This window comes from Nicotiana tabacum, chromosome 2 (genome assembly GCF_000715075.1).
Source record: "Nicotiana tabacum cultivar K326 chromosome 2, ASM71507v2, whole genome shotgun sequence".
Classification (NCBI taxonomy): domain Eukaryota; kingdom Viridiplantae; phylum Streptophyta; class Magnoliopsida; order Solanales; family Solanaceae; genus Nicotiana; species Nicotiana tabacum.
This window is the reverse complement of record NC_134081.1, coordinates 71,988,643-72,277,000: the sequence shown is the minus strand read 5'-3', so window position 1 is coordinate 72,277,000 and position 288,358 is coordinate 71,988,643. Positions and strand designations below refer to the sequence as shown.

Sequence of the window (288,358 nt, the reverse complement as noted above, 5' to 3'; positions counted from 1 at the left end):
GCCAATGATAAAAAAATGGAGACATACAACTCTCGAGTTGATCAGATACCGGGGGCACCGCCAATCTTGAAAGGGATGGATTCGAAGAAATTTGTACAAAAGTCGTTTCCTCCAAGTGCGGCTCCGAAGCCTATTCCAAAGAAGTTTCGTATGTCAGACATACCCAAATATAATGGGACCACCGATCCCAACGAGCATGTTACTTCATATACATGCGCCATCAAGGGTAACGATTTAGAAGATGATGAAATCGAATCTGTACTGTTGAAAAAATTCGGAGATACCCTTTCGAAGGGAGCAATGATTTGGTATCACAACCTGCCACCAAATTCCATCGACTCATTTGCCATGTTAGCACATTCTTTCGTAAAGGCACACGCCGGGGCCATAAAGGTCGCAATGAGGAAATCAGACCTTTTCAAGGTAAGACAAAGGGATAATGAAATGCTGAGGGAGTTCGTGTCCCGATTTCAAATGGAACACATAGAGTTGCCATCGGTCATAGATGATTGGGCCGTTCAAGCTTTCACCCAAGGGTTGAACGAGTGGAGTTCGATAGTATCACGTCAGTTGAAATAAAATTTGATCGAGTATCCAGCTGTAACTTGGGCAGATGTGCACAATCGATATCAATCGAAGATCAGGGTCGCCCTCGACCAATTAGGAGCCCCTTCCGGTTCAGTACATCCAAACAGGTCGGCAGGTAAAAACTAGAGGGACGTCAACAGGGAGCCAAGGTCGAACAGAGACCGATATCAACCATATACCGCAGATCGAAGGAACAATGGTTCAAGACGCAATTCTGCCCAGAATGATTGAAGAAGTGATCGAGGACAGAATTCTCGGGGACTTATGAGCAAAAGTGGTTTTGATAAGTATGCTGATTCCACAGAGGCACCTTGGTTATCGGAATATAACTTTAGCATCGATGCATCGGGCATTGTATCAACAATCGGAAGGATTAGAGATACTAGGTGGCCCAGACCCATACAAACCGATCCTTCCCAAAGAAACCCAAATTTAATGTGCAAGTATCATGGCACGCATGGTCATAAGACCGAGGATTTCAGGCAATTAAGGGAGGAGGTAGCCCGTCTATTCAATGAGGGCCACCTTCGAGAGCTCCTCAGCGATCGATCCAAGAATCATTTCAAAGAAAGGGACGCCAACAGGAAAAATGAATAGGAGGAACCCCAACATCTCATTCATATGATCATCAGTGGGGTCGACATTCCAGAGGGACCCATATTCAAACGCACTAAGGTATCAATCACTAGGGAAAAACAAACCCGAGATTATGTGCCCGAAGGCACTTTATCATTCAACAACGAAGAAGCAGAAGGCATTTCTCAGCCCTACAACGATGCTCTGGTAATTTCTATCTTATTAAATAAAGTTCAAGTTAAGCGTGTTTTAGTGGATCCAGGTAGCTCGACGAATATCATCCGATCGAGGGTCGTGGAGCAGATCGGCCTACAACATCAAATCGTGCCCGCAACTCGGGTCTTAAACGGCTTCAATATGTCCAGTGAAAAAACTAAAGGGGAGATTATTCTATCGGTGAACGTGGCTGGAACCATTCAAGATACCAAGTTCCATGTAATCGAGGGTGACATGAGGTACAATGCCCTGCTCAGAAGGCCTTGGATCCATAATATGAGGGCAGTCCCTTCGACTCTCCACCAAATGATGAAATTCCCGACGTCGGATAGTGTAAAAATAGTATACGGGGAGCAGCATACTGCAAAGGAAATGTTTGCGGTTGATGAGGTAACACCGATAACGACACTATCAACCTTGGAAAGGTCAAGCATCAAAGGTAAATAAGAAGTCAAATATCAATCACAGCCACCAGCCTCGACCGAATCGGGGAAGCAGGAGATAGAAGTAGAAGATGAGGATTTTATGACCCCTCGAACTTTTATTATTTCCGAAGATTCTGACACCATCAAATCAACGTTCGAAGAGCTAGAACAGGTTATATTGATCGAGTACCTGCCCGAGCGAAAGGTATACCTGGGAACGGGATTAACCCCTGAACTCAGGAAAAAGCTTATTCAATTTCTTATTGATAACATGGATTGTTTTGCTTGGTCCTATTTAGACATGACAGGGATCCAACCGGAGATAACAACGCATCGGCTAAGCTTGGACCCTAGGTTCAAACCGGTGAAGCACAAGAGAAGACCCCAGTCCGAGGTAAAGCAAGCATTCATAAAGGACGAGGTAACTAAACTTCTCAAAATAGGGTCCATTCGGGAGGTGAAATATCCTGAATGGTTAGCCAATGTATTTGTAGTCCCTAAAAAAGGGAACAAATTTAGAATGTGTGTAGATTATAAGGATTTAAACAAGGCGTGCCCAAAAGATTCTTTTCCACTGCCTAACATCGATCACATGATCGATGCCACGGCCGGTCACAAGATCCTTACTTTTCTCGATGCCTATTTTGGGTACAATCAAATCAAAATGAACCCGGAGGACCGAGAAAAGACTTCATTTATCACCAAGTATGGAACATATTGTTATAATGTAATGCCTTTCGGGCTAAAAAATGCAGGAGCTACTTACCAACGCCTAGTAAATAAAATGTTCGAAGAACAAATAGGTAAATCAATGGAAGCTTATATTGGTGACATGCTAGTTAAGTCCCTGCACGCAGAGGACCATTTGGCTCATTTGTAGGAAACGTTCGAGATTTTAAGGAAATACAACATGAAGCTCAACCCTGAGAAATGCGCTTTCGGGGTCGGTTCGGGCAAGATCCTTGGCTTCATGGTATCGAATCGGGGGATCGAGATCAACCCCGATAAAATCAAGGCCATCAAAGACATCACCGTCATGGACAGTGTAAAAGTCGTGCAGAGGCTAACTGGACGGATAGTTGCCTTAGGTCGATTCATTTCGAGGTCGTCGGATCAAAGCCACATATTTTTCTCTCTACTAAAAAAGAAGAACGATTTCTCCTGGACCCTGGAATGCCAACAGGCATTAGAGGAATTGAAGCGATACCTATCGAGCCCACCACTGCTTCACACTCCAAAGGCAGATGAGAAACTTTACTTATACTTGGAAGTATCGAAAATTGCGGTAAGTAGTGTCCTAGTTCGAGAAGAGCAAGGTACGCAATTTCCCGTTTATTATGTAAGTCGAACCTTAGGAGAAAACGAAACTAGATATCCACATTTAGAGAAATTGGCACTTGCACTGATAAGTGCCTCTAGAAAGTTAAGACCATACTTTCAATGTCACCCCATATGCGTATTAACCACTTACCCACTTCATAATATTTTGCACAAGCCCGAACTATCGGGAGGATTGGCCAAATGGGCCGTCGAACTCAGTGGGTACGATATCAAATATCAACCCCGGATGGCCATCAAGTCTCAAATTTTAGCGGAATTCATGGACTATTTCATGCCAACCCTCGTACCCGAAGTTGAAAAGGAACTCTTGTTAAAATCGGGTACATCATTGGGGGTATGGACCCTCTTCACAGACGGTGCTTCAAATGTGAAGGGGTTCAGGCTAGGCATCATTTTGAAGATGCCCACGAGTAGCACTATTAGGCAATCTATCAAAACTTCTAGGTTAACTAACAATGAGGCCGAGTACGAGGCCATGATTTCAGGTCTCGAGCTAGCTAAAAGCTTGGGAGTAGAAGTCACTACTGGTGGTGAAGCAAGTAAACAAAACCTTCTAAGTTTGAGAGGATAGAATGCAAAGGTATTTGGACAAACTGTAGGTAACTTTGCACCGTTTCAAGGAATGGACTTTATAGCATGTACCTCGAGAACAAAACAGTAGGCCGATGCTCTTGAAAATTTGGGATCATCGGTCGAGGAAGATGCAATCAGTTTGGGGACTGTCGTTCAACTCCTGATATCCGTGATCGAAGAAGGTCATGCCGAGATAAACTCTACAAGCTTAACCTGGGATTGGAGGAATAAATATATTGAATACTTGAAGAACGGAAAGCTCTCATAGGACCCTAAAGAGTCGAGGTCCCTACAAACCAAAACTGCTCGATTCACATTGTCTGAAGATGGAACATTATACAAAAGGACATTCGATGAACCATTGACAATATGCTTAGGACCAGGAGACACTGATTATGTTCTACAAGGGGTCCATGAAGGAACTTGTGGGAACCACTCCGGCGTCGAATCACTGATTCACAAAATCATTAGAGTAGGATACTACTGGGATAGCATGGAAAAAGACACTAAGGAGTTTGTTTTAAAATGTGATAAATGTCAAAGGTTTGCACCGATGATCCATCAGCTCGGAGAACAACTTCATTCAGTCCTATCCCCATGGCCATTCATGAAATGGGGAATGGATATCATCGGCCCTCTGTCATCGGCCCCAGGTAAAGCTAAGTTCATTTTATTAATGACTAATTATTTCTCTAAATGGGTTGAAGCACAGGCATTCGAGAAAGTGAGAGAGAAAGAGGTTATAGACTTCATCTGGGATCACATCGTATGTCGATTTGGGATACCCGCCGAAATAGTGTGTGATAATGGAAAATAATTTATCGGGAGTAAAGTGAAGAAATTCCTCGAAGACCACAAAATAAAAAGGATATTATCAACGCCGTATCACCTCAGTGGGAACGGACATGCCGAATCAACGAACAAGACTATCATTCAAAACCTAAAGAAAAGGTTGAACGACGCTAAGGGGAAATGGAGAGAAATTCTACTTGAAGTCCGTTGGGCATATCGAACAACATCAAAGTCCAGTACTGGGGCAACTCCGTTCTCCTTCTCCACTTAGAGTCGGGGACTTAGTCCTGAGGAAAGTCACCATCAACACTCGAGATCCTAAGGAAGGGAAGCTCGGCCCAAATTGGGAGGGACCCTACCAAGTCCTCGACATCGTCGGAAAGGGATCTTATAAGCTTGGCACGATGGACGACAAACAACTGCCAAATAATTGGAACATATCACTTCTCAAACAGTATTATTTCTAAGGTATGACTTTATCCCCTTTTTTCATTTATATATTCGACACTAACTTACTACAGGTGTTCGATCGAAGACATCGAGACCTCAGGTTTTAAAGCACACATTGCACTCTTTTTCCCTTAGATCGGTTTTTGTCCCAAGTGGGTTTTTCTGGCGATGTTTTTAACGAGGAAACAATTATGTGCTACCTGAGGACAATACAACAGTATCCAAGTCTTCTGTACAATCAACCTCGAATACTGGGGGGCATCACCCTCAGATGTTACACTTTCAAGGAAAATACTTCGTGTCAAAGGGTCTCGATAGAGAAACTTTGTAATGGGCCAAACGGGTGAATGAACAGTGTCCGTATAGATTAGTCGAGCCCCGATGGAAAAACATGTACGCATGTATAAATTATAAAAAGAAGCATTCTTTCTATATCAAACATCTTGTGTCTCAAAGAAAATTTTCTACTATACAAGCTCCATACTAATGATTTTGTGAGAAATGGCTCAAGGGCCAAGTGTAAATATACCTCATACACTCGGGGACTGCCGTCGACGATCGACATATTCGAGTAATCTAAACTCAAATTCATAAGACCTCAAAGAGGCACCCCTCGATCTATAGGCCAAGGACATCACTCTCGGGGACTAACACTATGAACAAGTTCAAAGTGTTATTGGGAAATAAGCCCGAGAGCACCCAAAGGCTACGGCCAAATTATGGCGGCTCGGAGACGTCTGAATCCCGCAATAAAAATAGGCCTTCGAATTCTTTGAAAAACCGGTTAAAAAAGGCTACCCTCAGCAAGTAATCAAAAGGGCTTCGATGAAATCATCCCTCGAAAAACCTTAAGAGATATCAAATTATCTTAACACAAACGTGCTAAGGCACAAAAAGCAAAGGGGTTTCAATCGACATCGAACCCTTAAAAAACCCAATGGGTAAAAAATATGTGTTAAGGTATAAAATAATTTTTTACTAAGTCTTCTAAGCCAAAAATAGGAAAAAATAGCCATCTTTTAAAGGCCATATCGGCCCAATCTAAAGAGCCTAAGGGCCAATACACTTAGAGTTCGAGATTTTGTTCTCACTCAATTCGGACCTAAGGGTTCCACTATTCTGAGCTCAAATAAAACTGACTTGAATATAGCTCGAGGATTCATCATTATTTGATATAAAACCTTAAGAGTTCTGTTACTGTGAGTTCGAAACTTACTCAAACTCGGCTATAAAAATAGTACAATTACGGCTTCAATCAAGCCATCCGAAATCAAAATCCCGAACGTATTGTTGAGCTCGGGGACTCGCCATCGCTTAACTAAAAAGCCTAAAGGTTTGTTCTACTTTGAGTTCGAGCTATTGCTCACTCAATTATAGAGGCTACAAAACCCAATTGCAACAAATTTTTCACAAGGCAAAGGCAAAACAGAATTAAACATAAATCAGAAATCGGAGACGAAACGGAAAGAAAAGGGATCTTTTATATATGAAAGTATTTACAAAGACCACACAGGGTCTTACACAAATAAAAAAAAAATCCTAAGTGCCTAGTCTGCCTCGGGAGCCGCTTCTTTGGTAGCTTCATCTTCATCTCCTCCGTTCTCGGATCCACTCGCAGAGTCTTCATCATCGGAAAGCAAAGCTCCGGCCTCATCCTCCAAAACCTTTGCACTCTTGATATTAGCCGTGAGATCGACGCCACGAGCATGTACCTCCTCAAGAGCCTCTCTCCAAGACTGGCGCCTAGCATGCTCGGCAACACAAGACAATCTAACCTCAGCAGCATCAGAAATTTTCTTTGCCCGAGTATTAGCGGCTTCAGCGTCGGCTTGGTAGGAGGGCACGAGCGTCTCTACCTCGGATGTGGCCCTTACAAGCTCAGCGGCTAACCGAGCCTCGAGCTCTTCAACTTTCTGGGCTCGGGCCAAGTTCTCCTCCTTCACATTTTGGAGTTGACGCTCAACCGAAGACAGTTGGGCCCGAACCGCATCTTTCTCCGAGGCGAGATGGTCCATGTTCTGCTTCCACCCCAAAGTCTCTACCTCTTTCATCTTGGCCTCCTCACGAAGCTGCTCAACTAATTCGGCCTTCTGCCAAACCTGCAAGATCAAAGTGTTAATCGCCAATATCAAGTAAATACATAACAAGCTCCCAAATATTTACATTACCAGTTCAATGAGCTCGGTCTGATCTTGATGAGCTCTTGTCAGCTCGGCTCGAATACTCATGATCTCCTCTTCTTTTTGCACATAGAGGAGATTGAGGGCATCTCTCTCCTCCATAAGATTTTTGAGATCAGCCTCACATCGGGCCAGCTCAACTCGGTATTTGGAGGACGCTTCTTGATGGAGCGTCATAGCCTGTACAGAAAGGAAGGAAATCAAACTTAGAGAAATAAGAACAAATGCAAGCATGGTAACATGGGCTAAAACTCACTTGGTTCAGAAGCCGCTGAGCCTCATAAAAAATGAGTGATGCATCCAGGTCGGGAACATCATCGACCCCCGCAAAGCAGTCGCGAGATATATCATCCCCTTCGGGGGCCGTCCCCACACCGGGGGTCCCCATGGACCGGGCATCCCGAAACTACCCCTCAGAAAACTTGGGGTCGGGCGGTGAATCATCAATGTTAATTGCCCCGAGTGAGTCACTTGGGGCATTCTCTTCTCTTTGAAGGGCCTCAGAACTAGACCCTTCGGGCACACCCGCCGGTTGCTCATCACGAAAGGAGGCATCATCAACACTCGATGACTCGGGGACTCTACTCGGACCTTCCTCCGAGATCACCTCGGTCTGCGGTTGAACCTCCTCGACCGTCACCGGCTCAACAGTTCTCAAAGCTTCGATGCCTTCCCTCTTCCGAGCCACTAGTAGGCAGTCGACATCTTCTACCTCCTCATCTTTATCTCGTAGCGTCTGGACTACATCGGCAGACAGAATGGTGGGATCAGTCTTCGACTTTCGAGCCCTGCTTTTCCTGGGCTTTGGGGTATCTGGAGGCGAGGCCCTTCTCCTTTTCTTGTCTTTGGTCGGTTTCAGGACCTCCTCTTCCCGGGGAGAGGCGGCCTCATGACGACATTATCTTCAAGACCTGTATGAGAAGAAATCAAGTTAAAAAGAAGTATTTCACAGTAAAGCATCAAACACGGATAGGGGAACTTACCATGATTTTTGGCCTCCCATTGACCCTTGGCCAAATCATGCCACGAGCACTCAACATATGAAGAAGTTAAAACCAGTTGTCAAACCCAACTTGCAAGGTCCGGGACTGCACCAGGAAACCAGGGGGAAGCTGCACCATAAAGAAGAATATAAATGAGAAGAGGTAAAGGAAACATAACAAGTAATCAAATATTATCGGCAAGATTCTACTTACGCTTCATGTTCCATTCTTCGGGGAATGACATCTTCTCGGATGGGATTAAGTCGGAGGTCCTGAGTCGGAAAAACCGGCCCATCCATCTTCGGTCTTTGTCCTCGTCTATGCTCGAGAATAGCACCTTCGTGGCCCGGCACTGAAGCCTTATCAGTCCGCCCTGATAAAGACAGGGGCTGTATAGCCTAATGAGATGATCGAGGGTGAAAGACATCCCCTCGACCTTGCTCGAGAAGAATCTGAGCAAAATGACAATGCGCCAAAAAGAGGGGTAGATCTGGCCTAGGGTTACCCGGTATTGGTGACAGAAGTCGATTATGACAGGATCGACGGTACCCAGTGTGAAAGGGTAAGTATACACACTTAAGAACCCTTTCATATGAGTGGTGATGTCCTCCTCGAGGGTAGGAATCACCACCTCTTTATTCTCCCAGTGGCAGTCCTTTTTCACCTGCTCGAGATCGCCTTCGAATATCGAACAGATGTATCTTGACATGGGCTCGCATCGGCCAGGAACCGAAGAGGGTTTTTCGACTTTAAAGTCGGAAGTAAGTTCACATGGCCCGGGGATGCACTCTTCGATACGTGGCTCCACCGGTGTTTTATCACCGGCCGGCCACGATGAGGAGGCCCTTTCTTCTTGAGGAACGGTTTGATATTTATGCCATTGCTATATGAGGTTTAAGGAAGAAGAAGGCACAATTTGTGTTTTAATAAGAGATTGGCAAACGGAAACCAGCAAAGTTGATGAATTTGAAGAGAATAGAAGAGCTTTTGAAGATTAGAAAAAGTTTGAAAGTAAAGTTTAAGAAGACTATAAAGGTGGTCTATTTATAATAGCCACTTTGATGGTTTGAAAGCACTGGTGGCCGACCATCAACTGGCGTTAATTAATGACCTTGGGAACTGTGTAGACGCGATGCTTGATCGAGGTATTAAATCTAAGTCTCAAATTCATTTCTTCTCATTACACTCCAAAAAATGAGGAACTATCTTAACACGGTCGAAATCGGGCATACCCGATTTTGTTGGCAGGGGAGTTGCCTCGAGGGTAACCTCATAATAGATCGAGCTCGAGCTCGAAGATAGAACATCAAGCCTGGAGATCGAAGTGTTCATTGAGATCGAGGCCAGAAACAATCGAGATCAAGCATGACTGACTTCGAGTAAGGCGTAATAACGGAATGGCGAGATATCAGTAACCGGTCGAAGATCACGGCGGAAATCCCGGAACAGATCAAATCAAAGCGGTTATTAGTGCCAATCATGGGATCTACTTCCGTTATTAGAGTTGTACCTTATTTAGAATTCTTCTATTATATAAAGAGGGATCCCATTCACTTGTAAGCAGGATTTTTCATTATTCACTGATAGGAATATACACATACGCTGCTTTCTTTATTTTAATTACTGTTCATCACTGTTTGTTCCATCCTCTACTGTTCTTATTAACTAACCTCGAGACTATCTCGAATCGAGGTTGAGGCATTATTTGCAGACCGATTTGATTTATATTATTGTCTAATTTATCTATTTAATTCATTGTTTATCAATTGGTACTGGTTTAAATCACATATCCTTAAAACCACGATATAAGTTTAATTGTTACTCAATTCTTAGGGTAAACACTTTTAATAAGATTATAAATGGTTCATAACTACTTAGGTTGACCAGTATCTTTCCCACATTACTTAGGTTGACTAGTATTAATCAAATTTCAAACTTTACGCTGCATAATATCTGACAAGAACAAAATCATTAGCCGAAAGAGTAGGCGTCAGTTTGTTCGAAGGGATAAAAATAACAATCTTAAGATAAGATGTGGAATTAAATATTTGCTTAAATTCTTAATTTCGATATAACTAATCATGGAATTATTTAGATCACAATTATGATATCAGAATTCAATTTTCTCATCCTGAAATAAATATAATTATTAATAAGTATATCTTTCTCCAAATCTCTTCTTTCTAAGTCCTTTAAGATCAATGTTAAAACTAAAAATAAAATTTCTCTAATATAAAATTAAATACATATTTTAAATTATATTTCATATGTTTTATTTTTAATCTAATGAACCAAGCATCTATCAAGAAAAACTATTCGCTAAATAATTTCGTCATTATTATCTTTGTATTTTGGTCCTTCTATAATAATTTTTATGTTGTATGGGTCAAAATCCAGCTTTAGTCGAAATAGTGCTAAGTGAAATATTCATGCGATGCCGCGCGTCGAAATGATCAATTATCAACAAAGGCCGTGATCGAAGACTTATGGGACGTGGTGAAAGAATCATCAAAGTCGAAGTCGCAGAGTCTTCATCAAGGACGAGGTCGATCATCCTTAACAGAATTATAATGGCTAGTTTCAAGACAGGACATTAAAGAGAATATTCTAGTAGATTGTGATGATCCGATAGGTCATCTTATATTTTAGAACCTTATTCTGCACTTTAAAGTGTTAAAAATCTCATTTTTACCCTCCTCAATTTGCGTGAACAGTCTGGGCATCTTTCCGGAAAGCTTTTATGTTAAAGACAGTGAAAAATATGAAATTTTGCTTTGAAAACCATTTGAGTTGACTTTGGTCAACGTTTTGAGTAAACAGACCCGGATCCGTATTTTGACGGTCCCGATAGGTCCGTATTGTAATTTAGGACCTGGGCGTATGCCGGAATTGAATTCCGAGGTCCCCAGCTCGAGATATGGAATTTTGATGAAAAATTAAAAGTTTGAAAGTTTAATGATTTTAAGAATTGACTGATGTTTGGTTTTGTTGATACCGGGTCCGTATTTGGGTTCTGGAGCCCGGTACAGGTCCACTATAATATTTATGGCTTGTCTGTCGAATTTGGTGAATAACGGAGTTGATTTGACGTGTTTCAGACGTTCGGTTGTGAAAATAGAAGTTTTAAAGTTTTCTTGAAACTTTCATTTGATTTGGTGTCCGGTTCATAGTTCTAGGTGTTATTTTGGTGTTTTAATAGCACGAGCGAGTTCGTATGATACTTTATGACTTGTGCGCATGTTTGGTTCGGAGTCTCGAGGGCTCGGGTGAGTTTCGGATAAGCTACGAGGTGATTTTGACTTAGAAAACTTTGATGTTTTGCCTCAACTGATATCTAGTGTGTTCTTCTTCGCGTTCGCGAAGGTACTCTCGCGAACGCGAAGAGTGAACTGGGCTGGGGAAGATTTTCTTCATCGCGAACGCGGTAGATGGGTCGCGAACGTGAAGCAATGGGGGCCTTACCCTTCGCGAATGCGACCAGCTTCTCGCGAATGCGAAGCTTGAGGAACCTGGGGGAGAGGGCACTTGTTCTTCTACGCGAACGCGAAGGCCAGAGGGGAACAGCCTTCGCGAATGCGAAGAGGAACTCGCGAATGCGAAGAGGAACTCGCGAACGTGAAAGCCATTTGGGCTACTGCACATCGCGAACGCGGCTGTCCCTTCACGAACGCGATGAAGGCTTGACGCCCAGACCTTAAAACAGAACCAAAACGGGATTTTACCCATTTTTCATAAACTCTCCATTTGAGCTCGGCCTAAGTGCGATTTTGAAGAGAAAACTCAACATCAATTCATAAGTTTGTACTCTTTAACTCATTTTCTTCTATTTTTATCATCACCCATTAAATGTCTAGCCCTAATCTTTATTCTTTCATGGTAGAAAACTAGGGATTTAGGCAGAATTAGGGATTTTTACAAATTGGGGATTTAGACCTTAATTTGGGGTCGGATTCCGAAACTAATTATATAATCGGGCTTAGGGGTGAACGGGTAAATGGATTTTTGTCCGAACCTCGATTTCGACCAAGCGGGCCCGGGGTCGATTTTTGACTTTTGGGGGGAAGGTTTGGGGAATCTAAATTTATGCAATGTAATTGATTTCTTTAGAAATATTTGATGTTGCTGAGTCGTTTGTGGATAGATACGAGTGGTTTGGAGGTGGATTCTAGAGGAAAAGAGGTAATTGAGCATTGAGTGGCCTTAGAGCGAGGTAAGTGTTGTGTCTAACCTTGACTTGATGGAATAGGACTTGTTTGTCTATTTTCTACATGTTTAAATGTTGGGGAACAACGTATATGTGAGGTGACGAGAACTTATGCATTGTAGTCGGGTTAAAGCATGCAGGTGGGGCTTGATTTCTTGCAATTATAGCTTCCTTTGTTCATGTTATCCATGTTTAGACTAGTATTGTTAAATTGATCATTCTTATCATGTTTACGGATCTTCTGGTGATAATTGAGTATTGATTTCGAAGTTGAGGTTGATATTGTGGAACCAAATGTTAAAATAAGGCTTGTACTTGTTATTCTATCTCCTTGTTGTTATTTGTTCATTGCATTATGGTAATGGAGAGTGTTAATGCACGAAGGGTGATGCCGTGCCATGTTATGAGAGTTAATGCATGAAGGGTGATGCCGTTCCATATTGTGAGTGTTAATGCACGAAGGGTGATGTCATGCCACATTGTAAGTGTTAATTCACGAAGGGTGATGTCGTGCCATGTTATGAGAGTTAATGCATGAAGGGTGATGCCGTTCCATATTGTGAGTGTTAATGCACGAAGGGTGATGTCATGCCACATTGTAAGTATTAATGCACGAAGGGTGATGTCGTGCCATGTTATGAGAGCTAATGCACGAAGGGTGATGCCGTGCATTTTTCCTTAGTGATTCATAGTACATTGACTGTTCAAGTTACCATTCTGCTGCAGTTCTCTATCTCGTATTTCCCTCAGTATGTTTTCCCTCCCAATAGTACATGTTTACCTGTTACTGTTATTTTCTTATACATATACTGTTATCTGCACAGGTTTATTATGTGGGTGTCTTGTCATAGCCTCGTCACTACTTCATCAAGGTTAGGCTCGACACTTACCAGCTCATGGGGTCGGTTGTACTGATATTGCACTCTGCACTTCTTGTGCAGATTTTGGTACCGATCCTAGCTGATCGTGAGGCTTAGCAACTTGGATTTGCTGTCAGGAGACCCAAGGTAGATCTGCTGGCATCCGCAGACCCTGGAGTCTCTTCCTAGTTTTATCATTTACTGTTTTCTTACTCCAAAACAATGTATTTTTCCTTTTCAGACTCTGTTTGTAGTAAATCATAGTAGCTCATGAGTTGTGACTCCAGATCGGGTGAATGTAAATAATGAAGTTTTTATATTATTCCGTACTCGCTGTATTTCATTTTAGCTTATTTGTTGTTATTTACTGAATTGAATAAGAATTGATTTAATAATTCTCTAACGTCGGCTTGCCTAGCAAGTGGAATGTTAGGTGCCATCACGGTCCCGACGGTGGGAATTCCGGGTCGTGACATGTTAGTATCAGAGAACTAGGTTTCCTAGGTCTCACAATTCACGAGCGAGCTTAGTAGAGTCTGGGGGATCGGTACAGAGACTTCTGTACTTATCTCCCAGAGGTTATGAAGTTTAGGAACAAATTTTACTTCTATTCTTCTCTGTCATATGATTTTGTTCTCACAATGCTGCTTGTCTCGCTCCTAGGTTCGGGGCGTGACAAACACGTACCGCATCTTCAGCCGAGAAGCAACCAGAGCCTCCAGTGGCAGCTCCTACGAGGGGCAGAGGTCAAGGTCGAGGAAGGGGCAGGGCTCAGTCCAGAGCCCGAGCAGTAGCACCAGTGGTGGAGCCTCAGGTAGAGTTTGATGAGGAGGTTCCAGACCAGGCTGTGCCCGTCGGACCAGCTCAGGTCCCGGAGGGGTTCAATGCCACCCTAGTGCTTCAGGATGCTTTGGTCCGTTTGGTGGGCCTTATGGAGAGTGTGGCCTAGACTGGCACATTCCCCAAGGAACCAGCCATCTCTCAGGCTGGAGGAGGAGCACAGACTCCTACTACTCACACTCCGGAGCATATGGCTCCCCAGTATCAAACTCCAGCAGCTCATCCAGTCAGAGTAGTTCAGCCAGTTGATGCGGCACATGCCGGTGATGGGTCGTCTATGTCTTCTTAGGCTTTATGGAGATTGGACAGGTTTACCAAGCTCTTTCCAGTTCACTTCAGTGGTGCACCTTCTGAGGACCCACATGATTATCTTGACAGCTATCATGAGGTGCTATGGAACATGGGTATAGTGGAGACCAATGGGGTCGATTTTGTAGCATTTTAGATGACTGGTTCCGCCAAGAAATGGTGGAGAGATTATTTGTTGACCAGACCAGCGGGGTCGCCTGCTCTTACTTGGGACTAGTTCTCTCAGCTCTTTCTAGAGAAGTTTCTCCCAATCACACTAAGAGAGGAGCACCGTCATCAGTTCGAGCGTCTCCAACAGGGCAGTATGACTGTTACCCAGTATGAGACCCGTTTTGTGGATTTGGCCCATCATGCTCTACTTCTGCTTCTTACCGAGAGAGAGAGAGGGTGAGGAGGTTTATTGACGGACTTGCTCAGCCTATTAGATTGCAGATGGCTAAGGAGACTGGGAGTGAGATTTCTTTTCAGGCGGCTGCCAATGTCTCCAGGCGAGTCAAGATGGTTCTTGCTCGGGAAAGTCAGGGGTCTGACAAGAGACCACGTCATTCCGGGGGGTTCAGCGTTGCCTCATCTGGAGGAAGGGGTACGTTTGGTAGAGGTCATCCTCCCAGGCTATTTCATTCAACACTCTAGGCATCTCACGGTGCCTCAGGTAGTCATGACCCTCATATGCCTTATTCCGACCAGCTAGCCTACGGTGCACCACCAGCTCCTATTAGTGGACCTCTGCTCCAGAGTTTTCAGGGTGGTTACTCAGGTCGACAGGGTCAGTTTTAGGGTCAACAGTCACAGCAGTCGAGGTCATGTTATACTTGTGGTGATCTGAGGCACATTGTTAGATTTTTCCCTCGGGCAGCTCACATCATTAGGGTTCTCGTGCCATGGTTCCGGCACCAGTTGCTGTACCGCCTGCTCAGGCATCCAAAGGCAGGGGTCAGACAATTAGAGGTAGAGTCTAGACTATTAGAGGTGGAGGTCAGGCCGTTAGAGGTGGAGGCCAGCCAGCTAGGGCCCGTCCTAGAGATGTAGTTCAAAATAGTGGGTCCCAACCCCGATATTATACTTTTCCAGCCAGGCCTGAGGCTGAGTCATTTGACATTGTTATCACAAGTACTGTTTCAGTTTGCAGTAGAGATGCTTTAGTTTTATTTGATCCGGGTTCTACTTATTCCTACGTGTCATCCTATTTTGCTTCATATCTAGTTGTGCCTCGTGATTCTTTGAGTGCTCCTGTATATGTGTCCACACCTGTGGGAGATGCTATTATTGTAGACCACGTTTATCATTCATGTGTAGTCACCATGGGAGTCTTGAGACTAGTGTAGATCTTCTACTTCTTGATATGGTTGATTTCAATGTTATTTTGGGTATGGATTGGCTGTCACCTTATCACGCTATATTGGATTGTCACGCCAAGACGGTGACCTTAGCCTTGCCGGGGTTGCCTCGATTAGAGTGGAGAGGGAATCCTGGCCATTCTACCAGCAGGGTTATCTCTTAAATGAAGGCTCGACGTATGGTCGAGAAGGGGTGTCTAGCTTATTTGGCTTATGTCCGCGATTCTAGTGCGGAGGTTCCTTCCATAGATTCAGTACCCATTGTTCGTGAGTTTCCAAAGGTGTTTCGTGCAGACCTACCTGGGATGCCACCCGACAGGGATATTGATTTCTATATTGATTTGGCTCTGGGCACTCAGCCCATCTCTATTCTGCCATACCGTATGGCCCCGCCAGAGTTGAAAGAATTGAAGGAACAATTTCAAGATTTGCTTGATAAGGGCTTCATTAGACCTAGTGTCTCGCCTGGGGTGCACCTGTGTTGTTTGTGAAGAAGAAGGATGGAGCGATGAGGATGTGCATATATTATCGGCAGTTGAACAAAGTTACCATCAAGAACAAGTATCCATTGCCAAGGATTGACGATTTATTTGATCAGCTTCATGGTACCAAGGTGTTTTCGAACATTGATTTGAGATCTGGCTACCATCAGTTGAGGATTAGGGCATCCGATGTCCCTAAGACAACTTTTCGGACTCGTTATGGGCATTATGAGTTTCTGGTAATGTCCTTTGGGTTGATAAATGCCCCAGCAACATTCATGGATTTGATGAACCGAGTGTTCAAGCCTTATTTGGACTCCTTTATGATCGTGTTTATTGATGATATCTTGATTTACTCCTGCAGTCGAGAGGATCATGAGCAGCATCTCAGGATTGTACTTCAGACTCTGAGAGCCAGCCAGTTGTATACTAAATTTTCAAAGTGCGAGTTCATTTCTTCTCATTACACTCCAAAAAATGAGGAACTATCTTAACACGGTCGAAATCGGGCATACCCGATTTTGTTGGCAGGGGAGTTGCCTCGAGGGTAACCTCATAATAGATCGAGCTCGAGCTCGAAGATAGAACATCAAGCCTGGAGATCGAAGTGTTCATTGAGATCGAGGCCAGAAACAATCGAGATCAAGCATGACTGACTTCGAGTAAGGCGTAATAACGGAATGGCGAGATATCAGTAACCGGTCGAAGATCACGGCGGAAATCCCGGAACAGATCAAATCAAAGCGGTTATTAGTGCCAATCATGGGATCTACTTCCGTTATTAGAGTTGTACCTTATTTAGGATTCTTCTATTATATAAAGAGGGATCCCATTCACTTGTAAGCAGGATTTTTCATTATTCACTGATAGGAATATACACATACGCTGCTTTCTTTGTTTTAATTATTGTTCATCACTGTTTGTTCCATCCTCTACTGTTCTTATTAACTAACCTCGAGACTATCTCGAATCGAGGTTGAGGCATTGTTTGCAGACCGATTTGATTTATTTTATTGTCTAATTTATCTATTTAATTCATTGTTTATCAATTGGTACTGGTTTAAATCACATATCCTTAAAACTACGATATAAGTTTAATTGTTACTCAATTTTTAGGGTAAACACTTTTAATAAGATTATAAATGGTTCATAACTACTTAGGTTGACCAGTATCTTTCCCACATTACTTAGGTTGACTAGTATTAATCAAATTTCAAACTTTACGCCGCATAATATCTGACAAGAACAAAATCATTAGTCGAAAGAGTAGGCGTCAGTTTGTTCGAAGGGATAAAAATAACAATCTTAAGATAAGATGTGGAATTAAATATTTGCTTAAATTCTTAATTTCGATATAACTAATCATGGAATTATTTAGATCACAATTATGATATCAGAATTCAATTTTCTCATCCTGAAATAAATATAATTATTAATAAATATATCTTTCTCCAAATCTCTTCTTTCTAAGTCCTTTAAGATCAATGTTAAAACTAAAAATAAAATTTCTCTAATATAAAATTAAATACATATTTTAAATTATATTTCATATGTTTTATTTTTAATCTAATGAACCAAGCATCTATCAAGAAAAACTATTCGCTAAATAATTTCGTCATTATTATCTTTGTATTTTGGTCCTTCTATAATAATTTTGATGTTGTATGGGTCAAAATCCAGCTTTAGTCGAAATAGTGCTAAGTGAAATATTCATGCGATGCCGCGCGTCGAAATGATCAATTATCAACAAAGGCCGTGATCGAAGACTTATGGGACGTGGTGAAATAATCATCAAAGTCGAAGTCGCAGAGTCTTCATCAAGGACGAGGTCGATCATCCTTAACAGAATTATAATGGCTAGTTTCAAGACAGGACATTAAAGAGAATATTCTAGTAGATTGTGATGACCCGATAGGTCATCTTATGTTTTAGAACCTAATTCTGCACTTTAAAGTGTTAAAAATCTCATTTTTACCCTCCTCGATTTGCGTGAATAGTCTGGGCATCTTTCCGGAAAGCTTTTATGTTAAAGACAGTGAAAAATATGAAATTTTGCTTTGAAAACCATTTGAGTTGACTTTGGTCAACGTTTTGAGTAAACAGACCCGGATCCGTATTTTGACGGTCCCGATAGGTCCGTATTGTAATTTGGGACCTGGGCGTATGCCGGAATTGAATTCCGAGGTCCCCAGCTCGAGATATGGAATTTTGATGAAAAATTAAAAGTTTGAAAGTTTAATGATTTTAAGAATTGACTGATGTTTGGTTTTGTTGATACCGGGTCCGTATTTGGGTTCTGGAGCCCGGTACAGGTCCACTATAATATTTATGGCTTGTCTGTCGAATTTGGTGAATAACGGAGTTGATTTGACGTGTTTCAGACGTTCGGTTGTGAAAATAGAAGTTTTAAAGTTTTCTTGAAACTTTCATTTGATTTGGTATCCGGTTCATAGTTCTAGGCGTTATTTTGGTGTTTTAATTGCACGAGCGAGTTCGTATGATACTTTATGACTTATGCACATGTTTGGTTCGGAGTCCCGAGGGCTCGGGTGAGTTTTGGATAAGCTACGGGGTGATTTGGACTTAGAAAACTTTGATGTTTTGCCTCAGCTGATATCTAGTGTGTTCTTCTTCGCGTTCGCGAAGGTACTCTCGCGAACGCGAAGAGTGAACTGGGCTGGGAAAGATTTTCTTCATCGCGAACGCGGTAGATGGGTCGCGAACGTGAAGCAATGGGGGCCTTACCCTTCGCGAATGTGACCAGCTTCTCGCGAATGCGAAGCTTGAGGAACCTGGGGGAGAGGGCACTCGTTCTTCTACGCGAACGCGAAGGCCAGAGGGGAACAGCCTTCGCGAATGCGAAGAGGAACTCGCGAACGCGAAAGCCATTTGGGCTACTGCACATCGCGAACGCGGCTGCCCCTTCACGAACGCGATGAAGGCTTGACGCCCAGACCTTAAAATAGAACCAAAACGGGATTTTACTCATTTTTCAAAAACTCTCCATTTGAGCTCGGCCTAAGTGCGATTTTGAAGAGAAAACTCAACATCGATTCATAGGTTTGTACTCTTTAACTCATTTTCTTCCATTTTTATCATCACCCATTAAATGTCTATCCCTAATCTTTATTCTTTCATGGTAGAAAACTAGGGATTTAGGCAGAATTGGGGATTTTTGCAAATTGGGGATTTAGACCTTAATTTGGGGTCGGATTCCGAAACTAATTATATAATCGGGCTTAGGGGTGAACGGGTAAATGGATTTTTGTCCGAACCTCGGTTTTGACCAAGCGGGCCCGCGGTCGATTTTTGACTTTTAGGGGGAAGGTTTGGGGAATCTAAATTTATGCAATGTAATTGATTTCTTTAGAAATATTTGATGTTGCTGAGTCGTTTGTGGATAGATACGAGTGGTTTGGAGGTGGATTCTAGAGGAAAAGAGGTAATTGAGCATTGAGTGGCCTTTGGAGCGAGGTAAGTGTTGTGTCTAACCTTGACTTGATGGAATAGGACTTGTTTGTCTATTTTCTACATGTTTAAATGTTGGGGAACAACGTATATGTGAGGTGACGAGAACTTATGCGTTGTAGTCGGGTTAAAGCATGCAGGTGGGGCTTGGTTTCTTGCAATTATAGCTTCCTTTGTTCATGTTATCCATGTTTAGACTAGTATTGTTAAATTGATCATTCTTATCATGTTTACGGATCTTCTGGTGATAATTAAGTTTTGATTCCGAAGTTGAGGTTGATATTGTGGAACCAAATGTTGAAATAAGGCTTGTACTTGTTATTCTATCTCCTTGTTGTTATATGTTCATTGCATTATGGTAATAGAGAGTGTTAATGCACGAAGGGTGATGTCGTGCCATGTTATGAGAGTTAATGCATGAAGGGTGATGCCGTTCCATATTGTGAGTGTTAATGCACGAAGGGTGATGTCATGCCACATTGTAAGTATTAATGCACGAAGGGTGATGTCGTGCCATGTTATGAGAGCTAATGCACGAAGGGTGATGCCGTGCATTTTTCCTTAGTGATTCATAGTACATTGACTGTTCAAGTTACCATTCTGCTGCAGTTCTCTATCTCGTATTTCCCTCAGTATGTTTTCCCTCCCAATAGTACATGTTTACCTGTTACTGTTATTTTCTTATACATATACTGTTATCTGCACAGGTTTATTATGTGGGTGTCTTGTCATAGCCTCGTCACTACTTCATCAAGGTTAGGCTCGACACTTACCAGCTCATGGGGTCGGTTGTACTGATATTCCACTCTGCACTTTTTGTGCAGATTTTGGTACCGATCCTAGCTGATCGTGAGGCTTAGCAACTTGGATTTGCTGTCAGGAGACCCAAGGTAGATCTGCTGGCATCCGCAGACCCTGGAGTCTCTTCCTAGTTTTATCATTTACTGTTTTCTTACTCCAAAACAATGTATTTTTTCCTTTTCAGACTCTGTTTGTAGTAAATCATAGTAGCTCATGAGTTGTGACTCCAGATCGGGTGATAGTAAATAATGAAGTTTTTATATTATTCCGTACTCGTTGTATTTCATTTTAGCTTATTTGTTGTTATTTACTGAATTGAATAAGAATTGATTTAATAATTCTCTAACGTCGGCTTGCCTAGCAAGTGGAATGTTAGGCGCCATCACGGTCCCGACGGTGGGAATTCCGGGTCGTGACATGTTGGTATCAGAGAACTAGGTTGCCTAGGTCTCACAATTCACGAGCGAGCTTAGTAGAGTCTGGGGGATCGGTACAGAGACTTCTGTACTTATCTCCAAGAGGCTATGAAGTTTAGGAACAAATTTTACTTCTATTCTTCTCTGTCATGCGATTTTGTTCTCACAATGCTAATTGAACTCCTCTAATCTTATTCTCTCGCAGTTGGCGAGAACACTGTTACACCCTATATTTTTGTACGTAAAAATGTGTCGTAAGCAAACTAATGTAGGACCAAAAATGAGATAATATTTAAAAGTATATAAAGTAAGTTAATCTTGTTACCTATGAGGTTACAAATATTGAAGATCATGAACAACAAGTACAAAGAGGGTTGGACAGTTCAGAAGCTAAAGCAATTGTATAAAACAATGTTTCGTCGAAAGTCGACAAGTTGGGAATGTTATAACATGTACCTTTGGGGTGAGACTAGGGTGATTAACATGATAAGGAGATTATGTTATGATTTATATTAGTCGTATGACATCCGTGTGTTATGTTTTAATGTCAAGCGAGTTGTGGAACAAAAGTCGATGAAAGTCATCACAAGTTACACTCATAAGTTTTACTGAAACTTTGGGTCAAATGTAACTGCAATTTTCTCCCAATATACTTAGAGTTATGGGGTGTTCCACCCATCAAATTAAAGATCTATGAGTCTATTTTCCAATGCATTAAACCGTTTGTCAATATGACATCGGAGTAGTGAGATATGGGCATTTTTGCGATACTGCGCAAGCTGCTAGGTGACAAGTAGGTGTGTCACCTACTTGCTTAAATGAAAGCCCAAAAATGGGCCATTTCGGGTCGTCCAAGGAGGCCTTTTAAAGGCCTATTTTCTTCATATATTAGACTTAAAATAGAGCATAATAACCAGACATAAGCTCTGCAAAGAATCCTCCTAAAAATTTCCCACAAACCCTAATTGATTTTCTCTCCCTTTCAAGTTCTAATTGGAGGTAAAACCTAGAGTTTGAAGAACCAAGATAGGAGCTGAGTTATCCAACAAATAAGGTGAGTTTACTGCTCCCTTTCATCCAGTTTTTCTTCTATAAATTCATGGTAAGTCGTTCTATACTTGTGAGAACTCACGGGACGGTGATCGGAAGCCGTGAGTTCGAGTTATTCACTTGTAGCGGACTGTTTTGTGGACTGTTTTGTGTTGCTGTTGGGCTGCGTGTTTTACTATTGTTTTGTGGAGTTTTGGAGGAGGAAGGGGGTGTAGAAACACCATATAAATGTAGGGTGGTTGGCTGGTCGTTCGTCATAACATTTTCGGGTCGTTTGACACTACTACGGTGGTTGTTTTGTGTATGAAGAGATTGGGGTGTGTTGGGCTGTTTTGTAGTATTTGATGGTGTATATAGGGCTGGAAAATGATGTATATATGTTGTCATTGTTCTGTTCTTGTATTGTTGGTGTTATCTTGAATTTGGAGGAAGTAAGGATTATAGGGGAGATGCTGCCCGTTTTAATACAAAATAAGTTTGTCGTTCGTTGTGCGATAGTTGTAACTTTCGTAACTTAACGATAGTATTATTATCATTCTTGTAGATTAAGGTGCGAAGAGGTGAGTTCAACTTGGTGATTGGAAAGATTGTGATAAGGTATGTTAAGGCTAAGCCTTCCTTCATTTTGGCATGATCTCGTAGCTACATGTATTAGTAATGAGACAAAAAGAGAAGTTCATATTCATGAATTTATTCACACTATTCTAGTCTCATAAGTTACAATATTATTCCTTATCGAGACTCTATATTCAATTTTAGTATTGTCTTCTTCCAGTCAAGAGAGCAGCAAGCCTATATATACAGTATTACAGTATTTTCATTACCATCGAGCTATAATCGATGGGCAGGCCCCTATTGGGCAACCTCTGATCAGATGGAAAGTTATATACCGAGCCTACTGTGGCCGAGCGCCTATGAGCGAGCCCAGCATGGTCGAGATACATAGCCTAGTATGGCCGAGCGCCTATGAGCGAGCCTACTATGGCAGAGCAGTTATATATACCGAGCCTTATAAGGCCGTACAATTATTTTACTTACTATATTGAAGGAGTTTAGTCACTATCAGCAGGTAAGTATATCTCCAGATCATCTTTGACTCCCAGTTACTTCCAGTTATTATATTATCAGTTCAGTTTCGATTTTCAGTTATGTTATTGCTTTACATACTCAGTACATTATTTCGTACTGACGTCCCTTTTCCGGGGACGCTGCATTTCATGCATGCAGGTTCAGATAGACAGACGAGTAGACCTCCTCAGTAGGTGTTTCCAGAGTTTAGCCTGACCGGTAAGCTCCACATCCTTCGGAGTTATCGGGTCTAGGTTTTTGTGTGCATCTTATGTATGTATTTATATATATAATATGGGTAGGTCGGGGCCCTGTTCCGATCACAATACATCTATCAGTAGAGGCTTGTAGACATATCCTGTTGGTTAGTGCAGTATGTTGGGTTTGTAGGCCTGGTATGTATATTTGATGGTTTGTCAGCTGTAGTAGCTATGACGGCCTTGTCGGCCTAGCTTTATATTGATGTTTAGTTAGCGCTAGTTTTCATTCAGTTTTATATTTTGCTTCGCAAATTGTCTTGCAAGGTGGCCCCATGGCCAAAGTATGACATTATATGTTCAGAGTCCCTTAGTCGCAATTTGGTACGCCAGGTTAGGTGAGGCACCGGGTGCTTATCTCGCTCCTAGGTTCGGGGCATGACAAACTTGGTATCAGAGCAGTTCTGTCCTAGGAAGTCTACAAGCCGTGTCTAGTAGGGTCTTGTTTATAGATGTGTTGTGCACCACATTATATAAGCAGGGAACTACAGGGCATTTAGGAGTTGGTTACCCTTCTTTGAAATCTAAATCGTGCTATAGAACTGAGTTATAGGAAATTTGAATTAAACTTATGTGTTGGTGTTTGCATGCACAGATGACAGTGACTAGGAAGACTATGGCTAGCCAGAGGAGAGATACAGCAGTAGGTGAGAGGACCAGCAGGGTACCCCCAGTAGATGGGGCCCAGTCTGAGGCTCAAGGCGAGACCCCTACTCAGCCATTACCGGCTCCTCCACCAACTACGGAGATTCCTAGGGAAACCGCACATCCAGTTCCCCCTCCACTTCCATCAAATTAGGACTTGAGGAGTGCGGTGCATTTGTTGACACAGTTGGTAGCTACCCAGCAACAGGCTAGGGCATCAGCTAGTGCAGGAACTTCTGAGGGGTCTGGGAGTTCAAGGGTCCGAGAGTTTATTACTTTGAGTCCCCCAGAGTTCACGGGGACAGATCAGAGGGAGGACCCGCAGAGATTTCATAGATCAGCTTCACAGGATCTTTCGTGTTATGCATGCCACGGAGAAAGAGGCAGTTGAGCTAGCAGCTTTTCGACTCCGAGATATAGCCATCCTTTGGTACGAGGGATGGGAGAGGTCCAGGGGACGTGATGCACCTCCAGCTATTTGGGAGAATTTTTCAGATGCCTTCCTTGACCAGTACTTACCACGGGAGATCCGACAGGCTCGAGTCGATCAGTTTCTAGCCCTCAAGCAGGGTAATATGAGCGTTCGAGAGTATAGTCTCCGTTTTGACTCATTGGCCAGATATGCACCATCCATAGTCGCTACTATGCGGGACAGGATTCACAGGTTTATAGCAGGGTTAGCCCCAGAGTTAACCGAGGCATGTGCCACTGCTGCATTACAGGATAGTATGGATATCTCCCGGATTCAGGCATTCGCCCAGAATATAGAAAGGGATAGGCGTCGGCAGCAGGGTACAGAGAGGGCTGAGCAAGGGCAACGTAAGAGGATGAGATTTCCCAGGTCTCAGGAGCAATATCAGGGTAGTTATAGGACCCAGTACTTCGGACGGCCACCTAGGCCTCCGCCACCTCAGTTACAGGGTTACAGGTATGACCGCTATACTCAGTCAGGACCAGGTGAGAGCTCACGGGCATCGGGTTTGCAGCGACATCGAGGATCTGCGTAGACATGGTCATTTCCTCCACGGTGTGACATATGTGGTAGAGGACACTTGGGCCAATGCCGAGCAGGTTCTGATGCTTGTTATATATGTGGGCGTCCGGGGCATATGATGCCAGATTGCCCAAATAGAGATTCGGGGGGAATGGCAAAACCAGCGAGTTCAGCAACCGAATCATCTATGTCCGTGCATCCTTCAGGGCGCGAGACTCAGTCTTCGGCTGGTAGAGGTCGGGGCAGAGGTAGAGGTTCCAGTTCAAGTGGTAATCAGAACCGTATCTATGCTTTAGCGGGTCGACAGGACTAGGAGTCTTCACCAGACGTTGTGACAGGTATATTAACCATTTGCTCTCACGATGCTTATGCTTTGATAGACCCAGGATCTACTTTATCGTATATTACCCCATTTGTCGCGAGGAAGTTTGGTATAGTGCCTGAAATACTAAGTGATCCTTTTGCGGTATCTACACCGGTCGGAGAATCGATTATTGCTAGACGGGTTTACCGAGGTTGTACGGTGACAATTTGTAGTCATCAGACCTCAGCTGACCTAGTTGAGCTAGAGATGATGGATTTTGATGCTATCATGGGCATGGACTGGTTGGCAGCTTGCCATGCCACAGTTGATTGCCGAGCAAAGGCAGCCAGATTTCAATTTCCGGGTGAGCCAGTCCTTGAATGGGTAGGTAATACACCAACACCCAGAGGTAGGTTTATTTCCTATCTGAAGGCGAGGAAAATAATCGCAAAAGGGTGCATTTATCATATTGTGCGAGTTAGAGATGCAGATGCTGAGATACCTACACTTCAGTCTATTCCCATAGTCAAAGAGTATGCAGATGTGTTTCCAGATGAGCTTCCAGGTATTCCTCCAGAGCGAGAGATTGATTTTAGCATCGATTTGCTTCCAGGAACTCAACCAATATCCGTCCCTCCGTATAGAATGGCACCTGGCGAATTGAAGGAGTTGAAGGAGCAGTTAAAAGATTTGTTGGAGAAAGGTTACATCAGGCCCAGTACCTCACCTTGGGGTGCACCAGTACTATTTGTGCGGAAGAAAGACGGCTCGCTGAGGATGTGTATCGATTATAGGCAGCTGAACAAGGTAACTATTAAGAATAAGTATCCACTTCCAAGGATCGATGACTTGTTTGATCAGTTGCAGGGGCTAGATGCTTTTCAAAGATAGATTTGAGGTCGGGGTACCACCAGGTCAGAGTTCGGGAAAAAGATATTCCGAAGACAGCCTTCCGGACCCGATATGGCCACTTCGAGTTCCTTGTCATGTCCTTCGGGTTGACTAATGCACCCGCTGTATTTATGGACTTGATGAATAGCCTATTCCGGCCATTTTTAGATCTGTTCGTGATAGTATTTATTGATGATATTCTGGTTTATTCCCGTTCAGAGGATGAGCATGCGGACCACTTGCGAGCGGTACTCCAAACCCTCCGTGATCGTAAGTTGTATGCTAAGTTTTCTAAATGTGAGTTCTGGTTGAAGTCTGTAGCATTCTTGGGGCATATTGTATCAGATGAAGGGATAAAGGTGGACACTAAGAAGATTGAGGCCGTGAAATCTTGGCCTAGACCTACCACTCCGACAGAGGTTCGTAGCTTTCTAGGCTTAGCAGGATACTATCGGAGGTTCGTAGAGGGTTTTTCTTCCCTTTCGGCACCATTGACAAAGTTGACACAGAAAGAAACTAAGTTTCAATGGACAGAGGCTTGTGAGCGGAGTTTCCAAGAGCTTAAGAACAGGTTGACCTCAGCTCCAGTTCTAACACTTTTAGAGGGTCTAGAGGGTTATGCCGTGTATTGTGATGCATCAGGTGTTGGGTTAGGATGTGTCCTGATGCAACATGGGAAGGTAATTGCGTATGCTTCAAGGCAGTTGAGGAAGCACGAGAGGAATTATCCGACCCACGACCTCGAGTTAGCTACGGTTGTCCATGCACTTAAGATATGGCGGCATTATTTATATGGTGTTCATGTTGATGTATTTACTGATCATAAAAGCCTACAATATATCTTCAAGCAGAAAGAGTTGAATTTGCGACAGAGGTGATGGCTTGAGTTATTAAAAGATTACGATGTTAACATTCTCTACCATCCAGGGAAAGCTAATGTTGTAGCAGATGCATTAAGTCGCCGATCTATGGGTAGCTTAGCAGATGTAGATCCCGAGAAAAGACAATTAGCTAGAGAGATTCATCAATTGTCTTCGTTGGGGGTTCGGTTAGTAGATTCTGAGGATGGCGGAGTTGTACTCCAAAACACTACAAAATCATCCCTCATAGCGGAAGTCAAGGAAAGGCAGTACGAGGACCCAGAGTTGGTCGAGCTGAGAGAGCGAGTTCCGCAGTAGAAGAAGCCACTGTTAGAGCTAAAGGGAGATGGGATTCTCAGATATAGGGGTCGTTTGTGTGTTCCAGATGTAGCAGGGCTACGAGACAGGATTATGTCAGAGGCACATTATTCATGGTATTCCATCCATCCTGGGTCGACGAAGATGTATCATGACATTAAGGATGTGTACTGGTGGAATGATATGAAGAAGAACATTACTGAGTTTGTCGCCCAATGTACTAGTTGCCAGCAAGTGAAGGTAGAGCACCAGAAGCCTGGAGGGCTAATGCAGACTATAGAGATCCCGACATGGAAATGGGAGGCGATAAACATGGACTTTATCACGGATTTACCTCGTTCTAATCGTAAGTTCGATTCCATATGGGTGATAGTCGATAGGCTCACGAAATCAACTCACTTCCTACCGGTCAGATCTACATATACAGCAGAAGATTATGCAAAGTTATATATTAAGGAGATAGTGCGGCTACACGGAGTACCAGTTTCTATTATATCTGACTGGGGGGCTCAGTTTACAGCACATTTTTGGAGGTCATTTCAGAAAGGTCTAGGGACTCAGGTGAATCTCAGCACAACTTTTCATCCACAGACTGATGGACAAGCCGAGCGCACAATTCAGACGCTCGAGGATATGTTATGAGTATGTGTGTTGGATTTTAAAAGAAGTTGGGATGAACATCTACCTCTTGTCGAGTTTGCATATAATAACAGTTACCACTCCAGTATTCAGATGGCTCCGTACGAGGCTTTGTATGGGCGTAAGTGCATCTCCTATAGGGTGGTTTGATGTTGGGGAATCTGGGTTATATGGGCCAGACCTGGTTCAACATGCCATAGAGAAAGTAAAGCTTATCCGGGAGCGACTGTTGACAGCTCAGAGTCGTCAGAAGTCATATTCTGACGTGCGGCGATGAGACTTAGAGTTCAGGATTAACGACTGGGTATTCTTAAAGGTATCACCTATGAAGGGCGTGATGAGGTTTGTCAAGAAAGGCAAGCTTAGCCCACGGTATATTGGGCCTTATAGGATCATTCGGAGAGTGGGCCAAGTAGCTTATGAGTTAGAGTTGCCCTCAGAATTGGAGTCTGTCCATCCGATTTTTCACGTATCTATGCTACGGAAGTGCATTGGCGATCCTACCCAAGTGGTGCCCACGGATGATGTACAGATTACAGAGGACTTGTCATACGAGGAAATTCCAGTTGCCATCCTAGACCGACAAATCCGCAAGCTACGAAATAAGGAGGTAGCTTCCGTAAAGGTTTTATGGAGGAGCAAGAATGTAGAAGAGATGACGTGGGAATCGGAGGGAGAAATGAAGTCTAAATACCCCCACCTATTTCAAACTAAAGATATGGCTCGAGATGGGATGCTACAACACAACTCTATTCAGGCTGGCAGGTCATCAGGTAAGCTTTTATTTTTCACTTTCAATATTTATGATTTACGGTCGGTGAGGCAAATTGCTGCTATTTATAAAGATTGGCCATGTGTGGCATGCATAGTATGTTTTCTGGCTGCGTGCAGGTTGGTTTTAACCTAGTGTACGAAGGATACTCTGGCAAAATTTTCCAAAGTCTCTAAGAGTAAACATTCGAGGACGAATGTTCCCAAGGGGGGAGTGATGTTACACCCTATATTTTTGTACGTAAAAATGTGTCGTAAGCAAACTAATGTAGGACCAAAAATGAGATAATATTTAAAAGTATATAAAGTAAGTTAATCATGTTACCTATGAGGTTACAAATATTGAAGATCATGAACAACAAGTACAAAGAGGGTTGGACAGTTCAGAAGCTAAAGCAATTGTATAAAACAATGTTTCGTCGAAAGTCGACAAGTTGGGAATGTTATAACATGTACCTTTGGGGTGAGACTAGGGTGATTAACATGATAAGGAGATTATGTTATGATTTATATTAGTCGTATGACATCCGTGTGTTATGTTTTAATGTCAAGCGAGTTGTGGAACAAAAGTCGATGAAAGTCATCACAAGTTACACTCATAAGTTTTACTGAAACTTTGGGTCAAATGTAACTGCAATTTTCACCCAATATACTTAGCGTTATGGGGTGTTCCACTATCAAATTAAAGATCTATGAGTCTATTTTCCAATGCATTAAACCGTTTGTCAATATGACATCGGAGTAATGAGATATGGGCATTTTTGCGATACTGCGCAAGCTGCTAGGTGACAAGTAGGTGTGTCACCTACTTGCTTAAATGAAAGCCCAAAAATGGGCCATTTCGGGTCGTTCAAGGAGGCCTTTTAAAGGCCTATTTTCTTCATATATTAGACTTAAAATAGAGCATAATAACCAGACATAAGCTCTGCAAAGAATCCTCCCAAAAATTTCCCACAAACCCTAATTGATTTTCTCTCCCTTTCAAGTTCTAAATGGAGGTAAAACCTAGAGTTTGAAGAACCAAGATAGGAGCTGAGTTATCCAACAAATAAGGTGAGTTTACTGCTCCCTTTCATCCAGTTTTTCTTCTATAAATTCATGGTAAGTCGTTCTATACTTGTGAGAACTCACGGGACAGTGATCGGAAGCCGTGAGTTCGAGTTATTCACTTGTAGCGGACTATTTTGTGGACTGTTTTGTGTTGCTGTTGGGCTGCGTGTTTTACTATTGTTTTGTGGAGTTTTGGAGGAGGAAGGGGGTGTAGAAACACCATATAAATGTAGGGTGGTTGGCTGGTCGTTCGTCATAACATTTTCGGGTCGTTTGACACTACTACGGTGGTCGTTTTGTGTATGAAGAGATTGGGGTGTGTTGGGCTGTTTTGTAGTATTTGATGGTGTATATAGGGCTGGAAAATAATGTATATATGTTGTCATTGTTCTGTTCTTGTATTGTTGGTGTTATCTTGAATTTGGAGGAAGTAAGGATTATAGGGGAGATGCTGCCCGTTTTAATACAAAATAAGTTTGTCGTTCGTTGTGCGATAGTTGTAACTTTCATAACTTAACGATAGTATTATTATCATTCTTGTAGATTAAGGTGCGAAGAGGTGAGTTCAACTTGGTGATTGGAAAGATTGTGATAAGGTATGTTAAGGCTAAGCCTTCCTTCATTTTGGCATGATCTCGTAGCTACATGTGTTAGTAATGAGACAAAAAGAGAAGTTCATATTCATGAATTTATTCACACTATTCTAGTCTCATAAGTTACAATATTATTCCTTATCGAGACTCTATATTCAATTTTAGTATTATCTTCTTTCAAGTCAAGAGAGCAGCAAGCCTATATATACAGTATTACAGTATTTTCATTACCATCGAGCTATAATCGATGGGCAGGCCCCTATTGGGCAACCTCTGATCAGATGGAAAGTTATATACCGAGTCTACTGTGGCCGAGCGCCTATGAGCGAGCCCAGCATGGTCGAGACACATAGCCTAGTATGGCCGAGCGCCTATGAGCGAGCCTACTATAGCAGAGCAGTTATATATACCGAGCCTTATAAGGTCGTACAATTATTTTACTTACTATATTGAAGGAGTTTAGTCACTATCAGCAGGTAAGTATATCTCCAGATCATCTTTGACTCCCAGTTACTTCCAGTTATTATATTATCAGTTCAGTTTCGATTTTCAGTTATGTTATTGCCTTACATACTCGGTATATTATTTCGTACTGACGTCCCTTTTCCGGGGACGCTGCATTTCATGCATGCAGGTTCAGATAGACAGACGAGTAGACCTCCTCAGTAGGTGTTTCCAGAGTTTAGCCTGACCGGTAAGCTCCACGTCTTTCGGAGTTTCCAGGTCTAGAGTTTTGTGTACATCTTATGTATATCTGTATATATGTTATGGGTTGGTCGGGGCCCTGTTCCGATCACAATATATCTATCAGTAGAGGCTTGTAGACATATCCTGTTGGTTAGTGCAGTATGTTGGGTTTGTAGGCCTGGTATGTATATTTGATGGTTTGTCAGCTGTAGTAGCTATGACGGCCTTGTCGGCCTAGCTTTATATTGATGTTTAGTTAGCGCTAATTTCCATTCAGTTTTATATTTTGCTTCGCAAATTATCTTGCAAGGTGGCCCCATGGCCAAAGTATGGCATTATATGTTCAGAGTCCCTTAGTCGCAATTTGGTACGCCAGGTTAGGTGAGGCACCGGGTGCTTGTCTCGCTCCTAGGTTCGGGGCGTGACAAACACGTACCGCATCTTCAGCCGAGAAGCAACCAGAGCCTCCAGTGGCAGCTCCTACGAGGGGCAGAGGTCAAGGTCGAGGAAGGGGCAGGGCTCAGTCCAGAGCCCGAGCAGTAGCACCAGTGGTGGAGCCTCAGGTAGAGTTTGATGAGGAGGTTCCAGACCAGGCTGTGCCCGTCGGACCAGCTCAGGTCCCGGAGGGGTTCAATGCCACCCTAGTGCTTCAGGATGCTTTGGTCCGTTTGGTGGGCCTTATGGAGAGTGTGGCCTAGACTGGCACATTCCCCAAGGAACCAGCCATCTCTCAGGCTGGAGGAGGAGCACAGACTCCTACTACTCACACTCCGGAGCATATGGCTCCCCAGTATCAAACTCCAGCAGCTCATCCAGTCAGAGTAGTTCAGCCGGTTGATGCGGCACATGCCGGTGATGGGTCGTCTATGTCTTCTGAGGCTTTATGGAGATTGGACAGGTTTACCAAGCTCTTTCCAGTTCACTTCAGTGGTGCACCTTCTGAGGACCCACATGATTATCTTGACAGCTGTCATGAGGTGCTACGGAACATGGGTATAGTGGAGACCAATGGGGTCGATTTTGTAGCATTTTAGATGACTGGTTCCACCAAGAAATGGTGGAGAGATTATTTGTTGACCAGACCAGCGGGGTCGCCTGCTCTTACTTGGGACTAGTTTTCTCAGCTCTTTCTAGAGAAGTTTCTCCCAATCATACTAAGAGAGGAGCACCGTCATCAGTTCGAGCGTCTCCAGCAGGGCAGTATGACTGTTACCCAGTATGAGACTCGTTTTGTGGATTTGGCCCATCATGCTCTTCTTCTACTTCTTACCGAGAGAGAGAGAGGGTGAGGAGGTTTATTGACGGATTTGCTCAGCCTATTGGATTGCAGATGGCTAAGGAGACTAGGAGTGAGATTTCTTTTCAGGCGGCTGCCAATGTCTCCAGGCGAGTCAAGATGGTTCTTGCTCGGGGAAGTTAGGGGTCTGACAAGAGACCACGTCATTCCGGGGGGTTCAGCGTTGCCTCATCTGGCGGAAGGGGTACGTTTGGTAGAGGTCATCCTCCCAGGCTATTTCATTCAACACTCTAGGCATCCCACGGTGCCTCAGGTAGTCGTGACCCTCATATGCCTTATTCCGACCAGCTAGCCTACGGTGCACCACCAGCTCCTATTAGTGGACCTCCGCTCCAGAGTTTTTAGGGTGGTTACTCAGGTCGACAGGGTCAGTTTTAGGGTCAACAGTCACAGCAGTCGAGGTCCTGTTATACTTGTGGTGATCTGAGGCACATTGTTAGATTTTTCCCTCGGGCAGCTCACATCATTAGGGTTCTCGTGCCATGGTTCCGGCACCAGTTGCTGCACCGCCTGCTCAGCCATCCAAAGGCAGGGGTCAGACAACTAGAGGTAGAGTCTAGACTATTAGAGGTGGAGGTCAGGCTGTTAGAGGTGGAGGCCAGCCAGCTAGGGCCCGTCCAAGAGATGTAGTTCAAAGTAGTGGGTCCCAACCCCGATATTATGCTTTTCCAGCCAGGCCTGAGGCTGAGTCATTTGACATTGTTATCACAAGTACTGTTTCAGTTTGCAGTAGAGATGCTTTAGTTTTATTTGATCCGGGTTCTACTTATTCATACGTGTCATCCTATTTTGCTTCATATCTAGTTGTGCCTCGTGATTCTTTGAGTGCTCCTGTATATGTGTCCACACCTATGGGAGATGCTATTATTGTAGACCGCATTTATCATTCATGTGTAGTCACCATGGAAGTCTTGAGACTAGTGTAGATCTTCTACTTCTTGATATGGTTGATTTCAATGTTATTTTGGGTATGGATTGGCTGTCACCTTATCACGCTATATTGGATTGTCACGCCAAGACGGTGACCTTAGCCTTGCCGGGGTTGCCTCGATTAGAGTGGAGAGGGAATCCTGGCCATTCTACCAGCAGGGTTATCTCTTAAATGAAGGCTCGACGTATGGTCGAGAAGGGGTGTCTAGCTTATTTGGCTTATGTCCGCGATTCTAGTGCGGAGGTTCCTTCCATAGATTCAGTACCCATTGTTCGTGAGTTTCCAGAGGTGTTTCGTGCAGACTTACCTGGGATGCCACCCGACAGGGATATTGATTTCTGTATTGATTTGGCTCTGGGCACTCAGCCCATCTCTATTCCGCCATACCGTATGGCCCCGCCAGAGTTGAAAGAATTGAAGGAACAATTTCAAGATTTGCTTGATAAGGGCTTCATTAGACCTAGTGTCTCGCCTGGGGTGCACCTGTGTTGTTTGTGAAGAAGAAGGATGGAGCGATGAGGATGTGAATATATTATCGGCAGTTGAACAAAGTTACTATCAAGAACAAGTATCCATTGCCAAGGATTGACGATTTATTTGATCAGCTTCAAGGTACCAAGGTGTTTTCGAACATTGATTTGAGATCTGGCTACCATCAGTTGAGGATTAGGGCATCTGATGTCCCTAAGACAACTTTTCGGACTCGTTATGGGCATTATGAGTTTCTGGTAATGTCCTTTGGGTTGATAAATGCCCCAGCAACATTCATGGATTTGATGAACCGAGTGTTCAAGCCTTATTTGGACTCCTTTATGATCGTGTTTATTGATGATATCTTGATTTACTCCTGCAGTCGAGAGGATCATGAGCAGCATCTCAGGATTGTACTTCAGACTCTGAGAGCCAGCCAGTTGTATACTAAATTTTCAAAGTGCGAGTTTTAGTTAGATTCAGTCGCTTTCTTGTGGCACGTTGTATCAGCAGAGGGCATTCAGGTAAATCCTAAGAAGATTGAGACAGTTCAGAACTGTCCTAGATGTACTTCAGCTATGGAGATGAGGAGTTTCTTGGGTTTGGCGGGCTATTACCATCGATTTGTAGAGGGGTTTTCATCTATAGCAGCCCCGTTGACCAGGTTGACCCAAAAAGGTGCCCCTTTCAGATGGTCAAACGAGTGTGAGCTTTTAGAAGCTCAAGACTGCTTTGACTACAATGCTGATGTTGGTGTTGCCCACAAGTTCAGGATCTTATACAGTATATTGTGACGCGTCCCGTATTGGGCTCAGTGCAGTATTGATGCAGGAGGGCAGGGTGATTGCGTATGCGTCGCGGTAGTTGAAGGTTCGTGAGAAGAATTACCCTGTCCATGACTTAGAGTTGGCAGCCATTATTCATGCGCTGAAGATTTGGAAGCACTATCTTTGTGGTGTGTCGTGTGAGATTTTCACGGATCATCGGAGCCTTCAGTATTTGTTCAAGCAAAAGGATTTCAATTTCAGTATTTGTTCTAGCTTGTATAGTCGCTCGGTCTTCTTTGTTTGAGCACATCAGAGATCGGTAGTATGACGAACCTCATTTATTAGTCCTTAGGGACACAGTGTGGCGCAGTGGTGCCAAGCAGGTTGCTGTCAGAGATAACGGAGTTTTGAGGATACAGGGTCGTATTTGTGTGCCTAATATGGATGGACTTCGTGAGTTGATTCTTGAGGAGGCTCACAGTTCCCGGTATTCTATTCATCCAGGCGCCGCCAAGATGTATCAGGACTTGCGGCATCATTATTAGTGGAGGAGGATGAAGAAGGACATAGTTGCTTATGTAGCTCGGTGTCTAAATTGTCAGCAAGTAAAGTATGAGCATCATAGACCTGGTAGTTTGCTTTAGCAGATAGAGATTCCTGAGTGGAAGTGGGAGCGTATCTGTCACGCCCCAACCTCAGGAGGCGTGACCGGCGCTCAACCGAGTGAACCCGGCCGAGCAAGCCTGTTAGATACTTTCTACCCAACTCACCCATGATAAGAGAAGGCATGTTTTTATTAGCTAACCAGTAGAAGGACCATATGCATAGACATTACCAAACCATTTCATTTTGCTACTTCCTGTTAAGTTTCAAAGAGGCATACATTTTGTGATTTAGTGGAACAAAATCCAAAATACAACATAATCCGTTTGAGCTTTCTAGTACCCATGTACAACCCACATAGCGTCTACGGAGCCTCTAAAGATACAAAAGAGAGTCAAGATAGTGTCGGCAACAAGGCCCCGGCTATACCTCAAAAGTGACCACAATATAAACAAAAGATACAATACATGACCCCAGAATGAAATGGGGCTCACCGAGTCCTTGAGAAGAGGATGCAACACAATCTGTGATCAATACTGTCTGCTATATAACCACCTGCATCCATTTAAAGATGCAGCACTCCCGGCAAAAGGGACGTTAGTACCGTCGAATAGCACTAGTATGCAAAGCTAAACACCAACTCAATAGAATGAATAGTAATACAAGAGGAACAATCAAGAATTCAATAAGGGCTTCAAATAATATTACTAAAACAAGTTAAGGATCATATATGTTTTCAAGTCAATTTCCATATTATTAGGTTGGATGATCTTTAGTACCGTTATTCCACAATTCACAATACCTTCATATTATTACACGGAGTCCGATCTCGATCCGATCGGCTAGGTCGTCTCATTTGAGACATTACCACAGTTTTATTATAATTTCCAACACAGTACCACCATGTGTGCGGCATAGCGTCCGATCACGGCCCGATCGGCTAGGTCATCTCATTTGAGACATTACCACAATTTCATCCACAATACCACCGTGTTCTTACACGGAGTCCGATCTCGGCCCGATCGGCTAGGCCATCTCATTTGAGACATTACCTTCTTCAGTCAATCATCTCACATCGTACGTCTTAACAATTACAAAGTCATTCTTGGCACTTGGCCGTATTTCACAGTTCCAGTTCCCTTTTCCACGTTCAAATATCATTATCATTATCAACATCAATAGGGCTTCCCATTAAAGAAATTAATTCAAATATGAGCAAATTTAGGAAATCTTAGGCACATAGAGGCCTTTCACACAATTTGGCATAACAACCTTTATTTCGGTCTTGACATGAAGTTTTAACATTCCTAACACATATTCCACATTTTTGAACATATTCTCAAATGGAAAGATGACATGATGAAGATTTAGAATAAACATTGAACAAACATCCTTCAACACAACCATATTAGGAAAAAGCCAATTCAATAATGATCAAGGACTTACTCCAATTACATGAACACCGTGGGATTCGCTTCTAAGAAGAAGAGGGTTTAGCCAATATACCACAATTGAGCTTCTCAACTCTAAAATGATCCGGAATTCTTAGCAACTTCAATCTATTTTAGAAATATAACAAGTTGAACCAAAAATTAAGACGATGATCATGATTTTAGCTCATTTGTGCATTTTATAAAATACTAGGTGTGCATTAAGGTTCTAAGGCTCTTTTGTGGAAGATTCCATCATTTCCCAACCCATTCTCTACCATTTTTAGCTCACAATCTTCCCACATACTTCAAGGATACATGCATGCAAGACAACAACCCTCCACACCCAATAATTGCCTCTCTAATTACCATATTTTTACAAAATTTTGAAATTGAGAGCTAGGACATAGATTATTACCTTTAGGGTGAAGACTTCCTTTATTAATCCTCAATTATTGAGCATGAATTGATGGGTAATGGTTAAAGATTGCTCCCCCACTCTAAGAACTCTCCATCTCACTCTAACATATCAGAAATGTGCTCAAAATGGTCTATGGGGTGTGTTTTAACGGAATTGGATCGGGTTTAAAACCCCCAAAAATGACGCTCCGAAACGGGTTCTGCGGTCGCATATGCGACCGCATAATGGTTATGCGGTCCGCGAAATGACCGCGAAACTGGGTGCCAAAACTGGAAAATAACTGACTTGGTCTACGGTCAATATGCGGCCCACATACCTGTTCTGCGGTCGCATAATGCACCGCAGAACAGTTCTGCGGTCGCATAGTGCACCGCAAAACCTCCCTCCAAAATATCCCAAGGCAGGATATGCGACAAGAATGCGGCCCGCAAAACGGTTATGTGGTCACATAATGACCGCGAAATTGGGCATCATAAATGCCCTAGAAATCTTTACCACTCTGCGATCAGTATGCGGTCCGCGGAGTGGTTCTGCGCCCGCAGAATGGGTAGCAGAAATGCATACTTCTGCCCAATATTTTCCTCCAACTCCCCAACGCACTGTTCAATCCAAAAAGTCTAATTTTGGCATCACGAAAACCGATTATTTTAGGAAACGTTTTACGGGGCCTTGCAGTATCACTATGGATTTCGTTGTTGGACTCCCACAGACTCAGAGGAAGTTCGATGCCGTTTGGGTCATTGTGGAGAGGCTGAATAAGTCAGTGCATTTCATTCATGTGGCAGTTACCTATTCTTCGGAGCGGTTGGCAGAGATTTACATCCGCGAGATCGTCCGTCTTCACAGTTCACCTTGCACTTCTGGAGGGTAGTACAGCGTGAGTTGGGCACGCGGGTTTAGTTGAGCACAGTGTTTCATCCTCAGATGGACGGACAGTCCGAGCGCACTATTCAGATCTTGGAGGATATGCTCTGCGCATGTGTTATAGACTTCGGATGATCGTGGGATCAGTTCTTTCCCCTTGCAGAGTTCGCCTACAACAACAACTACCAGTCGAGCATTTAGATGGCTCCCTATGAGGCATTATACGGTAGGCGGTGTCGGTCGCCAATTGGGTGGTTCGAGCCGGGGGAGGCTCGGTTGTTGGGTATAGATCTAGTACAGGATGCCTTGGATAAGGTCAAGATTATTCAGGATCGACTTCGCACAGCTCAGTCTAGGCAGAAGAGTTATGCCAACCATAGATTTCGTGATGTTGCGTTCGTGGTCGGGGAGAGAGTGTTGCTTCGGGTATCACCTATGAAGGGTATAATGAGGTTTGGAAAGAAGGGCAAGTTGAGCCCTAAGTATATCGGGCCCTTTAAGATTCTGGAGAGAGTGGGCGAGGTGGCTTATAGGCTCGCATTTCCAACTAGTTTAGCAGTTGTTCATCCGGTATTTCATGTGTCCATGCTCCGAAAGTATCACGGTGATTCATCCCATGTGTTAGATTTCAGCTCTGTCCAGTTGGACAAGGATTTGACTTACGAAGAGGAGCCGGTGGCTATTCTAGCACGGTAGGTTCGACGGCTGAGGTCTAAGAGTTATCCTTCAGTTCGAGTGTAGTGGAGAGGTCAGCCCATTGAGGCAACTACTTGGGAGTCCGAGTCAGATATGTAGAGTACATATCCACATCGTTTCACCAGACCAGGTACTTTTCTATGTCCGTTTGAGGACGAATGATTGTTTTAGAGGTGGAGAATGTGATGACTCGATAGGTCATCTTCTGTTTTAAAACCTGATTCTGTGCTTTGAAGTCCCTAAAAATCTCATTTTTACCCTCCTCAATTTGCATGCGCAGTCCGGGCGTCTTCCCGGAAAGCTTTTATGTTAAAGACTGTGAAAAATATGAAAATTTTCTTTGAAAACCATTTGAGTTATCTTTGGTCAATGTTTTGAGTAAACGGACCCGGATTTATGTTTTGACGGTCCCGGTAGGTCCGTATCGTAATTTGGTACCTGGGCGTATGTCCGGAATCGAATTTTGAGGTCCCTACCTCGAGATATGGAATTTTGATGAAACATTAAAAGGTTGAAAGTTCAATGATTTTAAGAATTGACTGATGTTTGGTTTTATTGATACCGTGTCCGTATTTTGGTTTTGAAGTCCGGTACAGGTCCACTATAATATTTATGACTTGTTTGTCGAATTTGGTGAGAAACGGAGTTGATTTGACGTGATTTGTACGTTCAGTTGTGAAAATAGAAGTTTTAAAGTTTTCTTGAAAATTTCATTTGATTTGGTGTCTGATTCGTAGTTTTAGGCATTATTTTGGTGTTTTGATCGCGCGAGCGAGTTCGTATGATGTTTTAGGACTTGTGTGCATGTTTGTTTCGATGCCCCGAGGGCTCGGGTGAGTTTCGGATAGGCTACGGGGTAATTTGGACTTAGCAAAATCTGATGTTTTGCCTCAGCTAATAACTGGTGTGTTATTCTTCACGTTCGTGAAGAGTGACCTGGGCTGGGGAAGATTTTCTTCATCGCGAATGTGGTAGATGGGTCGCGAACGCGAAGAAATGGGGGCCTTACCCTTCGCGAACGCGACCAGCTTCTCGTGAACGCGAAGCTTGAGGAACCTGGGGGAGGGGGCACTCGTTCTTCTACATGAACGCGAGCACTGGCTCGCGAACGCGGAGGCCGGGGGGGGGAAGGGGAAACAACCTTCACGAACATAAAGAGGAACTCGCAAACGCGAAAGCCATTTGGGCTGCTGCACATCGCGAACTCGGCAAGCCCTTCGCGAATGCGAAGAAGGCTTGACGCCCAGACCTTAAAACAAAACCAAAATGGGATTTTACCCATTTTTCATAAACTCTCCATTTGAGCTCGGCCTAGGTGCGATTTTGAAGAGAAAACTCAACATCAATTCATAGGTTTGTACTCTTTAACTCATTTTCTTCCATTTCTATCATCACCCATTAAATTCCTAGCCCTAATCTTTGTTCTTTCATGGCAGAAAACTAGGGATTTAGGAAGAATTGAAGTTTTTTGCAAATTGGGAATTTAGACCTAAATTTGTGGTCGGATTCCGAAACTAATTATATAATTAGGCTCGGGGGTGAACGAGTAAATAGATTTTGGTCCGAACCTCGGGTTTTGACCAAGCAGTCCTGAGGTCGATTTTTGACTTTTTGGGGGAAAGTTTGGGAAATCTAAATTTATGCAATGTAATTGATTTCTTTAGCAATATTTTATATTATTGAGTCATTTATGGATAGATACGAGTGCTTTGGAGGTGGATTCTAGAGGAAAAGCGGTAATTGAGCATTGAGTGGCCTTTGGAGCGAGGTAAGTGTTGTGTCTAACCTTGACTTGAGGGAATATGACTTGTTTGTCTATTTGCTACATGTTTAAAGGTTGGGGAACAACGTATATGTGAGGTGATGAGTACTTATGCCTTGTAGTCGGGTTAAAGCATGCGGGCGGGGCTTGGTTTCTTGCAATTATAGCTTCCTTTGTTCATGTTATCCATGTTTAGACTAGTATTGTTAAATTGATCATTCTTATCATGTTTACGGATCTTCTGGTGATAATTGAGTGTTGATTCCGAAGTTGAGGTTGATATTGTGAAACCAAATATTGAAGTAAGGCTTGTACTTGTTATTCTATCTCCCTGTTGTTATTTGTTCATTGCATTATAGTAAGGGAGAGTGTTAATGCACGAAGGGTGATGCCGTGCCATGTTATGAGAGTTAATGCACGAAGGGTGATGTCGTGCCATATTGTGAGTGTTAATGCACGAAGGGTGATGTCGTGCCATATTGTGAGCGTTAATGCACGAAGGGTGATGTCGTGCCATGTTATGAGAGTTAATGCACGAAGGGTGATGTCGTGCATTTTTCCTTAATGTGTTTACTGGTTATTATTGATTCATAGTACATTGACTGTTCAAGTTACCATTGTGCTGCAGTTCTCTATCTCGTATTTCCTTCGGCATATTTCCCCTTTCAATAGTACATGTTTAGCTGTTACTGTTGTTTTCTTGTACATATACTATTATCTGCACAGGTTTATTATGTGGCTGTCTTGTCATAGCCTCGTCACTACTTCGTCGAGGTTAGGCTCGACACTTACCAGTACACGGGGTCGGTTGTACTGATACTGCACTATGCACTTCTTGTGCAGATTTTGGTACCGATCCTAGCTGATCGTGAGGCTTAGCTGATCGTGAGGCTTAGCAGGTTGTACTGATTGTCACGACTCAAATTGATGGGCCGCGACGGGCACCCGATGCCTTACTCAACCGATACCAACGTAATATATCTTTCTTATTGTACTATCATTGGAAAATGGACCAAACGGGCCGTCATGGGCGAACCAGAATAAACATAAGGGAATACTCAATATAGGACAACCCAAGTTGATATAAAAACTTATACCTGTGACAAACGGGCCTATAAGGCCAAAATAAGCACTCGTACACTGACCATAGGCCGACAAGGCCATATAATGTTTCATATACATGGCATATGTCTACAAGCCTCTAAGAATACATAATTGTCATAAAGGTCGGGACATTGCCCTGCCATACCAAACAATACATGTCTAAATCATACTGACCAAACAAGCAACTTCGGAGTAAATAGAGCATACCAACATCTTTCGCTGAGCTGATAGCCTACTTGGAGGACTCTTGACCTATCTATCGGGACTTGCGGGCATGAAACGCAGCGTCCCTAGGAAATAGGGATGTCAGTACAAATAATATACCGAGTATGTAAGGAATGAACATCAGTAAATAATAGACATGGGAGAAACATGGAGTAAAAGACTCAACATGAAAGTCTGAATATCTCTGTGAATTATTAATATTTATAATGCCATGCATATGCATATAAATGTCATACCAGGTATTGCGTATATAATATCATCAAGCCTCTGAGGGCATCCCATCATATCATCTCGGCCACTATGGGCAAATCATCAACGTATACCAACTGATCAGGTGGTGGTGCGTATATAACGCCGTAACCTTTTTCTATATCCCATATACATATATATGCATATATACACGTATATAACGTCATCTGGTCATGGGTCAATGTACATGTATAAATGAATGCAATGCATGAGAAGTACGTCAATAAAATCTTTCGGAATGTCATAAGACCATTATGCCTTTGATTAATATCATGAAATAAACTTTATCAACTTACGTATTTTTCTGAGACCCATGAACAGATGATAGAACAATAGGACACATGGGGAATCAAGGACATAAGCATCTCTAGCATTTCTATGAATAGAGTCATTTATGGAAGTTGTGCATTTGCTCGTTTCGTTTGTATCGTATTGATCATGCCAAAAAAAGAAGAAGGGATAGCCTTAACATACCTGAGATGATTATCTTAACAATCCCTCTAACACACGTCTTTTGCGTAAAACACATAACTGCGGATCGAAATAGGAAAAAACCTGTATGATATTCTTGAGAAAGATTATACCGGGCTTCCTTAGAATTTGCAATTTGCACCTTGTAGGGGTTCATCAGAGTTCCTTGAGAATTCCATCTGTTAGCAAATAACAAGCCTATGTATTTCCTTAGTGAATTAGGGATCCTTGTAGGGGTTCATAAGAATTCCTTGAGAATTCCATCCGTTAGCAAACTTCAAGCCTATGTATTTCCTTAGTGAAATAAGGATCTCTTAAATGATATATAACAATCTCTTATCTTTGAGATTTGTGGGCCCCACCCTTTTGTGATGACTAAGCCACAATAATCCTCCAAATGTGCCACCTATTTTATGAACTTAAGAGTCACAATTTGGGTCTTTAATCCTTGTTCCAATTTCTACCACGTTGGCTTAACTAAGCTTATCCATTATTTTCTTAATTAATTTGTTAATCCCCCATTAACCAATAATTATCTACTTATCCATATAATTAAGAATTATCTCAAATTACTTAAAATACTACTCACTTTTAACACACTTTGCACACCTTACTATTATGGTCATGTGGTACCTTGTATGGTACTAGTCCAGAAATACAGTGTATTATTGCTCGGACCGTATTTTATTCCAAAATGTCAAACTTCGATGAAACTTATTTCTTCGATTCGCTTACCCTCTCACCTTCAAGAATTTACTTATCACTTGTTTTGAAATAGCATAAATGCTTATAACCTCAAAATAATCTCATTCCCGTGCTTGCGTCGATTAACTTACGACGAAACTTTAACGTACGACAATGTAGTATTTAATATCTCATTTCATAACTTTCATCAATTTACTTATGGCGTACTTTTACGTACAAAAATATGGGGTGTAACATCATTCCCCCCTTTGGAACATTCGTCCTCGAATGTTGACTGATGCACTTATCATTTCCATAACTTTTGTATTCTAAATACTTTAGTACTCTTCTTTCCATTTAGTCAACTGTTCTTTGAATAAATCCAAAGGCCAAGGCATTCCCCCCTTTAGGCCTCTTTCTCATACCATGACTTGTGGTCAGAATTCTTTCAATTTCGTAACTATTGTTACCTTCTATCATGCAGCTTGTACGACTCTGACCTTGTATGTGCGCCTATGCGACTCTTCTCTCCTCTTTCCTCTAGCTTTTAGCCAATCTCTAGGCCTCACTTTGTAAACATATATATATCTTGACAAGATGTCCCTCTGGGCATTTATAGGTATACTGAAGTTCTTCGCTCGGTACTTTGTTGAACTTACGGATATTGCTATATCTTATTTCATAGCATCCCAATGTGATTCACCTTACGTGAGTATTTTAATCATGTACAATTCATGAAATCCCTTCAAATCATCACTCAATCGAAGGCCCAAATGTCATCCTTCATTTATCACAATTACATCCTCATTCTACTACCAGGGCAGCATTCCATCTCTTTTAAATGCGATTAGTCTTAGACTCCTTTGAGTTTATTCAGGCTATACTGAGCTTTCTATAACTTAGAGAAACCATCAACTCTCTTATTTTCATGAGCTTAATCCCGAGGATTTATCTATTCTGGTCACCTTCTCACTCGCCTTTTCTTATCCTTACTCCTGTCTTCCTAAAACCTTGTCGCTCTACCATACTTTAGCTTGTGACCTACACATATCTATTAATACTACTCACAATCTTCCTTCAACTTGCTTGCACCATAGTTTCCTTATGTTATTCTGAAACATCAAGCAAGACATCACATTGTCTCAAACTCTTCTTTACTCTCTTAACTAGGCCTCTCAGTACCTAGAAACTATAGGCTGGAAGATATGCCACTGACGATGCCGCTATCACTCCTGGATACCGAATCCCAGTGCTTCTAGCCTTCTATCCGAAGTATGGACTATTCACGATCTTCTGCATTTGAGTATCTCATACATTGTTCACCTTTATCTTACTTACCTTAAAATCTCGCATCATATCTTCTATTTCTTTCATGACCTCCCTTCCATATAGTTATGATTCACATCCACAACTTGAAGCTCTATTATAATACTTGTACCCCTGGCGCATACACAATCCGGTGGGAGCTTCATACTGAAATCTTATGAGGCTGGTACTCTTCTAACTGGCTTTATCATAGAGTCATTATAGAATATGGCTACTGCACTATCTCTTTTGTACCTCTGATATTAAAAGTGATTCTACATTGTTCTCAATCACGATTTCTATAATTTTTTGGGTCTAATAATCAGACTCCTGATTTACTTAGTTGATGTAACTCTTTAGTTTCCTGTTCCCTCTGGTTAACCTTTATGTAGGCTTAAGCTATCTTCCGATCTGCGACTTATGGTATTAGTTATTACTTTAGCCTTTCATGGATGCTATGGAATATCCATGATATAATCTTCTAACAATTCAATCCTTTGTCTATGACCTGGACTCCATTCTTTCCTTTAACTTATACCGGAGTCTTCTACGACTGTATGATTGTCAACATATATGTTACATGGATAATAATTCAAAATCTTAAATGCGTTCATAACGTAACTAACTCTGGATCATTGATCGAATAATTCCTTTCGTTCCTTCTCAGCTTTCTTTAAATGTAAGCTATTACTTTTCCTGGTCTTTCTTCCCCTTGTTGCGTGCATACTTAGCTTATCTTAATTCCCACCCATGCCGGAATTTTTGTGCAACTCATTTGATCTCGAATCCTACCTTTGATTTTACTTTACGTTCATTAGCCACGGTAGGTGCCACTTTTTTTTTGGAGTGCATACAATTTTGTAGTGGGACTGTTTTCACATGGCCATTTCTCCTTCAAGTTACCATGTTTAGGTTGAAGCTTTCTTCCTTATTTTCTCAGCTAGCCTTTCATTGTAGTACTTAGAGAGGACCCTTTGACTCTTGTAAAGCCGCAAGCTTATAACATCCTATACTTGACGGAATTTGTTTTTTGATGTCCTCCCTCACCTATAATTATCCGTAGTTACTTACCTCCACGCCTTTATACTTGTAGGGTTGCTCCTGAACTGATATTTTGACTGTTTTCCAAGTGGCACTTTCTTTTATTACCATAACACTCATACGGTATCTTTAACTACCCCAACTTCTATCTGAATATTTCTCAAGGTCACGATGTCATATCTACGAGACTGGATTCTCCATGTTGGGGTTCACTCTGTTTATCTAGCACGATCTATTGATTTGTCTGTATCCTCTTGTCTAGCCATAACTAGGCCCTTCCTGAATCAACTACTAATTACTCGTTGGCCCATTCTCATATCAATATTCCGCATAATCTTTCTTGTGTCATTTCCTTTATCTTAAATTACATCCCGCACTAGCTCTTTATCTACCAATAACATTTCAGGCGGGAACCCTTACTTCCTCTCCTTGACGTCGTATTTGCATAATGTTCTGGAATCGTAGCATATCAGTAGGATTTGAGTAAGTGCAATCTCATCCCTTTCTCATTTTTATCGCATTCTTCCTTTACCATTCCATAGTTACTAGAACCACTTAATTCTGACTTAATGCCACATCACTCAATATTCCCCCATTTAGGGGAGTACTAAGATTTAGTGCTACGATGATTTACGTATAGATGTTTTACCTCTTCATCTTTGGTGTCTTTCCACATCATCGATGACCCTTACTCACCTTGCGGTAATCCTTCTGTACCAAGGATAACAAAATTCCTTACTCGCAAGGGTGACACATAGTGTAACTGGCACACACAGTCCCTTAAGCTTAACTGTACTCACATTGCTTGCTTTAGGGAAGCGTCTTCCTGAATGACCATTCTCTGAATTTCTCATGAATCTTCTTCTATTGTACATTCTATTATCGCTGGAATGAAATCTGAAATTCCCATGATATCGACCATTATCAAATCACTCAGTCCCTAATTCATGTTCAGTTTATCTTGTTCACCAGCCCATCCTGATTTCTATTATTTTGGGGTCTAACTTTTCCTTCTGGTAGTCGCATTGGAGTCACGAACGTATTTCTCGAAATAAGGATATGACTTTATGGCCTATACTCTTTTGTTGCCTCAAGGCCTGTCACCTCTCGTCTTTTCCTTCACTTGACTATAGACTCTGTAATACTGTCATTTTTTTAATCTACCGTTTTCATCCATGTATCGCATCTTACTCATAATGCTTCATTAACTCTCTTCTTATTTCCCGCTAACCTTTATGTCTATCACTTTATTCTGAAAACTTCAACAAGACATTCTTTTGCTTTTAGATCCCCTTGCTCTATCCACTGGCTCTTCGGGTTGCCTAACATTCTCTCTCTACTAGGGACGGGAGTCACACTAAGATAATATTTATCCCTTCCAGGCTTCCAGTGCCTATTTTTGCAATACTCATATCTAGTTGTATTATTTTAGGGTGCACCATCTGGGCATCTCACAAAGAAATCTATTAGCATATTTGCAATATCCTTTGGAAATGTCAACTAACGCAAACAATCCATCCACCATTTTGGGTTACTCTAATCCTAGCCGGATCTTGATATCCCGTCTTTCTCTTAAACCATATCTGTTAGCTCCCATAGGGCATATCTGAGATGGGTGTGGCCAATTGTACATACATCTGTTATTGTTAAAGATAACTGAAAATGCTTATATCTCTCTTCCTGAATTGTAGATAATGATCATCTTCACTAACTGGGTACCTCGTACCCTTCTTCACCTTGCTTCTTTTACTTATTGAAACTTGTATCTACCTTCTAAATCTCTCATTTCTTTTCACCATATGGGTGGATAAATATTCTTGCCTTAGGGACCCTTATCAAGAAGCTTTACATGTCTTAGTACATACATGTTCTATTGGAGACCTTACACTTATTCATCATAAGCATGATGCAAAATCGAGTTCCTCTAACTCAACTCTTCCACAGTCGTATTCAATCCCTTACCAACCGTATTTCTAGATATAGGCATCATCGTATTATGAATAAGATAGAGTTTAGGAAATTGAGTTCTTATAACTGAGCTCTACCACACGATCTAGAGTAAGAATAGAAAGTGACAGTCCTAAATGCCCCGTAGCCTCCTGCTTATAAGTGTGGTTCACAACACACCCATAAACAAGACTCTACTAGACACGGCTCATAGACTCCCTAGGACAGAACTGCTCTGATACCACTTTTGTCACGACCCAAACCGATGGGCCGTGACGGGTACCCGGTGCCTTACTCAATCGAGTACCAACGTAATATATCTTTCTTATCGTACAATTATTGGAAAATGGGCCAAACGGGTCGTCATGGGCTAACCACAAGAAACATAAGGGAATACTCAATATAAGACAACCCAAGCTGATATAAAAACGTATACATGTGACAAACGGGCCTATAAGGCCAAAATGAGCACTCACACACTGAACATAGGCCGACAAGGCCATATAATCTTTCATATACATGACATCTGTCTACAAGCCCCTAAGAATACATAATTATCATAAAGGTCGAGACATAGCCCCGCCATACCAAACAATACACATCTAAATCATACAGACCAAACAAGCAACTTCGGAGCAAATGGAGCGCACCAACATCTTCTACTGAGCTGATAGCCTACTTGGAGGACTCTTGACCTGTCTATCGGGACTTGCAGGCATAAAACGCAGTGTCCCCAGGCAATAGGGACGTCAGTACAAATAATGTACCGAGTAGGTAAGGAATGAACATCAGTAAATAATAGACATGAGAGAAACATGGAGTAAAAGACTCAACATGTAAGTCTGAATAACTCTGTGAATTATTAATATTTATAATGCCATGCATATGCGTATAAATATCATACCATGCATAGGTATTGCGTACATAACATTATCAAGCCTCTGAGGGCATCCCATCATATCATCTCAGCCACTGTGGGCAAATCATCAACGTATACCAACTGATCAGGTGGTAGTGTGTATATAACGTCGTAACCTTTTACCATATCCCATATACATATATAAATAAATATATACGCGTATATAACGCCATCTGGTCATGGGTCAATGTACATGTATAAATGAATACAATGCATGAGAAGTACGTCAATAAAATCTTTCGGAATGTCATAAGACCATTATGCCTTTGATTAATATCATGAAATAAACTTTATCAACTTACATATTTTTCTGAGACCCATGAACAGATGATAGAACAATAGGACACATGGGGAATCAAGAACATAAGCATCTCTAGCATTTCTATGAATAGAGCCATTTATGGAAGTTGCGTATTTTGCTCGTTTTATTTGTATCGTATTGATCATGCCAAAAAAAAGAAGAAGGGATAGCCTTAACATACCTGAGTCGATTCTCTTGACAATCTCTCTAACACACGTCTTTTGTGTAAAACACGTAACGGCGGATCGAAGTAGGATAAAATCCGTATGATATTCTTGAGAAAGATTATACTGGGCTTCCTTAGAATTTGCAATTTGCACCTTGTAGGGGTTCATCAGAGTTCCTTGAGAATTCCATCTGTTAGCAAATAACAGGCCTATCTATTTCCTTAGTGAATTAGGGATCCTTGTAGGGGTTCATAAGAATTCCTTGAGAATTCCATCCGTTAGCAAATAGCAAGCCTATGTATTTCCTTAGTGAATTAGGGATCTCTTAAATGATATATAACAATCTCTTATCTTTGAGATTTGTGGGCCCCACCCTTTTGTGATGACTAAGCCACAACAATCCTCCAAATATGCCACCTATTTTATGAACTTAAGAGTCACAATTTGGGTCCTTAATCCTTGTTCCAATTGCTACCACGTTGGCTTAACTAAGCTTATCCATTATTTTTTAATTAATATGTTAATCCCCCATTAATCAATAATTATCCAATTATCCATATAATTAAGAATCATCTCAAATTACTTAAAATACTACTCATTTTTAACACACTTTGCACACCTTACTATTATGGTCATGTGGTACCTTGTATGGTACTAGTCCATAAATATCGTGTATTATAGCTCGGACCGTATTTTATCCCAAAATATCAAACTTCGATGAAACTCATTTTCTTCGATTCGCATACCCTCTCACCTTCACGAATTTACTTATCACTTGTTTTAAAATAGCATAAATCCTTATAACCTCAAAATAATCCCATTCCCGTGCTTGCGTCGATTAACTTACGACGAAACTTTAACGTACGACAATGCGGGATGTAATATCTCATTTCCGAGCTTTAATCAATTTACTTATGGCATACTTTTACGTACGAAAATATGGGGTGTAACACTGATACTGCTCTGCATTTCTTGTGCAGATTTTGATACCGATCCTAGCTGAACGTGAGGTTTAGCAGCTTGGATTTGCTATCAGGAGACCCAAAGTAGATCTGCTGGCGTCCGCAGACCCTGGAGTCTCTTCCTAGTTTTATCATTTACTGTTTCCTTACTCCAAAACAGTGTATTTTTCCTTTTCAGACTCTGTTTGTAGTAAATTATAGTAGCTCGTGAGTTGTGACTCCTGATCCAGTTGGTAGTATTTAATGAAGTTTTTATATTATTCCGCACTCATTGTATTTTATTTTAGCTTATTTGTTGTTATTTACTGAATTGAATAAGAATTGGCTTAATAATTCTCTAACGTCGGCTTGCCTAGCAAGTGGAATATTAGGTGCCATCACGGTCCCAACGGTAGGAATTCCGGGTCGTGACATGGATATGCTCTTCACTTGTACTATTATGGTTTCCTAGGAGCATGTTCCCTATAAATAGAAAAATACATATTGATAGGGGGCATGTAATATTCATTTTTAAAGAATACATTTTGACTTAAAGATTCAACTCTCACTTACTAAGATACAAACATCACATTTTCACTGAGATTCTTGTACATACTTTTTTACTAGATCCGAGAATAACTCGAATATTAAAAGGATTGTCTATCATTCATCATTGTCATGAAGAACATTCATTTATTCCATCTTTTCTTGGGTGACTCATTTCCTCTATTTACTTAAATGTCATTTATTTCTATTCATTGTTATTAAATGCAACATTATTATTTGTGATTTGTAGAATATTTACTACATATCACTGTTACTGACCGACCACATTTGCGTGATGTTTATTGATCCTTTAAGAACCTCGTCTAAGGATATTATTATTAGCTAAGATTAACCCCTATTTACATCAATTTAATTATTTGAACCAAGATCTATATTTTTTGGTCAAATAATTTGGCGTCGTCTGTGGGGATTTCTTAGTTAATTTTTAGTTTCCTCTAGATCTACAATTAACGCAAGTCACCAATGTCAAAAAATCCCGATATCTATTTTCTTTGTGTGTGCAAAACCCTACATGGCAGGTAACCGAGAAGAAAGGATGAGAATAACAGGTGACTTACCAACCAACCTCTTAAACGTCATCAATGAAAGCTATGAAATGGTAGGTGAGGACACGACGCCCAGTACGTCCCCTAAGCGAGAGCAGTCACCGCTCTCACACTGCAGCATAACAAAACCCAATGGGAAAGGGGCCTACACGTCTGCAGAGGAAGGGACACCACCAGCTGTGAAAAAACTACTCGAAGCATGGCTAACTGACATACTAACAAGCGTCCTCAACAAACTCACTCCAGGCATGAATGCAGAAGGCGCGAGGAATGGCATGATACAACAAATAGACGAGCAGTGGAACCGATCCTTCTTCCCAACGATAGGTATAACTCAGAATGTTATTGATAATGCAGGTGACAATGCCCTCGCTACCATTCTAAAAAGGATGGAAGAAATGGAGAATGAAAACAAGGCACTCCGAGATCAGATGAAGGAACACCAAGAGCGAGTCGATAAGATACCGGGCGCTCCTAAGCTGCTACCGAAAAGGGACGCCGGCCGGTTTGTAGAGAAACCGTATAGTGATGATGCTACCCCGCATGCTATACAAAAGACCTTCAAAATGCTGCCCTACCTCAGGATATACATTGAAATGATCGATCCTGAAGATCATGTGACCCACTACGTCACCGTTGTGAAAGGCAACGATCTCGCCAAGGAACAAGTTCCTCTATTTTGCTGAAGAAGTTTGGCGAGACTCTCACATGAGGGGCATTAACATGGTATTCACAGCTACCAGCATGCTCCGTAGAAAATTTCAAAAAAATGGCTAATAAGTTTGTAACCGCCTATGCCATAGCCAAGAAGGCCTAGAGTAAATGACATATTTGCTATTAAGAAGTCCCTGAGCGAGGGACTGAAGGACTGCTTTGCCTGGTTCAATAGAGTAAGGATGAGCCTGCCCAACGTATCCGAAGGGATGGCGGTCACAGCTTTTCAGAATGGGCTGAATCGAGAGGGTTCGAGAGCAACTAGAAAATTGTTTAGTCGATTGATGAAGTATCCCCCAACCACTTGGGACGAAATCCACTATGCTTATTGTGCTGAGGTCCGAGCATACGAGGACGATCTCAATGGACCAACTCATCGGCTAACCTCGATACAAGCCGAATCCAGAAAAGAACGAAGAGACAGTACCAGAAAAGATCACCTGATTCCACCACCTAACATGGAACGGCACTATGTCAGGGCAGCCACCGCTTCCTTCCTCCACTATGAAGAAGGCCCACCCATACCAAGGACAGAGACTCATCGAAATGAAAGAGGTATGCCTCCTTTATTGTCTGCTCACAATTTTTATGTATCGCCTATAGAGATAGTCTGCGCCCTGGAGAAACTCTGAACAAAAGTGAAGTGGCCGCCAAAGATGAGATCAGACCCTTACACCAGAAAGTCCGATGCCCTCTGTGAGTTCCACTAGGAACGCGGGCACAAAATAGAAGATTGCATCGCCCTCAAATAGGAAGCCGTAAACATGTTACGGCAAGGGCAGTTCAAAGAACCGTTAAGCGAAAAAGGGAGAACCAACTTCGCCAGAGGACGTGAATATCATAGACCGCCAAAGCCGCCTTCCCCAGCTTGTACTATCAACATGATCATCAGCGACAGTGACGATGCCTCTATCAACAGCGTAAATTTCACCACCACTCACAAACTCAAGCGATCGATCACTTGCGAACGACATGACGAACTCGAAGAGAGTATCATCTTCGACGAGTCAGACGCCGACGGTTTGACTTTTCCTCATAATGATGCCCTTGTTATTACTTTACGCATTTTAGATGCCGATGTGAAATGCATCATGGTGGACGATGGAAGCGGTGCATGCATTATCCATCCCCGAGTCCTTACCCAAATGAGGCTCGAGGATAAAATAGTGTCATGCTGCATTACGCTAACTAGTTTTAATAATGCAGTTGAGCGAACGTCCGGGGAAATTACATCCTAAGAGAGTCGTCCCCTCTGGCCTATACCAAGTGATCAAATTCCCAACAACATAGGGATTATTCAAGATACGCGGAGAGCAGCGCACATCCTGGGAATGCTACCACATTGCCTTAGACATCACGGCCACCAACAGAGAAAAGACAAGGGAAAAGAGATATAGCAATCAGCAAGGTTGAGGTCGGAGCAAGATGAGACCGAGGACGTCATCAAGCATCTCGACACGGTCGAAGCTGCAGGATCAACCATAGAAATCCTCGACCCCATTCAATTGGACCTCAACGATCATAGCAAGAAAGCCTATATCGGCTGCAAACTTCGGGAACCAGGTAAATTTCGTCAATTCTTAACAGCTAACACACACTTGTTTGCTTTCAGCCATGCAGATATGCCAGGTATCCCAAAGGAAATTTCCGCGCATAAATTAAATGTCGACCCATTCCACCCCTCAGTGAGATAGGTCAAACATAAATTCAACCCCGCTATCAATGACGCAATCCGCGAGGAGGTGGAAAAGTTGTTAGAAAATGGTTCCATCAGGGAGTCAAAGTACCCTAAGTGGGTCGCCAACATAGTGATGGTTAAAAGAAAAATGGGAAATGGCAGATATGCGTGGATTTCACATATTTGAACAAAGCATGTCCTAAGGATTCATTTCCATTACCTCATATTGACTAACTCATCGGCGCAACAGCCGGGCACGAGCTACTAAGTTTCTTGGACGCCTACTCAGGCTATAATCTGATCCTCATGGAAGAAGAAGATCAGGAAAAGACCATGTTCATCACCCACCAAGGAACGTATTGCTATAGGGTCATGCCTTTTGGACTAAAAGACGCTGGGGCTACTTATCAAAGATTGGTAACAAAGATGTTCAAAGACCAGCTCGGCAAAACAATGGAGGCATATATAAACGACATGCTGGTCAAGTCCTAAAGGGGAGAAGACCACATAGACCATTTGAAAGAAACTTTCGACATACTCAGACGGTACGGAATGAAGCTAAACCTAGAGAAATGTGCATTCGGTGTAGCCTTGGGAAAGTTCTTGGGTTTTCTGGTATCGCAACGAGGGATCGAGGTCAACCCATACCAAATCAAAGTCATTGAGGGGATACCAGAACTCTTAACCACCAAAAAACAAGTCCAAAGGTTGACTGGTCGTATCGCCACCTTATCAAGGTTCATCTCGCGGTCGTCAGATAGGTGCCATAAATTCTTTGGCGTACTCAATAAAGACATCGACCTTGAATGGACTACCAAGTGTGTCCAGGCTCTGTGAGAATTGAAGGCATACCTGTCCTTACCACCCTTGCTTTCGAAATCGAAACATGGGGAGCAGCTCCTCGTCTATCTAGCCGTATTTGAGGTAGTAGTAAGCGCAGTCTTGATCCGCAAAAACAAAGGTACGCAATATCCCATTTATTACATTAGAAAAACACTCATTGACGTCGAAACGAGATACCCGCACCTCGAAAAATTGTCTCTAGCCTTGGTCGTAGCTTTACAAAAGCTTAGACCTTATTTCCAAGGTCACCCCATCTCGGTCGTCACAACTTTCCCCCTGAGGAGCATTTTGCATAAACCCGAGCAATCGGGAAGGCTGGCCAAATGGGTCATCACGCTAAGTGAGCACGATATCAAATGCCAGCCGCAAATGACGATAAAGTCACAAGTGCTCGCCGACTTCTGCGCAAAAATAATGCCTGAAGTCGAAAAGGAAGCCATCCAAACTTCCATCCAAACACAAGATCTCTGGGTCCTATACACCGACGGCGCATCCAACGTATCAGGGCCCGGACAGGTACTCGTACTCGAGGTCCCAACAGGCAAAGTAATTCGTTTGTCCATAAGGTGCCCATATATGACTAACCATGAGGCTGAGTATGAGGTCGTAATTGCAGGAGTAAGGTTGGCACTTAAATATGGGGGAAAACGGTTAAAACTCGATTGTGACTCCTAACTCGTAGTCAATCAGGTCACAGGGAATTTCCAAATCAAGGAACAAAGATTGCAAAAATACCAGACCGAATTTGCAGGCTATTTCCTCAGTTCGACGAATGCCAACTCGATCAAATCCCATGAGCATAGAATGCCGAAGCAGATGGCCTCGCTAAATTAGTTGCAGCTACCTAAGCATCATGACTCGAGATAAAAGTGTAGACTACCTTCTCAATTCATCACTGGACCAAGTCGAGATAAGAATCATAAACTTAACTTGGGACTCGTGCAATCGTATTATCGCATATTTGCAGGACGGCACACTCCCAGGAAACAAAAAAGAGGCCAAAAAACTAAGAATGCAGTCGGCCAGATACAACCTCCTCCATAACGACCTGTACAAGAGGACTTACGGTGGCCCACTGGCGAAGTTCTTGGGCCCAAACCAAACCCAGCGCGTCCTCGAAGAAGTGCATGAAGGCCATTGCGGAGCTCACTCCGGTAATCGAGCACTAGTCAGATGCCTCATACGGGCGGGATAATACTGGCCCACCATGAAGAAGGATCTCGCAGATTTCGTGAGGAAATACGAACAATGCCAAAAGTACACCTTAGTGATTCACCAAGCGGGCAAACACCTCCACTCAGTCACCTCCCCTTGGATGTTCATCAAATGGGTAATGGACATTGTTTTTTCCCCTACCAACGGAGCGAGGTAACATGTGATTCCTTTTGGTTTTAACTGACTACTTCTCTAAATGGGTGGAAACAGGAGCATTCGCCCAAATACGGGAACAAGGGATAATCACCTTTATATGGAGAAATGTCATATGGTGATTTGGCATACCCAAGGAAATAGTTGTGACAACGGACCCTAGTTCACAGGAAATAAAATCGCCGAGTTATTTGAAAAATGGAATATCAATAGAATACTCTCAACCCCATACCATCCAATGGGTAACGGCTAAGTAGAATCCTCCAATAAGTCTATACTAAACATCATGAAGAAAAAACTCGAAGACGCCAAGGGATTATGGCCAGAGATGTTACCAGAAGTATTATGGGCCTACCGAACAACTCTGAAGACGAGCACATGATAGACGCTCTACTCTTTGGTCTACGGGACTGAGGCAATAATACCGGTCGAGGTCAGAGAACCCAGTCTAAGGTACTCCCATAAAAGCGGCGCAAGTAACGACGAGAGCAGAAGGCAAGATCTAGACGAATAGAGAGACATCGCCTACATAAGAATGGTCGCCCAAAAACAACAAGCAGAACATTATTACAACAAGAAAGCAAAGGTACGGCCGCTTAAAGTCGGGGACTACGCACTGAAAGCAAAAACTCTAGCAAGCAAAGATCCCTGAGAAGGAAAGCTGGGAACGAACTGGGACGGTCCGTACAAAATCACAGAAAAAGCAAATAAGGGTTCATTCCAACTAGAGACAATGGAAGGAAAGCTACTACCAAACAACTGGAATATCAACCACCTCAAATACTTCAACTTCTTAGAGAAAAAGCGTCCCCAAGTCTTACTTGTTTTTCCCTCACCTTGAGTTTTGTCCCATTTGGGTTTTCTCAAGGAGGTTTTTAACGAGGCGACGGAGGGAACACTTCGAGTCGAAGTATGCGAAGGAAGGGTCGTGATTACTATTTCATTGATCGACCTCTCAATACTCTCCAGGTTAACCAATGAAGGGACAAGATAGATTGGGACTGGGACTGGAAAGCCAGCCAACACCCAAAAATCTGTAAATTTCTCCAAGTATGTAACCAAAGCAACAACATCAAAGCAATAAGAAATTTACACTTATCAGCACACCTCTTCCGTGTTAAGGCTATGTTCGACATCGCTCGAATGAACACCTATCGGCCCTCGGCCGCAATACTAATGAAAGGTTACGTTTAACCCTGCACGAACAAACACGTATCGGCCCTCAGTCGTAATCTAATGAAAGGTTACGTTCGACCTCGCTCGAACGAACACCTATCGGCCCTCGGGCGCAATACTAATAAAAGGTTACGTTCAACCCTGCATGAACAAACACCTATCGGCCCCCAGTCGAAATCTAATGAAAGGTTACGTTCAACCCCGCTCGAGCAAACACCTATCGGCCCTCGACCGCAATCTAATGAAAGGTTACGTTCTACCACACTCGAGCAAACACATGTCAGCCCTTGACCGCAAACTAAGGAAAGTTTACGCTCGACCCCATTCGAGCAAACACCTATCAGCCCTCGACCACACTTTAATGAAAGATTATGTTTGACCCTGCTCGAACAAACACCTACCGGCCCCCGTCCGCAATTTAACAAAAGGTCACAATCGATTAAGATCAAACAAACACCTACCAGGCCTCGACCACGATCTAACAAAATGTTCCGCTTGACCCCACTTGAACAAACACCTATTGGGCCTCGGCCACATCTCAAAACAAAAAATAGAAAAGGAGAAAAAAGAAAAAATAACGCGTAATCGGCTTTAAGGCCATGACCAGCTAAAAGACAACACCAACGAGGGAAAGAGCGAAACAGGCAAATAATAGAAGCAAACAAACATACAAGTACAGAAACTAAACCACAGGAAGGGAAGAAGATGCAAAGAGTAAATTTGATATCACATACTTAAACATTTTACAAAGGCCCATGAAGACGCCGGCAAAAATACACAAAACTTTATAAGGCAAAAATAAAACTACTGATCGCCACCATCAAGATCTATAGTGCCTTCACCACCTTGGCCACCGATTCCCTCACCATCCCGACCCCCTCACCATCGCCGCATACAAATCTCAAAAGACATCCAACTGAGCCTCGGCGTGAATCCATTCCTCATATAACTTCCGAGGAACATTGGGAAAATCTGAAGTACGGGAAGAAGATGGATGTGCAAGCAGTTGGGCCTTCTCAGCTTCCAAAGCGGCCACCTAATCATGAAGGATGGAGTTATCCTTCTCTATCTCTCCTCTCCTCTCCTCTAGTCATTCTTCTTTAGCTTTCGTCATGGACTGTTTATTCTCTCGCTCGACTCAAAGGGCCCTGTTCGCCAACTCAAGCATCTTTGACTTCCTCCGAGCATCCAAACGGAAGGATTCTGCCTTCTCAAGCTCACTCTGTTTCTCAGCAACATCACCATTAAGGGCCTCCAGCTGAAGCCTTTATTGTTCTAACTGCCCGCGCAGCTCAACCACTTGTGCTTGAAGGTCACTGCATTGGGCCTCCACGCCCCTGCTGACCTCCAGCTCCTCTTCCCTACTCCTCATTGTCCCCTCAAGGATGCTACACTTCTCTATGGCTTTCACCAGCTCATCGTCCTTCTCTTTCAACTTATCGCGAAGGGCCTGCATATCGCCGCCTTCATGAAATCGCCTACGAAGCTCTCGGTACTTGATGTGATACTCGAAGTAAATGTTTTTCAACCTCACAAATATTTCTCTATGCCTCTCCTCCCTTCGAGCGCTCTTGATCTCAAAAATCACTGTCTACAATCACAAAAAGAAAAAAAGTAAGTCAGAAATGAAAACGCCCCGAAAAACAAAGACAAAAAAGAGGAGAAGGACAAAACACAAAACACTCACTCTAAGATCAAGACCGGCAATGCTCCTCACAAAGCGACGTCATCTAACTCTTTGAGATTCTTACCCTCTATCTCGGAACAAAGAGGACCGAGGGCAGGGACTATGTCCTCGGTGTTCTTCACCAAGTCACGATTCATATGGATCGCAATGGTCCTCGTAGACCCTTTCAACCTTATCTCAAGTTGGGTAAACCCTTCCTCCATCATCTTCAGGTCGTCCGCATCAAGGTCTGACCCCGACTCATCACCCTCCTTAGCGACACCTTTGCCTCTCTCGTTGGTCGGTAATGAAGTATTAGCAGCTGGTCAGGAAGTCGATGCCTCCTCTCACCTCGAAGTGTCGAGACCATCAGCGGCTGGTCCTTCTGCCTCCGTTACCGTAGAAGGAAGGAGCATACCCACGTCGGCTTCCGCCAACCTTGGAATATCGACTCAGGCTCGATATCGTCTCCAATGAGAATTGTCTTCGTCTCACACAGTGAAAAATCACCCTCCATTAAGTCAACGACTCGGGCGACTCCGTAACCAGCATCTACAAACCTCCTCTTCCCAAGAAGGAGATCACCATCACTAGGAAAAGTTTTGTCATCCTCATCGATGAGAGAGTGCAACGGAGAAACCGAAGTCTCTACGGTTAGAACTGGAGCAACTTCAGATAAAGCAACATAGTAAAATGGGACAGAGGAAGGATGAGCCAAGACCGAAGTAGGGACAGAAACTGAGGACGCAATGGCTTTCCTCTTTCTGAACGAGGGCGTAGGAGCCCTCGACCTCCTCGTAGATCCCCTAGTCGAGGCTAAGAAAGAACAAGAAAAGAGAAAATTAATGAAGGTAAACAAAAAAATGAGGTCAAGACACAAATGGTAAAAGGGACTTACCAGTCGAAGAGAGAGCAGACCCAAACTTTTTGAAAAAACCTAGCCATTCGTGAATCCCAACGATATAAGGGAGGAGCCGATTGACCCAGTCAGAAATGTTGTTGACCAAAGGAGGAGGCGAGGTCTTGGCTGCATGAGAAGAAGACGGGATCAAAACACACGACCAAACCCAAGATAAAATCGAATACCTACAAGCAAGGAAATTAGGTACTTATGAGCATAGTTCCAAGCCTCTGGAAAACCGTCGACATTGGCCACCAAGTCCTCGGTTTTGATAAAAAAGAAGTTGAACCAGAACTGATAGTTGGCTTTGTCTCCCATCTTCACTACCAAGCACCCCCTCGATGGCGAAGATTTAACATCGTTCCCCTATAATAGCTGGGGGCAAATAGGTATATTAAGTGTCAAAGTGTCAACTCGACCTCGACTAGCTCGACAAATTTTGTAAGCATCTTTATAAGCTCGTAGACATAAGGCACAAGCTGAGCTATGCAAATTCCATAATAGCGACAGAACTTCTCAACCAATGGTAGAAGAGGAAGGGAATAGCCGATTTGGAAGGGGTATGCGTAGAAGGCACAATACACAGGACGATGAACCTGCACTGTATCCCACCCCGCCGAAATTAGCTCAATGTGATTGGGAAGGCCAAATTTAGCCTTAAGCTCTCCCAACTCCTTCACCATCGCCACTGACCGAAAAGCTCCAGACTCAGCATTAGGTGATTTGGTAAAATCAGACCTAGACTCGGGGTTGCGTGGAATCAACTCCTCTACCGACGGAAAGGTTCTGTCCTCAACGGCGACAGGAACGCCCTCCTCAAGGGAAGGGAACACCACTGCAAGAGGGCCACATGACTTCCCTCGCCGGACTCAGAATGTAGGTTAAACATAGCTCAATGTAAGAGAGAAAAGTATCAAACGAAAAAGAACGAAGAACAATATAGATCTCAGAAATAGACAGAAAGAGGCTTTGCAAAGAAGATAAGAGATAAGCTAGTGCTAGAGGGGAAGGAAGAGTTTGAAAAGTTCCAAAATCGAAAAACCTTCTCCTATTTATAAGTTTTGGAGGCACCAGAATCGAAAGTGTATGGGTCATTATTAGCACGAAAATTGAACCAACAGAGCCAATCAAGAGTCACACCTAAATTGATGCAATGCATCGGGAAACGACGTCATCATGACACATGATATCATGACGTCACCACTTTTCTTGGACTAGATGACTCCAATAAGCTTCCCACGTAATTCAAAAAATTCAAAATATGCGGACCTCAGAAGGCCAGGTAGTCCCGTCTCCACGACCACGACCTCTGCCAATTATGAAAGACAACGTCCGCTCATCGACCCCGTCCACGGGGACGACCTCGATAAGAAGAGGGAATAACATTCATGCGATGCCGCACGTCGAAATGATCTAATTATCAATATTGCTAAGTGAAACATTCCAGCGATGCAGCGCGTCGAAATGATCTAATTATCAACAATGGTCGTGGTCGAAGACTTAGTGGGTCATCGTAAAATAATCATCGAAGTCGAAGTCGCAGAGTCGTCATCGAGGCCGAGGTCGAGCATCCTTAATGGAGTTATAACGGTTAGTTTCAAGACAGGACATTAAAGAGAATATTCTAGTGGATATTCTCTGCACTTGTACTATTAGGGTTTCCTAGCAGCATGTTCCCTGTAAATAAAAAAAGATATATTGATAAGGGGCATGTGATATTCATTTGTAAAGAACACATTTTGACTTAAAGATTCGGCCCTCACTTAGTAAGATACAAACATCACCTTTTCACTGAGATTCTTGTCCATACTTTTCCACTAGATTCAAGAATAACTCGAATATTCAAGGGATTGTCTATCATTCATCATTGTCACGAAGAATATTCATTTATTTCATCTTTTCTTGGGTGAATCATTCCCTCTATTTACTTAAATATCATTTATTGCTATTCATTGTTATTAAATTCAATATTGTTATTTCTGATTTGTAGAATATTTACTACATATCAGTGTTACTGACCGACCATATTTGCATGATGTTTATTGCTCCTTTAAGAACCTCATCTAAGGATATAATTATTAGCTAAGATTAGCCCATATTTACATAAATTTAATTATTTGAACCAAGATCTATATTGTTTGGTCAAACAAATATAACTCCTAAATTTAAAAGGACTAGACACTTAAATTTAAAAGGACTAGATGCTTAAATTAAAAGGACTAATCCCTTCAGAGATTGGATTACCTCTAGTATTTCTCGATGGAATAGTTGATAGAGGATACAATTTAAAAGTCAAGTTTAAAACTTTGAATTTGCATTTGGTGGGCCAATAAGGGACTAGACGCTCCCTGTGAGATTTTCCATTTTGATGCTTTTAATACCAAATTTCTAATTAAGATGAAGTAACTGCTTTATTTACCCTAAACTTCGAGTAGCAATTAAACTTATTTAGTTATTTTAAGGATACATGATTTTATCCAATACCAATAACAAACAAGGAATTGAATAAATAATCTGAATAGTAAAATAAATCAAACCAGTATTTTAGCAGCGCTTTCGACCTAGATTTGAGATGGTCTCGAGGTTGGGTAAGAAGAACAGTAAAGAGCGGAAGATAAATAATGATGAACAGTAATGGATAGTAAGTAAAATAAAGAGCAATATTTTTGTATATCTTTATCAGTAAATCAATGCCCCTTACAAATGAATAGGGCCCCTCTTTATATAGTAAAGGAATCCTAAATAAGGTACAATTCTAATAACAGAAACAGATCACATGATTGGCGTCAATAACCGCTTGATTCGATCTGTTCCGGAATTTCCACCGAGATCTTCGGTCAGTTGCTAATATTTTGCCATTTCGTTATTATGCCTTACTCGAAGTCGGTCATGCTCGGTCTCGATCTTCAGTGAGCACTTCGATCTTCATGCTGTAAACTCTGCCATTGAGCTCGAGCCTGGTCTATCATGAGCTTACCCTCAAGGCAGCTCCTTGTGCCTACGAAATCTGACATGCCCGATTTCGACCGTATGCAGATAGTCCCCGCGTTTCTTGGAATAAAATGATAAGAAACTATTTAAGCCTTGATTTACCGAAACCTCGATTATGACGTCGTCCTTATGACGTAAGTAACGGATGTGATCGAAACGTCCCATCAGTTCAGTTCCCCAAATCATTAATGCTTGTCAGTTAGCGGTCGGCCACTAACGCCACCGAACCGTCGCCGTGAACCTATAAATACCCGCTCCTTTATTAAATCAAACTTTACTTTGCTATAATCAATCCTCTAAATATTCTCACTTTTTTTGTCTCCTCCCTTTCGCCGTCTGTAGAGCCACCGTCTATAGGACCGAAACCACCAGTTTTTCATCTTTTTTCGCTCTTCTTTACTTATACAAATGGCAAAAACTTCAAAGACTTTACCGTAGAAGGAGAAAGCTTCTTGCTCCTCTTCCCGGCCATCCGACGGCAAGGCGTTGGTGGAGCCGCTTCCCCATGAATATGTTCCCGGCCTGTGTACTCTAAAATCCGACTTCAAGGTCGAAAACCCTTCATCGATCCCGAGCCGATGTGAGCATGTGTCGATGTACATGTGTTTAATATCGAAGAGCCACCTCGAGGCCGTGAAGAGGGACTGCAACTGGGGTCTCGAGGTCATGGTGCAAATTCCTGCTCCCGAAGATAGCATCACCGCTTATGTGGAGGGGATCCTAAGTGTTTACACTTACCCCTTCACATTGTGTTCCCTCGACCCAGTGATTATTGATCTCTGTAAAAGATATCAGGTCACCCTCGGCCAAATCCACCCCTCTCTAAGGCGCATAGTATTCATGTTGCGCTTCTTCTCTAGCAAGGCCAAGGGGCTAGAGTTTACTCTAAATCACCCCATGCGATTGTACCGGCCTCGAATCTACTGAGGACTAATCAGGCTCCAATGCCGGGCAACGAAGGCCTAGATCTCGAGCATCGATGAGGACAAGGATCGGGGTTGGATGAGCCATTTTAGAAGAGAAGACCTGCGACATTATCCCGGAAGAGGACATGTGACATTATCCCAGAAGAGAAGATGTCGTTCCCTGAAGAGTGGAACTTCAACCGGAAGTGATCTTTTAAACTTTGTCCTTCGTATATTCTTTGACTTCGCCTGACATCCCCTTTCGACATGCAGTTGTTCCTTGGATGCCTCAAGCGGTACCTAACCTCGAAGATTGGGTTTGGAAGTTAGCCTCAACTTCCATATATGCCGAACGCGCATGGCGTGATTTGGCAAAGGGCAGATGGGAGGCCAAGAACCATGGTAAGGATCTCCTTTTTCATGTTATGAAACACTTTTCATACTCCATTCGTCACTAATTTTCTTTCATGTAGGCCTGATTAAGGATGCCATTTTGAGGCCTTCAAGTGGCGAGGAAGAAACCATGTCTCCGGTTCCGAAGACGAAGGAAGACAAGAAGAGGAAAACTGCCTCGCAGTCCGAGGACCCCAGGCCCAAACCTCGAAGGGTGAGGAGGAAAATAATCGCTCTCATGATGGACTCGGTCAAAAAACTGAGAGAAAAAGAAGAAGAAGAAGAAGAAGAAGAAGAAGAAGAAGAAGAAGAGGAAAATGCCTCGGCACTGACGGTCCGACCTAGGAAAGTCGTCGAGGTCACCAAACCTTCTGAGCTAACGGCGGCTGCTAAAATCAAGCCTCGTGTCGAGGAGGCTTCCAAAAGGAAATCAGATGAGGATCCCGAATTACCAGAGGTCGAGACCATTTCTCGGCCATTTGTAATTACACCGGACGGGGCCGGTTCTGATACCCCGAAGATCGATCAGAGCATCCCGAGCGACTTGCTCGGGACAATGACAGCAGGTCACTTGCTTTCTCTTCCGACCTTTTTTGAGGAGGCACTAAGGGAAGCTTGAGAGTTGAAGACCCCTGATATAGGCGGAGGCTCTAGTGTAGGGGATCCCTTTCGGGATTGCTTTGCTGGAGTTGATGATGCCTCTGATATCGGTGATGCCTCTATTCTTTTAGAAGAGGCCCAACTTCTCTTATCTTTGGTAAGAATTAGTTTACTACACTTTCTTTTCTTTACTCCTTTTTCACTAAATCTGACTTGTATTTTTCTTTTTTGTATAGGCCTTTGCCAATTTTCGAGCTGACCTCAGCCAGTGTGAAACCGAGTTCCAAAAGGTCTCGGAGGAGAGGAATGCTCTGAAGCTTCTTTGTGGACAAAAAGGACGAAACTATAAAGGAACTTCAAGCGGATTTGGCCAAGGCTCATGAGGAAGAAGCCGAGTTAGATAAGCAGGTGAGCATCCTTTTGATAAAGTACGGGCTCAACCCAACTGTGGAGGCTAATGCTTTATTATCTCAGCTGCAGCAAAAGGTTGAAAGGATCGAGCTACTTTGGGGAGAAGTCGATCAGGTAAAGGCTGATTGTGATTGGTGGAGGGAGAATATGGACCGCCTGGTTGCGGAAAAAGAAACCACCTCGGCCAAACTGTCATCGGTCGAGGTTCAACTTTGAGGCATCAAAGAAAAAAGTTCGGCCCAAGTCAAGAAGATCGAGGAGCTTGAAACCGGGCTTGCTAAGGCCAAGGCGGAGATCGTGAAGACAAAAGTCATGGCGGATAAGTCCATTTCCATGTACCGGGCCGATGCTGAGGCTGCTCAAAAGTAGCTAAGGAAGGCTTCTGACCGAGAGCAATAGATCATTGACTTGGCAAAGTGTCAATCCCGGAGGGAAACCCTAGAGGAAATCCATACTCGAGGTTTTGACCTCTCCGAGGAGATAGCCCGAGCCAAGGTGCTTGAGGCTGAAGCCAGGCAGCTTGCCTCCTTTGACGACGAAGACGATGATGAAAAAGGCAGTCAAGGTAGATCCGATGAGGGGCCTGAAGGAGAAGTTGCTCCCGAAGAAAAGATCGAAACCGGCCGTAGTTAGGACTTAGTTTCTCTTTTTGTAAGACCTTGATTGGCCTCTTGTACATAACCTTTTCTATCAATATATAATAGAAAAACTTCTTTTGAATGTCTTCTCAATTTTATGTGCAAACGTATTTTGTGCTTTTGCCTTGTGAAAGTTTTATTGTTGCAGCCTCCGTAATCGAGTGAACATTAGTTTGAACTTAGAACAAAACCCTTAGGTTTTTTAGACATGCAAGGGTGAGTCCCCGAGCTCAATAATATATTCGAGATTTCGGATGGCTTGATCGATGCCATGACTGCATTATTTTTATAACTGAGTTCGAGTATGTTTGGAACTTAGAATAGGATAAACCCTTAGGTGTTTTATCAAATAATGGGTAATTTTCGAACTTACAGTAACATACCCCTTAAGGTTTTATGGCGAATCTTTGAGCTAAGTTCAAATCAACTTTATTTGAACTCGGAATAGTGGAACTCGTAGGTCTGAGTTGAGTGAGAACAAAGTATCGAACTCTAAATGTATTGGCCCTTAGGCTCTTTTAGGTTGGGCCCATATGGCCTCTAAAAGACGGCTATTATTTCCCCCTTTCGGCTTATTACCTATTGAGTTTTTTGAGGGTCAGATGTCGGTTGAAACCCTTTTGCTTTTTATGCCTTAGCACGTTTGTGTTAAAGATAATTTGATACCTATTAAGGTTTTTCGAGGGCTGATTTTATCGAAGACCTTTTTGATTATTTGCCGAGGGTAGCCTTTTTTAACCGAGTTTTCAGAGAACTTGAAGGCCTATCGTTATTACGGAATTCGGACGTCTCCGAGCCGCGTTATTTAGGCCGTAGCCTTTAGTTTGCCCGTAGCCTTCGGGTACGCCTCTTGAGCTTATTTCCCACTAATATTTCGAACTTGTTTGAAATATCAGTCCTCGAGAATGGTGGCCTTGGCCTATAGATCGAGGGGTGTCTCTTTGATGTCTTATGCATTTGTGTTTAGATAACTCGAATATGCCTATCATCGATGGTAGTCCCCGAGTGTATATTTGAACTTTGGCTCTTGAACAGTTTCTTGCAATATCATAAGCATGAGGTTTGTATAGTAGATAATTTTCTTCGAGACACAAAATGTTTAAATGAAGAGAGAATGCCTCTTTGAATAGTTTATACATGCGCACATGTTTTGCCATCGGGGCTCGACTAATTTATATGGACACGGTTCACTTGACCGTTTAGTCCATTACAAAGCTTCCCTATCGAGGCCCTTTGACATGAAGTACTATTCTCGAGAATACAACATCCGAGGGTGATGCCCTCCAATATTCGAGGTTGATTGCAAAGAAGCCTTGGATACTATTGAATTGTCCTCAGGTAGCACATAATTGTTGCCTCGTTTAAAACCTCGCCGGGAAAACCCAGTTGGGACAAAAATCGATCTAAGGGAAAAAGAGTGCAACACGTACTTTAAAACCTGAGGTATCGATGTCTTTGGTTGAACTCCTGCAATGAGTTAGCACCGAATATATATAAACGAAAGAAGGGAGAAAGTCATACCTTAACAATAATATTATTTGAGAAGTGATATGTTCCAGTTGTTTGGTAATGGTTCGTCGTCCATCGTTCCCAGTTTATAAGACCCTTTTCTGACTATATCGAGGACTTGATAGGGTCCTTCCCAATTTGGGCCGAGCTTCCCTTCATTAGGATCTCGAGTGTTAATTGTGACCCTCCTTAGGACTAAGTTCCTGATCCTGAAGTGGCAAAGGTTGGTTCTTCTATTGTAGTACCTTTCGATTCATTGCTTTTGTGTAGCCATTCGAACAAGTGCCGCTTCTCGTTTTTCATCTAATAATTCGAGGCTAGTATTCATAGCCTTGCGGTTTGATTCCTCCGATGTATGTCGAAACCTTGCGTTGGGTTCTCCGATTTCGACTGGAATTAAGGCTTCGGAGCCATACACTAAGGAAAACGGAGTTGCCCCTATACTGGACTTCGATGTTGTTTGATATGCCCAAAGGACTTCGGGCAGAATTCCTCTCCATTTCCCTTTATCTTAGTTCAACCTTTTCTTCAGGTTTTGGATGATAGTCTTGTTCGTCGATTCGGCATGTCCGTTCCTACTAGGGTGATACGGTGTTGACAATATCCTTTTTATTTTATGGTCTTCAAGAAATTTCATCGCTTTACTACCGATAAATTGCTTACCATTGTCGCATACTATTTCTGCGGGTATCCCAAATCGACACACGATGTGATCCCATATGAAGTCTATAATCTCTTTTTCTCTCACTTTCTCAAACGCCTGTGCTTCAACCCATTTAGAGAAATAGTCAGTCATAAATAAAATGAACTTAGCTTTACCTGGTGCCGATGGAAGGGGCCGACGATATCTATCCCCCATTTCATGAATGGCCATGAAGATAGGACTGAATGATGTTGTTCTCCAGGCTGATGGATCATTAGAGCAAACCTTTGAGCTTTATCACATTTTCGAACAAACTCCTTAGTATCTTTTTCCATGCTATCCCAGTAGTATCCTGCTCTAATGATTTTGTGAATCTGTGATTCAGCGACAGAGAGGTTCCCACAAGTGCCTTCATGGACCTCTCATAAAACATAATCGGTGCCTCCTGGCCCTAAGAACACTGCCGATGGTCCATCGAATGTTCTTCTGTATAATGTTCCATCTTCAGCCAATGTGAATCGAGTAGCTTTGGTTCGTAAGGTCCTCGACTCTTTAGGGTCCGATGGAAGCTTTCTATTCTTCAAGTATTCAATATATTTATTCCTCCAATCCCAGGTTAAGCTTGTAGAGTTTACCTCGGCATGGCCTTTCTCGATCATGGATCTCGAGAGTTGAACGACAGTCCTCGAGCTGATCTCATCTTCCTCGACCGACGACCCAAGTTTGCAAGAGCATCGACCTCACTATTTTGTTCTCGAGGTACATGCTGTAAAGTTCATTCCTTGAAACGGTGCAAAGTTACCTGCAACTTGTCCAAATACCTTTGCATTCTATTCTCTCAAACTTCAAAGGTTTTATTTACTTGGTTCACCACCAGTAAAGAGTCACGCTTGGCTTCAATGACTTCTGCCCCCAGAATTTTAGCTAGCTCGAGACCTGCAATCATGGCCTTGTACTCGGCCTCATTGTTAGTCAACCTAGAAGTTTTGATAGATTGCCTAATAGTGCTACCCATGGGCGGATTCAAAACGATGCCTAGCACGGGCCCCTTCACATTTGAAGCACCGTCTGTGAAAAGGGTCCATGCCCCCGATGACGTACCCGATTTTAACAAGAGTTCCTTTTTAACTTCGGGTACGAGGGTTGGCATGAAATCGGCCACGAAGTCCGCTAAAATTTGAGACTTGATGGTCGTCCGGGGTTGATATTCGATGTCATACCCACTGAGCTCGACGGCCCATTTGGCCAATCGACCCGACAGTTTGGGTTTGTTCAAAATATTACGAAGTGGGCAAGTGGTTAATACGCATACGGGGTGACATTGAAAGTATGGTCTTAACTTTCTAGAGGCGCTTATCAGTGCAAGTGCCAAATTTTCTAATTGTGGATATCTAGTTTCTGCTTCTCCTGAGGTTCGACTTACATAATAAACGGGAAATTGCGTACCTTGATCTTCCCGAACTAAGACACCACTTACCGCAATTTATGATACTGCCAAGTACAAGTAAAGTTTCCCATCTGCCTTTGGAGTGTGAAGCAGTAGTGGGCTCGATAGGTATCGCTTTAACTATTCCAATGCATGTTGGCATTCCGGGGTCCAGGCAAAATCGCTCTTCTTTTTGAGTAAAGAGAAAAATCTATGGCTTCGATCCGATGACCTTGAAATGAATAGGCCTAAGGCAGCTATCCGTCCAGTTAGCCTTTTTACGGCCTTTACACTATCCACGACGGCGATGTCTTCGATGGCCTTGATTTTATCGGGGTTGATCTCGATCCCCTGATTTGATACCATGAAGCCAAGGAACTTGCCCGAAGTAACCCCTAAAGCATATTTCTCGGGGTTGAGTTTTATGTTGTATTTCCTTAAAATCTCAAACGTTTCCTGCAAATGAGCCAAATGGTCCTTTGTGCGCAGGGACTTAACTAGCATGTTATCAATATAAACCTCCATTGATTTACCTATTTGTTCTTCAAATATTTTATTCACTAGGCGTTGGTAAGTAGCTCCTGCATTTTTTAGCCCGAACGACATTACATTATAACAATATGTTCCATACTTCGTGATAAATGAAGTCTTTTCTTGGTCTTCCGGGTTCATTTGGATATGATTGTACTAGTAATAGGCATCGAGAAAAGTAAGGATCTCGTGGCCGGCCGTGGCATCAATCATGCGATCGATGTTAGGAAGTGGAAAAGAATCTTTGGGGCACGCCTTATTTAAATCCTTATAATCTACACACATTCTAAGTTTATCCCCCTTTTTTAGGGACTACAACTACATTGGCTAACCATTCGGGATATTTCACCTCCCGAATGGATCCTATTTTGAGAGGTTTAGTTACCTCGTCCTTTATGAATATGTGCTTTACTTAGGACTGGGGTCTTCTCTTTTGCTTCACCGATTTGAATCTAGGGTCCAGGCTTAGCCGATGTGTCGTTACCTCCAGTGGAATCCTTGTCATGTCTAAATGGGACCAAGCAAAACAATCTATATTATCAACAAGAAATTGGATAAGTTTTTTCCTGAGTTCGGGGGTTAATCCCGTTCCTAGGTATACCTTTCGCTCGGGCAGGTACTCGATCAATATAACCTATTCCAGCTCTTCGACCATTGATTTGGTAGCGTCAGTATCTTTGGGAACAACAAAAGTTCGAGGGGTCAGAAAATCCTCCTCTTCTTCTTCTATCTCCCGCTGCCCTGATTCGGTCGAGGTTGGTGGCTGTGATTGCTATTTGACTTCCTTTTTAACTTTGATGCTCGAACTTTTCAAGGTTGATAGTGTCAATATCGAGGTCATCTCATCGACCGCAAACAATTCCTTTGCAGTATGCTGCTCCCCGTATATTGTTTTTACACCGTCCGACGTCGGGAATTTCATCATTTGGTGGAGAGTCGAAGGGACTGCCCTCATATTGTGGATCCAAGGCCTTCCGAGCAGGGCATTGTACCTCATGTCGCCTTCAATTACATGGAACTTGGTATCTTGAATGGTTCCAGCCATGTTCACTGGTAGAATAATCTCCCATTAAGTTGTTTCACTGGCCATATTGAAGCTGTTTAAGACTCGAGTTGCGGGTACGATTTGACTTTGTAGGCCAAGCTGCTCCACGGCCCTCGATCGGATGATATTTGCTGAGCTACCTGGATCCACTAAAACACGCTTAACTTGAACTTTATTTAATAAGATAGAAATTACCAGAGCATCATTGTGGGGCTGAGAAATGCCTTATGTTTCTTCGTTGTTGAATGATAAAGTACCTTCGGGAACATAATCTCGTGTTCTTTTTTCCCTAGTGATTGACACCTTAGTGCGTTTGAATATGGGTTCCTATGGGATGTCGACCCCTCCGACGATCATATGAATGACATGTTGGGGTTCCTCCTGTTCATTTTTCCTGTTGGCGTCTCTTTCTCTTAAATGATTCTTAGCTCGATCGCTGAGGAACTCCCGAAGGTGACCCTCATTGAATAGACGGGCTACCTCCTCCCTTAATTTCCTGCAATCCTCGGTCTTGTGACCATGCGTGCCATGATACTTGCACATCAAATTTGGGTTTCTTTGGGAAGGATCGATTTGTATAGGTTTGGGCCACCTAGTATCTCTGATCCTTCCGATTGCCGAATCAATACCCGATGCATGGATGCTAAAAGTTATATTCCGATAACCAAGGTGCCTCTGTGGGATCGGCATACTTGTCGAAACCACTTTTGCTCATAAGTCCCCGAGAATTCTGTCCACGATCATTTCTTCGATCGTTTCGGGCGGAATTGCGTCCTGAACCATTGTTCCTTCGATCTGTGGTATATGGTTGATATCGGTCCCTGTTCGACCTTGACTCCCTGTCGACGTCCCTCTGGTTTTTAACTGTTGACCTGTTTGGATATACTGAACCGGAAAGGGCTCCTAATTGGTCGACCTCGACCCTGATCTTCGACTGATATCGATTGTGTACATCTGCCCAAGTTATAGCTGGATACTCAATCAAATTTTGTTTCAACTGCCGTGATGCTATCAAACTCCGTTCGTTCAACCCTTGGGTGAAAGCTTGAACGGCCCAATCATCTGTGACTGGTGGTAACTCCATGCGTTCCATTTGAAATCGGGACACGAACTCCCTTAGCATTTCATTATCCCTTTGTCTTACCTTGAAAAGTTCCGACTTTCTCGTTGCGGCCTTTATGGCTCCGGCATGTGCCTTTACAAAAGAATCTGCTAACATGGCAAATGAATCGATGGAATTTGGTGGCAGGTTGTGATACCAAATCATTGCTCCCTTCGAAAGGGTCTCTCCGAATTTTTTTAACAGCACGAATTTGATTTCATCATCCTCTAAATCGTTACCCTTGATGGCGCATGTATATGAAGTAACATGCTCGTTGGGATCGGTAGTCCCATTGTATTTGGGTATGTTTGGCATACGAAACTTCTTTGGAATAGGCTTCGGAGCCGCACTTGGAGGAAACGACTTTTGTACAAACTTCTTCGAATCCATCCCTCTCAAGATTGGTGGTGCCCCTAGTATCTGATCAACTCGAGAGTTGTATGTCTCCACTTTTTTATCGTTGGTTTCGATTCTCTTCTCCCCTGATTCAATTCTTTTTGTGAGCTCCTCAAGCATTTTCATTACTACAAGATTAGTCTCTGATTCATTACCATTCGACCTTTCCGGTACTGGCTCGGTACGGCAAGTAATTTTCGGCTCGACCCTATTCGGAGCTCTATGTTGATTTTGTAACTGAGCAATAGCGGCTTGCTGAGCCTGAAGCATCTCGAATATCAATTGGAGACTGACGCCTTCGTCTTTTCTGCCATGTGTTCCTTGGTCACTAGATCGGCCTTCTCTGCGTATACTCCCATCGAGATCTGCGCCTAGGTCCGCGTTTAGAGCAATGTGCGAACTGACATCGACTGGGTTGACAACCGGTGTTGCACCGAGATTAGCCTGTGGCACCTCGATTCCTGGAGCGATCACATTTTCGTTTTCATCGTGGAATCCGAGGCCATTGTTACCGTGTGTGGATGCGTTTTGTGAGTTTGACATCTTTTAACCTGAAAGCAAAGATACTCAACAAGAACAAACGTAAAATAGAGTATTTTACCAGAATTAGTACTGAACAATCACTATTATCCTTAGCCCCACGGTGGGCGCCAAACTGTTTACCCTAAAATTCGAGTAACAATTAAACTTATTTAGTGGTTTTAATGATACGTGATTTTATCCAATACCAATTGACAAACAAGGAATTGAATAAATAATCTGAATAGTAAAATAAATTAAACCAGTGTTCTAGCAGTGCTTTCGACCTCGATTCGAGATGGTCTCGAGGTTGGGTAAGAAGAACAGTAAAGAGCGGAAGATAAACAATGATGAACAGTAATGGATAGTAAGTAAAATAGAGAACAGCATTTTTGTATATCTTTATCAGTGAATCAATGCCTCTTACAAATGAATAAGGTCCCTCTTTATATAGTAGAGGAATCCTAAATAAGGTACAATTCTAATAACGGAAACAAATCCCATGATTGGCGTCAATAACCGCTTGATTCGATCTGTTCCGGGATTTCCGCCGAGATCTTCGGTCGGTTGCTAATATTTTGCCATTCCGTTATTACTCGAAGTCGGTCATGCTCGGTCTCAATCTTCAGCGAGCACTTCGATCTTCATGCTCCATACTCTGCCATTGAGCTCGAGCCTGGTCTATCATGAGCTTACCCTCGAGGCAGCTCCTCGTGCCTACAAAATCTGACATGCCCGATTTTGACCGTATATATGTTTGAATCTGAATTGAATTAACAATGAGGAGCGATCAAATCAGTAACAATAACATTATGATCCTTCAGTACAGTATGCCACCAGCTGCCCTACTTTTAGATTAGTAATAGATAAAATAGATGAGAGAAGGTCTGAGGGACGATAAGATCAATTTTGTTTTTCATATTCAATCATGAAAGGGCAATTTGAGCAATCAAAACTATGCCTTCTGCATTGCTTACTATGAAGTATGAACAGTTAACAATCAATAATTTTTAATTTACTAAGCCAGTTCAGTAAGTTAAGATTGATGCTTGAAAATGTAAAATCCCTTAGTGGTATTTAATTTTGTTTGATAGTGAAAGAATTTTTACACAAATGAGTGCGAAGAGGAATTAGTAATTATCGCAACGTGTCTCTCTACATTCACATCGTAACCTTCTTTCAGCCCACTCCCACAGGACCCGAGTCCGGGAAAAAGCAACCGATTCTCTTTCTTAACAATAAATACGGCCCTCCCTTTCCCATCTTCTCCACTTTATATATATTTATCACTGACACTCGTTTCTCCACAACGCATCAACTCGAAACCTTTCCCATTTCCTTACAACTCACCAACTTTTACACCCAAAAAAAGAAAAAAAAATGGCTTGTGGGTTCAACTCAGTTACGGCTCTGTTATGCCTTGTTTCATTCTGGATTTTCACTTTCATTGCTGTGGAGTCAGCAGCACACCAATCGGCACCTGCTCCAGCAGCAGATTGCAACAACCTGATACTCAACTTGGCCGACTGTTTGTCTTTCGTGACCAACGGCAGTACGGAGAAGAAACCAGCGGGTTCTTGTTGTTCTGGTCTAAAAATGGTGTTGAAAACAGACGCTGAGTGTCTCTGTGAAGGATTCAAGAACAGTGCTCAGTTGGGTGTTGCTCTTAATATCACAAAGGCCTTATCTTTGCCTTCCGCTTGCCATGTCTCTGCTCCTTCTGTTACCAATTGTGGTTGTGAGTTACCCCGTTTACCCCATCTATCTCTTTATTTCTTTCTTAATCACATGCATAATATATTTGTTTTGTTATGGTGATTTCTCACCTGCTCTGTGATTTCATTTCTTTCCCCATATACTACCATCTATCTCCCCGTCTCTCTTTTTCTGTTGTCTGTCAGATTCTGAGAATGTGTTTTATCTAGCATCTGCAGTTGTTTATGGTTCTCATTTTGTACGGAAAAAATGTCTATACATCACTTTTAGAAATCATTATTCTGAGTTAAATGATATCCATACAATTAATGGTAATGTTGGATATAAATATATATGTTTTTATGAAATTCTTGCTTATTGAAGGTTGACAACAACTATGTCTAATTGTTGATTGAACATTTTATATTCTGGAATATTTGTTATAGACAACAATATATTTTTCAATTTTAGTGGAAAATGAAGAAAATATATATACTAAGGCCAGCCGGTGCACTAAGCTTCCGCTATGCGCGGGGTTCGGGTAAGGGCCGAACCACAATGGCCTATTGTCTGCAATAGGCTGTTTTACGGCTCGAACGTTAGAAGAAAATATATATACTGCAGTACCAAAATTCAAAGTAACCAAACAATGATTTCATTAAGTAAAATATTTTCCTTATTCTATGCTTTAGGAGAGAGACACATGTATGTTTTCCTCCTATATCTCTTCTGTTATCTTCTATACATAATAGTTTCTTTTTTTGGGATTCGATTTCTTGGCGTCTCTGTTGACTAATAGCTTTTAGGAGGCCGTTAACAGCTTTTTGCTTAATGAATAACAAAATTTTAAACTTAAAATTAGAGTAGTGTTCGCAATTCATTTCGAGATTTGAGTTGATATTTCAATTGAATAATTTCCTTTGTGTTTTTACAGTGAGTATTGGCTCTGGAGCTGCACCTGGTATGTACAATTTAAGCTTCTTTTCTGATTTTAATTTCGTTTCTCTACTTGCATTTGCGGCCTGCTTCTTTGGCTAAATAGAAAATTGCAACGTGCTTGAACAAGATTAAATGCCACACTAAGTCCTCAATATTTGCGAACACGAGTGAAGAAATAATCTTTTTTATGATACGCTTTATATTTCAAATTCTTAGGGCTTGACCTCTAGATGTATAAACAACAACAACAACATACCCAGTATTATCTCATACCGTAGGGTCTTGGGAGGTTAGTGTGTACGCAGACCTTACCCCTACTTTGTGAGTATAGAGTGTCTATTTCCAATATAGAGTCTATTTCCAATATACCCTCCGGAGGTATACCAGGCAAGTATTCAATCTATCCAAAAGAGATTCCTTTTCTCTTTTTTTCTTTTTGCTTTGAGTGTAAGTTTAAGGTGATATGCACTAATTTTTCTCTTTTTATGTTCCGAGGGGCCCTAAATTTAGTGTGTGTACAGTTCATAAAAAGCTGATTGTTCTGTTAAAATGGACCCAACCCTATTTTCACATTAGTCCATTCGATTGAAGATTGGTTTTGCACTAGTTCATTGACTAAATTAAAGTTTTTTTCTTACGTCTAAATCCGATATTCAACTTTTCTGTTCCACGGTGGATTAGACAACTTTGGGAAGTTGGAAGTTGATTAGTTTGTTTGTTGAAAACACTTTGTACCGAACAAGATAGTTGGGAAAATACTTAGAGTACGGAATTTTAGAATGAATTATTTGTATAAAATGTAGTTTTGATTATGGAGTTTTTGTTTAACCATGTACATGATTTTGAATGAGTCAATCCACCTTCTTGACAAGGATTCATTTGGAATCATTTAACGCACCATGATTAACCAGGATGTTTTGAGTGACCCACATTTATATTGCATTCACATATTAGCTTTGACCGCAGGAATGGGAAAGTTTTTCTTGAGGACATAACTATTGTAATATTTTGGGATTAATATATGATATATTTCCAGAGGGTATAGGAAGTACGTTTCAGTTGCCATCATGGCATATGATTCCTTTCAACTTTCGTGTTTCACTCTCATTTTAACTTTTATTGTTGGGAAGCCTCCACAATGCGATGAAAGTATGTTACTTTACATTTCAAACTTGCTTATATATCCTGGAAAAAGGTCTCGCGTTTGGGTTGCAATGATGTGACTGTTTTTCCGAAAAACGGATCGAGTTAAATTTGTACGTAGTTCTAAGAGTATGTGGTATAACTTGACACAAATCGTAAGAATGAATAGAAATATCAAGTGTTGACTATAGAGAATGAAAAATAAGCAAAGTTGGGAAGAAGATGATTTATAGATTAAGCAAGATGAATCTATTTATGGAGCTATAAAAGGATAACTCTTCAATATAGGACTTTATGATATCTCAGTTACAATGTATGCAAAAACTTGGTCCTTATAGAAATAACAAACATCCCCTTTATAGTGGAGGGATCCTACTTTAGATATAATTAAAAATTCATAGTGGGAGACCCATGATAAATCAGGTTTTCCATAATTCCTGCCAGGATTCTCTCTTCTAGTGGGATTGCAACGACTCTTGTCTATGATCTCGATATTGACTCGAGCTTGGTATCGACTCGAGCCCTCGATCTTGACTCGGATCCTTGTATTGATTCGGGGTCAGTGTTGGTCGGTCTCTGCCTCATAAGCTCGATAACTTCATCATAGTTTGATTTGGACTCGAGCTCGACATTGATCGGTCCCTAGGGCTCGAAGTTTGGTGACCTGACTTCGGACCTCAACCTGATATTATGAAGACGCTTCTCCGATCCAATGCATTACCATTTCAACCAGTTCGTACGAAAGACTAACCGATTTTTACCGTATACAGATAGTCCCCTCGTTTCTCGGAAAGGATACAACGAGAAACGACATGATTTCTCAACGGCTCGATCAGATATAAGCTGACGTTTACATTGGGCTCGATCATGACGCACATGATAGCTGTCTCGCCGGTTTAGCTTTTCAAGGCATTTAATGCGTGTGAGACGGTGGTCGGCCATTATCGAAACTGAACCGCCATTGCTATACCTATAAATAACCCCGTTTTTGCTTTTAATCACTTTTACATCTTCAAACTCTAAATTTCTTAACTTCTTTCTCACACTTTCTGAATTTACTCGCAAATCTGTGATTCTTCTCTGCAAAATCTTTCTTCAAAAACATCAAATCTTTATTACCTCCTTCTATTCTCTATATTTTAATCCAAAAATGACGAAAACATCAAAAACCATTCCTCAGAAAGAAAAAGCTTCTTCTTTACAGCCTGCCGCCGACAAAACACCGGTGGAGCCATGGCCTGAGAAATACGTTCATGGGGCATGTGTTCTTACGTCTGATTTTAAGGTCGACAAAGGCTCGTCGGTTCCCGGCCGATGTGAGCCAGTATCGAGGTATATGTGTTCGATAACCGAGAGGCACCTCGAACAGCTAAAGAAAGATTGCAATTGGGAGAACAAAGAAATAGTAATCCCGTCTTCTGAAGAATATATCACCACTTATGTGAAAGGGTTTTTAAGTATGTATACTTACCCTTTCACGTTAGGTCCCCTCGACCCTGTTATTATTAATTTCTGCCGTCAATACCAAATAACCCTAGGTCGGATCCATCCTTCTTTTTGGTAGATCGTTATTTTGATCCGTTACTTTGTGAACAAAATCGAGGGAATGCCTTTTACCCTCGACTATCTCATCCGATTGTACTGCCCTCGCCTCTTTCTAGGCGGATTAATAAAGCTTCAACGTCGGGCTACCAAGGTCCTGTTCTCGAGTATAGATGAGGACAGGGATCGAGGCTAGATCGGCAGGTTCGTTCGAGTAAAGACTTCAGACCTGATTCCGACTGAAGTGGAACATGAAGCGTAAGTGTAATTCTGTTGTTATCTTCTACTATTTTGCCCCTTCATTCCTTTTCTCACCGATATGCCCCTTTTGTGATGCAGCGGTTCCTTGGATGCCCGGTGCAGTCCCCGATCTCAAGAACTGGGTACGGGATCTAGCTTCGACCTCCACATACGCCGAGCGCTTGTGGTGTGATTTGTCAAAGGGCCGATGGGAGGCCAAAAATCATGGTGAGCCTCTTTCTCGTATCTTTGGTAGTTCGAACGAGATGTTTTCCATATATTTAAATCAATTTTCATGTATGTAGGTGTGGGCAAAGATGCGGTTTTGAGGCCCTCATCCGTCGAGGAAGAGGCTTCGGCCTCTGATCCAAAGCCGGTGAAGGATAATAAGAGAAAAAGGGCCTCCGCCTCTGAAGATCCAAAATCGAAGATGAGGATGACTCGAAAGTCGAGGAAGAATACCATTCCTTTGACCGTAGAATCAGTACTGCGTCTAAGGGATGAAGACGAAGAAGAAGAAAACGACGGGTCCGTGTTGGTGGCCCGAATGAAGAAATCCATCGATGCCCCAAAGGCAGCTGAATCGATGGTGATTTATAAAGCTCCGCCTCAGACTGAGGAGATGTCGAGGGAAGGTTCGGGCAGAGTCCCCAAATCATTGAAGATCGAGGATGCTTCCCACCGAAGTCAACAACCGGTGGGTATATCGGAATGGGCCGGTCCTGAAGCTCTCCGAACTGAGGAGAACGCCCCAAGTGAGTCGCTTGGGGCAATAGTAATCGGAGACTTGCCCACTCTCCCTGCCTTTTCCGAATGGGCGATTCGGGAAGCCCAAGCTTTGGGGGCCCTTGAGATGAGCTGGTCTCATGAAGGGGAGGACCCCTTCAGTGGTTTGTTTACTGGGGTCGAGGACGCTGCTAGCCCTAGTGATGTGTCGGGACTTTTCTGCGAAATGCAGCAAGCTCTGAATCGGGTAAGCTTTAACTCTCTTCGTTGATATTATTTTTATGTTTGCTATTCTTTTCTAACTTATTTTCTTCTTTCTTCGCAGGCCGTCGCGATTCATCGAGAAGCATGTTCTCGGTCTCGAGCTGAGCTACATCGATTCGAGGCCGACCTCCGACGAGTTACAGAGGAGAGGAATGTCCTCAGACTCCTTTCCGGTCAAAGAGAAGAAGAAATCAAAGGCATTCGAACTGAGTTGGCCAAGGCTCATCAAGACCAGACCGACCTGACCGAGCAGGTAATGATAATATTAAGAACTCATGAGCTTGATTCAGGATTGGAGGCTAATATTTCGATCTCACAACTGCAGTAGAAACTCTAGACGATCGGGCAGCTTCGTGAGGAAGTTGATATAATAAGGGCGGAGACCATGGGATGGAAAGATGGCATGGACTATCTTGCTAAAGGAAAGGAGATTGTTCGGACCCAATTGTCATCGACTGCAAGCCAACTTCAAGGCATGAAGGTGAAGAGCTCGGTTCAAGCGAGACAAATTGAGGAACTCGAGGCTCGGTTGGCCTCCGAACTTGCCAAGGCCAAATCTGATGCCGGAAAGGCAAAGTCCTAAGCGAATGTATTAGTGGCCGTCTATCGGGCGGATGTTAAAGCTTCTCAGGTACAAGCAAGAGAGGTAGCCTAGACCGCCAATACTCGAGCATATTGGGTTGCCGAACTTGCTAAATGCCGATCTCTGAGGGAGACCCTCGAAGAGATCCATGCTCAAGGCTTCGATCTCACCGAAGAGATAAAAAGAGCAAAAGAGCTTGAAGCCGATGCTGAAGCCTTGGCATCCGATGATGATGATGGTGGTGATGATGATGATGTCAATGATGGGAGCAAGAGTGGGTCCGAGAGCGGGGAGGAGCCCGATGGAGAAGAGACTGCCCCCGTAGATAACCAAGAAACTTATCCCTTAGTTTTCATTTTGGTTTTTTTGTGTAGTGTCCTGTTCGGACATTGTAAATATTCTTGTATATATAAAGATCTTTTCTTTTCCTGATTCGGCTCCGCTTTATTCTCTGCCTTTAGAAGATTTTGTTTTATCCATGTCTTATGAAGGTTTTCATAAGGTTTTGGCAATTTGATCGAATTTGGATCTTGTAGCCTTCATTACCGAGTGACTACTTGCTCAAAACTCGAAATAAGGTAGCCCATAGGCTTAGTAGTCGAGTTGAGTGATTGTTTGAACCTGAAGTAATGTGGCCCGTAGACTTAATGGTCGAGTGAGAGTTTGCTCGAACTCGAAATAAGAGTAGCCCGTAGGCTTAGTAGTCGAGTGAGTGATTCGAACTTGAGGTAATGTAGCCCATAGGCTTAATGGTCGAGTGACTGATTCGAACTTGAAGTAATGTAGCTCGTAGGTTTAATGGTCGAGTGAGTGGTTGCTCAAACTCGAGATGATGTAGCCCGTAGGCTTATTAGTCGAGTGAGTGATTCGAACTCGAGGTAATATAGCATGTAGGCTTAATGGTCGAGTGAGTGTTTGCTCGAACTCCAAATAAGGTAGCCCGTAGGCTTAGTAGTCGAGTGAGTGATTCGAACTCGAAGTAATGTAGCCCGTGACTTAATGGTCGAGTAGTGATTGCTCAAACTCGAGATGATGTAGCCCGTAGGCTTATTAGTCGAGTGAGTGATTCGAACTCGAGGTAATGTAGCCCGTAGGCTTAATGGTCGAGTGAGTGTTTGCTCGAATTCGAAATAAGGTAGCCCGTAAGCTTAGTAGTCGAGTGAGTGATTCAAACTCGAAGTAATGTTGCCCTTAGGCTTAATGGTCGAGTGACTGATTCGAACTCGAAATAATGTAGCCCGTAGGCTAAATGGTCGAGTGAGTGTTTGCTCGAACTCGAAATAAGGTAGCCCGTAGGCTTATTGGTCGAGTGATTGATTCGAACTCGAAGTAATGTAGCCCGTAGGCTTAATGGTCGAGTGAGTGTTTGCTCGAACTCGAAATAAGGTAGCCCGTAGGCTTAGTAGTCGAGTGAGGGATTCGAACTCGAAGTTTAGTTACCCCGTTCTTTATGAATGCGTGTTTTACCTCGGACTAGGGTCTTCTTTTTTGCTTCACCGGTTTGAACCTAGGGTCCAGGCTTAGCTGATGCGTCGTTATATCCGGTGGGATCCCTGTTATGTCTAAATGGGACCAAGCAAAACAATCTATATTATCAATAGGAAATCGAATAAGCTTTTTCCTGAGTTCGGGGGTTAATCCCGTTCCCAGGTATACCTTTCGTTCGGGCAGATATTTGAATAGTACGACTTACTCCAGTTCTTCGACCGTTGATTGGGTAGCACTGGAATCAGCGGGGACCACGAAGGATCTTGGGATCCCTTGCTCATCATCTTCGTCAATCTTCTGATCTTCTAGTTGGTTCGAAGCTGACGTCTGTGATTGCTATTTGGCATCGTGTTCCTCCTTCGAGCCCGAACCCTTTGTCGATGAAGGCGAGGATATCAGAATTGCTTCTTCGACGGCAAACATTTCCCTTGCGGCCGGTTGTTCCCCGTATACTGTTTTGATTCCCTTCGATGTTGAGAATTTAAGAACCTGGTGGAAGGTCGAAGGTACAGCTTTCATATTGTGTATCTATGGCCTTTCAAAAAGGGCATTGTATCTCATATCGCCTTCTATTACGTGGAACTTCGCTTCCTGGATAGTCCCGGCCACGTTTATCGGCAGAATTATCTCGCCTTTGGTAGTTTCACATGTCATATTGAATCTGTTTAGAACCAGGGTTGCGGATACGACCTGGTCCTATAGACCGAGCTGTTCTACAACCTTCGATCTAATAATGTTGGCCGAGCTACCTGGATCAATTAACACACGCTTAATTTTAGTTTTATTCATGAGTACGGATATTATCAGTGCATCGTTGTAAGGTTGCATGACTCCTTCTGCATCTTCATCATTAAAGGACAAGGTTCCTATGGGTGCGTAATCCCAAGTTAGAGATCGCTTTTCTTTCATAATCGATGTCTTAGTGTGTTTAAGTACCGGCTCCTGAGGGGTATCGACGTTACCGATGATCATGTGGATGACGTGCTGTGGTTTTTTCCTGTTCGTTTTGTTTACCGAAATCCCTATTTTTGAAATGGTTTTTGGCTTTGTCACTTAAAAATTCTCGATGCCCTTAATTGAATAACCGGGCTACCTCCTCTCTTAGTTGCCTACAATCTTCCGTTCAGTGTCCATGGGTGCCATGATATTCACACATTTGATTGGGGTTCCTCTGGGCATGATCGGTCTGCATGGGTCGAGGCCATTTAGTGTCCTTGATGCGTCCGATAGCCGACACGATGGCATATGCATCGATCCTGAAGTTATACTCTGATAACTGTGGTACTTCCTTAGGTCTGGTATGCCTATCAAATCCATTTCTGTTCATCAGTCCCCGAGACCGTTGGCTTCGATCATTTCTCTTTTCGCCTCGTGAAAGTTTGCTACCCCGGTGATCTCCGTTGTACGGCCGGTATCGATCCTTGCTTGACCTTGGTTCTCGATCGGTATCCCTTTTAAAACCGGACCCGGAATCCAACTGGTCGTCTTCGACCCTTATTTTAGATTGATACCGATTGTGCACATCAACCCAAGTAATAGCTGGGTATTCGATTAGGTTATGCTTCAGCCGCCGTGAAGCCATCGAACTTTATTCGTTCAGACCTTGAGTTAAAGCTTGAACAACCCAATTGTCTGTCACTGGTGGTAGATCCACTCGTTCCATTTGGAAACGAGATACAAATTCTCTTAGCATCTCGTTATCCCTTTGTCTTACCTTGAATAGGTCCGACTTTCGGGTCTCGACTTTTATGGCCCCGACATGTGCTTTTACGAAACAATCTGCAAGCATAGCAAAAGAATCAATAGAGTTAGATGGTAAATTATGATACCATATTATTGCCCCCTTCGACAGGGTTTCACCGAATTTTTTCAATAATACGGATTCGATTTCATCATCTTCTAGATCGTTTCCTTTAATGGCACATGTGTAAGATATGGCATGTTCGTTGGGGTCGGTCGTCCCATTATACATAGGAATTTCGGGCATGCGAAACTTCTTTGGGATTGGTTTAGGGGCCACGCTCGGGGGGGAAGGCTTCTGTACGAATTTTTTGGAATCTAAGCCTTTCAATATCGGGGGTGCCCCGGGATCTGATCAACCTTGGAGTTGTATGTTTCCACCTTTTTGTTATTTTCTTTAATCCTTTTTTCTCCTGATTCTATTCGTTTTGTCAGTTTCTCGAACATCTTAACAATTTCGGGATTAGTCCCCGATTCTTGCTCATTTGGCCTCACTACAACTGGTTCCATTTTGTGAGTGACTTCCTGGGGCGGATTGGACTCCGGCCTGCTCGGTATCTGGGTTTGACTCTGCAACTGAGCTATTGCTACCTGTTGAGCTTGCAACATTTCGAAAATCATACGTAAGCTGACTCCGTTTTCTTCAACATTATGGGTATCTCAAGCTGCAGATCGAGTACCACTATGAATGCTATTTTCAGGTTCAGAACGTTGGCCTGCCTCGATGGCCACATGTGATTTAACATTCAAGGGTACTTCGACTCGAGCTCCAACGGCGTTGACGAGCGGCATTTCGCCACCGGGCGCCAAGTTATTGTTCTCATCTTGAAGGCCAGCTTCGTTGTTGATAGGCAAGGCCATTGATCGGGAATTTGCTGTTGCTAATATGAAATCAGAGATGCTTCAAAATAAGCGTGAAATGGCCAGTATTTCAGAGATTCGTGTCAAATAGCCACTGTTATCCTTAGCCCCACGGTGTGCGCCAAAATGTTTAACCGAAAAACGAATTGAGTTAAATTTATACGTATTTCTAAGGGTATGTGGTATAAGTTGACACAAATCGTAAGAATGAATAGAAATATCAAGTATTGACCTCAGAGAATGAAAAATAAGCAAAGTTGGAAAGAAGATGATTTATAAATTAAGCAAGATGAATCTATTTATGAAGATAAAAAAGGATAACTCTTCAATATAGGAGTGTATGATATCTCAGTTACAATGTATGCAAAAACTTGGTCCTTACAGAAATAACAACCATCCCCTTTATAGTGGAGGGATCCTACTTTAGATATAATTAAAAATTCGTAGTGGGAGACCCATGATAAATCAACTTTTCCATAATTCCTGCCAGGATTCTCTCCTCTAGTGGGATTGCAACGGCTCTTGTCTATGAGCTCGATATTGACTCGAGCTTGGTAACGACTCGAGCCCTCGATCTTAACTCGGATCCTTGTATTGATTCGGGGTCAGTGTTGGTCGGTCTCTGCTTCATAAGCTCGATAACTTCATCATAGTTCGATTTGGACTCGAGCTCGATAATGATATCGAGCTCGACATTGATCGGTCCCTAGGGCTCGAAGTTTGGTGACCTGACTTCGGACCTCAACCTGATATTATGAAGACGCTTCTCCGATCCAATGCATTACCATTTCGACCAGTTCGTACGAAAGACTAACCGGTTTTTACTGTATACGGTGACCTTTCAGGATAGTGGATTCTTAATTGGTCTCAACTTGTGATATCATCTCCTCCCAATTTTGTTATGTGAACAGAATGTCAATAAATATGTCCTTCTAACCATTTCTAGGATACTAGTTATACTGGACTTTAGTTGCCTTTTGTCTCTTCTCAAGGTTGGATCATCTCTTGCCTTAGAATGTTTATATACATAGTGAACTGCTGTTCAATTTTGCAACTCAAGAATTAAGAAGAGTCAAATGGATTGTGTTACAATGAAGTTGTACTAGTTCACCAAGTAGGTGAGATTTTTTGTTTTTTTGAACTTTTTAATGTTTTTTGTTGCAGCTCTTTCCCCAACTACTGTATCACCAAGCGCGACAGCAGGTGCACCAAGTACTGCTGCAGGGACAAACGTGGTTGCTCCAGCACCTGGAAGCTCCGGTTCAGCTTCACTTTGTCAATCTTTTGGGCCGCTGGCTCTGACCATAGGAGCTGCATTTTTCTCTTTATTCTAAGCAACATTTTTCTGTAATGTTTCTGGCGTAGATGAGATCTACACAGCAACTCGGGTTGGTTGTAATTGGGCCCAAGATTTCTTCTTTAAACAAGCAACTGATGCTAGTGGCCTTGTTTAACCATAATTGCATCCAATTATCGCATGACAGCTCAAAGTCAACTTTAATAATAGCATGTTTAGTCTGTTAGAGTAATACTAGCTTTTCTTTATTTGTGACAATATCATATTTTGAGATTAAGTTTGATGATTGGAGTATCTCATAATTATCTGGATAAAGGGTTTAAAGAAAGCTACATGCTATTTCACATTCCATTTTAGGTAGGTGTCATAATGTTTAATAAAAAGGACAACTCGATTCACATGCTTACTACATGTATTTTTCTGGCCTAGAAATTAGAATGAGTTCTTGCAGTTGGAATATCTCGTTATGATTGCTAATTATATGTGATGAACCAAATCTTATCATAACTGAAAATAAGATGTTAAGTTACTACAGAGAGTATAGATGAGGAACTATATACGAGTAAAAAATTGAAGGATTAAGTTACTTTCTTGGCTGTAAATGGGGGACTAAATTCAAGTGGAAAGTTGGGGAAGAAAGTATTTACCTCGGAAAAGATTCAATCCAACCACATATTTCCCTACAGCTAACTTGTTACGATATCAACCAAGTTAAAGACCCCATTGTGATATGCGCCAATAAGACCATAACCCCTAAGTTCTAAACCTATGAGTTAACTTTCTCGTATGAACATTCAATACATTTGTAAATCCTTGGGAGAGTGAAACACTCGATTGAATCTCCCTTTTTTTGTTCTGTTCCAAAGTCCCAAACTTATGGTTTCTGTAGTGAACCAATTCGTTAACATAATAACTAAACCGGACGAGTTGTGAGACTGAATATGCTATTGATAATTCAATAACAATACTATGAATTTTACATGTTTTTAGGTTGCATAACAGATCATTAGAAGTCAAACAAGAAAGCATATTGTGCATTACTCAATCTTCCAACACATTTCTCATACCCAAGTCAACACACCAAAAATACAAGGTAAATTAGTTATGCAGTACTCTCTCTAAAACATTGTATGTGAAAGAAGTACCACCAAAGGAATACATGGAGTTGAAAAAAATAAAGCAAATTTACAAACCCCCCCTCAACCATCATATAGACACCTTGAACTTTCTAACACCCCCCCCCCAACCATCATATAGACACCTTGAACTTTCTTAAGTTAAACATCTGATTCTTTGATACTAACATAGTTCTTTTGTAAGTGTTTTTACTGTATTTGTCAAGATTCAGGGCTCCATTTTTGGGGCAAATGTCATGACAGCATCTGCCACAGTTAGGAAAATCTTGTCTTCTCCAATCATGTCTGGAAAACCAGATGCATGAAGCTTGTCATTCACCAGTGGCCCCGGATTTGCCAGAACAAGCTGTAAACAATCAAAAGTGTACATAAATATATTAGACCCTCAAAAAGATTGGTACAAATGTAAAATTTCTATACTAGTTTTAGCTTACTTGAACATCTCGTTTCTGGAGGGACTTGAACAAATCTTCTAAGGAATGAATTCCACTTGTATCTATATCAGTAACAGCTGCAAGAGAGCAAGAATCAAGTTACTCAATCAAAACCTCAGGGACAAAGAATTCGAAGAATATAGTTTTTGGAGAATTCCTTACGCGACATTTCAACTATCAAATACTGGATCTTTTGTTGGTTAGTTTCTTTTAGCATTTCGTCTTCATCAGTTAGCCATCTTAGTATCCTGCAAAACTTTGATTTTAATACGAATCCAACGTATATCGTCAAGCTAATGAAGTAGCAATTAGTACCTGTCCCTCATATAGTTGGAGTTAGAAAAGTAAATAGCAGAATCAACTCTCACAATAAGAATTCCAGGGACCCTTGTTGCTTCTGGATATTGCTGTATATTTCTGTATACAGTAGTCCTAGGGACCTTCCCAAGAACAGCAATCCGAGGCCTTGTAACTTGGAGGAGGATTTTGGCAAATGATATAGCAACCTAATAAATGAAAATTTTGAGGATCAAAAATTGCCTTAGTATTGATGTAATCAATCCAAGAAATTAAGATAAAAGAAGAATTGTCCAGCTTGTTTACCGCGATCAAGAGGCCTATTTCAACAGACTCGAAAATCACCCCTAAGAAGGCTCCCATGCAAGCAACGAAATCAAACTTGTCAATCTTATATAGGAGTTTCATTGCATCGATATCTATCAACCCGATAACTGCAGATATGATGATGGAAGCCAATATAGCATTCGGCGTGTACTTGAACAATGGTGTGATCAATTCTAAAGTTAGTAACACAACACAAGACATGATAATGTTTGAGACTGCCGTATGGCATCCAGCCATATAGTTGACTGCTGAACGAGAAAAGGATCCTGCGCAACAATTGCAAGTTCATTTGCAATCAATTTACTGAAAATTTTAGGTGGGAATTAGTAATAGACTTGTTTCGCTGTGTTTTGCACCTACCTGTAGCCACATAGCAGGATGTCATTGAGCCAACTATATTCATTGTTCCTAAAGCAACCATTTCTTTGTTTCCATCCAATTGGTAATCCTTCAATGCTGCAAATGTTCTTCCAATAGCAGCAGCTTCCTATAATTCAACAAGTTTGTACAATAAAAATAAGCTTTTTGATAACTGGCCAAGAAATGGATATTAATGTGATGGGAAGCATAACTTACAGTTAGTGCTATCAAACCAGAAATTGCACCAATTTTGAATCCTTTGGTTAAATTTTCACCACTGAAATAAATTTGCTTCAGTGATGGTGGATTGATCCCTCGATCGATGTGTCTTACCTTGATGTTATAAAAAGATCAAACGTAAGGCACAAAAAAAAAGGAAGATAAAAATAATACAGAGATAACATAAGAACTATGATAATGTAAAAGAACTCACAATTTGGACACCATGTTTTTCAGCATGGAAGATAAACACAAATAACGTCGAGAGGATAATGGATATCATTGGAGCAATTGCAGGCACCCAAAAGTATTTCTTGTTCTTTTTTCCCTGTTCAACAATAAAAGGCAAAACAAAAAGCATTAATAATTGGCAATCAGATCAACCATGATGGTAACATAATTAGTTGTACTTATTTTGATTCTTACAATAAACTTGGCGACTAGAAGGAAAGCCAAGAAAGATACACCAATCACAATAGTCTGCCAGTTCCACTGGTCCAAAAGAGAATGATAGTTAGCTCTATTAACAGTTGAAGAAAACAAAAAGGGAATACATTGAGATTTGTCTGACCCCATGATGTGCTGCAGCAAAAACTGATCTCATAACAGAAACAATACCAGTTTCCTTTGTGAATTTCTTTATGCCAAGCAGACCTTTCAGCTGTTGAAGACTGATAGTAATGGCTGCTCCAGCCATGAAGCCAACTATGGCAGCATGAGACAGAAAGTCAATCAAGAAACCCAACCTAATTAAACAGAGAAAAAAAGAATACAAGTCAGCTTATTCTAGTGCTAAAATGCCATAGGAAAGAATTGAGATTAGTAACATACATGTTAAAGCATCTAGCCTATATCTAATACTATTTCTATATATCCATTTGTATGTAACATCTATTTGTACAGTCAAACAGTTTTCTCTAACTATGAACCTTTTAAGGATAACAATTACAAAGCTTCAGTTGAATTCAGCTATATGTATCTTCACTGTCCATGACGCTCCTTTCAATTATGAACCTTTTTAGTACTATTTATGTACCTTTTTTACTATGGCATTTTAGTTGAAACAGAGTACAGTTTAATTTACACCGAAAATTAAAAGGTCTGACACTCATAATCTGAGCCCCTTCAAGGAATTGTAATTGTTCCATATTCAAGGAAGCAGAATATAACCTGAAAAATCCAAGAATGAACTGTGTAATCCCTGCAAAAAATGTAGCAGTGAAAGCAAGGCGCTGATACTCGAGTTTTTGTTTAACAGGATCAAACTCTGCCTGAAGCATGCTTCCAAGCAAGAGTGACACCACAGCAACTGGCCCTATGGCAATATCTCTTGAACTACCCATGAAGGCATAAACCAAGGGTGGCACAAAGCTACTGTCTGTAATAAACAAAATGAAAATTAATCTTTCAACCTGATAGTAAAGGCAAGTAATAAAGAAGGGGAGCACCATCGGGCCAGAGGCAAATCCAGAATTTAAAGTTGGTGGGTGCCAGAGGTGGATCCAGTATTTAAAGGTAGCGGACGCACATTTGCATTCAACCAAAATTTGTTTTGTATATAGGGTGCCACTACTAATTTATTACTAATTTTTAAAGACATATACATACATACATATATATATAGAGAGAGAATTTTTATCGAACTTCACGAGTGTCGGTGACCCCTCATTCTGTAATGTAGGTCCGCCTCTCTTACTATATTTATATATTTTAGTATATATTGGTGGAGCCAAAAGTAACGAGTTTAGTTGAACCCACATAATCCGTTCTAAATCTGCCTTCTGGGTAGGGCTAGAGGCGGATGGAGCTACTATACTATGGTTTCAACTGAATCAAATATTTACAACACATATTATAGATATCTAGTGAAGAACAACCAATATTAAATTGTGAACCCATAATTTCAAAAACAGGATGGGTTAGTCCGTCAAGGATGTTAAAATTGAGAATCTGCGAGTGATTAAAAGGGGGAGTGAACTTACATAGCCCATATTGAGGATCCAAATTTGCAAGTTTTGCATAGCCAATATCCTGAAAGGCCAACACTAGGTAGTTAATTAACATGGCAACAAATTAAAAAAACAGAAGAAAGAAGTCCAAATAATGAATGACTAGTTTCTTGTAATTTACCTGAGGGATACACAAACTGGCTATAGTAAGGCCAGAAATAAGGTCACCTTTAAACTTGGATAAATTATAAGACCTTCCCCAATCAAGAATGGGAAAAACAGCTTGAATGCCAAGACGCAATTTCTTAGTCTTAGATTGGTCCTTAAAATGTCGCAAAGGATCATCATGAAAAAATGTTTCCTTAACACTTTCAGTAATTTCCTTGAGTAAGTTTGGTTTAGGAGGAACTCCAACTTTGTGAACATAAGGCAAGTTGTCTGAATGTCTCCTTGAGGAAGCCACTCTACTTATGTCTGTATCCATCTCCCCAGAATAGTCATTAACCCGATGACTCATTCTTTGCCTTCAAAGTTCAAATATACAAACGGAGGATGAATAAATTTCAAGCAATTAAAAAACAATATAATCTACTTTGGTTTTGTCTTCATGGGCCATCACTGTTTTCTGTCACTTAATTACTAACTATACACACTCACAATTTAGATGAGTTGAAAAAGTAATATTTAGTTTTTGCCTAAAGAAATATGATTCGGCCTCGAAACATTAACATAGACACCACTCATTCAACTGAACCCAATATTTTTATTGTAAAGTATGAATAAATAATATATGAAAAATCACTAAAATTTTTAAAGAGTGACAAGTTATGAACCCATAATTGTAAAAGTGCAACGAGCTAGTAGTGAGAATATAAAGACTAAATGCAAAAAAGTTTTTAAAAGAATATGCATTTATCTAGGAATCAAAACAAGCACGTCTAAAAAATGTACCTAGGGAAGAAGGATGGTGAGGAGTTTAGCAGGAGAGATACTTACGAAAAGGGAAAAGGGAAGTGTTGCTTATATAGGTTTATAGAGTTTTCAAAAGTCAACTGTTGTATTGATTCAAGAAGACCTTACCAATGAACTTAGATCGAATTTATTCCAAATACAGAGGGCCGAAAAAAGGGCTGACCCAAGATTTTAAGCATTTAAAAAAAAAATGCAACTTTTGATTTATTTAATACACAATGATTGTATGATATATAGATAATCTAATATAAACTTTATCTTGGGTGATTAAACGATAGCAATTGCCTCCCCAGGGTATTGACTTAAATATTTGAGTTATATCTTCAACTTCAATGGTATATAATACTCCATTATTATGTGTTCAAAAAGTCTTCTCTGGCTTGTGACTACATGGTTTATTATACATTCTGGATTGGATAAAGTTAGACAACTTCTGTTTGCCACGCCCTATGCCATTGGAAGTGCTTCCAAATTCCCATTATTGTGTCGATAGACGTTGCATATTGATCACCACCTCGTAAGGCAGAACGAACAGTACACCTATTTTGAGAATAACGAAATCAAGTGAATTTAAACGATATATCATAAATAAAATGAGATGCTTCGATTTCTAGCTTATAGATGCAATATCAACATTGTTACAGGTCTTTCAAATACTTAATGAATAATATAAGTTGGGAATTGAAGGAGATAGTGACTCTTATGAACTTTTAGCTTAAATTAAATTAGTGCTTATTCTAAAAGGCGATGGAATAGGCAGAGGCGCATTTCCCATTATTACTATCTTTCTGACCATATTTGTTGATATTACTTGTTTCTATTCGTTTCTTTTCATTTTTCTTGAGCCGATGATCTATCGGAAACAAAATTTTTACATTCTCACGGTAGGCGTAAAGTCTGCATACATATTATCCTCCCTAAACCTCACTTGTGGAATTCCATTGGGTTGTTGTTATTGCTAATTTATAATTACAGAAACATGAGTGTAAAAAATAGAAAGAATTATGAAAAATACTTTTAAAAAATAAAATTGAAAAATTACAGTAAGTGTCATGAAATTTAACATAAATTCTTAAATACTATAACTATGAATAATACGACGTCCTAACAACTCAAACGGTAAAAGAGAAAAATATCATCTTGGGGGGGAAATGTATAAAGAAACAATCTTTAATACTGTAATCCGATTTTTTTTCCTTGAAACTATTCTTTTCATTTTTGATTAGTTTTTTTATTTGAGAGGCAATCAAGTTTCAGATAAATCAGAAAATGACTTTTGGTCTTATTGGAATAATTTAAAATTACATAATATTTAATTGTAAGTGATTCCTTACTAACACTTAACTATTACTCCAATTAATACAAGTTCCACACCCCATAGTAAAAGACGATATTGCTGTCAAACAAAATAGAGTGAAATACACTATTTGAAGAGAAAAATATGGAGAATTAAATAATGAGGACCCATCAAAAGTTCAACATGAAAGATTATTTAGATGAGAGATTCTATCAAAACTCATTCATAGTGTTCTTAGTAGAGAATATGTGATAATAGGTTTCAATATTTTCAACTTCTGACTTGTGATCAAAGGGCCTTTTGAAGAGTCAAGGTTTAGTTAAAAATTTCAAGAGTCTACAAGACTAATTATTACACACAATTAAACAAAAATTGGTGGGCGAGCCTCGTGTATTGGGTGTTGGAAGCAATCCGAATTATGTCCGAGCGCTAGCACTTGATGCGTAGGCCTTGCGAGAAAAGAGCCCCATGTTTTGCTCGAGGACATTTTACGTGTGCCTCGCCCTGTATCGAGTTCCTATTTAATATTTTGCCTTTTGAAATGTATCGGCTTAAGTAACTTGTTATTAAGAAGGATATATACTGGTGGAAATTAAACTTCGTCATGTTAGGGAATTGCTCTCCGTGCAAGCTATCAGCTCATGATTTTGTTGTAGTAATCACGTGGTTATGACTTATGAAGAAAACATCTAACACCATTATTGTTCTCACTAAGAAATCCTAGGTAGTGAAGAACCCTCGTTAATTATGATATGAAATTCTTGAAAGTGATAAAAGAAAAGAAGAATCAAGAAAAAATTAAACTACATATATTATTGTCCAGAATGAATTGAAACGTGCAGATAAACTTTCACAAAACCTAGTGAACAACTCTTTCTACATGATATGAATTAGTGAGAAAAAGTTAAACTGACAAGCGAAAATGAAATTAAGGAGATTCTAGAAAACGTCAAACTCCATTGTCACTAGTCGGATAACACAATGAATTGAAACGTGTACATATACTAGTAACAAAAAATAATGAAGTACTCTTGGTAAATATGATATGAAATTCTTGAAAGTGGGAAAAGAGTAAATTGATAAGAGAAAATATATAAAAAGAAGAAATGATAATATGGTATCAAACCTTGATCAATCTGTTTTGCCTTACGACTTTAAGAGACACTTGAGAAGAGGAGGGATACCATCCAAATTCAATGAATCCAATGGTTTTAATTTGAATCTTTCTCCTTCCTGCAAAATACAAAGACAGCCTCAAACTTACACCTACACATCTTCTATTAGAAGTATACTGTCATTGTTATATACTAATATTAATACTTAATCAAGATTCTTCACTATACCCCCATTATTGGGTGGCTGAATGAGGGGTGTTGAGTTGGAAAAAGAAATTATCCATCGTGATGTTTACACGAAATTAATGAATATATCACAAATTTATTTATTAATAAACTATAATTAATTAGCATTTTCTTTCGTTCTGATCCATTTATGTGGCGCTGTCTTTTATTAGTTCATTTCAAAAATGAAGTTTTTCTATATTTGGAAGCAACTTAATTCTAAATTTTTTATTTTACCTTTAATATTATGTTTTCACTGTCATAAAAATCTCGTGACATATTTAAGTTCACAAGTTTTAAAGTTTTTATTTTTTTTTAAAACTTCGTGTCTAATCAAAATACGCCACATAAATAAAAAATAATAAAGTACAGTATATATTATTCGTTCACTTAACCTAGTTAATTAATGTACCAAGTGTGTGTAAACTTTTTCCTAGTTGAAATTTTCTCATCAGCAAGGATCTAATCATGTCCGACGATTCCAAATTCTCTTGTCCTTCTCCCATAGTCTACACTCTACACTTGTTTGCAAATTATCAACCTTGCCATCAAGTTAAATCACCCGTCAATCCTTGGGTGCTTCGACCATAGGCAGATCCGATCCAGGAAAGTAATTTCGGGTGCCATATCACTTTGAGTTCAATTTAATTTATTTTGGTCTTCAGTTCAACTTATTCGTCTTTTTAGCTTACATTGACAGACCAATCAAAAGAAGTTTTTTTTTAATAATTATTACAACTTGGAGCAAAGCATAAAGTTTTAAAAATTATATAAATCATAAAAATACATCATTTATTTTCAATTATCCTTGACGAATTTTCATATAGACAACTGAAACTAGAACTCGGTTAAAAACTTAGTTTAAAAGGAGTTCGCTGTAGATATATAGATAAACAGAGTAAGAATTAATAAACTAAAAGACACTTAGTAGGAACTAATATGAAAAAAAGGGTCAGCAGCGCAAAACAAAGTCCTTTTTATACTAATATGGAGTACCTTTTTTTCGTATTAGGTCAGCAGCGCAAAACAAAACAAAGACAAAAATAAAACTCCTATAAAGAAGAAACAAGGAAAGGACAAACAAAAAAATGAGAAGAATTCGTCCCCTCAAATGATCACTCAACTTTGTAAAATTACATAGTAAAGTCATTTATGTTTATTTTGTCCAACAAAGTCACTCAAGTTCATACATTTATTTTTATAAAGTAATAATGGCTAGAAAACCACATAAAAATGACTTGAAATTGTTTTGAATATAAAATCAACTTACAATTTATAACCATATGAGATTTTTTATAGATCTCCTCTCAAGTTTGTCTTGATAACACTAATCTCTTTTGTAGTTTGAGATATAATGTTAAATTATGCATAAATCTATATATTCCTCAACTCCCTTTCACAATGCATGAGGCGTTTAATTTAATGCAAAATATCTAATATACTTAAATAAATCAAATCGTAAAGGCTTAAAAATAATTTTGCTGTGTGAATTAGTAATGAGAATTTTAATTTCAATGTTCCATGAAAAGTATACACGCCAAAGGAGATTGAGAAACCAAAGATTAAAGTTTTAAATTTAATAGCAAATATTCGACTTAAGAATATTTTTTCACTTGTTTGCTTAAATTACATCGGTAGGCTTTAAACTATATTAAATTGATACTTTTTTGCTGTGTTCGGGTCTATCGGGATGGTGCGCTAATGGGTTGTAATTGTAAAGATTGTATATATTTGTTTAAAAGTGGAGCCCATGCTTTGTTATTAAATAATTATACTTATATGATATGGATGGTCAAAACTACTTCAAGTGACTTTTAAAATGGTTTTATAGCCATTGTTACTTTATAAGATAAATATATGAACTTGAATGACTTTATTGGCCCAATAAAATAAACATAAATGACTTTATTAGGTAATTGTGTAAAATTGAATAACCATTCGAGAAATTAACTCCCGGTATCAAAGTAAAAATAGCACGGACTAGCCAGTTTACGGACTGATAATTTAAAAATAACCAACATTTGCAAAGTCATTGAAAAATAGTCACTATTTTGGTGCAACACGGACTGGTCTAGCATAATATATTGGACATTGATGCACTTGTGTATAAACTTCCAATATATTATGCTGGAACTCCAACACGCGGAAAGTTCCAGCATAATATACTCGAGATTGGAGCACTTGTGTATGAACTTCCAGCATATTATGTTGGACCGGTATATTATACTGGAACTCCAGCATATTATGCTGGAATATTTTCCGGATTTTAAACAGTATTTTCGTTTAGATTTATCTTTACATGAAAAGTGGCTAAATTTCGATTACTTTTGAAACTGTGACTATTTTTCAATTATCACTTGTAAATCTGACTATTTTTTAATTTCTCCCGGTATCAAACTCATGTATCTTAGGTGAAAATGTTAGCCCAACGCTAGTGGCACCCAGCGATCTTTTGTGAATCCGGATAGCAATTGATTTTATTTATATGCGTATTATATGTGTACACCATATATACAGGGTCCCGAACGAGGTGTGTAGGTGGCGTGCCATCCCCTATCTCCTTACTAGATCTGCCCCAGGCTTCGGGCCTGGCTTAAGAGTTCCCAGTAATCCGTTCCTTCTTAGAAATAAAAGTTCTACTATCAAATTCATCAAATTTTCTTATACGGGAAATCTGAGATAAATCCATAAACTAATAAAGAGCTCATGTTATATTTGAAGTGGACATATTTGTCGATATAAACGAGTTTAGCGTCGTCACGTTCGATGGAAAAAACAATAGGAGTTACTTTTAGCTTGTAGATATAAGCCATTTATTAATTAATTTAGGTATTAGTAAATTTTACATATTTTATTGTAATCTTTCATCATAAAAGATTCGTTTTAAGACAATAACAACTCGATTTTATTATTCTTGAAGTATTAGTAGTGTATGCCATTATTGCTTCATGTAGGATTGTATACGGGTAGAACCGAGCTCTATGCTTGATCGAGGCATCTGGAACAATAGGTCAAGGCTCGGCACCTACATAAGAGGCCGAAGTTACAGATGTAACTGAGCTCGATATCGAGGGTCAAAGTTCGAACAAGACCATCAAATTTGCCCTCGGGTTTATCGGGGGGCACGACCGACTCCACTCCTAACAACCTCGAAGAAAAGCTTTGCCAACTCACACGACAAGTATCCATGATTCTCGGCATTGACCAATCAGTATGGCGAAAATTACGGGATTAAGTCAAAAAGGGAGCCAACGGTCTACATAATTTCTTATAAAATAATGTCTTAAAGGGTTCATCTCCCCCTATATATAAAGGGAATGGAGTAATTCATTGGACACATGGTAACATACTTCAAAGAACAACTTACTATTTTTCCCAGCTTTGTTCATATTATTCTAGCTTCAACAATATCACATATAAATTAGAAGAAAGTTAACCTTGCGAGGCATAAGTTGTTCAATCTGCATGGTTTGCATTTATATTTCTATTTATTCTTGCATATTAGATCTGATTTCTCACTTTGTATCGAATTAGATCACATATACTTAAAACCGCGTATAAATTCAATTGTTATCCGATTTTTCGGGTAAACAGTTTGGTGCCCACCGTGGGACTGAGGATAATAGTAGTTATTTGATACAAATCTTCATAACACACACTACTTTATACTTGCTCTTTGAAGTATCTTTGGTTTCACGCCAAAAATGACAAACTCTCAAATAACACCTCTACATATCGACAACGAGGCCGGTCACCAAGGTGAGAATAACAACATGGCGCCCGCTAATGCGGGGCCACCCGTTGATGTCGTTGGAATTCAGACTGCGGATCCAATTGATGTAAATTCACATGTGGCCATTGACGCAAACTTGCTTACCGACCCTGAAAATAGCGTCTGTGGTGGAGCCCGATCTGCAGCTCGAAACACACAAAATATTAAAGAAGACGGGATTAGCCTACGCATGATCTTCGAAATGCTGCAAGCTCAACAAGTAGCAATAGCTCAGCTACAGAGCCAAACTCAGGCACCGAGCAGGGTTGAAACCGATCCGCCCCAAGATGTCACCCGCCAAACGGAACCGATCGTGGTAAGGTCGAATGAACAAGAATCAGGGACTAACCTCGAAATTATAAAAATGCTCGAGGAGCTGAAAAAATGGATAGAGTCAGGGGAAAAGAGGATCGAAGCGAACGATAAAAAGGTTGAAACCTATAATTTCAGGGTAGATCAAATTCCAGGAGCACCCCTGATATTGGATTGGATTCCAAGAAGTTTGTGCAAAAACCTTTTCCCCTGAGCGTGGCCCCAAAACCGATCCCCAGTATCAAACTCGTGTATCTTAGGTGGAAATGTTAGGCCAACGCTAGTGGCACCCAGTGATCTTTTGTGAATCAGGATAGCAATTGATTTTATTTATATGCGTATTATATGTGTACACCATATATACAGGGTCCTGAACGAGGTGTGTAGGTGACGTGTCATCCCCTATCTCCTTACTAGATCTGCCCCAGGCTTCGGGCCCGACTAAGAGTGAGTTTCCCAGTAATTCGTTCCTTCCTAGAAATAAAAGTTCTACTATCAAATCCATCCAATTTTCTTATACGGGAGATTTGAGATAACTCCATAAACTATTAAAGAGCTCGTGTTATATTTGAAGTGGACATATTTGTCGATATAAATATGTTTACCTTAAAAATTGAGTAACAATTAAACTTATATTATGGTTTTAAGGATATGTGATTTAACTCAATACCAATTGATAAATAACGAATTAAATGGATAAATTGGACAATAAAATAAATCAAACCGGTTTGCAAACAATGGCTCAACCTCGATTTGAGATAGTCTCGAGGTTAGTTAATAAGAACAGTAGAGGATGTAACAAACATCAATGAACAGTGATGAACAGTAAGTAAAACAAAGAAAGCAACGTATGTATATATTCTTATCAGTGAATAATGATTCCCTCTCTTACAAGTGAATGAGATCTCTCTTTATATAATATAAAAATCCTTAAAAAGGTACAACTATAATAACGGAAGTAGATCCCATGATTGGCACTAATAACCGCTTTGATTTGATCTGTTCCGGGATTTTCCGCCATGATCTTCGACCGGTTACTGATATCTCGTCACTCCGTTATTACGTCTTACTCGAAGTCAGTTATACTTGATCTCGGTTGTTGTTGGCCTTGATCTCAATGAATACTTCAATCTACAGGATTGATGTTCTATCTTCGAGCTCAAGCCCGATCTATTATGAGGTTACCCTCGAGGCAACTCCCCTGCCAACGAAATCGGGTATGCCCGATCTCGACCGTATACAGATAGTCCCCTCATTTTTTTGGAATGTAATGAGAAGAAACGAATTTGAGACTTCGATTTAATACCTCGATCAATTATGATGTCAACATCGTGACGTAAGCGACAGAAGCGATTGAAGATTCATGTCTGCACAGTTTCCAAGGTCATTAATTAATGCCAGTTGATGGTCGGCCACCAGTGCTTTCAAACCATCAAAGTGGCTATTATAAATAGACCATCTTCATAATCTTCTCAAACTTTACTTTCAAACTTCTTCTAATCTTCAAAAGCTCTTCTATTCTCTTTAAGTTCATCAACTTTGCTAGTTTCCGCTTGCCAATCTCTTATTAAAATACAGATTCCGCCTTCGTCTTCCTTAAACCTCATATAGCAATGGAAAAAATATCAAAGACCGTTCCTCAATAAGAAAAGGCCTCCTCATCGCGGCCGGCCGGTGACAAAACACCGGTGGAGCCATGTATCAAAGAGTGCATCCACGGGCTATGTGAACTTACTTCCGACTTTGAAGTCGAAAAAACTCTTCGGTTCCTGGCCGATGCGAGCCCATGTCTAGATACATTTGTTCGATATTCGAAGGCTATCTCGAGCAGGTGAAAAAAGAATGCCTTTGGGAGAATAAAGAGGTGGTGATTCCTACCCCCGAGGAGGACATCACCACTCATGTGAAAGCGTTCTTAAGTGTGTATACTTACCCTTTCATACTGGGTTCCGTCGATCCTGTCATAATCAACTTCTGCCGCCAATACTGGGTAACCCTAGGTCAGATCTGCCCCTCTTTTTGGCGCATTGTCATTTTTCTCAGATTCTTCTCAAGCAAGGTCGAAGGGATATATTTCACCCTCGATCATCTCATTAGGCTATACAACCCCCATCTTTATCGGGGCGAATTGATAAGGCTTCAGCGTCGGGCCACGAATATGTTGTTCTCGAGAATAGACAAGGACAAGGATCAAGGATGGATGGGCCAGTTTGTCCGAGTCAGGACCTCCGACTTAATCCCCGTCGAGAAGATGCCATTCCCCGAAGAATGGAACATGAAGCGTAAGTAGAACCTCGCCGATAACGTTTGACTACTTGTTATGTTTCCTTTACCTCTTCTCATATATATTCTTCTTTATGGTGCAGCTTCCCCCTGGTAACCTGGTGCGGTCCCGGACCTTACAGGTTGGGTTCGACAACTGGTTTCAACCTCTTCGTATGCTGAGCGCTCGTGGCGCGATTTGGCCAAGGGTCGATAGGAGGCCAAAAATTATGGTAAGTTCCCTTGTCCGTGTTTGATGCTTTCCTATGAAATACTTCTTTTTAAATTGATTTCTTCTCATACAGGTCTTGAAGACAATGTCGTTATGAGGCCACCTCCCCCCGGGGAAGAGGAGGTTCCGAAGCCGACCAAAGATAAGAAAAGGAGAAGGGCCTCGCCTCCAGATACCCCAACGCCCAGGAAAAGCAGGGCTCGAAAGTCGAAGACTGATCCCGCCGTTCTGTCTGCCGACTGATCCCGCCATTCTATCTGCCGATATAGTCCAAACACTACGAGATGAAGACGATAAGGGAGAAGATGCCGACTGCCTGTCGGTGGCTCGGAAGAGGGGAGGCATCGAAGCTTCGAGAACTGCTGAGCTGGTGATGGTCGAGGAGGTTCACCCTCAGATCGAGGTAATCTCGAATGAAGGTCCGAGCAGAGTCCCCGAGTCATCGGGTGTTGATGATGCCTCCTGCCGTGATGGGCAACCGGTGGGTGTGCCCGAAGGGTCTAGTTCTGAGGCCCTTCAAAGAGAAGAGAATGCCTCAAGTGACTCGCTTGAGGAAATTAGCATTGATGATTCGCCGCCCGGCCCTACATTCTTTGAGGGGCAGTTTCGGGATGCCCGGTCCATGGGGACCCCCGATGTGGGGACGGACCCCCGAAGGGGATGATATATTTCGCGGCTGCTTCGCGGGGGTCGATGATGTTTCCGACCTGGATGCATCACTCATTTTTGATGAGGCTTAGTGGCTTCTAAACCAAGTGAGTTTTAGCCCATGTTACCATGTTTGCGTTTGTTTTTATTTCTCTAAGTTTGATTTCCTTCCTTTCTGTATAGGCTACGACGCTCCATCGAGAAATGTCCTCCAAATACTAGATGAGTTGTCCCGATGTGAGGCTGATCTCACAAAGCTTACGGAGGAGAGATACGCCCTCAAACTCCTCTATGTACAAAATGAAGAGGAAATCATGAGTATTCGAGCTGAGCTGATAAGAGCTCCTCAAGATCAGACCGAGCTCATTGAACGGGTAATGTAAATTTTTTGGAGCTTGTTATGTATTAACTTGATAGTGGCGACTAACACTTTGATCATGTATGTTCAGCAGTAGGCCGAATTGGTTGAGAGCTTCGTGAGGAGGCCAAGATGAAAGAGGTAGAGACTTTGGGGTGGAAGCAGAACATGGACCGTCTCACCTCGGAGAGAGATGCGGTCCGGGCCCAACTCTCTTCGGTTGAGCGTCAACTCCAAAGAGTGGCGGAGGAGAACTTGACTCAAGCCTAGAATGTTGAAGAGCTCGAGACTCGGTTGGCCGTTGAGCTTAAAATGGCCTCATCCGAGGTAGAGGCGCTCGTGGCCTCCTACCGAGCTGACGCTGAAGCCGCTAACACTCGGGCAAAGGAAATTTCTGATGCTACTGAGGTTAGATTGTCCTGTGTTGCCGAGCATGCTAGGCGCCAGTCTCGAAGAGAGACTCTTGAGGAAGTACATGCTCGTGGATTAGACCTCTCGGCTGATATCGAGAGTGCAAAGGTTTTTGAGGATGAGGCCGGAGCTTTGTTTTCCGATGATGAAGACTCTACGAGTGGATCTGAAAGCGGAGGAGATGAAGATGAATCTCCCGAAGATGCGGTTCCCGGGGCGGACTAGGCACTTTAGGATTTTTTCTCCTTTTGTTTTTTGTGTAAGACATTGTGTGGTCTTTGTTAATACTTTTCATATTTGAAAGATTCCTTTTCTTTCTGTTTTGTCTTCGATTTCTGATTTATGATAAATTCTGTTTTGCCTTTGCCTTGTGAAAACTTTGTTGCCATCGGGTTGCTGTAGCCTCTATAATCGAGTGAGTAATAGCTCAAACTCAGAGTAGAACAAACCCTTAGGTTTTTTTGTTAAGCGAGGGCGAGTCCCCGAGCTCAACAATATGTTCGGGATTTTGATTTTGGATGGCTTGATCGAAGCCGTAATTGTACTGTTTTTGTAGCCGAGTTCGAGTAAGTTTCGAACTCACAGTAACAGACCCCTTAAGGTTTTATATCAAATAATGATGAATCCTCGAGCTATATTCAAGTTAGTTTTATTTGACCTCGGAATAGTGGAACCCTTATGTCCGAATTGAGTGAGAACAAAATCTCGAACTCTAAGTGTATTGACCCTTAAGCTCTTTAGATTGGGCTGATATGGCCTCTATACGATGGCTATTTTTTACTTTTTTCGGCTTAGAAGACTTAGTAAAAATATTCTTTATACCTTAACATGTACTCTTTACCCATTAGGTTTTTTTAAGGTTCAATGTCGATTGAAACCCCTTTTCTTTTTGTGCCTTAGCACGTTTGTGTTAAGATAAGTTGATACCTCTTAAGGCTTTTTGAGGGATGATTTTGTCGAAGCCCTTTTGATTACTTGCCGAGGGTAGCCTTTTTTAACCGATTTTTCAAAGAATTCGAAGGCCTATTTTTATTAAGGGATTCGGACATTTCCGAGCCGCCTTAATTTGGCCGTAGCCTTTGGGTGCCTCTTGGGCTTATTTCCCAATAATACTTCGAACTTGTTCGAAGTGTTAGTCCCCGAGAATGATGGCCTAGGCCTTTAGATCGAGGGGTGCCTCTTTGAGGTCTTATGAATTTGAGTTTAGATTACTCGAATATGTCGATCGTCGACGGCAGTCCCCGAGTGTACGAAGTATATTTGTACTTGGCCCTTGAGCCATTTCTTACAAAATCATAAGTATGGAGCTTGTATAGTATAAAAATCTTATTGAGACACAAGATGTTTGATATAGAAAGAATGCTTCTTTGTATAATTTATACATGCGTACATGTTTTGCCATCGGGGCTCGACTAATCTATATGGACACGGCTCATTCGACCGTTTGGCCCATTACAAAGTTTTCCTATCGAGACCCTTTGACACAAAGTATTTTCCTCGAAAGTGTAACATCCGAGGGTGATGCCTCCCCTGTATTCGAGGTTGATTATAAAGAAGGCTTGGATACTATTGAATTTTCCTCAGGTAGCACATAATTATTGCCTCGTTAAAAACCTCGCCGGAAAAACCCACTTGGGAAAACAAAAATAGATCTAAGGGAAAAAGCGTGCAACGCGTACTTTAAAACCTGAGGTCTCGATGTCTTAGCAATAATACCGTTTGATAAGCGATATGTTCTAATTATTTGGCAGTTGTTCGCCGTCCATCGTGCCGAGCTTATAAGATCCCTTTCCGACGATGTCGAGGACTTGGTAGGGTCCCTCCCAATTTGGGCCGAGCTTCCCTTCATTAGGATCTCGAGTGTTGATGGTGATTTTCCTCAGGACTAAGTCCCCGACTATGAAGTGGCAAAGGTTGGTTCTCCTATTGTAGTATCTTTCGATTCGTTGCTTTTGTGCAGCCATTCGAACGAGTGCGACTTCTCGTTTTTCATCTGATAATTCGAGACTAGTATTCATAGCCTCGTGATTTGATTCTTCTGTTGTATGTCGAAACCTGGCACTGGGTTCCCCGACTTCGACTGGAATCAAGGCTTCGGAGCCATATACTAAGGAGAACGGGGTTTCCCCCGTTCTAGACTTTGATGTTGTTCGATATGCCCAGAGTACTTCAGGTAGGATTTCTCTCCATTTCCCTTTAGCGTCGTTCAACCTTTTTTTTTAGGTTTTGAATGATAGTCTTGTTCGTTGATTTGGCATGTCCGTTCCCACTAAGGTGATACGACATTGATAATATCCTTTTTATGTTGTAGTCTTCGAGGAATTTCGTCACTTTGCTGCCGATAAATTATTTTCCATTGTCACATACTATTTCGGCAGGTATCCCAAATCGATATACGATGTGATCCCAGATGAAGTCTATAACCTCTTTCTCTCTCACTTTCTCGAACGCCTGTGCTTCAACCCATTTAGAAAAATAGTCAATCATAAATAAAATGAACTTAGCTGTACCTGGGGCCGATGGCAGAGGGCCGACGATATCCATCCCCCATTTTTTGAATGGCTATGGGGACATAACTGAATGAAGTTGTTCTCTGGGATGATGTATCATCGGTGCAAACCTTTGACATTTATTACATTTTAGAACAAACTCCTTAGTGTCATTTTCCATGCTATCCCAGTAGTATCCTGCTCTAATGATTTTGTGAATCAGTGATTCGGCGCCGGGAGTGGTTCCCATAAATGCCTTCATGTACCTCTCGTAAAACATAATCGGTGTCTCCTGGTCCTAAGCATACTGCCAATGGTCCATCAAATGTCCTTCTGTATAATGTTCCATCTTCAGCCAATGTGAATCGAGCAACTTTGGTTCGTAGGGCCCTCGACTCTTTAGGGTCCGATGGGACCTTTCCGTTCGTCAAGTATTCAATATATTTATTCCTCCAATCCCAGGTTAAGCTTGTAGAGTTTATCTCGACATGACCTTCCTCGATCACGGATCTCGAGAGTTGAACGACAGTCCCCGTGCTGATCTCATCTTCCTTGACCGATGATCCCAAATTTGCAAGTGCATCGGCCTCACTATTTTGTTCTCGAGGTACATGCTGTAAAGTCCATTCCTTGAAACGGTGCAAGGTTACCTGCAGCTTGTCCAAATACCTTTGCATTATATCCTCTCGAACTTCGAAGGTTTTGTTTACTTGGTTCACCACCAGTAAAGAGTCACACTTGGCTTCAATGACTTCTGCTCCCAAGCTTTTAGCTAACTCGAGACCAGTAATCATGGCCTCACACTCGGCCTCATTATTAGTCAACCTAGAAGTTTTGATAGATTGCCTAATAGTGCTACCCGTGGGCGGCTTCAAAATGATGCCTAGCCTGGACCCCTTCACATTCGAAACACCGTCTGTAAAAAGGGTCCATACCCCCGATGATGTACCCGATTTTAACAAGAGTTCCTTTTCAACTTCGGGTACGAGGGTTGGCGTGAAATCGGCCACAAAGTCCGCTAAAATTTGAGACTTGATGGCCGCCCGGTGTTGATATTCGATATCGTACCCACTGAGTTCGACGGCCCTTTTGGCCAATCGGCCCGATAGTACGGGCTTGTGCAAAATATTACGAAGTAGGTAAGTGGTTAATACGCATATGTGGTGACATTGAAAGTATTGTCTTAACTTTCTAGAGGCTCTTATCAGTGCAAGTGCAGTTTTTCTAAGTGTGGATATCTAGTTTCTGCTTCTCTTAAGGTTCGAATTACATAATAAACGGAAAATTATGTACCTTGCTCTTCTCGAACTAGGACATCACTTACCGCGATTTCCGATACTGCCAAGTACAAGTAAAGTTTCTCATCTGCCTTTTGAGTGTGAAGCAGTGGTGGGCTCGATAGGTATCGCTTCAATTCCTCCAATGCCTGTTGGCGTTCCGAGGTCCATGCGAAATCGTTCTTCTTTTTGAGTAGAGAGAAAAATCAGTGGCTTCGATCCGATGACCTCGAAATAAATCGGCCTAAGGCAGCTATCCGTCTAACAAGCCTCTGCATGGCTTTTACACTGTCCACAGCGGTGATGTTTTCGATGGCCTTGATTTTATCGGGGTTGATCTCGATCCCCCGATTCGATACCATGAAGCCAAGGAACTTGCCTGAACCGACCCCGAAAGCACATTTCTCGGGGTTGAGCTTCATGTTGTATTTCCTTAAAATCTCGAATGTTTCCTGCAAATGAGCCAAATGGTCCTCTGCGCGCAAGGACTTAACTAGCATGTCATCAATATAAACTTCCATTGATTTACCTATTTGTTCTTCGAATATTTTATTTACTAGGCGTTGGTAAGTAGCTCCTGCATGTTTTAGCCCGAAGGGCATTACATTATAACAATATGTTCCATACTTGGTGATAAATGAAGTCTTTTCTTGGTCTTCCGGGTTCATTTGGATTTGATTGTACCTGGAATAGGATTGAGAAAAGTAAGGATCTCGTGGCTGGCCGTGGCATCGATCATGCGATCGATGTTAAACAGTGAAAAAGAATCTTTGGGGAATGCCTTATTTAAATCCTTATAATCTACACACATTCTAAGTTTGTTCCCTTTTTTAGGGATTACAACTACATTGGCTAACCATTCAGGATATTTCACCTCCTGAATAGACCCTATTTTGAGAAGTTTAGTTACCTCGTCCTTTATGAATGCGTGCTTTACCTCGGACTGGGGCCTTCTCTTTTGCTTCACCGGTTTGAACCTAGGGTCCAAGCTTAGCCGATACATCGTTATCTCCGGTGGGATCCCTGTCATGTCTAAATGGGACCAAGCAAAACAATCTATGTTATCAATAAAAAATTGAATAAGCTTTTTCCTGAGTTCGGGGGTTAATCCCGTTCCCAGGTATACCTTTTACTCGGGCAGGTACTCGATCAATATAACCCATTCCAGCTCTCTTTGACCGTTGATTTGGTGGCTTCAGAATCTTCGGGAACAATAAAAGTTTGAAGGGTCAGAAAATCCTCTTCTTCTTCTATCTCCTGCTTCCCCGATTCGGTCGAGGCTGGTGGTTATGATTGCTATTTGACTTCCTGTTTACCTTTGATGCTCGACCTTTCAGAGGTTGGTAGGGTCGATATCGGCGTTACCTCATCGACCGCAAACATTTTCTTTGCAGCATGCTGCTCCCCGTATACTATTTTTACACCGTCCGACGTCGGGAATTTTATCATTTGGTGGAGAGTCGAAAGGGACTGCCCTCATATTGTGGATCCAAGGCCTTTCGAGTAGGGCATTGTATCTCATGTCGCCCTCGATTACGTGGAACTTGGTATCTTAAATGGTTCTAGCCACGTTCACTAGTAGAATAATATCCCCTTTAGTTGTCTCACTGGCCATATTGAATCCGTTTAAGACCCGAGCGGCGGGCACGATTTGATTTTTAGGACGAGCTGCTCCACGATCCTCGATCGGATGATATTCGCTGAGCTACCTGGGTCCACTAACACACGCTTAACGTGAACTTTATTTGATAAGATAGAAATTACTAGAGCGTCGTTGTGGGGCTGAGAAATGCCTTCTGCTTCTTCGTTGTTGAATGATAAAGTGCCTTCGGGCACATAATCTCGGGTTCATTTTTCTCTAGTGATTGATACCTTAGTGCATTTGAATATGGGTCCCTGTGGAATGTCGACCCAACCGAAGATCATATGAATGAGATGTTGGGGTTCCTCCTGTTCATTTTTCCTGTTGGCATCTCTTTCTCTGAAATGATTCTCTGCTCGATCGCTGAGGAACTCTCGAAGGTGGCCCTCATTGAATAGACGGACTACCTCCTCCTTTAATTGCCTGCAATCCTCGGTCTTGTGACGATGCGTGTCATGATACTTGCACATTAAATTTGGGTTTCTTTGGGAAGGATCGGTTTGTATGGGTCTAGGCCACTTAGTATCTTTGATCCTTCCGATTGCCGATACAATGTCTGATGCATCGATACTAAAGTTATATTCCGATAACCGATGTGCCTCTATGGGATCGGCATACTTGTCAAAACCACTTTTGCTTATAAGTCCCCGAGAATTCTGTCCTCTATCACTTCTTCGATCGTTCTGGGCGAAATTACGTCCTGAACCATTGCTACTTCGATCTGCGGTATATGGTTGATATCGGTCTCTGTTCGATCTTCGCTCCCTATCGACGTCCCTCTAGTTTTTAACTGCCGACCTGTTTGGATGTACTGAACCGGAAGGGGATCCTAATTGGTCGTCCTCGACCCTGATCTTCGATTGATATCGATTGTGCACATTTGCCTAAGTTACAACTGGATACTCGATCAAATTTTTTTTCAACTGGCGTGATGCTATCGAACTCCGCTCGTTCAACCCTTGGGTGAAAGCTTGAACGGCCCAATCATCTGTGACCGGTGGCAACTCCATGCGTTCCATTTAGAATCGGGACACGAACCCCCTCAGCATTTCATTATCCCTTTGTCTTACCTTGAAAAGGTCTGATTTCCTCGTTGCGACCTTTATGGCCCCGGCGTGTGCCTTTACGAAAGAATCTGCTAACATGGCAAATGAGTCGATGGAATTTGGTGGCAGGTTGTGATACCAAATCATTGCTCTATTCGAAAGGGTCTCTCCGAATTTTTTCAACAGCACAGATTCGATTTCATCATCTTCTAAATCGTTACCCTTGATGGCGCATATATATGAATTAACATACTCGTTGGGATCGGTGGTCCCGTTATATTTGGGTATGTCTGGCATACGAAACTTCTTTGGAATAGGCTTCGGAGCACACTTGGAGGAAACGGCTTTTGTACAATCTTCTTCGAATCCATCCCTTTCAAGATTGGCGGTGCCCCCGGTATCTGATCATCTCGAGAGTTGTATGTCTCCATTTTTTTTTATCGTTGGCTTCGATTCTCTTCTCCTATGATTCAATTCTTTTGGTGAGCTCCTCCAGCATTTTCATTACCGTAGGATTAGTTCCCGATTCGTTATCATGCTACCTTTCCGGTACTAGCTCGGTATGGCAAGTAATTTCTGGCTCGACCCTATTCGGAGCTCTATGTTGATTTTGTAATTGAGCAATAACGGCTTGCTGAGCCTGAAGCATCTCGAATATTACTTGGAGACTGACTCCTTCGTCTCATCTGCCATGTGTTCCTTGGTCACTAGATCGGCCTTCTCTGCGTACACTCCCATCGAGATCTGTGCCTAGGTCCGCATTTAGAGCAACGTGCGAACTGACATCGACTGGGTTGGCAACCGGTGCTCCCCCGATATTAGCCTGTGGCACCTCGACTCTTGGAGAAATCTCATTTTTGTTTTCACTGTGGAATCTGAGGCCATTGTCACCGTGTGTGGATGCGTTTTGTGAGTTTGACATGTTTTAACCTAAAAGCAAAGATACTTGATAATAACAAGCGTAAATTAGTGTGTTTTACCAGAATCAGTACTGAACAATCACTATTATCCTTAGCCCTATGGTGGACGCCAAACAGTTTACCCTAAAAATTGAGTAACAATTAAACTTATATTGTGGTTTTAAGAATATGTGATTTAACCCAGTACCAATTGATAAACAACAAATTAAATAAATAAATTGGACAATAAAATAAATCAAACCGGTTTGCAAACAATGCCTAGACATCGATTCGAAATAGTCTCGAGGTTAGTTAATAAGAACAGTAGAGGATGTAACAAACATCGATGAACAGTGATGAACAGTAATTAAAACAAAGAAAGCAGCGTATGTATATATTCTTATCAGTGAATAATGATTCCCTTTCTTACAAGTGAATGTGATACCTCTTTATATAATAGAGGAATCCTAAATAAGGTATAACTCTAATAACGAAAGTAGATCACATGATTGGCACTAATAACCGCCGTGATCTTCGACCGGTTACTGATATCCCGCCATTCTATTATTACGCCTTACTCGAAGTCAGTCATGCTTGATCTCGATTGTTGCTGGCCTCGATCTCAATGAACACTTCGATCTCCAGGCTTGATGTTCTATCTTCGAGCTCGATCCCGATCTATTATGAGGTTACCCTCAGGGAAACTCCCCTGCCAACGAAATCGGGTATGCCCGATTTTGACCGTATACAAAACGAGTTTAGCATCGTCACACTCGATGGAAAAAACAATAGGAGTTACTTTTAGCTTGTAGATATAAGCCATTTATTAATTAATTTAGGTATTAGTAAATTTTACATATTTTATTGTGATCTTTCATCATAAAAGATTCGTTTTAAGACAATAACAACTCGATTTTAATCTATTTTTCTTGAAGTATTAGTAGTGTATGCCATTATTGCTTCATGTAGGATTGTGATGTAGACATTAAGGTACGAAGGTTTTCTAAGTTAACTATATATGAGCTTGATGTTACGAAATACTGTAGTATTTGTTTTTTCTAAAAGAAAAAACTACATGAATAAAAGGTATGTTTTTGTTTATTGTCCATCACTTTTTCTGATAATGTACCAAGTTAAAAAGATGTTTTTATAGTTTTATCGAAAGAACCAAAACAAGCCAGCCAAAAGTATAGCTACAAATGAAAGATGGTGATCATGAGGTTGGCTGAATAGCGGGTTATCAAAGGGAAAAGGGAAATATTGTTTATATATACGTAGTATTTTTTTTATTTAAAAATAAAAAACAGAAATTTGAAGTCAAACTGTCGTGTAGATGCCAAAAGGCCATACAAAAGGAGAGAGAATGAACCTAGATCGCATTTAAGCCAAGTACAATTGTACAAAGAGCCTAAAATAGGCTGACCTGGACTTAAGCATATAAACAACTGCAAATTTCGTTTCTTTAATACATATTGCGGGAGTCAGGTAAATGTAATACTACCTCTGGCGGGGTCGGCTCATATTATTGTCTTTTAAGATTTTGTAAGTTATTAAGAAACAAGTTTGACTAGAAGTAATAAATAATTTTTTGTTGTTTTTCAAAAAAATTAAATATTTTGAAATAAATTTAATTAATACTCAACTGAAATGGAAATGAGAATAAACTTGACCTGGTCATCAAACCATAGCAATGACCTTAACTGTATGTTGACTTTAGGGGCGGATCCAGAATTCGAAGGTTGGATATACCACTATTTTATGCATATAATATACCTACTACTAGCTACAAAGACCGAATAGGAAAGATTGGTCGATTCAGTTAGTTTTTGGTTAATTCGAATTAGGTCATTCACTCACAAAGCAAATTTTAAATATATTCAAAAAAAATTGCTAACAAAAAATAAAATTTTATGAAAGAGCGCCTCCAACTAAAAAAATTACTTTAAAGAGTAGCTTAATTACTATATATTCTTAGTTTGACTAAATTAATTTATTTTTATTATTCTTGGGTTAATATTTTCATCTTAATTGTCGTGTTATTAGACAATTATTTTCAAAGTAAAACCGTTAACGTTTAATCGATAATAAGAAACTTAAAACAACTATTGATCAAACCAGTTTTTTTTTTAAAATCCAATACTAGAAGATATTGTTCAAATTATACTCCAATATAGAAATAAATTTCGTGTCATTAAAAAGAGAGAATTTATATGCTAAGTAAAATCAATTTAATTTACCTAACAAAAAAAGTTGCTCATAAACTAAGGCATAAAGTAAGTGAACTGGATTGGATAAAGCATATGGATCCCCCGCGCCCTCTTCCATTGTAAGTGATTCTGACCATTTTTGAGGCATCACAAAATATCACAAACAAGGATATTGTCTTTCTATAACAAAAGAATTTAAAGTTATACACCATAGTGTAAAGATTATACTTTATCACTATAGTTTAACTTATTATTACAAGTTACGTATTCACTTTATTTTTCAGATTATCAGATCATGCATCATTTTAAAATAATGTACCAATTATTACATCATGTAACCTTAACTCGACAGTATAAAAACGATTATACACCGTCAATATACAAAATTAAAACTCTGACAAAATTGGTGCAAGAGAAAACAGGCTGAAGGTTCCAAATGGTAGTAACAAGAAAAAACATTGTCCATTGGATCTGCCTTGTTTTAAAACAGGTCGTAAATACTCAGAAAACTGTATGAAATTTTATTATCGTTTATCATCATGCTGAAATACGTAACTCGTTAATTATATTTTAGAAACATGTTGGTGGTGGAAAATAAAAAACTACTGCATCATTTTATATTTTATCATATTAATTTAGGGGACTGCTCCGCACGGCAACTATAGCCAACTACTGGCTCATATGTTGTGTTGTTGTCATCGTGTCATCAAGAAAACATCTAACTCCATTATCCTTCTCACTGAGAAAACAATATTGGAAGTAAATGTCTGAATATATTGCATAAAAAATATGTTGTAGAAAACGTTCTGTAATTATCACTTTTAATTTAATTTTATCATTTTAGCAAGATACTGATTAACAAAATATCATCCAAATTCAATGAATCCAAACATGTGGAAGTTTTCTTCTTTCTGATATTACAAAGAGAGCCTCAAACTTACATCTCTTATGTCTTCTATGAGAAGTGTACATCAAATGCAATTAACAATTCTTAATCTATTCTTCTTAGGATTCTTGATTAAACCCCAATTACTTAGAGGGGGTGGGGGTCAGGTGATATCTACCTTTTTTTCTTAAAGTGGGCAAGGTGGGTAGTTCTTGGAGGGAGGGAGCCGAGGGTCTATCGGAAACAGCCTCTCTACCCAGGGTAGGGGTAAGGTCTGCGTACACACTACCCTCCCCAGACCCTACTAGTAGGATTATACTGAGTTATTGTTGTTGTTGTTGTTATCATATTTGAGGTGAACATATTTGTCAATTTAGAAGATTTAGCCATTAAGTCATTATCATGTTCAATGCGCAATGATAATTTTAACATGTACATACAAGCAAAATAGTTTAGGTTTTAGTAACTTTATAATATGTTTTTTTGCAATCTTTCATCAAATTGAGCTGACAATAACAGCTTGATTTAATTAGTAACAAAAGATAATAAATCGTAAACATATACACTAAATATATTTAATTTACTAGTACTACTAAGAGATAATAAATAATGGTAAATATATTAGTGGTTTTAAGTCATGTCATGATGCAGGATTAAGACGTAGACATTAAGTAGTATGTTAAGGATTCAGATCCAATGACACAATAACCACAATACTCAATTGTATTGATAAGCTTAAACACTATTACAACCCAAAACAGAAATGCAACAATACAAACGACTGATAGTTCAAAGGAAATTACAAGGAAACTGATAGTAAGGCTAGGGATAGAAGGATAGACTGAAGAAGGGAATGAGGATCCAGAAGAATAGAGATGAGAAGACAGAATTAATCTATAATAACTTTTGCTTGCGCACTATTCTGTCTTCCTGTTGTTTTTATAGCTCACTCTCTCTAACAAACTCTATTTTAATTCACATGACCTCCCTCTTTTCCGAACCCAATCCTTAAGTCTAATTGGAGGAATTACTCTTCTCAAACTCCTATGTAGACCCATAGGTTCTTCCCTCGTGTCATTGTAACGACCTGATAGGTCGTTTTGAGTACTAGTTCTTTTTTCTATGTTTTGAGACTTTAGATAGCTCAATTTGATGCAGGGTAAGACTGTGTACAATAGACTCTTGTGGTCCGGCCCTTCCCCAGACCCCGCGCATAATGGGAGCTTAGTGCAGTAGGTTATTCTTTTTTACATAGCTCAATTTGATGATTTATGACTTATGTGTGTAGTCCGTGTCGATTTTTGGAGAGTTTATATGTGCATTTTGAAGAAAATATAATGTTTTACTTTAAAAATGACTAGAATTGTCCACGGTTAACGTTTTTGGTAAACGACCTTGGATCGGTATTTTGGCGATTCCGATGGGTTCGTATCATGATTTTGAACTTGTACGCATGTTTGGTTGGGGTCGTAGGTGAACCGATGTCGTTTCGGCGCTTTATGTGAAAAGCTGAAACATTACGTTTAAACTTTGAAAATCTTGAGTTTTAATAATCGATTCTTAATATTTGATATTATTTTGATGATTTGAGCTTGCAGGCGAGTTTGTATAATGTTATTACACTTGTGCGGATGTCCGGATTGGAGCACAAGAGACTCAGGTGTGTTTTGGATGCATTGCGAACTGATTTTTAGCTTAACAGGACTATTGATGTTGAATGTCTACAGGTCTAGTGTTTGTGAGAACCTGTTCACAAATGCGATCCTCATATTTGCGATGTAAGGCTCGCTTTTGCTATGAGGGACTGGGACCTTCGCTTTTGCGAAGTATGAGTCACATTTGTGAACTGGGGGTATCGCATTTGCGGGCGACACTGGGTAATTTGAGGGTAGCTTCGCAAATGAGAAACTTGGTCCGCATTTACTAGGATGGGGACCTTTGCCAATGAGAAAGTTTTATTGCATTTGTGATAACTTAGTGGATATGACACTGATCGCATTTGCGATTAGTGGTTCGCATTTGTAAACGTCATCATTTTTGAATCCTAGCCTCCATATAGGCTATTTTTGGAAAGCAATTTCTTCCCAAATTCATAGGTTAGTAATCTTAACTTGTTTTTGTTTAATTTCAATTACGTTTTCATGAATTTCATCATCAAATCTTAGAATTTCAATGTAGAAATTAGGGGATTTTGGGTAGAATTTAGGTATTTTGTAAAATTGAGATTTAGACCTCAAATTGAGGTAGGATTTTGAAACAAATCACATATTAGGGCTCAGAGGTGAAAGGTTAATTGGGATTTGGTCTTAATTTCGAATTTCGACGACGTGAGCCCCAGTTGACCTTTTCAATTATGTTAAAGATTGAACCTTTTTCATTCATGGGTGGTTCCTAAAACTTGTTTTGACCTGTTTGAATAATATTTGGCTAGATTCGATTTATTTGAAAGCTTGTTCTAAAGGAAAAACTGTGTTGATTTGTTGATTGTATTCCGGAAAGAGGTAGGTGTATTGGTTGACCTTTATTTGAGAGAAATGGGGTAGAATCGAGTCTATCTGATACATGATCTATGTGTTGGGGGTGGCGTTTATGCAAGGTGAGAGGTGTATATGTGTTGGCCATGAGATAAGCATGCAGGTAGAATTAGCGTTATTTGTACCATGTTATTCGTGTATTATGTCTTCCATGCTTTAGATAGATTGTCTAATTCTTTAATTTCTCGTATTCATGTTATTCTCTATATTGAGATTGTTGATGTATTGGTGTTGAGATTGTTGAATTGTTGATGGGTTGTTGGTGTTATTTGTTGGGAGATTCTCCTATGACGAGGTGTGTTCAAATACTATTGTTGATATTGAATTTGGTTCCCACCTTGCTTGGTAATGTGTTATATGTGATTGCTTGGTGAGGAAGAGTGAAATACATGAAGGGTGTTGCCGTGCTTGTGAGGAAAAGTGATGGTGCACGAAGGGTGTTTTCGTTCCTTATTTATATATTGATATTATTGCTTGAGTGAACGTGAGGATATGCACGAAGGGTGTTTCCGCGGTTGTTATTATCTTATAATGTAAGGATGAGAGCAAAAGTACAAAGGGTAATGTCGTACAATTATTTTATATTATTAATGTGATGATAAGAGTAAAAGCACGAAAGGTGATTCCGTGCAATTATTTTTACATTATAATATGAGGATGAGAGTAAAAGTACGAAAGGTGATGCCATGCAATTTTGTTAATTTCATTGCTCTTTACTTTGATATTTGGAATGTGGACTTGGCTTTGTAGTTTCGTTATTTACTTTTGAAAAAGGCTTACTTAGTGACAATTTACTTTATGTTCTGTTTTGTGTCCTTTTACTTCTGTGCATGTTATCCCTTTTACATGTCTTTATCCTGTAGTCATACTTGATTCTTTACCTGTTATTTTGTTACTTCTTGCTATATAAATACACATGTTCATTGTAGGTGTCTTTTCTTAGCATCGTCATTACGTCGTCGGATTTAGGCTCGACACTTAAGATGTACATTGGGTCGGTTGTACTATACTACACTTCTACACTTCTAGTGCAGATCCGGATATCAGTACCAGCAGAGTCCCAAAATGTGCTTAGCAGATACCGGGCAGGTTATTCGAGGTAGAGCTGCATTTCGTTCGCAGGCCTTGAGTCATCTTCTTATTTCTATTAAATTGTTTTTACTTTTCGGATAGTGTTGTATTTCTTTCAGAACAATGTATGTAGTAAACTCTAGAAGTTCATGTACTTGTGACTCCACATCTTAGGATGGTTTGCGTTAGATGTTGGTTTTAGAATTATCATATTTATCTCAGAATTGCTTTTACACTATGTTATTATCCTACTCTTAATCGTTTATTGCAGTTCTTTGTATTCTACTATTGTGTGTTGGCTTGCCTAACAAGCGGTGTTAGGTACGACCATGATTAGTTTGGATTTTGGGTCATGACAAGTAAATACCAAAGCCTTAGATTGAATAGGTTTCATGAGTCATGAGCAAGCCTAGTAGAGTCTTGAGGATCGGTACAGAAACATATGTACATATTGTCTAGAGGCTATAAGGCTTTAGGAAACTTCACTTTCTTTCTTTCTCTATCGTGCGACTTTGTTCTATCATTAAGTTTGAATTGCTCTTCTCTTGTTCTCTCACAAATGGTGAGGACGCGTACGTCATCCGCAGTTGATCAGGAGTCGGAACCCCAGATTGCAGTCACTACTAGGGTTAGGGGTTGGGGTCGAGGCCGAGGTAGAGGCAGTGCTCAGCCTAGAGCGCATGCAGTGGAACCCATTGTCGATACTCAGATAGAGCAGTATGATGAGATCCCTGTTCCGACAGATCCAGTAGAACCAGCTCAGGCCCCAGAGGGGTTCATTGATACCCTAGTGCTTTAGGACACCTTAGTCAGCAGGTTGGTCTCATAGAGAGTATGACTCATGCCAGTGTGTTTCATGTGGAAACAGTCGTTTCTCAAGCCGGGAGAGGAACTGAGACTCCCGCTACTCACACTCCAGAGAAAACGGATCCTGGTTATAAGACCCCAGCAGCTCTACCAGTTGGGGTGATTTAGCCTATTATTTCTACATAGTCCGGGGAGAGACTCGCGATATCAACTGATAAGCTAAAGAGGTTGAATAGGTTCACCAAGTTATATTCCCTCACTTTAGTGTACACCTTATGAGGACTCCTAGGACATTTTGGACCATTTCCATGAGATTTTCCGCAACACGGGGATAGTAGAGTCCAACAAAATTCATTTCACAATATTTTAGATGCATGGTTTTTCCAAAAGGAGGTGGCATGTATATGGACAAGACATGCCAGTGATATCACCTCCTCTCACATTGGCTCAGTTCTCACAGTTGTTCTTTGAGAATTTTATTCCCTTCACTCAGAGATAGGAACTGCACAGTCAGTACGAGCACCTTCAGTAGGGTAGCATGCTCGTTACTCGGTATGATACTAGATTTATGGATTTGTCACACCATGTAGCTATCAGGATCTCTACTGGGAGAGAGAAGGTACATGGGTTTATAGCTTGTCTTACCTATGGCATCAGACTTTAAATGGCTAGAGAGACCGAGTCTGAGATTTCTTTTCCTCGGGTAGTGGAGATCGCCAAGAGGATCGAGCGCATTAGAGGTCAAGCGAGGGAGGCGACCTCAAACAAGAGGACATATCATTTTGGAGGATTCAGTGGTGCCTTATTTGGAGGAAGGGTTTCCGTTGGTAAAGGTCATCCTATCAGGCCGATTCAGTCATCTCTACGGGTCACCCATGATACTTCAGGTGGTGTAATGACCCTAATGCTTATTTTCAGCTTTAGCGTTCCGTTCGGTGGTCTGAGGTTTTGAGTAGCTTCATATGGTGTATCACAACTTGTCTATATGGTTGGTTTCTATGTTCGAGAGGTTCATGATTGATTTGGAAAAGAAATTCTCAATTTGGAAGCTTTAAGTTGAAGAGTTAATCTCGGTTTGGCTTTTGTGTAAACAGTCTCGGATTCGTATTTAGAAGGTTCCAATATATTTGTATGGTGAATAGTTGAAGAGCTGGAGCCCCCTGTTGCAACCACTACCAGGGGTAGAGGCCGAGGTCGAGCCAGAGGCCGAGGTCGAGCCAGAGGCCGGGGCATAGGCAGAGGTCAGCCTAGAGCTCGAGCAGCATCACCCATAGTGGAGCCTCAGATTAATCATGAGGAGGAGATCACATCTCAGACTTCACCAGTCGGAACCCATTCCAGAGAGATTTATAGCTACTCCCATGCTTCAGGATGCTCTAGTCTGTTTAGTGGGCCTTATGGAGAGTGTGGCCCAGACCGATGCATTTCTAGTGGCACCACCCATCTTTTAGGCTGGGGGAGGAGCACAGACTCCCACTACTCACACTCCGGTACAGATGGGTCCCATATATTAGACCCCAGCAGTCCATCCAGTTAGGGTAGTTCAGTCGGTTATTGTTGCACAGACCAGGGAGAGGCCCGCGATGTCTACTAAGGGATTGATGAGATTGGACAAATTCACAAATCTCTTCCCTATTCACTTTAGTGGTGCACCTTTGTAGGACCTACATGATTACTTAGACCGTTGCCATGAGGTGTTGCACAACATGGGTATTGTTGAGACCAATGGGGTCGATTTTACAACGTTTTAGATAACCGGTTCAGCCAAGAGGTATTGGCGGGATTATGTGCTGACCAAGCCAGCTGGTTCACCTTCACTTACATAGGATCAGCTTTCACAGCTATTTCTGGAGAAGTTTATTCCTTTCATTCTAAGAGAGGAGTACCGCAGGTAGTTTGAGTTCCTTCAGCAGGGTAGTATGACTGTTACCCAGTATGAGACTCGATTTGTGGACCTAGCTCGCCACGCTATTATCTTGCTCCCTACTAAGAGGGAGAGAGTGAGGACATTCATTGATAGGCTCACTTTCACTGTCAGGCTATAGATGGACAAGGAGATCGGAGATGATATTTCTTTTCAGAGGGACGTAGAGATTGCTAGATGGATCGAGATGGTTCGTAGTCAGGAAGGGGCCGGTATTTGATAAGAGGCCTCGTCATTCTGGTAGTTTCAGTGGTGCCTCGTCTGGAGGAAGGGGTTCATTTGGTAGGGGCTATCCTCCCAGGCCGTTTTAGTCAGTGCTTCAGGCATTCCACGGTGCTTCGGGTGGTTGTGGTTCTTATGTGCCTCAGCCTGAGCAGCTAGCCTAGAATGCATCATCAGCTCCTATTAGAGCACCTCCGATGTAGAGTTATCAGAGTGGTTATCTAGGTCGAAAGGGCCAGTTCCAGGGTCAACAGTTACAACAGCCGAGGTTGTTATATTTATGGAGCTGCGAGGCACCTTTCTAGATTTTGTCCCAGGTCATAGGGCGGCATGCCACAACAGAGTTCTCGTGTTATAGTTCTGGCACCGGTTGCTTCACCGCCCGTTCAGCCAGCTAGAGGTGGGACTGCCAGAGGTGGAGGTCAGGACATTAAAGGTAGAGGTCAGGCCATTAGAGATGAATGTCAGCCAGCTAGAGGCCGTCTGAGAGGTGGAGGTTAGAGTGGTGGGCCCAACCCCATTTTTATGCATTCCCAGCTAGACCTGAGGCTGATTCATCTGACGCCGTCATCAAAGGTATTTTTCCAGTTTTCCATAGATATTCTTCAGTTCTATTTGATCTGGGCTCTACTTATTCCTACGTGTCATCCTTTCTTGCTTCATATATGGTTATGCCTCGTGATTCTTTGAGTGCCCCTGTATATGTGTCCACGCCAGTGGGAGATTCTATTATTGTATATCGTGTTTATCGCTCGAGTGTGATTTCTATTGGGAGGCTTGAGACTAGTGTATATCTCCCACTTCTTGATATGGTGGATTTTGATGTTATTTTGGGCATGGATTATGTCACGACCCAAAATCCATTATAGGCCGTGATGGCGCCCAACATCATCGTTAGGCAAGCCAACACTTAATTATTCATTTTATCATTTTTAAAATCATAAATTTTTCTTAGATAATGAGGTTAGTGCATTAAAATAAATCGTAGTTACGTACAGTTTCGTTAAAATAATAAGTGAAAGTGAATCAGTTAAAACAATCCATAACAAATTCTAGAACACCCCCAAAATCCGGTGTCACAAATGTATGAGAATTTACTAAGGAGTACAATGATAATACAACCTTTGTCCGGAATGTAAATAAGATAGGATAAAGTAAATGGTACGATAGAGACTGTGGGCTGCGATACGTAGCCTGGAATGCAGCTCACCATAAAGTCTCCTCAGCAGCTGCGCGTACGCGTCAAAATGATCACCAATTGAACCTGTCAGATCCTGCACATTTAGTGCAGAAGTGTTGCATGAGTACATAAATCAACGCGTACTCAGTACGTATCTAGACTAACCTCGGAGAAGTAGTGACAAGGGGTCAACATCGACACTTACTAGAGGTCCAACAAAGCAATATAATAAATCTTAAGCAGATGTGAAGCACATAGCAATAATGGGGTAAATCTTTAAGTTACCTAATCTTCCAAATATTTCTTTTAAAATATGAATTTTCCAGTCTTTTATTCTACCTCAATAGCTCAGATGTATCAAGTACCAGTAACAAACGGATAAGAAGTACCATATAAAATGTCGGGCATCAGTGAAAATATAATCTCGTGAGTATTCAAACTACCATCGATATAATGCACGATTATACCGAGGTCATTCCACTCGATCCACAATAATGTGTACACTGCCGAGTGTCGAGCGGCACGAACCATAGATGCATCTATTATACTACCGAGGCGTTCGGCCCGCTCCACAAGAAAGGAAGGAATTTATCGAATTACAAGACACATGCTTACAATACAGTACATGGGCATAAAGTGAATATAACCTTTACTGTTTCTCAAATAACTTGCCAACAACTCTAGGTGATAAGGCTCGGCCCAATATATATATATATATATGTACTTCTAAATTTATTTCAGTTATAAATTCAATTAATTAAGCCAGCAGAATCAGTTCAAATAATTCAAATATTACATGATAAAGTCCTAAGCCTACCCGGACATAAACATGCTTTAGCTACGTACCGACTCTCGTCACCTCATGCGTACGTAGCGCCCGCAGCTAGTAGCACACAACAATTACATCACCTAAGGGGTAGTTTTCCCTTCACAAGGTGAGACAGGAGACTTACCTCATTATAAAGTTCCATAACCGGCTCCAATGCCTCTTTAACTTCTCGACTCAAAGGCAAACAATCCGAAACTAATCAAACAATGTGCAATTCAATCAAAATATACTCCAAAGCTCATGATTAATCAATTTATAACAATTCCTAACTCTGCTCGAAAAGTCAATAAAGTCAACCCCTCTGGCCCACGTGCCCGGATTCCGAGATTTTTAAAGATAAACTTTACCCATAACATTACGAACTCAAATATATAATTTATTCCGAATTCCATGTCTAAAATCGTGGTAAAAATCCAAAATTATCAATTCTAGGTTTCTCCTTTAATTTTCCCTAATTTCCATGTTAAAAATCTTTATTAAATCCAAGTATTTAACTTGTAATCGGGGGAAATTACTTACCTCGAGTTACTTGATGAAAACCCTCTCAAAATAGCTCCCCAAATTCGGCCATCCAAATGAGAAATGAGAGCTAACTCTCGATTTAAAAGAACCCTTCTGCCTTGCAACTTTCACACTAACGGACATCTAGCCGCACCTGCGGCGTCATTTCTGCGAAAAAATCTTCGTTTCTGCGAAAAAGCACTGGAGGCCATACCTCGCACCTGTGGAAAAATCCCGCTTCTACACAAACACAGGTGCGGTCCAAATCTTTCGCTTTTGCGCTGCCTTTCGCTTCTACGATTGAGGATTCTGCTTCTACGGACGCGCATATGTGCCCAGTGTTCCGCTCCTGCAGATCTCCCTCCTTCCAGTCCACTTCCGCTTCTGCGACCAAGGTGCCGCTTCTGCGCTTGCACAGATGCGACCAAAAACTCCGCGCCTGCAATCCTATGCTCCCAGTTCCTGTTGCACTCCTGCGCATCGTTTGCCGCTTCAGCGACTCCGCACCCGCGCCCAAATATCTGCAGGTACGGTTGCACCAGAACTTGGCCAAAACCAGCATGTCCTAAATTCCAAGTTTCAATTCGTTTCAAACCCGAGGCCCTCGGGACCCTATCCAAACGTACCAACCAGTCCTAAAATATAACAAGAACCTACTTGGGGTCTCAAATCACACCAAACAATATCAAAATTGTGAATCAATGATCGAAACCTTTATTTAAACTTTCAAACTTTTAAATTTCGACAAATGCGTCCGAATCATATCAAATAATTCTGGAGTGATGCTAAACTTTGCGCACAAGTCATCAATCACAATACGAACCTATCTCAAGACTCGGAACCTCGAACAGACATCTATAACACCAAAATTCACTTCAAGTCAAAATTAAGAAATTCTTAAACTTTCAAAATGCCAACCTTCCACATTAGGAGCCGAAATACTCCCGGACCACCCGATACTCATCTCGAATATATGCCCAAGTTTGAAATCATCATACGAACCTATTGGAACCTTCAAATACCGATTCCGAGGTCGTTTACTCAAAAGTCAACCCTTGGTCAACTCTTCCAACTTAAAGCTTCCGAACTGAGAATTTTCCTTCCGAAACCACTCCAAACTTCCCGACATTCTATTCCGACCACACGCACAAGTCATAAAACATGAAGTGAAGCTATTCGAGGCCTCAAACCGCCGAACGATGCACTAGAGCTCAAAATAACCAGTCAGTTTGTTACATTCTCCCCCACTTCGACATATGTTCGTCCTCGAACATGCTAAGAACTGCTCCGGAGCTGCCCCAAAATCACTGTTCAACACCTTGTGCACCTACCTGCTCCACCACAACCTAGTTGAGCACATTAGCTCAAGCCATACTGATGATTATCCCTTTTTATTTAGTCAATAAGCCTTAGAACCAAATTCCAACCTCCGAATTTCTCTACAAGACCTGATTCTAACATACGAACACCGTATCAATCACTACACACTGTACCAAAACATGATTATGTACCTATGCTGAAATCACACCATGCACTACATAAGTCGTTTGCCCATAATAACATCCTCCGACCACAATAGCTGAAATTTCACAAATCTTATGCCCGCAATACACATCATAACGCATATAAGCTCTGTTCCAACTCTCGCAACTGTCACGACCCAAAATCCCAACCTCTCGTGATGGCGCCTATCTCGATACTAGGCAAGCCGATAATCTCAATAAACCATAATTTCTCTTAAGTTTGAAAATACAATAATTAAATACAATACAAAATCACATAAATACTGATATGAACACTCCCCAAAACCTGGTGTCACTGAGTACATGAGCATCTAATATGAATATAAGTCTGAAAAATATGGTCTATAATAGTCTGAGACCAAATACAGTAAACAAGGAGATAGAGAAGGAGAGACAAGGTCTGCAGAACACGGCAGCTACCTCAAAATCTCCTGAAAATCAATTGCGCGAAAGGATCAACACCCGTTATGTCCAGGAACACCTGAATTTTCACACGAAGTGCAGGGTGTAGTATAAGTACAACCAACTCAGCATGTAACAATAATAACTAAGGAACTGAAGATAATGACGAGCTACACAGTTATAGTTCACTTTCAGTAATTCCAGCAAATAATAGACATGCTTTCAAATCTGGCAGTTTAAGTCAAATCAATTTTATACAGTTCAAGTTCATGTAATCCGGATATAAAATCTTTCAGAGATTTTACAATAATGACATATAGCAACCAAGTGCAACAACAAATGCAAAGCCAGTATAGCCTTATAGGCAACAATCACTCAACTCATCATAATGGCTCAACCACTCGGCTCTCAGCCCTCAGCACTCACACTCAATGGGTACCTGCGCTCACTGGGGGTGTACAGACTTCGAAGGGGCTCATACAGCCCAAGCGCTATAATCTTCACGGACAACTCACATGTTGCACGGACAACTCATGTGCCGTAATATAAATATCTGGATTCGCAGGGCCAACTCACGTGCCATAGGCCAACTCACGCACTGCACGGCCAACTTACGTGCTATAGTATAATATAAGGATCCGCACGGCCAACTCACGTGCTATAGTATAATATATGGATCCGCATGGCCAACTCACGTGCTATAGTAATATATCTCACAATCAGGCCCTCGGCCTTGCTCAGTCATAAATCTCTTCAGTCTCTCGGGCTCTCAGAAATCATGAAAATCAGCCCAAATAACAATGAAATGATGCATCAATGATGAACAATAGAGACTGAGATAAAATAATCAAAGTAAACGGTGACTGAGTACAAACAACAATTAAGCAATTAGTTCAAAATGTACATGACCTCTGTGGGTCACAACAGTACCAACATATAGCCTAAACATGGTTTCTAGTCAAATTTCCACAACACATAGAGAGCACATAGCTAACAACAAGTTATTCAAATTTACAGTCTCACGGGGCGGATCAAGTCGCAATCCCCTCGGTGCACGCCCATACGCCCATCACCTAGCATGTGCGTCACCTCCAAAGTAATCACATGATACCAAATTTTGGGGTTTCATACCCTCAGGACCAGATTTAAAACTGTTACTTACTTTAGAGCATGAAATCCTTTACTCTGCTATGCTTTTGCCTCACAAATCGGCCTTCGAATGCCTCGAATCTAGTCACAAATAATTTGTTTCAGTCAATAAAATTTATCGGAATTAATTCTATATGAAAATACAATTTTTCCATGGGGCTCACATCTCGGAACGCGACAAAAGTTACAAAATCCTTAAGCCCATTCAACCACGAGTCTAACCATACTGGTTTTACAAAAATTCGACCTCAACTCGACCTCCAAATATTCAAATCTTATTTTCAAATCCCTAAGTTCAAACCCCCGATTTACACCTCAAAAACATGTAATCTAGTCGGATTATTTGATGATAATTCAATATTATGGAGTAGAAATGATCACAAGTGACTTACCTCAAGATTCCCCGTGATTTCTTGCTCAAATATCGCCAAAATCCGAGCTCAAAATGTCAAAATGACAAAAATATCGGAACCCCTCTATTTTGTACACTGCCCATGATTTTCGCACCTGTGACCCCCTATCCGCACCTGCCGAACCGCTTCCGTGGTGAAATTTTCGCTTCTGTGGAAGCCACTTCCTTTCCCAAACTCCACACCTGCGCTCCATCGCCCGCGCCTGCGGAGCCGCTTTTGTGCACCTTCGCTCGCGCCAGCGGAGCCGCTTTTGCGCACCTTCGCCCGTGCCTGATTGAGTCGCTTCTGCGCAACAAGAGCCATATCTGCGGCATCGCACCTGCGGCCAATTTCTCGCAGGTGCGATCACACTAGAAGACAGAAAATTTTCACTTTTCTTCTAAGTCCGAATTTGATCCGTTAACCATCCGAAACTCACCCGAGTCCCTCAGAACCTCAACCAAATATACCAAAAAGTCCCAAAACATCATACGGACTTAGGCGAACCCTCAAATCACCTCAAACAATGCTAAAACAATGAATTACACCCCAATTCAAGCCTAATGAACTTTAAAATTTCTAATTTCTACAAACGACTCCGGAACCTATCAAATTACGTCCGATTTACCTCAAATTTTGCACACAAGTCATAAATGACATAATGGAGGAATTCAAATTTTCAGAATCGAATTTCGACCCCGATATCAAAAAGTCAACACCCTGATCAAACTTCCCAAAATTTCAACTTTCGGCATTTCAAGCCTAATTCTACCACGGACCTCCAAATAATTTTTCGGACACGCTCCTAAGTCTAAAATTACCATACGGATCTATTGGAATCATCAAAATTCAAATCCGAGATTTTTTACACATAGGTCCACACCCGATCAACGTTTCTAACTTAAATTTTTAATTATGAGACTAAGTGTCTCATTTCACTCTGATTTCCTTCCGGACCCGAACCAACTACCCTGGCATATCATAAAATAACTGTAAAGCATAAATTGAGCAGTAAATGGGGAAACGGGGTTATAATACTCAAAACGCCTGGCCGGGTCGTTATAGCAACACTGCCACGACGAAAGAGATGTGTAGAAACTTATGACCACTTGCCGAATCAACAAATCATGGAGTCTCTTCTCCAGACAAGAACCATTACCTCATTCTAAACTGAATAACGATATTTTCTCTTTAACATACCTTACATAACTCATATCGCATTGATCTCAGGTCCAATAATCTCGTCTCACCCATTATAAGTTGCTCGGGCAATAAGCCACCTTAGCACCATCTAAAATCTCATACGGCGCCATCAAATTGCCAACAAGCTACAACTCGAATACGACCCATAAGGAAGAACGAACTCTAGCAACGAACCATCCAGCCCACATAACGAATAAAATCGATGTTATGGCTCTATATCAGAGGTGGGAAACTAGGTACACAAAATAAGTATAAGGAACCGTACTTAGCACTTCACTGTTGCGGCATATAACACGATCCAACTATGACGTTGTTGCGGCGTGTGACCCGATCCAAACAGGACACTGTTGCGGCGTGCAACCTGATCCGAATATGACATCGTTGCAGTGTGCAATCCGATCCAATCAACATACCCGTGGCAGAGTACCACCCGATCTAAACAATATACCCAAGGAGTGCCACCCGATCCACATATAACAATCAATAAGGAAACACCCATCAAGCCGAAATGCTTATACTTATGAAATACTCGAATATCGACCACAATTACGCCAAGTGCATAATACAATTCTGGGGAGACGGATAACGCCATACGCTACAAAAATCCAAGCACGAATAAGGTGCAATAAATGACTTGCATCTCGAGAGCCATCTTGCTCATATAACACCACAAGCTACATGGGATCACAACACATATGCGAATAATCAAGTAACCTCACAACCCACCTGGCACAATAGAGTATTACACGGAATAATTGACGGCACAATAGAGTATTACACAGAATAATTGACGACGGGAATAACATCCAATACCCTAAGACTCCTCCATAATAGTACTATGCTGAATGAACACATCCGATCTGATGTAAATCTACCAGCGGACCTCAAATTAATTCTGATTATCCCATACTAGGCTAATAACCTTTCAAGGATCCATGATAACCCTATTCATGACACATAAGGACAACCGTCAAATCTGGAACAAACGCACACGGTCCACAACCAATGGAATAGAGCGCCTCCCAATCATAATCTCTCCCATATGCGACAGTACCAAAATCTCCATACCTGATTTAAATTTCTAACAATCGAATGACTAATACGTCACCTTTATATGATCTTCTCATGGGATATACCCCCACAACATCTGCATCAGGTAGTAAAAATCTAAACATCAATGCCCATTGACCATGCTACACCCATAGTGCTAGTCTAACATCCGAATTTCAATACCCAACACTTCTTCCCCAAACAGACCATCCTCAGACTGCCCAAAAATAATGCCAGCATACTATGAACCTCTTAAATCTCCCCTTCCCCCCCCGCTCCTCTGAGCTCGTGACATTCTTATCAACACCAAACCTCGACCTTGGTCCTCAATATCCAAATTTCCATACTGCCTGTTGCACTTACCATGCCGCTACACGAGAGTACAAGAATTCATCATAACTCCTTAACCACCAATAGAATAACACTTCATCATCTATAAACCTTTCACTTAACCCATTTCAGAAGAGCCATTGCAACACACGACTGAATTCCCATAACCGCACAAAATACAAATCTCAAATCATGGTCTAAACCGCCATTACCCTTCTAGAAATCCATTTACACAACAAGGCCATTTGAATCAAATATCTCTTAAATCAAGAAAATTATGTTGGTTGTCGAGCCCGTACGTACAATCACAACCCACTTATATACCTTAACACGCCGAAGGAACTGATCATTGCCACAATCATGCTAATTGAAACCATTACTAATCGTCCCCACTTCTTTCAATTTACTCTTGACTTGCCTTAGAATAATAATAGCTTCACTCGAGAACATAACGAAACTCAACAACACTCCTCCCGAGTGACCTAATTCACGAGACCACTTCGTCTCAATACCAATGAACCATCGCATACCCTCCTCATGCGCACGATGTCATCTCAAATTGGTACACCCATTCTAAAATACCTTTCGCGAATCCAAAACTATTTCTCCCATTTTTTTCCATTACTGCCCCGCAGACCCGATGATAACATAGAAAATTCCCCAAGTATTCTTCACACTCTGCTGCAAAATTCCGGTCTTCAGCCATATAACGAACCGATTAGAATCCCTGTTAAGAGTCACCCACTCTGACTTGGTCCCGAATATAAGATAAACGCTAGTGCACTGTCAGCACATGAACACTCCCAAAGAAGCAACCAGATGAATTATTTTCCTTGTACATCACATCCACAAAAAGCATAAACTCTGGGTCTTCCTAAAACCTGTGCATGAATCGATAAGTGAAATATATCACATATTCATCAATTCCTTTGCTCAAATTACCCCTGATATTTTCTTTTCTTAGTCATAAATAATCCACCAATGCACCGATAACCAGAAGCTGCACAAGCAGACAACAACGCGATCCAATCGTAGATGGCAGGCTCCCCCACCTAGCTTTAAGCTACCATCAAATAATGTAGAACCCACAAAGATTCCTCCTTCTCAATTACCATGATCTCGCACCGTCAACTTGCCAAATTTCTTGTAGCCCCTTGTTAAGCTCTTCGTGAACATTCCGAATTATCAGCCACAATCACATATTCGACCTTCTGTCGGGTAGTAAGTAGAACTCTTCGTATAAACTTCATCAAAATCAAAAAACCGCTAACATGTCCATAGGACATAGCCCACCTGTGAAATTCCATACCGACATCTTCCAATGACGCTGCACAGTGTACAAATACCACGAAATCAGTAAACCCTCATGAGCCCATGCTCGCCCACTAACTGTAAGAGTCTGTTCATTCCCCATAGACATCAACTGAAAGTCCGACAATATATTCCAAACTCGAAGTCACATTGCATCCCAAAAATGATCAGTACAGTAGCCACCACCCCAAATAAAATTCGTAGACCTAGTCACTGTCCACCATGATTCCAAAATCGCTCTAAACTTTTCTCAAGGCATGTGGCTATCCTACCACAGAATCCATATGCTACTCTGTCACTCCCACTTCGGTTAAACCATCTCTTTTAAGCAACTTCTCGATCTCTGCTTTTCATACTTGACCTCCTAGCAATTCAACCACCACGAGGTACCTCCCGCCACGTCTTTCCTTATCCTTCGCTACCCAAATGTTGCATCAAATCAAAATCCATCTCTGTAGCACCTGAACTAATAAATTGCTACCAACTCTAAGCCTCCCCTAAGATTATCTTTCTCAAGCCATCAGCATTCGAAACACCGATTCGATTTTGAAACCGCTACACACCGCCATTTCTGTCAACCGCTTCTTAGACACTATTTTACCACACCTTGCTATGAAGGCAAATCAAAGAAGACTATAACACCGGTGAACCTTAATGCGTTCAAACAAGGATGACGACACCACATCATAAATAAAAATTCCACCACGCTCGAAAATATCAGGTCTCGCTACCCCATTAACCAAAGCCTAAACATCCATAGTCTGATTGCCTTTCCTCTGCTGGAATTAAATGCCGAACCTCTAAATCATGCACCCTACCATTTACATCAACACTACGCGATAACCACTCATGAACATTATAAGAATCTGTGCATAGCCTCAAAACCATAGGCAATACTAATAAAGGGCTGAAATGACAAAACACCCTTCCACAGGATGACGATTATAACTCGCTCGAATAAGCCGGGAAATACCTCACGCGCTACATGTGTAGTACCACTGAAACTTTTTGATGCCCCATTGATAACAAACACTCAACATCGTGTAAGGGTGAGTCGGAAGGAAATGAAGGCAAAAGCCTTGATGGAATCAAATCGCACGATGAGGAATCAAGAAGGGAAGTGCTCCTAACAGCACTGTAGCCTCTCGAAGATAAGTACAGACGTCTCTGTACCGATCCGCAAGACTCTACTAGACTTGATCATGACTCGTGAGACCCAAGTGAACCTAGAGCTCTGATACCAAGCTGTCACAACCCAAAATTTACTATAGGCCGTGATGGCGCCCAACATCGTCGTTAGGAAAGTCAACACTTAATTATTCATTTTATCATTTTTAAAATCATAAATCTTTCTTAGATAAGGAGGTTAGTGCATTAAAATATAGTTACGTACAGTTTCGTTAAAATAATAAGTGAAAGTGAATTAGTGTAAAACAATCCATAACAAATTCTAGAACATCCCCTAAACTCGGTGTCACAAGCGCATGAGCATTTACTAAGGAGTACAATAATAATACAACCTTTGTCCAGAGAATATGATACCATCCCCCACTTTTGGCCTTCGAATACAATTTGATCCTTCTACGACAAAATCTCAATTTGTGGAAAGGGTCAAGTCCTATAATGAGAAAAATACTCATTTTGTGTTGCTGATACATGCGCCTAAGGAGAAATTCTTTGCAACCGAAGTGAGCCGAGGGCTAAATGCTTAGTGTGCCAACTGGTTAAGGCTGAGCACCTGATACTAGCAGGATCCTTACATCCAGTTCAAATGTAAGTAAGATATGATAAAGTAAATGGTACGATGGAGACTTTGTGGGCTGCGATACGTAGCCTGGAAAGCAGCTCACCATAAAGTCTCCTCAATAGTTGCGCCTTCGCACCAAAATGACCACCAATTGAACCTGTTAGATCCTGCACATTTAGTGCAGAAGTGTAGCATGCGTATGTAATTCAATGCGTACCTAGTAAGCGTCTAGCCTAACCTCGAAAAGGTAGTGGCAAGGGGTCTACATCGACACTTACTAGAGGTCCAACAAAGCAATATAATAAATCATAAGCAGATGTGAAGCACACAACAATAATGGTGTAAATATGTAAGTTACCTAATCTTCCAAATATTTCTTTTAAAGTATGAATTTCTCAATCTTGTATTCTACCTCAACAACTCAGATGTATCAAGTACCAGTAACAAATGGATAAGAAGAACCATATAAAATGTCGGGCATCAGTGGAAACATAATCTCGTGAGTGCTCGGACTGCCAGCTATATAATGCACGATTATGCCGAGGTCGTTCGGCCCGATCCAGAATAATATGTACACTGTCAAGGGTCGAGTGGCATGAATCATAGATGCATCTATTATACTACTGAGGCGTTCGGCCCGCTCCACAATAAAGGAAGGGACTTATCGAATTACAAGACACATGCTTACAATACAGTACATGAGCATAAAGTGAATATAACCTTTACTGTTTCTCAAATAAAGTGAATTCAATTATTACATGATAAAGTCCTAAGTCTACCCGGACATAAACATGCTTTAGCTACGTACGGACTCTCAATACCTCGTGTGTACGTAGCTCCCGCAACTAGTAACACACAATAATTACATCACCTAGGGGTAGTTTCCCCCACACTTGGTTACACAGCAGACTTACCTAGCTCTGAAGTTCCATAACCGGTTCCACTACCTCTTTAACTTCTCGACTCAAATCCAAACGATCCGAAACTAGTCAAATAATGTGCAATCCAATCAAATTGTACTCCAAAGCTCATGATTAATCAATTTATAACAATTTCCAACTCCGCTCGAAAAGTCAATAAAGTCAACCCCTCACGACCACGTGCTCGGATTCTGAGATTTTTAAAGATAAACTTTACCCATAACATTATGAACTCAAATATATAATTTATTCCCAATTCCATGTCCAAAATCATGGTAAAAATCCAAAATTATCAATTCTAGGTTTCTCCTTAAATTTCCCCTAATTTCCATGTTAAAAACCTTTATAAAATCCCAAGTATTTAACTTGTAATCGGGGGAAATCACTTACCTCGAGTTGCTTGATAAAAACCTCCTCAAAATAGCTCCCCAAATTCGGCCATCCAAGTGAGAAATGAGAGAAATGAGAGCTAAGTCTCGATTTAAAAGAACCCTTCTGCCCAGCGACTTTCGCACCAACGGACATCCAGCCACACCTGCAGCGTCGCTTTTGCGAAAAAAAACCTCGTTTATGCGGAGAAGCACTGGAGGCCAACTATCGCACCTGCGGAAAAATCCCTCTTCTGTGCAAACGCAGGTGCGATCCAAATCTTTCGCTTCTGCGGATGCGCAGAAGTGCCCAGCGTTCCGCTCCTACGTATCCCCCTCCTTCCAGTCCACTTTCGCTTCTGCAACCAAGGTGTCATTTCTGTGCTTGCGCAGATGCGACCAAAAACTCTACACCTGCGATCCTATACTCCTTACTCCTATTGCGCTCACGCGCATCTTCTGCCGCTTCAGCGGCTCCGCACCTGCACCTAAATTTTCGCAGGTGCGGTTGCACCAGAACTTGGCCAAAACCAACATGTCCTAAATTCCAAGTTTCAATCCGTTTTCAATCCGTATCAAACCCGAGGCCCCCAGGACCCCATCCAAATATACCAACCAATCCCAAAACATAACACAAATCTACTCGGGGGTCTCAAATCACACCAAACAACATCCAAATTGCAAATTGACAATCTAATCCTTTCTTTAAACTTTTAAACTTCAACGAACGCATCCGAATCATATCAAAACATTTTAGAATGATGCCAAACTTTGCGCACAAGTCATAAATCATAATACAAACCTATCCCAAGGATCGGAACCCCGAACGGACATCGATAATACCAGAATTCACTTCATGTCAAACTTAAGAAACTCTTAAACTTTCAAAATGCCAACCTTCCACAATAGGTTCCGAAATGCTCCCGGACTACCTCAAAAGTCAACCCTTAGTGAACCTTTCCAACTTAAAGCTTCTGAACTGAAAATTTTCCTTCTAAAACCACTTTGAACTTCCCAAAATTCAATTCCGACCATGCGTACAAGTCATAAAACATGAAGTGAAACTACTCGAGGCCTCAAACCACCAAACGAAATGCTAGAGATTAAAATGAGCGGTCGAGTCATTACAGATTGGTTGTCAGCTTATCATGCTATATTGGGCTGTCATGCCAAGACGGTGACCTTAGCCATGCTGGGGTTTCCCCGATTGTAGTGGAAGGGGTACTCCTGGCCATTCTACCAGCATGGTTATTTCTCATATGAAGGCTCGACGTATGGTCGAGAAGGGATGTCTAACATATTTGGCCTCTATTCGTTATTATAGTGCAGAGGTTCCCTCCATAGATTCAGTACTAGTTATGCGTGAGTTTCTAGAGGTGTTTCCTTCGAATTTGCTGGGGATGCCACCCGAAAGAGATATCGACTTCTGTATTGACTTGGCTCCGGGCACTCAGCCCATTTCTATTCCACCATACCGTATGGCTCCACCCGACTTGAAGGAACTGAAGGAGCAGTTATAGGATTTTCTTGATAAGGGATTCATTAGACCTAGTGTCTTGACCTGGGGTGTGCCCGTGTTATTCGTGAAGAAGAATGATGGTTCGATGAGGATGTGTATAGATTATCGGTAGTTGAACAAAGTCACCATCAAGAACAAGTATCAGTTGTCGAGGATTGATGACTTATTTGATCAGCTTCAGGGTGCCAAAGTGTTTTCAAAGATTGATTTGAGACATGGCTACCATCAGTTGAAGATTAGGGCATCAGATGTTCCTAAGACAGCTTTTCGGACTCGGTATGGGCATTATAAGTTCCTAGTGATATCATTCGGGTTGACAAATGCCCTAGCTAAATTTATAGATTTGATGAATCGGGTATTTAAGCCCTATTTGGATTCTTTTGTGATCGTCTTCATTGATGATAACATGAGCAACATCTTCGGGTTGTACTTCATACTTTGAGAGATAGTCAGTTATATGCCAAGTTTTCAAAGTGTGAGTTTAAGCAAAAAGATCTCAACTTGAGGTAGCAGAGGTGGTTAGAGTTGTTGAAAGACTATGATATTACCATTTTGTATTATTCAGGGAAGGCCAATGCCTTGAGTAGAAAGGCTGTAAGTATGGGTAACCTTGCATATATTCCAGTTGGTAAGAGACCGCTAGCATCAGATGTTCAGGCCTTGGCCAATCAGTTTGTGAGGTTAGATGTTTTGGACCCTAGTCAGGTCCTTGCTTGCACGGTCTTTCAGTCTTCTTTGTATGAGCGCATTAGAGAGCGTCAGTATGAAGACCCTCATTTGCTTGTCCTTAAGGACACGGTGCAACACAGTGATGCCAAAAAGGTTTCTATTGGAGATGATGAGGTGTTGTGGATGCAGGGTTGAATTTATGTGCTCAATGTGGATGCGCTTCGTGAGTTGATTCTTCAGGATGCCCATAGTTCGCGGTATTCCATTCATCCGGGTGCCGCCAAGATGTATCAAGATTTGAGGCAACATTATTGGTGGAGAAGAATGAAGAAATATATAGTTGCGTATGTGGCTCGGTGTTTGAATTAGCAGCAGGTGAAGTACGAGCATTAAAGTCCTGGCAGTGTACTTTAGAGACTTGAGATTCCCGAGTGGAAGTGAGAGCGTATTACCATGGATTTCATTGTTTGGCTCCCACAGACATTGAAGAAATTTGACATAGTATGGGTCATTGAGGATAGGCTGACCAAGTCAGTGCACTTCATTCTAATGACATCAACTTATTCTTCGGAACGGTTGGCTGGGATCTATATCCGCAAGATTATTCGTCTTCATGGTATGCCAGTGTCCATTATTTTTGATTGGGGTACGCAGTTCACATCACATTTCTAGAGGGCCGTGCAATATGGGTTAGGCACACGGATTGATTTGAGTATAACATTTCACTCCCAAACGGATGGACAGTCCGAGCGCACCATTCAAATATTGGAGGATATACTTCGCCCTTGTGTTATGGATTTCAGGGTTCTTAGGATCAGTTCTTGCCGCTTGTGGAGTTATCCTCCAATAACAGCTACCAATCGAGTATTCAGATGGATCCTTATGAGGCCTTATATAGGAGGCGGTATCGTTCGCCAGTTGGTTGGTTTGAGATGGCAGAGGCTCGGTTGTTGGGTACTGATTTGGTTCAGGATGCCTTGGAAACGTTCAAGATGATTCAGGATCGACTTCGTACAACACAATCTAGGTATACGAGTTATGGCGATTGGAGAGTTTGTGATGTTGCATTCTTGGTGTTATTTTGCTGCTTCATATATACTTGTACATGTTTATTTACGTAGGTGTCTTGTCATAGCCTCATCACTAGATTAGGCTCGACACTTACGGAGTACATTGGGTCGGTTGTACTCATACTAACTACACTTCTGCACTTCTTGTGCAGATACTGGTATTGGTCTCGGTGGTGATTGAGGTGCGTCAACTCGGATCATTTTCATACGGAGACTCGAGGTAGATCTGCTGGCATTCGCAGACCTTGAAGTCCGCTTTCATATCCTACTTTTACTATGTATCTCTTTCGAACAGATGCATTTATTGACTATGTTTGTAGACATCTAGTTGCTCGTGTACTCGTGACTCCGGATTTCTGGGAATAGTTATTATCACGTGAATTATATTATCACTATGTTAGATTTGGCATTTATTTCTCGTTGAATATCATTATCCTGTTTTTAACTGTTAAAATTGGTTAATTAATTATTTCACGCGGGCTTGCCTAGCAAGTGAATGTTAGGCGCCATCACGACCCCAAGGTTGGGATTTCGGATCGTGACACTAGTATTCGCATTCCCTTCTAGGGCTAAAAGGGGTGGTGTGTGTATCTATATCTATCTATATCTATATTATATTAAAAGCACAAAGCTCATAACTTAAAAGTTAAATAACCAGCAATTGTAAAAATAATTTATCGGTTGTAAGTACAGTTAAAATTCTGTTATTTGTTTTGAAACTTGAATTTTGAAGGATGTTATGGAAACTTTATTTTCGACGGATTGTAATTCATTGTTAAGATTCTGTTAGTGTATTATTTTCTCGTCATGTCATTTTTTGTATTTGATGGAAAAAAGGAAAGATGGGGAAAAGGACATGTAACTGTAGTGAAATTGTTATTAAATGAAAAATAAAGATTGTTGTTTCTCGACAATTGTTGTCCAATTATGTCGTGTTTAAATATAAATTTCAGCGTTTAACTTTAGGTTTTGGCTAATGTGATTGAAATTACTTTTCTATAAGTATGAAGAACTTAATTATCTTCTGCATTTTATATGGGTGTTAGTTTCTTATGGAGTAATTGTTAAGGTTTCCTTCGATGAATGTATATTACGAAACTTTTTAGATTGATGGAGAAAGATTTCTTATGAAATGGAAGAAGAAAACGAAATGTTTTTTAAAGATTACATCTCCAATTATATTCATTAAAATACATATTTCAGTGTAGAAGCTTGGGTTCTGAGGGATGAGTATGAAGAATTTATGTTCTATATTTAACAACTTTTTTGTCATTTTTTGTTTATAAATTATAATGTTTCCGCTTTGAATGATATTTTCGCATGTTTGAGAACTTAAATAGCACATATTTGTAGCTGATTTTAGGGGAAAAACAAAGAAAAATAATATTTTGGTCGAATATAGTTGAGAATTTGAACGTAGATTGGCTATGAGAATATATTTGTATATGAGACGCCCTCAAGATAGTGGACCAAATAGCATACACACGCTGCTTATTATATATTACATCTAATCAATATAGATAATGTAAATAAAGTTGACAAACTAAGAAGACCCTTTGTTGGGGTCAAACACACTCATGCAAGTATACGTGGTCGTCAAGTAATAGAGTAGTGAATAGAGTATCGTTCCCACGAGAACTTATGATTAACTTTTGACTAATTCAAACTCAAATAGCTTATCGATTCAAGCGATTTCTTGTAAAATAGATAATTGTCTAATTTACTACCTAAAGACTATCAAATAATGAAATACTAGAAATCAACACAACACTTAAATAGTTTTAAATAACAATCAATGGGAGATAATATTCCAGGGTCACGGGTTATTTAACAATCATGTTCCATTCTTAGCTTAAAATAACTAATTGATTTATCTGGAATGTTGGTTGACAGGGTTGATATTACTCATAAGAATCTGTCGAGCCCTTACTCGCCTATTCAAGCTAACTTAATACCTATATGTCTATGGAATTAAATTTGACAAGAACGCATTTACAATTCCTGTATTGCAACCGAGCAAGGCAATTAGGTATATGTCTATCCCAATTGCGAATCCGTTCCCCGATGCCCGGGTTTAAGAACTTGCTATATTTAATTCTATATGCAATCTAGAGTTCCCACTTTCGAGTTCAACTCTAGATTCGTAGATAGTATTTCACTGTTAGCTACTCAGCAAAATAATTAAAAATAGAATTAAATAAACAACCCAATATGATAAAATCAACTTCGTCAAATTAAACTTCAAACATCAACATTCATGTATACCCATGACCCTAGAATAATAGGGTTCTTAGCCACTCATATTCAGGCAATCATCCAAAAATTCACAAGAGTGCATAAGAATCAATAAAAGAAAGAGAGAATAGGAACTCAAGACGAATTCCGTGGTTTTTAGAACTTTGCTGTGGCTTTTTCCCCTTCTCCAATATGTTCGATAACCTAAAGGAGGCGTTTTTTGCTTATATATTGTGTACAAAAGTCATGGGCCAAAGCTCTCTTATTCCTAGTCCAAATCGGCTTCAGGGATTGATGCTAAGGTGGATGCGACGGCGGATGCTATGGGCCGACTTCACTGCTAAGGGTGCACGAAATCTTATCTTTTTCTAGATTGGATGCGACGCATCCAATCTCTCTTCCTCTACCTAGAGCACCTTTTCTTCATATTTTTGCACTCCAAATACCCTAATTCACCACACAACGTAATTAGTCATAAAACCAATAATTAAACCATGTTGGGTATTTTAAAGATCAAATAACATCAAGAAGCGGTTAAAACATGGGTAAAGTAACATCAATACATATCGAAATATGCCAAATATCACTACCCCATACTTAAACCTTTGTTCGTCCTCGAACAAACCATCCTATAGTAGACGAAACAAAATTAAGCTCTTATCATTCAAAGCATACTGCACCTATGACCATGGTTATTTGCAACAATTAGGCTCTAGAATATGCATCATATACACTTCCCTTTTCTTATGTGATTCTTTAAAAATATTTAAACAAAGACAACATGCTCACAACAACCCTAACCTCAAAAACTGACTTAATGTCACTATGCACTCATGGCTTGAACACCCAATATCATAGAGAAGTCTAATAACATTACCTATCTCTCGTGAAACCATGTGCTCTCACAACAAGAATAAGAGAGCGAGTTCAATCCACACATTCGAATCTCATGATCAAATATATTTTAATGACTCACATATATCAAAGAAAATCGCTCACTCTCACAAAGAAGTCACATGCATGAAATTGGTACCATAAGCTTGCCCTTAATGTAAATCTCTACTAATGTAAGCTCTCTCGATCTAAAATTAATTAGGACTTTTTTATGGTTGTACTGTGGGCTAAGGGACGGGTAGGATATATTTAAGGAATAGTGACTCACCCTCCTAAGCACTTTAATACATCACAAAATTACTTTAAGCGTAATTTCTTCAACACCACTTCAATTTCACAAACAATATCACCCCCAAAACAGTCCCTTTTTCTTTAAGAACTACTTTAGTTCATACCCACTAGCAAGAACAAGACAACAATTTATTCATTTCTATTTTTCCTTTTTTTTTTCTTTGATTTCAAATTCCGCTAGTGGTGTAGTATTTTACAAAACAAGTGCATCTTTCTTCCTTTCATTGGTTCCACTCAAAAGTCACCCCACACGTAGTCCCTTCTTACTTCTTTTAGCTCTCATCTAATAATTAAAGTGCTTTAAGAGGTAAAAGGATCAAAACAATGTCAATTAAGAATAAAAAGGGTATAGGCTTGTAATGTGGGTACCAAATAAAAGTCAATAGGCTCAAAATGGTTAACTAGGGATAAATTTTATTTGTGATAAGCAATAAGCTCAAAAGGATCAAAGAAAGCCTAAAATCATTTTTCAAACAGAGCATCACCTCAAATTTCGCTTCAACTCACATACCGGGCAAGTTCTAGACACAAGTACAATACATGGACTACACAAAAACCTCATCACATATGGCACATAACTCACTAAGGACGGTCACATTCCGACTCTCAAACAATGCAAGTATTCACGGAGCTACGAGATATTAAGCATTAAGCGCAAAGTGAACACAAGTCAAGAAAACGAGAAATAGTCGTCATAAAACATGCTATCCAATATATAAAGGCATCAAGATTAATATCAAAATATAGGGGAGATACTACACATGCCAAAGCATAAATATGCTACTATGAAACAAGTCAAGGGCGCTTAGGTTCATCATTCTTCCTCCTTTTATTTCCTAAATTCCTAATCTACTCGGAAAGAAAAAAAAGCTATCCGGTTCAAACTACATCCCATGGAAAAGAACCGAGGCACAAAGAAAAATCATAGGGGATTATTACTACCTAAAGAAAGCTAAAAGACATATTTTTGAATTTTTGTTTAGACTTTAATCCCTCAAGAAAACTGTCTAGGAGATCAATCGTCGGGAGAAGTCCAATTTTTCTACTTTTTTTTTGTTTTTTCACAAAAGCTACTACACTTAAGAATGAGTACTACAACTAAGCTAAAATAGCACAGAAACTCATCCAAACGATCTCCTCACCCCACACTTAAAATTTTACAATGTCCTCAATGCACACTATAAATAATAAGAGGGTAAACGAGACTCCCTGGTAGGCCAAATTCCGAAGCAATAGCGGCTCACGAGGTACTCAGACTTTCCCCAGGCATCGTCCTTTGTGTGGGCACCCCACACTTAGTCCTCACCATCTAGCTCGCTTTTGCACTCTTCTAGTAGCTTTGCTTCCTATGCTCATAATCCTACAAAACAAAAATAAATACTACAAAATAATAAAAATAAAATAAAATAAAAAGTAAAAAAAAATAATAATAATAAAGCTGGGTTGCCTCCCAACAAATGCCTGATTTAACGTAGCGGCACGACGTGAACCACTTTTTGCCTCCACCTCGAACTTATGAATTGATCCCCTAACATGGCATCCAGTTTGTGGCTATGCTCCAGTGGTGGGGCTACAAAGATAACCAAGCCAAGTAATAAATTTTTCACTCTACACTTCTCGGCCTTTAGATGAGGAATGTATTTTTTGCTTTTTGGCATGACAAATTCAAGAATACAAGCACTCTCATCCTCACTCTTTGACTCCCCCATAGGCTCAGATGGCTTGATTACTATCTTACTATCTAAACACAATGTGAAAAAATGATTGGAATGAGGACCAATACGCCCTAACTCTAGAATTGTATTACTCTTTACATCCTCATATTTACATACACAAGAATCTTCAAATATAACATTATCTACTTCCTCACATGGCTCTAGTGTACTTTTCTCAACATGAGCATCATCAATAAAAATATGCTTGAGTGATTGGCTCTCCACTTTTAGCTCCTCAATTTGGCGTATAAGCTCATTTTCAGCTTTACACAACTCATTACTGTTTTGTTGGGCGTTAGACGCATCAACCTTTGTATTCAATTGAGCCTCTAAGTCGTGAATAGTAGTGCCAAATTTATCGATCTCTTGTCCCAATTCGGCTCTTCCTTCTATAAAGTATCTCATCTCATTTGTAATTTCTTCACGTTGAGCCTCATATATTTCTAATCTTTCGGATTGTTCCACCAGCGACATATGGCTCAAAATCTCCACTTTTTCAAAATTATCTTCTTGCTGGTACTCGCTCTCTTCATTCAATTCTTCCATATTGGCCTTCATTCTTGTGATTACTGCCCTCATTCTTTTCATATCTTTTTTGAGTTCATCCTGTTGCTCTGCTACTTGCCTCATAATATCCATAATATATGCATCAGGTTCCATATCCTGCACTTCATTGCCCCTATCAAACTCAAAAACATCATTAGAAAGATCATAATAAGGGCTCAGAGAAGGATAAACAGGATTAGGACAACCATCCCAATGGCCATCTTGACCACCACACATATTACAAATATTCCACTCAAAGGATTGAGATTGTGCGCACAAATCGGTCCTGGGAATATTCTGACAATTTTTTCACCAGTGGGATCCTCCACAATATGGACAAGGATCATAAAAATAAGAATAACCATCATTCGAATAATTTTCATTCCAAGATGCCATGTTAAAATAAATAACAAATACTAACTAAATTAAAAAAAATGAATAGATAAAAAAAATGTCTAATCTAGAAAAATAGCTAATTTCTAAATCCCCGGCAACGGCGCCAAAAACTTGTTGGGGTCAAACACACTCACGCAAGTATACGTGGTCGTCAAGTAATAGAGTAGTGAATAGAGTATCGTTCCCACGAGGACTTATGATTAACTTTTGACTAATTCAAACTCAAATAGCTTATCGATTCAAGCGATTTCTTGTAAAATAGATAATTGTCTAATTTACTACCTAAAGACTATCAAATAATGAAATACTAGAAATCAACACAATACTTAAATAGTTTTAAATAACAATCAATGGGAGATAATATTTCAGAGTCACGGGTTATTTAACAATCATGTTCCATTCTTAGCTTAAAATAACTAATTGATTTATCTGGAATGTTGGTTGACAGGGTTGATATTACTCATAAGAATCTGTCGAGCCCTTACTCGCCTATTCAAGCTAACTTAATACATATATGTCAATGGAATTAAATTTGATAAGAACGCATTTACAATTCCTGTATTGCAACCGAGCAAGGCAATTAGGTATATGTCTATCCCAATTGCGAATCCGTTTCCCGATGTCCGGGTTTAAGAACTTGCTCTATTTAATTCTATATGCAATCTAGAGTTCCCACTTTCGAGTTCAACTCTAGATTCGTAGATAGTATTTCACTGTTAGCTACTCAGCAAAATAATTAAAAACAGAATTAAATAAGTAACTCAATATGATAAAATCAACTTCGTCAAATTAAACTTCAAATATCAACATTCATGTATACCCATGACCCTAGAATAATATGGTTCTTAGCCACTCATATTCAGGCAATCATCCAAAAATTCACAAGAGTACATAAGAATCAATAAAAGAAAGAGAGAATAGGAACTCAAGACGAAATCCGTGATTTTTAGAACTTTGCTGTGGCTTTTTCCCCCTCTCCAATATGTTCGATTACCTAAAGGAGGCGGTTTTTGCTTATATATTGCGTACAAAAGTCGTGGGCCAAAGCTCTCCTATTCCTAGTCCAAATCGGCTTCAGGGATTGATGCTAAGGTGGATGCGACGGCGGATGCTATGGGCCGACTCCACTGCTAAGGGTGCACGAAATCTAATCTTTTTCTAGATTGGATGCGACGCATCCAATCTCTCTTCCTCTACCTAGAGCACATTTTCTTCATATTTTTGCACTCCAAACACCCTAATTCACCACACACAACTCAATTAGTCATAAAACCAATAATTAAATCATGTTGGGCATATTAAAGATCAAATAACATCAAGAAGCGGTTAAAATATGAGTAAAGTATCATCAACACATATCGAAATATGCCAAACATCACCCTTCTTTATGTGAATGTCAGAAATTCAATTATGACTACGTCCGTAGTGGGTGGTTTTGGAGTGAAAACTGAAGTTAGATAATAAAACCATACTCTTTAAGTGGTTGTTGATTAAGCAACGAAAGGTTTTGCCGATAAATTAAAGCTGATTGTGTACAAACATGGGTACCTTAATGGGTTTCTACTTTCCACATCTATTTATACAATTTATTATTAAATTGACATACATTCTGTGAAAAGCATTTCTTGCATCAATGATACTCAAAAATTACGAAGGACACCAAAAGCAAATGCATCAGCGACCCAAGTCATGACCAATCATCTTCTTTTCTTTTGTTAATTTAACCTTTCATATCCACTTATACGATTTGAACTAACATTTACATGTATTAAAAAATGTACTTATAGGAGCATTTGATGAAGTTGAAAATTTGGTGCATGACATCTTCACTAAAATAAAAAAACGACGCTTGATATTTTCGAAAAGAGCAATTAAATTGTTATATAATTGAAGTATATACAGAAGATAAAGTTAACCAAAGAATATTGCTTCCGATATTGTCTCTTAAGCAATTAAATTTCAAAAGGAAGGTATCAAAATTTAATTGATAGTGTAATGACTAGAAAACGGAGTTGAGTTTGTCAAAGAGCGTGCCTTTTGACTTATTCATAAAAGATATAAAGTTTACGCCAGCCTTCCGAGTTCTACCCCCGCTACCACAAATATCACAGCCCATACACCGCTCGAGGGTACCTCCGCTCCCCAACTGAGCAAAATGGAGCAAATTCGGTTGAGGCCCGGGAGATGAGGGAAAGGAGAGAGAAGAAAAGGGAAGGTTCTGCTGAGACTCAAGTCCCCCTGCCGGAGCTCCCCGAACCTGAAGTGGAAGTCGAGGGGCTGCTCAGTGAGAAGAAGCGTCAAATGATTTGGACAGTTGTCGCGCTGGCGGAGCAGGGAGCCTACAGGGAAGGTTGTTCGAATATGCACTTACTATTATTAGCACATATATTTCGTAAAAATATGATATGGCATACACGTGCAGCGCACGTGCAGAGAGACTAGTTATTATAAAAGTGGGAACCTCAAAAGTTAAGAGTTGAATTACCAAAATGCCCTTCTAAAAAACATGAATATTCTACTTAAAAAATAAATTTTTGAAAAAGAAAAACGATCATCCCTAACCCTAAGCAACGGTTCATAAACAGTCGTAAATATTATATTTACGAACCTAGTGCAAGTCCAATGTATATCTACCGTTCTTCTAGATGTTGATGAGTTAGATAATTAAAAGCAGATATATATTGATAGTACTATTGAATCTTTCGCCGAGCATATTCTCAGGGTGGTAAACAATATTGAGGGAGAATGAATGAATCACAGAGTTTCATTTAGTTGCGGACGTCTAAAATTTGTAGTGTATATTTTGAGTATAGTTGGTTATTCAATTAAACTAATCTACTCCAATAGTTGAGACCAGATTTACTACTTGGATTTCTTCGTCTTATTCTTTTCCTCTGGCACATATTGTTTCTTTGTTATTTTTTTCCCTTTCTTTATTTCTCCCCCATTTACAATAAATTAGTCATATTTATTCAAATTATTCTCGCATAGGTTTTGGTTAGGTAGAACGAATTACTCAGATAATTCTGAGACAACACTTATTTGCTTTGGTTGGTCTTCAATCGAATTTCATTGCGCTATAACCCCAAATCATCTGTTAAACACTATGCATATATAGGAGTCATCATCTTTTGGTTTTGGAGTAAGTGGATGCTTTGACATCATTTTAGATGAATAGTTCTTTGGCTTTTGATAGAGGAGTAATATTGACGTAGATGAGACTGAAATTTTATTATTATTTAAAATAAATAAATACTCACTCCGTTTTAAAAAAATGTTCATCTTATTATTTGGGAAGTTAAACAAGATTTTTCTTTGATCACGTTTTATGTAAATAGTTTTTAAATATTTTAAATAATTAGTTATTGTGAATTATAGCACTTTTATATAGTTTCTAAATTTGTAAACTTTATATCAAAAAACATAAAAAAATCTATATTAGAATTTGCATAGAAAATTAATCAATTTGATCCATGTACTTCGAAAAGCTTCTAATAAATTGAAGCGATGGAGTACTACTTTCAAAAGGCCTAAAAATTGAGTAGCAATTTCTTTTAGGTTCCATTTACTATAAGTTTCTCCTTTTGACTTTTAGCTTCCTTGAATTCGACTTTCTTTTCTTTTCCTTTCTCCATGTGGCTATCAACTGCTGTAGTGGCTGTTGGAAAATTAAGTACTGTAATTGTTTTAGTTAGTTATAGCTCTCAGTAGCCTTTTCTTAAAATTTGGTAGCACGAATCAGATGAAACGGACATATACCACGAATATCGTTTAGAAAAGGTATTACGTCAGATACACTTCATTATATGTTTGTACTTTATAAAATCAAAATAAGTAAAGATCATATGTATCTAATCAAACTTTGATTGTTATAATTAATTACTCTTAACTTTATTTTAATAAATATTGAGATTATTTTATACATCATGAACAATATGACTTGACATAGAAGTGCTGAGAAACTAGTTTGTGTATATATATATAGGCAAGAGTTTTTAAAGAGAGTGTGAGAGAGAGAATAGTATAAAATAATCAGTTACAAAGAATAAAAAAAAAAGGATGTCACAAATATTTCAGCTATTTTATATTATCGATCTTCTATGCCTTAATAAAAATACTTCATGTGAAAATGGTTATATAATTAAAAAACTATTTGTAATTGGTCATAACTACCGGCCCCAAGACAGGTGCGGGTGTAAGTTTTTTTGGCACAGGCATTGATATTTATGTGAAAATCATAAAAAATCAACAAATTAAATTCTGAACCAATAATTTTAAATATATATTGAGTTCAATACTAACAACTTTAGAGGTCCAATCAATGCCAGATAAATCATCTTAATCACGAATGTGCTTATAATTCTGGTTTAGAATAAATTATAATGTTAGAGTAGGATTAGTATTTAATTTGTACGTTTCATTAGGAGTCAAATGGTTAAATTAATCTTGCACGCCTTGTACTTATCTAACTGGTGGAACTTGAAAGTCATATTCCAGTGGTGGGTCACTTATAAATGAATACAACATTAAAGACGTATTCTATTTAGAAGTGTCGAGTTGTCCACATGTATCCTTTCCTTTCATGCAAGAGACAACTTTCAGTTGGAGTTTTCCTGAGAACATCTCCATCGATATCTTGCTTCGCCAACAAGGTACATTTCAACCCCAACTTTTTGGGGTCTGTCTTTCTTTCCAATTCTATGTGTTATTATTGATTGTACTAGTCTTAGGGTACGCGCTTTGTGCGTGTACCTATATCAATAAATATATAATTTTTTAAAATTATATATATATATTATTAAATAGTGTATTTGAGTTATTGAAAAAATATCAATGAAAAATATGCAAGTTTCTAAATATAATGAATGTTAATCTCACTAAACTAGCTCATTAAATAAATAAATCTTACTCCACATAAGTCTTTTGTGATGATCCAAAATGTCATTTTTAAATTTAATAAGTAATTCTGTGTTCTAAGACCTCGAAAAGCAACATTTATCATTTCTCGACTTGCGTGCGCAGTCCATATAATTTTTCGGAAAGTTTTCATGTGAAAAATGGATTAAAATGTGAAATAGAGCCTTAAAACTCAACTGAGTTGACTTTGGTCAGCATTTTGAGCAAACGGATTTGGATCAGTATTTTGACAGTTCCGGTAGCTCCGTATCGTGATTTGGGACTTGGGCGTATGCCCGAAATTTAATTTGGAGGCCCTTAGCTCAAGTTATGACCATTTAACGGAAACTAGTAATTTAAAGGCTAAAGATTTTCAAGTTTGACCACGGGGTTGACTTTTTGATATCAGAGGCGAAATCCGATTCTGGAAATTTGAACAACTCTGTTATGTCATTTATGACTTGTGTGCCAAATTTGAAGTCATTTCGGATTCATTTAATATGTTTTTGGCACGAGATTTGCAAATTGAAAAGTTTAAAACTCAAAGTCCGAATAGAGGGGTGAATTACAATTTCGATGTTATTTGATGTGATTTGAGACCTGAGTAAGTCCGCATTATGTTACGGGACTTGTTGGGATATTTGGATAAGGTCCTGAGGGGCTCGGGTGAATTTCGGATAGGCCACGGGATGTTTTGAACATAGAAAATTTTGCTGGTATAACTGAACATGTTGCAGGCCTCTGATCTCGCAATTGCGAGATCAGGCATCGCAAATGCAAACCAAGCAGGTATGGCAATTGCGAGATTTTTATCGCAATTTGAAAAGAAAGCCTAGGCCAGCAGTTCTCGCAATTGCGAGTTTATCTTCGTAATTGCGAAGGGCCAATTGTCGCAAATGCGATATAATCTTCGCATTTGCGAAGGCAGTGGGATTGTGAAGGGCATCGCAATTGCGAGTGTTTCTTCGCATTTGCGAAGCTCATGTCACAATTTGCGATACCTGCAACTGATGAAAATGACTTTTGGACGGGATTTTTGATTCATTTCCCAAATCTTCAAAACCTAAAACCTCAAGAGGCGATTTTGGGCGATTTTCACGGGAAAACATTGGGGTAAGTGTTCCTTATCCTATATTGATTATATTTCATGATTTCATACTCATTTATATCATGAATCCGTAAATTTATGGAAGAAAAATCAGATTTTTTTAAAATCTTCCAAAAAATAAAAATTTAAGATTTAAAGGTCCATTTGATATCGGAATTAGATAATTTTTATATGGTTGGACTCGTCTCGGAATGGGTGTTCGGATTTCGTAAGTTTTTCTGAGATTTGAGGCGTGGGTCCCACTGCCGAATATTTTAATAAATTTAGGATTTTATCCGAAAAATTAGTAAATTCATATGGAATTAATTCCTATGATTAGTATTGAATATATTGAATTGTTTGTGAATAAATTTAAAGCTTTCGGAGGCAAATTTAAAAGAAAAAGTTGTGGTTGAATAATTGATTAGAATTTGCAAAGTGAGGTAAGTGTCGGGGTTAACCTTGACTTGATGGAATAGAACCCTTAAATTATTTGTTATGTGAATTGCATGTGAACGACGTATAGGCGAGGTGACGAGTGTCTATACGTCATCAAATTAATTATTTGCCTGCTTACTTGAAAAATCATAAATTATTTTTAATCATAAATTAATTATTATAATAATTATTTCTCTCTTATTCTTTGTCAAATATTAATTCTTGATTCCTGCATTAATTGTTACATGCTATTTAAATTATGTGTTTCAATTGTTATTTGACATATAGCATATTAAATATTAAACTGCCTATTTTCTTCCTGATTTCTATAATAATTTGCTATTTGTCATTGTTTGTTTCATAATTAAATCATAATTGTTGTATGCTTGTTGTCTTATTATCTTATATTAATTGTTGTATTTATTGAAAAAATTTCTTCTACAAGAATTGATTGAAATGGATATATTGGAGGATCGGGTTGCACGCCGCAACATACTTATTAAAAGTCAATATTGGAGGATCGGGTTGCACGAGGCAACAGACTTATTAAAAAGTGAATATTGGAGGATCAGGTTGCACGCCACAACAGACTTATTAAAAGTCAATATTGGAGGATCGGGTTGCACGCCGCAACAGACTTATATATATATATATATATATATATATATATATATATATATATATATATATATATATATATATATATATATATATATATATATATATATATATATATATATATATATATATATATATATATATATATATATATATATATATATATATATATATATATATATATATATAACACACACACACACACACTTGATTGAAATAAATATATGACAGACTTGATTAAAAGGAATATATTGTGAGAGCGGGTTACACGCTGAAACAGAATTGAATGTAAATTTATTGTGAGATCGGGTTGCATGCTGCAACAGAATTGGTTGAAATAATAATGGATTATCACTGATGAGTTGTCTTCAATTATTATAAATGAGTTACCTGATTTATTTCTATTATTTATTATTGTTATTAATATTGCGTACAGGTTAATGTAAGTGAACCGCCTTAGCCTCGTCACTACTTCGTCGAGGTTAGGCTCAGCACTTACCAGTACATGGGGTCGGTTGTACTGATACTACACTCTGCACTTCTTGTGCAGATTTCGAAGTAGGTCCCAGCGGCGTTCCATAGACTTACTCGGATTTCAGCTATTCGAAGGAGACTTGAGGTATAACTGCATGGCGTCCGTAGTTCTGAAGTCCCCGTCTATTTTACTTTAGCCGTTTCTTTATTTCCAAACAGCTTTATTTTATTCAGACCTTTATTTTTATTATTCTAGAATGCTCGTGAATTGTGACACCAATTCTGGGATGGTATTTAGACACCGTTATTTTCTTTTATGGATTATTTTACTATGTTTCAAACTTTGCTTCCGCCTTTATTTCCTTGATTATTAATAACATAAAAAATTATTTTAAAAATAGATAATATTATTCTAACGTTGGCTTGCCTAGCAAGTGAAATGTTAGGCGTCATCACGGTCCGAAGGTGGGAATTTTGGGTCGTGACAGTTGGTATCAGAGCACTAGGTTACATAGGTCTCACGAGTAACGAGCAAGCTTAGTAGAGTCTGAAGGATCGGTACGGAGACGTCTGTACTTATCTCTCAGAGGCTGTGAAGTTTAGGAACAATATCACTTCTTTCTTATTCTGTCGTGCGAATTTATTCTATCATCGATGATTGAACCATTCTACTCTTATTCTCTCGCAGATGGTGAGAACACGTAATACCTCTACCGATGGACAGGGACCAGAACCCCCGGTGGAAACTATGGCCAGGGGTAGAGGTCGAGGTCGAGGTCATGCTAGAGGCCGAGGTAGAGGCCGAGGTAGAGCTACTGCACCTGTTGAAGAACCTCAGCTGGACCTTCAGGAGGAGGTTCCAATTCAGAATGTACTAGTTGGACCAGTTCAGGTCCCGGAAGGATTCATAGCCACTCCAGTACTTCAGGACGCTCTAGTCCGTTTGGTAAGTCTTATGGTAGGCGTGGCCCAGAATAGTATATTTTCAGTGGCACCAGCCGTCTCACAGGATGGGGGGAGCACAAACTCCCAATACTCCTACTCCGGAGCAGATGGCTCCCCAAAATCAGGCTCCAGCAGCCCCGCCAGTTGGGGTAGTTCAGCCAGTTGTTGTGGCATAGATCGGTGATAGGCCCGCCATGTCTTTTGAGGCCTTATTGAGACTGGATAAGTTTACCAAGCTCTTTCTAGTTCACTTCAGTGGTACACCTTCTGAGGACCCACATGATTATCTTGAACGCTGCCATGAGATGCTGCGGAACATGGGTATAGTTGAGACCAATGGGGTCGATTTTGCTGTATTTCAGATGGCGGGTTCCGCCAAGAGGTGGTGGAGAGATTATACATTGACCCGACCAGTAGGATCACCTGCACTTACCTGGGAGCAGTTCTCTCAGCTATTTCTGGAGAAGTTCCTCCCTATCACACTGAGAGAGGAATTTCGCAAGCAATTTGAGCGTCTACAGCAGGGCAGTATGACTGTTACTCAGTATGAGTCCCGTTTTGTGGATTTGGCCCGTCATGCTCTCCTTTTACTACCTACGGAGGGAGAGAGAGTGAGGAGGTTTATTGAGGGACTCACTCACCCTATCAGACTTCAGATGGCCAAGGAGACCGGAAGTGAAATTTCTTTTCAGGCGGCTGCTAATGTCGCCAGGAGGATCGAGATGGTTCTTGCACAGGAGAGAGGGCAGAGGTCTGATAAGAGGCCTCGTCAGTTTGGTGGTTTCAGTGGTGCCTCGTCTGGAGGCAGGGGTAATTTTGGTAGGGGTCATCCTCCCAGATCGTTTCATTCAGCACTTCATGTATCTCCCGGTGCTTCAGTGAGTCACGGTCCTATTATGCCTTACTCTGGGCAGCCAGTATTCAGTGCACATTCAGCTCCTATCAGTGCATCACCACTCCATAGTTACTACAACGGTTATCCGACACATTTGGGTCAGCTTCAGCAGCCACGGCATCAGGATGGGTGTTATGAGTGTGGAAACATTGGTCACATCAGGAGGTATTGCCCTAGATTGGCGAGTAACAGATCTAGGCAAGATTCTCGTGCCATCATACCGGCACCGGTTTCTTCATCGCCTACTCAGCCAGCTAGAGGTGGAGGTCAGGCCATTAGAGGTAGAGGTCAGACCGTTAGAGGTGGAGGCCAGCCAGTTAGAGGTCGTCCCAGAGATGCAGTTCAGAATGGTAGGGCCCAGCCCCGATTTTATGCTTTTCCAGCTAGGCCTGAGGCCGAGTCATCTGATGCTGTGATCACAGGTATTATTCCAGTTTGCCATAGAGATGCTTCAGTTCTATTTGATCCAGGATCTACTTATTCCTATGTGTCCTCCTATTTTGCTTCATATTTGGATGTGCCTTGTGATTCTCTGAGTGTTTCTGTGTGTGTATCTACACCGGTGGGAGACTATGTTGTAGTAGATCATGTCTATCGTTCGTGTGTGGTTACTATTGGTAATCTTGAGACTAGTGTGGATCTTCTACTTCTTGATATGGTAGATTTTGATGTCATCTTGGGTATGGATTGGCTATCCCCTTATCATGCTATATTGGATTGTCATGCCAAGACAGTTACCCTAGCTTTGCCGGGGTTACCTCAGTTAGAGTGGAAAGGAAATCCAGGCCATTCTGCCAGCAGGGTTATTTCTTATATGAAAGCTCGGCGTATGGTAGAGAAAGGGTGTCTAGCGTATTTGGCTTATATTCGCGATCGCAGTGCGGATGTCCCTTTTATGGACTCAGTACCAGTTGTTCGTGAATTTTTAGAAGTATTTCCTGCAGATCTGCTGGGGATGCCACCCGACAGAGATATTGACTTCTGTATTAATTTGGCTCCGGGCATTCAGCCCATTTCTATTCCACCATACCGTATGGCCCCGCCAGAGTTGAAAGAATTGAAAGAGCAATTACAAGACTTGCTTGACCAGGGATTCATTAGTCCCAGTATCTCGCCCTGGGGTGCACCAATATTATTTGTAAAGAAGAAAGATGGATCTATGTGGATGTGTATAGATTATCGGCAGTTGAACAAGGCCACTATCAAAAACAAATATCCGCTGCCAAGAGTTGATGACTTATTTGATCAGCTTCAGGGTGCCAAGGTATTTTCGAAGATCGATTTGAGGTCTGGTTACCACCAGTTGAAGATTAGGGCATCTGATGTCCCTAAAACAGCTTTTCAAACTCGGTATGGGCATTACGAATTTCTAGTGATGTCATTTGGGTTGACAAATGCCCCATCAACATTTATGGATTTGATGAATCGGGTGTTCAAGCCTTATTTGGATTCTTTTGTGCTTGTATTCATTAATGATATCTTCATTTATTCCAGCAGTCGAGAGGAACATGAGCAGCATCTTCGAGGTGGAGGTTAGGCCATTAGAGGTGGAGGTCAGACCGTTAGAGATGGAGGCCAGCCAGTTAGAGGCCGTCCCAGAGATGCAGTTCAGAGTGGTGGGGCCCAGCCCCGATTTTATGCTTTTCCAGCTAGGCCTGAGGCCGAGTCATCTGATGTTGTGATCACAGGTATTATTCCAGTTTGCCATAGAGATGCTTCAGTTCTATTTGATCCAGGATCTACTTATTCCTATGTGTCCTCCTATTTTGCTTCATATTTGGATGTGCCTTGTGATTCTCTGAGTGTTTCTGTGTGTGTATCTACACCGGTGGGAGACTATGTTGTAGTAGATCATGTCTATCGTTCGTGTGTGGTTACTATTGGTAATCTTGAGACTAGTGTGGATCTTCTACTTCTTGATATGGTAGATTTTGATGTCATCTTGGGTATGGATTGGCTATCCCCTTATCATGCTATATTGGATTGTCATGCCAAGACAGTTACCTTAGCTATGCCAGGGTTACCTCAGTTAGAGTGGAAAGGAAATCCAGGCCATTCTGCCAGCAGGGTTATTTCTTATATGAAAGCTCGGCGTATGGTAGAGAAAGGGTGTCTAGCGTATTTGGCTTATATTCGCGATCGCAGTGCGGATGTCCCTTTTATGGACTCAGTACCAGTTGTTCGTGAATTTTTAGAAGTATTTCCTGCAGATCTGCTGGGGATGCCACCCGACAGAGATATTGACTTCTGTATTAATTTGGCTCCGGGCATTCAGCCCATTTCTATTCCACCATACCGTATGGCCCCGCCAGAGTTGAAAGAATTGAAAGAGCAATTACAAGACTTGCTTGACCAGGGATTCATTAGTCCCAGTATCTCGCCCTGGGGTGCACCAATATTATTTGTAAAGAAGAAAGATGGATCTATGTGGATGTGTATAGATTATCGGCAGTTGAACAAGGCCACTATCAAAAACAAATATCCGCTGCCAAGAGTTGATGACTTATTTGATCAGCTTCAGGGTGCCAAGGTACTTTCGAAGATCGATTTGAGGTCTGGTTACCACCAGTTGAAGATTAGGGCATCTGATGTCCCTAAAACAGCTTTTCGAACTCGGTATGGGCATTACGAATTTCTAGTGATGTCATTTGGGTTGACAAATGCCCCATCAACATTTATGGATTTGATGAATCGGGTGTTCAAGCCTTATTTGGATTCTTTTGTGCTTGTATTCATTAATGATATCTTGATTTATTCCAGCAGTCGAGAGGAACATGAGCAGCATCTTCGAGGTAGGGGTCAGGCAGCTAGAGGTAGAGGTCAGACCGTTAGAGGTGGAGACCAGCCAGTTAGAGGCCGTCCCAGAGACGCAGTTCAGAGTGGTGGGGACCAGCCCCGATTTTATGCTTTTCCAGCTAGGCCTGAGGCCGAGTCATCTGATGCTGTGATCACAGGTATTATTCCAGTTTGCCATAGAGATGCTTCAGTTCTATTTGATCCAGGATCTACTTATTCCTATGTGTCCTCCTATTTTGCTTCATATTTGGATGTGCCTTGTGATTCTCTGAGTGTTTCTGTGTGTGTATCTACACCGGTGGGAGAGTATGTTGTAGTAGATCATGTCTATCGTTCGTGTGTGGTTACTATTGGTAATCTTGAGACTAGTGTGGATCTTCTACTTCTTGATATGGTAGATTTTAATGTTATCTTGGGTATAGATTGGCTATCCCCTTATCATGCTATATTGGATTGTCATGCCAAGACAGTTACCCTAGCTATGCCGGGGTTACCTCAGTTAGAGTGGAAAGGAAATCCAGGCCATTCTGCCAGCAGGGTTATTTCTTATATGAAAGCTCGGCGTATGGTAGAGAAAGGGTGTCTAGCGTATTTGGCCTATATTCGCGATCGCAGTGCGGATGTCCCTTTTATGGACTCAGTACCAGTTGTTCGTGAATTTTTAGAAGTATTTCCTGCAGATCTGCTGGGGATGCCACCCGACAGAGATATTGACTTCTGTATTAATTTGGCTCCGGGCATTCAGCCCATTTCTATTCCACCATACCGTATGGCCCCGCCAGAGTTGAAAGAATTGAAAGAGCAATTACAAGACTTGCTTGACCAGGGATTCATTAGTCCCAGTATCTCGCCCTGGGGTGCACCAATATTATTTGTAAAGAAGAAAGATGGATCTATGTGGATGTGTATAGATTATCGGCAGTTGAACAAGGCCACTATCAAAAACAAATATCCGCTGCCAAGAGTTGATGACTTATTTGATCAGCTTCAGGGTGCCAAGGTATTTTCGAAGATCGATTTGAGGTCTGGTTACCACCAGTTGAAGATTAGGGCATCTGATGTCCCTAAAACAGCTTTTCAAACTCGGTATGGGCATTACGAATTTCTAGTGATGTCATTTGGGTTGACAAATGCCCCATCAACATTTATGGATTTGATGAATCGGGTGTTCAAGCCTTATTTGGATTCTTTTGTGCTTGTATTCATTAATGATATCTTGATTTATTCCAGCAGTCGAGAGGAACATGAGCAGCATCTTCGAAGTGTGCTTCACACCTTGAAGAATAATCAGTTATATGCCACGTTTTTCAAAATGTGAGTTTTGGTTAGACTCAGTTGCCTTTTTGGGGCATGTTGTATCGGTAGAAGGCATAAAGGTGGATCCTAAAAAGATTGAGGTTGTTCAGAATTGGCCTAGACCTACTTCAGTTACTGAGATCCGAAGTTTCCTAGGTCTAGCAGGTTATTATCATCGGTTCGTGGAAAGGCTTTCATCTATAGCAAGCCCATTGGCCAGATTGACCCAGAAAGGTGTCCCATTCAGATGGCCAGACGAGTGTGAGATGAGCTTTCAGAAGCTCAATACCGCTTTGACTACAGTGCCAGTGTTGGTATTACCCACAGGTTCAGGATCGTATACGGTATATTGTGACGCATCTCATATTGGGCTTGGTGCAGTATTAATGCAAGATGGCAAGGTAATTGCATATGCATCTCGGCAGTTGAAAGTTTACGAGAAGAATTATCCTGTTCATGACTTAGAATTGGCAGCCATTGTTCATGCGCTGAAGATTTGGAGGCATTACCTCTACGGTGTCTCGTGTGAGGTATTTACTGATCATCGTAGTCTTCAGTATCTGTTTAAACAAAAAGATCTTAATTTGAGGCTGAGAAGATGGTTGGAGTTGTTGAAAGACTATGATATCACCATTTTGTATCACCCCGGAAAGGCCAATGTGGTGGCCGATGCTTTGAGTAGAAAGGCTGTGAGTATGGGCAGTCTTGCATATATTCCGGTTGGTGAGAGGCCATTAGCTGCAGATGTTCAGACTTTAGCCAATCAGTTCGTGAGGTTAGATGTTTCAGAATTCAGTCGGGTTCTAGCTTGCACAGTCGCTCAGTCTTCTTTAAATGAGTGCATCAGAGAGAGGCAGTATGATGATCCTTACTTACTTGTCCTTAAGGACACGGTGCGGCATGGTGATGCCAAACAGGTTGCTGTGGGGAAAGATAGGGTTCTGCGAATGCAGGGTCGTATTTGTGTGCCTAATGTGGATGGGCTTCGTGAATTAATTCTTGAAGAAGCACACAGTTCCAGGTATTCTATTCATCCAGGTACCGCCAAAATGTATCAAGATTTACGGCAACATTATTGGTGGAGGAGAATGAAAAAAAATATAGTTGCACATGTAGCTGGGTGTCTGAATTATCAGCAAGTTAAGTACGAGCATCAGAGACCTGGTGGTTTGCTTCAGAAGTTAGAAATTCCTTAGTGGAAGTGGGAGCATATCACTATGGATTTTGTTGTTGGGCTCCCACAGACTTAGAGAAAATTTGACGCAGTTTGGGTCATTGTGGACAGATTGACCAAGTCAGCACATTTTATTCCAGTGGCAGTTACCTATTCTTCAGAGAGGTTAGCTGAAATTTACATTCATGAGATTGTCCACCTTCACGGTGTGCTCGTGTCTATTATTTCAGATCGAGGTATGCAGTTTACCTCACATTTCTGGAGGGCTGTACAGCGTGAGTTAGGCACGCGGGTGGAGTTGAGTACAACATTTCATCCACAGACAGACGGACAGTCAGAGCGCACTATTCAGATATTGGAAGATATGCTCTGCGCTTGTGTTATAGACTTTGGAGGTTCTTGGGATCATTTCTTGCCACTTGCGGAGTTTGCTTATAATAATAGCTACCAGTCGAGCATTCAGATGGCTCCATATGAGGCATTATACGGAAGGCGATGCCGATCGCCGGTTTGTTGGTTTGAACCTTGAGAGGCTCGATTGTTGGGTACCGATTTGGTACAAGATGCCTTGGATAAGGTCAAGATTATTCAGGATCGACTTCGCAAAACTCAGTCTAGGCATAAGAGTTATGCCGACCGTAAAGTTCGTGATATTGCATTCATGGTTGGAGAAAGAATATTGCTCCGGGTTTCACCTATGAAAGGTATAATGAGGTTCGGAAAGAAGGGTAAGTTGAGCCCTAGGTATATCGGACCCTTTGAAATTCTTGAAAGGGTGGGTGAAGTAGCCTACAGGCTTACATTACCACCTATTTTATCAGCAGTTCATCCGGTGTTCCATGTGTCTATGCTCCAAAAATATCATGGTGATCCGTCCCATGTGTTAGATTTCTGCTCAGTCCAATTGACAAAGATTTGACTTACGAGGAGGAGCCGGTGGCTATTCTAGCCCGGCAGGTCCGACAGTTGAGGTCTAAGAGTTATCCTTCAGTTCGGGTGCAATGAAGAGGTCAGCTGGTAGAGGCATCTACCTGGGAGTCTGAGTCGGACATGCGAAGTAAATATCCACACCTTTTCTCCAGCTCAATTATTTTTTTTCTAACTCCGTTCGAGGACGAACGTTTGTTTTAGAGGTAGAGAATGTGATGACCCAAAATGTCATCTTTAAATTTAATAAGTAATTCTGTGTACTAAGACCTCAAAAAGTACCATTTATCATTCCTCGACTTACGTGCGCAGTCCGTATAATTTTTTGAAAAGTTTTCATGTGAAAAATAGATTAAAATGTGAAATAGAGCCTTAAAACTCAACTGAGTTGACTTTGATCAACATTTTGAGCAAACGGACCCGGATCAGTATTTTGACAGTTCCGGTAGTTCCGTATCATGATTTGAAACTTGGGAGTATGCCCGAAATTTAATTTGGAGGTCCCTAGCTCAAGTTATGACTATTTAACGGAAACTAGTAATTTAAAGGCTAAAGATTTCTAAGTTTGACCACAGGGTTGACTTTTTGATATCGGAGCCGGAATCCGATTCTGAAAATTTGAACAGCTCTGTTATGTCATTTATGACTTGTGTGCCAAATTTGAAGTTATTTCGGATTCATTATTATGTTTTGGCACGAGATTTGCAAATGGAAAAGTTTAAAACTCAAAGTCCGAATCGAGGTATGAATTGCAATTTCGATGTTATTTGATGTGATTTGAGACCCCGAGTAAGTCCGTATTATGTTACGGGACTTGTTGGGATATTTGGATAAGGTCCCGATAGGCTCGGGTGAGTTTCGGATAGGCCACAGAATGTTTTGAACTTAGAAAATTTTGCTGGTATAACTGAACCTGTTGCAGGCCTCTGATCTCGCAATTGCGAGATCAGACATCGCAAATGCGAATCAAGCAGGTATGGCAATTGCGAGATTTTTATCACAATTACGAAGAAAGCCTAGCCGAGCAGTTCTCGCAATTGCGAAGGGCCAATTGTCGCAAATGTGACATAATCTTCGCATTTGTGAAGGTAGCGGGATTGTAAAGGGCATCGCAATTGCGAGTGTTTCTTTGCATTTGCGAAGCTCGGGTCGCAATTGTGACATCTGCAACTGAACAAAATGACTTTTGGACGGGATTTTTGATTCATTTCCCAAATCTTCAAAACCTAAAACCTCAAGAGGCGATTTTGGGTGATTTTCACGGGAAAACATTGGGGTAAGTGTTCCTTATCTTATATTGATTATATTTCATGATTTCATACTCATTTATATCATGAATCCGTAAATTTATGGAAGAAAAATTAGATTTTTCTAAAATCTTTCAAAAAAAGAAAATTTAAGATTTGAAGGTCCATTTGATATCGGAATTGGATAATTTTTGTATGGTTGGAGTCGTCTCGGAATGGGTGTTCGAATTTCATAAGTTTTTCCGAGATTTGAGACGTGGGTCCCACTGCCGAATATTTTAATAAATTTCAGATTTTATCCGAAAAATTAGTAAACTCATATGGAATTAATTCCTATGATTAGTATTGAATTGCTTGTGAATAGATTTGAAACTTTAGGAGGTAAATTTAAAAGGAAAAGCTGTGGTTGAATAATTGATTGGAATTTGCAAAGCGAGGTAAGTGTCGGGGTTAACCTTGACTTGAGAGAATAGAACCCTTAAATTATTTGTTATGTGAATTGTATGTGAACGACGTATATGCGAGGTGACGAGTGTCTATACGTCGTCAAATTAATTGTTTGCCTGCTTACTTGAAAAATCATAAATTATTTTTAATCATAAATTAATTATTATAATAATTATTTCTCTCTTATTCTATGTCAAATATTAATTCTTGAATTCCTGCATTAATTGTTACATGCTATTTGAATTATGTGTTTTAATTGTTATTTGACATATAGCATATTAAATATTAAACTGTCTATTTTCTTCGTGATTTCTATAGTAATTTTTTATTTGTCATTGTTTGTTTCATAATTAAATCATAATTGTTGTATGCTTGTTGTCTTATAATCTTATATTAATTATTGCATTTATTGGGGAAATTGCTTCTACAAGAATTGATTGAAATAGATATATTGGAGGATCGGGTTGCACGCCGCAACAGATTTATTAAAAGTCAATATTGGAGGATCGGGTTGCACGTCGCAACAGACTTATTAAAAAGTTAATATTGGAGGATCGGGTTGCACGCCGCAACAGACTTATTAAAAGTTAATATTGGAGGATCGGGTTGCATGCCACAACAGACTTGTTAAAAAGTTAATATTGGAGGATCGGGTTGCACACTGCAACAGACTTTAGCTGTGTGTTTATTTCCAGACAGTTTTATTTTATTCAGACCTTTATTTATATTATTCTAGAATGCTCGTGAATTGTGATACTAATTCTGGGATGGTATTTAGACACTGTTGTTTTGTTTATGGATTATTTCACTATGTTTCAAACTTTGATTCCGCCTTTGTTTCCTTGATTATTAATAATATAAAAAATTATTTTAAAATAGATAATATTATTCTAACATTGGATTGCCTAGCAAGTGAAATGTTAGGCGCTATCACGGTCCGAAGGTGGGAATTTCGGGTCGTGACATCTTTATATATCTTATTATGATTTATGAGACATGAAATATATATCTTATGAAAATTATTGTTATCTTTATTACCAAATACTATAAACAAATAACAAAAAAATACTTTACAATAATTATTCAAAGATAATAAAACAAATTGAAGTATTTGAATCTTTTGGTCTTTTAGAAATTTGTGTGTCAAGAGATAGAACTATAGCTCCTAGAAAAATATTGATAAATAACAATATAAAGTCTTAATAGCTAATATTGAATTACAAAAAATAATGTAATACGATATGAAAAATATAGGGAGCTACATTTATTGAAATGAATATAAAAAGAAGGAAAAATGATAATGACAATTTTTTTGAATATTTTTTGTCTTTTGTTATATCCTTATTGCTTCAACTTAGCATTTTAGCAATGTAACATTTAATAATATATTATAATAAATTCTGCTCTATTTTCTTATTTCTTTCACGGCAAATGCTCTTATTATGTAAAACAATTTGTGTACCTTAAAAGTTTTATCAACTTGGCAAATAAGTTTACTTATATAATAATTTTGAAACAAAATTGAATTAACTTTTTTGCTGCTTTATTAATTCAATGACTTAATTATTTGTTTCATACTTTTATGATAGTATAGAAGATACAAATTATTTTCGAACTTTTCTGGTACTCGAGCATAATATTATTCTCTTTATCGGTTTATGTAATATTGAAAATTATATTTAATAATTAGAATAAATATTTAATTAGGTACAAAACCTCAAGCTAACAGTATATAGAAACATATTAGAATTATTGGTTCCCTAATAAGAAGAATCAATGTGAACATATTTCTATGAAAATTACCGTGAGTATCTCTTAAATAATATCTATTTTAAAACCCTTAATATTAGGATTTCTTACTTAATTCAATAAGGAAAAATCTATTTATCGAAATTTTAGTTGCTTTTAAAGTCCTAAATATTAGGATAATAATTAAATGACTATTTTGTCTAGTGTGAACTCTATTTTAAAAGGGTAAAAAGGGCAAACGACATTTCGCATAAGGGCCTTCGTGCTTTTAATATAGTACTAGTCTCTATGTTCGTACGATGCACGAAATACCTTGTGTCAAACATTAAAAAAAATGTATCAAAAGTAATAAACTTTCACTTGCATATATATTCTAAAACTACTTGTTATTAAATATGTGTGAATTTCGTAATCGATTAAAATAAAAAATAAAAAATATATAAAAGTCATTCAATATTTGAATTAGAAGGATACGTCTTTGGGGGAAAAGGGAACTAATGGCCTAATCATAATAATTTACTCATATTTTTGTTTAATCCTACATAATTTTATAGACTATTTTGGTATAAACAATAGAAAATAAAATTATAATTTAAGACTACCTCTTGATTTTGAAGCCATACGTCTTTGGGGGGTAATGGCCTAATCATAACAATTTACTCATATTTTTGTTTAATTCTACCTAAGTTTATAGATTATTTTTGTATAAACAAGAAAATAGAATTATAATTAAAGACTACCTCTTGATTTTGAAGCCGAAAAAATAGGCTGCTAATTATATATTATCCACATTTACTCTAATTTTTTTGTTTCTTTTAGATATTGTTAGGATGTCATTGGAATATTACGTTATATTATGGCTTAACAAATTCTTTTTTTTCCAATGATATATAAGAAGTTCTATTATTAGTAGGTAACAAATACCTATATTTTAGGCACTATAACTTAATTCACTTTATTTTATATTTTAAAACTTTTTTAGTATTAGTTGGTTTCAAACTCCTATATTTTAGGCACTAGATGTTACTGTTTTATCCCATATTCTCTTTTTCTTTTAAGAAGAAATAATTCAATTGTGAAGGGTATAAAAGTCGGTCAATATTTTGAGAATATTTTTGTCGTTCAACATTTAGCGTTCCAACATTCGTGCTTTTATAATAATATAGATAGATTCTATAGTTAAGTTATATATACATTGATAACATGAAGATTTTTTACACTATTAGTATAGTAATTACACTATTATTGAAGTTCCATTGCTATTTTTATTAGGTTAGTATTAATTAATACTTCATACAAATATACATGTGATTACCTTATAAGTAACTTGATTGTATAAATATTTTCACATCATTAATACATAAAACTTAAAACACATTTTATTATTATACAAAAAGGTGTATAAGGGTGAATTCGATATTTTAGCAGTGGTGAGATCACATCCACGTGGGAAGGAGTGTTTATACTTTATACTGCCCCTTAATTATAGGAAATAGAGCAAAACTATCCTCATTTTAAATTTAGTCATTAATATACCCTTATTATTAGTGGATTAGTTCAGAGTTATCTTTCAACTATGTAAAATATAATAAATTAGCCTTCAATTTGAATTTGGTCACAAATATACCTTATTATGAGTGAACTAGCTCATATTTGCCCCTCAAAACTAACAAAATTTATTTTATTCCATCAACCCTTTTATTCTAGGGTCAGAAAATTGACTTCCATTTCTAAAACAATGAGAGGAAGAAAGAAGAAAATAAAATAAAATAAAAGAACATGTAAAAGAGATTTAATAATACACTTCAAAAGTAGAGATTCACAAAATATTCTGTTTTGCTCAAAAGACAACTAATAAGTCTTCTCTCTTACAGTTTCTTTCGTTGTAAAAATCAATACTCTCAAAAAAAATAAAATTAATATTTTATGAATTTTGTTCTTTCTGGCATAACAACAATCGTAATTTCTTCAAAAAGATCAAAACATGTTATTAAGTATATATAATAACTCCTTGTATTTTCTTTATTTATTTATAATATTTTTTATTGATTTAAGAATTTCAATTTATATTTATGTAAAGATTATTTATTCCCATGAAAAATAATTAATTTTCTAGAATTAGTGAGAGTAAGAAAAATTTAAATAGGAGAAAGACATGAATATGAGCAGTTAGATATTTTCGGCTCTTTTAATCTGTTTAATTCTTCTGGTTAAAAAGTTTTGCAAGAAATTTTTGGGGTTAAGTTTATTTTAAATGAATAAAAATAAAAAGTTAAAAGTCCGTTAGTTTAAGGGGCAAATATGAGCTATCTCACTCATGATAAGGGCATATTTGGGACAAACTTCAATTGGAGAAAAATATTTATTCTATTTCACATAATTGAATGGCAAATCTGAACTAATTCACTAGTAATAAGAATATTTTCAGAACCAAATTCAAAATAAGAGAAAACTTGCTCTATTTTTCATAATTGAGAGACATTTTTGGTCCCTTTCTCTATATATTACCAACTTCCAGAAGGAAATTAATTGGACAACTGTTAGGTACCAGTGAATTTGCTTATTCTGCAAAAAATAAATCGGCTCAGAGCCAAATTAATGCTGCTTCTAATTAAATCTATATGACTTTTTTTTTCTTCTTTGAGATGTCCTAATCCATTTTCATACAACTTTTACAATTTTCAGCAATTCGTTAATGTGATGACCCAAAATGTCATCTTTAAATTTAATAATTAATTATATATTCTAATACCTCGAAAAGTACTATTTATCATTCCTCGACTTGCGTGCGCAATCCGTAAAAAATTTATGGAAAGTTTTTATGTGAAAAATAAATTTAAAATGTGGATTAGAGCTTCTTTGGTCAACATTTTGAGCAAACGAACTCAGATCAGTATTTTGACAGTTCTGGTAGGTCTGTATCGTGATTTGGGACTCGGGCGTATGCCCGGAATCAAATTCCAAGGTCCTAGCCCGAGATATGGAATTTTGAAGAAAAATTAAAATGTTTAAGTTCGAATAATGACCAGATGTCTAATTATGTGAAAACGACTCTGGAATAGAATTTTGATGATTCCAACAGCTCCGTATGGTGATTTTGGACTTAGGAACGTGTTCGGAATTTTATTTGGAAGTCTGTAGTTAAATTAGGCTTGAAATGGCTAAAAATAAGAATTTAAGTTTGGAAGTTTGACCGATGAGTTGACTTTTGATACCGGAGTCGGAATCCAGTTCTGAAAATTTTCATAGCTCCGTTATGTCATTTATGACTTGTGTGTAAAATTAAGGTCAATCAGAGTTGATTTGATAGGTTCCGACATCGAATGTAGAAGTTGAAAACTCTTAGTTTCATTTAAGCTTGAATTTGGGTATGATTCATAGTTTTAGCGTTGGTTGATGTGATTTAGAGGTTTGACTAAGTTCATATGATGTTTTAGGACTTGTTGGTATATTTGGTTGAGGTCCCAAGGGCCTCGAGTGAGTTTCGGATGGTTAACGGATCAAAAATTGGAGTTAAAAAGCTGCTGCAATTTTTCCTCTTCTGTTGGACATTCTGGGTTGTGATCGAGCCCAGATATCGAGCCAGATATCGAGCCCAGGTATCGAGCCTAGATATCGAGCCCAGGGTTGATGAGGCACAGACTCGAGCTTGTGTATCGAAGCCATGATCGAAGGTCCAGCTCGAGGGCCATGATCGAAGGTCCAGCTCGAGGGCCATGATCGAAGGCAAGGCTCAAGGGCCAGGATCGAGACCCAAGATCGAGGGTCACAATCGAAGGCTCAACCTCGATGCTCTGATCGAGGCCATGACCGAGGTTCAGGCTCGAGCCTGTGATCGAAGTCGCGATCGAGGTCCAGTTCGAGGACCAGTTCCGAAAGCTGCTAGGCAGTTTTATAAAAAGATGGCATTCATCCCATTCGCCATTTTTAACAAATTGGAGCTTGAGCAGAGGCGGTTTTTGATAGATTTTCAAGAAAAAGATATTGGGGTAAGTGATTCTAACTTGAATTTGGTCTATAAACATAAATATATCATTATTTTCACAATTTAATTAGTGTTTTGAGATTGAAATTTGGAAAAGTTTAGAAATCTCATAGAAGTGAAATTTTGAGATTTCGGTATCGATTCGGAGTCGGATTTGAGTGAAACTGGTATGGTTGGACTCGTAATTGAATGGGTTGTCAGATTTCATAACTTTCTCCGGATTCCGAGATGTGGGTCCCGCGGGCAAATTTTTAATTAATTTCGGGATCTTTTCTTAATAATGTAGTATTTTCTTATAGAATTGATTCCTATAATATTTAGTGATTGTATCGAATTATTTTGGCTAGATTCGAGCTAGACGGAGTTAGATAATCATGGAAAAGGCCCTATAGTGGATTAAATTGGAGCAAGACGAGGTAAGTCTCTTGTCTAATCTTGTGAGGGGGAAATTACCTCATAGGTGATTAAAATTAAATAATTGTTGCTAATTGTGGGGGGCTACGTACTCACGAGGTGACGAGAGTCCGTGCGTAGCTACTATTAATGCTAAAGTCCGGGTAGTTTAGGACTCAAAGCATGCCTTACTTGTGTAAATTGTATTCTTTGATTTATTTATATTAATTAATATCTATATGAATATATTGTGAATTGTTAGATAAAGATATTAAAGGATGGAAATCTCATAGGCTTGATTGTCTGTTTAAATTAATTAATTGTTAAAAGAAATTGTTCTCCTCCCGAATTTACCTTATAATAAATATACTCTCCTTCCGGAGGCACATAAGAAAATGTCCTCATTTCTTGTGGAGCAGGCCGAATGCCTCGGCAGGATAGATGCATCTATGGATCGCGCCGCACGTCCCTCGGCAGTATACATGATACTTTGGATCGGGTCGTACGTCCTCGGCAGAAATCGTACTTAATAATAATAATTACACGATACTTTAATAATTTATTTCAGCTTGTGAAGCTAATTAATAAATTAGAAAATCCTTGGAATTTAATGAATTATTATTCTTGCTTGTTTAGGAATTAATTGTTACTCCTGTAAATGAGATTTAATTTATAAATTGAAATTTATTTGAATTGAAGGAATTTAATTAATATATTGAGAATTGTTATATTTGAAGGAATTTGATTATTTCTGTTGATTAAATAAATTATTGTAAATTTTGTAAATCATGCTGATTTAAATATTCTAGTTTTATTTCAGTTATTATTATTGACCCATAGTGAGTGACAAAATCGGCATCTCGTCTCTACCACTTCGAGATTAGGCTTGATACTTACTGGGTACACGTTGTTTACGTACTCATATTACACTTGCTGCACTTTTTGTGCAGGATCTGAGACAGGTACTAGTGGAGGACCTATCATCACATACCCACGTCATCCCGAGGCATAGTGGTGAGCTGCCTTTTGAGCCGTTCTGCAGCTACCAGTGTCTCTTCTTATATTTATATTCTGTCTATTTCATTTCAGACAGTATTTGGAGTTTTGTATAATCTACTAGATGCTCATGCACTTGTGACACCGGGTCTTGGCACACACATTAGTAGAAGTTGGTATTTTATTATTTTCTTGGAATAAAAGTTTAACCAATGTACAATTAACTTATTAGTTGGCTTGCCTAGCTGTAGTGTTGGGCGCTATCACAACCTATAGGTGAAATTGGGTCATGACAACATGGTATCAGAGCACTAGGTTCACGTAGGCCTCACAAGTTATAAGCTGACCTAATAGAGTCTTGCGGATCGGTACAGAGACGTCTGTACTTATCTTCGAGAGGCTATATGGTGTTAGGAAACTACCTTTCTTCATATTCCATCGTGCAATTGATGTAGTACTAAATATCCTTCTCTTATCCTCTCACAGATGGCGAGAACACGCTCTAATGAGATTCTAGACCAAGGAAGAGCTACTCCCCCAGTTGCTAGAGGCCGAGGCAGAGGCCGAGGGAGGGCTCCAGCCCATGGTAGAGGGCGAGGACGTCCCAGGACTATTCCGGTTATGCCGCCAGTAGATCCAGTAGAGAATCCCATTATTGAGGAGCAGGGTGAGGTGCCTGTGGCAGAGCCAGCTCCGGTGGACTTCACATATGCACCGGGATTTCAAGATGTCATGGGTCGTATGCTGCGATTCATGGACAATATGACTCAGGCCGTTTATTTCCGGCAGACCCAGCCACATCTCAGGCTGGCGGGGGAGCACAAACCCCTACTGCGCAGGCTCATGGACAGGCAGCTACTGTATATCAGACCCAGGGTGCATTACCCGTGGGTGGAGTCCAGCCAGTGGCAGCAGCTACACCTGAGCCCAGGCTGGCTGTGGCCGCCGATCCTCAGAAACTATTGGACAGATGGACTAGACTACATCCTCCTGTCTTTGGGGGTGAGCGACATGAGGATCCACAGGATTTCATTGATCGTTGCAAGGATAGACTGTACAACATGAGGATATTGGAATCCCATGGGGTTGATTTCGCTACTTTTCAGCTAGAGGGTAGAGCCCGTAGATGGTGGCAGTCTTATGCTCTTGGCAGACCAGCAGATTCTCCTCCCATGACTTGGGACAGGTTCACCCGTATCTTCTTGGACAGGTATATTCCACCCTCCCAGAGGGAAGAGTTGCGGTTTCAGTTTGAGCAGCTCCAGCATGGTCAGATGTCAGTGACTGATTATGAGGCGAGGTTTTCTGAATTATCTCGCCATGCACTAATGATACTCCCTACTGAGGCAGAGAGAGTGCGAAGGTTTGTAGCCGGTTTACATACTGGTATTCAGGCCACTAAGGCTCGAGAGGTTGAGATGGGTACTTCTTATGAGTGAATTGTGGAGATAGCCCAGAGGATTGAGGGTGTACGTCAGCGGAGCCGAGAGCAGATTATGAGAGATAAGCGGTTCAGGTACTCTGGAGAGTTCAGAGGTGCTCCGTCCGGGGGCAGAGGTCAGTTCGTGAGGGGACAGTCCAGCAGAACCCCATATCCAGCACCACCGCCTCCTCAAGGTGCTCCAGTACGACCTTATTTCAGTGCTATACCAGAGAGTTCTTATTAGGGGTGGGCGTTCGATATTTCAGTATGGTATTTAAAAATTTTGGTTCGGTATTTCGGTATTCGGTATATCAATTGTGAATACCAAATACCGTACAAAAATAATTCGGTACGGTTCGGTATTTTCTTGTTTGGTTCGGTACGGTTCGGTATCGTACCATATCTTTATTAACTAAACAGTGCTAAGCTAATTCATTAAAAATTCTTAATTACGTGATAATGAGTATAACAACAACAAAATGTGAGCAGTACCTTCACTTCTTCTAATAATTTCTAATAGAAATCACTACATGAGCATAACAGTAGAATATGAGTAGTTTCTTAATTTTTTTACTTCTAATAATTTATACTAGAAATCACATCATTAGAAAATTTCTAATAAAGTGATAAATAAGCATAACAGTAACAGATGTGGAAGTTTCTTTACTTTTCTAATAATTTCTAATGTTAGGTTGGGGAGTTAGGCTTAGTCTCGGTGGGTTACAGGCTAAGGGTAAGAACTAACAAGTTAGAAATGTTGGGCTGAAAATTGATAACTTGGGTTGGCAGTGAAGGAAGGTGTACTTAAATAATTCGGTATTTCGGTATTTCGGTATATCGAAATATCCAAACTTCAATACCGAGGACCGTACCTAAATACCGAAAAATTAAAAATCTTATACCGAAGTAGGACCGAAATACCGAATGAACCGATACCGAAATACCGAATTAATTTAGTCCGGTTCGGAATTCGGTTTTTTGGATTTTGTGCCCACCCCTAGTTCTTATCGCCCACCAGCTATTCAGGGTTCTTTCCATGGGTATTCAGGGTTCTTTCCGTGGGTATTCAGGTTCCCAGGGCCAGACACTTAGTCAACAGCCTATCACACCGAAGAGTTGTTGCGAGTGCGGGGATCCCAGTCATATGCGGAGGTTTTTCCCCAGGCTTTGAAGTAGACCAGTACAGCAGGGTCAGCAGCCTATGCTTACCGGACCAGTTGCTCCACCAGTAGACCGACCACCCAGAGGTAGAGGACAGGTGGGTAGGGGTCGTCCTAGAGGTGGAGGTCAGCCAGGCGGAGGCCAGCCAGTTGGCGCTCCAGCTCGGTTCTATGCTTTTCCAGCTAGACCAGATGCAGAGGCCTTAGATGCCGTGATTACATATATTATTTCTGTTTGTGGTAAAGATGCCTCAGTATTATTTGATCTAGGATCTACGTATTCATATGTGTCATCTCTATTTGCTCCATTCCTGGGTATTTCTCGTGAGTCCTTGAGTACTCCTATTTATGTGTCCACTCCTATGGGCAATTCTGTTGTTGTGAACCGGATCTACCGGTCCTGTATTATTACATTCTGCAGTTACGAAAATAGAGCAGATCTCCTATTGCTTGAGATGACCGATTTTGAAATTATTCTGGGCATGGACTGGTTGTCTCCATATCATGTTATTCTAGATTGTCATGCCAAGACTGTTACCTTGGCTATTCCAGCATTGCCTAAGCTGGAGTGGAAGGGTTCGCATGTTAGTTCATTTAATCGAGTTATTTCTTTTATAAAGGCTCAATACATGGTTGAGAAGGGTTGTTTGGCTTATCTAGCCTATGTTCGGGATACTACTGCAGAGACTCCGGCTATTAATTCAGTGCCTGTAGTTCGGGAGTTCCCCGATGTATTTCCGTCAGATCTTCCAGGTATGCCACCTGATCGTGATATTGATTTTTGTATTGACTTGGCTTCAGATACCCAGCCTATATCTATCCCACCGTATCACATGGCTCCGAAAGAATTGAAAGAATTGAAAGAACAACTTGAAGAGTTACTAGCCAAAGGGTTCTTCATACCGAGTGTATCGCCTTGGGGTGCACCAGTATTAATTATGAAAAATAAGGATGGAACAATGCGGATGTGTATTGATTATCGCCAATTAAACAAAGTCACTATTAAGAACAAGTACATGTTGTCGCGCATTGATGATCTATTTGACCAGTTGCAGGGTGCTAGGGTATTCTCTAAGATCGACTTGAGGTCGGGGTACCATCAGTTGAAGATTCGGGATTTGGATGTTCCGAAGACTGCTTTTCGGACTAGATATGGTCATTATGAGTTTCTGGTGATGTCCTTCGGTTTAACTAATGCCCCGACAGCGTTTATGGATCTGATGAACAGGGTATTCATGCCATATATTTATTTGTTTGTCATTGTCTTCATTGATGACATTTTGATCTACTCATGTAGTAAGGAGGAGCATGAGCAGCATATGAGAGTAGTGCTTCAAACATTGCGAGAACAAAAGTTATATGCTAAGTTCTCTAAATGTGAGTTCTGGCTTGAGTCTGTAGCATTTTTGGGACATATTGTATCGGGCGAAGGTATTAAAGTTGATCCCAAAAAGATTGAGGCGGTTCAGAATTGGCATCGTCCCACTTCGGCAACGGAGATCAGGAGTTTTCTGGGTTTGGCAGGTTATTATCGTCGGTTCGTGGAAGATTTTTCATCTATCGCAGCACCTTTGACCAAATTAACCCAGAAGGCTGCTCCATTCCGATGGTCCGATGATTGTGAGGTGAGCTTTCAGAAGCTCAAGACATCATTGACTACAACACCAGTGTTAGTGTTGCCTTCCGGTTCGGGGATGTATACAGTGTATTGGAGGCTTCGCGCGTTGGCTTGGGTTGTGTATTGATGCAGGAAGGGTAAGTTATTGCATATGCTTCATGTTAGCTGAAGCCCCACGAAAAGAATTATCCGGTACATGATTTGGAGTTAGCTGCGATTGTTCACGCTCTTAAGATTTGGAGGCATTATCTTTATGGGGTGTCTTGTGAAGTTTACACTGATCATCGCAGTTTGCAGCATTTGTTCAAGCAGAGGGACCTAAATTTGAGACAGCGCAGATGGCTTGAGTTACTAAAAGATTATGATATTACTATCCTGTATCATTCGGGCAAAGCAAATGTGGTTGCAGATGTCTTGAGCAGAAAGGCAGAGAGTATGGGTAGTTTAGCTTTCATTTCAGCAGATGAAAGGCCATTAGCCTCAGATATTCAGTCCTTGGTTAACAGACTTGTGAGGCTGGATATTTCAAAGCCCAGCCGACTTCTTGCATGTGTTGTGGCCCAATCTTCACTATTTGAGAATATCAAGGCTCGCCAGTATGATGACCCACACCTGGTGGTTCTTCGTGAAACGGTACTACAATGTGGTGCCAAGGAAGTCACTATTGGTGCAGATGGTGTTCTATGACTCCAGGATCGTCTGTGTGTTCCTAATGTGGATGAACTGAGGAAAACGATCCTGGAGGAAGTACACATTTCTCGATATTCTATTCATCCAGGTGCTACAAAGATGTATCGTGACTTGAGACAACATTATTGGTGGCGACAAATGAAAAAGGACATAGTTGAGTATGTAGCTCGGTGTCTAAATTTCCAGCAAGTTAGATATGAGCACCAGAGGCCAGGTGGCCTACTTCAGCAGATGACCATACCAGAGTGGAAATGGGAACAAATTACTATGGATTTTGTAGTTGGGTTGCCGCGGACCTTGAGGAAGTTTGATGTTGTTTGGGTGATTGTTGATAGGTTGACCAAGTCGGAACATTTATTCCTGTTGTGACTACGTATACTTCAGAGAGGTTGGCCCTAATTTATATTCAGGAGATAGTTCGGTTGCACGGTGTGCCAATTTCTATCATATCAGATAGAGGCCCTCAGGGATGCCTTGGAAAAGATAAAGTTGATTCAGGAGCGACTTCGTACAGCACAGTCCAGACAAAAGAGTTACGCGGATCAGAAAGCGCGTGATATATCATTTATGGTAGGTGAAAAAGTTCTCTTGAAGGTTTCGCCGATGAAGGGAATTATGAGATTCGGGAAGAAGGGCAAGTTGAGCCCAAGGTTTATAGGCCCATTTGAGGTGTTGAAACGAGTTGGGGAGGTTGCTTATGAGCTTGCATTGCCTCCCAGCCTATCGGGAGTTCATCCGATTTTCCACGTATCTATGCTCCGGAAGTATCATGCTGACCTATCACATATGTTAGACTTCAGCACAGTTCAACTAGATAATAGCTTGGGTTATGAAGAGGAGCCAATTGCCATTGTTGATAAACAGGTTCGCCAGTTGAGGTCCAAGAGGGTTTCGGCAGTAAAATTCCAGTGGAGGGGCCAACCAGTTGAGGAAGCGACTTGGGAGGCCGAGGAAAACATACGGAGCAGATATCCAGACTTATTCAGCACTTCAGGTATAATTCTAAACCCGTTCGAGGACGAACGTTTGTTTAAGAGGTGGAGAATGTGATGACCCAAAATGTTATCTTTAAATTTAATAATTAATTATGTATTCTAAGACCTCAAAAAGTACTATTTATCATTCCTCGACTTGCGTGCGCAATCCGTAAAAATTTTATGGAAAGTTTTTACGTGAAAAATGAATTTAAAATGTGGATTAGAGCTTTAAAACTCAATTGACTTGACTTTGGTTAACATTTTGAGCAAACGGACTCGGATCAGTATTTTGACAGTTCCGGTAGGTCCGTATCATGATTTGGGACTTGGGCGTATGCCCGTAATCAAATTCCGAGGTCCCTAGCCCGAGATATGGAATTTTGAAGAAAAATTAAAATGTTTAAGTTCGAATAGTGACCGGATGTCTAATTATGTGAAAACGACCCTGGAATAGAATTTTGATGATTCCAACAGTTCCGTATAGTGATTTTGGACTTAGGAGCGTGTTCCGAATTTTATTTGAAAGTCCGTAGTTAAATTAGGCTTAAAATGGCTAAAAACAAGAATTTAAGTTTGGAAGTTTCACTGATGAGTTGACTTTTGATACCGGAGTCGGAATCCAGTTTCGAAAATATTTATAGCTCTGTCATGTCATTTATACTTGTGTGTAAATTTTGAGGTCAATCGGAGTTGATTTGATAGGTTCCGACATCGAATGTAGAAGTTGAAAACTCTTAGTTTCATTTAAACTTGAATTGGGGTATGATTCATGGTTTTAGCATTGTTTGATGTGATTTAGAGGTTTGACTAAGTTTGTACGATGTTTTAGGACTTGTTGGTATATTTGGTTGAGGTCCCGAGGGCCTCGGGTGAGTTTCGGATGGTTAACGGATCAAAAATTGGAGTTAAAAAGCTGCTGCAATTTTTCCTCTTCTGTTGGACATTCTGGGTTGTGATCGAGCCCAGATATCGAGCCAGTTAACGAGCCCAGATATCGAGCCCAGGGTTGATGAGGCACTGGCTCGAGCTTGTGTTTCGAAGCCATGATCGAAGGTCCAGCTCGAGGGCCATGATCGAAGGTCCAGCTCGAGGGCCATGATCGAAGGCAGGGCTCGAGGGCCAGGATCGAGACCCAAGATCGAGGGTCACAATCGAAGGCTCAAGCTCGATGCCATGATTGAGGCTATGATCGAAGGCCCAACCTCGATGCCCTGATCGAGGCCATGATCGAGGTCCAAGCTCGAGCCTGTGATTGAAGCCGCGATCGAGGTCCAGTTCGAGGACTAGTTCCGAAAGCTGCTAGGCAGTTTTATAAAAAGAGGGCATTCGTCCCATTCGCTATTTTTAACAAATTGGAGCTTGAGCAAAGGCGGTTTTTGATAGATTTTCAAGTAAAAGACATTGGGGTAAGTGATTCTAACTTGGATTTGGTCTATAAATATAAATATATCATTGTTTTCACAATTTAATTAGTGTTTTGAGATTGAAATTTGAAAAAGTTTAGAAATCTCATAGAAACGAAATTTTGAGATTTCGGTATCGATTCGGAGTCGGATTTGAGTAAAACTGGTATGGTTGGACTCGTAATTGAATGGGTTGTCAGATTTCATAACTTTCGTCGGATTCCGAGATGTGGGCCCCGCGGGCAAATTTTTAATTAATTTCGGGATCTTTTCTTTAAAATATAGTATTTTCTTATAGAATTGATTCTTATAATATTTAGTGATTGTATCGAATTATTTTGGCTAGATTCGAGCCAGACGGAGTTGGATAATCATGGAAAAGGCCTTATAGTGGATTAAATTGTAGCAAGACGAGGTAAGTCTCTTGTCTAATCTTGAGAGGGGAAAATTACCTCATAGGTGATTAAAATTAAATAATTATTGCTAATTGTGGGGGGCTACGTACATACGAGGTGACGAGAGTTCGTGCATAGCTACTATTATTGCTAAAGTTCGGGTAGTTTAGGAATCAAAGACGCATTGGAAAATCCGTGCATAGCTACTATTAATGCTAAAGTCCGTGCATAGCTACTATTAATGCTAAAGTCCGGGTAGTCCGAGTACTATTAATGCTAAAGTCCGGCTACTATTAATGCTAAAGTCCGTGCATAGCTAAATAATTGTATTCTTTGATTTATTTATATTAATTGATATCTATATGAATATATTGTGAATTGTTAGATAAAGATATTAAAGGATAGAAATCTCATAGGCTTGATTGTCTGTTTAAATCAATTAATTATTAAAAAAAATTGTTCTCCTCCCGAATTTACCTTATAATAAATATACTCTCCTTCCGGAGGCACATAAAAAATGTCCTCCTTTCTTGTGGAGCGAGCCGAATGCCTCGACAGGATAGATACATCTATGGATCGCGCCGCACATCCCTCGACAGTGTACACGACACTCTGGATCGGGTCGTACGTCCTCGGCAGAAATCGTGCTTAATAATAATAATTACACGATACTTTAATAATTTATTTCAGCTTGTGAAGCTAATTAATAAATTAGAAAATCCATGGAATTTAATGAATTATTATTCTTGCTTGTTTAGGAATTAATTGTTACTCCTGTAAATGAGATTTAATTTATAAATTGGAATTTATTTGAATTGAAGGAATTTAATTAATATATTGAGAATTGTTACATTTGAAGGAATTTGATTATTTCTGCTGATTAAATAAATTATTGTAAATTCTGTAAATCATGTTGATTTAAATATTCTAGTTTTATTTCAGTTATTATTATTGACCCATAGTGAGTGTCAAAGTCGGCCATCTCGTCTCTACCACTTCGAGATTAGGCTCGATACTTACTGGGTACACGTTATTTACGTACTTATACTACACTTGCTGCACTTTTTGTGCAGGATCTAAGACAGGTACTAGTGGAGGACCTATCATCACATACCCACGTCATCCCGAGGCATAGTGGTGAGCTGTCTTTCTGAGCCGTTCTGCAGCTACCAGTGTCTCTTCTTATATTTATATTCTGTCTATTTCATTTCAGACAGTATTTGGAGTTTTGTATAATCTACTAGATGCTCATGCACTTGTGACACCGGGTCTTGGCACACACATTGGTAGAAGTTGGTATTTCATTATTTTCTTGGAATAAAAGTTTAACCAATGTACGATTGACTTATTAGTTGGCTTGCCTAGCTGTAGTGTTGGGCGCCATCACGACCTATAGGTGAAATTGGGTCGTGACAGTTAATTTATTTTAAATTTTAAATTTTGATATGATATTTATCGATTATATTACTTGTCTCATTACTTTAATAGTTTATGTCATTATCAATATGTAACGACCCGACTGATCATTTTGTGTATTACAACCCTGTTCCCTCATTTACTGCTTATCATGTGTTCTATTATAATTATGTGACTTGTCGGGGAGGTTTCAGAATGAAATGGAACACTTAGTTCCAAGATTTAAAACTTAAGTTGAAATAGTTGGCCGAATATTGACTTATGTGTAAACGATCCCGAAATAGAGTTTTGATGATTCCAATAGCTTCATATAGTGATTTTGGACTTAGGAGTGTGTCCGAAAAATTATTTGGAAGCCCGTAGTTAAATTAGGCTTGAAATGGCGAAAATATGAAGTTTAAGTTTGGAAGTTTGACCGGGACGTTGACTTTTTGATATCGGGGTCGGAATCCGATTCTGAAAATTGGAATAGGTTCGTTATGTCATTTATGACTTGTGTGCAAAATTTGAGGTCAATTAGACTTGATTTGATAGGTTTCGGCATCGAATGTAGAAGTTGAAATTTTTTAGTTTCATTAAGCTTGAATTGGGGTATGATTCATAGTTTTAAAGTAGTTTGATGTGATTTAGAGGTTAGACTAAATTTATATGATATTTTAGGAATTGTTGGTGTATTTAGTTAAGGTCCCGGGGTGCCTTAGATGAGTTTCGGATGATTAACAGATCAAAACTCGAACTTAAGGAAATGCTAAAATTTTTCAATTGCTGGTGTCTTCGCACCTGCGCATGAGGGACCGCAGGTGTGACTCGCAGAAGCGTGAAAACTGGTCGCAGAAGCAACATGGGGAAGGCTGGCTGGGAGGCATCACAGAAGAAGCCCAACTAGCGCAGAAGCGCGACCGCAGATGCAGTTTGGACGTCGCAGAAGCGACCACTGCTGGCCAAGGCTGACTCACAGATGTGAGCTTCTTCCGTAGAAGCGGAGGCCGCAGATGCGACTATGCGACCGCAAATGCGGAAGACGCTGGGCAGAAGCTTTAAGTTTGGGGTTTCGCTATTTTTAGCCATTTTCGAATTTTGGAGCTCGGTTTGGGCTACCTTGGAGAGGAAGTTTTTTACACAACTTGGGGTAAGTGCTCTTGACTCCCTTGTGATTATATTGCATGAATTAATCTTCATTTTCAGCGTTAGACTATTGATTTTTCAAGAGAAATCGGAGGAATTTTTTATAATTTTATAAAATAAATTTTCAAGATTTGAATGTCGATTCGGAGTCGGATTTGAGTAAAATTAGTATGGTGGGACTCGTAAATGAATGGGTTGTTGGATTTTGTGAGTTTCGTCGGATTCCGAGACGTGAGCCCCACTGGCTATTTTTGAGTGGAATTTTGAATTTTGTTGGAAAATTAATATTTTCATATGAAATTAATTCCTATAATTTGTATTGACTGAATCGAATTAATTGTGACTAGACTCGAGCCGTTCAGAAGTTGATACGCGCAAAATGTAACTTCTGGATCATTGTTTAGCTTGCTCGATATAGGACTCGGCTTGTTCGAGGTAAGTAACTCTTCTAATCTTGGAGCTGAGGGTATGAACCCTGATTATACGTGTTATGTGTTTGGTGTTAAGGTGACGCACATGCTAGGTGACGGGCGTGTGGGCTTGCACCGTGTGAACTGTGACTCCGTTATTTCTGTGGTACTATGTAGCTACCAGAACTTATCCGTAATCATGAAATCTCTACGTACTAGAGTTATCGAGCTATGATTCATATTAGAAACCATGTCTTGACTATATGCTTATCTTGTTGGGACCCACTGAGGTCATTACTGTTGTTGAGTTATTTGCTTACATTGCAATTTCATACTCAGTCATGTTCATTCATTGCATATCATATCTCAGTCTCTGTTGTTATTTATTAATACATCATATCCTCATTTTGGGCTAGTTTCATGACACTGTGAGCCCGAGAGACTGGAGAGATTCATGACTGAGTGAGGCTGATGGCCTGAATTTTAAGATATTGATACTATAGCACGTGAGTTGTCCACGCAGCACGTGAGTTGTCCGTGCGAATCCAGATAGTAATACTATAGCACGTGAGTTGTCCATGCAACACATGAGTTGTCCATGCAGATCCAGATATTGATACTATAGCACGTGAGTTGTTTGTGCGGATCCAGATATTTATACTATTGCACACGAGTTGTCCGTAGCTTGATATAGTGATTGGGCTGAAGGAGCCCCTCTGGAGTCTGTACACACCCCCAGTGAGCGCAGGTACCTACTGAGTGCGAGTGCCGAGTGACTGGGAGGACTGAGTTGATTGATATTCTGAGAGTATGCATATGGTTGTTCACTATGTTTTACTGCATTGGCATGCACACTTGACATACAAGCATAGAGGCGCATTTTTCCTCATGTTGTACGGTATCACGTCATTCATGACTTCTCATACACATTGACATGTAGGCATAGAGATGTATCTTTCCTCATGCCATTTGATAATGAAACATTTACCTGTTGAAAAGTTTCGGAAGGAAAATCACGATTTTTCAAACTTACTCACATTTTGGTATTTTCGGTAAAAGATTTGGGCTTTTACTTTTATACTTGAAAAAGCATGTATATTTTCTGAAACTGTGAACGAGCTGAACATTTTATTTCTGAGTTATTTCCTGTACCATTTTTGTTATATTGTTATGAGCTATTTTTGGACGTTGATCGTGTTTCAGCTCGTCACTACTTTCAACCTAAGGTCAGGTTTGTTACTTATTGAGTACATGGGGTCGGTTATACTCATACTACACTTCTGCACCTTGCGTGCAAATATTGGATGCTGATGTTGAAGATGTACATGCGTTCTGTTATTAGCCGCCTCTTGTTCATGGTAGACTTAAATTTATAAAAATCTGTTTATGTATATTTCGAATAGATGATGTACTTATTTCATACCAGCTTTGTATATTATAATCTTAGAAGCTCATGATTTGTACTACCAGTTTTTGGGAATTCTTGTATAACAACAGTTTTATTATCCTTTCTTTTCTTAATAAATCTCATCTAAATTGGATAGTTGTTAATTGGCTTACCTGACGGGTTGGGTTAGATGCTATCACGACTAGATGGATTTTGGGTTTTAACAAGTTAGTATCAGAGCTCTAGGTTCATAGGTTCTACAATTCATGAGCAAGTGTCTAGTAGAGTCTTGCGGATTGGTATGATGACGTCCATACTTATCTTCGAGAGGCTATAAGGTATTTAGGATAATTTTCCATCTTTCTTTCCTTATTGTGCGGAATTGGTTCAACTTGAAATATAACTCTTTGAATTCCTTCCACGCATTCGTATGCGCACGTGAGCGCTCAGTATCAACTGTGTATCGCCGGCTTGTGATTCCATGAACGAGGTTCAAAATGTGTATTCTGTGTTTTGGCGATGGGCCAATCTGGAGGACTTGAGGCCAGGTTTAGACCGCAGCTTAGGCTCTGTAGCTTCGGTTGTAACTTGTACATTTGGACTCATATGTCTGGAAGTATCCCTATGAGTGGAGCTTGTGGCTCGATGAGTGATTGAATGGCTATACGATAAGTATGATGTGACTGCGGTATGTATTAAGATGGTTTGAATGTGATGAGAAGTGTTTCCTTGGAATGTAAAGAGGGCCATTGGGTGCTTGATTTTCGTTATGATGTGATGTACGGTCTCGAGTTATGAGTGTGTTGAGATTTGAATTTGAATCTGGTTGAGAAAGTTGACTTGCCTGTCAAGAGAATGAATGAGAGCTTAACGGATGATTGAGGTATTTTATGGTTGGTATTTCATAAGCTTGAGAAGAATTTTTATTGAACTGACTGCGCGATTATGATAATAGTAGAGTATGGGTATGGTGAGTTATCAGATATTTTGTTATATGGCTTCGAGCCAATTGGGGGAGTCTACTATCTACGATTTGATTGCACGGTTATGTGTTGTATTGGTTTTGGTATGAGGCATACTGGTGGATCAATTATGACTTATAGAGGTTGAGATCGAGGAAGACTCGAGTACTGAATTTCCTGAATACGGGTTATATTGCTCTTTATGAGTATATAAAAATCATGGAGTGAGTAAGTTGTCATTTGTGAAGGATGTAGTGCGCATGGAGTATGAATTTGATTGGTGGTGTTAAGGTAGGGTTACTTCCTTGGGTATTGTTGTGCTAAGGGGGCACGTGTTTTTCAGCCCGTTTGGGAGGATCAATTTAAATTTGAGCAGAGTGAATGACTCTCGAAAAGGTTCTAATGGGTTTGAGATTTATATATAGCAATTGAGAATTTTTGCTGACTTGTGTATGAATAGAATCTGAGAGTTACATTTGATGGTGCTGGGACTTGCAGTAATTCTGTATGACTATGGATTCTATATTCCAGTATAAGAAAGGTACAAAGAACAAATTTAAATTCACATAAGGTATTATCAGAGTGGGTGTTTCGATTGTGATACTTTTGTGGTGCTTAAGAGGGAATACAACAGCTTGTGAGCCTTAGGGCGGTGTGGTTTTATGTTAGGATGTCTTGTAGTAAGCTTTGGGTAAGGATCATAGTGTTCTGACAAGGAGAAGTGTCAACTTGAGGGTTATTCAGAAGAAACTCGGAGAAACTTGGACAACTGGGTAGTAGGCTAGACAAACATGGTAATGGTATGCTCGATTCTTTTGGGTAATTATTATTTGGTGAGGTTCTACAGATGTTTTGGCGGCAATATTCTTGGGTTTGGCGACCTGCGTGGCTTGGTCGAGTTAGAGGAATTTAGATCTGATAGCTTGATTATGTACAAATTAATTTCAAAGTGTTCTTGATGGTTTCTACCATGGTTTGAACAAAATATTTTCTACCGGTGTGGGGAACATGTTGTGTATTGTGATTTTTCTCCTGTATGGGAGCAAATGGAAGGTTTCTAACTAACCGAGTATGTATTTTTGCTTGTGACTCAGAGTGTTAATGAGGATCTGGTGTTCTCGTAGGATGGTCTAATAGAGGCGGTGAGTGGAGTGAGATTGGGATTTGCATGTGCAAGTATACGATTCAGTTTCAAAGGGGAGGTAATGAGTTTATGGAGAACAAATAATTTCAAATATTGGCACTAGTGGTATTACCTGAGCAGAGTGTACATTCAAAAAGGGCACACTGTATTTTGGACCTACAGATGTTTCGTTGGTATTGCGGTATTTGCTTGATTGATAGACTGCCGATAATCAAATTATTGCTATGTGGCACGGAAGAATTATGGAAGTATTCCTCGTGGGATGATCGTGTATGAGAGATGTATTAGATATTCGGGCGGTGGAGTTGGGAACAAATATGGTGATTCGTGTGTTCTATGAATTTGGGAGACTGGGAGTTCTCAGAAGCAGATTGTTTCGTGACTGTGAAATGTGAAAATGTGGCCAAATCTAGATAGATGATAGTATATGTTACAGTTAGGTCATTGTGGACTTTCGGAGGAATATGTATCTATTTGTGGGTGATCAGAGTTGATTTGGGGTCCATTGGCAGGTCCAATGAAGATGTGTATTCTACACCAGGTCGAATTGGTCGACTCCGTACTGCTATTGTTGGGAGATGTACTATTCGGTTAGAGTGAATCTTATTCGTGCTCTGATATGATCTATGTATTACTCCTCTACGCTACGGGGGTTGTGATTTGTTGGCTATAAGCACATACGGTGCGGTTCTGTTTGGGCCTTATAGCGAAATTTGAGCGAAATGGATATTAGGGTGTTGAATGATTGATTGCGCATTTGGTTATGTTCTCTATGGACTGTGGTATATTGTGCTATCTAATTCTCCGTGGTTATGGTCATGCACCTTGGATACTTGATGTCAAATTGCGCGCGATTGTTGGCTTTGAGCATGGTAGCTGGAGGTATTTCATATGGACCAGTGTTTGGATGGGGTCACACATTGTAGCAGGGATACATTAGGATATGATCCTTGTTTTAGATTTGTGTATTTTGGTTATACTATGTATGATGAGCTTATAGCATTGCGATTGTAGTGGTGCTTGTTGAACTTGCAAAACGGTTCTCTTCTTCGAGACATTTCTTATTTTTAGGTGCACAAATTGCGCAGTTTGTGGCTTGAGTTATATTGGCGTGGCATGTCTGTGGAATAGTCGTGTTTGATAATATAAGGTCATTGGACCTATAATGGGTACTATCATATTTGTTTAAGGTATATTTGGTAGAATAATATCGAAAGTCGGCTTAGAAAGTGATTATGGTTCTGGTTGGGGCGAAAGAGCTCCATGACTTGTTGATCTGATAAGTGGTTATGAGATTCCGCGTGTTTCTTTCATTATCGATAATGTACGAAGGTTTTGGAATGAGGTTTTGTTGATATGGGGTTTAATACTAGTACCAGGTTGGTTTTGAGTAGTTATTGTGATCGAAAATGGTGTTGCAAGTATGCGAGTTGTGTAGTATGTTATGTGATTATATATGAGGTTATGGCTATGGCTTGATAAATTTTGTTCAGACTTATACAATGTGTAGATGTGAGATTCAGGTCTTGAAAAGAAATTCTGAAGGTTGGAAATTGAATTCCAAGGTTATGGGCTAAGGTTGAATTAATGATTTTCTGTTATGTTGTGTTGTTTGGCCTACATAGAATAGGGTGACGTGGGATCACCCTCGGGTATGTGTATGGTAAGGTAGAACAATGATTTAAAGGCTTAGGAACAACTCTTGGCACGTTCGAGTACGAACGTATGTTTAAGTGGGGGATAATGTAACGACCCGGCTGGTCGTTTTGAGTATTACAACCCCGTTCCCCCATTTACTGCTTATCCTGTGTTCTATTATAATTATGTGACTTGTCGGGGAGGTTTCAGAATGAATTGGAATACTTAGTTCCAAGACTTAAAGCTTAAGTTGAAATAGTTGGCCGGATATTGATTTATATATAAACGACCTCGGAATAAAATTTTGATGATTCCAATAGTTCCGTATAGTGATTTTGGACTTAGGAGTGTGTCCGAAAAATTATTTGGAAGCCCGCAATTAAATTAGGCTTGAAATGGCGAAAATATGAAGTTTAAGTTTGGAAGTTTGACCGGGGAGTTGACTTTTTGAGTGGAATTTTGGATTTTGTTGGAAAATTAGTATTTTCATATGGAATTAATTCCTATAATTTGTATTGACTGAATCGAATTAATTGTGACTAGACTCGAGCCATTAGAAAGTTGATACGCGCAAAATAGAATTTCTAGGGCATGGTTTAGCTTGCTCGATATTGGACTCGGCTTGTTCGAGGTAAGTAACTCTTCTAATCTTGGAGCTGAGGGTATGAACCTTGATTATACGTGTTATGTGTTTGGTATTGAGGTGACGCACATGCTAGGTGACAGGCATGCGGGCATGCACTGTGTGAACCGTGACTTCGTTATTACTGTGGTTCTATGTAGTTACCTGACTTATCCGTAATCATGAAATCACAACGTACTAGAGTTATCGAGCTATGATTCATGTTAGAAACCATATCTAGACTATATGCTTATCCTGTTGGGACCCACTGAGGTCATTACTGCTGTTGAGTTATTTGCTTGCATTGCAATTTCATACTCAGTCATGTTCATTCATTGCATATCATATCTCTGTCTCTGTTGTTATTTATTAATACATCATATCATCATTTAGGCTAGTTTCATGACACTGTGAGCCCGAGAGACTGGAGATATTGATGACTGAGTGAGGCCGAGGGCCTGGTTTTTGAGATATTGATGCTATAGCACGTGAGTTGTCCGGATATTTATGGGATCGAGCTGCACGCCGCAGCATATTTGATATAGGCCGAGGGCCTGATTGATTTATGCCATGATGTGGCTTGATATAGCGCTTGGGCTGAAGGAGCCCCTCCGGAGTCTGTACACACCCCGAGTGAGCGCAGGTACCTACTGAGTACGAGTGCCGAGTGGCTGGGAGGACTGAGTGGCTGGGAGAACTGAGTGGATTGATACTCTGAGAGTATGCATATGGTTGTTCACTATGTTGTACTGCATTGGCATGCACACTTCACATACAAGCATAAAGACGCATTTTTTCTCATGTTGTACGGTATCACGTCATTCATGACTTCTCATACATATTGACATGTGGGCATAGAGATGTACTTTTTCTCATTCCATTTGATAATGAAACATTTACCTCTTGAAAAGTTTCGGAAGGAAAATCACGATTTTTCAAACTTACTTATTTTAGTCCTTTTAAGCCTAATTTAGCTACGGACTTCCAAATAATTATCCGGACATGCTCCTAAGTCCAAAATTACCATACGGAGCTATTGGAATCACAAAAATTCTATTCCGGAGTCATTTTCACATAAGTTAACATCCGGTCAGCCTTTTCAACTTAAGTTTTCATCTTGGAGACTAAGTGTCTCAATTCATTTCAAAACCTCACCGGACTCGAACTGACTACCCCGGCAAGTCACATAATAGCTATAAAGTACAGAATGAGCAGTAAATGGGGGGAACGATGCTACAACTCTTAAAATAACTGGCCGGGTCGTTACACTTTTGATGTTAGATATTGATTACCCATTGATTATTACACCTAGTTTATTGAATTTGAAGTGAAATTTGGGAATTTTAGACTATGTTGTGATTTGGGGTTTGATTTGTGGATGGAATTGGATGAAATTAGTATGGTTGGACTCGTAATTGAATGGATATTCGGAATTTGTGAGGTTTGTCAATTTTTAAGGTGCAGACCCGGAGTTGACGTTTTGGGTTGACTTTGCATATTTGATTCAAGACTTTAGTTTTATCATCTGGAATTTTTTCATATGGCTATTATTGATGGTATTAAGTTGCTTTGAGTAGATTCGAGTTGTTTGGAGGCTGATTCGCGAGGTAGGGGCTTTTTGGAGTATTGAGTTCCGCGTTTTAAGGTAAGTAACATTTCTAAACTTGGAATTGAGGGTGATAATCCATGATAACCATGTTATTTGTGATGTGTTGGGATGATGCACATGTTAGGTGATAGGCATGTGGGCGTGCACTGAGGTAATCATGATCCAAATTGCTATCATGGACTACTTTGTTATCATACCTTATTTTATCTGTGTTTTTCCTACTTGTTAGATTTACCGAGTTATGAATCATGCTAGAAATCATATTTAGGCTATGTAGTTATTTGTTTGAAACATAATAAGGCTATTTCTGTTGTTATCGGTTATCTAACTTAATTGTAATTATACACTCAGTCATGATTCTTCATTTGCACATCATATCTCAGTCTTTGTTCACCATTCCTTAATACATTGCACGTTGTTGTTGTTTTCCATATGTGGTACTATTGGGCTGAGTGAGATGAGATTGTGAGCCCTTGAGACTTGAGCGGTTGATGACTGAAGTGGGCCTTAGATCTGCGCTGAGGGTGTTATTTTGATCGGGTTGCATGCCGCAGCATGCTATATTGGCTTTATTATTACTATTATTTGGATCAGGATGCACATTGCAGCAGGCCATATTGGCTTTTGATTAGCGCTTGGGCAGGATCCGCCCCTCCGGAGTCTGACATACCAGCAGTGAGCACAGAAACAGTGATATACATACACGTGTTTTGGTGAGGGGTATGGATGCCAGCCACCCGTACAATGCTGAGTGATTATGTGTGTTTGATGAGGTGAGCATTTGAGACAGACAGCTTGAGTATGTTGGGAGTGAGAGCATCTGGGGATACCATCGTGAGATCATCCATTTGACATGCATACTTAACATATAGGCATAGAGATATATCATTCCTCATGCTAGCTGGTAACTGAAATGTTCTTATCAGTGTTGAAATTTATTTATTATACTTGAAAGCATGTCTGAATTCTTGTAATATGAACGAGTTGATTATAATAATTCCTTGAGTTACTTATTGTTAGTGTCATCATTATATATTTGTTGTTCTTAATATTGCTTTATGACTGTCTTATTGAGCTCGTCACTGCTTTCATCCAGAGGTTAGTTCTGTTAAGTATTGAGTACGTGGGGTCGATTGTACTCATACTACACTCTGCACTTGGTATACAAATCCAGGTGCATTTAGACGTGGTGATTGCTAAAGCCGTGTTAGTACCAGTATTTGGAGACTTCGAGATTGCTTCTATGTCGTCCGCAGACCTTAACTCTCTTTCCTTTATTTCCTTTATTAATGTCCTATTGTCCAGACAGTTGCACTAAGGATTTGGTTTGTATTGTTTTGACACTCAGTAGTGCTCATGTACTCATTGACACCAGATTTTTTGGGGGGGTTGGTTGTAGCAGTATTATTATCATTTTTATTAGATAATTATGATATTTCCGCTGTTAAGTTTATTAAACCTTGTTTATTCAAATGCTTAGTTGTTATGTGACTGTTGGCTTTCCTGGAAAGTAGTGTTAGGCGCCAATGCGACTCCGCTGAGAGTTCGGTCGTGAAACCTGATGCATTTGAACTAAGTACATTCTTCATGATTTGTGTGATTACATGCCGTAAGAGTATATATGGCTTATTTTGGCGCTTATGCTTATCTTTTGACCCATGTTATTACTTATTATGAGTTGAATTATATGATGACTATGCTAGTTGCTTTAACTTGAGAGTCAGGGCTGAGCCATCTTGAGTGAGTCATGTGCATTATATGAGGTAAAATTTTGATTGTACCATATGATATTCCTTGCTAGTCCAGAACTTAACTAGTGTATGAGTCGATGTAAAATGGTTAAGTCTTGTAAGTCTAGGATATGAGAGAAACATTTCTTTGATTGGCCATTGAACCTATTTTCCTATCAATAATAATATCATTTGTAGTCACCCTTTTTGAGCCAGTAGACTTGTTCTTTGGCACCCACATTACAAGCCGAATACCTCTTTTGTTCTTAGTAAAATCTTGTTCACCCTTTACCTCCGAAATTACTTAAGTCGATAGAAGATTAAAGAAAAATATCGGGTAGCTATTGAGTGAAACAATAGAAAGGACGAAAAAGTGCACTTATATATAAAGTGAAGCATAGTGTATTAAAATACTTAGGAGGGTGAGTCACTATTTTTTTAAATATATCCTACATGTCTCGTAGCTTACATTACAACCTATAAAGTCCTACTTGATCTTAGACTTTGCGATCTTATATTAGTCGAGTCTTACAATACTTGGGTGGCATAAGAGTTTCTTTTTTAGAGTGAGCGAATTGTTTCAATATTTGAGTCCTTAGACTATATTTGAACTTATATTTGAGTGTGTGTATTACTTACTCTGTGGTTTGTTGGTGAGGACACATGATTTATAAAGGATTGGTATAGACCTTGAATTTCGAGTTGGCACATGGAGCGAGTCATAGTGTGGAATATGTATTGGAGTCAAATTGTGAGACTAGGATGTGAGAAAGAGTCGCACAACTATCTTAATTAGTCTTAGGATGATTTTAAAACTTGATAAAAAGTATAAATAATGCATATGTTGGGCTTTAAATGTTGATATAAATTATTATTGTTTGTGTGATGCTTGAGTATGTACTGGAACGTGTTTCCTGTTGATGTGCTTAATTTTAAATGTTGCTCGAGGACGAGTAAGAGTTTAAGTGTGGGTGGCGATAAATGATAAAAATGCATACTTCAACTGTACTTTCATCTTATTTTTATGTGAGTTGCAGGAGATCACATGGTTATTGAAGTAAATTATGCTCATTACATATTTTTTGTGTGTAGGAAGGAGTTTGGATGGAAGTTGATGAAAATACAATGATTTGAAGAAAAATAAAATCGAGAAGCAAAAATTGAAAGTGTGCCACAACTAGTGCGTTGCCCGAACCATGGCACACCGGAGGAGGCGATGAATTTTCAAAACAGTGAAGAAATAGGTGTTTGGCACCGGACCTGACGTGAAGAAAATTAAAGAGTTGGGAGCGTGCCACCAGGTGCAATGTGTGGGCCTAAAGCACGTGATCCAGTATTCCTATTCGAAATCGGAGAGCACAAGGCTGCCCCATATCAACCCCACTCTGTGTAAAGACAACTTGGAACCGTTTTTGAAGGATCATACAACATCGTTGAAGGTAAAAAAAAATGCTAGGAGTAAGATGGAAGATTCGGGAATAAGTTTTAATCTTTCTTCTTTCTTTTTCTGTTGTTGGTTATGAATTCTAGTATTGTATTCATGCAAACTATTATTAGTAGCTAATTTTATTATCTAACGTCTTGATGGAACTTTTTATTGGATGTCTTGATACGTTTTAATATAATTAAACCTTTGAATTTGTCTACTTGTTTAACTACGTGCATATTTTAGTTAATTGAATGCTCTTGATTGGTTGCATTGTACCTATCTATTATATGTTGCTTGAGAGAGAATGCATATTCAGGTATTTTTTTGAACAACGTCACTCCCTAGATATATGAGAGATCAATACAGAGGGTTTAAAAGAGGAATTAGAGATAACAAAGCTTTGATGCGGTCAGAGCGAGAGGTGAGAAATTTCCAGCTAGAGTAGTTTGAGAGAATACATCTAATAAGTTACTGTGATTGCTCGAGAGAGAATCACAGTAAATAAAATACCAACGATCAGTAAAGAATAAATTGGCGAATTTAAAGGTAGCATAGCGAGAAGAATTCCGACAATTGAAAAAATCATAACTCTAGGCTTTTTTAATAGAGTCTATAACTTTTTACCTAATTAGTTGATAATTTTACTGCATTTTTATTCTTGCAATTATTTAGTTAAACAATGAAAATCATTATTTAGATATTTCAAAAAGTTAATTTTCTCCATTCTACTGATAGATTATGTTGTGACTGATAGGTTAAGTTCATGTGAGATTCACTTCAGACTCTAAAATTGAATAATATTTGCAACGATTGCTAGTCTTTTATTAGGTATAGTGGGGCGTAATCAGTTATCCAAAGTGCCAACGAGTCTAAATTTGCCATTGGATGAGAACTTGACAAGACTAACCGGGGAGTTTTCGTCACCTATAATGGACTTCATACAGTGCCCAGTTGAAATCTCAGATTCTAAACAACCCTTACTCGACACAATCAACGTCTAATCCGAAAAATAGTCACAGCAGTCACAGTGCTTGATAGATTTATTTGCTCTACTCCGTAACTTCAGGAAAAAATTTTCTGTTTCAAATGAGCTCTTTTGGTTGTTTAATTTAGGGATATTTTCGCCCTAATATTAATTACTTATTACAGACTTGGTACAACTTAAGTTCTTTCAAAAAACTGGGTATATCTTAAACAGTACCCTCATAACTATAGGGTATTTCTTGATCCACTTTAATTTCTTTCTGTTTGTTTCTTATTCTAAAGCTCGACAGAAATTTTCCAACTTTCAGATGTGCAAACATCCAATGAGAGGAGCATCTAAGCTACAGTACCTAAAGAAAAACGAATACTGAAATTTAAGAAATATTTCTGAAATGGTTTTCTTCTTGACAAAACACATTAATTGGTAGAACGTAACAAAAACTTACTCCTTGGTTATTAGTGGACTAGAAATGAGGCACATGATGTGTCTCTGCGTATTTTCAAAAATATATTTAATAATTCACTTTAAATATACGTTCCCAAAAATTTGAATAGAACAGTATTGTTAAAAAAAATAAGTTTATAAAGTAGATAGCTAAAAATCGAAGAAGTTAGAGTGACCCCAACACTTTTTATCTCCTTTCTCTTAGTGTTTTGCGAGTATATTTACTATCAAGTTCTCTAACATATTAACACTAACTCTAATATATTTATTGAGCTGCTAATATATTTCAATTTCCAAGAGAATATTGGATTTATGTACTTTGAATTTAAATAAATAAAGGAAATGAATGACGAAAGAAAACAAAAGGAAAAATAAGCGCAGAAGTCCTTTCATTTCATTCATGTATCCGTTATATTGTTCTTTTAAATAAAAGAGTTCGTTAAGATTTATGAAGCATATGTTTTTGTACTTTGAAAAATCAAAACGTTAACCAAAAGGTGAATTGAAAATTATACTACTCGTTTTGGTCAATTTATTTCCAGCAAAACAGATGAAATTGAACCCTATATGTCAAGGTCGTGATCGCGAAGTACCTAAAAGATGTTTTGTGTTTAAATCATTTCCTCCTAAAAGATATACCTACCTGATATACATGAAAAGAAGTCATTATTTTCAACTTTGCATCAAAAAATTTTGGTTAGGTAATAATGTGGATCCCCATAAGTTTGGCCACGTGAAACATATAGAAAGATGAGATATACTGTTGAAATTTTATTTATCATTATCTGTATCATTTATTATTACTGATGACAATCCATTGGACTTTTGGAGTAGTACTAATTTTTCATTTTCTATAGAATAACATTGCAACCATAAATTATTCTAAACAAAGATAAAAAGGAATTGTGCAATATTATTATGGTAGTGTTGGGGAGGGTTGATACATGGTTGAAGAGTTTAGGGAAATTAAAGAAAAATGACTTCTTAAGGGAAATATTTTTCAAAATATTTAAGTATAAAAATTTTGGAAAATAATTTCACAGTACCAAACACATTCTAAACATCACTTATTTTTTATTTACCCAACATAGTAGGCCTCTGCAACCAAACCATTCCTCTTCTTCTTTTTTAACTTTTGCCTTGTCTTATCTTCTTTTGTAATTCTAACATTTTCGTAAATATCTATTTGTTAAATTTTTTTTGAATTTATATATATAATTTTAATTATAAATTAAGTGAATATAAAGTTAATAACTATACCAACAAAATCAATGAGAATCTCTACGCTGACAGTCAGAGGTTCAAAAGGTCACAAATCAAAATTAGATACAACAAGTTTAAGGAAAATTTATGTATTTGTTATGATACCAAAGTAGATAGCTGTTCCTCATGTTGAAAGTTTAATTTTCAACGAATCTGATGCAATCCAAATTATTATCTGGATCGTTTTGTTATATCTTTTGAACCCCATTTATTTTCTGCTGTTATTTTGCTACTTTTTGTTACTTATAATATTTTCCTGCTAATACAAGTATGAATTTTATAGAACCTTAGCTTTAAAGACCAATTATCGTAATGAGATGAGCCTTAAATAGAGTGGAAGGTATACATATAACTCATTGAGTTTAATTTATTTACACCGGCACTGAAAATAATTCTTTTAAAAAGCATATCACTGAAATGATATCTATTAGTAACTCTTTATAAAAATTGGGAATCGTAATCTTGAAAACAAGGTAGCTGACAAGCTACAACAAGTAATGTGACATGCTAGTGTAAAATTTCTTTGCATTGTGTAATTAAATTAAACTCTAATTTATATAAGTTAGTATTAAGGCTCAATTGATTGAAGTATAAGTTAGTATCCTGTCTAGGCAATAGTGTTCAAGATCTATGGCGATGAAAAGATGTCATTGTTTTGCTTCTAGAGTTTGTTATTTTCATCTGAGATACAAAACAACGTAGAAACTTTTTTTGGGTAAATTTTACAAATGGTCATATAATTACAGACTTTTTTCACTAAAGTTATATAACTTTGTTTTCACACACAAAAATCATAAAATTTTTACTAACTCACATAAAAATCATAGTGACCAAAAAACATAATTTTCCGGTAGTGTTTTCTTATTTCATGTTTTTTCATTTTTTTTATTTTCAGTATAATAAATAATAATCCAATTAAAATAGGAGAAATATCTATTTTTAGCCGCTCCAAAAAATAATATCCTATTATATATAAAAAAAATTGCATTCTCCAATAGGGGGTGTGAGTGTGTATGTAATGACTGATCGGTAAAAACTAATTGCATTCTGCAATAGGGTACTCCTACTCAATTCAATGGTACCGTTAATACAAGTCTCAGTACCTGCACAAAAATATGTAAAAGCATAGTGTGTGTACAAAATCACAATACTCAGTAAGTATCAAGTCTAGCCTCGAAGAAGTTGTAGCGAGGGGTCAACATCGATACTCACTAACAATCTAATAATCCAGCGAAGGCATCAATATTATGCATAGTAAAGCATGGCATCATCAAATAAGTACGAAAGCTCAAAACATAGTTCACATGGAATTTAGACATGCTTTACAGATAAAGGAGATCAACTAAGATATCAACAGTTTGATCCTCAAATAACGACATGATACATGTCGGCAACATTTATAGAAATCAGTTATATGAGTTTAAGATAAGTATATATACATACTCATGAGCCAATATCAATGCATATAAGAGCCAATGTATGAGTCTAAGCTACCAATGCATGCTTATAATCCATTATCAATGTATATGAGAGCTAACGCATGAATCTAAGCTACCAATGCATGCTCAGGATCCCTTTCTCAACACTCATAGCACAAATCCATGTGCCTGACACAGGCCATGTGTCCAATAAGCACCAAAAATCCCGGGTGCCTACATCCACAGGGCCCAAGATAATATGGGTACTTACCTGACTTTGGAGAGACGGATCCATATCCAATCATTGATCATTAATTTTATATTTAATAATCATTAATCAATCGTTGCGGCATGCAACCCGTTCCAATCATAATGCCATCAATAATCGAGAATCAATATCCGATCACAATGTCCTAGATGCCAAATTCCTCAACTTCTACAATATCCAACTCTTCAACTCATGCATATGTGTATATGAAATACTATCATTAAGAACCACTAGGCTTAACAATAAGAATGCGGATAAAAGTTCATATGGCTAAAAGATGACTTTGGCTAATAATGTAATTCAATTCATCACAACTGCTCAATAAGCAATTTAAGCATGCACATTTCATAAGTCATTCCATAACCTTTTATGATAAATAAGTTAAGCCATGTAACTATCAAGCACGAACCAAATAAGACAAATGTATGACTACGGCTCAATAGGAAAGCATGGCAAAATAATTATTTATCCCCAATTTCACAAGTCATAACCTTAAGCATGTTTCTAAGTCATAATAATAAATTATTACGTAGTCATTGAATCAATAAAATATGGATAATAAAGTCACATAGTCCAAACTAGGCATAATTATAAGCCAAACTCTATTGTATATGGTCATACCCAAGCTACACATATACGCTCGTCACCTCGCATATGTGTGGCTTCTAAATCAGACAACATATAGCAAATAAATCACCTACGGAGAGAATTCTCTCTTACGAGGATAGATAAGAGGCGTACCTCCATCCGGCAAGCTTTAATCAACAACAACCGCGTTTTCCCTTCAAATCCAACACCAAATGACTCGAATCTAGTCAAATATCACTCAAATGTATTGGATAAGATAGCATGTAATGCGTCGTCACCCCCACGTTAGAACTCTCTTTAACCGGGATCTTTATGGCTATATCTTTGATTTTGTCTTTCGGGCGAAGGTCCTGCGAAGGTCTTTTTAGTGATCAAAATTGTTGAAACCTCTTTGCCTTCGACGAAGTACATGTTTTTGAAGTTTGAATAACGTCAAACAATGCCATAGGAATCAATTTCAAACAATAAAGCTTTGATACTTAATCAAATCTCCAAAAGTAAATAAAAGTTAACTCGGTCCCACACGGTCAAAACCCGAGTCAAGGGATAGATCCAACTACCCATAACGCCACGAGTCCAAATATGTTATTAGATTCTAAAATCGCGTCCAAATTGACCCTCAAATCCTCAAATACACTCTCTTAAGTTATAGATAAAACCCTCAAATTTCACTTCAAAAATTCAAAGTTTTAGGTGTATAAATCCGTGGAGAATCAATATATAAAACTTAAACCAAGTGAAAATTTTGTACCTCCAATGTAGTAGTGAAATTTCTCTTCAAATCTACTTCTCTCGAAGTCTAGGGCTCAAAATATGAAAGAACGGGTAAAAGCCCCGAAAATGGCAACTTATAAACTTTGCCTAGCAATACCCTTCGCGAACGCGGCCTAAGCCTCGCATTCAGGAAGCACAAATCAGCCTCGCCCAGAAAGACCTCATCGCAAACGCTGGAACACCATCACGAATGAAATGACCAACTAACTAGACTTCCGAATGCGAGCTATCCACAAACGTGAAGGCCTAGACCTTCCAGTCGGCTACTTTCTCTTCACGAACGCGAACCCTCTCTCGCAAACGCGGATCATCTACCCCAACTCTATGCGAACATGACTGCTAGCTCGCGATGTGAAGAACGGAATACTAGCGACTAAAATTGCTTTATGCTAACGCAACCCACTGACCGCGAGCACGAAGCACATCAGAAACACCAGAAGATAAGCTATGTAAATCAAAGGAAAATGCTGTGAAACCACCCAGATCACACCCGAGTCCCTTGGGACCCCTTCTAATCATATCGATAAGTCCAAATACATTATCTAAACTTTTCTAGAGTCTCGAAATACCGCAAATAATATCAAAACCAAGAATAGACAACCAAATCATTCTCTTAACCTTCAAACATTCAAACATCGTTGAACTCGTCTGTATCACAGTTAAACATTTCGAATTGAAATCAAACTTTGCACACAAGTCCCCATAAACCAAATAAACCTATCCAAAGTCCCAGAACACCAATCAAAAGTCTGATAACACCAAAGTCAACTCCTGGTTTGTCACGCCCCAAACTTGGGAAGCGCGACCGGCGCTCAACCGAGTAAACCCGGCTGAGCAAGCTTGTTAGATTTCATTCTACCCAAACTCATTCATGAAATAATAGGATATGTACTCCATTTATCAAACACTGAAAATATTTGATTAACAACTTCCTTTTTCATTCCCATTAGCAGCTTCATTTGTAATTTCCAAAATATTACGAGTTTATAGAATTAATGAAAAACATGATTTCCAAATACCAACATATCTAGTTCAGTTCCTAACATCAACCACAACTCACAACCTGTCTACGGAGCCTCTAAGTACAATAGAAGAGTAATATGAAAATGCCGATAACAAGGCCCCGGTTATACCTCAAAACACAGTACATGAGAAACAAAAGATACATGACCCCGAAATGAAGTGGGGCTCACCAAATCAACTGAAAAGAGTGCATTGTTATCACTGATCAATGTCGCCTGTTGTAGAGCCACCTTTAAAGATGCAGCATCCCGGGCAAAAGGGACGTTAGTACTGTCGAATAGCACTAGTATACATAACTAAAAGTCCTCTTTCAAAATAGAATGCCTATATAAGAAAATGCAATACATATAAACAACAAGTCATAATCAACAGTATCCAAATGTTCAGTTAAAACATAATAATTTTCAAAATACGAACTTCATATACAATTTTGGTTGGGAGATCATTAGCACTGATATACCACTGTTCATAATATCACTATTCACAATACCAATGCCACCGTACTTTTAGCACGGAATCCGATCACGACCCGACCGGCTAGGCTATCTCATTAGAGACATCAACCACAATTACTATCATTACAAATACCACCGTAAGTTTAGCACGGAGTCCGATCACGACCCGATCGGCTAGGCTATCTCCTTAGAGAATCAACCACAATTACTATCAATACCAATACCACCGTAATTTTAGCACGGAGTCCGATCATGACCCGATCGGCTAGGCTATCTCATTAGAGAATCAACCACAATTATTATCAATACCAATACCACCGTAATTTTAGTACGGAGTTCGATCACGACCCGATCGGCTAGGCTATCTCATTAGAGAATAAACCATAATTATTATCAATACCAATACCACCGTAATTTTAGCACGGAGTCCGATCACGACTCGATCAGCTAGGCTGTCTTATTTGAAGACATCAACCAAAATCTCAATTTTAATTAAGAGGAATAATTTTATCACATCAATCTCATCCCAAATAAGAAGAATAATTCACAAAAATAACATAGGTGCAAATATATTTACCTCATTATCTTTCACATTATATAAATCTCCACTATATTTTCAGTCATTCACAACAATAATATTTTATTGACTCTTTTGGTTATTCACAAGATTCTTTATTCAAGGCACGGTGGCCATATTTGATATTCCACGCTTTCATTTCTTCCCTCTCTTGTATCATCATCATAAATATCAACATACATATAATATTCCGGAAATCACAACTTTAAGTTCATTAGAAATGAACAATTTAAATACAATAGATTTCTTTCCCATAAATAGAGTAATATAATTGGCAATTGATGCGCAAGTTAAAATCATCAACAAGTAACACACCATTTATTCTTGAAATACTTTTCCCCAAAAAGGACAATACACAATTTCCACTCAAGAATATGTAAGAACGCAAAACACATTGGAAATACTCACAAAGCATAGTATTTGTTAAAACAATCACTTATGGCATGACTTGAGTACGAAAGTTTTTAGGCAATTCTATTTTCGAAGTCATTTTAAAACATTTGAGTCGAGGCTCATTTCATAACCTTTCTCACATCATTTCATTCCATTGGTACCATTGGCCACAAGTGTAACTTTCATTCTTGCACATTGGCCACATTTTATATCCCAATTCACTTATTTCATTTCCAACCACCTTTATAGGTTATCAATAATAATACATTTCCAATCCATACTTTAGGTATACATATGAGCAATTTCGAGTCTTAAGAATATTGAAATTTTCTCACACAATTTGGCACACTAGCTTTCATTTGAAATATGATTCAAAGCCATAATATTTTAATACGCAACCCATACTTTGAAACTCACGGGAACATTATGGAGTTCGATTCCAAGAGAGAAAAGTTAGACAACATACCTTGCTTTGAGCTTTTCTTAAATTACTATAACGTTCCGAAAAATTCTAGCAATACCAATCTATTTTGAGACATAACAAAAATTGAACCATTATTAGGAAGATATTTATGGTCTCAGCTCGTTTGAGAATTTTATCAAATACTAGGTGTGCAAATTTAACTACAGAGTTCTTCTACAAGATTTGCTTCACTCCATAACCCAATCTTTACTTATTTAAGCTCAAAAATCTTTCCACAAACCTTATTAGTACAAGCATGTATAAATAATGCTCTTATACCCAAGAATCATACTCCAAATCAATCATCTTTTACCCAAATTCAAAATTGGAAACTAGGGTATGGAACCTTACCTCTTAGATGAAGATCTTTTGATTAGCTTCCTTGATTATTGAAGACTGGTGCAAGATTGGATGATTATAATGTTAGGTTCCCTCCTTCTCTCTCTAAAATGCTCTTACCTCTCTCTAAAACCCTCAGAAAAATTCCCCAAAATAAGCCCCAAAGCCTATTTATCAAAATGGGGTCGGATTATGAAAAGAGGAAAATTAACACTCCGAACTCAGCTATGCGACCGCACAATTGGTGTGCAGGGCGCACAATGGTCGCAAAAATTGGTGCCCAGAACTGGGCTGTTCTGGCCCATTCTGCGACTAGTTTGCGGTCGCATAACCATTTTGCGATCGCATAATGGTCGCAGAATCGCATTCTGTCAGCCTTTGGTAATTTGGTCATAACTTCTTGTAGGAATGTCCAAATGACGAACGGTTTGAAGCGTTAGAAACTAAATTCAAAGGGCTTTAATTTTAAAGGTAATACACCATATAACTCTTCATATCCATAGAAGCATTCTCGTTTGAAATTAGATCTTGTGCGAACTTACTTGAAACTTTATTCTATCATGAAATTTTCAACTTGCCTTAGCCTTGGGGCACTTCTTAGACCATAAACCATTCTTAATGTACTTCATACATATACTATCATGATCAATTTATATCATTCATATAATAATCCCTTTTCTTTTACACAAAAAATAATATAATTAGCGCACATCAACTTTCTTAATTACGCTTAAGTACTTTGAAATTTTCCGTGGTGTTACATGGTCAAACTTATAAACTCTTGCAAATAGAGCTAAAACCTTCAAAGAACCTCGAAATCAAAATCCAAACATACTCCCAAGTCGAAAATCACAATATGAACCAATTGAAATAATCAAATCTTGATTCCAAGCTCGTTTGCTCAAAAGTCAAATCTTGGTCAACTCTTCCTACTTAGAGCTTTCGAATTGAGAAATAATCTTATAAATCAACTATGAATGTATCGAAAATCAAAACCAACCATACAAGCAAGCCATTATGCATTATATGAAGCAATTCAAAGTTTTCAAATCGCCGAACGAAATACTAAAGCTCAAAATGACTAATCGGGTTATTATAGTAAGAGATTGCCTCACCCTCCCAAATCGGCTTGGGAATTGAGTGTAAACAATCTTTTAATCAATAACAATACCATTCATGTGGGTTCATGGGGTTGGGACAACTTATAGTACAAATCACCATTAACAACTCCATAATGCTTACACGCTCACTTAAACATTAGAGCAACTCCAACCTTGTCCCCAAAATGGGAATTTTCCCATTTTTGGGCACAAAAATGGGGTAGAAAAATGGGAAAATTTCACTCCATCCCTCCCCCATTTTTGTCCCCAAAATGGGGAGTGAATAGTGTCTCCCCAAATTTGGGGACACACTATTCATCTCCCCATTTACTATTCCCCATTAAAATATTATTATTTTTATTATTTAATCTTTTAATTTATCTTTTTATATATACTTAATTATGTTTATATAATATATTTACCTAATTAATTTTTTATCTTAACTTTGACGTATAATTTTAAAAAATTAATTATCGTGCATCTATTTTTTTTTATGTAAAATTGGTAGTTAATTTTATTATGAGTTATAATTTTATGAAAAAGATATAATCATCACAAAAAATGGAAGGTGCAAATATAAAATATTTGATGTTGCTAAAATTGAAATACATTAAAATTGAAAATATATTAAAATTGGAAATATATTAAAATTGAAAATACATTAAATTAAAATACATTAAAATTGAAACTACGTTAAATAACATAATAATTTAGTAGCGAGACATGTCGTTTTCAGATACACCAAAATTATTATAGTACTGAGTGAATGGGGCAGATGATTGTTGTGGTTGTGACTGTTGTGGTTGTTGACTTCTTTTATACATTATTTGTTGTTCTTGCCGCAAATATTCACGACAAACTAGATCCAAAACAAAATCCACATTCATGGACATAATTTTACGATCATATTTCAATTCTTTTAGTCTTATTTTTTCTCTTTCAATGTAATTTGTTTCTTTTTGCCTCTCACTTGCACTATTCATCGCCTCAACAATTCGATTATTTTGTGATTCGACTATCTTCATATAACCATCGTCGATTTTTCTCTTCATTTTTGCTTTCTTCACCCCACTTGGTCAAATGAATTTTATCGTTATGTAATATGTATATAATTAATTTTATATCGCAATGATTTCACTTTTATTTGAATTATTAGCTTCTGGGAGCATAACCGATTAATACCAAGCGTACTGACGAGATATCCATTGAGATGAACCTAGAAGGAGTTCATCTGATCTTTGGGTGTGGAACTTGGTGGGTTCAAGCATCTAAAGTGCTAACGCATAAGGGGATGGCTTGGAAAGAAAGAAGTTCTGGATCAAATGGCATTCTATATATGGTTATGCCTGGAGCTGTCAATGGATGCCTATATATATGCCCTTGGCGGTATATATGACCCAATTGTAAATGCTTGGAGTAAAGTAAGTCCCATGTACGTCTAGTGCTCGAGCTTATTGCAAAATAGATGTCTTGAACGAAAAACTCTACTCACGACCCAAAATCGCTAATCGATCATGATGGTGCCCAATTCACTTACTAGGCAAGCCAAGAAGAATAAAACAAAATATAAATATTAAATTAACAAAAATAGTACAAGTCTAAAGCCAAATAACATAAACAATGATGTCGATGCAAAACAAATCCCCAGAATTGGTAAATACAGAGTCATGAGTTCTAAATAAAAATACAAGTCTGAAATGCTAAATAACCATACAGTCTGAAATAAAGACAACAGTACAAAATGAAAAGAGGTGCCAAGACTGCAGTCGAAATGCAACTCTACCTCGTCTCTCGGATAACTCAGCAAGCAAAACTCTACTATTGGTGGCTCGGTCCAACACCTGGATCTGCACAATTAAAAGCAGAGTGTAGGATGAGTACAACCGACCTCATCCTCATGTACTCATCAAGTATCACAACTAACCTCGGTGAGGTAATAGAAGCAAGAATTATAAATGATACTCGCTAATCACCTGTAGAGTTCATAAATCTAACAAGTACAGAACAATAATATGATCAAGCAATGAATCACAAAAAGAACCACCTTGGTGCACACAATTACTTAATGTACTCTGCTCAGTCAAAAATTTAGCATATAAAGAAGATATGCAAATAAAGCAAATAGCAGTTAAGAAGTTGCAAGTAAAGATAAAATGCAACAACCAAATCAAACACTAGCTAGCTTTTCCTTAGAATTTCCATAACAGTATCAAACCACTGATTAGTTTTTCTCAATCCGCGTGTAAACCATCAAGAAGAAAAATGAGAGGGTGATCCTAGGGAGATGGATCTATATCTACACGCTGCACAACGTAGTCACAAACAATAATCATAATCCGTCTGGCATGGTCACAGGCTCAATATCACAATCCGGCTGGCATGGTCATAGGCTCAATATTACAATCCGCTCGGCATGGTCACATGCTCGATATCATAATCTGCCTGGCATGGTCACAAGCTCAATATCACAATACGGCCGGTGTGGTCACAGGCTCAATATCACAATCTGCCCGGTGTGATCACGGGCTCAATATCACAATACACCCAGCGTGGTCACATGCTACTAGTCCAAACCATATCACACATAAAGAAAATATACAAGAATACATGTATATGATCAATGAATATCAAATTTCATACTCATAGATGTGTATAAGTGACATGCTAAGGTGTATGCATGTGCAAAGTGTGCTATCATAGCTCAAATCAGGCAAATTTCATCACGAAAGTAGCAATTATCAAGTTCAATCAGGAAAATAACCTATTTGTAACCTCAAATATGGTTCAAATAGCTCACAAAAGGGTTACAAATATAAGAAGTATCATAGCATAAAGCTTAGCAATCAATTCAAGGCATATCATACCCTAAGCACTACTTCGAATATAAATAATACCTTGGTGCACGCACATGGGCTCAGCCCCACACATGTGCACCACCCATAGTACATAACTATCACAAATAACTTAGGCAACTAGTGTCTCAACCAAGCTTAGGTAAAATACTTTTCTCAAGCAAGCAAAATCAATCCTTTAATAAGCCATTCTCGCGTGAATCAACCTCCGAATGACTCGAATCTTGCCAAAAATAACTTAATGTCATCAATAAAAGACATAGGAAACGGTTCCAAATGACAAAACTAAGATCTTTAACTAAAATCAAAAAGTCAACCCAAAAATTCAACCCCGAGCCCGAACCCCGAAACCCGATAAAACTCATAATTTTTGAACACTCGTTCCAATACGAGTCCAAATATATGTGTTTCACCCAATTCCAACCAACCTCAACTCAACCCTCAAATTATCAAATCTCACTCTCTAAAATCATAGTCCAAAAAATCTCCAATCCCACCTTTAATTCATAAAAAATAGGTGTAATAATTGATGGATAACCATATCTAACACCAAAATTCAACTGTGATGAAAAAGCCCTCCAAAAATCACCCATAGCCAAGCTCTACAACTCCCAAAATGACGAAACAATCAAACCCTTCGAAATATAACACTGCTAGTAATTCCGCATCTGCGAACACTTAACTTTACATGCAGTGCCGCTTCTGCGGTAAATGGACCGCACCTGCTATCCCCTCCAAGCGCCTGACATTCCGCTTCTACGGATCCTCCCTTTCACAGCTGCGAGTTCGCTTCTGCGGACTCTTACCGCTCATGCGCAAGCGCATCTGCACTCTTGTGCCCACATTTGCGGACTTCCTCTGCCATGCCCAACTTCTGCACCTGTGCAACACTGGCCGCACCTGCATCTTCACATCTGCATCCAATCCCCCCACAGATGTGAAAACACCATAAGCTTTGAACCGTCAGCAATACAACTAAGTCCAAAAAATGATTTGAACCCAATCTGAAACACCCCCGGAGGCCCTGGAACCCCGTCCAATCATACCAACCAATAGAAAAACATAACACAGACCTATTCGATGCCTCAAATCACTCCAAACAACATCAAAATCATGAATCGCACCTCAATTCAAGTCTAAGGAACTAATCCAACTTTCCAAATTCAAAACTTATGCTGAACAAGCCTAAACAACTCGGAACGACCTCAAAATTTGCATGCAAGCTCCAAATGACATGATGGACCTATTCTAACTCCCGAAACCAAAATCTGAACCCGATATTATCAAGGTCAACTATCGGTCAAACCTATCAACCTTCCAAACCTTCAACTTTTCAACTTTTGCCAAAAAGTACCAAATCAACCTACGAACCTCCAAATCCGCATCCGGACATATGTCTAAGTCCAAAATCACCATAAGAAGCTATTGGAAACATTAAAACTCCGTTCCGAAGTCGTCTACACAAAAGTCAAACTCTGCTCAACTCTTACAGCCTAAGCTTCCAACCTTGGGACTAACTGTCCTAATTCACTTCAAAACCTCCCCGAAACCAAACCAACTACCCCGACAAGTCACATAGCCACAATTGCATATATGTAAAACACCAAATAGGGGGAACATGTCTAAATACTCAAAACGCCCGGCCGGGTCATTACATTCTCCCCTTCTTAAATAAATATTCATCCTCGAACGGGTCTAGAATTATACTTAGAGTCTCAAAAATTTGAGGATGTCTTCTTCGCATCTCCTGTTCGGTCTCCCAAGTAGCCTCCTCGACCACTAACCTCTCCAACGAACTGCCATTGATGTTATATTCTTCGACCTCAACTTTCGAATCTGCCGATCCAAAATGGCCACCATCCCCACATCATAATTCAAATTCCTATCTAACTACACTTTGCTGAAGTAAAAAATATGTGACGGATCCCCATAATACTTCTGTTGCATAGAAACATGAAACATTTGGTGAAATCTTGATAGACTAGGTGGCAAGTCAAGTCTTTAGGCTACCTCTCCAATCCTCCCAAGCGCCTCAAAAGGAACAATATACCTAGGTCTCAACTTGCCCTTCTTCTCGAACCTCATCATACCCTTCATGGGCGAAACTCTGAGTTGAACCTTCTCACCCACCATATATGCAACATCACGAGACTTCCTATCAGTATAACTCTTCTGTATGGACTGCGTTGTATGAAGCCATTCCTAAATTAACTTCACCTTCTTCAAAGCATCACAGACCAAATCTGTGCCAAATAACCTAGCCTTCCTAGGCTCAAACCAATCGACCGTAGAATGACATTGCCTCCTACATAAGGCCTAATTAGGAGCTATCTAGATATTCAGCTGATAGTTGTTGTTGTAGGCGAACTCTGCTAGCGGTAGAAACTGATCCTATGATCCTCTAAAATTAATGACACAGGCACGTAACATGTCCTCTAAGATCTGAATAGTGCGCTCGGACTTCCCGTCCGTCTGGGGATAAAATGTCGTACTCAGCTTGACCCATGTGCCTAACTCACGATGCACTTCTCTCCAAAAATGTGGTGTAAACTGTGTGCCTCGATCCGAGATAATAGATACGGGCACACCATAACGGCGAACAATCTTCTGAATATAAACCTGAGCTAGCTACTCTAAAGAATAAGTAGTCATGACTGGAATGAAGTGTGAAAACTTGGTCAGTCTGTCCATAATGACCCACACTGTATCAAATCTCCTCAAGGTCTGTGGAAGCCCAAATACAAAATCCATAGTGATACGCTCCCACTTCCACTCCGGAATGTCAAGACTTTGAAGCAAACCACTGAGTCTCTGATGCTCATACTTCACTTGCTGACAGTTCGAACATCGAGCAACATACTCCACAATATCTTTCTTCATCCTCTGCCACCAATTGTGCTGCCTCAAATCTTGATACATCTTTGCGGTACCTAGATGAATAGAATATCGTGAACTATGGGCCTCTTCATGAATTAACTCACATAACCTATCCACATTTGAAACACAGATCCGACCATGTAGTGCCAAATCTACAAGTCTTATCTTATACTGGGTCACAGTCATACCCTCTTGGCATAGCTGATTAAACTCCCTACGCAACTCCTCTCTGCGAGTCTGTGGAACAAACTTCTCTAAGAAGAGAACTGAGAACTCATACCATGTAAGTGGTGTTGCGCCAGCTGGTTTTCCTGATTCATAAGTCTGCCACCATTTGTAGGTTGCCCCTGTTAGCCGAAAAGTAGTAAAGGCAACTCCATTGGAGTCCATAATACCCATTGCGCGAAAAACCAAAGGCACCAATCCAGAAAACCCTGAGCATCCTCTGACTCTCCTACGCTGAACTTCGAGGGGTCAAGCCTCTTAAACCGCTCCAACCTCTTTTGCTCCTCAACAGTCATAGGTGGACCAACCTCGGCCCGAGCAGCAATAACTGGCTGAACTAGTAACATCTCTGGTGTCTGATAACCTTGAGCTAGCTGTCCTAGTATATGGGTCGCAGGATTCTAAGCTCCTCCCCCAGCCTGTGAGGCAGCTGGTGCAACTAGTACCATACCCGCTTGAGCCAAGCTTGTGCATACGCTCAAGATTTGTGCCAAAGCTTCCTAGAGACCAGGTATTACAATAGGTATCGTCGGTGTCTGAGTTGGTCACACCAGCTTAATAGTATCTGGAACCTGCTCCTCTACTGGAGTGAGTGGTGGCTCTACAAGTGCTTCTCTAGATGTAGTATGATCCCACCTCGGCCTCTACCTCAGTCGTGTCCTCTTGCGGCCCTACCTGGTGGTGATGGTTCTTGTCCGCCTGATCTAGTTGAACGTGTCCTTACCATTTGTAGGAGAATAGAATAGTAAAGGTTCAAACTTCGGAGATAACAAATCTGCACGAAAAGAATGCAAGAAAATGAAGCTTTCCTAACAGTTGGTAGCCTCTCGAAGATAAGTACATACATCTCTGTACCAATCCACAAGACTCTACTAAACTTGATCATGACCCGTAGAACCTATGAACCTAGGGCTCTGATACCAACTTGTCACAACCTCAAACTGCCAACCGGACATGATGGCATCCAACTTACTTGCTAGGCAATCCAAGCAGAACAAAATGAAATATAAATACTGAATTAACAAAAATAGTATAAGTTTAAAGCTAAATAATATAAACAACGGCGTTGATACAAAGCAAATCCCCTAGAACTAGTAAATACAAAGTCATGAGCTCTAAAAGAAAATACAAGTTTAAAATGCTAAATAACCATACTGTCAAATAAAGACAACAGTACAAAATAAAAAGAGATGCCAAGACTGCGATCGAAATGCAGCTCTACCTCGTCTCTCAGATAACTCAACAAGCAAAACTCCACTACTGGCGACTCGGTCCAGCACTTGGATCTCCACAGTTAAGTACAGAGTGTAGTATGAGTACAACTGACCTCATGTACTCATCAAGTATCATAACTAACCTCAACGAGATAATAAAAATAAGAATTACAAATAATACTCGCTAATCACCTATAGAGTTCATAATTTCAACAAGTATAGAACAATAATATGATCAAGTCATGAATCGCAGAAAGAACCACCTTGGTGCACACAATTACTTAACGTACTTTGCTCAGTTAAAAATCCACCATATGAAGAAGATATGCAAATAAAGCAGATAACAGTTAAAGAAGTTGCAAGTAAAAATGAAATGCAACCACCAAATCAAACACTGGCCAGCATTTCCTTAGAATTTTCATAACAGTACCAAACCACTTATCACTTTTCCTAAATCCCGCATGTACACCATCAAGAAAAAATATGAGAGGGTGACCCTAGGGGGATGGATCCATATCCACACGTTGCACGGTATAGTCACATGCAACAATCATAATTCGCTTGGTGTAGTCACAAGCTCAATATCACAATCCGGCCGGTGTGGTCATAAGCTACCAGACCAAACCATATCAAACAATAAGCAAAAATATACAAGAATACATGTATATGATCAAAGAATATTATATTTTATACTCCTGAACTGGTATAAGTAACATGCTAAAGTGTATGCATGTGCAAAGTGTGCTATCATAGCTCAAATCAGGAAAATTTTATCACGAAAGTAGCAATTATCAAGTTCAATCAGGAGATTAACCTCTATGTAACCTCAAACATGGTTCAAATAACTCACAATAGGGTTACAAATATAAGAAACATCACAACATAAAGCTTAGCAATTAATTCAAGGCATATCATACCCTAAGCACTACCCCGAGAATGAATAATACTTCGGTGCACGCATATGGGCTCAACCCCACACATATGCACCACCTATATCACGTAACTATCACAAATAACTCAGGAAACTAGTGTCTCAACCATGTTTAGGTAAGATACTTATCTCAAGAAAGGCAAATCAATCCTCTAATAAGCCCTTCCCGCGTGAATCAACCTCCGTACGATTCGAATCTAGCCAAAAATCACTTAATATCATCAATAAACCTAAGATCTTTAACTAAAATCAAAAAGTCAACCCCAAGCCCGCACCCCGAAACCCAAAAAAACTTACAAATTTCGAACACCCATTCTGATACGAGTCCAAATATATGTGTTTCACCCAATTCCAATTTCAACTCGACCCTCAAATCATCAAATCTCACTCTCTAAAATCATAGTCCAAACCCCCCCCCCCCCCCCAAAAAAAAATCTCACCTTTAATTCATGTACATTAGGTGTAATAATCTATGGATAATCAATATCTAACACCAAAATTGATTAAAGATCACTTACCCTTCAATTGTGATAAAAAAAAAGCCTCCAAACATTGCCCCTAGCTGAGCTCCACAACTCCCAAAATGAGAAACAATCAAACCCTTCGAAATATAACATTGTTAGTGATTCTGCATCTGCGGACACTTAACCGCAATTATCGTTCTGCTTCTGCGGTAAATGGACCGCACCTATGATCCCCTCTAAGCACCCGACCTTCCACTTCTGCGGATCCTCCGCACTTGCGAGTTCGCTTCTGCGAACTCTTACCGCTCATGCGCAAGCGCATCTGCGCTTCTATGCCCGCATTTGCGGACTTCCTCTGCCATGCCCAACTTTTGCACCAGCACAACACTGGCTACACCTGCGGCTCCGCATCTGTGGCAAAGCCCCCACAAATGCGAAAACACTAGAAGCCCTGAACCTTCAGCAATACAACTAAGTCAAAAATGGTTCGAACTCAATCTGAAACACCGTCGGGGGCCCCGGGAGCCGATCCAATCATACCAACCAATCCCAAAACATAACGGACCTACATGAGGCCTTAAATCACTCCAAAAATATCAAAACCACAAATCATACCTCAATTCAAGCCTAAGAAACTAATCCAACATTCCAAATTCAAAACTTACGCCGAACAAGCCTAAAGAACTCAGAATGACTTCAAATTTTGCATGCAAGCTCCAAATAACATGATGGACCTATTTCAACTCCCAAAACCAAAATTCGGACCCGATATCATTAAGGTCAACTCTCGGTCAAACCTATCAACCTTCCAAACCTTCAACTTTCCAACTTTCGCCAAAAAGCACCAAATTAACCTACGAACCTCCAAATCCACATCCGAACATACGCCTAAGTCCGAAATCACCATACGAAGCTATTGGAACCATCAAAACCCTATTCTGGAGTCATCTACATAAAAGTCAAACTTCACTCAACTCTTACAACTTAAGCTTCCAACCTTGGGACTAAGTATCCCAAATCACTCCAAAACCTCCCCGAAACCAAACCAACTACCTTGTGAAGTCACGTAGACACAATTACACATATGTAAAGTATTAAATAGGGGAGAACAGGGCTAAAATACTCAAAATGATCGGTCAGATCATTACTGGATCGTGGTGGGCTTTCTCCCCTTCAATCTGCAGAAGTATTTGATTCTCTTACTGGACTATGGTCTAAAGCCCCTAGCTAGCATGCCATTTTAAAAAGCTCAAATTCTACCAACCGCTCTTTTGGCTGATCTATTGAAGCCCATTATATTGCTACAAGGATATATGACATCTTATCGGGGGGAGTTGTATATTCCTCAAAGTTTATATTACTTGCCTTTTTTTGTTGATGCTAGACGTGAGGTATATGATCCCGATCGAAACAAATCCATGGGGTGAAATGCCTAACGGTACGGGAGACAACTGTCCTGCTAGAAATGCAGGAACCAAGTTGAGTGATGTCGTTGATGGAGAACTATATGATCCATCTAGTACTCAAGATTGGGATAGAATAAAAGTTTATGATGACCAAGATGTTATTAATAAGGTGATCGATCGAAAGAGATATACTCATTTTCTTCTTTCTGGGTTTCTTGGGAAGCTCCACGTGATCACTAAAGATGCAAATCACAATATCGTGGTCCTGCAGGCGGATAGGCAAAATGATTCAGATCCTTCTCCATTAACCTCTTTGGATACCTCTCTGCAGGATTTTTAACTACTTGTAAACTGCAATTTGTTTTTTTTATTAGTAACCGACCAAGGTTGGTCGGTTTTCTGGGTTTAATTTTGGCAGAAAATGCATGTTTTTGTAGCTACACCACCTTCCAAATCAAAACAGCATACCAATACCCTCAATTCAACTCTAAAAACCACCAAATCACCACAAATCTATCACGACCCAAATTAACCCTCCGTAAGGTGTTGTGACGGCACCTAGTCTTTATGACTAGGTAAGCCTAATATTACGAAAAATGTAAAGAAAGCACATCATTTTAAATATAAACAACATATTGTGACTAACCAAAAGTAGTACCACTCGGCATATACAAAATAATTTCCCAAGACCCGAAATATCACTAAGTCACAAGCTGCTATAATCTATGTAGCTCTATACAAAAGTCTGAAGATAACAAAGAAAGTCTCTAGGCGAGGGAGTACAAGGGGACTCCGAGGATCTGCGGACGCAAGCACAAGTACCTTGAAGTCTCCTCAGCAGCACGCACTAACCCCGAGGCTGATAGCTCACACTTGGATCTACACACGAAAATATGTGCAGGAAAGGGCATGAGTACACCATAATGGTACCTAGTAAGTGCCAAGCCTAATCTCGGTCGAGTAGTGACGAGGTCAAGTCAAGGCCTTACCAGAGTAAATATAATAAATTAAACAGTAGAAGATATAAGAAAATATTTAGTAACACAGTTAAAGAAATTCTCAAAAATTTAACAGCTAAGGGAGCCCTCGGCTCAGAACAAGGTAAACACAGTGGGAAATCTCCCGGGATACCGTCCCATAGTTCCAAATGAATATGCAGTACAGGGGGATCTCCCGAAATACATCCGTAGTCCCAAAGTAAATATGCAGTGCTGGGGGATCTCCCGGAATACGTCCGAAGTCCCAAAGTAAATATGCAGTGCTGGGGGATCTCCCGGAATACGTCCGTAGTCCCAAAATAAATATGCAAGACAGGGGGGATCTCCCAGAATATGTCTGTAGTCCCAATTTAAATATGCAACGCAAGATGAAATGGCAGGTATGGCATCGAGTTATACAATTTATACTGAACACAGATAAGGAAAGTAGGGATTTAACTAAGCATGGCGCACAGAATGTCAAATAGGCAGTTAAAACACGTAAGAATGATCCTCTAATCTAAGCTAAAAAATTAAACGTATTAGTGTAATTTAATAAGGGAAAAACAGTTTATGATTTAGAAAGGAAAAAATAGGATTTTTGCAATAATAGCCCGTGTACGTACTCGTCACCTCACGCACACGGCGCCCAAACATCAATTAATATCAAACATCCTAAGGGAAAAGTCCCCAACACAAGGTTAGGCAAGCCACTTACCTCAAACCGCTCAAATCAACTCGATATCACGTTCTTGCCACGAGTATCCGACTCCAAATGGCCCGAATCTATTCAAATTAATTGCATAATATAAATATGATTACAAGTAACTAATTTAGCTAATTAATTCGAAGCTAAAGCGTGAAACAAAAAGTCTCCCCGGGCCCACGTATCGGAATCGGGTAAAAGTTACAAATTTTGAACACCTATTCACTCACGAGTTCACTCGAATAAAAATCATCTAAATCCGACGTCAAATTCCCATTCAAATCTTAGATTTTCAATTGGGGAACCGTTTTCCCCATTTCCAAACTTCTACCCTCAAATTCCTTAATTAGACGAGGAAAATAATAATAGATTAATGTATTATGATCAAAATAGAGTTAGAATTAGTTACCCAATAGTTCTTCTTCAAAATCCCTTCAGAAATCGTCTCCCACCGAGCTCTAAATCGAATTGGTAAAAAATGAGGAATGAACCCTCGAAGCTGCCTCTTCAACCCAGCGATTTCCGCATATGCGCTCATGGGGCCGCATCTGCGGTCACGCACCTGCGGAAAAATCATCGCAGGTGCGAAGGTCACTTATCTGGCCTGGGGCCGCATCTGCGAGAAATTCCTCGCACCTGCGGATACCGTACCTGCCGTCCAAATCGGCGCATCTGCACATTTCACTAAGGTAGCCAGGCTCCGCACCTGCGCCCACGCTTCGCACCTGCGGGCTCGCAGGTGCGGTCAAACTTGTGCACCTGCGCTCCATCACTAGCTCCGCCAGTTCCGCATCTGCGCACTCCCTCTACACCTGCGGCTCTTGCACCTGCGGCGTCCCTTCCGCAGGTGCGAAACACCAGAACCAGCAAAGGCATTAGATTTTTCCTAAGTCCAAATTTATTCTGTTAAGCATCCGAAATACACCCGAGGCCCCCCAGGACCTCAATCAAACATACCAACCAATCCTAAAATACCATACGAACTTAGTCGAGCCTTCAAACCACATCGAACAACACCAAAATCATGAATTAAGCACGGATTCAAGCCTAAGAATTTAAAAAATTCCAAATTTTACAAAGGACGCCGAACCACATCAAATATAGTCCGAATGACCTCAAATTTTACACACAGGTTACAAATGACACTACGAAGCTACAACCACTTTCAAAAAACCATTCCGAGCTCGATATCAAAATTTCCACTATCGGCCGAAATCGCCGAAAAACTAACTTTCGCCAATTCAAGCCTAAATCTACTACAGACCTCCAAAACACATTCCGGACGCGCTCCTAACCCCAAAATCATTCAACGGAGCTAACGGATTCGACGGAATTTCATTCTGGATCCATCTTCACGTAGTTCCGACTACGGTTCAAACTCTAAGGCTTAAACTCACAATTAGGGACTAAGTATCCAAAACTCTCCGAATTATTTAACCAATCACTCCGGCAAGTCCAAATAGTGGAAACAAATATGGGGAAAACAGTTATTAGTGGATCGGGGCTCTAACTCTCAAAATGACAGGCCGGGTCGTTACATCCTCCCTCTTAAAATATTCGTTCGTCCTCGAACGAGTATAAAGACATACCTGAAACTGTGAAAAGATGAGGGTACTGGCTGTGCATATCTTGCTCGGTCTCCCAAGTCACCTCCTCCACCGGACCTTTACTGAAGCAATATTCTTTGACCTGAGCTTTCTGACCTGCCTGTCCAAAATGGCTACTGGCTCCTCAACATAAGATAGATCCTTGTCCAACTGGACTAAGCTGAAATCCAATACATGAGTCGGATCACCGTGATACTTCAGGAGCATAGACACGGGGAATACCGGGTGAACTCCTGCTAGGCTGGGAGGCAAGGCAAACTCATAAGCAACCTCCCCAACTCGCCACAATATCTCAAAAGGACCAATGAACCTCAGGCTCAGCTTGCCCTTCTTCCTGGACCTCATGACGCCCTTCATAGGCGATACCCGAAGCAAGACCCGCTCACCAACCATAAATGCCAAATCACGAACCTTACGGTCCACATAACTCTTCTGCCTGGATTGGGCTGTGCGAAGTCTCTCCTGAATCATCTTCACCTTATCCAGAGCATCCCGGACCAAATCTGTACCCAATAATCGGGCCTCGCCCGGCTCAAACCATCCCACTGGGGACCGATACCGCCTACCATACAAAGCCTCATACGGTGCCATCTGAATGCTGGACTGGTAACTGTTGTTGTAAGCAAACTCGGCAAGTGGCAAGTATTGGTCCCATGACCCTCTGAACTCCATCACACAGGCACAGAGCATATCCTCAAGAATCTGAATCGTGCGCTCGGATTGCCCGTCCGTCTGAGGGTGAAAGGTTGTGCTCAGCTCCACCTTAGTACCTAACTCCTGTTGTACGGCTCTTCAAAACCGTGATGTGAACTGTGTACCTCTATCTAAAATGATGGATACTGGATACCATGAAGGCAGATAATCTCTCTGATATAAATATCAGCCAACCTCTCAGAAGAATAAATGGTCGACACTGGAATAAAATGAGCTGACTTGGTGAGTCGATCCACGATCACCCAAATAGCATCAAACTTTCTCAAAGTCCATGGAAGTTCAACTACAAAGTCCATGGTGATCTTCTCCCACTTCCACTCTGGGATCTCTAACCTCTGAAGTAATCCACCTGACCTCTGGTGCTCATATTTGACATGCTGACAGTTGAGACACTTGGCCACAAACCCAACTATATCCTTCTTCATCCTCCTCCACCAGTAGTGCTATCTCAAATCCTGGTACATCTTCGTGGCACCGGGATGAATAGAGTACTGCGAGTTGTGGGCCTCCTCGAGAATCAACTCCCGAAGCCCATCTACATTGGGAACATAGATCCGGCCATGTATCCTCATCACACTATCATCACCAATAGTCATATCTCTGGCATCACCTCGTCGAACCCTGTCCTGAAGAACTAGAAGATGAGGATCATCATACTGGGGTTCCCTGATATAGTCATAAAGAGAAAACCGAGCAACCACACAAGCTAATACCCGGCTAGGCTCTAAAATATCCAATCTCACGAACTGACTGGCTAAGGCCTGAACATCCAAGGCTAAGGGCCTCTAAATTGCCGGAAGATATGCTAAACTCCCCAAACTCTCTGCCCGGCGACTCAAGGCATCGGCCACTACATTGGCCTTCCTCGGGTGGTATAATATAGTGATATCATAGTATTTAAGTAGCTCCAACCACCTCCGCTGACACAAATTAAGGTCCTTCTGCCTGAACAAGTGTTGCAAACTCCGGTGATCAGTGTAGATCTCACAAGGAACACCGTACAAATAATGACACCAGATCTTCAAGGCATGAACAATAGCTGTTAACTCGAGATCATGGATCGGATAATTCTTCTCATGAACCTTTAACTGTCTAGACGCGTAGGAAATTACCCTACCATCTTGCATCAATACCACTCCAAGGCCAATCCTCGAGGAGTCACAATAGACAGTGTAGGACCCCAAACCTGTAGGCAATACTAATACTGGAGTTGTAGTCAAAGATGTCTTGAGCTAATGAAAGCTCTCCTCACACTCCTCGGTCCACTTGAATAGAGCACCCTTCTGGGTCAATCTGGTCATAGGTGCCGCAACGGATGAAAATCCCTCCACAAAGCGATAGTAATACCCCGCCAAACTAAGGAAATTGTGGATCTCCGTAGCTGATGATGGTCTAGGCCAACTCTGCACTGCCTCCACCTTCTTCGGATCTACCTTGATCCCATCACAAGACACTATGTGGCCCAAGAATGCCACTGAATCAAGCCAGAATTCACACTTAGAAAATTTTGCATACAATTTCTTCTCCCTCAAAGTCTGAAGCACGGTCCTCAGGTGCTGCTCATGATCTTCCCGAGACCGGGAATATACCAGGATGTCGTCAATAAACATAATGACAAAGGAATCAATATAAGGCCGGAACACACTGTGCATCAAATGCATAAAGGCTGCTGGGGCATTGGTCAGCCCAAATGACATGACAAGGAACTCATAGTGACCATATCTGGTCCTGAAAGCAGTCTTCGGGATGCCCGGCTCTCGAATCTTCAACTGATGATAGCCAGAACGCAAGTCAATCTTGGAAAACACCCTGGCACCCTGTAACTGATCAAATAAATCATCGATGCGAGGCAAAGGATACATGTTCTTCACTGTAACCTTGTTCAACTGCCGATAATCAATACACATACGCATAGAACTATCCTTCTTCTTCACAAATAAGACCGGAGCACCCCAAGGTGATACACTAGGCCTGATGAAACCCTTATCAAGCAACTCCTGCAACTGCTCCTTCAACTCCTTCAACTCAGGAGGAGCCATACGGTATGGAGGAATAGAAATGGGCTGAGTGCCAGGCAATAAATCAATGCCGAAATCAATATCTCTATCGGGCGGCATACCCGGAAGATCAGCTGGAAACACATCAGAGAAGTCCCTCACTACTGGGACTGACTCAACTGTAGGGGTATCAATACTGACATCTCTCACATAGGCCAAATACGCATCACACCCTTTCTCAACCATTTGCTGAGCCTTAAGAAATGAAATGACCCTGCGGGGAGTATACTCTAAGGTACCTCTCCACTCTAATCTCGGCAAACCTGGCATAGCCAGCATCATGGTTTTAGCGTGATAATCAAGAATAACATAATGGGGCGATAACCAGTCCATGCCTAAGATAACATCAAAATCTACCATAGTGAGTAATAACAAATCGGCTCTGGTCTCAAAATCACTAAGAGCAATCAAACACAATCGATATACGCGGTCCACAACGAGAGAATCTCCCACGGAAGTAAATACATAAACAGGGGAACTCAAAGAATCCCGAGATATCCCCAAATATGGAGCAAAATAAGAAGACACATATGAATACGTAGAGCCTGGGTCAAATAATACTGATGCATCCCTATGACAGACAGGGACAATACCTGTGATGACTGAATCTGAAGCGATGGCCTCTGAACGGGCTGGAAGGGCATAGTACCTGGCATGGCCTCCCCCTCTAGGGCGACCTCGACCTCCCCGACCTCTACCTCGAGCTGGCTGAGGAGGTGGGGTGGCAGCTGGGGCTGGAAGAACGGTGGAGCACGCGGAGGCTGATAAGTCTATGGAGGTGCACCCCTCCTGGCTCTAGGGAAATCTCTAACCATGTGACGAGTGTCACCACACTCAAAATAACCCCTCGAAGGACGCGACGGCTGGGACTGACTTGGACCTGGCCTGCTGGACTGGCCGGTAATAGAACCTCGAGCAGGAGGCACACTGGATACTGGCAGTGCATAATAGGGCTCCTGCGGTCTAGGAGGAGCTGGAACACCACTGGTTGCTGGAAGAGCTGAATAAACAGGGAGACTCACAAAACCCCTATCATAGCGTGCTGCTGGTGCACGAGCTCCTGAATAATGACCAGTCTCTTGAGACCTCTTGGCCTCTCTCTCCTCTCTGTCCCGGGCCAACATGCCCTCTACTCTCCTAGCAATGCTCACTGCCTACTGATAAGTGATGTCCATCTCCAACTCCCTGGCCATACTAGTCCGAATATTGGGGTCGAGTCCCTCAATGAAGCGACGAACCCTCTCGCTGACTATAGCGACCATAGCCGGTGCATGGCGAGCTAACTCACTGAAACGGACTGCATACTCCGACACAATCATAACACCCTGATGCAACTGCTCAAACTCTGCGCGCCAAGCATCCCTGAGGCTCTGAGGATCATACTCACGCAAGAACATCTCTGAAAACTGAGTCCAAGTGAGTGAGGCTGCCTTGTCCGGACTACTCAGCTCATAGGCACGCCACCACTGATATGTCGATCCCCTCAGTTGGAAAGCGGTGAAAGAAACCCCACTCGTCTCCACAATGCCCATAGTGCAGAGAATACGATGACACTCCTCAAGAAAATCCAGAGCATCATCTGAATCTAGTCTGCTGAAAGTAGGTGGGTGGTACTTCTTATACCTCTCAAGTCTGAGCTGCTATGCCTCAGAAGGAGCTACCCTGGTCTCATGCTGAACCGGAGCCACTGGGGGCATAGGAATATACTTTGGGGCCTAATCAACCTGGACCCTCTACTCAGGAGTGCGGGCTGCGGGAGTCTGTGCCTCTCCCCTGGCCTGAGATGTAGCGTGAGCTATCGGAAATAGTCCAGCCTAAGCCAGAGTGCTAAACATGCTCATGAACTGAGCTAAAGTCTCATGGAGGGCTGGAGTAGCAATAGGGATCTCCGGTGCTGGCCCTCCAGCGGGAGCTACTGGGGGCTCCTCTGACGCAGCTCTCGCAGGTGCTCGGGCTACACCGCATGGTCGTCCTCTACCCCGACCCCGTCCTCTGGTGGCTCTGGCAGGGGGCTCGGGTGCCTGATCGTCGGTCCTTCCAGTACAGGTCCTCACCATCTGTGAGAAAGAATAGAATATAATCTTAGAATTTTTTTTTTGGTGTCAATAACTCGCACGACAAGAAAATCAAAGAAATATGATTGTTCTTAACAATTACATAGCCTCCCAAAGATAAGTACGGACGTCTCCGCACCGATCCGTGAGACTCTAATAAACCGGCTTGTGACTCACGACTCCTATGAACCTAGTGCTCTGATGCCAACTTGTCACGACCCATATTAACCCTCCATAAGGTGTCGTGACGGCACCTAGTCTTTACGACTAGGTAAGCCTAATATTACGAAAAATGTAAAGAAAGCACAACATTTTAAAGATAAACAGCATATTGTGAATAACCAAAAGTAGTACTACTCGGCATATACAAAATAATTTCCCAAGACCCGAAATATCACTAAGTCACAAGCTGTTATAATCTATGTAGCTCTATACAAAAGTCTGAAGATAACAAAGAAAGTCTCTAGGCGAGGGAGTAGAAGGGGACTCCGAGGATCTGCGGACGCAAGCAGAAGTACCTTGAAGTCTCCTAGAATCAGCAGCACGCACTAACCCCGAGGCTGATAGCTCGTACCTGAATCTTCACATGAAAACATGTGCAGAAAAAGGCATGAGTACACCACAATGGTACCCAGTAAGTGCCAAGCCTAACCTCGGTCGAGTAGTGACGAGGTCAGGTCAAGGCCCTATCGGAGTATATATAATAAATTAAACAGTAGAAGATATAAGTAAAATTTTTGATAACACAGTTAAAGAAATTCTCAAAAATTTAACAGTTAAGGGAGCCCTTGGCTCAGAATAAGGTAAACACAGTGGGAAATCTCCCGGGATACCGTCCCGTAGTTCCAAATGAATATGCAGTACAGGAGGATCTCCCGAAATACGTCCGTAGTTCCAAAGTAAATATGCAGTGCTGGGGGATCTCCCGGATTACGTCCGTAGTCCCAAAGTAAATATGCAGTGCTGGAGGATCTCTCGGAATACGTCCGTAGTCCCAAAATAAATATGCAAGACAGTGGGAATCTCCAGAATACGTCCGTAGTCCCAATTTAAATATGCAACGCAAGATGAAATGGCAGGTATGGCATCGAGTTATACAGTTTATACTAAACACAGATGAGGAAAGTAGGGATTTAACTAAGCATGGCGCACAGAATGTCAAATAGGCAGTTAAAACACGTAAGCATGCTCCTCTAATCTAAGCTAAACAATTAAACGTATTAGTATAATTTAATAAGGGAAAAACAGTTTATGATTTAGAAAGGAAAAACGGGATTTTTTCAATAATAGCCCGTGTACGTACTCGTCAACTCACGTACACGGCGCCCACACATCAATTAATATCAAACATCCAAGGGAAAAGTCCCCAACATAAGGTTAAGCAAGCCACTTACCTCGAACCGCTCAAATCAACTCGATATCACGCTCTAGCCACGAGTATCCGACTCCAAATGGACCGAATCTATTCAAATTAATTGCATAATATAGATATGATTACAAGTAACTAATTTAGCTAATTAATTCGAAGCTAAAGCGTGAAACAAAAAGTCTCCCCGGGCCCACATCTCAAAATCGGGTAAAAGTTATAAATTTTGAACACCCATTCACTCATGAGTTCACTCGAACAAAAATCATCTAAATCCGACGGCAAATTCCCATTTAAATCTCAGATTTTCAATTGGGGAACCTTTTTCCCCATTTTCAAACTTCTACCCTCAAATTCCTTAATTAGACGAGGAAAACAATAATAGATTAATGTATTATGATCAAAATAGAATTAGAATTAGTTACCCAATAGTTCTCCTTCAAAATCCCTCGAGAAATCGTCTCCCACCGAGCTCTAAATCGAATTGGTGAAAAATGAGGAATGAACCCTCGAAGCTGCCTCTTCAACCTAGCGATTTCCGCACCTGCGCTTATGGGGCCGCATCTGCGGTCACGCACCTGCGGAAAAATCATCGCAGGTGCGAAGGTCACTTATCCGGCTGAGGCTGCATTTGCGGGAAATTCCTTGCACCTGCGGATACCTCACCTGTGGTTCAAATCGGCGCATCTACGCATTTCACTAAGGCAGCCAAGCTCCGCACCTGCGCCCACGCTTCGCACCTGCGGGCTCGCAGGTGCGGTCAAACTTGCGCACCTGCGCTCCATCACCAGCTCCACCAGTTCCGCATCTGCGCACTCCCTCCGCACCTGCGGCTCTCGCACCTGTGGCCTCCCTTCCGCAGGTGTGAAACACCAGAACCAGCAAAGGCACCAGATTTTTCCTAAGTCCAAATTCATTCCGTTAAGCATCCGAAACACATCCAAGGCCCCTCGGGACCTCAACCAAACATACCAACCAATCCTAAAACACCATACAAATTTAGTCGAGCCTTTAAACCACATCGAACAACACCAAAATCATGAATTAAGCACGAATTCAAGCCTAAAAATTTAAAAAATTTCCAAATTCTACAAACGACGCCGACCACATCAAATCTAGTCCGAATGACCTCAAATTTTACACACAGGTCACAAATGACACTACGAAGCTACAAGCACTTTCGAAATTCCATTCCGAGCTCGATATCAAAATTTTCACTATCGGCCAAAATCGCCGAAAAACTAACTTTCGCCAATTCAAGCCTAAATCTACTACAGACCTCCAAAACACATTCCGGGTGCGCTCCTAACCTCAAAATCACTCAACGGAGCTAATGGAGTTGACAGAATTCTATTTCGGATCCATCTTCACGCAGTTCCGACTACGGTCCAAATTCTAAGGCTTAAACTCACAACTAGGGTTTAAGTGTCCAAAAACTCTCCAAATTCCATAACCTATCACTCCGGAAAATCTCAATAGCGGAAACAAACGTGGGGAAAACAGTTATTAGGGGATTGGGGCTCTAACTCTCAAAACGACCGACCGGGTCGTTACAAAATCCAACCAAAAACCCAACAACTATGACAACAACAACCAAATACCCAATTAATACTTTAAAACTAACAAATTAAAGTTCAATTGAACATAACAATCCAAAACCAAGTGAAAACTAATTATAAAAAGTTCAAAATTGTTCAATCTAATTCAAAATTGGTTCTATTAGTCTAGTTCAAAGCATTTAAAAGTATTGGTCAAGGGGTGTTTTGTACAACATCATCATCACCGTCTGATGAACTTTCATCTACAAGACGGTATAGAGAACGGTCTTGTGGAGGACGGGAAGAACGGTCACGGGGATGACGGGAGGAACGATCACGAGGAGGACGGGAGGAACGATCACGTGGAGGTCGAGCCTCTGGCGATGACTCACGAGACCGGGGCAACAGAAAAACTCCAGTAGATAGGAGAGTTCTGAAGCTTAACTTCCTCCGATTTTTTAAACTTCATACAATCGCACATGACACAAGAGCACCTAATTACTCCTTCACTTTGGTATGGTGAAAGTGACATTGCATGTCTAATAAAGTCATCAACCCCTTCTACAAAATCCTTCCGCAATTTCCGGCGATTAGGATAATTCCTATTGTACATCCAAGTACGATGTTCCATGTATACAAATAAAATAAGAATAAATTAATTTATTCTACAATTATAAATTAATTAAATTTTTTTTAATTAATTCAAGATAATTATTTTTTCCTAATTACACCAAAAACTAAATTATAGTAAATATAATTAATTATAAACTATAAGTTCAATTCATATCCTAAGAGTTTAAACATAAACTAAAAGTTCAATTTATATCCTAAAAGTTCAATTCATATCCTAAAAGTTCTATTCATATCCTAAAAGTTCAATTCATATCCAAAAGGTTCAATTTATATCCTAAAAGTTCAATTCATACCCTAAAAGTTCAATTTATATCCTAAAAGTTCAACCCATACCCTAAAAGTTCAATTCACAAGAACAAATCCTAAAAACTCAATTCAATCCATATCCTAAGATTTTAAACATAAACTAAAAGTTCAATTCATATCCTAAGAGTTTAAACATAAACTAAAAGTTCAATTTATATCCTAAAAGTTTAATTCAGATCCTAAAAGTTCAACCCATACCCTAAAAGTTCGACTCACAAGAACAAATCCTAAAAACTAAATTCAATTCAAAGTTAATAATTCAATTCTAACTAAACTATTCAAAACAATACAAACTTAACACATTCAATTTATACCATATGTAATCAATTCAATTAAAACAAGACCTAAACCCTAGATTTCAATAAAATATAAAGTTAAACAATCAATTGAAACACTAATTAACTAATTCATAACTAATTAACTAAATATTAAATTTATACACAAAAGAAAAAAGTTGTAATTCAAACCTAGAATTTTTAGGAGGTGCGCCAGCTGGGCAGTGGCTAGCAGCGGCGATGACGGCAGCTTGACAGTGGCGACGCGGGGTGGGGAATGAGATTTGTGTGAGGGAAATAGAGAAGGAGAGGGGAAGGTATTGGAGAAGAGAGGTAAGAGAAATGGGGGGAATCCCGTATATTTCATATCTAATTTTAGAATTACCGACCAAAGTTGGTCGGTACATTAAGTATTGACCGTTTGACTATAAACCGACCAACTTTGGTCGGTTATTTAAAAAAAAACTAAATTAATTTTTTTTATTTTTTTATTTCTTAAAATATTATAAACTATAAAAAATTTATTATAAACTATAAGCATTTATTTTATTTAGCTATACAATTATTATAAATGATTATAAACTATAACAATAATCTTTATACATAATTATATTAACTAATTACTTTTAATAAATTATAATAGCATCTATCTAAGTAAATTTTCTAAATTATAATTAAGTATATGAGTAATTTCGCGCGCGCACACACACACACACTATATTGTAATTGATGATCAATCGCATGCATTACTACGTACGAAAAATTTATCAATTGATAAACTAATATTATTCTATTTTAAATATATTTAGTCGTTAATTTGACCTATTAACTCGTTTACTTAATGCTAATAACTTCTTTCGTTTCTTTTATTTGTGATCCATATATATACACGTCAAAAATGTTTAATATTAATTCTTCTATTTTTCATTCGTTCATCACTAATAATGCATGACATAGATTAATCGATATAGATCGAGACGTTTTATTTTTAATATTAATCGATATAGGTCAAAACGTTTTGTTTTTAATATTCATTGATGCATCTAAGTAAGTTATAAGTCGATGAATCAATTTACAAATAGATATATTTGATGATGATAAATTATATATACTAATTAGATTATTGCTTTTTCACAAGTCTATCCCCAAAAGAACCCGAACCTGTGTTCCGAGCGCTTCATGTTCTTATATATATATATATATATATATATATATATATATATATATATATATATATATATATATATATATATATACACACACATTTCGTTGTACTACTTTAACTACATATATAGTATGTTATAGTATATGTTAGTGTATTCATTATTTGTATTACAAAAGTGTTAACGGATTACATTTATATTATTTAGATAGTAAATATTAATGTGATTCAAATTAAAAGTTTGACCATGTTTGACCTATTAACTCGTTTACTTAATGCTAATAACTTCTTTTGTTTTTTTTTATTTGTGATCCATATATATATACATGTCAAAGATGTTTAGTATTAATTCTTCTATTTTTCATTCATTCATCACTAATAATGCATGACATAGATTAATCGATATAGGTCGAGACGTTTTGTTTTTAATATTCATCGATGCATCTAAGTAAGTTATAAGTTGATGAATCAATTTACAAATAGATATATTTGATGATGATCAATTATATATACTAATTAGATTATTGCTTCTTCACAAGTCTATCCCCAAAAGAACCCGACCCTATGGTCCTAGCGCTTCGTGTTCTTATATATATACATATACGGCTACACCTACACACACACACACACACTTCATTGTACTACTTTAACTATATATAGCTTGTTATAGTATATGTTAGTGTATTCATTATTTGTATTACAAAATAAAGTATTAACGGATTACATTTATATTATTTAAATAGTAAATATTAAAGTGATTCAAAAGTTTGACCAATGTTGACCTAATAACCGACCAACTTTGGTCGGTTATTTTCCAGGAAAAAAAATATACCGACCAAAGTTGGTCGGTAAATGCTTCCCCTGCATTAACCGACCAACTTTGATCGGTAATCTTAAATATAAATTCTTTAAATTTTATAAAATATTTTAAATAATAATATAATTATTAAAATTTTAAAAATTGGGTCCATATTACCGACCAAAGTTGGTCGGTAATCAAAAAGTTGCTTTGACTAAGCAAGTCTGACTAGCTCGGTCAACTTTTTGACCAATTTACCGACCAACTTTGGTTGGTATGTAATTTTAAAAAATTATAAAATATTTTTTTGTAGTTTCCGTCCATGTTGGACGGTTTTTTGGTCGTTTTTTTTTACCAACCAACGTTGATCGGTATGGCTTAATCGGTTTTTTGCGAATTTCTAGTAATGTTTGTCTCTGTGCATGTATGATTATATATTGAATTTATCTCACAAGTACTTCACCACCAGGACTAAATACAACTCCTTGGACTGTAATTATTTAACTTTCAAGAATCCAATTGAACACATCCCATAATCTCGAATCTGGGAAATGAACCCAAATGTTTGGTGCATTTGACCTCCATAAACGCTTAATCCCAGTTACGCGGAGGCATTTGGCCATAAGTTTTAGAAGTTTTTATTCAAAAACAAATCTCAAATATGTTTTTGTTTACAGAATTAATCTATTTTTGGGTCATATCATGACCATTAAGAACTTTTTAGCTGGAAAACAAAGAACTTTTTAACTTGTGAAAGTCCTAAAATTCATGTCCAAATATATTTTTAATTTCAAATCAAACTTTACATTTTAAAAAAATATTTGAAAATTTATGTCCAAACGGGTCCTAAGTTCCTGAGATTTACAGGGAGACTGTGTGAGAGATGATTGCGAGGCCACGGGCCTGAGCTATATTGGAAGAACCACTAATTGAGTACATACTATGCATTAGAATCAGAGATAATAGAAAGTTCGTGCGAAAGAGCACAGTTCAGCCAGGGCATACACCATGAATATAGCAAATTTGAGAGAAGGATACAATTTTGGCGGCAAAAATGACAACATAAATAGAGATGGCAGTGGGGCGGGTTCTGCCTTAACCCGCAAATGTTTCAACCCGCCCCACACCGCATAATAAAATTTTAAGTTTTTAACCCCTCCGCCCTGTCCTGCATAAACCCGCATCGCATAGTAAAAATTTTCCTTTTAAAATTTTTTTTAATGAGTATTTTTTCCCCAATATGTTTCTGTTAACTTGGAATAACAGAGCTAGTTGTTTTCTTTATTTTAGGTCTATTAAAATCAAGAATCAAAAGCATTATTAGAAAGAAGGCAAAGCCAGAACATTGAAGGACTAGCTATTATCTCTGCTGATCATTTTTAAATCTTCTTAGGATCAGTTTCTGGACAAATATGAACTCAATTAAGTGATTTGGTTTTGTAGTAATAGTGATGATCTAAATGTATAGACTGGTTTGACAATGCAAACTAAATATAGCAATTTTTTTTTAAAATATATCAATTTAAGATGAGGGAATAAATACTGGATATAATGTGGTAAAGCCTAAAGGAATAAGGAAGATTGATCGAAACTGCATGCTTAGCGGCTTAGCGGAAGAATTTTATAACCAGAATCTATGGAAAGATCAAATTACCCCAAAACCCGCAACCGTGTTGATTAAAAAAAAATATTTCAACCCACCCCGCACTCACACCGCCCCGCGTCCATCCACTCCGCCCTGCCCCACAAAAGTTAAAACCAGCACCACTCCGCACCCGCACTGTCCCATTGCCATCCCTAGACAATAAAATAAAACGAACAAATATATACATTAGTGAAAAACGAAAAATCTTAGCGGCAAGAATTCCCATTCAAGCTTGGAGTAGAGTGCAAATTTTGAAATGCAAGACTAGAACTTCAAAGAACTGAACTTGACAAATTAACATTGACATGATCGAAAACTATAAATATCCCCACTTTTGTTTATTCAAAATTTTATGTTCAAAAGCTACTTCTACTCTTGTTCTCTAAGAATCTCTTCACTCTCTAACTTTTGTACCCAGAAAGGCATAAGTACCCCCTCCCCTAGACTTGAGTCGTAATTTCAGTACCACACAACATTTACATGTATTCTATTACGCTCCTAAATTATTTTGAAGTGAAATTATTATCCCCTAAATGCTGATATGATATAGAGAGTGTAATTCATTCTCTCAAAGAACCGGAGAAGAATTATTATTATTTTTTGCAAGATTTCTTTTATTAAAATATATTTACCACTGTTTTCTTTTCCTATTCTTTAACTTTTTTCCTCTTGTCTTCTTTCTTTTTCTTCTTCCCTTACTAACACTCTCTCCCTCAGGATTTTTGAATTTTAAATCCACATTAAGTTGACTATGTTTGGATCATCATCCAACAATATCTTATCCTACTTTTAGCTAGGTTCTACACGGCTTAAAGATGCACTATGACACAGACTAACAGCAAAATTCTCCTGCTATATATAGGCAACAGATGCATTAAGTAATAACGACTGCCATGGTAGCAAGCAAGAGACATATCCATCCACCTATTTACACATCAAACTCGTAATAAGCTCGCAGGCAGTTTGGCAATATTTTTAATTAGTTAATTCATTCTGTGCATCACTAGTCATCTTTTGAATTTTCTTTTTGTTATGCTATCTTAAGTCACGGACAAATCTGTTAAGGATATAGTAGATATTCCCTAAATTCAATATCATATTTAATGATTTGAATATATTTTGTGAACGTTATTTGATATAAACTTATATGGCATTTGATATTCTTTTATCATAGTTATTATTAATTGTTTGATTAATTTAATAAGTTCCTTGATTAAATTTTGAGACTTTTCATCGTGATAGAGATCATGATAATGAGAGTAAAGTCTCGAACAATTTAATCTAAATTTGTTCTTGATCGTAGGATTATTAATTTGGACATTAGTAATCCGGTTAGATCAATATTTATGTGATCGTCTTTATGAGATAAAGATTAGTTGATCTCATTAACTAAATAACATAGATAGATTATGCATATAGAGATATGACCATTGAACTGGCTCATTGGATAATTCCTAATTGTTAGAATTACCATAAATTGTCAATAACATATTCTCTTGAAGAATGTGATGTAAGAATTTCCTTTGACCTGAGATCATCATAGTAATTGGCAAATTATTTATTGTGCTTTGATACTAAATACCTACGGCCCTAGGGGCGATAGTTGAAAGGATATTGGGCACGATTAAATACTTGTAAAATTAATGATTGATCGAGATGAGATCTGTCGACTCTTGATAATGAGTTTAAACTCCATGTTGTACAACAACAACGACCCAGTATAGTCCCACAAGTGGGGTCTGGGGAGGGTAGTGTGTATGCAGACCTTACCTCTACCCCGATGGGGTAGAGAGGTTATTTCCGAAAGATCCTCGGCTCAAGCAAACGAAAAGACGAAAAAAGATAATATACCAATACCATCGATAAAAATATGTAAACAATCACGACATCACAATAACCAGTAAATAAATGGAAAGCAGAAATAATAACCAGTAAATAACGGAACTCAACTACCTCCCAATCTACAACCTTAATGCTCGACCTCCACAGCTTCCTATCGAGTGCCATATCCTCGGAGATCTGAAGTCTCTCCATATCCCGCTTGATCACCTCTCCCCAATACTTCTTTGGCCGCCCTCTACCTCTCCTCGTACCCATCAATGCCAACCGCTCGCACCTCCTTACCGGGGCATCCAAGCTCCTCCTCTGAACGTGCCTGAACCATCTGAGTCTCGCTTCCCGCATCTTGTCGTCAATGGGAGCCACGCCCACCTTCTCCCGAATATCTTCATTCCTAATCTTTTTCATCCTAGTGTGCCCGCACATCCACCTCAATATCCTCATTTCTACTACTCTCATCTTCTGGATATGTGAGTTCTTAACTGGCCAACACTCAACCCCATACATCATGGCCGGCCTAACCACCGCTCTATAAAACTTACCTTTGAGTAGCGGAGGCACTTTCTTGTCACACAGGACTCCAGGTGCTAACCTCTATTTCATCCACCCCACCCCAATACGGTGTTTAACATCCTCGTCGATCTCCCCATCCCCCTGGATAATCGACCCAAGGTACTTGAAACTGCCTCTCTTGGGAATCACTTGTGATCCAAGCCTGACATCCATGCCCGCTTCCCTCGGCTTGGCACTGAACTTACACTCAAGATACTCCGTCTTCATCTTGCTCAACTTGAAACCCTTAGACTCAAGGACCTGTCTCCAAACCTCCAGCCTCTCGTTAATGTCACTCCACGTTTCGTCAATCAGAACAATGTCATCAACGAATAACATACACCATGGCACTTCTCCTTGAACATGGTGTGTCAGTGCGTCCATCACCAGAGCAAACAAGAAAGGGCTGAGCGCATATCCTTGGTGTAACCCCATAACAACCGAAAAATGCTCAGAGTCACCTCCCACTGTCCTAACCCGAACCTTAGCTCCATCATACATGTCCTTAATCGCCCTAATGTAAGCAACCGACACACCTTTAGCCTCTAGGCACCTCCAAAAAACCTCCTTGGGAACCTTATCATATGATTTCTCCAGATCAATAAACACCATGTGCAAATCCTTCTTCCTATCCCTGTACTGTTCCACCAACTTCCTAATAAGGTTGATAGCTTCCGTAGTAGAATGACCTGATATGAACCTGAATTGATTATCTGATACAGACACCATCCTCCTCACCCTCGCTTCTACTGCCCTCTCCCAAACTTTCATGGTATGACTCAATAATTTGATACCCCTATAGTTATTGCAACTCTGGATGTTACCTTTGTTCTTGTACAACGGAACCACCGTACTCCACCTCCACTCGTCTGGCATCATCTTCGTCCTAAAAATAATATTAAACAACCAAGTCAACCACTCCAAGCCTGCTTTACCCACATACCTCCAAAATTCGACCAGAATCTCATCAGGCCTGGTAGCTCTGCCCCTGCTCATCTTACGCATATCCCCCACGACCTCCCCAACTTTGATGCGCCTATAGTACCCAAAATCGCAGAGGCTCTCGGAATGCCCCAACTCGCCTAGCACAATATCCTGATTCCCGTCTTCATTCAGAAGTTTTTGAAAGTAAGTCTGCCATCTCCGCTTAATCTGGGCCTCTCCCATCAATACACTATTGTCCTCGTCTTTGATGCACCTCACTTGGTCCAGATCCCGGGCCTTCCTCTCTCTCGCCTTGGCCAGCCGAAATAATTTCTTCTCCCCACCTTTGGCCCCTAGTTCCTCGTACAAACGACTAAAAGCCGCAGTCTTAGCCTCCGTCACCGCCAGTTTCGCCTCCTTCCTAGCTACCTTATACTTTTCCCTGTTCGCAGTCATCTCTACCTCGCATGTGCTCCCAACTAGCTTCAGGTGCGCCGCCTTCTTCGCTTCCACTTTACCTTGAACCACTTCATTCCACCACCAGTCGCCTTTGTGCCCACCAGCGTAACCCTTCGAGACTCCCAACACCTCTCTCGCTGCCTCCCATATGTAGTCCGCCGTTGTCGACCACATAATGCTCGCGTCCCCACTGCTCCTCCAGGCTCCCACATCCGATAACCTCCCTTCCAACTCCTGAGCTTTATCCTTAGTCAAGGCTCCCTACCTGATCCTCGGTTGAACTCGTGCAGTCTTTCCCTTCCTCTTCATCATAATACCTACGTCCATCACCGAGAGTCTATACTGCGTTGCAAGGGTCTCACCCGAGATAACCTTTGTCGTACCTCCTTAGGATATTAAGCTCCATGTTGTAATGAATTATAAACGACCAAACTAAGACCTTGGCCAGGGCAATTGAATGAAGAGAAGAAAAAATTTTATTAAGTCATTCAATGGTCGATTATATTTGACATGAACACATAGTTGGTCGCCTATTAGGATTTGACAGTTGAACCATATCCTAGGGTACCTAGAGCTATAAGGACAGAAGGAATTAATATATTATTCTTCTACAGGTTCTTGAGAGTAAATTGTATACGTCATTCTATCCGGTCGTTAAGGAGTATTGCTAGACGCTACCCTTGATTAGTATATTGATATGATCAATTTACTACCGGCTTAGTATTGAACCTATGGGGTCGCACACTAACGAGTGTTCTGATCTTTGATAAAGAATTAATTACTTTATTATTTGATAATTAAATTAAAGAATTTAATTAGTCAAATAAATTTAGTTATTAGTCCAAATAAAAAAAATATTATTATATTCTTTACTAGCACAAAAAGTATAATTAATATTGTGAATAAATTAAATTTTTCTGTTTGGAATAAAAATTTAAGTTATATATCTTGATTAAAATATTTACATATATAAGTGATATATATAGGATCAATATTTATATGTATGAGAGATACATATATAAATATTGATGAAGCCTGGTTAGGTGGAATCCAATTTGAAATTGGATTGTAAAAGTCCATTGAGGACTTCACGGCGCTTCACCCAAATGGTATGTGAATAATATTTTCCATACTAAATATTTGTTATCCAATTTGAGGTTGGATTAAAATACAAAGTGCTTAAAAGCACGTGTGGGCTTCAAACCAATTGAGAATGGGATTAAAACTTTACTTTGGTGTTAGACTTACACCAAAAGGTCAGCGCCCATATAACCTTTCCTTTAACATGGTGAAAAAAGGATTATAAAGGTTATAAATATATTTCAACTGACATGAGAATGCTATGGTGAAAAATAATAGATTTAAGAAGCAATAAAATCAAGAGACAAACATTCTTGACAAGAACAGTTCTTGTCGTGCAATTTTGGGCTGAAGTTTTAGAGAAAAATTTGTTTTCGCACTATTGAAATTTTTTTGAAACAAGACTTTTTTCACCAGGTATATTTTAGATTTGATCTTTAACATGTAAATAAATTTTAAACACGAAAAGATCTGTCTAGGATTGTTATTGTCTTCTACTGCATATTACGAACATCCATATGCAATCCTTCAGTTTCATCAAAGTAAATTGCGTACATCAAACTCTTAGAATGCGACTTTTTCTTGAATACTACATAAATTTAAATTGCTTTGTGCACTACATTGCTTTTTCTTTTTATGCTATCTTGAAGAACTAAGCATATTTGACATGATGCATCTATAAAAGCGTCCCTTAGAAATCCTCATTCTTCTTTTTGAAAATGAAAAATTGAAAGATCACTTGTATGAGTTCCTAATGTTTCTTCTTTCTCTAGGATAAGAAGGGAACGACCCACGTTGTTTCAAGTGGGTTCAATTGAACCCGTTTCGCCGAAAATTTTTATTAATTATATGTGTAAATTATATTCACAAAGGGATATGGAGATAAAATGAATCCACTTGAACCAACAATTAATGGCAGTTCAATGATCAAGCGGGGTCATTTTATGGCACAGGGCTTGAGTTCGAATTCCGTATGCCATGTATTTTTACTTTTCGGAAATCACGGGGGATGCACACACTTAACATCTTTGTGCAGTAACACCGTACCCTTATCCCTGTATTACTGTGGCTATTATTAATTTAGTACAATCTACCAATATGTATGTCAAAATTTTTAGGTTATTTTTCCTTTTGAGGTTTATTATTTGCCATTTGTCATATAAAAGTTGTTTTTAATTTTTATAATTATTTATTATTTGTAAATAATACTTAGCTTTTAAAAGTTTTATTTTAGTGAAATTTGTGTATTTAGTTTCTAATATCTTAATTTTGCACTTTTATGTAAAGTTGCGTTTTTTCTCTTTTTTTTTTTTTTGCAATTAGTTTTTTTTAAATTTATTTACTGTTTTATTAAACTATGTGTTTATTTCTTTATTGTTCAAGTAAATTGTCTGTTAATTTTAATTCTTACTTTATTTATATTTATAGTGTTTCAAAATTATTAGATTGTTATTGTATTAGCTTATCTTTTGAGTAAAACATAAGAATTTAAAACTGAAGACTTTAAAAGAAAAATTATAGTTTTATAACGGATTAAAAGTTGAGACACATACACGTGGGTGTATATATATATATATATATATACTATCTTCCCTAATGTTATTATATTTATTGAATCCGCTTGGATAAAATCCTGGGTCCGCCACTGAAGATAAGACGTCATACTTTCCGATGACTCTTACCTATCCTCTGTGAGTTTTGGTATCGCATTACATAACTTATACAATTTTAACATTTTGGTTTATTATCATATTTGATTAAAACATATTTGTATAACTTAATAGAAAATTTATTATAAATTAGAGAATTATTATAAATAAATATTGCATTCATCTTGTAAACATGAAAAATTATATAAATCTTTTTTATAATTTATTTTAAAATTAATGTTATAAACATTACTTGAATAAATGAGAGATAATAACTTAAAGATGCCAATTAAACAAATAATAGCGTAAAAGACATTTAAGGATTTATTGATGTTATTTCGACCTTTTGCTAACACGTCTATTGTTATTTCATGCTACTAAATTTGATAAAATAATACAAGAAGTACCGCGTAACTAATGCAAACTTCATTAACAATAAAATTGTAAATGGAACCTAAATACTTGACAATTAATGTGTGGAATCAATGTCGAAAGTAGTTTCAGTACCCTAAAGGTAAGATTTAAATCCTTTCAATTGATAACCACTTATAGTTTAGTGTTATATGTGAACATTTTAATAGGTGCACGTTCAATTTTTAATGTCAGATTTCTTCTTTATTTTTTTCCTGATTCCACAATATACTAGAGTTTACGGAAAAGTTAATTTTCAATTTGAACCTTATCACTTTATTGTCCTTCATAATCAAGTTTATTCCACTTTTAAAATGCTACATTTTTTTAAATAACTCGGATTGTAGTCATATAAGTATTAATTTTTTATTATATAGTAGTAAATGGTAAATTAGCGTTGTATTCATTTTTAATTTTTTTAGACACCCCTAGAATCACATTAGTTAAAAGAACTTTTTTGTCCGCTCACCAAATGCCCCAATTTTATTAACCCTATGTATTCGGATCACAACCGAGCCTTGGTTCTTAAACCTCTCCGACCAAACTGATATCACAAAAGTTTGAAATTTGATTTTCTTCCCACAATTTCTTTCCGTAAAAGAAAAAAGAAAAAAGAGAAATAGGAAACACATTAGCCTTAGCTTAAAGCACACGCCAAATCTTTCAATATATAAGCTTAACTCTCTAATTCCAAATTACAAGCTTGAATCTTCTGTTAATTCCCCGAGTCTCAATCAAGCACTAGGGTTTATCGTTTTCAGTAGCACATCCTCAATGTAATGCTTATTCTTTGCCATTCTGTCATTTGCACCGAATTTACGGTACTTTTATTCTAAATTTCATTCAATCTAATTTCTTACGTTTCTTTTCCGGCTTTGTTGTTCATTGTAGCTATTAAACTGCGTCAATGTCGATATTCGGTGCCGCTGCTGCGGCAAACACGAATCCGAATAAGTCTACCGAGGTATTCTCACTTTCTTCAATTTTTTGTTAATTTATTCCAAGTTTATTATCTGCTTTTGCAAGTTTCTATGTCCCAATTTGTTTCGTTTGGGAAGTCGAAATAGTGTTTCCTTTGATTCCGATTTTTCAAGCATTTTTTATATAAAGAAATTGTGATTTTTGGTGTTTTTTTAAAATTTAGTTTCTAAATATGTATATAATTTAAGGAATGTAAATTCAGATTAGTACTGAAAATCAGTTGTGTTGACCATCGTGCTCTAAATCCCAATCCCTTTTGGGACGGAGGGAGTACGAATGTAGCTAAACGCAAAGTTTGTAGTCTGTTATTCTTGAATGAAACTAGCGAATGTTGCTAGTTCTTGGCTGTTTTAATTTTGAGGGTATTTTTTTTCATGCTTGAAATTTGTGCATATAACATTTTGGGTAATGTACTTGAAAGGTTCAACAACCTCCTAGCGATTCTGTATCAAGCCTGTGCTTCAGTCCCAAGGCTAATTTTCTGATTGCTACTTCATGGGATAACCAGGTTCGTTTGCTTCCCGTTGATATTTTCCATCTCTCTTGAATATTTTTAATGGGTCATATTACTTTTTGAGTAGGGATAACTATGAAATTTAGATAACCGTAATTTGCCTTAAATATAAATACACCTGAATCCCTTTGTATTCTTTCCGCTCAATTCAGGTCTATTTATAGTTTACTTGTAAATAGACCTGAATTGAGCGGAAAGAATACAAAGGGATTCATATAATTGAACCGAACTGATTGGGGATTGGGGATTGAGGTGTCGTTGAGTGATATTATTTTTTATGCATGAAGAACATTTAATAAACATTTGATGCTGTCCAGTTAGTGATCCCTGTTTCTAGTCTGTCCAAATAGGCTGCTCACATAATATTAGAAAAGTTTAAAATCGCTCGCTTGAGTAGATAACTCTTCTTTGGACCTAATACATATGTGATAGTTAATGGTGACAGAAAATCATGGCACACTTAATATGTAAACTTTTTCAAAGAAGATTTTAAAATTTCTCATTGAATGTAGTTGCTAAAACCTCAAGTGGGATGAATGATATTCTAAATATTTTTTTCAAGCAAAGCTAAAAGGCGGAATAGGGATAGGGTGTAGTACAGAGACAAAGATTGTTTACAAGTTTAACTTAGGAGATCTTTTTTAATTTAGTGGTGAGTCTGGACTTGGAGGAATGACCATGGTAGTTACACTCCATATAGGGGTTTTATTAGTGGGTCAGTAAGATCTTAGGACTGGGAAGTTGGGACAAGAAAAGATTTAGGTATAACGGCCTCTCTTCTATTTCTAGATGGTTTTCAATGTTAGGTGCAACTGGATATCAATCTTTATTCTGTGAAAACTTTTCTAGGTACGATGCTGGGAAGTAATGGGAAGTGGAACCAACGTTGGAACCGCACCCAAGGCCTCTATATCACATGACCAACCGGTAATATATGGGCAGCTTTGTGGTAAATTTACATTTCTTGCTGTATGACTTGTTGGATTTATTAGCTATACACTCTATTTCTGGCAGGTTTTATGCTCAGCTTGGAAGGATGATGGAACGACTCTCTTCTCTGGAGGTTGTGACAAGCAAGTGAAAATGTGGCCACTAGGTGGTCAAGCCGTAACAGTAGGCATGCATGATGCTCCAGTCAAGGACTTGGCTTGGATCCCAGAGATGAGTCTCTTGGTCACAGGAAGCTGGGATAAGACTCTGAGGTAAATGGAATTTGAAGTTGGATTTTAGGAATTTGCTGCATATTGCATTTCTGAAAAATATCCGTTTCAGTACATCTAACTTTATTCTTTCTGTGGGTGGCTGGAGAATTGCAGTTTCAAACTATTGTTTTGCTAGTCTAAAAGATGATTCGTGCAGAAAATCATAAGTTTTTGGCATTAATTTACTCAAAATTGTGCATCTTCCTAGGGTGGGGGTTTCGTTTCACTTTCCTGCATATTAGGTCATAACTCATAAGTTTCTATATGTAGTCAATCAAGAGTCCTCTTTCTTTAAGGTTCTTTTTTGGGGTTCACATGCTAAGAAATTCTTACCTTTTAAAAAAAAGCATGTTTATCAAAGCCAGGATTCTGTAATAAATTTTGCATTTAACATTGTAATCCTGGGCACAATCTTCTCACAGGTACTGGGATTTGAGACAGCCAAATCCAGCACATGTCCAACAACTTCCTGAGCGCTGCTATGCACTTACAGTGAAACATCCTCTGATGGTTGCTGGCACGGCTGATAGAAATCTTGTAGTTTTCAATCTGCAGAATCCTCAGGTATCACTCGTCATGTTTGGTGGAATTATTCTAGTCATTGAACAGATTTTAGTGGCTGTGTTTCGTACCTCTGAGCAATTAGGTCAATCATTATCTTAGCTATTGTTATTGTTGTCTGGCAATATATACTGTGACACATACTGTACTATTATGTGATGCCTCCACTGTAAATTAAGTTTGTAGTGTAGTGGATACTTTTGCTGAGAGTTGTTGCCTTTTTTTTGTGTCCTCAACTCCTAAGACAGTTTTATGAAGTTTCTTTATTTGAGATTAAATGCTTCTGTACAACCATTTTTTGTGCGTTAATGTCATGTTTTCCTTGGATAAAGAAATCAAGAATTAACAAAAAGGGCATCCAGAAGATGCAGTAGGTTAAAAAGCCAAACTGAAGCTCCTATGCAAAGCTTAAAGGAGCTAATCAAATCCAAAAGATCATCTTTACCAATTAGGCAATTACATATGTGAATTTACACAAAAATTACATTCATCAATAATTCAGTGTTCAAAGAGTGGGTGGGGGTAAATACTCCTTCAGAAGATCTCTGGTTCGGTGTTTCCTCTCTCCTTCTGGAAGGTCCAAAGAATGCTGCTGGAATAGTGTGACATATATTCTTCTAATCGATTTGCTCACCTTCCACCCAAACCAACTTTCATATGCATCTGTATGAGTGTGGCATTATCCACTCTAGGCATATAGACTCATGAAGATATCCCAGAAATTCATGAAGATATCCCAGAAATTATTTGCAACGAGACAATCCGAGAGTAGATTCTTGGAGTCTCATCTCTACTTACATGTGTAAAACCTATTACACAGCAGAACCCTTCTTTTTAGATTCTTTTGAGTAAAGCAAGCCCCTTGTAAAGCCGTGGGTGGACAGAATTACCTGGTCTGTTGCTGGTGAGAGGTAGTAGGTATCCCGTAGAATTAGTCGAGGCACATGCAAGCTGCGCTGGACACCACGGTTATCCCCCCAAAAAAAGAAAAAGAAAAATGGAAAGCTGTCCAACTGAAGCAAGCTACATTTGTTAGGGATTTTGTTCCATCACCAATTCTTAATTAAGCTCCCAGAATAGATCAAGTTATGATGCCTAGCCTGAGATGTGGAAAAGCCCCTTATTTCACCAATCCATCTCATTTTATCAACTGTCAGCGTGCCTTGTTACCTCCTGCAAACTGCTCGACAATGCCATGAATCTTTCCACTCCCAATCTTGGCAGATGTTCCAGCTTCCTCTACTTCAACACTGCAAATTGTAGAATCAGGATAAGAGGCAAACTGGAAAAGGTCACTGAATTTACATGTTAGTGTAGTGTGCCATATCCGAAGATATTAACTGCAATAAAAGTACCTTCCAGCAGTTGCGGTTTATTGCTACAGTTATTCTGTCTGTGCTTTATGATTTTACTGGAGAGAGACTGGTTTGTCAAGTCTTGGTCTTTCTACAATTTTGGCAGCCAACTATTGTTTTGTAGGTGCCAGGTCACTCTGTGGATAGAGTGATAAAACTACTAATGTAATATAATATGTACTAAATTCTTAATATATCCAGACCTACATTTGATGAAAGGCTGTCATATTATTGAAGCCTTTCCAGAGAGCATTTTTAGTTCAGAAAAATTGAAGTTGAAGGCTTGCATGTTAACCAAAATAAACATTAGAATGTTAATAACATCAATTTCATAGGTTTTGCGACATATTTTTCTTCTTACTCTCACTACTCACTAGTTAAAAAAAGGGGAAGGATAGAGAACTTAAGGATACTACATATTCTCAAGATAAGAAATAGAAAAGCTGAGTTACACAGAGAGAAATTCTTTTGTTGGATATCCAAGAACTAATCATTTTGCAGCTTCCACATACTACGAGCATTCCCTTGTAAATGCTAAAAGTTTATACTTACTATTGTGGCCACCACGCTATGAGATTGAGTTGTTACTTAAAATTATTGCAGACTGAGTTCAAGAGGATTACCTCTCCCTTAAAGTATCAGACTCGGTGTTTAGCTGCCTTTCCTGATCAACAAGGTTTCTTGGTGAGTAGCTATTTCATAATGTAATTTCTCTGTTGCATGATCTAATACTTTTTTGTGTATGCTATGTTAAGCTGCTCACTCTTCTTTTTTACCCAACTTATACAAATGCCTAAGAACCCACAAATTGGAGTAGGATTAGTAGAATGATCTCAGAGCTTATAAGTTTGAGCTGATATAAGTTCCTTCTATATCAAACTAAAGATAATAAAGAGACAAAACTAGAAGAGTATTATTACCTTTGGTTTGTCAAGTTCATCCAAGACTTTGCAATTAGAGAGTCAAGGTGCTTTCTTCTTGATGACAAGTGGTCTTACCTTTTTCTTCCGCTGGCAATGACTGATGCGCACAAGATACCTCCTGTTACGCTGGAATTACGTGTAGTGTTTGAAATCTGATAACATACTCTTACATTACTTAAATCATACTGTTCTTCAAAGTTTTAGTCAACCTGTGCTGCCTCAAGGAGGAGGTAAATCACTTGGTTGAGTTTCACACAATTGGGTGATGCAAGCTGATTTTGCAAAGTTTCTCTTTGTGATGCTGGCAGTATTCTCTTTATCTGCCCTAGAACTTTATCTTTATCCTTTTTTCAGTAGCTATCTATCTTATGAAACAGTCCAAACTCTTTAAACTCCTTTGCCCTCTCTCTCATAAAATTTTATTTTCCCTTTTCTCTCTTTTTCCTGTGGTATGTTTTTGGGGAGAGGGTGGATGGAGGAAATGATTGGACTTTCTTGAATTATCAAAAGTGTGAGAGAAGCAACCAAGGAAGCTTTGTATTAACAGTGAACTGAACTCTTGTAGATGTTTTGTTTGTAAAGCATTTTGGATCTTACACAACAAAATCCAAGAAAGGAAAAGACAACAAGTGTTACAGGGTGATCCAAGGTTGTAATTGAGATAATGGAAGGAGGACCAACTCCCCTTTGCTTATGCGTTGTGATGTTTAAAGACACTTCTACTGAATATTCTTCCTTAAGAAAAGACACTTCTACTGATCTACTCTAGTTATTTTCTGAATATGAGTTTTGTGGTGTCTTTGGGTTTTACTGTCCTAAGCATTCTTGGAAGGTTTCCCTATGGGTTATAGCTTATTTCTATTCTTGCATGCTGTCTGAAAAATTCGTCATATTAGATTTGTGAATACATTATATGAGGATGCATCTAGGTCCTTTAGGTACTTTTCATTTTAATATTATACAACCTATATTTTAGGTTGGCTCAATTGAAGGACGGGTTGGTGTGCATCATCTTGATGATTCACAACAAAGTAAAAATTTCACATTCAAGTGCCACAGGGAGGGCAATGAAATTTACTCTGTCAACTCTCTGAACTTCCATCCTGTAAGATCTTTTTTCTCTCTCTCTCTATATATATAGCATCCTGATTCTCTATAAATTTTGCTCTTTCTATTTTATGTTGCATCCTGATTCTCTATAAATTTTGCTCTTTCTATTTTATGTTGCATCTATTTGGAGGTAGAGGATGTGTAGCTGTCTCTCATGTCTTTTCTTATAATGTCTAGTGGATAATAATGTTGACCAAGAAAAATTGCCCGTCAATTGCTGCGCGAACTATTTTTAGCAAGTAAATGTTAATAAGCCTATATATGGTGCTCTACATTTCTGGTCTTGTGTAATTAAGATCTAGAAGGTTTATGGTTGTGGCATTTCAGCTGTCCTTACCTTTAGACTGGTATTCTTAATTTAGGTGGAAAAACTGAATCAATAATTATAAAATTCAAGTGTATCTCCTATAATCTGCCCTGAGCTCTGTTAAGTGTAAGAGCAAGTGACTTGAAAGTATATAGCAAGGTTGTATCAATAAGCAAACTGAACACAGAATTGATAAATACAATAGCGGACTAGCTTCCTACAGTTGGTCCTCAGGGAAGATGTATAGACTTTATACTACTAAATACTGCTACTAATATTGCTACTTCAACTCATTTGCCATGTCTTACATGCTGCCTCACCCAGGTTCATGGAACATTTGCAACTGCGGGATCTGATGGCGCCTTCAACTTTTGGGACAAAGACAGCAAGCAGAGGCTTAAGGTATGCTTGAGCTTTTTAAGTGCTAGTTTCTGCTAATTTCATTTTCTTACTTTTATGAATACAAGAATTAGTCTTTCTTAGAATGGACTTCTCATACATTTAAATGCATGAACTTGATAAGGCATCTTACTTTTTTTTTGAATATTCTAGTTTCTGGACAATAAAAGACGAAATATCTCTTTTCATTTTCTTTATTCATTAATTTGCTTTTATTATGACAAAATGAAAACTCTTCATCTAGCAAAAGAGGATTGCTCTATAAGACCTTACTTGGCCAACATGACCTTTCTGAAAATTAGGTTTTTCTATGGGAGTTTCTATGATTTCTCGGTCTTTATCTTGCAAATTTATAATCAGGTGACCCATAAATAGTAGCAGACAGTCATTCATTAAGTAAAGGAAATACTACTTCTGGGGCTTTTATTTATGAGAAAATCATTATGTTATGTCCTCAGCTACCTTTTATTGCTTTGATACAGACTGTCTCTCTCTTGAAGAGACTTTATGGCTTTCTCTAAATTGGTCATATATGGAGTTGCAAGTAAAGAAAAATATAAACAAAAAGAACAACAAATCAGAACATATAAAGACAGTTGTTTGCTTGTGACCCTCATTTTATCTCAGCTGCAACCTCACTTATGCTGATCTGAGTTTTCTGGTTCATTCTCCGTGCAACAGTAATGGCTCAATACCAACCTAGTTGGTGCAGCTATATGAATTCTCAATGTCCATTCCGCTACACTTAACCCATTTCATCCTAATACTCCATAATTTGTCTTTTACAGTTTAATCCTCATTTCATGTGACACTTTCTATTTTGGAACATCCTAAAATGTGTCAATGTTTGACACAATCTTATTCTTATTCAACTTTGACAACTTCAACGATTCAAATCCATAAACTATTAAATTTTTAACCTTGGATGTGATATTTTCATCAAACAAATTTTCGATCATTACTATAACTACTTATCATTATCAAATTTAACATCTTAAATCTGTTCCAATCAAGTAGTGCTATATCAAGTTGGACGCTGGCATGCTTTTCAGTTACACTAGCATGTTTTAATACTGGCTCATTCTTTATAGCATGTTATAATTCTTTAAGCGGAAGAAGACAAGAATGGTTTGTATTTAACATTTGCAGCCTCTTCAACTTTGGCATCTTGTTTTATGAGTTTTCTATATGTGTGTTTCTTTAGGCAATGTCAAGATGCAGCCAGCCTATACCTTGCAGCGCTTTCAACCATGATGGCTCAATATATGCATATGCGGTATGTTTTTGGTGACATTTATATTTAGTAGAAACTAGAACTTCTACTATGAGTATCCTTTTGTAGTTCACACTCACCCTCTCCCTAGGATACTTGTCCCAGTTCCCGTGTAGCCTTTTCCCTTGCCAAAACGAATGCATAATGGAACTTCTTTTTCTCTGTATTTTCCCCTAATTCTTGAAACTGCTGATGTCTTGTTGTCACCAACTCTTCTGATTCTCTAAGTCTTGCATGCAAATTTATTTCTGTATCCAATTTGATTATCGGGTTTTGTTTGTAGGTTTGTTATGATTGGAGTAAGGGTGCAGAAAATCATAATCCATCAACTGCAAAAACATACATTTACTTGCACTTCCCACAGGTATATTCCATCAACAACAGAACCTTGGTTTCTTTAGTGTTTCTTAGTGTTTGAACCATATATACTAATCAATCCCCAATAGAAAGAAAAAGAAATTATTAGTGTTTAAAGGCAAAAGACGATTAATTTATGCTATTTCATGCAGGAGTCTGAGGTTAAAGGCAAGCCTCGAATTGGGACTAGCGGTAGAAAGTGAAGTCAGCAGTAAAGCTACTTGTCACCATTTTGGGGAAAAGTGTGTTTTTGTTCTGTACATGGAGACATTTCCGTTTTGGGGGGTTTCTGTATGCATATACAATTTGTTAGTCGAAATAGGAGTTTTTAACTTTGAATACTGAAAAGAAAAGTTCTTCGTAGATGATGATTTGAGTCAGATATTCTTTGTTAGCCTTAGCACTTTACTAGCTCTATATCAGAATGGGCCTTCAGAGTTAGCTGGTAACAGTATTTTTAACCACCTTAGATATTAGATAACTGCCTATTCTCTATCTCTACTTCACTAGCTTACACTTAAACTTCCTAGCAGTGATTGATTAACTACCTCGCACTTTCTATTCCAGAAGTTGAAGAATCATGTCCGTTTGTTTTTTACCTCATGAAGTGGAGTCCTCAATGACTTTAAATTATTATATTTTATTTTTAAAAAGGTCTCTACTTTTGTGCATCTAAAATAACCATATAACTAGCGATGAAAATTTAGGCACAACTTTATAACTTATGGAAATAGAATCTCACAAAAATACAAGGTAAGATTGCATATATTGGCTTTGACGTAATACTGACGCTTTCTGGACTATGCGCATAGCAGAATCTCAGTATGAATTATAATGAGACATGGACCCACGGTGTTGTATGACTATTGTGCAGGAGATTCAGAACTTATAGAGCTTTCTTGTCCTAATATTTTGCCAGAGGAGCATCGCTCGTTGGCATATTATACTACAAAATCAGCCATAACTTCTCAAAACAAGAGTCAACTAACTGCCGGTGAACATGAAAGAAATTGTGATAACTTGAAGTTTACACGTGTTTATTCTTTTAACAAACGCCATTATCTTATACATCCGAAAAAGAGAAGGTACAATGGTGGCTAACTTTCATGTTCAGACCTGTAATGACCCAATCACCTATACACATTTTGACGTAATCGAATACAATATAACTGACTGAAAAACCAAAAAATGGAAAAGAGGGAAAATGGTATGCACAAAGATGACAATTACCAACTACAGATACAAAGAGGATTTTCCCTTAAAGTCGGTCCTATATGTGCTGATGGCAGTATAACTGAAAGATCATCTTGGCCCCGACAATTCATCTGGTCGGATATTTGAAGTGGAGTCGGCTATTATCCAATCAGTATGGGGGTGGTGGACATGGTTGTAATCTTGCCTGAACATTTCCTCCTTTTGCCATTCCTCCCACCTCTCAGCAAGGCCATCGCCTTCAAGCATTCTAACAACTTCTGACATTTTTGGACGTTCTGTAGGCGTACTCTGCGTGCAGAGTAGAGCTACCTGAATAAGCTGCTCCACCTCTTCTTCATTGTAATTACCTTGGAGATCTGCATCAACTAATGTTTCATATTTCTTGTCCTTCAGGAGTCCCTTCACCTGAATATCCAGTGGAATGTTAATAAATCAATTTCGGCCGTGCATGTAACTTCACGAGTGCCCTCTCTAAGAAAGCTTTGACTATAAAAGCTAGTAAAAAAACATAATTCAAGTGCCATTAATTTGGCAGTTGCGGAGGTAGCTTGGCGTATTTGAATGAAAATGAAGACAGTTATATTTTTCTTCTAATCTTCAGAAAGCACTCAGAAGTGAAGAGTGTGCTCCACGGGCAAAAATTGATATCTTACTAGGATGTGCAAACTAACTAATTAAGCTACGTACAAATCAAATGGAGGTGCAAATTTCTACACTAGTGACAACATGAGGGAATGATTTGGCAGTCTGAACTGGTGAAGCAGCAAGTATAAGATGATGAAAGTAATCTGCTCTAATCATAATCAACATGCTTGCGTGATTTTTTAGCAATAATAGGTTTTCTTTTGAAACAACTAAAACTAAAATGAAGTTACAGTGTATTGCAATACAAAGGTTACTTGCACAATATAAAACCGCAACAATTAATAAGCATTGATTTAGTTCTTGAAACTAACTATATCTTCAGGGAGCCCACAGCCCAGCAGTGCTGAACAACTAACACTACAATAGAAAACGATATCAAGCTTTGACTTATAAAAGAGAAGAGACAGTTGGCTTGAGATTTTCAGAAAAAATCCAAAATGTCGATCAAGCAAAACAACTAAAGCATATAGGACAGTATAAATGCTTACCCAATCAAGCAACATGACATCATCATCATTCGCAAGTCGAGCAAGATCAAAAGCCCTTTGGCCAGTTATGAGCTCTAGAAGCATAACCCCATAGCCAAACACATCCGTTTTCTCAGAAGATTTACCAGTGGATAAATATTCAGGGGCAATATGCCCAATTGTACCACGTACAGCAGTGGTAACGTGAGTATCCTTGTAGTCCATGAGTTTAGCTAACCCAAAATCCCCAACAACTGCTTCAAACTCCTCATCCAATAAGATATTTGCGGCTTTGACATCACGATGAATAATCTTAGGATCACAATGATCATGCAAGTAAGCAAGGCCTCTTGCCGATCCAAGTGCAATACGCTTCCTTTTTGACCAGTCAAGTGGGGGCTCCGATTCAGGCCGCTCTACAAGAATGTAATTCATCCCATGAGAATAAATTCAAGCTATTACGCGAACTGGAAACAGGTTCCTGTTTTAAGCTTGAATAAGTTCTAAGAGGAAAAACTGATCTTTTCAGGTCAATATTACTTTAAAAGGGGCAGCCCAATGCACAAGGCATCCCGCGTTCATGCAGGGTCCGGGGAAGGGCCACACGCCAAGGGGTGTGACGTAGACAGGCTACCCTACTGCAAGTATTAGTGGTTGCTTCCACTGCTGGAACCCGTGACCTATAGGTCACACAGAGACAACTTTACCGTTGCTCTAAGGCTCCCATTCCAAGTTATAAGGCATCATTATCTCCAGCTTCATACAATAATAAAATTTATTCTGTTTTTTAAGACATCTAATTGTTTGGTTGACTTACAAATGTGATCATAAAATTACATCTTAATCGGCAACTCAAATCTATAATATTCAGTAAGATATCAAGTATAGCACCACTTGTGAAATTGGTTGATAGAATCATAGAATACTAGCAAAATCGTAAGACAACATCGACTTGTTAAATATACATGTCCATCATGAGAAGTCATAAAAAACTCAACCACTAACATATCAAATAGCTATTGGCTTCCACTTCTGCAGTAATTTCTTCAAATCTGTTACAAATTTATGAAAGAGAAATTAAAGACCACAGGCTTATCATTTTGATTAGCTATTGGCGTTTTCTGTGTTTAATCCATTTCGCCTGACTAAAAGTGAGCAAAAGCTAGAGGCAAGTACAGGAAAATAAAAAAAACAAGAGATACCTCTTAAACGTGATGCAACACTTCCGTTCTCCATGTATGGATAAACAAGCACGCGCTCAGTGGGAGTCATGCAAAAGCCCCGTAAACGGAGTAGATTTCGGTGTACGGCCATGCTGATCATTTCTACTTCTGTCTGAAACTGTAACTCCCCACCTTGAGTACGTTCCTCTTTTAGTCTTTTCACTGCAACTAAAGAGCCATCAGCTAACCGGCCCTTATAAACCTTACCAAATCCACCTCTACCAAGTATATTTCTGTTGCTAAAATTATCTGATGCAACTTGTAGTTCACGCAAGGAAAACCTCTTGAGTTGTCCTAGATGAACTTCTGGATCCTCCTCAGCTGCAAAAAGCAGTTACAATAAATGAGTGAGAACACATCAAGTGGAAAGTACAATTAACTCAAATTTCAATTTGAGTGTCCGAACCAGGAACATCAAAGAAGTGATCTTGTGGTTTCCTCCTACGCCACCAAGCAAGAAAAATTGCAGGAGCTGCAAATAGAAGAGCAGCCCCTGCAGCAACTCCTCCAGCGATAGCTCCAGTTGCACTGTTGCCCACTGAAAAGATGATCGAGTTTCCAATACATAAGCTGATTTAACTTTTTATTTGTATGACCTGACTTTAAATATACAAGCAATTCTAAATAATATATGGTACTTTTGACATACTATCACTCACACTTCAGAGTTTACAGTAAATCTAGTTTCCGAAAAAAGAAAAAAAGATGTAGAGTTGAAAAGTTCAGTTTGGAAAGTCATGCGTGCTAGATTACAACAAGACTCCAACACCTGTACAACTGATCTAAAAAACTACTCCCTCTGTATCAATTTAGATGACACACTTTCCTTATTAGTCCGTTCCAAAACGAATGACACATTTCTACAATTGAAAATAATTCAACTTTAAACTCTTCATTTTACCCATTTTACCCTTAATGAGAAGCTTTTATAACCACACAAATGTCATGGCCTCACAAAGCTTTTACCCCTTAAGCTTTTAAGATCACAAGTTTCAAAAGTCTTCTCTTTTTTTCTAAAACTCAGTGTCGAGTCAAACTACCTCATCTAAATTAAAACGGAGGGAGTAACAATATTTATAGTGCCTAAAGTAATAGTAGCTTTTTTAGTAACTGCTTTCATAAGGGAATCCTGTTTGTTCTCTTCCCCAGGCGACCAGGCCTTTCCTTTCTTCCCATAGCCTGCTCCCCTTCTCGTGAATAATCTAAAGGGTTCTTTTCACAAAAACTAAATTGGAAAAGGGAAAAAGGAGAGGTAGCACAGTTTCATAACAGTATAAACACAAATAATTTCAACAAACCTGAAGAAGAAGATGAGGGCGTAGGAGGAAGAGGAGGAGGCGGAGAAGCTGGAGGAACTTCCAATTGGTTATTAGCAAAACTGAAATATAGGTACTCTATAGTTAGGTATTCACTTTTGTTACTTCAGGAACAGAAAGTAACAACAAACTTGTGCTTCTGACACACCTTATAGGAGTAAAAAGCGAAAAGGAACCATTGACTGGAACTGGTCCTGTCAAATGATTGTTTGAGAGATCACTGCATTGCAAGGAAATGACCATTTAGTTACCCAAAGAAGTAGACCAACACAGACAACAGATAGCAGTTGATAAATAAGGGAACAACTTTATACTCACAGTACTTGAAGTGCAACAATGCTGGTTAGAGACATGGGAATACGTCCGCTCAAACTGTTATTATTCAGCCTCCTTCAATTCAGAACAGAAAAAAAGGATAAGAAAAAAGATCGATCAACGGTAAGTGAAGACAGGAAAAGAAGGCTGTCAAAGCGAATAGAGCTCATTACTCAGTACATGTGCTACATGTAAAGAGTAAAAACATTGACTAATGAAGACATATACGTATAGAATTAGATGATCCTAAGTCCAGTATGCTAGAAAAAACTTGTTGACAATGTTTGCAGGTTGAGAATCACGTTCATACATACAGTATTTAGCAATCATTTAAGTCCAAAGGCTTTTTTGCTAATAAGATGAGAAGTATCTCAGAATTGTCTTTTTCAGTTAAGCTGCATGGCTATGAGTCTACATAGTGACCACCAACGAAAATTTATTGACCAGTCCAATCACCTGGTCTTCACTACGCAACCAACCAATATTTCGAAAACAAGAACAAAGTTTGCCAAGTATATCTTACCAACTCTCCACTACAGAGCAAAGACAGAATGAATCATATAGATATATTCGCTGTTGAACTCTCAAAATAAAAAGGTTTGTTTGGCTGACAGGAATAGCAATTTTCATTGCTTCCACACATCAAAATCTTCTATAACGCTTCCACACATCAATATAAACATAAATACGGAAAAGTTACAGAATTCTCCCTTACATATACATCATACAGCTTTGCTATACAGAATCAGAAACTACAACCCCATTTGCACCCATTAACATAGAAGGTACTCATTTCTGATTGAACTAGTCCTCATAAAATAGGCTAAAGGTTTTTAATGTAATGTTTCTGATTGAACTAGTTCATTTCTGATTGAACTAGTAATGTTTTTAATGTTTCAAAACCATTAGAGTAATGTTTTTAAAAAAAGAATACAACAACAACAACCCAGTATAATCCCACTAGTGGGGTCTGGGGAGGGTAGTTTGTACGCAGGCCTTACCCCTACCCTAGGGTAGAGAGGCTGTTTCCGATAGACCCTCGGCTCCCTCCCTCCAAGAACTCCCCACCTTGCTCTTGGGGTGACTCGAACTCACAACCTCTTGGTTTTAAAAAAAGACTATAAAACCAAAATAACCAAACCAAAAGAAGAAACAAAAGGAAAAAAGAGAGAGAACGTGAAAGGAAAAAGATTGTCAACTCGTACAAGAAGCGTAGTTTCTGAAGCTTTCCCAGTGTGCCAGGGATTGGACCATTTAAGTTGTTCAGGTAAAGATCCAAGCTAATCAACTCTGTCAAGTTTCCCAGTTCATTTGGAATTCTTCCGCTTATGTTATTACTATAAAGTTCCCTGAAATTAAAAAAGAGAAAATATCATTAGCAATTTGTTCTGAGAATTTGCAGACCGTGCAGCTTAAGATGAGATATGTCAACTAAGCTGTGCATTGTTATGTTACACATTTGAAGGGTAAAATTGCTTCCACAGGTTACACTTTCAGGCAGACAAGAAAAAGAGAGCTATGCTATTAAAAGCAATAGGTATAACTATGAGCGTGGACTAATAGCTATGGAAGTTTCCCACCCAAACAGAGAGTATCGTGATTTTAGCACACAATATCACAATTGGAGCAAGGAATCAAGCAATAGTAAATAACACCTAGCTGAAGTGGCAAGTTAGAGATCTCTGATGCTTTTTTTTTTTTGAACAATAAAGGTTTTTCTTTAAAATGGTACCAAGATGGTACATAAAAAGTACAAAGCATAGCTGCAGCTCCTGCACCATTCATGTTACATATTTGCCCCTAATAAATACAAGAAACCCAGATACTGATCTCTATCTGACTACTGCTATGACACCAAAAATACAAATTCTTGATACATTTGTTCTTGACTCTAGATATCTGCAACCTCTTCCCCTCAAAACATGCTTTGTTCCTTTCCAGCCATATAGTCCACATTATGCACATAGGAATATGTCCTCCAGATTTGTTTTACAGCTCTTGCTACTCTCTGAGATTGTCAGATCTCCAATAGGCTCTTGCTGTTCTGTGGTATCACCAAATATATGCCCATGATGTTAAAGAAAACCTCCCAACAATGTTTTGAAACTCTGCAATGTAAGAACAAGTGCTCAACTGTTTCTTGTTCTTTGTTACCGAGATAGCATCTATTACATAGGGGAAAACCTCACTCTTAGTTGCTATCCACCCAAAACATGCAGCTTTCGTAGGTGCCTTATTTCTCCGTATCATTTTCCAAGGCATATTAGGATCTCCTTAACCACTCTGTTGCATTAACATATTATAACAACTTTTAACAACTTCTGACTAAAAATACGTTATCCTTGCTGTTGAACCAAGCTAGTCTGTCTGCTTTGTTCTGGTTTATTGAGCATGAGTTCGGTTGCTGAAGTAGGTTACAGAAACTTTCCAGTTCCCAATCATTCAAATTCCTTCTGAAGGTGACATTCCAGCCTGAATCTGCAATAAAGCACTCTTTATTCAAAGCACAACTATATAGGTCTGGAAATCTGCTTCTAAAGCTCTCCTCTCCATCCCAACTATCCAACCAGAATTCAATTTCTGCACCATTACTAACTCCAGCCTAGTCTGGAGAAATTCATCCCACCATCCACCTATTTTCTTTCAGATTCCCCCACTATATTTGAGCTGTCATGGGTTTTGCCTCCATCCCACTTTTTTCCCCATATAAAGCATCTATCATCTTATGCCAGATTTCCTCACTTCCCCTACTGTATCTCCATAACCATTTAAAGAGCAAGCTTCTATTATGTAACTTCAACTTTCTCACTCCCCACCCCCCCCCCCCCGTTTTTTTTTTTTTTAATCTCCAATCACCACTTGCCAATTGACCAAGCGAGTCTTTCTTTTATGAGAGTTCCCATCCCATAGGAATGGCCTTCTATTGGGTAGCAGAATGAGCAGATCAAATATCTGTTAATGTCATTATATAAGGTATTAGAGCATGATCTTATTTAGCAAATGTACCCTCAGAAAATCATAATTCATAAATGGTTCATTTCTGCATGAGAATGAGGTAAAATGGCAATTATTAACATTATCGAAACCAAAGAATAATGTTGCATAAATCAAACAGGATAAAGAGAAGGAATATCTCCTGTCAAATAAAGTCCCTTCCTCCAAGTTCAATATAGCCTCTTTGGCCAGTTCACTTACAAAAAAGGAATTAGATCATCTTGTTATATAAGATTCAGCTAGACAAAAGTATAAAAGAATAAGGTGTTAATGTCATAAAGTGGAGAAGTCTTTTGAAAATATCAAGCAATTTTATTTTGTAGTAATTTTAATTCTTGAATACAAAATATAACTTTTTAAAAACGATCAGGTAAACTGGGACTAGAAGGAGAGTCACCAGTCAAATTGGCTTTTTTTGTTTGATAAACGGTCAAAAAGGCATCTTTGGGATCCAAAGAATATCCATGTATATGGACCAGAAATGCATTGGTACCTCCCAGATAAATTAAAGATGGATATTTTAAATTAGGTGTGGATGATTCAAACTATCAACTTGGTGGAGCATTACATTTTCAATGAGTCAAGAAGCTACACAAGCAAGATGCAATGTTTTTCATGCCCCCACCAAATTGAAAAAAGAAAAAGGGAGTGTCAGCATTCATTCCCACTATAATGTTCCAGAAAAATGCTACTCTCCACCTCACAATTCTTCAACTAAGAATAGAAAATAAGGAATGTTGGGATTTAATTTCTTTACAGTGTAATGGCCCCATGTACTTAACACTGAGTGAAAAAGAGAATAACCCTAACAATTTTCATATTTCAAGGACCTCAAATAGCAAGTTAATTATCTTTGAATAGACGTTACTTCCCCAGGACCAATAACATACAAAGATTAACATTTTTCACAATTGTTTGGGAATATTAAAAACTTATTGATACAAACTCCTATATTATCATTCAATAGACTTATTACTCCCCCAGACCAGCAATATACAAAGATTCACTTTTTCTAATAGAGATATCGTTCGAGTCAGCTAGCTTGGGCCTCGACTAATCTACTAAATACATGCTATCTCCCACCATCATGAGTATTGGGTAACTTTGGCCACCAACTCTTAGGCAGATGGAGTGAATTCACCTAGAGTCTCGTCTGCAAGAATTCAAACCTTGTGTTGTTACTCTGACACCTCGACCGCTAGGCCACCCTCTGGGGGTTGTTCTAACATTTACTTATTTAGGACAATAATAAACTTAGTAACATAAAACTTTCCTAGGGTAATTAAACACTAGAATTTTTCTTCTGCACAAGCAAATATATGCAAACCTCATTGTACATTTATGTCATGAATAGTGATTAACACGATTACAAAGAAAACTAACTGAGTCGCCAAAAAGCAGTTACGGAACAAGTCAAAGAACAAACTGTAACATCCTTGTGACATATTGATCCAACAAATATTTAACTTACAAGTACTGCAATTTCTGGAGTTGGCCAAGCTGTGGTACGAGTTGACCTGTTAGATTTGCATTTCCAAGATCACTGTAAAAAATGCAGCCAAAATTCACAAATGAATCTCATAACATAAAGGGACCCAAAAAAAAAAAAGATTTTGTGTAGCTTACACTCTAGTCACATTATTTTCATTGTTGCATGTCACATGGAACCAAGTACAAGGATTAACAAGTGTTGGATCCCAACTCTGTAGAACACTATTAGGATCAGCCAAATTGGTCTTCAGAGCATTCAAAGCATCACCTGTCTTACATAAAAGATTATACATCAATGATCACCTCATCACACATTAAAACTAGAAATTTTGTTGTATTATTTACAGCAAAATGCCTCCTCTCTCTCCCCCTCAACGTCCCCTTCCCCCGACATTTTGGTCCATATAGTCTTGCATGGAAAAGCTGGTAGCAAACTGCTTAAATATAACCTAAATCCTTAATAGGATAATATCAGACTTGATCAACAAGCTGCAGTTCAACTTTTTATGTAAAGAGGATTTCCAATTTCCATTCAACACCCAATTGAACAGTCAACTCAATTAAGCTAACAAAACCAAATTTGAGTCAGAAAGTTAAACATCTTTTTAACTCCACACATATTCACCAAAATCTTGAAAAAGGAACAAACCTTCAGCGTTACCGGCAACCGGTGACAAGTTCAAAAGCAGCGGAGTTAAGCATAGAAAAACCCAGATCACCAAGACCGACTGATCCATGATTCCCGGTCATCCACAACTAAAAATCAAGATTCCTCATTTAAACCATTCAATGGCACTCAGCCGAGAAAACCTAATCCCAAAAAGGTGAGGTCAATGCAGTAGTAAAAGTAAAATGGAAGCAAAGGGTGAAAAGCTTGTGATAGAGAATAGATTCAACAAAAGGTTATTTCAATTCCCCTGAAAATTGAGGAAGAAGAAAGATAGAAAGCTTTCTTTTTTGTTTATGAATTTTTAATGGTAATTGTTCAACGGAGGAATGGTGTAGGTGTGGCAGTTTTTGAGAGAGAGTTAGTCAAAGCTTCTTCTGCCTTTTCACAGTTTCCTCTTTGTCTATTCTATTGCAAATATATACAAAGTGCAGCTTGGATTATGCATTTCTTTCTTTATATATATATCATTTGGTAAAATTTTCCAAAAAGGGATTTGAAGCTTTGACAGATCATTCCTTTTGACACGAGTCATGTTCTATTCCTAATTCTCTTTTTCCTTTCTACTTTGTGTACTGTACTTGTACTCTTTTGGGTTGAAGGAACGGCAAGAAATAACAAAAGGATAAAAGGCTTATTTGACAACAGAATCTTACCGAATTTAACAAACAGATACCGGAATTAAAGTTTTCCAAAATAGTAATATCAACAATAATAGAAGGATACTAGGAATATGTAATACCTTAATAATAATTGTAACTCCAATCACAGACAAGTCATGTTCACTTTTTTTTTCTTCTAAGAATGTGTTAGTTGTTATCAGGAAAATACTCATGTACATTTGATATTTACATTTAAAAACCCTAAGTTTACTGTAAATAAGTGATAATTGAGGTAAGAGAACATATTAGTTGAAAATAGTTAATTATTAAGATTGTTGGTAGACAAAAATATGTATCATATATTCGTTGATATATGTGATGTACATTAATATCGAACATGAATTAAAAAAAAAAGTCATTCTTACAGTAGGAAGTATTCTAAGAACGTAAGTAATTTAGTGTTTTGAAAATGATATTACTGATTTTACATTACTAGTTAAATGAGACGCTGGTCTCCAGCCAGTGCTATTAATGTGGTTTTTGTGGTGATATGTTAATTACTTATTGATGTGTTAATTGTTAGAGGTATCTATCCTAAATTTTTTATTTAGGAAAAAGAGGAAATGAATGAATATCCTTCTTGGGAAGCTCTGTAACGCTTTTTTTTTTTTATCACCATCCCTTACAATTTGTTGACTTCACAATTTTAGTTTTGCTCTTCTAATTTTCTTTTTTTTAAAGAATTTAACTTCTATGCATTTAATATATAAAAATATCTATACAATCAAGTCACTTATAGAAGAATTATATATAAATCTTTATGATAAGTATTGTAATTTGCTACCTGGTAGAAATAGTAACTATTCGCAATCACAAGTTTAAATTGCACTGTTGAGAATTTTACACCTTGGATGGCATATAAGTATTATGAAATGCAGCTTTAAATTGTGCCTACGCTAGTCTTTTTCTTTTCCGTGATAATATTAAGGGAATTGTCTCAGCTAAAATCTCAAAAAATACTTTATTTAGGTTTAATTATTATAGAAAGACACAGCTTTGTACGTGCAAGTCAGTGTTCTGTTGATCTGTTCTGCCTTGTATAATATATTGATGAATTTGTTTCGTTTTGTATAAATTTTACCGGCTTCCATGTTTCACAAGTCTCAAGCCACGGTAACACCTACTATGCCTAACTCTTTTTGCAAATTGTCTTTTTGCTTTTTGCTTATCATTTATGTAATATGTTGAGATATTAGATTTAATGTTCTTAGTAAAAATATAAGGAAAATTACCCAAACTGTCACTCTATTAACTTTTCCAACCAAAAATAGCCCAAAATAAAATATCTACTAAAAAAGGCCCAAATATCATTTTAAGCCCAAATAATTTCAATTAATGTCAATTTTTTTGTATCCGTTATTTTTATTTTACAAACTTAAAAAAAGGACCGTTCTCTCTCTTCTCTATATTTTCATTCTCTCTCTCTATCTCTCTCTATGCGATTTTTTGCTAAATTGTACCAAAATTGCTGAAATTGACGACAAAACAAGATACATTTGCGGTGATTTTCGTCTGATTCCAGGTAATTTGGAGTAGAAAATCTCTTGTTTTGTATATTTATTTTGGATTGCATGTGTTTTTGGAGAAGCGGTATTTTTTTTAGGCTTTTACGAGTGAATTGTTTAGTTAGAGTTCATTGTAGGTATCTGTTATAGATGATTTTGTTAGTTTTGGTTGAGTTTTGTATCAATTTCTTCACAAAATATTGTAACCGTTTGTTCGTATAATTTTTTTTTAAATTTTCTCATTCAACCTAGTTTCAATTGTGAAATAGAGCAATATGACAAGATAAACTCGTTCGATGAGTTCATCTCCTTATTCAAAGCCGGTTTCAATTGAGAAATCGAGCAACATGAGAAGAGAAACTAGGTCGATGATTTTATCTCCTCATTCAACTCCGATTTTAGTTGAGAAATCGATTGATAAACGAAATACGGGAAGACAAAATCGTTTCGATAGTGTGAAAGTGTTAGAATCTCGAAAGGATGTTGTTGGACAATCTGAGAAAAAGAAGAGAAAAAGGGTTAGAGTGGATGACGTTGAAGGTAAGAGAAAATGTGTCATGGAGGATGGAGTGAATTTGGGTGTCAAACCAAAAAAAAGTAAGGTTTAGAAGGCAGAAAAAGTTAAAATTCCTGACAAAGTTTGTAAGGTACATACAATTTCAGTTGTATTTTTTTCTATTATTGAATCTTCTTTTAAAATTGGATTTAATTTGTATTTGTTTGTTGTTAATTTATGTCATTTATTTGTAGCCTTGGAAGCTTTATATTCCAGTTGGTGAGCATTTTTCTGTTACTTATTGGACATCATACACTAATGTGGATATCGTATCAGTTTTATAGTCAAAGTGGACTGATGTCCAGCTTCGAATGTTTAGCGAAAGCTGTTTTGGCTATTTCCTTGATTTTCTTCGAGTTGCTATCCAGGCACAACTGATTCGTTCTTTAATATTTAGGGAGTTGGTTCAAGATAAGTGTGATCAATTATATGTGAAATTAAATGGCGAATGTGTTTTACGTTTTGGTCTTCGGAAATTTGGTGTTGTAAGTAGTTTAAACTGTTGTGGTAATGAACATGTTAAGGGTAACTTTAGCGGACCCAATAGGTTGGTGGATACTTATTTTTCTGTGTTTGAAGTGGTGTCAAAGAAGTCGCTTATTGATTGTTTAGAGAAGAAGAAATGGCAGTCTGATGAAGACACATTTAAGATTGCAATCATTTATTTCATAAATACATTTCTAATGACCACTCAGGCTCAGAAGACATTTATAAGTAAACATAATTTTCATCTTGTCGAGAGTGGTGAGTATGTGTCCTTTCCCTGGGTAAGATTGCGTTTCGAGCTTTAATGAAGTCGGTGAGGGATATGTTGAGGGGAAAGTCTGAGTTTTATAGGATTGGTGGATTTTCTCTTGCACTACAGGTGTGGTTCTATGAATGTTGCACTGTAGTTAATAAAATATTTGTTGTATTGGTCTTTTATATATTTATTTTTTTTGAATTTTTTGTTAAAAATATATATTCATAGTCTATTATTTTTCTTATTTGTTTCCTTTTGTAGCTCCATACGCAGTTAAAGTCCATCATGAAATATGTTTCTGATAAATTCAAGGAAGTTTTTGAGTTGATAAATTCCAAGGTATGTGTTTCTTTTCCATTATGCATTTTCTTTTATTTTTTAGTTAACTTACTGTATCTTTTTTAAAAAAATAGCTTGGTGCAAGCAAAGACAAATATGGTGCACATCCAGAAGAAGACACCAGTGGTCGTCAAGATAATAATAATTTTTTGAGCAATATGGAGTTTGGTGGAAATGAAGATGTTGACATGGATGGTTGTAAGGTGTGTTTAGTTGTGCATTATGCCCTTTTCCTTTTTCTTTTCATTGTTGATTTTGATAATTCGATTCTTTTAAAAAAAAAATAGGTTGGTGGAAGTGAAGGCAAAGATGTTCCACATTCTCAAGGAGATACTAGTGCGCATCATCCTAACAACTTTGTGCTCAATGAAGCAGATCCGTTAGGTGTCAATATCATGGAAGAACCTTATGGTGGTATACCTATCATGTTCGTTGCTAAAGTAACTTTCACACCAGATGTAGTGTATGCTGATGCTATTGGTGAGATTGCAGATGAGACGACATGGGAAATGTAGGCGAAATCTGAGAAAGAAAAGGTTCCCAAATCTCAAACTGGCGAGGTTGGTGTGACTACAAGTGTTGATGAGGTGACAGGGGAGATGAAGGAACAATCTGAGAAAGAGGTTCCCGAATCTCATATTGTTATGTACCAGCCTGAATTACTTCTTGAAGTTTCGCCAGAAATGGAAAAATGAAAGAGATGTCCTACAAAGGCCGTGCAGTCTCCGTTCATTACTGTATTTGATTCCTGTGAATTTGGTTTGAAAAGCGTAGCTGCTTAAAGCTTACGAGCCTTCAAGTTGTGATAATTTCTACTATCACATCTGGAATAGTGACTACAGATTGGAACTTTTTTTTGACCTCTAAGGCCTAAGCTTGACGAAACATATCTCTATTAGTGTAATACTTATCCTAATTACTGAAATGCATCTCCAAAGGAAATAAATAAATTTTAAATTTTTTGAGGTTGCCTCTGATAATGCTATTGAAAAGAGAGACCACAGAATTGGTTGACGCAAATTTGTCATCATTTGGTTACCTATTTTATATTATTATAGTGATTAATTATTTATTATATTTTATTTCAGCACATTGATATTTTGTTCTATTATTTGAGGAAGAAAGGGAAGTATGACAAAGACCTACCTGTAACATTCACCACCACAGATTGGTACTTCGACGAGAAAATTAATAAGTTGTGGCAGGCGTTTATTGATATAGGTAGAGATAGTGAAGTGTGCAATCCGAAATATGTCATTGCAGAGTATATTTAGGGGTATGTCTTGGATGCCAATATTCCATGGCACACTGTAGAGTACGTCTTAATGCCAATTAATATTGCGGAATAATGACATTGGATAATGGCTATGATGTCCTTCAAGGATAGGTGCATTTATGTGTATAACTCTATGCGCAGTGGAGCTTCTCATCAAGCTAAAGTTCATAACACAATGCGCAAGTATTTTGTGTTGCTGCCTCATTTTTTCGTGCACACTCATTTCTATTTAAACAAAAAAGATATCAATTGGTGCACTAGTGTCTACAAATCAAAGGACTTGATTATCCCATTTGATGTAAAACTGGTTGAAGGACTGTCTCATCAAGTCGAAGCGTATGAATTTCTTAAAACACAATATATTTTTTATTTAGATTCTGTAGTTTGATAATTGTTGTTATTTTTATTTTGTAGTGATTGCGGTATATTTGCGATATCATTTGCCGAGTATTTTATTGAGGGCAAGATGCCTCCTAAAATATTTAATACCTATACACACCGGCGCAGATTTGGTGCTCTCTTATGGGATTATACTAGAAAGAAGATGGAACAGAACGCGTAAAGTGATGATGAGATTATTGGCAGATAGAATAAGTCACAGGAGCGGAAGAAGTAGTTACCTTTGTCATTGTTATAGGATGAACTCAATAATTTTGTTTTGTATTGTGTTCTGTTATGTTGTCATTGTTGTAAGACAGATCAAATTTGTTTGTATTTGAATTGTATGAATACTTTTAAGATTTGTACGGCAAATGAGATGTCTACTCCGTTATAAAGGTTTAATGAGTTTTAGTGTAATATTGGAGTATTACAGTTTAGTTTATTTTTGTATTTTTTCCCTTGATTTTGTGTTGTGAATTCAAGATATGAAAATATACAGTAGTTTATGATACACTGTTTCTTCCAGATACACATATGATACACACATGATACATAGATGATACAACTATTTTAGGTTGCTGCACAGTTAGTTTCTTCACAATGAGTTCTGTAGTTTGTTTGGTTTCCAAATATATATATTGATGAAGCCACACACTTATTTGCAAATTTCTAAAATTATTTGCACAATTTTCTAGATGCTACAACTGTTTTTTATTAGTTAGCTTTGTTATTATACAAATACAGACATGAGTAAGACCCGATACACAGAGATATATAGGTGATACATAAGAGATACATAGATGATATAAATATGATACATAGCTGATACAACTTCTTTTTAAATCAAACAGATGTATAATTTACCGATACACAGAGATACATAGGTGATACACAAGAGATACAAATATAATACATAGTTTATATAACTTCTTTTTTAATCAAACGGATGTATAATTTAAAAAATACACTCACAACACGATTTTAAATGATAGATCAAATATTTATTTATTTCTAAAATTCAATTGGCATTCTGCATTGATACAGTTCTTAATATATTGGATTCTTCTAAATCTCTATGATATTCAGTAAAGTAAAATAACAAGTAATTCTAAGTTTGACATATTTCATCCTCTCTTTGGATTATTTTTACAAGTTTTTCTGTTGTGACCTTCTTCTCCATACTGTCTACATGAAATCGACATTTTTCGTTCTCTTTCAGATACTGGCTTGCACCTCCCCTTCCTTGGCCTTCATATTGATTTAGTCACGTCTGGTGGCAAGACTTTTTCATCTAGAACTTCTGCAGGAATTTTCCATGTGCTTTCGTCAGGAACCGGATAAATTAAAATTTCATAGGTCTTTAATAGGTACTTTTTGGTGTAGTACACCGAGCAATACTCAATGTGATAAATGTATTTGTATTTTAATACTGCCCAAGTATGTGCACATGGAAGCTCATCCAACTGAAACCTTCTACAGCTGCAAGTTCGATCTTTTAGAAACACCATTGCTTACCCTTATCAAGTACTGAATATAAGTAACTCGTCGAAGGGGTCACATACAAAATTTATCAACTATCGTTAGTAGTGACAAAGCAGATGCCCTCAAAATGCATATAGGAGAGTCTACAAGATTCAAAAAAGCTTAATATCATGCCAAACCAACTAATCTTTCAGTAGTGGGGTAGGCATAGATGATACATTAAATTTAAAGCTTTATATACATGCTGGTAGTCGCCTAAAAGTTAAACAATTTGCTTACATAATGACTAATTTCTCACATTCCCCAGAAGAAACAGAGAATGAAGATAGACCAATCAGCTTTGAAAAGAAACAGAAAACCTGAAGCCTCGGGTAACAGAGATAAGACCCTCTATTACTTGAACTCGTATATTAGAAAATGTTAGCTTTAATCAATTTGGTTTCTCTGTGCCGTGCAGGTATACACTGGTTTAACAAAATCACATAAAGGGTTCAAGATATAACAGATCCATGAATTCGACATGATTACATATTAAATGAACAAGTAAGTATCTACAGATTCTAGTCATACCTTCATCTGATGTGAAAATTCGAGATCGTCCATCAGCATTGTATCATATTATTTTTCCAAGATCAGTAAATGAATCTATTGCATTTTTTGGTTTGTAACGTTCCATCTTCCGATCAATTGCCTTATGTACTCAAAGGCAGTACTGGGAGTTCTCTAGCAGCCTTGAGCGCTGCATTGATCGACTCCGCAATGTTTGAAGTCATTGCCAATGTTCTGTTGATAGTGGAATGTGCTTTGGACCATCTTTCATACCCAACGTTGATTAAGTAATCTTTGACCCTCTTATCAATTCTCTCTATCTCCGCCATGTGGTAATCAAACTTCTCAACTATGTATGCTTTGGCCATAGCAAAAAATATATCTTTGAGCTGCAAATGGTTCTTCTTGTAATTTGTTTTACATTATTCCATAGATGCCATATGCAGACACAATGAGGTACTTGTGGATACAATATTGCCGCTACATTTTCAATGCCTTCGTGCCTGTCCGAGACTATGCACATTCCCTCACTTTCCCCTAAATGCATCCTTGAACCTCGCGAAAAACCACTCCCAGGAAGCATTATTCTCTGAATCTACTATGGCATATGCGAGTGGTAGGATACTACCTAATAAATTGAATCATATAAACATATTTATTATTCTTATTTTTACCTGTTGGATCTTGTGTGGATGATATCAATAATGTTCTATATATATATATATATATATTCTTAACGGGTTAACGACACACATTATTATTCTTATTTTTACCTGTTGGATCTTGTGTGGATGCTATCAATAATGTTCCTTTGTATGTCGATTTAAGAAAGGTTCCATCTACAACAACAACCGGTTTGCAATACTGCCATCCTTTTATAGACGGATATAGTGCAATGAAAGCATACATGAACGTGTCTTCCTCTATTTTTTTCAAACTTACCACCGACATAGGATTTTTAAGAACCAACATATAAAAGTAGCTTGGAAGATTTTCATATGATTCGCTCGGGTTCCCTCTCAGTAGTTGGACTGCATATTCCTTCGATCTCCATGCTTGCATATATGTCATTTGAAAACCATACTGCTTGTTCATATCTCCAATTATGTCATTAGGAGTGTATATTATTTTTGGGTCTTTATACTTGTCTATCAGAAGACTGCCGATGAATTTTGCAGTAGCTTGACGTTGTGCATAAGATCTGTCTTTCAACGGGCATGAGTGCAGTTTACTGAAATTTCTGACCTTGAAAAGTTTTGTTTTTTTCAGGCTCGAAGACTTAAAACACCAATCACAGGTGTTGTTGATGCATACTAGGTAGTACCTACGACAAGGATATTAACTTTTCCATCAATAAACAGAGCAACATGAAATACAATGGTATATACAGTACTACACAGTGACAACCACAATTTAAAAGTATACAACAACAAACTTGCAAGCAACAACTTATTTTCTACATAATTATGCTTCTAACATCAACTATGATATACATTGAGATACATAGTTATACAGTAAATATTTTGATACCTACTTTCACTTGATCTATGCACCTTAAACTGAAATTTTTCCTTTACTGCCAAGTGCTTCATGACTTTGACTATCGTAGCCTTGTCTTTATAAATTTGACCTTCTTTTACATCTATGTGTTGAGGGTCAGTTATTATTGTATTTTTATCAGATTCTGTATCTTGCCATTCTTCTTCATCCCCAAACTCAATCATATTAATTGTATCGCCATTATATCTCTCTTGTATAACTGAGCTTTGTGCATATTTTGGGAAAATCAAAGCAGAATATGAATTGTAGCAAATCATATCCATATCCTTTTCACTCGATATTATACAAATGGGATTCATTGTAAATTCCGAGCTTTTTCTCAGCTCAAGATATACACACACACATATATTATTGTGTATCACTATTGGTGGAGAACCATTTTGGACAGTGAATTTGATTTCAATAACATTCCATGAAGCATCTATCATAGGTTGTTTTGAAATCACGTCTACAAAATCTTCAAAACTTATATTTGGAGTAACTATTATAACATCGACACTGTAATCCACAAAACTGTTGTCAACATTCCATCGGCCACCATATTGAATAAAAATTGGTAAATTTGCCATTGAAGTAGATAAAATTAGGCCAAAAATTACTAATTCCTTGATTGATTTTGATTGTAGTTCGTAGTTCCTTCATCAAAGCTGTATCTACATAGAAATCGCGAAAGGAGATTGTCGCTTCTACAGTAAAATTGATCGATTTTTGAGTGAAATTTTTGAGAATATTTTGGGAGATAAGGCCGTGATTTACAGAATGTAGGTCTCTATGAAATTGATACGCTTAAAAATAAGGAAGGAAGGAAGATCTTTAGCGTGATTCTCGGATGGAAGAATCCTTCCTTGCGTGTATCTCTATTTTTTGGCTACTTTTGATAAATGTCTAATTTTGGGCTAGAGGTTAGTAAGTTTGAGTTTAAATTGGACATTTCTGTACTTCTCCCAAAAATGTATGTTGCATGCAGGGCAACTAATCAATAATACTGGCGGCGTAAAGCTATCTTAATAAAAATCTTAAACTTATTTAAAAATTATAATATATGTTTGTTTGAAATTTATTCTTTTAGCTTATTGAGCCAAAGTTGTTACTTATTTTTTTTTATAACCAATTTCTTTTATTATTCTTTTCGATTGAAAATACAACTAATATATTTAATCTTTGTTGGGCATTGTGAAATGAGAAAAAGTTTATTAAGTTCAACTTTGAAAAATTATTTTCAACTGAATAGTATATTGTCACCCCCAAATGCACACGCAAGTATATGTGGCCATAGAAGTAATAAAGTGATAAATCGAATGTCGAACCCACAGAGACTTGTGTTAACTACCCACTAGTTTCACCAAGATTATTATTCATTTGAGTCAATCAGAGTTCAAAAGTGTGATTATACAAAGCAATAATTCTAACAAGTAACTAATTAATTAAGTAGCAAAATAATTATTGTGTATTCAGTAGAAATGAATATTCCAGGGTTGTGATCGATTCACCAATCCTATTACGTTCTAATTAACTCTTCATTTCATACAATTCGCTCATGGTTGCTAATGAATCGAATAATTGCTCTCGTAGTATTCTCCCAAATTACTACTTGCCTATTCAAAATAGATTAACGCCTATATTCCTATGGAATCAATATATTAAGAACGCATTAAAATTACAATATTTAATTGAGCATGGTGAGTAGGTATATTCTTATCCTAACCACAAATCCGCCCTCCACTCAGAGTTAAGATCATGCCCTCTTCAACTCTTCTCTAATCTAGACGTAGCTTTCCCAAGCATAGCATAAATACTAAATAGAATCTAACTGTTGACTAGATAATTAAGCAATTAATCATAGAATTGAAGAAACGATCACATATTAGCAAATTGTAATCAAGGTTAAGTCAACTTTAAACAACAATATTCATGACTAAATCACAACCCCATAACTATGGGTTTTAGCCACTCATGATAAAATCAAAACAATTTCACATGTTGAATAATTGAGAATACTAAGAAAGATGAAGAAAAACTGAGAATCCTTGCTCCCACGTGTTCCGCGCGTGTATTTTTCTCTCAAAGTGGCGTCTCTCCTCACAAAATAGGTTTATGCTTGCTTTTATACGAGTTGGGGGTGTCTTAGGTCGAAATAACCTTGTCCCGATCGAGGTAGGAAAAATTTCCGTCACCAGTGCCCAGGGCAGTGGGATGCTAGCCCTGGCGCTGGGGATTTTGAATTTTTGATTTCTGTGTCACAGGTAGCGCCCCACGCTATCCCGGGCGCTACTTTGTGGCATTTTTCTCGTTTTGTTCCCTTTTTGCTTCAACTTACGCACCTTCGTTCCACATTGCTTCCGGATGATTCCTACATTTAAAAATATCACGAATTAGCACAAATTACTACATTACACATCTGAAATCTACGAAACATGAGTAAAATGCCAGGCAATATGCTTATAAATATACATACTTTAAGCCAAATATCAACACCCTACACTTAGACTCTTGCTCGCCCTCGAGCAATGAGACTATTAACTACACCCAAGCAATCAAGCATGAACATACGAAATTCACATTCTTCCCGTTTTAAACATGTCCAAGTATAAACATTCAATTCAACCAATTCAAACAACCTATCCATAACCACCTTACCTCAAGAGTTGACTCGTTACCATTAAGCACCCTCAACTCGCACACTCACCCAACAAAAGAAGTTAACAATATTACCAATCCTTCATAAGGTCATGTTCCCTCACTAACAAACAAGAGAAGAATATAGAAATAATCCACACATTCAAGTATCACTTTGAACATAAATTAAGTATATCACACAATTGAATAAAATTCACTCACTCTCACAAAGAGATTCATGTGCATCCCATGGTCATACCATAAGCTTGCCCGTAGTGTACATTTCTACTAATCTAAGCTAGCCAAGTCTAGGATCAATTAGGACTTTATAGGTTGTAATGTAGGCTAAGGAATGGGTAGGATACATTTGAGAATAGTGACTAATCCTCCTAAGCACTTTAATACACTACATTCAAGAATCGAGCATGTTTTCTTCTCAACCAATTCACTCGCCACAAACCATACACATCATAGTCCTTTCTTTAATTAAGCACTTCTACATCCCACTAGCACGAATTAGTAAGATTAGAGGTGTGTGTTTTTCTTCTTTTTGACTATTAACATTATTTGTATATATTTTCTTGCAATTTTATTTTCTCTTTTTCTTTTGGTTACACACACTCCATATATTAAGGTTCATCGGCTAGTGATATTTTTCATAATTTTAGTGCACTTTATGGGCCCTTCCATGGTTTCACTCGAAAGCTACTTCCCAATCTCTCACCTTACGTCTTTTAGCGACTAAATGCCTTTGGAGGTAAAGGTTCAACGAGCTCAAATTAAGAACAAAATCGGAATACAACTTGTAATGTGGATGCCAAAGGAAAGGTCTATAGGCTCAAAGGGGCTAGCAATGGGAACATTTTATTTGTAAGTGACAAGAACATCAATGATCAAGCAAAGAAATTCCTACGTCATCTCCTAGACAGCACAACTTAAAGATTTCGCTTCGATTAACACACATGGAAAGTTCTAAACTATATAGGATAGCACAAAATATCACAAATCCTCACACACACATTGCACATGACTCAATCAAGACGGTTATGTTTTACTCTCAAGTCAAGCAAGCACATATAGTAGAGAAATTTTAAGCAATAATGCACTAGGTGACATACAAGTCAAACAACTGAGAAAAGGCATCATAGGGTAGGCTATTTATATTACTTAGGCATTCCAATTCAAATCAAATATAACATGAATACAGAGCGCATGCCATAGCCTAATGTGCCAGCACCAAACATGTCAACAAGCATCTTAGAGCAACTTAATTTTCTTCCTATCCTACTCCTAAAAAAATAAAAATAAAATACCCGGTTCAAGATACACCCTTGGAAAAGAACCGGCGCCCAAATAAAAACCAAGGTATACTACCTAACTATCCAAAAAAAATCTTTTGGTATTTTAAATCGGACTTTAGTCCCTCAAAAATTTTTTCCAAAAGATCCATCGTCGGAAAAAGTCCGAGCCTTTTCTGATTTGTTTTCTATTTCATTTTTTAATTTTTTTTACTAGACTACTGCTAACTAACTAGACTATGTCTACTACGAGTTCTAAAAGAAAAACTAATAAAATAAAAAATAGTTTATACAATTGCAATTCAGAAAGTAGTTTTTCCACCCCGCACTTATATTATGCATAGTACCCGATGCATATAAAAACTCAAAACAAAGCTAGTTGGAAAGAAGAACTCCTTGCTAGTCAGACCCATGGGGGTCATACTCAAATCCTTCATCCTCAGAACGCCCACCAGTCGAAGCTTCGGGCTCATCATCATCCGCTCCCAAGGGCACTAAAGCCATTGGCTCCGTGACATCAGCATCAATATCACCCTCATCATCTGAGCCCTTGTGGGTGTTTTCATCCTCTGATAGGTGAATTGAACTTCCATGGGCAATTCCAAACATTTCTTTTGAAGAACTAGATAAATTATTGCGTAGATGCATACGCTCCTCATCCATCACGCCCAACTTGCTCATTATCACATTCAGGGAGCTATATAGATATCTGTTGAAGTTTTCATCCCTCTTATTCTGCATAGCCTAGATCAGCTTGGACGTAGACTCCAACAAGGAAGTAATGTCCATCAATCCCTTTGGTTCCTCCACCACCTCATCATAACCGGGGTACTCAGGTACCTTACGTGAGAGCATGTACTGCGTCAACAGGTTGCCAAAGCAGAATCTTTTTACTTTCCTCCCAAACCGTGTGCGGGCCATCTCTCCTAACATGATCTCACCCACATTGATGGGTCGCCCAATTGTCAGAAAAAAATCAAACACACCTGGGCTTGAGTGCACTCACTGTTATGCTCCGCCGATATCCGTCTGGCCTGCACAAAGTTCTGCCACACCTTGGCAGTTTTGGTTAAAGTCAAATCGGATCATCTCAAGATATGCATCACCATTAGTCCTTGTCCATTTTGCATTAGAATCGATGTCACAAAGAGTGTGATGAATACCTGGTAGCTGGGACACTTGACAAACTTTTGCAGCCTCCTCGGATTAAGGCAGTCAACTCCTAAGAATTTGTATAAGGATGCCTTATTCAATGGCACTTCCTTTCCTTGAACCCACGACATGAACTGATGCTCATTCCAATTTGCATATAGCTCCCTCACCATGCTCATATTGTTCAAACAGTCATCATAAGAAGACCTAAAGACTGAAAAATCATCCATGAAGACTTCTACAAATTTTTTATCATATTAGAGAAAATTGCCAAGATGCACTCTGAAAAGTGGCCGGTGCATTACAAAGACCAAATGGCATTCGCTTGAAAGCAAAAGTACAATAAGGGCACGTGAAAGTTATTTTCTCCTGATCCTCTGGGCATATGACAATCTTGTTGTACCCCAAATACCATGAAGGAAGCAATAATATTCATGCCTAACCAACCTGTCCAATATCTGGTCAATGAATGGAAGTGGGAAGTGGTCCTTGCAGGTTGCTTTGTTGAGCCTTCTGTAGTCAATGCAAACTCTTCACCCGTCACGGTACGAGTAGGAATTAGCTCATTTTTCTTATTCTCTACAACAATCATCCCCTCTTTTTTAGGCACACATTGCACTGGGCTCACCCAGTTGCTGTCAGAAATAGGAAAGATGATACATGCATCAAGCCACTTAATTACTTCCTTCTTCACGACCTCCTTCATAATCGGATTTAACCTCCTTTGTTGCTCAATAATAGGGGGGTGTCCATCTTTCAGAAAAATTTTATGCATGTAAAATAATGGACTAATTCCCTTGATATCAGCAATTGTCTACCCAATAACTTTTTTATGCTCACGAATCACTCTTAGTAGCTTTTCTTCTTGCACATTGGTCAAGGTAGATGAGATAATCACTGGCAATATTTTAGAATTCCCCAAGTAGGCATAGTGCAGGTGCACTAGAATAGGCTTGAGCTCTAGCTTTGGAGCTTCTTCAATAGATGGTTTGGGGGGGGGGGTCAGAGTAACAGGTCTGTCCAACTCCTCAAATATCCCAAGCCCATGGACATACATGCAAGACATGTTAAGGACTTGCTCAATTTCCTCCACCATCTCATCTTTACTTTCTTCTTCATCCCCCATCAAAACTCGTTCAAGAGGATCTATGGGGCTCACCAATGAAGTCACATCATTTTCCACCACAGAAATCATGGATATCTCTTCATAGTGGGCTGGCAATATGAGTGCTTTATACACTTTGAATACCTACATTATATCACTCACTCTCATTGTCATCTTTCCTTCACATACATCAATAATAGCTTGGCCCGTGGCTAAGAATAGACGCCCCAAAATTAATGGGACTTCCTGATCAGGCTCATATTCTAAGATAATAAAATCAGTAGGGAATATGAAAGAACCCACATAAACTAACACATCTTGAATCACCCCTTCAGGATGAGCAATGGAGCATCAACCAGCTGTAAAATCACCGTAGTTGGGCACGGCTCACCCAACCCCAACTGTCTAAAAATAGATAGCGGCATTAAATTGATGCTCGTCCCAGGATCACACAAAGCTCGCCCGAATGCGTGCTTACCAATCGAGATTTGGATAGTGAAACTACTTGGATCCTTCAATTTCTGAGGTAGCTTGCTTTGAATTCTTGAGCTACATTCTTCAGTGAGTGTCGTAGTCTCAAAATTGGCCAACCTCCTCTTATTTGCCACTATGTCCTTGATATGTTTGGCATATTTGGGCACTTCTTGAAAGATGTCTACCAACAGAATATTAATTTGCACATGCTTCAAAATATCAAAAAAAATTATAAGCAACATTATCCTTCACTTTATGCAATCTCTGAGGGAACGGAGGTGGTGGCCTCGCAACTAGTGGTTGGGGTTTCTTTGCCACCGCCTCTTCAACTGGCTTCTCTGACTTCTTTGCTTTTTTTGATTATGCTTCTATGGTGGCCTGTTTCTCATTAAAGGTCACTTGCTTTCTTTTTTTCGATGGGACTTTTTCTAATTGTCTCCCATTCCTCAATGACACATCATTAATAGAAGCCTTAGGATTAGCCTTAGTGTCGCTTGGAAGAGCTTCAACTGGTCGAGTATTTTGGGCACTGGCAAGTTTCCCCATTTGTCACTCCAAATTTCTCATAGCTGCTGCTTGGGCCTGCTGGTCAGCCATCAATTTCTTTAGCATCTCCTCAATATGACTCGTCGAGTTACTAGGTTGCTCAGCCTATGGTGCTCTATATTGCTGTTGCAGGGTTTGTGGCATGTACTGATTCTGTGTACCTTGGTTTCCACCCCAAGAGATGTTTCGGTGGTTCCTCCAGTTCGGATTGTAAGTGTTCCCATACTAATTTGTCTGGCACCTATTTTCATTATCCATAAAACATCCAGACTCTGGATTAGCTGGGTATAAGTCGCTCGTGTGACCCTCTCCACACACTTCACAAAATATCTGAACCTGTTGCACTGGCTGAGCTTGTTACTTGTTAATAACCAAGGTCATCTTATTGACTTGGTTGTCCAATGTGGCAACCTGCGCTGATAATACAGAACCAACATCTAACTCGAGGACCCCCACAAAATTTTAAACTTTGTGTCTGCCCATCTCTCCTTACCAATCAGGATTACTTTTAGAGAATTTGTTCAATAATGCATATATTTCATCGAAACATTTCTCTAACACTTGACCTCCCTCTGCAATGTCCACCATAATTTTTGTCTATAGATGTAGCCCTTCTATGAAGGTATGAGCTAACACTTTATTTATCTGGTTGTGATGAGGACAATCTCTTAGCAACCCCTTGATCCTCTCCCAAGCTGAATATAATGACTCTCCCGATTTCTGTTTGAAGACGACTCTCTCACTTCTGATCTTTGCAGCTTTGCTTGAAGGAAAGAACCGTGCCAAAAACTTTCTTGCCAGATCATTCCATGATGTAATAGAATTAGTTGGTTCCGCCTTCAACCACCGCTTTGCTTGGCCCAATAGAGAAAATGGGAATAGTGTGAGCCTCACATAGTCTGGAGTGACTCTGTTAGTGATATAAGTATCACTAATCTCTAAGAAGTTCAGAATGTGTTGTTGTGGATCCTCGTGTGGAAGACCCATAAACTTTCCATTTGCATGTAGTAACTGGATCATGCTCTATTTTAGCTCAAAGTGTCTAGTGATTCTGGGCTTCACGATGCTGGAGGTGACATTAGCAATGCTGGGCATCACTACCTCCTGAACAACCATATGTTGCTCCTCTGCCATGTTCACAGTCAATTGAATAAGTGCCTAAAGATTATTAGTGTCCTTTGCTTCTCTCAATCTTGTGTGAAATGTTCTATCAGGTTCGGGGTCAAAGACTTGAAGTCTATCCTGGCTTGTGACCCTTCGTATTCAATCAAAGTTCCTGGGAGCAGAGCAACCAATAAGAAACGTTAGACTTGACGAAATAAACAACTAAAGTAAAAGCTAGTAAAGAAGTCAATATTCAAGTCCCCAGCATCGGCGCCAAAAACTTCCTGCTCCCTAACGCACATGCAAGTGTACGTGGTTGTACAAGTAATAAAGTGATAAATCGAGTGTCGAACCCATAGAGACTTGTGTTAACTACCCACTAGTTTTACCAAGATTATTATTCAGTCGAGTCAATCAGAGTTCAAAAGTATGATTATACTAAGCAGTAATTCTAACAAGTAACTAATTAATCAAGCAACAAAATAATTATTGTGTATTTAGTAGAAATAAATATTCCTGGGTTGTGATCGATTCACCAATCCTATTGTGTTCTAATTAACTCTCCCTTTTATACAATTCGCTCATGGTTGCTAATTAATCGAATAATTGCTCTCGTAGTATTCTCCCGAATTACTACTCGCCTATTCAAAATAGATTAACGCCTATATTCCTATGGAATCAATCTATTAAGAATGCATTAAAATTATAATATTTAATTGAGTATGGTGACTAGGTATATTTCTATCCTAACCACAAATCCGCCCTCCACTCAGAGTTAAGATCATGCCCTCTTCAACTCTTCTCTAATCTAGACGTAGCTTTCCCAAGCATAGCATAGATACTAAATAGAATCTAACTGCTGGCCAGATAATTAAATAATTAATCACAGAATTAAAGAAACGATCACATATTAACAAATTGTAATCAAGGTTAAGTCAACTTTAAACAACAATATTCATGGCTAAATCATAACCCCAGAACTATAGGTTTTAGCCACTCATGATAAAATCAAAACAATTTCACATGTTGAATAATTGAGAATACTAAGAAAGATGAAGAAAAATTGATAATCCTTGCTCCCACGTGTTCCGCGTGTGTATTTTTCTCTCCAAGTGGCGTCTCTCCTCATAAAATAGGTTTACGCTTGCTTTTATACTAGTTGGGGGGTGTCTTGGGTCGAAATAACTTTGTCCCGATCGAGGTAGGAAACATTTTCGTCACCAGCGCCCAGGGTAGCGTGGGGCGCTTGCCCTAGGACAAGGGATTTTGAAGTTCTGATTTCTGTGCCACAAGTAGCGCCCACGCTATCACGACCCAAAATTCTGCCTCAGGCGTCGTGATGACACCTAGTCTCTAAGACTAGGTAAGTCGATTACTTACCACAATTAAGCTAGTTTAACAAGAATATTTAAATCAGAGAATTATATAAAATACCTAAATAAATGTGAAATAAGCCTATGAGGCAATAATAACTACAACCTCCCAAGACTAGGTAATACAGAGTCATGAACTCTAACTGAATACATGAAAAGATCTAAAAGATCGAAATACAATACTTTTCAAATAAATAGTTGACAGTACAATGAAAGGAAAGGACTCCAAGGGACTACGACGACGAAGCAACTCTACCTTGAATCCTCGTGATCAATAAGCTAGCTCTGCCTGAGTCTGATATATCCAATACCAAGATTTGTACAAAAATATGCAGAAGTATAGTATGAGTATACCACGGTCGGTACCCAGTAGGTATGAAGACTAACCTCGGTAGAGTAGTGACGAGGTACAAGTCAAGAAACTTACTAGTTAAAATAACATGTGCAGTATAGAAGTATAAAGCTAAAAAGGAAAGCAGGAATCAGTAAATGGCAACAAGAATCAACATGTGATATAAACAGTAAAGTAATAAGAACACCGTGAAGTACCAATTGAAACCAAATAAGGAAAACAAATAACAGCCAATTAATCAAGCTGTTCTAGCACAAATTTCAAAATGAATTTTCTCCGAGATACCTCATGTTATAATCAAAAGTCACGAGTCTCAACCATAATCATATGCTCATGGTGCCTTGTGTCCACATGTCTAATCACAACCGCACATACAACTTATGTGCCAATATCGCAATCCACCCAGCATGATTACAGGCTCACAACCACAATCTGCCCGGCATGGTCACATGCTCAATATCAACATGAAATCAGATAATACAAGAACACATGGGCATGATAAATAAATGTTAAGTTTCATACTCTCGAACTAGTATAAATGGCATGCTATGGTGTATGCTTGTGCGAGTGTACTAGTACAACCCAAGTCAAAAAGAAATATCAAAGACATCGAGTAGCTCATTAAGAGAAACACAACAAGTCACGTAAGGTGTATGACATACAAAAGGAGAATCACACTAACACGTGAATATCATCAACATAATGCCCCCAGGCCATCACACATCATACTTGACATTGCCATCCTTATCTCTATGATAGCCACCTGTATCACATCGCCCTAACAATATCATTAGCCACATGTATCACTAAAATAGCCACCCATATCACTCCACCCTAACAATATCATTATCCACACGTATCACTCCACATAATATCCACCCTTATCGCTCCACTGGGACAATAACACAATAGCCACCCGTATCACTCCGTATAATCAACAACGGTGAGATGTCACCCTTATGCTCCGCATAATAACAACCAATCCACACAATAATTCACATATTCTCACAACAACACGACATATCAACTCGTACCACGAGTGCCCATAGGCCATAATCTTTCCAAAAGAAATAACAATATCAATATTTGCACAACAAATAACCCATGGCTCAAACACAATGTTTATAGAATCTCAAAAATAACAAAATGAATGGGAAAGTAACTCAAAAATGGACAACACCCACTTTGAACACAACTTCTATTAAAATAGATTAATGACTTTCAATAACTTCAACTTCAATTAATTGCTCAAGGAGAAACTCAAGAATGAAGGTATTTCAATGAAATGGCAAACTTCGGATTCTAGTGTATGAAATATGCTAACAATGAAAGAGATGGCACCAACTAGAAATTACGTATAAATGCATGAGAATAAACTGGAAACATCAGGATATCATGTAACAACAATTTCAATTAAGAGTAACTCAAAAATAAAGGAAGTCACATAATAATAAAAGAGGTAACAATTTCAAATAAAGCACATAGGAGTAAACTTGATAAGTAAAGGATGTGACATGTAACAACAACTTCAAATAAAGCATGTAATAGTAAACATGACAAACAAAAGATATAACATGTGCTAGCAATTCCAAATAATTACATGAAAGAAGCCTAAGAGTCTAAACCGATCAATTGCCACATATAAAACATGAGAACGCACTCGTCACCTCGCGTACACGGCTTTCACATAACACAAATAGTACAACAACTCAAATCCTAAGGGGTAGTTCCCCCACACAAAGTTAGGCAAGATACTTACCTCAAGATAGCCAAATAAATACTTTAAAATGACCTTCTTGTGTGAAACACACCTCCGGACGGCTCAAACCTAGCCAAAATAATTTAATATCATAAATAAAAACCATAGAAAATAATTTCGGATAATAAAGCTTCGATCTTTAATAAAAATTAAAATGTCAAACAAAAAAAGTCAATCCCGCGCCCACGTCCACACCATAGGAAATAATTTTGGATAATAAAGCTTCGTTCTTTATAAAAATACTCAATTTCTCCAATTCAAATCACAAATTTAATGATAAAAACAAAGATGAAATCATGAAATATAATCAAATCCAGCTCAAAAACACTTACCCCAATCCAAATGGTGGAAATCCCCTCCAAAATCGCCCAAAACTAAGGTCTACAACTCAAAATATGATAAAAATAACCAAACCCTCGATTTATATGAAGCTGCCCAGGGATTCCGCATTTGCGGGCCAAGAGCCGCATTTGCGAGCAATGGCTCGCATTTGCAACAACAGCTTACCAAACAAAGATCCGCATCGGCTAAACGGTAGTCGCTCCTGCGACAGCGCAAAAGCACAAAACAAATCGCAGAAGCGGAAAACCTAACAATGTAAAAACGCACAGAAGCAACTAGAAATCGCGAGAACCAGACTTCTTCAACAACAAGGAAATGACCCGAAACTCGTCCGACACATCCAGGTCCCCCGAGACCCCATCCAATCATTCCAACCAACCCCATAACATAACAGAAATCTGCTCGAGGCCTCAAATCACATCAAATAACATCAAAACTACGAATCGCACCTCAATTCAAGCCTAATGAACTAATGAACTTCCAATTTCTACGACTCACGCCGAATTATATCAAACGAACCCGGAATGATCTTAAATTCTGCATGCAAGTTCCAAAAGACACAACGGAGCTATACCAACTCCCAAAATCGCAATCCGAACCCAATATCAACAAGGTCAACTCTCAGTCAAACCTCTCAACCTTCCAAAACTTTAATTTTCTAACTTTCGCCAAAATACATCAAATCAACCTACGGACCTCCAAATCCAAATTCGGACATACACCTATGTCCAAAATCATCATACGCAGCTATTGGAATCATCAAAATACCATTTTGGAGTCGTCTACACAAAAGTCAAACTCCGATCAACTCTTATCACTTAAACTTCTAAAACAAGAATCATTCTTCCAAATCAATCCCGAATCATCCGAAAACCGAACCCAGCCACACACACAAGTCATGATACACAATACATAGCTGCTCGAGACCTTAATCTACCGAATAGAATGCTAATTCTCAAAATGACTGGTCGGGTCATTATATTTCCCCCCCTCTTAAACAAACGTTCGTCCTCGAACATGCAAAGAACCATTCCGAAGTCATCAAATCACTGAATGTACTCATCATAAGTATACTCGCAGGTGATCCCACGTCACCCCAATCCACATAGGCCCGACAACACCATCTCAACTGAAGATTTTTCACCATCCGATCATTTCCCAAAGACTTGATTCCCACATAAACACACTGTATCAACCTCACCCAGCTGCCACCTCTCATGCATACACCCATAAGGTATAACCACATGACGTAACACATCACACATATGCCCATAACAAGAACTCTGACCACGATAACTGCCCATAACCAAATCCTATAAATAACCTCATATTAGCTAAAACCTTATCCTAAACCTTCACGACGCTGACAATGATGCAAGAAACATGAATATCTTATAACCATTCACCCAAAGCAATAAGTCACACCCAACACCATCTGGACACATACGTCGCAAGCTAAACCCTAATAAGCACAATGTGAATATGACTGAATATGGAAAGATAAACACATGAGAAAACTATTAAACATGCCCGAAATGTCGCAACTCCCTATCAGTACCATACTACGAATTCATTCCCTAAGGGAGAATCAAACATATGAACTAATCACAAGGATCTCATCCTAATATAACTCCATCGCGGCACGTAACCCGGTTCAAACATATCAAACCATATGAAAATGCGAGGATCCCATCCTCAGCTCTGAATCACGAGTAGAATACGCAACATACCAACCAAAAATCTACTAACTCAATTCCACGAAACAAAATCATAACACGGAATAGACTTCTCATACTAGTAGAGCACCTAAATCACAAATCATAACCAAACCATCTAGAAATCATATCAAAACCTACCGTAATGAGTAACAGAAAGTCCCTTCTAGTCTCATAGCCTTCAATAGTGAACAGAACAAATGATAGATACGGGCTACCACTATATAATCTCCCATCATGGGTAAACACTTAAGCAGAATACAAGAATCACGAAACTCACCCATATGAAGCAAGATAGGAGGACTCACTCCGATAAGTAGAGTTGAATCAAAATAAGAATGATGCTCCTCTTTAACAAATTGAAACCATACTTGTAATGAGACCATTTTGTGCAGCGGCCTCACCCCTACCATGAAAAGCATATCAACGGGCCGGATATCCCCCTCTAAGGAGCCTTTTACCCGGCTGTCCTCTACCCCTAGCTGGCTTGCAGGTAGGTTAGCAACTGGAATGGAGCCTATAGCTTAGGTGTCTGATGAAATCTACCTCTACGGATTCTGGGACAATCTCTCATGATGTGCCTGGTATCACCACACTAATAACAACCCCTCCACGGGCATTACTGTTGGTACTGAGTCTGTGCCGAATAACTGAAATAACCGTTGTAGGAACACCGTGCAGGTGGTACAATAAAAGATGACTGCCTGAGGTCCCTGACTAACTGGAGCACCACAAGTGGTCTGAAGTGCGGACTGGACTAGCTGACTGCCCGAGCCTCTGCCGTTATGGGTCATAGCTGAAGAGTAAAATTCACTGAATCCTCCAGAACCTCGAGATCTTTTGGCCTCTTTATCCTCCCTCTCCTCATCCCGAATACGCTCTAACCTTCTGGCAATCTCCACAGCCTGCTAAAATAGAGTATCAATCTCCAACTCTCGAGCCATGTTGAATCTAAGACCATAACTGAGCCCCTAGATAAATCTACGGACTCGCTCTCTGACTGTAGAAACCAAAGTAGGTGCAGACGGGATAACTTACTGAACTTGATGGTATACTACGACACTGTCATAGTTCCCTGATGTAGCGGCTCGAACTATGTGCGCCACGCATTCCGGAGGGTCTGGGGAATAAACTCCCTTAAAAACATCTTTGGAAACTGAGTCCAAGTGAGTGGTGTTGCATCAGCTGGACTACCCTCCTCATAAACCTGCCACCACTGATACGCTGCTCTCGACAACTAAAATGTAGTAAAAGCAACTCCGCTCACCTCCACAATACCAATGGTGTGGAGAATATAGTGACACTTCTCTATAAAACCCTGTACATCCTCGATAGTTGTTCCACTGAAAGTAGGTGGACCATACCTTTTAAACCTCTCAATCCTCTTCTACTCCTCCTCTAATGCCCCTGGCCTGACCTCAGGCTGAACCAGAATAACAGGCTATACCGGCACCACACCCGAACCCGACCAATATGAGCCTACTTCTTTGGTGTACGAGCGGTGGGGGTTTGAGCGCCTACAGTGCCTGCCCCCCAATTGGAGCTACTAGCGGCTCTTTAACTACTGCTCTATCATGCTCAAGAACTGCGCTAAAGTTTCTTGAAGTTCGAGGGTAAAAACAGGTGCCTCCGTTGCCTGTCCCCCAACCGGAGCTACTGACAGCTCCTCAGCTGTTGCTCTGGGAGGTGCTCTAGCTACGACACGTGCCCCTCCTTGTCCTCTACCTCAGCCCCGACTCTCGCAGATCTAGCAGGGGGCGTGGGTGTCTTCTCGGCTGATTCGGGCGCGTGTCCTCATAATCTGTGAGAGAGTAGAGATACAAAAGGTCAAACTTCAAATCAACAAAACCACATGATAGGAAAGAAAGAATTGGAATTTTCCTATTAGTTCAGTAGCCTCTCGAAGATAAGTACAGACATCTCTGTACCGATCCACAAGACTCTACTAAACTTGCTTATGACTCGTAGAACCTATGAGCCTAGAGTTCGGATACCAACTTGTCAAGACCCAAAATCCTACCTCAGGCGTCGTGATGGCACCTAGTCTCTACGACTAGGTAAGCCGATTACTTACCACAATTAAGCTAATTTAACAATGATATTTAAATCAAAGAATAATATAAAATACCGAAATAAATGTGAAATAAGCCTACGCGGAAATAATCACTACAACCTCCCAAGACTAGGTAATACAGAGTCACGAACTCTAGCTAATACATGAAAAGATCTCAAAAATTGAATTACAATAATGTTCAAATAACAAGCTGACAGTACAATGAAAGGAAAGGACTCCAAGGGGTTGCGATGACCAAGCATCTCTACCTTGAATCCCCGCGATCAATAAGCTAACTCTGCCTAAGTCCGATATCTCCAATACCTGGATCTGCACAAAAAGTACAGAAGTGTAGTATGAGTATAACACGGTCTGTACCCAGTAAGTATCAAGACTAACCTCAGTGGAGTAGTGATGGAGTACAAGTCAAGACACCGACTAGTCAAAATAACTTGTGCAGTATATAAGTATAAAGCTAAAAAGGAAAGCAGGAATCAGTAAATGGCAACAAGAATCAACATGTGATATAAATAGTAAAGTAATAAGAACACCGTGAAGTACCAATTGAAACCAAATAAGGAAAAAAAAATAACAACCAATTAATCAAGCCGTTCTAACATAAGTTTGCAACGCATTTTGTTCGAGATACCTCATCTCATAATCAGAAGTAACGAGTCTTAACCACAATCATATGCTCACAACACCTTTTGTCCACATGTCTAATCATAACCGCATGGACAACTCACATGCCAATATCCCAATCTGCCCGGCATGATCACAGGCTCACACAATCCACCCGACATAGTCACAGGCTCAATATCAACATGAAAGCAGATAATACAAGAATACATGGGCATGTTCAATAAATGTTAAGTTTCATACTCTCAAACTAGTATAAGTGGCATGCTACGGTGTATGCTTGTGCGAGTGTACTAGTACCGCCCAAGTCAACAAGTAATATTAAGGACATCGAGTAGCTCATTGAGAGCAACACAACAAGTCACGTAAGGTGTATGAAATACACGAGGAGAATCACACTAACGCACAAATATTGTCAATATAATGCCCCAGGCCATCACACATCATCCCTGATATTGCCACCCTTATCTCTCCGATAGTCACCCGTATCACTCTGCCCTAACAATATCATTAGACACCTGTATTACTCCGATAGCCACCCATATCGCTTCGCCATAAAAATATCATTAGCCACCCATATTACTTCGTATAATAGCCACCCTTTTCGCTTCGCCCGGACAAAAATACAACAACGACCCGTATCATTCCGCACAATCAACAACAGTGAGATGCCACCCTTATGCCCCGCATTATGGCAACAATGAGATGCCACCCTTATGCTTCACATAACAATAACCAATCCACACAACCATTCACATATACACACAACAACATGACATATCAACTTATACCACGAGTGCCCATAGGTCACAACCTTTCCAAAAGAAATAACAATATCAATATTTGCACAACAAATAACCCATGGCTCAAACACAATGTGTATAGAATCTCAAAAACAACAAAATGAACGGGAAAGTAACTCAAAAATGAACAACATCCACTTTGAACATAACTTCTATTAAAATAGATTAATGACTTTCAATAACTTCAACTTCAATTAATTGCTCAAGGATAAACTCAAGAAAGAAGGTATTTCAATGAAATGACAAACTTCAGATTCTAGTGTATGAAATAGGCTAACAATGAAAGAGATGGCACCAACTAGAAACTACGTCTAAATGCATGAGAATAAACTGGAAACATAAGGATATCATGTAACAACAATTTCAATTAAGAGTAACTCAACAATAAAGGAAGTTACATAATGATAAAAGAGGTAACGACTTTAAATAAAGCACATAGGAGTAAACTTGACAAGTAAAGGATGTGACATGTAACAACAACTTCAAATAAAGCATGTGAAAGTAAACATGATAAATAAAAGATATAACATGTGCTAATAATTCCAAATAATTACATGAAAGAAGTCTAAGAGTCTAAACCGTTCAATTTCCCTATAAAGCCCAAGTACGCACTTGTCACCTCGCGTACACGGCTTTCACATAACATAAATAGCACAACAACCCAAATTCTAAGGGGTAGTTCCCCCATACAAAGTTAGGCAAGATACTTACCTTAAAGAAGCGAAATCAATACTCTAAAATGACATTCTCGTATGAAACACATTTCCAGACGGGTCAAATCTAGCCAAAATAACTTAATATCATAAATAAAAATCATAAAAAATAATTTCGGATAATAAAGCTTCGATCTTTAATGAAAACGAAAAAGTCAACCCCGGGCTCGCACCTCGAAACCTGACAAAACTCACAAAATCCGAATATCTATTCCGATACGAGTCCGACCATACCAAAATTATCCAATTCCGACACCAAATCGGCCTTTAAATCCTCATTTTATATTTTTGAAAGTTTTTACAAAAATCCTCAATTTCTCCAATTCAAATCATTAATTTAATGATAAAAACAAAGATGGAATCATGAAATATAACCAAATCTAGGTCAAAAACACTTACCCCAATTCAAATGGTGGAAATTCCTTCTAAATCGCCCGAAACCGAGGTCTACAACTCAAAATATGATAAAAACAACCAAACCCTCGATTTATATGAAGCTGGCCAGAGATTCCACATTTGCGGGCCAAGAAACGCACCTGCGAGCCCGCATTTGTGAGCAATGGCTCGCATCTGCGACAACAACTTACCAGACCAAGATTCGCATCTGCGGAATGGTAGTCGCACCTGAGGCACGCAGAAGCGCAAAACAAATCGCAGAAGCGGAAAACCTGGCCATGCAAAAACGCGCAAAAGTGACTAGAAATCACGTAGAAGCGGGTCTGCACCTGCGCTCCAAAATGCGCAGATGCGAAACACTAGAACCAGACTTCTTTAACAACATGGAAATGACACGAAACTCATCCGAAACACATCCGGACCCCCGTCCAATCATACCAATCAACCCCATAACCTAACGCGGACCTGCTCAAGGTCTCAAATCATATCAAACAATATCAAAACTAGGAATCACACCTCAATTCAAGCCTAATGAACTAATAAACTTCCAACTTTTACGACTCGAGCCGAATCATATCAAACCAACCCGGAATGACCTCAAATTCTGCATGCAAGTCCCAAAAGACATAACGGAGCTACACCAACTCCCAGAATCGTAATCCGAACCCGATATCAACAAGGTCAACTACCGGTCAAACCTCTCAACCTTCCAAATCTTCAATTTTCCAACTTTCGCCAAAATGTATCAAATCAACCTACGGACTTCTAAATCCAAATCCGGACATACGCCTAAGTACAAAATCACCATACAAAGCTATTGAAATCTTCAAAATATCATTCCGGAGTCGGCTACATAAAAGTCAAACTCCAGTCAACTCTAATCACTTAAGCTTCTAAAACAAGAATCATTCTTCCAAATCAATCTCGAATCATCTGAAAACCGAACCCGGCCACACACACAAGTCATGATACATAATACTAAGCTGCTCGAGACCTTAATCCATCGAATAGAATGCTAATTCTCAAAACAACCGGTTGGGTCGTTATACACGCTAGCATGGGTGCTACTTTGTGGTATTTTTCCAATTTCGTTCCCTTTTTGCTTCAACTCATGCACCTTCGTCCCATATTACCTCTGGATGATTTCTATATATAAAATTACCACGAATTAACACAAATCATTACATTACACGTTCGAAATCTACGAAATATGAATACAATATGAGACAATATGAATATAAATATACATACTTTAAGCCAAATGTCATATATTCATTGTCTTCCAAAGTAACAACCATTTGGAACGAGGACACTAAATACATCATATTATGATTTCAATATATAAATTTTCATGATTTAATTAGTTTGAAGAGTGTCTCCAAAGGCCCTTGTTACACTGATTGGTGGCTCGAGGCTTCCGAGGCGTTGTTATTGCGATCAAGAGATAAAGATAAGAGTTCCTGATGTCTTCAATTACTTGGTTTATCCCACTAGATGTTTCAATTAGGCACACACTGTAATTTTTCTAATACTTTTTAGTCCATATTGCTAATATTCTCAATGTATTCAGTATAGTGACTACAGTTTGTTAGTGCTTCTTGTGTTTACTTCGTCTTTTGTTATTCTTGAACAGGAAAAGCCAGTTTCAATATTTCTGCACCCCTCCGCCCAAAAAAAAAAAATTTTTTTAACCTTAATCAATTTTTTAGAAGGAAAACCACGTTGATGGCTGATTTTATTAAACAAAAGAATTCAAAAGCAACAAGGAGGCAGGGTATACACCTAATTGCTTCAGATAAAAGAGAGAAAAAAAACAACAAATTCCCCTTCATATAGAGTGAGAATCATATTTTCCTCTAGGAGTAGTTAATTAAAGTTATATTTCCTCCGATCTATAATAAGTGATCTTTTTGTCTTTTTATTTTAGTTTAAAATAAGTGTCATTTTACATAATTAAAAAAAAATTTAACTTTTTTTTTTCTTCAAATTTGTCCTTATTTACATATTCCAACATGTCAAGTTAACAATATGTAAATTTTAATTAATGATAATTTAGTCAAAACAACTTCTTTTTTAAGAGTTAATATTTTCTTAAGGGGTGTACCAAATGCCAAAAATTATGGACCGGAGGAAGTATTAAATAATGTGTCACTAAATAAGTGTTAATAACACTGTATGTATAGGTGCGGTTGTTCTTGAAAAAATGGCCAAGTTACACATTTGATCGATCGGCCAAAAATAATTATATCCGCTATTCAAATATATATATATATATATATATATATATATATATATATATATATATATTACCGGCTATTATTTTCGGAAGCGATTGTACTTTTCAGGGCGAAGTGCAACAATAGTCACTTTTAAACCCGCTATTTAAAATAAATCCACAATTACAATATATTTAAAGATTAGCCAATTCGCCCAAACTTCAGGACAAGTATCCTGAATTCGAAAATTCAGGACTTAGTGTCCTGAATTTTTGAGCTGCTAATTTAAAATTCAAGACTAAGTGTCCTGAATTTCTGAACTAATAATTTAAAATTCAGGACATAAGATTCAAACTTCTAGACACAATTTTCGAACTTTAGGACACAATGTCCTGAAGTTTGAATTTTGAAGTTTAATATGACAACCCAATTTCTCTTATAGGTCGTGATGACGCCCAACGTCGCCGCTAGGCAAGCCAACAATAAATTAGCTGTATATTTATCATTTTTAATTATTTCAAAGTAGTTGGGTTTTATTTATTACATAAGTGAGAAGTGAAAAATTTAATAAAGTAAAGTGAAAACTATGGAAAGAGCAAATGCAGTGAAATAAATGCTCAAACGGCATAAAGCCTACTAGCATATTTTCAAGACCTGGTGTCACAAGTGTATGTGCAACTGGTAGAATATACAAAACACTAAGCTACTGTCTAAAATAGAGTAGACAGAAAGTAAATACAAAAGAGAGACTGAGGTGCTGCAGATTAGCCTTAGAGAGCAGCTCACCACTAAGCCTTGGGTAAAGTGGGTGCGCGCTTAGATGACTGCCAGATGCACCTATCTCAGGTCCTGCACGATTAGTGCAGAAGTATAGCGTAAGTACATAAACAACATATACCCAGTAAGTATCCAGTCTAACCTTGAAGAAGTAGTGACGAGGGGTCGACATCGACAATAACGATGGGCCAACAATAAAATACAAGAATGCTAAATAAGTATGGAATATGTGAATAATAATAATAACACAATAGCCAGCAATGATTAAATGATTCTTTAATTGATAGTAAATTCCAAAAGTCTTCAACTAACACATACTAACTCCAAATAAATTTCGGGCCAATAAATAATTTATAATCTCTCAATTCATAAAAATAATATCAAGTGTATTCGGGCTCCAAGCATTAACACGCACGATTTATGCCGAGGTCGTACGACCCGATCCATAATAATGTGTACAATACCAAGGGTCGAGCGGCACGAACCATAGATGCATCTATTATACTGCCGAGGCATTCGGCCCGCTCCACAAGAAGAGAGAGTACTTTATAAACATCCAATTTAAAAGTTATTACAAGGCTCATACACAAAGAAGCACAATTTTTTATTAACAGTCAATTGACCCGCCAAAACTCAGGTAAGTGACATTCGGCCTTTACGAATCCTTTATCAAGTTTCAATATAATTTATGCACTTAAATTAACAAGTAGAGTGCAAATATTACAAATATTTCATGATTTGGGTCCTAAAACTACCCGGGTTTAAGCATAATTAGTAGCTACGCATGGACTCTCGTCACCCCGTGCATGCGTAGCCCCTACAATTAGAAGCAAATAATAATTTAAAACACCTATGGGGTAAATTTCCCCTTACAAGGTTAGGATAGAGACTTACCTCGTCTCAAAGCTCACTTTCCGGCCCACAAATTCACTCTAAGGACTCAACTTGGTCCCGAATAATCTGAAGCTAGCCAAATATTATATAAATTAATCAATATACACTCAAAGTTAATAATTTAGCTATTAGAGTAATTACCCAACCCAAATTGGAAGATTCCTAAAATTCACCCAAGGCCCACGTGCCCGAATTCTGGAAATTTTCGAAGATAAATATTACCCATAACTTCACGAACTCAAATATATAATTTTTACCCAATTCCATAACAATTTTCGTGGTTAAATCTCATTTTTATCAAAACCTAGATTTTTTCAACTAAACCCATAATTTCTACACTTTATTTGCTAAGAATCTACCCAATAATGCATGTATTAAACTCATCTTATATAGAAATTACTTGCCTCAAAGTGCTAGGTGAAAACCCCTTTTCAAAGAGCTCTAAATATCACCCAAGAGATGAAAGATATGAGCCAAATAGCCTAAGTCTCGACTTAAATGAACCTCACTGCCTTCAGTGATTTCGCACCTGCGACACCACTGTCGCACCTGCTGCTCCGCTTCTGCGGACAAACATCGTAGGTGCGGACCATGCTCAGGTATGCCTTTATCGCTTCTGCGGGCAAAGCCTTGCTTCTGCGAGCCTGTTTTTGCGGCACATGCGTCGCACCTGCGAACCATCCCGTTTATGCGATCGACTCCCTCGCACATGTGCCTTCGCAAGTGTAGTTCCTGCCTCGCTTCTGTGACCACTGGGAAGTCCATGCCAAGCCACTTCTGCGGTCAAAATCTCTCACCTGTGGCCAAAATCTCGCATGTGAGGACGCACCAGAACTGGTGCACCAATAGTTCTTCATGCAAATTCCGAGCCCGATTCCAATCCATTCCGCATCCGGGGCCCCTGGGACCCCATCCAATGACACTCACACATCCAACAACATAATATATGCCTACTCGCACGCTCTAAATACCAAAATAACTCTAAAAATACGAATCGGGCGCCAAAACGCATGAATCAAATTATGAAACTCAAGAATTTCTAGAAATACTTTCGCGCATCTGATTTCTATCAAATCAACTCGTAATGATGCCGAATTTTGCGAGCGAGTCAAAAATCACCACTCGGAACCATTACCGTGCTCGGAATCCCAATCGGACTTCCATAATACCAAATTCTACCTCAAACCAAATTTAAAGAACTTGAAAACCTTCAATGTGCCAACTTTCAATATTAAGCGCTGAAATGCTCCCGGATCATCCAAAATCCGATACGAACATATACCCAAGTCCAAAATTATCATACAAACCTATTAGGATCGTCAAATCCTGGTTTTGAGATCGTTTGCTTAAAATGTTGACCTAAGCCAAATTAAACTCTTTTAAGCCAATATTAAGGAACTAAGTGTTCCTATTTCAACCCGAACGCTTCCAAACCCGAACTAACCATCCCCACAAGTCATAAAACAGTAAAAGCACGTAAAAGAGTCTTATTTAGGGGAACAGGGGTCTAGAAAGCAAAACAACCGGTCGGGTCGTTACATTCTCTACCTCTTAAACAAATATTCGTCCTTGAACGGGTCTAGAATCGTACCTGGAGTACCGAATAAGTGTGGATATACTCCGTATATCCTCCTCGGTCTCCCAAGTCGCCTCCTCAACTGGTTTACCCTTCCACTGAACCTTTAGCATAGAAATCTTCTTGGACCTCAATTGGCGAACCTGCCTGTCAATAATGGTAACCGGCTCTTCCTCATAACTCAGGCTCTCATCTAGCTGAACCATGTTGTAGTCTAACACATGCGACCTGTCGTCATGATACTTCCCGAGCATAGACACGTAAATCGGATGAACTCCCGATAGACTGGGAGGCAAAGCAAGCTCATAAGCAACCTCTCGAACTAGCCCCTGCACCTCAAATGGACCTATAAACCTTGAGCTCAACTTGCCCTTCTTCCCGAACCTCATGATCCCCTTCATCGGCAAAACTTTCAAGAGAACTTTTTCTCCCACCATAAATGATAAATCACGCGTCTTCTCATCCGCGTAACTCTTCTGTCTGGACTGTGCTGTGCAAAGTTGCTCCTGAATCAACTTCACCTTCTCCAAGGCATCCTTCACTAAATCAGTACCATATAACTTAGCCTCGCCGGGATCGAACCATCCGATGGGCGAACGACATCGCCGACCATATAAAGCCTCAAATGGATCCATCTCGATACTGGATTGATAACTATTGTTGTAAGCAAACTCGGCCAAAGGCAAGAGTGGATTCCACTGCCCTTCGAAGTCAATCACACATGCTTTGAGCATATCCTCCAAGATCTGAACTGTCCGCTCTGACTGGTCATCATTCTGTGAATGAAAGGTTGTGTTGAGCTCTACCCGGGTGCCCAACTCACTATGTACTGACCTCCAGAAATGTGAAGAAAACTGAGGGCCTCTATCTGATATGATGGAAACAGGCACACTATGCGACCGAACAATCTTCTGAATGTACATCTTGGCCAAACTCTATGAAAAATACGTGGTCACAATCGGAATGAAGTGTGTCGACTTGGTCAATCTGTCGACAATGACCCAGATTTCATCAAACTTCCTAGAGGTCTGTGGCAACCAAACTACGAATTCCATAGTAATGCGCTCCCATTTCCATTCAGGTATAACCATCTGCTGGAGTAGGCCACCTGGCCTCTGATGCTCATACTTAACCTGCTGGCAATTTAAGTACCTCGCTACATACTCAACTATGTCCTTCTTCATTTGCCGCCACCAATAATACTGCCTCAAGTTGCAATACATCTTCGTGGCACCTGGATGACTAGAATACCGAGAACTATGCGCCTCCTCTAGAATTATTTCCCTCAATCCATCAACATTAGGAACACATAGATGACCCTAGAGTCACAGGTCGTAGAACACCATCCTCACCAATAGTAACCTCCTTGGCACCACCCTATTGTACCGTATCTCTGAGAACCAATAAGTGCGGATCGTCGTACTGACGAGCCTTGATATACTCGAATAGTAAAGACTGGGCGACGGCGCATGCAAGAACTCGTCCGGTCTCTGAAATATCCAACCTCACAAGTCTGTTAGCCAAGGACTGAATGTCTAAAGCTAATGGCCTCTCCTACGCTGAAATGAATACCAAACTACCCATACTCTCCACCTTTTTGCTCAAGGCATCCGCAACCACATTTTCCTTGTCCAGATGATAAAGGATGGTAATATCATAATCTTTTAGTAACTCAAGCCACCTGCGCTGCCTCAAATTAAGATCCCTCAGCTTGAACAAATGCTGCAAGCTGCGATGATCGGTGTAAACCTCATAGGACACCTCACAAAGATAATACCTCCAGATCTTGAGAGCATGAACTATCACGGCCAACTCCAAATCGTGTACGGGGTCATTCTTCTCGTGGGGCTTCAGCTGATGCGAAGCATATGCAATAACTCGCCCCTCCTGCATTAATACACAACCCAGGACAATGCGTGAAGCATTGCAATACACGTTATACATCCCTGAACTGGAGGGCAACACTAACACCGGTGTTGAAGTCAAGGCGGTCTTGAGATTCTGAAAGCTCGCCTCACATTCGTTGAACCATCAGAACAAAGCACCTTTTTGGGTCAATCTAGTCAAATGTGCTGCAATAGATGAGAAACCCTCCACAAACCGGCGATAATAACCTGCTAACCCCAAAAAGCTCCTGATCTCGGTCGTTGTGGTAGGACAAGGCCAACTCTGAACTTCCTCGATCTTCTTGGGATCTACCTTAATACCCTCGCCTGATACAACATGCCCCAAGAATGCCACAGAATCTAACCAAAGCTCACACTTGGAGAACTTAGCATATAACTTCTGTTCCCGCAAGGTCTGAAGCACGGCTCTCAAGTGCTACTCGTGCTCTTCCATGCTACGCGAGTAGATCAAAATGTCATCAATAAATACAATGATAAACGAGTTAATATATGGCTGGAACACCTGATGCATCAAGTCCATAAACGCCGATGGGGCGTTAGTCAAGACGAAAGACATCACTAAGAACTCATGGTGGCCATATCTAGTCCGGAAAGCCGTCTTCAGAACATCCGAATCATGAATCTTCAACTGATGATACCCCGATCTCAAGTCAATCTTAGAGAATACCCTGGCACCCTGCAACTGGTCGAACAAATCATCAATACGTGGCAACGAGTACTTGTTCTTAATGGTAACTTTGTTTAACTGGCGGTAATCAATGCACATCCACATATTCCCATCTTTCTTTTTCATGAACAACACCGGTGTACCCCACGGCGACCCACTCGGTCTGATGAACCCCTTTGCTAGCAACTCCTCAAGTTGTTCTTTTAACTCCTTCAACTCTTTCGAAGCTATGCGGTACGGTGGAATAAAGATAGGCTGGGTACTTGGAGCCAAATCAATACAGAAATCGATATCACGATCTGGTGTCATGCCTGGAAGATAAGAAGGAAACACATCGAAGAACTCTCGAACCATGGGCACTGAATTAATCGCCAGAGTCTCTGTAGTAGTATTCTGAACATAATCTAGATAAGCCAAACAATCCTTCTTGACCATGTGTTGAGCATTCATAAAAGAGATAACCCGACTAGATGCATAGACAGACGAACCCTTCCACTCCAATCTAGGCAACTCTAGCATCACCAAGGTAACAGTCTTGGCATGGAAATCAAGAATGGTATGGTACGGAGACAACCAGTCCATGCCCAGGATGCCCTTAAAGTCGGTCATGTCGAGCAATAGAAGATCTGCTCTAGTCTCAAAACCACAGAAAGTCACGATACAGGATCGATAGATCCGATCCACAACAACAGAATCACCCATTGGTGTGGACACATAAATAGGAGTACCCAAGGACTCACAAGGAATACCCAAAAAATGAGCAAACAGAGAGGAAACATAGGAATACGTAGATACTGGATCAGTTAGTACCAAAGCATCCCTACCGCAGATAGAAATAATAAATGTGATCATGACATCTGAGGCTACTGCATCTGGTATGGCTGGTAAGGCATAGAACTTGGCTGGAGGGCCACCTAACTGGCCTCCACCTCTAGGACAGCCCCTACCCACCTGCCCTCCACCTCTGGGTGGCCGGACAACTGGTGTGGCAGCTGGTGCTGAAATCGTAGGCTGCTGACCCTTCTGTACTGCCTTGCCACGAAGCCTGGGGTAGAACCTCATCACACGACCAACATCCTCGTACTTGAAACAACCTCTCGGCATGGTGGACTGCTGACCTAATGTCTGGCCCTGATGTCTGGAAGGTCCACTGGAGGAACCCTAAATAGCTGGGGGACGGTAGGAGCTCTCTAGAATGGTGCTGAAATAGGGCCGTACTGGAGCATCCCGAGGAGATGGCAATATTGGATATGTGGGCCTGCTAGACTGACCCCTTACAAACTAACCTCTGCCCCCAGCCGGAGCACCACTGAACCCTCCAGAATATCGAAATCGCTTATCCCTCATCACCTGCTATCGGCTCCACTGATGAACACCCTTGATCCTCCTAGCTATCTCCACAACCAGCTCATACAAAGTCCCCATATCAACCTCTCGGGCTATAGTGGCCGGGAAAACAGAGAGAAAACCCACCACAAACCTGTGCACTCTCTCTACATCGGTAGTAAGTATCATAAGTGCATGGAGAGACAACCCAGAGAATCTTGTCTCATAGTCAATCACCGACATCTGACCCTGCTGGAGCTGCTCGAACTAAAATCGCAACTCTTCCCTTTGAGAGGGTGGAATATATCTATCCAAAAATAGATGTGAGAACTGGTCCCAAGTCATAGGAGGAGAACCTGTTGGTCTGCCGAAAATATAGGACTGCCACTATCTACGGGCCCTGCCCTCCAGCTAAAAGGTGGTAAAGTCTATCCCGTGGGACTCCAATATCCTCATGTTATGCAGTCTGTCCCTACAACGATCAATGAAGTCGTAGGGGTCCTCATGTCGCTCACCTCCAAAGACAGGAGGGTGTAGCCTGGTCCATCTGTCCAATAGCTTCTGTGGCTCGCCGACCGGAGCTGGTCTGGGCTCAGGTATAGCTGTTGCAACTGGCTGAGCTCCGCCCACGGGTAGTGTGTCCGGGGTATGATATACAGTAGCTTCATGCCCTGGGGCCTGAACAGTAGGGATCTATGCTCCCCCTCCCACCTGAGATGTGGCTGGGGTTGCTGGAAATAAACCAACATGAGTCATAGAATCCATGAACCGCAGCATACGACCCATGACCTCCTGAAATCCCGGTGCGAAAATGAAGTCCATCGGGGCAGGATCTGCTGCAGGTGCCTCACCCTACTCCTCAATAATAGGATCCTCCACTGGGTCCACTGGTGGCATAACTAGAGCAACTCTAGGACGCCCTCATCCTCTACCACGAGCTGGAGCCCTCCCTCGGCCTCTAGTAATATGAGGAGCAACTCCTCCATGGTCGGGCACATCTGCGGCGCGCGTTCTCACCATCTGTGAGAGAATAAGAGAAAGATACTTAACACAACATCAACTACACGATATGAGATCAAGAAAGAGTAGTTTCCTAACACCCTATAGCCTCTCGAACATAAGTACGGACGTCTCCGCACTGATCCGCAAGACTCTATTAGGCATGCCCATAACTTGTCAGACCTACCTGAACCTAGTACTCTAATACCATGTTGTGACAACCCAATTTCCCTTATAGGCCTTGATGGCACCCAACGTCGCCGCTAGGCAAGCCAAAAATGAATTAGCCGTGTATTTATCCTTTTTAATAAATTCAAAGTAGTTGGTTTTTATTTATTAAATAAGTGAGAAGTGAAAAATTTAATAAAGTAAAGCGAAAACTTTTGAAAGAGCAAATGCAGTGAAATAAATGCTCAAAAGCGATAAAGTCTACTAGCATGTTTCCAAGACCTGGTGTCACAAGTGTATGAGCAACTAGTAGAATATACAAAACACTAAGCTACTGTCTGAAATAGAGTATATAGAAAGTAAATACAAAAGAGAGACTGCAGTGTTGCAGAACGGCCTCAGAGAGCAGCTTACCACTAAGCCTCGGGGTAATATGGGTGCGCGCCTGGATGACTGCCAGATGCACCTGCCTCAGATCCTGCACGATTAGTGCAGAAGTGTAGCGTAAGTACATAAACAACATGTACCCAGTGAGTATCTAGTCTAACCTCGAAGAAGTAGTGATGAGGGGTCGACATCGACACTTACTATGGGCCAATAATAAAATACAGGAATACTAAATAGGCATGGAATATGTGAATAATAATAATAACACAATAGCCAGCAGTGATTAAATGATTCTTTAACTGATAGTAAATTCCAAAAGTCTTCAACTAACACTTACTAACTCCAAATAAATCTCGGGCTAATAAATAACTTATAACCTCTCAATTCATAAAATAATATCAAGTATATTCGGGCTCCAAACATTAACACGCACGATTTATGCCGAGGTCGTACGATCCGATCCAGAATAATGTGTACAATGCCGAGGGTCGAGCGGCATGAACCATAGATGCATCCATTATACTGCGGAGGTGTTCGGCCCGCTCCACAAGAACAGAGAGTACTTTATGAACATCCAATTTAAAAGCTATTACAAGGCTCATACACAAAGAAGCACAATTTTTATTAACGGTCAATTGACCCGCCAAAACTCAAGTAAGTGAAATTCGGCCTTTACGAATCCTTTATCAAGTTTCAATATAATTTATGCACTTAAATTAACAAGTAGAGTGTAAACATTACAAGTATTTCATGATTTGGGTCCTAAAACTACCCGGACTTAAGCATAATTAGTAGCTATGAACGGACTCTCGTCACCCCGTGCATGCGTAGCCCCCACAATTAGAAGAAAGTAGTAATTTAAAATACCTATGTGTTAAATTCCCTCTTACAAGGTTAGGCAAGAGACTTACCTCGTCTCAAAGCTCACTTTCCGGCACACAAATTCATTCTAAGGACTCAACTTGATGCCGAAAAATCCAAAGCTAGCCAAATATTATATAAATTAATCAATATACACTCAAAGTTAATAATTTAGCTATTAGAGTAATTACCCAACCCAAATTGGGAGATTCCTAAAATTCACCCTCGGGCCCACATGCCCGGATTCTGGAACTTTTCGAAGATAAATGTTACCCATAATCTCACAAACTCAAATATATAATTTTTACCAATTCCATAATCAGTTTCGTGGTTAAATCTCATTTTTATCAAAACCTAGGTTTTTTCAACTAAACCCATAATTTCTACACTTTATTTGTTAAGAAGTTACCCAATAATGCATGTATTAAACTCATCTTATATAGAAATTACTTACCTCAAAGTGCTAGGTGAAAACCCTTCTTCAAAGACCTCTAAAATCACCCAAGAGATGAAAGAAATGAGCCAAAATAGCTTAAGTCTCGACTTAAATGAACCTCACTGCCTTCAGTGATTTCGCACATGCGGCTCCGCTTATGCGGACAAACATCGTAGGTGTGGACCATGCCCATGCTCGGAATCGCAATCGGACCTCGATAACACCAAATCCTACCTCAAACCAAATTTAAAGAACTTGAAAACCTTCAATGTGCCAACTTTCAATATTAAGCGTTGAAACGCTCCGGGATCATCCAAAACCCGATCCGAACATACGCCCAAGTCCAAAATCATCATACGAACCTATTGGGACCGTCAAATCCCAATTCCGAGGTCGTTTACTAAAAATATTGACCCAAGCCAAACTTAACCCTTTCAAGCAAATATTAAGGAACTAAGTGTTCCGATTTCAATCCGAACCCTTCCAAACCCGAACTAACCATCCCCACAAGTCATAAAACAGTAAAAATACGTATGGGGAGTCTTATTTAGGGGAACGGTGATCTAAAAAGCAAAACGACCGGTCGGGTCGTTACATTTAAACTCTAGAACGCCGTGTCCTGAAGTTTGAGTGAAATTGGCTAATCTTTAAATACATTATAAACTGTGGATATATTTTAAACAACATGCTTAAAAGTGGCTACCTGGTGTCATTTCAACTACTTTTCAGGTGGTGGGTGTTTGGACTTATTTGGGAAATATTTTGAGCTTTTAACGCATTTGTCAACTTGATCAAAAATATTTAT

At 39.5% G+C, this 288,358-nt stretch overlaps 5 protein-coding genes, 1 non-coding gene and 1 pseudogene across 10 annotated transcripts; 4 read left to right on the top strand and 3 right to left on the bottom strand.

The window, feature by feature from the left end:
• The first annotated feature begins 73,398 nt into the window (after positions 1-73,398).
• LOC107785141 (non-specific lipid transfer protein GPI-anchored 11) lies at positions 73,399-84,858 on the top strand. 4 transcript variants are annotated; one of them, XM_075234306.1, is made up of 5 exons: positions 74,794-77,708; positions 77,790-77,918; positions 77,996-78,663; positions 78,742-78,933; positions 84,517-84,858. In XM_075234306.1, exons 1-5 carry the CDS (start codon positions 77,702-77,704, stop codon positions 84,652-84,654), a joined length of 1,134 nt encoding a protein of 377 aa, XP_075090407.1. In that variant the 5' UTR covers positions 74,794-77,701; the 3' UTR covers positions 84,655-84,858. The 4 variants fall into 4 exon arrangements, with proteins under 4 accessions (XP_016461850.1, XP_075090407.1, XP_075090402.1 ...); XM_075234301.1 differs by having other exon boundaries at positions 74,794-77,918; XM_075234309.1 differs by lacking the exon at positions 84,517-84,858 and adding an exon at positions 79,006-79,695 and having other exon boundaries at positions 74,794-77,918.
• Positions 84,859-85,894: 1,036 nt separating this feature from the next.
• On the bottom strand, positions 85,895-90,374 carry LOC107785138 (sulfate transporter 1.3-like). Its single transcript, XM_016606361.2, has 14 exons — positions 90,323-90,374; positions 89,553-89,895; positions 89,405-89,453; positions 88,593-88,800; positions 87,994-88,168; positions 87,849-87,914; positions 87,637-87,750; positions 87,420-87,536; positions 87,204-87,330; positions 86,823-87,109; positions 86,535-86,725; positions 86,382-86,467; positions 86,220-86,296; positions 85,895-86,131 (listed from the first exon to the last, which is right to left on the bottom strand). Exons 2-14 carry the CDS (start codon positions 89,886-89,888, stop codon positions 85,994-85,996), a joined length of 1,971 nt encoding a protein of 656 aa, XP_016461847.1. The 5' UTR covers positions 89,889-89,895; positions 90,323-90,374; the 3' UTR covers positions 85,895-85,993.
• A 10,502-nt stretch (positions 90,375-100,876) lies between these two features.
• On the top strand, positions 100,877-206,119 carry LOC142166902 (F-box/kelch-repeat protein At1g22040-like; annotated as a pseudogene).
• A 23,007-nt stretch (positions 206,120-229,126) lies between these two features.
• Positions 229,127-237,891, top strand: LOC107767524 (protein RAE1). Of its 2 annotated transcripts, none has more exons than XM_075234287.1 (12): positions 229,127-229,308; positions 229,424-229,496; positions 229,935-230,021; positions 230,877-230,954; positions 231,042-231,229; positions 231,652-231,793; positions 233,749-233,829; positions 235,045-235,173; positions 235,810-235,887; positions 237,089-237,160; positions 237,441-237,521; positions 237,667-237,891. In XM_075234287.1, the coding sequence occupies exons 2-12, from the start codon at positions 229,440-229,442 to the stop codon at positions 237,715-237,717; spliced, it is 1,044 nt and encodes a 347-aa protein (XP_075090388.1). In that variant the 5' UTR covers positions 229,127-229,308; positions 229,424-229,439; the 3' UTR covers positions 237,718-237,891. The 2 variants fall into 2 exon arrangements, with proteins under 2 accessions (XP_075090388.1, XP_075090391.1); XM_075234290.1 differs by having other exon boundaries at positions 229,185-229,278.
• Positions 237,892-238,512: 621 nt separating this feature from the next.
• Positions 238,513-248,400, bottom strand: LOC107767522 (BRASSINOSTEROID INSENSITIVE 1-associated receptor kinase 1). The gene is made up of 11 exons (XM_016586554.2): positions 247,830-248,400; positions 247,316-247,448; positions 247,161-247,232; positions 243,901-244,044; positions 242,699-242,770; positions 242,529-242,600; positions 242,363-242,442; positions 241,471-241,602; positions 241,044-241,385; positions 239,863-240,257; positions 238,513-239,134 (listed from the first exon to the last, which is right to left on the bottom strand). The coding sequence occupies exons 1-11, from the start codon at positions 247,915-247,917 to the stop codon at positions 238,817-238,819; spliced, it is 1,848 nt and encodes a 615-aa protein (XP_016442040.1). The 5' UTR covers positions 247,918-248,400; the 3' UTR covers positions 238,513-238,816.
• A 7,466-nt stretch (positions 248,401-255,866) lies between these two features.
• On the bottom strand, positions 255,867-257,162 carry LOC142166901 (uncharacterized). Its single transcript, XM_075226672.1, has 4 exons — positions 256,870-257,162; positions 256,668-256,731; positions 256,113-256,584; positions 255,867-255,967 (listed from the first exon to the last, which is right to left on the bottom strand). The coding sequence occupies exons 1-4, from the start codon at positions 257,160-257,162 to the stop codon at positions 255,867-255,869; spliced, it is 930 nt and encodes a 309-aa protein (XP_075082773.1).
• Positions 257,163-264,736: 7,574 nt separating this feature from the next.
• On the top strand, positions 264,737-264,843 carry LOC142173869 (small nucleolar RNA R71). Its single transcript, XR_012703233.1, has one exon. It is a non-coding gene; the product is annotated as a small nucleolar RNA R71 (small nucleolar RNA).
• The last annotated feature ends 23,515 nt before the right edge of the window (positions 264,844-288,358 follow it).

Excerpts from the sequence above, each read along its gene's own strand:
- LOC107785141 (XM_075234301.1), top strand. The coding sequence starts at position 77,702 with ATGAAGCGTAAGTGTAATTCTGTTGTTATCTTCTACTATTTTGCCCCT. Across the intron at positions 77,919-77,995 it reads ATGGGAGGCCAAAAATCATG|GTGTGGGCAAAGATGCGGTT; the intron begins GTGAGCCTCTTT and ends TCATGTATGTAG. Across the intron at positions 78,664-78,741 it reads TGCAGCAAGCTCTGAATCGG|GCCGTCGCGATTCATCGAGA; the intron begins GTAAGCTTTAAC and ends CTTTCTTCGCAG.
- LOC107785138 (XM_016606361.2), bottom strand. The coding sequence starts at position 89,888 with ATGAGTCATCGGGTTAATGACTATTCTGGGGAGATGGATACAGACATA. Across the intron at positions 87,915-87,993 it reads TTGCTGCAGCACATCATGGG|TGGAACTGGCAGACTATTGT; the intron begins GTCAGACAAATC and ends CTTTTGGACCAG. Across the intron at positions 87,537-87,636 it reads AAAAACATGGTGTCCAAATT|GTAAGACACATCGATCGAGG; the intron begins GTGAGTTCTTTT and ends TATAACATCAAG.
- LOC107767524 (XM_075234287.1), top strand. The coding sequence starts at position 229,440 with ATGTCGATATTCGGTGCCGCTGCTGCGGCAAACACGAATCCGAATAAG. Across the intron at positions 235,888-237,088 it reads ACAGCAAGCAGAGGCTTAAG|GCAATGTCAAGATGCAGCCA; the intron begins GTATGCTTGAGC and ends GTGTTTCTTTAG. Across the intron at positions 237,522-237,666 it reads TTTACTTGCACTTCCCACAG|GAGTCTGAGGTTAAAGGCAA; the intron begins GTATATTCCATC and ends TATTTCATGCAG.
- LOC107767522 (XM_016586554.2), bottom strand. The coding sequence starts at position 247,917 with ATGGATCAGTCGGTCTTGGTGATCTGGGTTTTTCTATGCTTAACTCCG. Across the intron at positions 242,443-242,528 it reads TCGCTTTTTACTCCTATAAG|TTTTGCTAATAACCAATTGG; the intron begins GTGTGTCAGAAG and ends CCTATATTTCAG. Across the intron at positions 240,258-241,043 it reads TGTTGCATCACGTTTAAGAG|AGCGGCCTGAATCGGAGCCC; the intron begins GTATCTCTTGTT and ends ACATTCTTGTAG.
- LOC142166901 (XM_075226672.1), bottom strand. The coding sequence starts at position 257,162 with ATGGATATGATTTGCTACAATTCATATTCTGCTTTGATTTTCCCAAAA. Across the intron at positions 256,585-256,667 it reads GAAAAGTTAATATCCTTGTC|GTCAGAAATTTCAGTAAACT; the intron begins GTAGGTACTACC and ends AAACTTTTCAAG. Across the intron at positions 255,968-256,112 it reads ATCCACACAAGATCCAACAG|GTAGTATCCTACCACTCGCA; the intron begins GTAAAAATAAGA and ends TCAATTTATTAG.